The sequence below is a fragment of the Helianthus annuus genome, chromosome 13, assembly GCF_002127325.2.
Source record: "Helianthus annuus cultivar XRQ/B chromosome 13, HanXRQr2.0-SUNRISE, whole genome shotgun sequence".
NCBI lineage: Eukaryota > Viridiplantae > Streptophyta > Magnoliopsida > Asterales > Asteraceae > Helianthus > Helianthus annuus.
The window spans coordinates 24278397-24566754 of NC_035445.2; the positions used below are offsets into that span (position 1 = coordinate 24278397).

The 288358-nt window shown below is 38.9% G+C and overlaps 1 protein-coding gene across 1 annotated transcript; it reads right to left on the bottom strand.

The window, feature by feature from the left end:
- Positions 1-134753: 134753 nt before the first annotated feature.
- On the bottom strand, positions 134754-139447 carry LOC110897439 (homeobox-leucine zipper protein HOX11). Its single transcript, XM_022144184.2, has 4 exons — positions 139051-139447; positions 137749-138134; positions 135248-135327; positions 134754-135164 (listed from the first exon to the last, which is right to left on the bottom strand). The coding sequence occupies exons 1-4, from the start codon at positions 139382-139384 to the stop codon at positions 134906-134908; spliced, it is 1059 nt and encodes a 352-aa protein (XP_021999876.1). The 5' UTR covers positions 139385-139447; the 3' UTR covers positions 134754-134905.
- Positions 139448-288358: the final 148911 nt, after the last annotated feature.

Sequence of the window (288358 nt, forward strand, 5' to 3'; positions counted from 1 at the left end):
GATGATGCAGGTAAGGAAAGGAAGCTCAAGTTGTGTGAATTGGAGGAGCTAAGGGAAATGGCATATGAATGCGCGTCTCAATACAAGGATGGGATGAAGAGGGCACATGATGCCAAGTTGAGAAAGAAAGAATTTGAGGTGGGCCAAAAGGTGTGGCTTTACAATTCGAAGCTCAAGTTCTTTCCCGGAAAGCTCCGGAGCAAGTGGATGGGACCCTATGTTGTCACCTGGGTCGGACAATTGGGTGATGTTACTATTGAGGACCCGAAGGACGGGGTACGCCAAACGGTAAATGGTCATCGGCTAAAACCGTTTCTCGATGGTAACGAGAAACTGGATGAAAACAAGGAATCGGTGAGCTTCGTGGTAAGTTTCCCGGTTTATGAGGTCGAATGAAAAGGACCGGTAACACTTTGTGTTGAGTTATGTACCAATTTTTTTAATTGTTTGTGTATTTCGAGGATAATCGTTTTCAGTTCCTACTAACCCCTCTTGATTGTGTGAAGTCCGGACATTACGAACGGGTCATGAAGATACAAGGTATGTTTTTAGACTTGTTTATGTGTATTGAGGACAATACACGATTTTTTTTGGGGGGTGGTAGGACTGTTCACGGTTGTTGCGTTTAAAAATTTTTAACTAAAAAATCACAAAAAGATTTTTAATAATTTTTAGGACTTTGTAGTGTATATAGTCCCTTTACAAAAAGTGCACAAATTTCCTCATTTAAAAATAATTAGAAGTGAAAAACTGGTGCCCGTCGGCGACGGGCATGTACCCGTCCCGGACGGCTTCTCAATAGTCCCGTCGCCAACATTTTCCCGTATCCAGACATTTAGCCCGTCGCCAAAACCCCTAACTTCTCTTGCCCGTCGGCGACGGGGTGGGACGTCGGCGATGGGTCACCATTTTGTCTCCGATGCTGGTTCGTTTTAACCCATCTAAAATCGACCAAACCCTCTCCAAACTTCATTACAACATATCCCAACTTCAATTTTGACCACATAATCGCCCCATATTCCTTACCTACTACTTAGAACCTCTAAATCCCTGCTCTCTCTCTCACCTAACTCACCCTCTCTCTTCATCTTCTCCATCTCTCATTCAAAGAACCCTAAAACCTTCAAGCTTTCATAACTTTCTCAATTCCTCACCAAATCAACTGATTTTTGAGTCTATCTTAGGTAATTTTTCAAGAAGAACAAAACCCCCAACACGGTTACCTTCAATTCTTGCTATTTTGCAAGATTTCTGGGCGTGTACTTAGGGTTTTTGACGGGGTGTTCATCAATTTACTTGCTTTACATCTTTTCACAGTTTTTCTTGTTTCAACAACACAAGGTATGGATTCTCTTTAATCTTATGCTTGATTATCATATATGCAATGTTTTTCCTCCGAAGTGTTAAACTTTTTAGTTTAAGAGTAGGTTGTTTAGACAATGTATGTTGTTCTAGCATGATTTTGAGTAAGATTAGTTGTTGTTGATGGAATTTGAGCATGTTTTAACTATAGTGAAGTAATTACACTTGTTATGCACATGATTGAACATGAAAGTGATGTTGAATACATTGTTGAAATTATAGGATGTTGTAAGATTAACAATGAAATTAATAAGTTCATGATAAAATTTGTGACTTTGAAAGTTTAAAAATGTGATTTTACTTTCACTTGTTAATTAAAAACTTCAACATCACACCTCATGTTCAAAGTTTGGGAGTTTAATGAAGGTTGAATTTATATTGATGATTGCTTGTTTGTGATTGTAGTTATGGCGGGTGGCAAGAGACAAAAGACTATAGGCCAAGCTTCATCATCCGGGGGTGGTTCTTCTTCTGGTTTAATACCGAAGAAGTGGGAGTAACTAAGCTCCATAGAGGAGAACGATGCAAGATTATACAGACAGGATTGGGAGTTGGCGAAGTTTAGGGATAGCCAAAGTGCTAAAATTTGGGATGACGAGAAGAACAAACCGTTGTCGGGTTATCAAGACAGGAAGTTAGAGGCTAAGTTGTGGAAATGGAAGATGGTGAACGGTGTGAACACTTCAGTTCCAACAAGGGTAATATGTGAACGAGTTGTGAACGTAGAAGAATTTCGTCAGATCGGGATTGTGCAGATGTTTGAACGTCTAGGATGGGAAAGTGTCCTTAATTGGTGTGAAGATAATACCTCCAGGATATACTTAGCGGAGGTATGTGAATGGTTATCCACCTTGAAGCTCATGAACAAGAATGAATCTCCATCACAGTGGAAGTTGGTGGGAAAGACTACTCGAGGGAACATGACAATGTCCTTCGAGACGATGAATCGTATTGCTCGTTTCGACTCCTTGGGAGTACAAGCATATGATTACCCACCCATCGAGCAGTTTTTGGATAATCATTTGAACAACAACGATGCCGAGCAACTGTTAGATGTTATCTTACCGTTCCACAAAGAGGGAGAAATGAAAAGAAAGCAAATGTCGCTTGAGGGAAAGATTCTTCAAGGGATTTCTGTTGAGAACATCTTGGCGAGGTTTGGTGATCGTGGAGGTGTTAGAGTGAGCGACTGTAGGGTGGTGCACGCTTTGCTTTATGGAACCCCAACATTGTCATGGCGACATATAGTGATGATGAACACGTGGGCTACTAGGGAGTCATCCCAGAGGCGTTTTATTCCGTACGCACGCCTCATTAGCGCCATGATTGTGCAACAAAATTGTTTACCCCTGGTCTCACTATGGGTTTCTAAGCCGGTGGAGGAAGTTAACTTGGCGTACATGAGGAAGAATTGGAAGATAGAAGTTAAGTTCTCGGGAAACAACTACGTTGTGACCGATGATTTGGGCAACAAGTATGAGATCCGTACTTCTGGAGCACCACCAGTAGAGGAAGAAGATGAAGAAATGGGGGATGAAGAAGAGGAAGTTGAACCTGCTGGTGCACAAAGACCAAGGCAACGGTACATGCGGCCACATAGGGAAATTAACGCAGATGTGGCGGGTTTTGTGACCATGAGACGGGTGCCTTCCTACAAGAATTTTGATCGGGGGCAACAGGAGCTATATGACAATGTCTCCGCTTGTATAGGTGAAGGAAGGGAGTACAATCGAAGAAGGGAAACTTGGGAGGGGTCGCATGGATCCGCAATGCAAGAATATTGGGCAGCTCAAGAAGCCCATAGGGAAAGAATGAACAAGTTTATGGAAGAATAAGAACTGTTCCAAGCGATGCAAAGATCACACATGGAACAGTTGACAAAGATGCAGGAGGATGATGCTGCCCGAAGACGGGCATGGGAAGAAGCAGCGGCAGCACGTCAACAGGAAGAAAGAGAATTGAACCGACGCCGTTAGAGTGCCTTGTACGTCTCTCAACAAATGGCGATGAATAACGCCAAAGTGCTCCATGATCAGGAGCGGCACCAAAGAGACTACCAAGCCGGCCTCCCATATGCCGAGCACTCGGGGTGGACCAATTACCCCGACTTTCCTCGCCCACAAGGCCCATCCGACCCGACTCCGCATTGGCCCGAAGCGGTAGGGTCTAGCTTTATCCCGATCCCGTACCAACCGCCACCTCAAGGAGAGCAAAGCCCCCTCGATAACTATAGGGAGATGTTCGAGGCCCTCACTAGTTATCCTTACCAACCCAACCCGCCCATGGATCCAAATGAGCGATATCAGCGGTAGAGGTATGGTATATTTTATGTTGTTGTTGTATATTGTGTTCCTTTATTTCTTGTCGTTTTTATTTAATTTTTGCCTAGTTAAATGAACGTTGTGGGTGTGTTCCCTATATAACCCTCACGAGACCTACTCGTCCTCCTAAGCTATTGGGGGGTTTAAAAGGGCTTGTTGCATACGCTAAATGCAACCGTGATTCCTACGAAAGTGAGTTAGGCTTGTTGTTGTAAAATATTTTCCACATAAAATCGAAGTGAGATAATGCATGGTTTGGTAATGTGTTCATAAAAAAGGGTAGAACTAAGTAACTAACAAACTTTGATGGTTGTGAGAAGCATGCTTCTACACAAGGATTAGAATTTGTAGGTACAACGGGTTCGCGGGACAACCATTTTTATGAAGAGACGAAGGATATGAGCATCAAGCGATAAAAATCAGGTGCATGTGTTTCTTTTTACTTTGATTGTTAGTTTAGAATAAGTGGATTGTAATATGTATTTTAATTTCCGGGGTGAAAAGTTGGGAAGGTTAGTCGTGTCACATCCCTTGTGCAATTTTAAAACTCTAGTTCTTACACATTGAGGACAATATGTGCTTCAAGTGTGGGGATGGGGGAGTAGTACAAATTTTCGATTTTGACCCGTTCATTTAAACATTACACATTGAGGACAATGTTTACCTCAAGTGTAGGGATGGGGGAAAATTTCAAAAATTTTTCAAAAATGTCTTGTTTTCAAAGCGATCTTAAAAGCACAAGTAACCAAGTCAACGAGGGATGGCACAACCCATTTGGTCTTTTGTCATGGTCAAGTTCAAATTAATAACATGACGGGTATTTAGCGGGTGGTTATTTGGGAATAATCCGCCTAAGAAACTAGTATATCATGCATATCACATATCATACCCTTATACGTGAGGTTTGAGCCACTTTTATATCATAGATTTACATTTACATGTTTCTTTGTTTGAGTGCACCATTAGTCGCGTATTGTAGAACTTGCAACTTTTGATACGTTTGAGACTATAGACCAAATACAAGCACGAGAATGATTAAGGCATTAGGTAAACCTTTTCTCTTAAAACCATTTTTCTATCCTTACCCGAACAAATTCTCTAGTCGCCCAGTTTGAGCCTAAACCTTTCGTTTGACCACCCCATAGCCCATAAACCTTAAACCTTTTCTTTTTTTAAACCCGTGTGATGAAAATTCGATTATAGGAGCTTAAGTTTGTATAGTTGTTATGATTCAAAAAAAATGTTGCGAAAAAGATTGAAAAAGCTTTGAGAACAACACAAAAAGAAGTGTTAGTAGTTGTTGAATAAAAGGCTTAAGTTTTTGCCTTGTAGTGATGTTTATAGTTTACTTTTGTTTAGAATAGTCTTTTGTAACAAAAATCGAATTTTCATCGCCATAGCCACTTTAAAATGTCCTATTCCTTACCCTTAGCCTAGCCCCGTTACAACCCTTCAAAGACCTTTTGACTTGTGCTTAGTATTTGTGTTCGGTGGTGGAGAATGATTGAGTTGCAAGCCTATGCGGGTACGTGTTCTAATCGGTTTTGAGCGACTAATTGTTGAAGTGCTAATACATTATACACGTTAGCCAATTCTAAGCCGAGTGGAGAGCACATTGTGAGGGATATGCATGAGTTATTAGTTTTACGGGCGGGTTAATCTTGGATAACCATTAGTATATGTGATTATTCACTTAACCGGTAAATATGTGAAACTTGTTGGCAATTTCCGTGTTCCCACACGTGATATGTTGAATGCACCCATGCAGGAAGGCAAAGGTATCTTCTAAGATTCCCTTGTTGTTTAAAGTTCACCCTTGTAATCTGTTTGCTTTATTGTTTAAATGCAGGTAATTTTGGGGACCTGGGGAAGTTTAAAAAACTGTCCCTAAGAAACATGTGGAGAAGAAACAGGTGAAGAAACCTGCGCGGGGTCGTGGTAAGGAGAAAACTGAGGGTTCTGTCGCCCCTCCTTTGGTGCCGCAGGCCGCAGGTATCTATCGTTCTTGTAACCGCAGATATACCGATTACGTGGTAGTATCTGACACCCTTGAGGGTTTGGGTGTTCCAGGTGGTGGCGCGGCTGCAGGTGGGGCTGCTACGGGTTCCACACTTGCTGGTGAGAAGAGGAAACCCGAGCAGAAAGTTGCTGGTGCTGGTGAGGTGAAACGTCAGAGGTTGCAGGACAAAAGGTCCACTGGGCCGACGCAAAAGAAGCCTGCTGTGACTCCTGGTAAGTGTATAACTTTTGCAAGTGTTTTGTATGCACAACTTGTTTTCTGATAGTTATTACTTTCTTTGTTTTGCAAAACCGCAAGATGAAGACTTTTCAATCGTTGACGCTCCTTCGTCTCCCCCGCGTACCACGGCTGCGGATGCGGGGGTACCGAAGGAATCTGCGGCACCTTTTGTCAAGGTGGTGCCGGATCCGACCGTGCAGGCGGAGAAGACTGTGGAGAAGGTTGCGGCCCAGATTTTTGATACCGTTGATTCCTCCAACAACCTGATCTCTCCAAATGATGCAGATGATTTGGATTTGAGGTTTTCTGATGCTTGAAAACAAAAATCTGGTGCTGAGCCGCAGAAGTCTCCTGCTACTGAGAAGGTTTCTGGTTCTGCTTCTGGTGGTGCGGGATATAATGGGCCTCCGATTCAGCCTGGGGAGTCTGAACTGGAGTATTATTACCGCACCTATACACAAGATCGGAGTACGAGCTATCATCGACCCCTCTGGACTGTTATGCAAGGGGATGATATTTCGAATGATCTTTCTGCTTGCAAGGAGATTCTGGGTGGCCTGGGCACCCCATTTGAAACTGATCGTGCCCGTTCCGCACCCCGTGAACTGCGCATCAACCAACTTTCCACCATTCTTGTGGGAAGTTCCATAGTGGTGAATGCCATTATGGAAGATTACAAGGTGTTGGGCCGAAGGGAGGAGGAAGTTGCACGCTTGCGGGCCGAGGCGGAGGAGTTGGTGAAGGTTGCTCGTGCGGGTACAGAGCAGCTTGAAAATGATAGGGCTGCTTTTGAAAAGCAGAAACAGACCGAGGAGTGGGTTGCGACTGCTGAGCTTAAACAGGTTCGTACTCTTGCTAAGTTACTTTCTGATGAACGCAAGAGTTGGAAAGTATCTTGGGCCAAACAGAATGAAACATTGTTTCGCGTTCGTCAGGAGTTGACGAATGCCAAGGCAGCGAATGCTGCTTTGGGCAAGGAGAAGGCCGCGGCCGAAGCGATTGCTGTTAAGGCCGTGGAGGCAGAGGCCCGGTTGGCAAAGGCGCTTGAAGGGGCCAAAGAGCCGGGGGCCCGTGCTGCAAAGGCTCTTGAAGAGGCCAAGGAGAGGGAGAGTCGTGCTTCTAAGGCTTTTGAAGAAGCGAATGCTGAGCGTACCCGTTTGAATCAGGTTGTTGGCAGCCTTCAGGTATGAGTTGCCTTTTCTGTTTGAACTTTCCTTCTGTCTTTCGAATATGTTTAATAATTTTGTACAAAATTTATTTCTTGCTTTCGAAAGGTTGAGGTGCAGACTCGCGAGGCCCAGCTTGCGGAAATTACTGCCCGCGTGACTGTAGCTGAAAAGCGGGCTAACGATGCTGTCGAGGCTAGAGATGGGCTTACCTCTTCGTTTAACCAGCTTGAGACTGACCGTGAGTGGATGCGGTGTCATGGTATTGCACATGTAAGTATCTGGTGCCTTTACATTTACTTGAATTAGCACGTGATAATGTAATTGCCCTTTGGTGTAGATTGTTAAAGCTATCATGGTGATACGTGGTTGTAAACCGGTGCTCGTTATTGTTTAACTTGACGTTTTTACGTAAGTTTTAGTTTCGAATAGCCTGCTTTTAATCAAGAATGTGTTTTGCAGGTTTGATGGAGTTTAAGGAGCTTTTCGGGAGCTTTACGGGTCACCGGGTCGAAAACCGGAGCACCGGGACGCGTTACGGACCAACCGGAGGTGCGAGGATCGAAAAATGAGAAGTCGATACTCAAGAGGCCGTCGCCGACGGGCTAGAGGCCATCCCGGACGGGCTCTAGATAATCCTGTCGGCCAAAAACATCCGTATCCAGTCAATTAAACCGTCGGATCCATTTGAGTTTTTGGGGACCCGTCGGCGACGGGGTCAGGCCCGTCGACGACGGGCATCAGATTTCACTGGCGAGGATTTTTGGTTCTTGGGTGTTAGGATCGATTCTTATTGGTGGTTGACCATTCAATTCGGGAGTTACACAACTTTGGGAGTTTGAATCTTGTTCTTGGAGCCTAATTCACCTACTATTGAACCTCCATTCCATCTATCACTACATCGCCAACCCGAATCAAGAATCATCGACCATCATTCATCACAATCTTGATTCCAAACCCTAGCCATCAATCCATTCATCCATTCCTCCATCACCAAACTTCATCATTCATCAATCATCCAATCAAGCTTCAAAGATGACTCCAACCGCATTCCAAACATCCGGTAATCAAGTTGCATCAACCATGAGCGGCTAATCATCTCGGTTTCACCCCGGTGTAGGTAGTTGTTAATTTTAGGGTTTCGAATTGTTCTTGTTTTAACTTAGTGACAATTTGTATTTGATTTTTGAAACTCTTGATAATAGTGTTACATTTGTTGCGAATTCGTGAATTGTCGAGCGATGTTAAAAGTTATGACTTCACGAAATGGTGATATGTAATTGTGCATTATCATTTTTAGGATTTACTTGTGTTGATTACAAAGTGTCTTTTTGTCCGTTCTTCGGGACGTTGATAGTTAGTAGCACCTAAGTCACGGTACACTAAATCCGTTAATCAAATGCATTTGAGTTGAAACTAAAACTTGTAGAAATCCTAGGTTAACAATTACCGAACCCGGGTGTGATTCCTTTTTATCATTATTGTTCTAGTATCCAATTTTCTTGCAATCGTTAATTAGTAGTAGTTAATTAATTAATCCAATTTCAGTAGTTCAAATTCACATCTTTTTATTAAACAAAAATACAAAAACACTTTAGCAAGCTTCATAATTGTGACAATTCTTTATAATTCAGTCAAATCCATACACAAACCACATACTCTTCGTGGATCGACCCCTTACTACCACTAACACATTGTTAAGGGTAATTTGGGCTTATAAATATTATCTTTGACCGGCGCGCGACACTCCGATCACATGGACGCGCCTGAGACCGTAACTGGTATAGACTTGATTAAGCAGCGTGCCCGTGATGCTGGTTTTAAAGCTGGTTATAACCGCTGCATCGGCCATATAAACGTCTTGTCTAAAGGCGGCTACACTAATGAACGGTCTGGGTTTCGTGATGTGGACACCGAAGCGCTTCTTGAGGCGGCCGTTGCATCATTTTATGACATGTCGCTCTCTTCTGTTGAGAAGCCTGATGAATGCTTAGAGGCAGCGGACTATGTAGACCGGTTGCGGATGCTATATGCCGATGCGGAAGACGAAAATACTGCTGGTGACGGCCAAGATGGCGCGGGTACCAGTGGTACAAAATAGGACTAGGTTGGCCTGCGTGCCCCTTTTTGTTTTCCTCTTTGTATATGTTAGAACTTTATGCAAATCCGTTGTGCACCACATGGGTGCATGAATTTTTTGAATATAAAGTTTAACTGTTTCTCAATTTGTACAAGTGTTTTTACTTCTTGTATGTTTGAACGTGTGTATGCGGAACTCTACCCGTTGTAAACGGGGTTGAATATATTCTATACCTTTGTCGTATGAGTATTCGTCAATTCCATCGTTTACCCTGTTAGGGTTTAGGAATTGTGTAAGTTTTGTAAAAACCCGTGTGTGTATCCGGCCGGATAGACACTTAATGTTTTGCCTTTGCTGGCCTACTACAATATTTGTGTGGGTATCGCGAATGAAGATTTTGCCAATCTGTTTTTGCGGATACCGCAAAGTGGAACACGCATTTGTAATAGTAATAACAAACAATATTGTATTGAATTGCTCGTTTATTTATTTGCATATGGCATGCGGCCCGATTGGTTACATGGAAATGTAAAGAACATGGCTTACATGTAGCAGCGTCTAAGCTGTTGTGCATTCCATGTGCGTGCGATAGTTTCGCCTTCTAACGTTTGTAGTTTATACGCGCCTTTGCCCAAGACCTCTTTGATGAGGTAAGGTCCTTCCCACTTGGGGGCAAGTTTTCCTGGGCGCTCAGCGTTAGATGTTTCGTTATCGCGAAGGACGTAGTCTCCTGGGTTAAATGTACAAACCCGCACGCGTGAATTGTAGTATTTTTCAAGCTTGGTTTTGTACTTGGCCTCGTTGATGGCAGCGTTTTCGCGCCTTTCTTCTAGGAGGTCCAAGTCAAGTCTGCGTGCTTCATTGTTGGCTATTTTGTTGATAGCCAACATTCGAGGTGAAGGAAGACCTACTTCCGCGTGGATTACCGCTTCTGAGCCATAGACCAGGCTGAAGGGTGTCTCCTCGTTGCTTGTTTTTGGGCTTGTTTGGTGAGCCCATAAGATGCTTGGGAGTTCATCGACCCAGCCACGCCTGGCTGTTCCCAACCTTGCTTTGATGCCTTCGACTAAACTTTTATTGATACTCTCAACTTGGCCATTCCCTTGCGGGTGTGCCACGGAGGAGAATATGTGTTCAATATGTAGTTCTTCTAGCCATTTTTGAAATTCGTCAGCAGCAAAGTTGGTGCCGTTATCGGTAACGATGCACATTGGTAGACCGAAACGGCAGATGATGTGTTCCCAAATGAATTTCCTCATTATCATAGTAGTGGTTGAGGCAAGTGGTTTTGCCTCTACCCATTTTGTGAAATAATCGACAGCTACTATGATAAATTTGACCGAACCTGGTGCGTCTGGGAATGGTCCGACCACGTCAATTGCCCATTGTTGAAAGGGCCATGCGGTGGTGACCGGGATCAAGTTGTTCTTGGGGCGCAAGGTCTTGGGAGCATTCCGCTGACAATTAATACACTTGCGCAGTTCTTTAACGGCATCCAGGTGCATGCCGGGCCAGTAATACCCAGCATTCATGATTTTAGCCACTACCATGCGTGGCCCTACATTATGCCGCACATTCCCTCGTGTATCTCTTTGATGAGGTATGTGGCATCTTGGGGGTCGACGCAGCGTAGTAATGGGCCCAGGTATGATTTACGGTATAGGATACCGTCTCCCATTTGATAATGGCACGCTTTGTATTGCAACTTGCGTGCCTCTGACTTGCTTTCGGGAGTCACACCTGATTGCAAGTATGCAATGATTGGTGTCATCCAGGATGTTGTACCGTACTGGATGACGTTGACTTGGCGCAGGGGTACTGAGGGATTCTGCAGAATTTCAATGCGTATCTCCTTTGCCAAGTGTTGGAAGCTGGTGGATGCGAGTTTTTGACAGTGCATCCGCGGATTTGTTTTCACTTCTGTTGATATGACGGATATTGAAGGAAGTGAATTTTGATTTTAGTTGCAAGGCTTGCTCGAGGTAGAGGATCATGATATCCCCTTTTGCGGTATAGTCACTGCGCACATGCCCTGCAACTAACAAGGAGTCGACGTGTGCTTCTAGATGTTGTATGCCGAGCTTGACTGCTAGACGTAGCCCTGCCATTAGAGCCTCATACTCTGCCTCGTTATTTGTGCTTTTGAAATCAAGGCGGATTGCATAGGTAAGCTCTTGGCCATCGGGGCTGACGAGTCGCAGACCTGCGCCCGCACCTTCTTCGTTTGACGCACCATCGGTAAAAGGTGCCCATATTTCTGAAGAAGGTGGTGGTGATGCAGGGTTTTGTTCTTCCTCGCATTCTTGGATGCGATTTGCCGGTACCTCGGCGACGAAATCTGCTAGGACCTGGCCTTTGATTGCGGGGCGCGGCTTGTAGTTTAGCGTGAGTGCGCCCAGCTCGATTGCCCTTTTTGCTAACCTCCCAGAGATGTCAGGTTTGGATAGGATCGGGCCGATCCTGTAGTTGGTTAACACCGTGATGACATTATTTGCGAAGTAGCGTCGCAACCGTCTTGATGCGTGTACCAGTGCTAGTACCAACTTTTCCATTATTGAATATATTGTTTCTGGGTCGTTGAGCATCTTGCTGATGTAGTAGATGGGTGTTCGAACTCCCTCCCGCTCCACTATTAGTACCGCACCCACCGCATTGTCTGCGGCGGATAGGTATAATATAAGTGGTTCACCTTTGCATGGTGCGGTTAGAGTTAGGAGTTGTATAAAACACTCCTTCATTTCCCGGAAAGCATTTTCAGCCTCTGCGGTCCATTGGAATTGTTCTTTCTTTAGACAGTGCCGCAGGGTTTTGATGAAAGGATAAGACTTAGCTGCATGGTTAGCTAAGAATCTGTTTAGTGCGGCTAGCCTGCCGGCTAGTCGTTGCATCTCTTTCATTGTTGAAGGCGATGGCATGCGCTCGATCGCCTGAACTTTTTCCGGGTTTACCTTGAATCCATCTTTGGTTACGATGAATCCAAGGAATTTGCCTTCTTCCATTCCAAACGAGCATTTCCCTGGATTGAGCTTCATATTGACGCTTCACAGAATTTGGAATGTTCTTTCGATATCAGTGAGCATGGTATCTTCTTCCATGCTCATGACGACTAGGTCGTCCATGTAGATTTCGACACTTTTGCTGATTTGCCCGTGGAAAGTGTCGTTCATAAGTTTTTGGTAGGTTGCGCCCGCGTTGCGCAACCAAAAAGGCATTTTTGTATAGCAGTAATTTCCGGTAGGGGTGCGGAATGTCGTTTTGTCTTCATCCTCGATTGCCATCTGTACCTGGTGGTAGCCTTTGTAACAATCGAGGAAGCACTTCCATCGAAATGGTGTGAGGTTATTGACCTTTTCGTCGATTTCCGGAAGTGCGTAACAATCCTTGGGACAGGCTTTGTTGAGGTCTTTGTAATCGACACACATGCGCCAGCCCCTGGATGGTTTTTCTACCATGACCGGGTTGGACAACCAAGTCTGGTACTTGACTTCCCGCAGGATGCCTGTGGAGAGCAGTTCTTCGACCTGCTTATGCATCGCCTGGTTTTTTGCGGATCCAAGGTGGCGTTGGCCATGGATCACCGGTTTGATACCTGGCAAGGTATTCAAGAAATGTTGCGCAATGTCACGTGGGACCCCGGTCATGTCTGCGGGTGCCCACGCAAAAATATCTTGGTTCCTGAAGAGAAGCTGCTCCAGGTGCGCTCTGGTGTTGGGGGACAAGGTGTGGCCCAACGTGACCTTTTGTTCTGGGTATCTTGCGTTGAGAACCCATTTTTCTGGTTGGTTGTTGGGGGTTGGCCTTGCTATCTTGGTCGGACGCAGTTCGTCCGATGTCATAACTTCCCTCCGTGCATGGATTATCGCGACCCTGTTTCGGTTGGGAAACCGATTGCAGAATGGGGTACGGACGTAATCATGTTGAAATTACCTTGGGATTCTCTCCCAAGGAGCACGTCATATTTGGAAGTATGAGGTAAAACCATGAAGTTTACCTCTTCTGTTCGTGTGTGCCTTCTGCTGGTGAGGCGCACAGGAAACGTAATTTGGCCAAGGGGAAAGACAGTTTCCCCTGCGAACCCGGCCAACGGGTAATCTACTGCTTGCAACCGATCTTTGTCTTCCTGGTCGAACTGGTTGAAGCACTGCTCATATATGATGTCAGAAGTACTGCCCGGGTCGATGAATAATCGCTCGGTGCAGTAATGAGCTAGTTGGCCTGTAATAACGACGGCGCGCCTGTCGCGCAGACCACCTCAGACTTTTGGGAAAACGACTTGCTCGTCTTTCCAGTCATTGTCCGGTCTTCTCGCCGCCTTGCGCGGCCTTCCTTTGCCTCCGTTGATCATATGGGTTGAGGCCACATACATGGTCCTCTTCCTTGAGGAGGTGACCTCGCCATGGGGGGTGATGCGTTTGGTGGCTTTTTGCCCACCGAGCAACAAGTGCTGCAGTTTCCCCTCTTTTAGGGCTCGCTCAATCTCTAGTCGGAGACTGGTGCAGTTGTTTGTTGTGTGGCCCAAGTCCTTGTGATACTCACAATAGAGAGTGAGATCTTGATTTTTCTTAGACTTCATTGGTTGGGTCAGTCGCAGGTACTGCGAGTCCGTAAGAAGGACTTCGCTTGGCGACCTAGTGATCTCGGTCCAGTTGCGGTCCCGAGATTCTTTCTTTGATGCCCGGTTATCCCGTTGGGCGTTAATTGTTGCCCTTGCGTCAAACTGGTTGGTACGCGGGAAATAAGGTTTGGAATTGCTGTCACGATTCCCTGTGTCCCGGTTGCGCTTATTGTTGTGCTTGGGCTCGTAGCGGGAGGTTTGGCCTTCCGCTTGGGGCTGTGCCTTTGCGAGGTGTGGTTTAAGGGACCGCTGAGTCTGGGCGTATGTTTTGGCCGCAGTCATGACATCTTCCCATTTCTTCGGCAAGCCGTCTTTGCCGGAGATAGTCATAACCATCTGTTCATCTCTAACGACTTTGATGAAGTGGTTACGAGCCATTTGGTCAGCCACGTTGCCTATCTCCAGGCATTCTTTATTGTATCGGACGACGAATGCTTCGAGAGATTCGTCGTCCCTGCGCCAGATATGCATGACGTCCATCGAATCACGTTCGTGACATCACTACTGGCTGAAATGTGCGAGGAATTTTGCATGTAATTCCTCAAATGAGGCCAGTGATCCTACTGGCAAAGAATCGAACCAAGCCCTGGCCAGACCCGTCAGGGTCTGGTGGAAAAAATGACACCAGGTGGGTTCGTCCCACCTGCCGTTGCACCCTGCACCCATGAAAATGTTCATGTGATCGTCCGGGTTGGACGAACCGTTGTATTTCCCGATGTTGAATGGGAATTTTGTGGTGGTGACATGGGCGTGTGCGATTCTTGGGGCGAATTTAGAGTTTTCGGCCGCGGCTCTTGGCCTGTAGGGTTGGTTCTTGGGGCGCTTTACAGCGCGGAGGTATGTGTTTCGGGGGTGAGTGGGTGGAGAATAGTTGCGTCCTCCCGGTCTGCTGTTAGTGGCATGAGAATCCCCACAATATGTATGGTCGTCCGGGTCGGTACGGCCATATCCTTCGTGTTGGGGCTGCGGTCCCAGCCGGCTTTGGATGCCGAAACCGCGGTGGACTGTGGATTGCCGCCTGTTATCGCCTTGGGGGCCCAGGTGGCTTTGTATTGGGCCTTTGGTACGAGACCATATGAGGAATCGTCCTCATTAATTGTGCGGACCTCACAGTAAGAGGATCTGCGGTCTTCACGCCTGCTTCTGGAGGCTGGACGTGAGGGTGCCCTGCCGTCATATTGTAAAATACGAACCGCAGGTGTATGTGGTGCCGGGGTAGGCCCGGCTTGTACTTGCGCTTCAGTGCAAGCTCGGTTGTATGTTGCGACCAGCAGGGCTGCCTGCTGGTCATACCGGGTGTGAGGGTCCATGTCCGGAGGGATCACAGATGCGTACTGTGATAGGTCGTGTCCGAACGTTAGGGATGGACCCCTTTGCGTTGATGTGCCAATGTGGCCAGGATTTTGAATTGGAGGAGTGATCACTGAGATTTGGCCGCCCAAAAAGAAAAGGGTATTGTTGGAAATGTAATGAATATTGTGCTTTAGAGGGTTGTACATGAAGCATTAAGGGTGTTTTAAGGGAATTCATATGACCTTAAGAAGTCCTTTGGATATGCTTATTAATATAGTGTGTATATATATATATATATATATATATATATATATATATATATATGTCATGAACTGTTGTGATGTAATCAACAAACCTCTTCATAAGGTGGTTATGTCATGAACCGTTGTGATGTAATCAACAAACCTCTTCATAAGGTGGTTATGTCATGAACCGTTGTGATGTAATCAACAAACCTCTTCATAAAAGGTGGTTGCTTAACTTTCTTTATTAACAGAACTCCGGTTCGGTCATGAACCGTTATGATGTAATTTTCCAAGTATTTTGTTAGACTAACCGGCATGGTGAGCCTCATCCCCAAGGGGATGGGTCGCCACGTCACCACCATCTAAGCGGGGGCCTAAAGGGGATGGACCTAGGAGGTGGGGGATGAACCCCTTTATATATATATATATACATACATATATATATATATATATATATATATATATATATATATATATATAGGGGACCGCTAGAATGAGAACCACCCCGAGTTGTAAGAATCGCGAGAACCACACCATCCGGGTCGCTGTTTACCACGATTTTTTTTACAACTAGATGTGTGTATTATAAACACATCCGTAAAAAAAAAAATTTAAACGCCGCGCCCGAGGGTGTAGTTTTTTACACCACAAGTTTGGTGTTTTTATTTTTTTTTTCTTTTTTCTTTTTTTTTTACACCAAACTTGTGGTGTAAAAAACTACCCCCTCGGGCGCGGCGTTTAAATTTTTTTTTTTTTTTACGGATGTGTTTATAATACACACATCTAGTTGTAAAAAAAATCGTGGTAAACGGCGACCCGGATGGTGTGGTTCTCGCGGTTCTTACAACTCGGGGTGGTTCTCATTTTAGCGCAATTCTATATATATATATATATATATATATATATATATATATATATATATATATAGGGTAGGGTTCCAGCGTGAACAACCTCTCAAGAGTGAACTGCGTGAACAAATATGGACCCTTGATTTCCTATTTAGTTGTTAAGGGTAGGATTGTAGTTATATAAAAAATTAGATTTAAATCATTATTTTAATAATTGAATTAAGTTACATGTTTCCTAATTTAAATTCATTATCCACATTATGTTTATTTATTAATAAGATAATTATCAAAACAAACAACAAATCACCAGATTTCAATTTTAATTTTTATTTCAGATTTCATCACCAGAATTCAAATTTTGATTTTTAAGATCCACGTAATTTTCACATTTCAACGGTATACACATGTGTACTTGGATATAAATAGAACAGTACACATGTGTACTCAGCATCGTACATATGTGTACAGTAATTCACAGGTGTACATCAACATTCAATACAAAAAAAATTCTGAGATATCACAAAAACAGACGATATACACATGTGTACATCGCATTAAAAAGAGGGCAAAATCAGAATACACATGTGTACATCGCATTTAAACAAATAATTATTTTAATAATTAAATTAAGTTACATCTTTCCCAATCCTTGATTTGATTTGTGAGAGATTTATGCAATCAATTTAAGAGGATAATTGATTACTTGATTTGTGAGAGATTTATGCAATCAATTTAAGATTGAAATTACACGTATACCCTTTTTGTATTTAATTAAATAAAAAAATTAACCAAATAATTACCATCATGCCACTCACTTTAATCTCAAGATCATAAAAATCAAGGGCCCAGATCAGTTCACGCAGTTCACTTTTGGGATTTTGTTCACGTTTGAACCTAATCCTATATATATATATATATATATATATGTATGTATGTATGTATGTATGTATGTATGTATGTATGTATGTATGTATGTATGTATGTATGTATGTATGTATGTATGTATGTATGTATGTATGTATGTATGTATGTATGTATGTATGTATGTATGTATGTATGTATGTATGTATGTATGTATGTATGTATGTATGTATGTATGTATGTATGTATGTATGTATGTATGTATGTATGTATGTATGTATGTATGTATGTATGTATGTATGTATGTATGTATGTATGTATGTATGTATGTATGTATGTATGTATGTATGTATGTATGTATGTATGTATGTATGTATGTATAGGTGTGTGTGTGGGAGTGAGGGGCGTCGAACCCGACTGCTAGAGGACGGAGAAGCCGGGCCTGGCCCGGCGCCGGTGCAGGGGGTGGGGGAGACGAGGCGGCGAGCGTGGGACGGGCATGGGGACGGCCCCCATACCATTTAGTCTTATGTAATATGCACACCTTTTCATAAGGTGCTTAACTTTCTTTTTAACAGTACGTCGGTTAGTTGAGGGAGGTGTCCAATGTTGGTAATTACGGTTGCGTCGGTTAGTTGAGGGAGGTTTCCATGGTGAAAATTAATTGATGGTTGTATGAAGGGGTGGGAGTTAATTGATGGTGACTGTTAGTTGCTTTTTGTATAGATATATAATTTTGGGCTGCTGGGAACATGGGCCACAATGAAATTGGGTATAATTAATTTGGACGGTGGACATTCATTATTTCATTTCGGTTGTTAGGAACTTGGGCCATTATGAGGTGTTTGTTATATAAATTAAAGGTATTTGGGCTAACTGCACGGTGGGCACAAGCCCACCCTAGGTGGGTTGTGCATCCGCCATTGGGAGAAGGTAATTTTCGGGCTTATTATTTCCTAAATTGAGTAATTCGCGTTTGAATACATAAGTCGAATTTTATTGAATTCATGCTAGATTACAAAACGTCTAAAACATATTCGGGAGTCTATTTTTTGTTAAGATTGTAATCCAAAATTATATATTTCTAACTATGTTAGTAACCCGTGTATTAAATGGGTTGGAAAATTAAAAATATATAAGTTATAAGTATATAAATATATAGTATATATAAATGAAACTACGTATTACTTTAAGTAACGAATAATGAACATTACAATTCCCAAACCTATAAATGATTCACAAATCCCTTAGACATTTAATTGTATAAAACATAAGTTATTAACTTATAACGTTGCATCCGAAAACTGATTTATTCCCCCCTTAAAACATACAAATAAAAAACTACAAATCAACAAACATGCATAAAGATAGATAAAGATCACACAATCTTTCCACTGATCCCCAAGTTGTATTGTGAACTTGAACGTACAGTTAGATTAGCAAACCTAAACATAATTCAAACAAAATCTTAAATGATCAAAGCAAATAGTAAAGAAATATTTTCAAAATCAAAATCGAAATCTTCATATTGCATTTGCCATCCTAAATCCTATACCAACACTCAAATTGGGTTATTAAAACCCTATATAGAGAATGATTAAAAGCAACACAAATAAAAGATTCTTTTCATTTTACAACTTGAAATGTGACAAAAACCTATTTTAGATACCTTCATAATATAAGTCGTAATATTCCCTAGGAATATTATGTTGTATCATTTGTGTTTATTGTGTCTTAATGGTCATTGCTGTATTTCCATGTTTAGAGATTAATTAGGTTGTTTGGAAACTCATCTATATATAGTTTTGTTTATTATCAATAAGATCATCGAACAATTCTGGTTATTCACATGGTATCAGAGCTACGTGCTCTCATCCCTAACAACCTATTTCGATCCGTATAGGCTACGGCGTCCTCTTTAGAGTCGACCATGGGTGATAAAGACCTAGAAGCCGGTTCCAGTAAACCGCCGACTTCAATCCTTCACCCCGTATACACTGTAACCAACGTTCAAAATAAAGTCCGTGTTCTAGATGGCAAGAAGGTAACCTACTCGTCATGGGTCAAACTTTTCCAGCTTCACGCAGGTGGATACAAAGTTCTTGACCATATAGACGGTACGTTGCCCCTAGCAAAAGACGACCCTTTGAATCAGGGGCGGACCTAGTGTAGTCCGAGGCATAACCCGGGCTACGGCTCAATTTTTATCCGGTAGTGTAAAATTTTTTTTTTTCGATTTTTATACTAAGGACACCCATCAACAACAACTAGGACACCCCTCAAAAAAAAATTTACAAACTGAAATTAAGCCCAAAAAATACTGATTATATTGGCCCAAATAACCATGGAAGGAAAACAAAGAAGAAAGATGAAGTTGGTAAAGTTTCTTTGTTAGCGTTGAAGTGAAATAAAAAAAAAAGTTGCAGGTTTTGATACAAGGAAGAAAGGTTTCTTGAGGAGTACATCTTGGGAAGATAAGTCTGAAAGTCAAAAGTTAATTTAATTTACCTTTCAATTCCAAAAAATACATTTTGATTCTTTCTTTAAAGAAACAATTTAATATAACCTGTTAGATGGGGTGGGGATGGACTATTAAGGGATTTGTGTTGTGTATAAATATTGAGAAGCAATTTCATTATATTCAACAATTAGTATGCCTTGTAGCGAAATTCGGTTTACAATCTTCTTGCTCCAACGCACAGTCTTCATTCTTTGCGTAATCGATCGGCCCCTTACGTAAAAATAAAAAATAAATCTAGCCCGGTCTAAAACCTAAAAACTTATTGTCAATATTGATTCATAAAACATAGCTCAAATGTGAAATGCTCAATATGGATTCATTAACCTAAATACTAATATCATTAAAAAAACTAGTTTATAAAATTTAATTCTTTAAGGCCTAAGTGTCTTTTTTTGGCTCGACCAGGGCACTTGATTTTCAAGATTGGCCCTGCCCCGTAATATAGGTAAAAAAAAAATTCTCCATTCTATAAATTATATAAACACACGGTAAAAAAATTGGGATACCCCTGAATATTTCTTCTGGTTCCGCCACTGCTTTGAATGAATCTTGGATGGGGATCGACGCGATAGTGTTGCAATAGATATATTCGACGTTGTCCGACGATCTTGTGGTACGCGTTCTTGATATAGTCGGTACCAAAGCTACGGCTCTCCAAGCCTGGAATCAATTGAAGAAAATATTTTTGAACAATAAAGGGCCAAGGGCCGCTGCACTATAGAAAGCCTTTACTAATCTCACTCTCCAATCCATGCCGTCTCTGCTTGAATTGTCCATCCGAACGAAAATTCTGTCCATTCGGAGGTTGAATATTGATAAAAGTCCATTCAGACCAAAGGAAAGTATTTCATTTGCCATCCGCTCGGATGACATAATATAGTCCATCTGCTTGTTATATTTGTTCCATATGGACAGTTTTATTCATCCGAACCAATCAATATAGTTCATCCAGACAACATAATATGTTGCGGCCCAATTAAGTTCTTATTGATTGTTTTGTTGTTAGAATATCTAGTCAAGGTTCAACAACATAAAAGTTTGGCGGCTCAATTAAAACAAAAGGAACTTCACATTTAATGATAAAGTTGATCGGTCCCACATGTGAAAAGAAATTAATAAAAAGTTTTAAAGTTCATTTTGAGAATTTAAGGCCCATCCGGAAGTGATGTTTCTTATGTCCATCCGAAGGATTTATCAAGCCATCTGTCACACCCCCAAAATCCACCTGCGGGTAACACCCGCTTCGGGGGCGTGACTGACCAGGATCCAGCCACCAATTATACTGAATACATAAGTTGATAATAAAAGTAATACTTACTATTCATAAGCTTAGTAAATATTAAGTTCAGAGTTTAAAGTTTTAAGTTCCAAAATAGCAACAAGTAGCGGAAGCATAAGTACGGTAGTTTAAAACAAAGTTCATGATTCAAAATAAGGTAACACCCAACACAAGGGTGAACAGACACTACACGTTCCCAAGCTGCAAGCTCCTTCGTCACTGGTTACCTGCAAAGCATGCAGTAAGGGGTCAACAATAATGCTGAGTGAGTTCACTAGTTGTCCAGTTTTAATTACCAAAAACTTTGTTTCACCGGTTAATTTATCCGTTTATACATGCCCTGGGGAGCTACCCCAAAAGTTAGCGACTAAACTGTTTTTCCAATACCGAACACTAGGTAACCGTTGCGTATCCGCAGGATGCCCCGATGTCAATGTTCTATCATCATTGACGGATTTCTGAGTACATTAGTTCACGACCGTCCCAAACCAGGGCACGGTGTGAGGCTGGTAAACACCTAAATAGCGCTATCAACTAATAACCCGCTCGCCTAACCCGGCGACTAATCGGTATCTGTAGTAGGGACTTGAGTGATAGAGTTTCGTTTAGTGCCGTTAGTTGCAATCCGTATAAACAGTAATTAACCAAAAGGTTTCCCAATACCCGGGAAGGAAAAGTAAGTTTTGTTCCCAATGACTAGGGAAGGTATGTAAATGGTATCCCCTTTTACCAGGGGATAGGGTTGTCAGTCTCGTGTCCCAAACCACCGGGACGCATGCTTTTAAGTTGTGAACTCACCTTGGGTTGCTCGGTAGGTTTAGGTTACTTGTCAATCACGTTGGTCACCACGTCCTAACATGGTTACCGGTATAGGTCAGGTTCGGTGTACAAGCATTCACGTAAAACACATATAGGCACGTAACTAACACGTATCAAGCATATAAGTAAACAGTGGGTTACTGGGCCGGCCTAAGAAATTAAGCAGTCAACAGCAACATATAATCCAGTCAACAGATAGTCCAAGTTAAACACATATGGGCCCAGTAACCAAAATGAACAGCCCACTCGCAACCAGCTGGTCTCGAGTCGCAACCAGGTGGTTTCGGCTTGTCATGCTTTGGTTGCGAGTCGTAACCGTGGTCTCGAGTCATCATGCTGTGGTTGCGAGTCGCAACCGACGTAGTCTCGAGTCGCAATCACGTGGTTTCGACTTGTCATGCTTTGGTTGCGAGTCGCAACGGTGTGGTTTCGAGTCGGAATGCTGTGGTTGCGAGTCGTAATGCCGTCGTTGCGAGTCGTAATCTGTCACTTTCATGTACACGTGATGATGCAGATATGACAGTCCAATTTGTACATATGAAATCAGACCCATATTAGGAAACTACCAATAAGGTTTCACTAACACTATTTCCAAATCTGAATTCTAGTAAGGATAGATCAAACTTTGCCATTTTTACATCTTCAAGTCATATTCAAACAAGTTCATCCTATCTTCATATTTTTCTAGGGTTTTCACCATAACAAATCACACATTTATGAACCAAAAATTACACATTTACAACAAGATCATGATGCAAAATAAGAAATCATGCATTATATATCCGAAATCTCATATTTAACAACATCATTTTGCAAGAACAATGAAGCATTCATTTTATAATTTTGAACATAGTTTTGGTTGGCATGAACATTCCTACACTACCATTTCTAAACATGTAACCACATAGTGTCAAACTTTTACAATCAACCTAAAAGTCATACCAAAAACTACTAACCAAACATTTCTAGTTCATTTAATCCACATAAATCTTTATACCCAAAAGATAACACAAAAGATAGCACTAACCGGTTATGAAAGGAGGAGCCGAAAACAAAGAAAAGAGAACCGAGAAGATGGAATGTCCGAGTGATAGTCTTGACCGAGTTTCTTGTCCGGGATCTTTGCTTGAACCGAAATAGGAAGGGATTGGGGTGTGTTGTTGAGGGTTTCTAGTAGAGAGAGAGTTTGAGGAGTGTTTGTGTGTGTAAAATGGAAGAAGTGGGGGAAAGGTGGGATATATACAAGGGGATGTTTCGGGTTGGGCTTGGGGTTTCGGCCCAAACCGGTTTCGGCTCAACGGCCCACTCGAGACTGAGTGGCCCACTCGCAACCGCCCGGTTGCGAGTCATGGTCTCGGGTCGTGGTCTCGGCTCTTATATATATTTATATATAATGCACATACACAACACATATCAAGTAAAAATCACGTTTCCATTTAATAATATATATATACACACAAAATATTACAAGGTGATCGTTCGGAAAAACCTCGAGTGTCACATTATCCCCAAGTTTTAAGAACTTTCGTCCCGAAAGTTGAAGCAGCCACTGCCAAGCTAGCGTGTTTTAACGGGGTGTCACATCATCCCCCCGTTAGTTTGGAATTTCGTCCCGAAATTCGGTTGTAGCTTCAGTGCTGGGGTTTTCGTTTGGGAATAACTGGGGATACTTGGACTTCATCTGGTCCTCCCGCTCCCAGGTAAACTCTGGGCCGCGTCGTGAGTTCCAACGAACTCGCACAAGGGGTATCTGGCTACGTTTGAGGGTTTTGATCTCTCGATCCGTGATCTCAATCGGTTCCTCAGTAAAGTGTAGCTGTTCATCAATAGTCAGTTCCTTAAAAGGAATTACAAGTGTTTCATCCGACAAACACTTCTTCAGGTTAGATACGTGAAAAACGTTGTGCACTGCACTCAGCTCTGCAGGCAGGTTTAATCTATAAGCAACCTTACCGATTTTCTCGGTAATTTCGAATGGTCCAACATACCGTGGATTCAGCTTGCCTCGTTTACCGAAACGAACCACACCCTTCCAGGGTGAGACTTTAAGTAGAACCCGGTCCCCGACCTGGAATTCTAATGGTTTCCTACGCTTGTCAGCGTAGCTTTTCTGACGGTCACGAGCTGCCGCCATGCGTTGCCTGATCTGCGAAATCTTTTCCGTTGTATCTACTACCAGTTCTGGGCCTGTAAGTTGACTATCACCAACTTCCGCCCAGCAGAGAGGTGATCGGCATTTACGACCGTACAATGCCTCAAAAGGTGCCGCCTGAATGCTAGTGTGATAGCTGTTGTTGTAGGAGAATTCCACTAACGGTAGATGCTTCTCCCAGTTCTTGCCAAAATCGATCACACATGCTCTAAGCATGTCTTCCAGGGTTTGGATGGTGCGTTCAGACTGCCCATCCGTTTGCGGGTGGTAAGCGGTGCTCATGTCCAAACGTGAGCCAAAGGATTTGTGCATAGCTTGCCACAACTCGGAAGTAAAACGAGCGTCTCGGTCGGAAATAATAGAAGTTGGCACCCCGTGCCTGGAGACTACTTCCTTTAAATAGATTTCTGCTAAGGTAGAAAACTTGTCTGTTTCCTTAATGGCCAAAAAGTGTGCAGACTTAGTCAAACGATCTACTATCACCCAGATAGTATCATTCCCGCGTTGAGATCTAGGTAGCCCTGTAACAAAATCCATGGAAATTTGTTCCCATTTCCATTTCGGGATTTCGGGTTGCTGTAGTAGGCCTGCTGGTTTCTGATACTCGATCTTGACTCTTGCGCAGGTCAAACATTTGCCAACGTAGGCTGCTATGTGGGCTTTCATGCCAGGCCACCAGTAAGTGGTCCTTAAGTCGTGGTACATCTTATCTGCACCAGGATGTACTGAATAACGGGACTTATGGGCTTCGTCCATCACAAGCTCTCGTAGATCTCCGTAAAGTGGGACCCAAATGCGTCCTGCCACATAGTAGGCGCCGTCTTCTTTCTGTTCTAGTTGTTGTCTCGATCCTCGCAGGGACTCAGCCCTGATGTTTTCCGGTTTCAGAGCTTCAATCTGAGCATTTCGAATCTGGGTAGGGAGACTAGACTGGATGGTAAGTTGTAACGCTCGCACGCGCCGTGGTATAGTGTCCTTTCGGCTGAGGGCGTCTGCCACGACATTGGCCTTGCCCGGATGATACTTAATGGCGCACTCATAATCATTCAAAAGTTCAACCCATCGGCGTTGTCGCATGTTTAATTCCTTCTGCTTGAAGATATGCTCGAGACTCCTGTGATCGGTGTAAATGGTGCACTTGGTACCGTACAGGTAATGTCTCCATATTTTAAGCGCAAATATCACTGCTCCCAGTTCCAAGTCGTGTGTTGTGTAGTTCCTTTCGTGTGTCTTAAGTTGTCGTGAGGCGTAAGCAATAACTTTCTCGCGTTGCATCAACACGCAACCGAGCCCATGAATAGACGTATCGCAGTAAACCACAAAGTCGTCCGTTCCTTCAGGTAACGAGAGAATAGGAGCACTGCAGAGGTTATCCTTAAGCCTCTGAAAAGCAGATTCCTGTGCTTCATTCCACTTGTAGGTGACGCCTTTCTGAGTGAGTGTAGTGAGGGGTTGTGCAATCTTGGAGAATCCCTGAATAAATCTGCGGTAGTAACCTGCCAATCCCAAGAATTGGCGAACTTCAGTCGGAGTCTTAGGGGTAGGCCAATTCTTTATAGAGTCTATCTTTGCAGGGTCGACGTGAATCCCATCCTTGTTAACTACGTGCCCAAGGAAATGGACTTCCCGAAGCCAGAAGTCGCATTTCGAGAACTTGGCGTACAGTTGCTCATTGCGAAGGAGTTCGAGGATAAGGCGTAGGTGTTGTTCATGCTCTTCCTGACTTTTCGAGTAGATCAGGATGTCGTCTATAAACACGATCACGAACTTGTCAAGGTAGGGTTTGCATACCCGGTTCATGAGGTCCATGAACACTGCAGGGGCGTTGGTCATTCCGAAGGACATAACGAGGAATTCATAATGACCATAACGAGTTCTGAATGCAGTTTTGGAGATGTCTTCATTACGGACCCTTAACTGATGGTAGCCTGATCGCAGGTCAATCTTAGAGTAGTAGCTTGATCCTTGCAACTGATCGAATAGGTCGTCGATTCGCGGGAGAGGGTAACGATTCTTGATGGTAACCTTGTTCAACTCACGATAGTCTATGCACATTCGGAACGTGCCATCCTTCTTCTTAACAAAGAGTACCGGTGCTCCCCAGGGTGATGAACTAGGGCGAATAAATCCTTTATCCAATAGTTCCTGTAGTTGAGTAGAGAGTTCCTTCAATTCTGCGGGGGCTAGTCGATAAGGTGCACGAGCTATAGGCGCTGCTCCGGGAGCTAGCTCGATTTGGAATTCGACCTGACGGTGGGGAGGGAGTCCAGGTAATTCCTCAGGAAATACCTCGGGGTAGTCGCGCACAATTGGAAAATCTTCAATCCTCTTTTCCCTTTCCTGCGTGTTGGTGACAAGTGCTAGGATGGCGGTGTGCCCTTTTCGTAAACACTTCTGGGCCTTCAAGAAGGAAATAACGCCGGAGATTTCTCCACTTTTGCCACCTTGTACAATGAGGGGTTTGCCAGAACGGCGAGGAATACGAACGGCTTTCTCTTGACAGAGGATCTCAGCGCGATGCTTGGATAACCAATCCATACCAATAACGACGTCGAAGCTTCCAAGAGTAACAGGGAAAAGATCGATACTAAATGTCTGACCAGACAACTCTAGTTTGCAGCCTTTGACAACGTGTGAGGCCTCGATGCTTCTACCATTAGCTAACTCGACGATATGAGGAGAACTTAGTAACGAAAGCGGACGCTTAAGCTTCTTACTAATACGTAGGGATACATAACTAGTATCGGCACCGGAATCAAATAACACAGAAACATAACGATCATCGAGTAGGAACTTACCCGCCACGACATTGGGGTCATTCCTTGCTTCACCAGCTCCAATCACGAAAGCTCTTCCTCTAGCACCATTCCCAGCATTGTTGTTCTGATTGTTGTTCCCAGCTCCCTGATTGTTGTTGCGGTTCTGATTCAGTTCAGGGCAATCCTTCTTAAAGTGCCCCTCAGCTCCACACTTAAAACATGCCCGGTTGTTTCCCTGCTGCTGTTGCTGTTGGGGTTGTTGCGGATTCTGTCTTATTGGGAACTGGCTTCTACAATCCTTGGCGTCGTGCCCCATCTTGTGGCATCGCTGACACTGGCCCTTGTTACATGCCCCATTGTGGTGCTTGTTACACTTGTTGCACTTAGGGTAGCTTCCCCGGTAGCCACCCTGTTGCTGAGTGCCTTTGTTGTTGTCAGTTTTCCTTTGCTGCGCTGGGGCCTGAGTGGGGTTAGCATCCTTGCTTTGACTTCCTTCCCACTTACGCTTGCTGTCACTAGAAGTTCCGACAGTAGCACTGATCCTTTTGGGCAACCTGCCCTCTTCCACAGCCTGATCAGTAAGTTTGTGAGCAAGTCGAACAATCGGCTGAATGGTAGTGTGGTTGGCTGAAGTGACATGGCTTCGAATTTCTGGAGCCAAACCCTTGATGTACAGTTCGATCCTTCGGTACATTGGTCGTGACATGTTTGGGCAAAGAGCAGCATAGTCGTTAGACAGCTTGGTGTAGGTTTCAATTTCCGACCCGACCATCTTGAGCTCATAGTACTCGTTTTCAAGCTTGTGGATATCATCCCGGTGACAGTATTCATCCTTAATCATGTCCTTGAAATCCTCCCACGCAGTAGCATTTGCGGTTTCTAATCCGAACATCTGAATTTGTGCCTTCCACCAAGAAAGTGCGCTCCCTTCAAGTGTAGCAGTAGCAAACTTCACCCAGTTCGCAGGGGGACACTCACAAACAGCAAAAACAGCTTCAATCTTCTCAATCCAATGCAGAAGACCTATGGCACCCTCAGTGCCGTTGAAAGGGAGGGGCTTGCAATCCATGAAAGTTTTGAAAGTACACACTGGTGGTTGCGCAGGTGCATGCTGACCTGTTCGTGAGAAGCGAAGCGTATAGGTTTAGAGGCGAAAAGTCGATGTGGCGGTAGGATCTAAACATCCTAGAACAACGAGCTTACCTATAGGGTGAGCTGCAAAAGCCGCAGCCACTGTGTTGAGCAGGTTAGTGAACTGAGCCTGCGTCATGTTAATGTTTCCTCTTCCGCGTCCACTCATTGTCTTCATAACCAGAAAACACAGTATGAGTGTGATGCCGTAGTGTAGCGAGAATGAGATAGAAGAGAGAGGTGCATCTATCTAGTTTAGGCACACTAGTACGTATAGCATAACAGGAAACATAAAGCAAACAAGTAAACACTGGTCCGAGCTATGAGGTCAAAGGTGTTGAGCCTTGCACTTGGAGTGTAGTGTCGTCACGAGTCACGGGTTATAGTCTGGTTTTCTCCAAAAAGATTTTCCCCTTTTTAAAACCAAGTTCACTATAACCAATGGCTCTGATACCAATCTGTCACACCCCCAAAATCCACCTGCGGGTAACACCCGCTTCGGGGGCGTGACTGACCAGGATCCAGCCACCAATTATACTGAATACATAAGTTGATAATAAAAGTAATACTTACTATTCATAAGCTTAGTAAATATTAAGTTCAGAGTTTAAAGTTTTAAGTTCCAAAATAGCAACAAGTAGCGGAAGCATAAGTACGGTAGTTTAAAACAAAGTTCATGATTCAAAATAAGGTAACACCCAACACAAGGGTGAACAGACACTACACGTTCCCAAGCTGCAAGCTCCTTCGTCACTGGTTACCTGCAAAGCATGCAGTAAGGGGTCAACAATAATGCTGAGTGAGTTCACTAGTTGTCCAGTTTTAATTACCAAAAACTTTGTTTCACCGGTTAATTTATCCGTTTATACATGCCCTGGGGAGCTACCCCAAAAGTTAGCGACTAAACTGTTTTTCCAATACCGAACACTAGGTAACCGTTGCGTATCCGCAGGATGCCCCGATGTCAATGTTCTATCATCATTGACGGATTTCTGAGTACATTAGTTCACGACCGTCCCAAACCAGGGCACGGTGTGAGGCTGGTAAACACCTAAATAGCGCTATCAACTAATAACCCGCTCGCCTAACCCGGCGACTAATCGGTATCTGTAGTAGGGACTTGAGTGATAGAGTTTCGTTTAGTGCCGTTAGTTGCAATCCGTATAAACAGTAATTAACCAAAAGGTTTCCCAATACCCGGGAAGGAAAAGTAAGTTTTGTTCCCAATGACTAGGGAAGGTATGTAAATGGTATCCCCTTTTACCAGGGGATAGGGTTGTCAGTCTCGTGTCCCAAACCACCGGGACGCATGCTTTTAAGTTGTGAACTCACCTTGGGTTGCTCGGTAGGTTTAGGTTACTTGTCAATCACGTTGGTCACCACGTCCTAACATGGTTACCGGTATAGGTCAGGTTCGGTGTACAAGCATTCACGTAAAACACATATAGGCACGTAACTAACACGTATCAAGCATATAAGTAAACAGTGGGTTACTGGGCCGGCCTAAGAAATTAAGCAGTCAACAGCAACATATAATCCAGTCAACAGATAGTCCAAGTTAAACACATATGGGCCCAGTAACCAAAATGAACAGCCCACTCGCAACCAGCTGGTCTCGAGTCGCAACCAGGTGGTTTCGGCTTGTCATGCTTTGGTTGCGAGTCGTAACCGTGGTCTCGAGTCATCATGCTGTGGTTGCGAGTCGCAACCGACGTAGTCTCGAGTCGCAATCACGTGGTTTCGACTTGTCATGCTTTGGTTGCGAGTCGCAACGGTGTGGTTTCGAGTCGGAATGCTGTGGTTGCGAGTCGTAATGCCGTCGTTGCGAGTCGTAATCTGTCACTTTCATGTACACGTGATGATGCAGATATGACAGTCCAATTTGTACATATGAAATCAGACCCATATTAGGAAACTACCAATAAGGTTTCACTAACACTATTTCCAAATCTGAATTCTAGTAAGGATAGATCAAACTTTGCCATTTTTACATCTTCAAGTCATATTCAAACAAGTTCATCCTATCTTCATATTTTTCTAGGGTTTTCACCATAACAAATCACACATTTATGAACCAAAAATTACACATTTACAACAAGATCATGATGCAAAATAAGAAATCATGCATTATATATCCGAAATCTCATATTTAACAACATCATTTTGCAAGAACAATGAAGCATTCATTTTATAATTTTGAACATAGTTTTGGTTGGCATGAACATTCCTACACTACCATTTCTAAACATGTAACCACATAGTGTCAAACTTTTACAATCAACCTAAAAGTCATACCAAAAACTACTAACCAAACATTTCTAGTTCATTTAATCCACATAAATCTTTATACCCAAAAGATAACACAAAAGATAGCACTAACCGGTTATGAAAGGAGGAGCCGAAAACAAAGAAAAGAGAACCGAGAAGATGGAATGTCCGAGTGATAGTCTTGACCGAGTTTCTTGTCCGGGATCTTTGCTTGAACCGAAATAGGAAGGGATTGGGGTGTGTTGTTGAGGGTTTCTAGTAGAGAGAGAGTTTGAGGAGTGTTTGTGTGTGTAAAATGGAAGAAGTGGGGGAAAGGTGGGATATATACAAGGGGATGTTTCGGGTTGGGCTTGGGGTTTCGGCCCAAACCGGTTTCGGCTCAACGGCCCACTCGAGACTGAGTGGCCCACTCGCAACCGCCCGGTTGCGAGTCATGGTCTCGGGTCGTGGTCTCGGCTCTTATATATATTTATATATAATGCACATACACAACACATATCAAGTAAAAATCACGTTTCCATTTAATAATATATATATACACACAAAATATTACAAGGTGATCGTTCGGAAAAACCTCGAGTGTCACATTATCCCCAAGTTTTAAGAACTTTCGTCCCGAAAGTTGAAGCAGCCACTGCCAAGCTAGCGTGTTTTAACGGGGTGTCACACCATCCGAACAAGTTGTCACACTTAGTCCATCCGTTGGAAATTAAAAGTACATCCAAAGCTTGTTCAACTTTCAAGTCCATCTGAATAAGTCCATCCGCTAATACTATTCATCCGAACAACATCAAAATCATTCGTATTAAAAAGTAGAAACGAATCCGCGAGTCGTATACATCCGTGCGAGTTTCAGAACGATCATCGTCCACAAAATTCAATATTACGAGTTTCAAATATTTGTTTTGTTAAAACTCATCGAGTGTTTGTTTAATTGCAGGTGTGTAAAAATCAAGGTGTAACACCCCGCGTTTCGAAAGTCAAAGTCAAAGTCAAGATTGAAGTCAGAGGAAGAAAAGATTTCTAATTACGATCTGTCTCTCCTTGCTCAAATCCTGTTTTGACTTCTTTGACTTGTGATTAGTCTATTTTATTTTCGCTTTAGTTGTATTATATGGAGTATCTATTAATAATTGCATGATAGTCGCTAATTATCGCATGATTGATCGCTTTATCGCTATCGCAATCGCACTCGCAACTCGAATTACGCATTATTGATTATTGTTATATGTGTGTGTGTGCTTTATGTGTTACTTGTGCATGTTTAATTTATGTTATGTGTGGTAATCAATCGAACTCAATCGCAATCGAAACGGTATAATAATTGGTGGAGAAGAGATAGTGCAAGATATGAGTAGGTGGGATTAAAAGTAATTTGACTAGGAAACTCTCTCGCATCGCAACGCTCGCAAGCGAAATCAAAACGACAAAACTCGTCGCACCGAAAACTTGGACCAAGCGACTGATCGATCGGACGACCAGCCGTTTGATCGGACTGCCGTCCGATCGGAAAAGCTGTTCGATCGAGCTGCCAACCGACCAACCAGCCCCTTTCCACTTTGGGTAACCCTATAAATACCCCTTGTCACTTTCATACTTTCTACTTTTGGCAACTGACATCTGACCAGTGCTTTCACCTTGCTTTTTCTCTGATTTCTCGCAATCCCGGTAAGATCTCGTCCTAAATCTTGTACTTCCTTAATCTACACGCACTCCTACACCTTTCTATCTTTTGAATCTTAACTTTTAACCGTGAAATCATCAAGATTCAAGGTGTTCTAGGATGACGTCATCATGTGTTCTTGAAGAACTTCATGTTTTGGCCTCAATCCACCAAGAATGACTTGGATCTAACCGATTTCCACACAAATAAACATGGATCTTTCATAGATCTAAACATATTCACTACAAAAAGGATTGAAAGATGGTTTTCCAACTTTCTTTCAACTCTTTTACACTCAATGCACTCAAAACCGATAGAATCGGAGCTTGTGCCGACTTATGGATTCTATCCAAGAGACTGCCGATTTCGGGTTAAACATGGAACACCATCTCGAACCGTTAACTGACCGGATTTGGGTGATTCCTGTCCGATCAGGGGTACCAAGTATTGACAAAGTTTCTGTTGCTTAATACGTTATCAAAACATCTCGATAAAATGACAAACGATCAAAACAACCAAGTGTAAGATGAACAGGACGATCAGGACGGGGTGCCGTCCGATAGGACAGCCAATCCGAACAACTGGCCAATTCGAACGACTGGCCAATCCGAACGACTTGCACCTTGGGTCCCACACTTAGCCATTTTTGCCAGCATTTGAAGTTTGAATGTTGAACGAGTTGTTGTCCGATCGGACTACCATCCAATCGGATTGCTATTCGAATCATGAGACATTTGAACTTCCACACTTAAACAATTTTCAACATGTTCAATGCACTAGGGATGCCACCCGATCGAACAACCGTCTGATCGAGTGACAACCTGCTGTGAACTTGTTCTCACTAAAGTGTCCACCCTATCGGGTTGTCGTACGATCGAACTACCGTCCGATCGACCGACTTGAAAGGTAGTGATACTTCTATGTTTTCTGAATGCTACAACAAAAACTTCAAAAGTCAAGCCATCATACACAAACACATCTTTCCCAAGGGAAGAAACAATCCACTCGAACGGCCATCCGACCGGATGACTGTCCGAACGGACTACCAGTTGCACGATTGGCTGTCCGATCGGATCACCATCCGATCGAACTGCTGTCCGACTCACTTGTACTTGCATCATTTTGCGCGTCACTTATCGTTATGCTATCGAACTGTTCAGGCTAACCCTACTCTCTAGCGCTCCCTTCAATCCATCAATCGCTGTGAGTATACTCGATCCTTTTTTGCTTTATGCACTTTTTGGGTTTTACATACATTACTTATAGAAAATCACATCGAACACACTACACAATACTTTAAACGCTAACCGCTATCGCATGTATACATGACTTAATGAATGCTTGTTTGTTATGTTTACACATGGAATGTTGTCTACCTGCCTTAGCAACGATAGTACTATTAGTTTGGACTCAGCACCCGTTCACTCGGGGGCTGTTAAGGACAATTACCTACATGGCTCGCAGTGGTGAGTATGTATCGCGAACTGCCTTGGGCAGTCAACCCGCAGTCATTGGTATCGATAGGTTCGTGTCGATAACTAACATGTCTCATTTCACTCTGTGTACGTGCTGGTTATGCATAACACTTTCGAGGCTAGGGAAGGTCTAGAAACCAATAAACAATTGTCTGTAATAGAAATCTGAGTCGTCGAAACAGAACAATTTGACTAGATCTTTCTGTAATAATTGTATTATCATTTATGACATGGTATGGGACATGTTGCTTTAAATATCTTTTAAATATATAGTTGTTATGGAAACTTCTGGACAATCTGTTTCACTCAGTGCCGCTCCCCGATGTTTCCGCCATTAGTTGGGGTGTGACACAAGGAGCGATACACGAAAGAGAAAAACGAAGAATTAAACATCATGGCTGACGAATTCTACAACACGTTTTACAACGCGTTTAATTCTGAATCAAATGAAACACCAACTGCGACACCTAAAACCATATCTAAAGCAATAAACGATAACATAAAACATGAAAAATTTTATGGAACTCATGCTAAACCACCAAAGCTTGACAATATTGAAGACTACACGTGGTGGAAAGAGAGATTCCTGAACTGGGCAAAAGCATTTGCTCATGAAACCTGGTTCTGCTTAGAGTTTGGATATCATATACCTATAAATGATAAACATGAAGAAATTCCACTGGAAAGTTTGGGAGATGAGGATAAAAGAAAATTTTCATATGAACAAAAAATGATAGCTTTAATCCAACAGTCTATAAGGGATGATATTTTTGCACTACTTGATCATGATGGTTCATCAAAATCTGTCTGGGAAGCATTGAGGGTGAGAGCTGAGGGTGGAAAGCTGATAAAAAAGAATAAAATATCATTGTTGAAAAAAGAGTTTGATCTGTTTGATAGCATAAAGGTGAATCTGTTAGGCAAATGATTGAAAGATTTTGTCACCTAAAAATTGAACTTAGCATATTTGGAATTGTAAAAACAAGAGAAGAGATCATAGACAAAGTTATTGAAGCATTACCTCGAGCAGATCATTGGCAAACTTTTATTTTTATCTTAAAAAATGATCCAATGTTTGATGAAATTACTCTGGATGTGTTGATCGAGAAGATTGAGAGCCATGAGCTTGAGTTGCAAAAACAAAGCAAGATGAGCAACTCCACCTACCAGCAAAATGTAGGTCTTTATTACAAAGGAAGCTTACCGCCAAACATTCAGTCACCAAAACCAAATGTTGTGTTAAGTGCTGAAAAGACCAGTGATGCACATAAAGGTAGCTCAGCAAGTTACAATACAGGGTGTCATTCTTCATCAACATCATCAAATGCTGAAGAACAAGAAGAAATTCACTGCAACATCGCTCTAAAGCTGAAAAATTCTCCGAAGATGAGTATCAATGCTGTTAAGCAACAGATAAGTTTCTTGGCATCGATTTTGGAATCTTATGAGAGTCTGGTGGCAGGGAGAATTGGTAACCCGGAAATGACCAAAGAAGATTATGACCAGATAGATCCAGAAGAGATGGAGCTCATTGATATCAGGTGGTGTTTAGCAAGAGACATTAGAAGAGGTTAGCGATTTATGGAGATCACAGGAAGGGAATGTACTGAGGGTCCAAATACAAAGCTGGGATTTGATAAGTCAAAGGTCACATGCTTTCGGTGTAAGCGGAAAGTGCATTTTAAAAGAGAATGTGGTAATCGAGAAGCAACTAGTCATGCTAATCCGTTTCATGATGACTACTATAAGAAAGCTATTTTTCATCGAAACAATGATCAATCATCAAACTCGGATCAAAAGCAGATTGCTGAAGGATCATCTAAAGTGAAGAACCAAGGTTTGCTGAAGATTAGTGAAGCTAGTTCTATAAACGATACGGTTCAAGATGATGAAGGACTTAACTGGAGCAAATACATACCAAATGAAGATAAAAGAGCGCTTATTGCTGAGATAAAGGAGAAAACGAAGGAAGAAATTTTGCAGGAGAAACTTCCAGAGAAAGATTCTTTGCTGATTGCAGAATTGAAAAAATGCAAGAAGAATTTGAAGAAGCTAAGAGGTATGGAAGGTGGGATAAGAAGAGAGAGTGTTACATTAATCAAAATGGAGATCCGGTTGTGCATAGAAAAGAAGTAGTGTACAATGATGTACTGGCTGTTACTCCTCTGTCCAGCGAATATTACTCAAATGTTGAAAAAGATAGAAATTATCTTAAAAAGCTTCACAAGATAGTTAGAGATGTAATGACAGCAAGTCTGAAAAAGAGATATGAGGAAAGGATGAAGAAAAGTGTTGAGAAGATGGTTGAGGACTTGAAAAAGACTGCAGAGGAAGTTGGTGCAACACAGAAGAGTGAAGAAGAGAAGAAAGAAGAAGAAGCTGGTAAAGAAGAACAGAAACCAATAGAAGAAGCAGAGAAAGCTGTTCCTGAAAAACATCAAAGTGATGAGAGTTTAGAGAATAAAGAAGTAGCTGAGAGTGAACAAAAGCTGGTTGGTGATCAGGTGAACACAGCAGAACAGGAGAAGACGACAGAAAAAACCGAGGAGTTAACCGATGAGGTAATTTCTCCAACTGAATCTTCTAATATGTTAAATAAATGTATTGATCTGTGCAAGAAATGCATGGAAACGTGCAATGTTTGTACTGAAAAAGATGAAAAATTCAAAATAAGAGATTTAGAATTTACTAAAATCGAAAAAGTTTTCAAAAATAGTTGCAAAGAAATGCTTGAAAAAGAAAAGATTTTAAAACAAAATGATGAAAAACTAACACAAAAATGAAAAGTTTTGGAAAAAGAAAATGAAATTTTGAAAGAAAAGGTTTCAGCGATGACTGAAGAATGTTTACTAAAAGAAAGTGTTGTTCAAGAAAATAAAATTAGCTTATCATATTACTAAAGAGTCTTACGAAGATGTGAAAAGCCAAATGAAACTTGTTCAATCAAGATTGAAATATTGTTCTGTTGGTCCCTGGTTTATCGGGATCTTCCTGTTAATGAATGTCACACTATGATTGCTGTGCGGAATCCAGCAAATCATATACAGATACAGAAAGACATATGATTTCCATGTTCAATAGTCTGCAATTCAATTGAAATATATGACAAGATACAAGTTCCAGTTGATCACAGACTTCAGCTCTCTAGGTTACAAACAGATTCAAAAGTCCTAAATGAGCTGACAGAACTTCTATTTATAGGCAAGTCAGAATAAGCTAAGTGCTGTCCGATCGGTTAGGCTAACCGATCGGTTGGGCCACCCGATCGAACAGTTGTTCGATCGGTTAGGCTGTCCGATCGGCTAGGCCAGCCGATCGGCTTACAAAGCAGCACTTTTACAAAACAAACCCTGTATTCTGACGCCTTATACATTAAACTACACAACTTTAACAAAATAAAGACTTTAAGCTGACGGAAGCTACAGACGTTTATGTACTAACAGACTCCCCCTCGGATGAAGCTGTAGTCCCTTCCAGCAAAGTCTTGATTACTTCCTGTTGCGTCTTCTATCTCGTGCCTTTTGTTTTCTCTTCTCTTCTCGTTCAGCTAACATTTGTCTTCTCTTATGTCTTCCCTCTGTTATCCACCAATTTCTGTACACTGGATCTCCATCTCTTTTTCTGTCCCACTTAGGGATCTTGTTCTCTTCAGACTCTATGGGTGTCTGATCAGTAGGAGGTACAAATCCAAGATTTCGTCTTCCTCTTTCAACAGCTTTTCTCTGAATTTCCTTGGATCTTAAACTTCTCTTGTACATCTTTAGAAACTCATCAACCTCTAGTTCTCTCCATGAGGTTTTCCAGTTCTTACCAGAGTTGATTTCTTTAGCAAAACAGACATCAACTACACTCTGGTACTGCTGAGCAATGGCTTTGTCTTTCTTGTCATAGATTATCTTGTTGACAAACAAGCAATCTATGTCTTTCTTTGAGCAATTTACCAGCCACATCGGGTCTAGAATACAAATTTTCCTAGCTTCACCAGTGTCTTTATCGTACAACGAGATCACAGCTTCAGCAGTAGAAGGATTATAGAGCCATGCTTGAAATAAATCATAGAAATCCTGCTCAATAGCCCTTAAAGGCATGCTCTTCAAACATTTTGGCGGTTTGACATCAAGAGTAACGTCCTTCTCACCTTTAGCTGTATACTTCACAATTCTTTTAGGAAACTGTGGTTTCCAATCTGGATAATTGATCGTTGCTTGATACTTGATGTAATTCCACAGCTTCTGGTCTCTTTGTTTTACTTCAGGACCGTAGTAGAGTTGTTTAATATTCTTTGTAACCACCAATTCATCTACGTCCCACCAAGGTAAGGTAGCAAGATCAGAAATGCACCTGAAGTATTGAACACCTTGCTCTCTTCGAATTGCATAAACATTCAAGTCTTCCAGATACCCCCAAGAAAGAATATCACCCCAAGATAAGTCTTTATCATGAGTAAAATACTGTAGGGCTCTAAGAGGCTTTCTTTCCTTTGGCATTGATCTGAACCATTTCTTTCTCTCTTCAGCAGAAATTTCTCTTGGAACTGGTTCAGGCATATCAGCAGATGCAACTCTTTCTTCAATTTTTCTTTTCAATAATTCTGCATTCATGTCTTCAAATAACTCTGTGAATGTAGGAAATGCCATGTCTTCACCTTCATAGTGAAAATCTATTCTATCTTCTTCCGAATCTGAATCAGTCTCTATGGTCACATTATCATAAAATTCTGCTTCAAGTGGAAATTGTGGTTCAAAGTTTTTAATCGGAGACTCTGGGATTTCATCTTCGATATCAAATTTAAACTTCCCATCTTCTAACCCCAACTCCTCAAGCATTTCAGCTCTTGTTCTGATAATATCTACTTCTCCTTGATGATATTCAGAAAGAGAAATAAAAGTAGATGTGAGTTGATGTACCTGATCACCGGATTGGTTTCCAGAAGATGACCCTTCACACTCTGCATCATCATTCTGTTCATTCACTTCATCATTCATGAGTTCATTTACTTTATCTTGAACAGATGGATCATTGATTAGCAAACCCGATGTGCCTTGATCATCATCATCATCATCAGGCTTATCATCATCATCGGATTTATCGTCTGCTTTATCATCTTTATCATCATCTTCATCTTCTTCCTCCCAAAAATCACTATCAGATTCTTCTTCCACTTCTCCTCTAGCTATCTTCCCTTGATCCTTTAATTCAAAAAATCTTAACAGCTTGGCAGATTCTTCTTCACTATAGGGCACTCTATAGGCTTTTCCAACTAATACAAACTTGTCGGTAGAGTACTCCAATAGTAATACTTCTTTAGCCTTTTTCTTTCTTTGTATGATTTGAATGTCTCTCAAAACATTCTCCGGAATAATAGGCTCTACAGATTCACCAACCATAATAAACTCTGGTTCATGAACTGCTTCATTTTCTGCTTCCACCATTTCTTCATTATTTACTGTAACATCTTGAGCATCCACCATTTCAATTTCTGGTTGAGAAGATGATCCACCTACCTCAAGTTGATTTTGTGAAGATCCAACAACTTCAACTTCTTCTGCTATGCCTTTATTTTTCAGGTTAGCTTCTTCAGCAAGCTGTCTTTCTCTTTCTTTCCTTCTTTCATTTGCCTTGATAATGTCAACTTGATCAAAAGCCTCGTGGATGTTCACCTTCAGATGTGCTTCAATCACAGCCGTAAGCATTTCCAGTTGCTTATCTTTCATCACCTTATCTGCTCTCATAGCTTCCATCTCTAGCTTCATTGCCTTCATTTCATTTGTCGAAGCTTCATTCATCTCATTTAAGAGTTGATTCAAAGTCTGATTGATATTTTGCAAGTCTTTGACTTTGGCGTTCAATGCAGCAATTTCATCAGTAAGTACGCTAATAAGTTCTGCATTATCTTTTATATCTTCCTTCATTTCATTCAATTTCTCATCTTTTGTAAACACTGCATCCATTACGTCTTCGTGTCGTTTCTCCAACTCATCAATCATTTCCTTCAACTTTATTTGTACAGCTTCGTTTTCTTCCTTTTCCTTTTCCAAGGCTTTAACTTTTTCTTCCAATTCTTTCATCTTTTTATCATGAAATAGGTCTCCTTCACTCTCTGGCATATCTTTAAAGAAATCTCCAGTAGCACCACCAAGGCTATCAAAATCTAAGTTGAAATAATCTGTCTTTCGTTGTGATGATTCTGGAATATCATGACGATCAGATGTTTGTTTAGCAGATTTGACTCCGGTGATCTCCACATAATCATCATAAGAAGTTTGTGTTTCTATTGGAATTTCTGTTAAAGGAACTTCTTTTGGTATCTCAACTACAGGACTAGTTTCAGCAGTGTCCTGTTTCTTCTTTCCTTCCTTCTCTTTTTGTGATTTAGCATTCTGTTTCTTTGCTCTAACCACTCTTGGAATATCACCGGTGCGAGTAGCTTTTCTTTTCTTTCTGTTTTCTGGGAATCCTCAGGATTGTACGGTGAATCTTCATCTTCAGAATTCTTTCTTTTCTTTAAAGGTCTTTTCTTCAGTTGTACCTTTCCTTTTCCCACTGTCTCTTTGACCAGTTCAGATTCAGATAAAGTTTCTTCTGAATCTTCATTACTGGAGTTCTTTTGAGCTTCCTCTTCTTGACCAACTTTCTTTTGAGCTTGTGCTTGTTCAGCCTCTTCATGCTTTTTAAAATAGCTTTCCAAAGTCTCTTTTAAACCAACACCTTTATCAACCACCTCCCTCGGTTCTATGACAGTTTCTTCAATTAGCTTTCTTTGAGGTTCTTCAGAAGACCCTGCAAAAACAATTATTTAAAGCAAAATTAGTAACAATTTTCATAACATACTCTAAGAATCATATAGCTCCCCCTATCACTGTACCCTTTGCTGTTTCTTTAATTACAACCACAGGGGTCGACTTTGGTGTTCTCTTTCTCTTTCCATCTTTGATACACCACCATCTGGTTTTCTTTTCAATCATATCATTCATCTTATTGTCTTCATTGTCTGAATCACTATTATCATGTCTCCATCTATCATTTTCAGGAGCTACATATGCTTCATCCTTTAATGCACAGATCAACTCTTTTGTTTTAGCATCCTTCTCCTTTGTGATTCTCAGAATAGCAGTCTTATTCACTTCAGCCATTGCCATAATATCATCATTATTCTTTGGCAAATCCTTAACTTTGTCATCCAAGATCATCATAATGAATCTTGGGTACATAATGTATTTGTCTTTCCCGGCTAAGCAATTTTCTTTTAAAAATTCAAAAATCACTTGTGAAATATTGTATTTCCTGTTCAGCACAATACTTACAACAATGTTCATTATGTAGTCAGACACCTCATCATAGGCTCCCTTTCTGTGAGATAGGGAATGCACTAAGCAATGCATTAAGTATCTGTATTGTTTCGAGAAACTCCTTTTGAACATTTTTCCGTTGATGTGTGAAGAAAATCCCAATCTACACCATAGTCCTTTAGCAAGACGTTCTGACATGATCGTTGGATCATTGTCAGAATCTTGTAAATCAAGAACCCTTCTTATGTCCTCTACTCCAAACACTACTTCAACATCAATGTCCTTGTTGTTTTCATCTTTCTTCTTGACTACTGCATGAATTTTATTATCCTTTTCTTCAAACCTTGCAGTGTCCCAGAATCTTCTAACATGAGATTCATAAACTATTGTTGTATCAGACAATGCCTTAGCAATTCTGCTTTTTCTTAAGCACTCAGCCATTTTTTCTGCTTCTGTTCCTTTTGTAGAGACCTCATCAATTGCACTTGGAACATTGTGTCCTTTGTTAGTGTCTTTTCCTCGTCCCTGTGAAAAATTTAAACATTAGATATAGAGACTTGAAACACTTGAAACATTTAGAGTGATAGAATAGTGAATCGAATGGCTTGTTCGATCGAATAGTATTTGCTGTTCGATCGAATAGGAATGATGTGTTGAAAGAACCTTTGCTGTTCGATCGGCTGGTCTGATCGATCGAGTGGTCTACTCGATCAGCTAGCAAAAAAACTGTTCGATCGATTAGCAAAAGACTATGCAAGATATCTATGGTCATCAAACAATGCTACTTGAACGGCTAGAACAATGCTATTCGATTGGTTAGCAAGTTGCTATTCGATCGACTAACAAATCTCTGTTCGATCGGTTAGCAATGGGATATGCAAACGGTTAGCAAAATGCTGTTCGATCGACTAGCATAAAGCTGTTCGATCGGCTAGTAAAATACTGTTCGATCGGCTAGTAAAATACTGTTCGAACGACTAGCATTTTACTACTCGAAAGATTAACCAAGATAGTCATGCATATATGAGATAATGCAATGCTGTTCGATCGACTAGCAGAAAGCTGTTCGATCGGCTAGCATTTGCTGTTCGATCGGCTAGACTAACCGATCGGCTAGCATTTGCTGTTCGATCGGCTAGACTAACCGATCGGCTAGCAAATGACTAAACAAAAACAACATACATCAGATTCATTCTAACACTTTAAACAATGACAAAATATAACATGGCACACATTTCAAAGCAGAAAAACAAAAGATTTAAACATTATTCATAAATGAAAACATGATGCTGTTCGTTCGGCTGGTCTAGCCGATCGGCTAGCAACATCTTCATCATGAAGAACATTCAAATAATCATGAAGAACAAACTAACAGATATCTTAAAATTGAACACAGATTATTATTCTTCATGATATCGACATCAAAACCCTGTTTTCATTTTCTCTAAAAACAACCTAAAACCTGTTCAAATCTTCATCTAAAGTTCCGACTGACGTCACTTTCATTCTTAGATCTATCAAGCTTAATAAAGATTTTGCAAAAATTAAACCGGTAAACTTGTAGATCATGCAATTCCGATCAAAACCCTATTCTCAGAATCATCTAACTCTTTCTTAATCTATCCTAATCTTGATTTTTCTAATCGACTCAATGAAGAACATCAAACAGTTAAGAACATGAATGAAATCACTGATTCAAAGATTGAATGACATACCTTTACCATTTGTGATGATGAGTGAGACAACAACACAAATTTGAAATAAAAAAAATCAAGAATCTTCAAGAACAATGAATCGAGTAGCAGTCTGTTCGAACGGAAATGAAAAGGTTTTCTAGAAGCCTTGACTGCCTATTTATAGGTATGACCTGATCGATTGGCCTAACCGATCGGCTAGCCTAGCCGATCGGCTAGCTGTTCGTTCCAAAGATCATGACCTCTTTACTTGAATAACTTTTGACCCTTTTTCTGGTTTTGAACCTTTTCATATTTTATCAGTGAATGAGAAATCCATTTAAGCATCTAGGTCCAAGTTAATGACCCTAGAAACTTAATTCGTCTACCAAGTTCAACTTAATGACCTTGGTTGACCTGAAGCAAAACACACTGATTGTTTTTCAAAGATTTTTCTTGAAAATTTACAAGTTACAAATTAATGAACTTGTATTTTGATATTTCAAAACTCTCTGTTTGTGATTAGCTCCCAACTCGCCTTTTCAGTACAGGATCAACTTTCTGCATTTATATCAGACTGTGAATCTGATGATACGCTTTCTACCTTGGTTTGTCAAAAAATAAAGTAGAAATGTAAAATATATTTTTGTATTTTCAATGCATGAAGTAGATCAAAAGAAGACTAAAATATTAACAGGAATGAAAGTAAATCTTATTTACAAACCTCTTTGTGAGTTTGTGTAAGAGGATCATATCAGTTCATGAGACAAATCACTAGCACCGTTAAGCTTTTAATCGTTTTAAGTTCTAAACGATTCACCTCGATTGACGATATAGTTGTCCTCTTAAATTTTCACACAATTTTCAATCTATTCAGGATACGATTTAGATGTTTTAGGAACTTAGCTCAATTCATGTGTCCCACCTCTTGAATATACTCCCGTATCCAGAATCTCAATATTCAGTCTTACAGGCAAGAATACTACAATGATGTCTGTACATAATTTAGGGGTTAAATGCGAGAACTGAGGGATCTCAGGTCAGAACTTCCGTTCAGCAGAGAGATATCAGCTTCGACTTAGCAGTGTGTCCCCTTTAGAGGATCTTTTTAGCTACAACAGATGATTATCAATTTTATTGTCTAATCACTGAGGGCTAGAATGCTATGTTTCAAGCATTTACTGCAAAGCATTATCCAGGGACTAGGTCAGAACTACCGTTCAGCAGAAGTCCCGGAATAATACCCCAGACATCATATAGTATTAACACCTAGTATATCAGAATACGAGACCTTTCAAACGAGATTTCAGGGGTTACCTATATATCCAAGTAGTGTTCCCCACAAATTTCGCAAGTTTGAAATTTTATGTTTATATCCCGAATAAATCTACTAAATGTACGAAAACCTATCGTCACATCATTAGTGAGACCGTTTATCACATTTGACATTACATTTCTTTAGCATGCTGTGATAGTCCACTGATGTACTATCATTTCCTCTTTTATCAACAAAACTCATTTTTGCTTTTTCAATGTTTTTGGTATTTTGAAAATTTTATCATGTTTTTGGCTTTTTGAATTTTTACTGTTTTTGTCTTTTCTAAAAAGATATATTTACAATATTTACAAATATTTCTATCTCCCCCTAAAGACCAAAACATGTAAAAAGACGACAAACCATTGCAGATTGTTTATCATCATCATCATCATCCACAGTGGTTTCTGCATCAACGCTAACAATTCCATCAACCACTGAAAAGAGCATCATACCATTTAGTTTTAAAAGGTATTTAAAACGATTTCTGTCAAAAGCTTTGGTATGCAGATCAGCTTTTTGCTCATCAGTGTGGATTTTCTCAATTCGTATCAACTTTTTCTCAAAGCAGTCGCGAATAAAGTGATGACGAATTTCTATGTGTTTTGTTTTAGCGTGATGTACCGGATTTTTAGTTATGTTAATTGCAGCCTCGTTATCAACAAAAATAGGAGTGTTAAGAAACTGCAAACCGTAATCGCGCATTTGTTGCTGTATCCACAGGATTTGAGAACAGCAGCTGCTTGCAGATACGTATTCTGCTTCACATGTGGATAGCGCAACAGATGTTTGTTTCTTGCACTGCCAGGTGACCAAGCGAGGTCCAAAGAACTGGCATCCTGCAGTTGTTGATTTCGCATTTTGTTTGCAGCATCCGAAATCCGAGTCGGAATACCCCTCGAGTGTGAAATCGCCTTTTCTAGGATACCATAACCCCAATGATGGAGTTCCTTTCAGGTAGCGTAGTATCCTTTTCACAATGATTAAGTGCGATGCTCTAGGGTTAGATTGAAATCTTGCTGCGAGGCATGTTGGGTACATAATGTCGGGCCGAGAAGCAGTTAGATACATCAAGGAACCAATCATGGATCGATATAGTCGTTCGTCTGCCCTGTCTCCGGTGAGATCTGGGTGAATCCCATGATTTGTTGCTAGTGGGGTTGCAGCAGATGAAGAGTCTGACATTCCGAATTTCTCTAGAATATCATGGACGTACTTTGTCTGGTGTATGAAAATTCCTTCAGGAAGCTGATCAACTTGTAATCCTAAAAAGAATTTCATTTCCCCCATTGACGACATTTCGAATTTCTGCTTCATCACTTGCTCAAAATCTTTGCACAAGTTTTCGTTGGTTGACCCAAAAATTATGTCATCCACATAAATCTGAACTATCAGCAAGTGACCATCGACAATCTTTGTGAAAAGAGTAGCATCAATTGTTCCCCGGATGAAGTTATTGGCTAGCAAGTGCTGCGACAAAGTCTCATACCAAGCTCTCGGGGCCTGGTGCAAGCCATATAAAGCTTTATCCAAAAGATACACTTTGTTTGAGTGATGTGGATCGACAAACCCCGGCGGCTGTCCCACATATACTTCCTCTTTCACTTTGCCATATAGAAAGGCCGACTTTACATCAAGCTGATACACTTTGAAATTCTTCCATGATGCAAATGCTAGAAAGATCCTGATGGCTTCAAGTCTTGCTACAGGAGCGTATACCTCTGTAAAATCAATTCCCTCCTGTTGACTGAAACCTTGAACGACGAGCCGAGCTTTGTTTCTGACTACTACTCCTCTGTCGTCCCTCTTACACTTAAACACCCATTTGGTATTTATTTTCCGATGACCTTCAGGTAGATCCACCAGCTTCCAAAACTTTCAACTTTTCAAATTGATTCAATTCTTCCTGCATCGCGTTGACCCAGGAATCCTCAGTAAGTGCCTCTTTGTATGTGCGAGGTTCTATCTGCGAAATAAAACAACACAGTGAGAATTCATCTTGTAAAGACTTTACTGAAGAATAAAAACTTAAAAGGCCCTGATCAAGTTGACGTCTGGTGCGAACTCCTGATTGCAAATCTCCTATGATCTGTTCCTCTGGATGATACGAAAGAGTTCGAGGCATCACTTCGTCTGGAACATCTACATTTCCTTCTAGATTTGTAACATTCTGTTCAGCATCCTGCTCACTAACTTGGTTTGTTTGACTTAATACCTGGATTTGCTCCCCCTCAAGGTCTGAATCACTGTCATCAAACATTGGCATATTTTCAGCTTCTTGATTATCATTTACCACTGACTGATTTCCAGGAGCAACTTCATCCTCATGATCACCAGTATTGCTAGGACCTGCTTCATTGTCATTTGATGTTTCACTAGATCTTCTCGTATATTCTGCTGGAAATCTGAGCGATGATTCATATTCTCGAAAAACATCCAGCTCATCAAAGAAATCTTCTTCCTCTTCAGATTCTTTTCTCATGTCAAACGATCCCCAAAGTCTATCATAGTTATAACGCCATGAATCACCAGGATTTTGAGGTGGCATAGTATAACCCTGACATTCAACATTTGCTGCTTCAATAATACGCTTTTCACTTGGAACAAAGACACGCCGTGTAGGACCTGAGTAACCAACAAAGATTCCTTCAAAGCTCTTTGTACCAAACTTCCCATTAGGCTCTATAACCGTGCATGGTGACCCAAACGGCTCTAGATACTTCAGATTTGGTTTGCGTTTATTAATCAGCTCAAAACACGTCTTGTTGAACTTCTTCACAGTAAGAACTCTGTTGAGAGTATAGCATGCAGCAGAAACAGCTTCAGCCCAGAAATTGATTGGTAACTTGGAATCTGCAAGCATTGTTCTGGCTGTCTCGATTAGCGTCCGGTTCTTGCGTTCTGCAACTCCATTTTGCTGAGGAGTATACGGAGCACTACACTCATGCAGTATACCTCTTTCATCACAGTATTCCTCCATCTTACTGTTTTTGAACTCAGTACCATTGTCACTTCGAATTCTACAAATCGGTCTCTGGTACAGATTCTCAATTTTCTTAAACAAAACCACCAAACTATCAAAGGTTTCGTCTTTCGTTTTCAAGAACATGACCCACGAAAATCTGGAGTAGTCATCAGTCACGACCAAACAGTAAGAATCTCCTGTTATACTTTTAACATTCACTGGACCGAACAAATCCATGTGAAGTCTTTCCAAAGGTCTCGAAACTGAATTGACTTGTTTTGTAGGGTGTGACTTTTTCTTCTGTTTACCTCTGACACAGCTTATGCACTCCCCTTCCAGATGAAAACCTTTAATATTCACTCCGGTGACCAAGTCGTTATGCACTAAGTGATTCATTTTCCTTAGGTGAATATGCCCCATCTTTCTGTGCCATAACCTTGACTCCTTTTCCGTTGCTCTAGACACAAAACAATGAGCCTGACCCGTGGTTGTAGTAGCAACGCTCATGTCCAACACGTACAGATCGTTGACTCTTGGTGCCCTCATGATGATCCACTCTTCAGGTATCACAAATCCCGGTTTCAAGATTAAACATTCTTTTTCGGTGAAATAAGTAGTATACATCCTGTCACAGATCTGGGAGATACTCAGCAGATTGTTCTCCAGCTCAGCGATGTAGTTAACTCTCTCAAACGTGATAATACCATTTGATAATGTTCCTTCACCTATGATCCTGCCTCCTTGATTACCCGCAAAACCCACATAGCCACCATTAATGTCATTCACATCATACAGCAATGCGGTCTTCCCTGTCATATGCCTTGAAGCTCCACTATCCATTATCCACCTGGATACAAGTTTTGGAAGATCCTGCACATAACAAATCATCATTTAAACAACTTTCAAGAAAGATGCCGATTCATGCTTCGCAATCCAGGAAGCTCCGGCAATTCAAATTGTTTAGTCAAACATGGAGTCCACCCAGGCTTTATCAGCCTTAGGGACAACCGTGACTTTTGCAACTTGAGTTTTGAAATTCTTTGAATTAAGAGGTGGAAAATTTGCATCATAATCAATTTTCATTGATTCTTCAGCATTTTTCACCTCAGGAATTGAGACCTTCTTCTCAATTTTTGTTACAACCTTTGGTTTCCACACTTGTTGAGTTTCAGCACCCCGCTTATAAAATTTATCTTGTTTAGGTACCAATTTCTTCACGTGTTTAGATTTTTCTTTCAAGTTGTTAGTTTGAACAACTTTCTTCTCAACATACATCGGTGCTTTTCCTTTTTTTGTCATCTTTTCTTTGTTGAACCTTCACAATTTCAGTCTTAGGTTTTACAACAGTACACTTTCGTGCAATATGACCCATTTGATTACATTTGAAGCAAGTACGAGTATCAACTACTTGACTTGTGCCTTCAGACTGAATTTGTGAAGCTTTCTTCTCAAAAAATTCTTTGTTAGATTTTGAAAAAATTTTCTGTTCTTCCTCAGCAAGTGAACTTGAGCTGTTCACAAATGTTTTCTTTTTGACATATCTTTTATTTTGATCAAATCTTTTCTGATATGATTTACCCCCCTGATAACCACCTGACCAATTTCTGTTGTTATTATTATAACCACGTGATGGATAGGCAGTTTTCCTGTTATGAACCTTTTCGACCTTTTGAGTGTTTACTGTTGACAACTCGACTTCAATCAATTTAAAAACTTTGGCCAATTTGTTCAGATTCACATTCTCTAATGGAAACTCGGAATCCGAAAACAACTTATCCGATCCTGACATCTTGTACATGACAAGATCAGATTCATCATGTAAGTTGCTTTTGGGTTTCTGTTTCGGAATGTATTTGTCTAGAAAACAACCATCCTCCTCAGAAGTGTCACAATCTGGTTTAAGCACATTATCCACCACACTTTTCACCACATCAATTTGGACACCCTCGTCATTGGAAGACGTGAACGTGACATCAATACTCTCAGGGAGTGTAACATCATTTTCTTCTTCAATTTCCACCAAACTAGACTGCTTTTTCGTGTAGTTGTCTAAGATTGGCGGTGGAACTCTGTGAAACCCTACACCTGTTCCATCCGCAAACACATCCTCACCAGCTTTGTTTTTCCCTATGGGTTTAGGAACTATGTGCTGCAAAACAAAGCTAGCTGAGCTATAGCTGTTTAATTTTAACTGGATTCTTTCATTTTCAATTTCACTTTCTTGAACCTTCAGTTTTAATTTTGCTATCTCATCCAGTTGTTTGTTGATTGTTTCCTCTTTTATTATCAAAACAGCTCTTAAATGCTCGTTTTCCTTAGTTGTTTTTCCATTTCTATCATCACTCTCTTTAACGACATTTTTCAATTTTTCAAATTTTTCAACAACATTTCTGCTTTCAAGAAGAATTTTGTCATGATCAGCTTTAATTTTCAGGTTTTCAGTTTTTAATTCTTTTATTTGTTCAGCTGATTCTTTTGACTCTTTGTCACAATCAAGAATTTGACTTTCAAGTTTTCTAACATTATTTGTCAGATTCTTGATTTTCTCCCCATTGAGGTATGTGACTGTTGTACAAAAGTTGCATTGTTTATTACAACTTTTGCAATCAGCATTGCAATTGTTTTTGTTACCTGACACAGTTGATGACTTAGTTTGACTGACCTGTTTCTTTGACTCAGAATTAGGAGTAGAATCTACCTCAAGTGCTTTGACAGCAAGCACTTTATCAGCCATTTCTCTCAAGTTTTCAGCTGTCATTTCCTGTGCAGTGTTGATCAACCCGGTGTCAATTTTCACAGGTTCTTCTAACTTCTCCTTTTCTTTTCTTTCTTTCTCTCTTTCTTCCTCGATCATTTTCGATGTTGGTGTACCCCACCATTTGTGTTGCCAGTACTCATCCTCTTCTTTGTATTCTTGGATAATGGCTTCAATGTCTATCTTCTTGTAGTCGACAGCAATGTTACCATATTCATCCAAATAACACTCTCTATCTGGATCCCATCGGTTTGCACGTTTTGCTTCCTCATAAACACCTGAGAGTCGGATGATCTTTGCTTCAGCAACCATTTTTCGATATTCGTACTTTTGTTGTTCTGTACGATTATCCTTCCATTGAATTGGTTCATTATGACTCGCCATAAAAGCATAACCAATAGCATCATCTTCAGGTAATACTTCCTTACTCCAATCATATCCTTCATCATCGTAAATCACTGCCAAAGCTCTAGATTTTCCTTTGTTGTCTTCAGATTGCTTTATTCTTGGCGGTTCGGACTTATTCTGATGATAGATAGCTTTCTTGTAGTAGTCATCCTTGAATGGATTCTCAGATTCTTCAGCATATGCATTTCGGCATTCTCGTTTGAAGTGGCCTTTCTGTTTGCACTTGAAACACTTCACCTTTGATTTATCAAATCCCAGCTTTGTTGAAGGACCACCGATTGTTTTTCTTCCCGTTATCTCCATAAAGCGTTGTGCACGTCGCACTGCACTCGCCATTGCCCATTGGATATCAATTAACTCCATCTCTTCGGGATCTATCTGATCATAGTCTTCTTTTGTCAGATTAGTATTCCCAATTTTTCCAGCAATCAGCCCCTCATATGATTCTAGCACAGATGCTAGAAACACCATCTGTTGCTTCACAGATTCTTCATCAAAGTTTTGTGCATTCTTCAGATCAACAGCAATATTACATGAGAACTTTGAATCAGAACGATTTGTCGAGGCAGTAGGAATAGAAGTAGACCCACTATGATATCCATTGTGACTTTCTTTGTTTGAGTTGCTTTGATTTTCTTTATGAGCTGGAGATATGTTTTCGGCAGAAAATGCAGTTTTCGGTGATGAGGCTTTGGGCATCAAACTTTTGGGATAGTATAGTTCTGGATTTTGTTGATATGAATGATTGACTTTGTACGTTTTCTTCAATTCTAGCTCATGGCTTTCCAGTCGTTCAATCACTACATCTGGTTTTAGTTCTTCTGGCGGAATGGTGTTTTTCAACATCAAAGCATAGTACCTCCAGTCCATTTCATCTGGTAAAGAATCGAACAGTTTATCAACTATCTCCTCATCAGGATATTTGATATCATGACGTGCAAGTTCCAATTTAAGATGACCAAAACGTTCGATCATCTTGCAGACTGACTCATTTTTGAAACAACTGAACATATCAAACTCCTTTTTTAGTAGTTTAGTTTTGTTCTTTAAGATTTCTTTACTTCCCAGACATTTCTTTCCCAGTTTATCCCACAAATCTTTGGCGTTGGTGTAGCTGATTAGTGAAATAATATCTTCCCTGACAGATTGAAATAGTAGTGCTACACATTTCTGTTCAGCAACGAATAGATCAATCTCTTCATTACTTCTCAATACTTCACCATTGTTTTTACCCGCAGCATACCCATTTTTCATGCTTTTCCAGCTGGGGAAAGCAAACGCCATCAGCCATTCTTCAAATTTTATTGCCCATCTTGTATAATCTTCAATAGCCATTAACTTTGGAGGACGATTAAAAGTTCCAAACGCGCTTTCTGATTCCCATGCTTCCTTCCTTTTCTCTTTGATTTGATTTGTGTTGGTATTGTTTGATGTAGAGTCATCATTTTCTGGATTTCCTGATCCTCCTGAGCTTACAGTGAAACCATACATATCACTAAAAGGGTTTGTGAATATGTCATCCATTTTGAATGTTCCTGTAAAATCAGACAAACACTTAGAAAAATTTTGACTTCTTAAAAACGCTTAACACTAACACTTGGATCGAACAGGGTAGTCGATCGAGTAGTGTGTTCGATCGAGTAGCTTAGCCGATCGGTTAGACAAATGCTGTTCGATCGATCAGCTGTTCGATCGAATAGGAATCTAGTAAACTTCAAACTTCCTTTTAACAACAATGCAGTCCGATCGATCAGCTGTTCGATCAGATTACCAAGATGATGTCAGCAATAACTTCCAAAATATCTTTGAACGGTTATCTCTTTCAAATCGATGACATCAGCAAACGAATGAATATGCTAATCGATTCGACCAGCTGACATCAGCAAGTTCATGCAGTTTTTCATTGAAATTGTTCAATTTTAACACGAATTTGTTTGAATCTGATTATGAAACTTAGTAGGATTGTAAAATTTGAGATTCCGAACCGATTGATAGTAATTTTATCAAGTTTTATCCATTGAATCTGTTTTAATTTTGAGTTTTTCAAGTTTTATGATGAAAAAGATGAAGAACGGAGAGAAATATGAGAAAGATAGAGTAGATCTGCAAGTTTTCCGGTGAAAACTATATCAGAAACAAATTTTCGATGAAATTTGTTCTTCACAATGCAATCTTCGCTTGAATTCAGTTGAATCTCTCTTCAAATCTACAAGAATCTGACTGAAATCGATGAACTATGTCTTCTGGTATCTTCAATCAACATCCATAGCTCTGATACCACTTGTTGGTCCCTGGTTTATCGGGATCTTCCTGTTAATGAATGTCACACTATGATTGCTGTGCGGAATCCAGCAAATCATATACAGATACAGAAAGACATATGATTTCCATGTTCAATAGTCTGCAATTCAATTGAAATATATGACAAGATACAAGTTCCAGTTGATCACAGACTTCAGCTCTCTAGGTTACAAACAGATTCAAAAGTCCTAAATGAGCTGACAGAACTTCTATTTATAGGCAAGTCAGAATAAGCTAAGTGCTGTCTGATCGGTTAGGCTAACCGATCGGTTGGGCCACCCGATCGAACAGCTGTTCGATCGGTTAGGCTGTCCGATCGGCTAGGCCAGCCGATCGGCTTACAAAGCAGCACTTTTACAAAACAAACCCTGTATTCTGACGCCTTATACATTAAACTACACAACTTTAACAAAATAAAGACTTTAAGCTGACGGAAGCTACAGACGTTTATGTACTAACATGTTCTGACACGTCAGACATGTTCAAGCGACAATATGAAGTAAAGCAACAAGTTGTTAATTCTTATATTGAAGAAGTCGCTGAACTTAAAAGAAAAATGGTTGATTTAGAACAAGATAATAATAAGTTGAATAGTTATCACGCTTCCTCTTATATACTTGAACGTATTTTCAATATAAAACCTGATATTAATGATTCTGAGAAAACCAAAAAGGGTATAGGTTCAGAGTATCATCAAGTTCCACCACCGGAAAAATTCGTATTTTTTGATGATGAAAAGGTGGAAAAAGCTTTCAACATGGTCAATCAATTGCCAGATAATATTGACGTAACCTATTCCAAATCTGCTGAGTCTGGTGATTCAGAGGTAGTAGGTAAGGTCGTTGAAAGTGTTTTGAAAGAAGAGTCTGTTGAAACAGGTAAATCTGAGTCATAGGATGAAAGTGAAGGAAGTTTTCATGAAGGTCATCTAAAAATTTCAAAATATGAGAAAAAGGCGAATGATGATCCGATAGGATTGGCTTATACCATGATTGGATCGGACAAATTATTCTCAGATCTTGAAGTCCCGATTCAGAATGTGATTTCAGAAAAGATTGACAAAGTATTCAAGTTGGTTGAAATTGAAAATTTTGAAATTAACAAATTTGCTGAAAAAAAGAGTAAGAAAACTTTTTATAGCAAACCTAGTTAAAAAAAGAAAAACATGAAGGCAGGGTTGGGTTATAAGAAGAAACAAAATCAGAAACGATTTGAAAAACCAAATTATAAAAAAAAAGACGAACTTTGTTCATGGAACAAGTTCCGAGGAAGAGAAAAAACTCAAATTTAGACGACAGTCTAATGAAGAACTCTATGCTCAGAAGAAGCAACAACAACAAGCCAAAGATGTTTCAAAGAAAACATGCTCTAAATGTAATAAAATTGGACATGTTGGTCGTAAGTGTCCAAACTCAAAGCCTATTGATCTTGGGAAATAGAAATCTGAGGATGTGAAACAAAAGTCAACCAGGTTTGATTTAAAAAAAACTTGGAGGTACAACACAAATAAGTTTGCTTCAAATCAAACTTGGAAATCAAACCTAACTAGGTTTGATTCAAGAGAAACCTGGAATTCTCACACACCCAGATTCAGAACACAAAGTTGGCGAACATCGGTTGATATGACCAAACCGCATCAGTTTTAGAAAACCGAAGTTAACTAGCCAAAACAAAATGTTCAAAATGATTCACATTTTTACAAAAGAAATGTTTCAAAAGGAAAAATCTGGGTGGTTAAGAAACAATCTATTTCTGAACAGAAAACTGACGACAAAAATTTTCCGACAAAAATTTTCCGACAGAAAACCGCATCAGTTTTAGAGATGAAAGGTTGTTGTACCAAACGACAAAAATTTTCCGAAATTAGATGAAGCATATTGTGTTGAAATGCCTAAGGTCAAACAAACCTGGGCTAAATTGTTTAAGTGATTGAGTAGTATGTATGTGCAGGTGCTCTCGAAGATAACTGAATGTCAACTAAAGGAGTATCTGAGCAGCCTGGCACAAAAGGAGGAGGTTGCTGAACCCTGCAACTGAAACAGGGAGTTTATTTGCTTTGGTACATAAATAAAACATAATCCAAAAACCCTAAAAATCAGAAAATTTAAAAACTAAAAATATGTTTTTATTCTGTCAAAACTTGAAAAATGAAAAAATATGTTTTATTTTTAAATCTCTCAAAAATCAAAAAGTTTACAAAAAGAAGTTTTTTGATTGAATATGCCGAAACCCTTAAGGCGGAATAAACATGATTATTTCACAATTGAAAATGGTTTTAACATTGTTAAAAATTAGTGTGTTGTAAATCATGGGGGTATTTTTTTTTTTTTTTGCAAAACAGAGCATGTGAAGCAGAAAAAGGATGGCGAGATAAAGCTATCTACATCGTTTTGTCAAATTTTCTTCAAGTGTTTTGAATTTTAGGGGGAGTAAGAAAAATTTTAGAAAATACAAAAACATTTGAAAATTTGAAAAAGCCAAAAACAATAGAATTCAAAAAGAGTTTTTGTGTACAAAGAGGAAATGATAGTACATCAGTAGACAGTCAAAGTACGCTAAAGAAATGGAAAGTCAATTGTGATAAACGGTCTCACTGATGATATGCCAGTAGGTTTTTACACATTTAGTAGATTGATTTCGAGATATAAACCTAAATATCAATAACTTACTTATCTCATGGGGAACATCTCTTGGATATATGGGTAAACCCCGAAATCTTGATTGAGAGATTGCCTAATTCTGAGATACTAGGTCTTTATACTTAGTGATATCTGGGGTATTATACCTGGTCTTCTGATACTGCGGAAGTAATGGCCTAGACTTAGTATAATACTTTACGTGCTTAAAGCTTACCCTCTGCATAAAATTGAAAAATATCGAAAGATATAAATTAATTGTAGTTGTAAAGAAGATCCCTAAGTGGGACACACCTAAAGTCGAGCCTTCATCTCTTTGACTGAACGATAGTTCATACCTGAGCTCTTAAGGTCTCGCACTAACCCAGAGAACAAATATTATTATGGTATATTCACCTGTAAGACTGAATCTAGGGAATCTTGATATGGGAGTATATTCTGAGGTGGGACACGCGAATAAGTTAAGTTCCTAAAACACTAATCTCGTATCTCGAATCAGTTGTACTTTGTGTGAAAATTTAAGTGGATCAGTATACTGACAATCTAGGTGAATCGTTTAGAACTTAAAGTGTTAATAGCGGTGCTAGTGATTTGACATAAACTGATATGATCCTCTAACACAACTCAAACAAAAATATTGTCTGTAAATATTTGTTTACTGCTTTATATTTCAGAAAAATACAAAAATATTTTGTTTCTACTTTAGTTTCGACAACCGATGTCTGAAAGTTGAGTTTCAAAATCTAAGTATGCTGAACGTGTTTCTGAAAATAAACAAGTTCATTAACTTGAAGCTTGAAGTTTTAAAATGAAAAATCAAAAATAGTTTGTAAAATCTCCAAGGTCATTAAGTTGGACTTGGATGATTACTTGATGGTAGTTTTGGATGCTGAAACTGTCAAATTTATAAAGTCATTTGATAGGGCGAGTGGAATCGGGTAATCCTAGTTAAATTTATATTGTTACATTGTGCAATAAAGCCAGGTTCTCGATTCAAAGATATTTTAAGAGCCAGGTCATTATTCTTGGGAAAACCTAAAAAGCTTTCACTGTCTTATATTTGAAATGCTCCAGCTTATATTAAGAGCTAGGTTTTCAATCTTAAATTATCATATTTCTTATAAAAGTTTGAGATGTTGCAGATGTTAAGCCAGATTACGATCCCGATAGCCAAATCTAAGGGGGAGCATGATGACGAGGTCATCGCAAAGGGGAGCTTGTAACCGAAGAATCAGGTGTCGATCCTACAAGCACGGAACCTTTACGAAAGGGGGAGCCTGAAGAAAAGAGTCAACCGAAAGGGGGAGCTGTTTCAGAATGCGGAATCAAGAAAAGCTTGAAGAGGGAGTCTGTGGTTGCTGAAGATGTAAAACTTCATAAAGACTCAGAGAGAGAGAGAAAAGACAAGATGCTATGAGATTGACTGCGGCAATATCCAAGGGGGAGTCTGTGAGTGCACTAATGTCTATCGCCTCCCTCAATCGTATATCGTAGCAGAAATGGAACAAGACAAGGTTCACGATTTTAGATTATAGATTAGAAGTCCATCCGGACGGATGGTTAAATGCCCATCCGGATGGATGGAGGGTGTCTCATTTAAGTGGAGCCCATAAATAGTTCATGTCTAGTTACACTTTAGAACTTTTTCCATTCTCTACATTTGGAGAGCATTTAAGATCTAGAGAGAGAAAGTAGCAAAGGAGAGATTCAAAGGTGTAAAACATTGTTAGATCTTAATAGAATCTTGATTAATTACGTTCTTGTGTACGGTCCACACACGTGCACGGATTACGCACGTCGTACGTGTCGTTTCGCAATCATTTGGGAGTCAAACACGATCCTACAACGCATTCACACAAATTTAATGGGTCAAGGATTTCATAAGGAAATTGGGCCGATAACCTGAGCTGGTGATCTTGGGCTTAATATAAGGCTTTGTACTCATAAGCCCTGATATAAAAAAGGAAATATCTCTTCAGTCAGGGTACGACTTGCATTATTGGTGTGTCGCATTCTCTCTCAATAGTTTTTGGTGATTAGGTTTTCTCATACTCACATTCATCTTGAATCTGAGTTCATATTGTTGTTTAGTCTTATCAGATTAGAGATTATCTAGTTGATAATCTTTGAGAGAGTCAGGGAGTTGAGGATCTTGTATTTTGTTATGATTTCGTTGCTCATTATTTGAGTGATTTTTGATCTGTTTTACAAGTTCTTGTGTAGAAATCGTGTATGATATCAGTGTTTTAACATGGTATCAGAGCCATAGTTGCTCTTGGGGTCATTGCTTCTGTTGATCGTTGACGTGTTTGCGAGTGTGTATGAATTTTTACTATAAATTTTTAGTACTTTTTACTCTTTTAGCAACCTTTAAATTTATAAAACACGATATAACACTATCACTCTCTACAACACGCTAGGGTAAGTGCACCCATCGTTGGCGTAGTATAGTGATGGTAAGATACCTAGGTCGTCCAAGAACACAAGAGCTTTTAATACCGGTTTATCATCAACGTCTAATTGACCCAAATTTTGAGAAAAATATTTTAAACAAGTAAAAATAAAGAAAGAAACTAAAGTCATAAAAGAAACAAATAAACAAGAAAGAATCACTAGGTTCCGACTCATCTCTTTTGTATCCTTTGATGATTTCCGCACTTTGGGTTTTTTAAGAGATTATCTTAGTTATAGTGGCATGTCCCTCTTTTGGAGGCAACGCTGCCCTCAACCATATTGCTTTGAGTCAGCAGGGATACAGTCCCGCAAGGCCGGAATATTGAAAGATAATTAAGTAAGTTATTAATGCAAAATGTGGCATGTCCCTATTTTGGAGGCAATGCTACCCTCGGCCATATTAGTCTGAGTCAGCAGAAATAGAATCCCGCAAGGCCAGTTTAAAGTTTTAATAGTAGTTTTTTTTTAATAAGGGATTCAAGTCGTTCTACTTCCCCCGATTTGATGGTATCTGCCTCAAAGGAAGTCCTAATAAGCTTGAATCAAGTCCTCAGAGGATCTATACACTTAACGAAGCAAGAACTTTACTCAAACCACCCTTCTAACCCCCTTCCAGGCAGTTAACACACTTTATATAGACCGTAAAGACACGAATGAGTGAATCAACGAAACATGAAGAGATGACAGAATAAAATTCTCATTCAATATAAAAAACTAGTTATTAAGTCATTAATACATACCCAATTAAAAAGTGACCAAATGTTGGAAATCAAAAGTAATACACAAAAGATTTTGTCTTCACCAAGTGATGTAAGGGATTAGCCAAGCATGGCCATAGTTTGACGAAAGATTTTACGATCAATCTTCGACCCGAGACTGCTACCCACTCTAACTCTAATGATTGTGGTGGAAGATGATAGTGTTGTGGTGGTGGAAGTGAGAGAAATGGTTTGCTAAGGGATGAGTTACAAGTGAACCAAACACCTCTATTTATAGCTGAAAACAGTCGTTTTACACAGCCCCATGCCTGGTAGGCACGACCCCGTGTCCTTCTCCTTCTATGTCTTCATTTAATGCACTTGCCAGTCCAGAAGTATACATGGCCCTGTGTGTCAACGGCACGGCCCCGTGGCCATTGTAATTGTTGTACGATCCAAGATTTGCAAATATAAGAGTTGACCACGACCCGTGTCCATGAGACACGGCCCCATGTCCCTTGTCTGTTTTTGTTTGTCTTTTTCTCTCTTGAATCTGGAGTGGGGCACAACCCCGTGTCTTGGTGGCACAACCCCCTGCTTGTCTTTTGATTCATTGTTTTTAGTCTTGGGGTGAAGCTCGGAGGGTCGGTATATTGTATCAACTTCCCTTCTGTTGTATTTATGCTGGTTTTTGCGATTAATTTGTTCCTTCTGTACATTTAAGCTCTTTTAATCCTGAAAGTCAAAAGTATACAAAGAAACACGCTTTTTTCAACATTCGTACTAAATAGGGTTGATTTTATACCTTATTTGATATAATTTATATGTTGCATTTGGTGCATATCAAATACCCCCATACTTGAATCTTTGTTTGTCCTTAAGAAAAACTGTTTAATATTTCTTACACACCCAAATGGAATAGGTAGAAGTGAAGTTTTCAGGTCTTGTTTGTAGAATGTCGGGAATCCAAGTTCTTTTTGTTCTTGTTTTTATTTTATTTACAATCCTATTCGATATGATTTATTTAGAACTTTTTCTAAGAAAAATAAATATTTTTGGGCATAACATATCTTTTAAAATTTTATTTAGCTATATACAAATTCACACACCTCACAAGTAATCACTCAACACTCGACCGAAGATGTATAAATGAAACGCTCGGTCCCGGTATGGAACTTACTCCTACCATATGCTTAATAAGTAATCAAACCTCCTCCTTAATATTTGTAAATATCAAGAAGACTTTGAGAGGGTAGGCTTTTGGTTAAGCGTATGGTAATTTTATTTGAAAAGTGGCTAAATACGTAAAATGTCGGTTTTATTTGTGACTTAGGTACCAACTAAACGCTTATAGGCAATATGCTTGCTTATTTATTTCAAGCAACTGGAGATTTTTTTTTTTGATAAAAAAAAGTAAGTCACATGATTTTGTATATTTTAAAAGAACCGAATTTTACTAAAATAAAGGGGTGTAAAAGTAAAAGGTGGTTTTGGGTGATGGGTGATTTATGCAAAATGGTGTTTTGCAGGTTTTGAAATGAAAGGTTTAGGCTCAAAAGGGTCGACTAAGGGAAAATTTTGTGGGGAAATGAGTAGAAAATAAGGTTCAAAAAGAAAAAGCGTTTATGGTCCTAATGCCTCGATCATGTACTTACCTGGATTAGTCGGTAAGGACCGGGAATGTATTGTATTGTCAAGTTCTAGATTCGTAAGAATATTGAATGCTCGGTAAAGGCTCAAAACTCACAATTTGCGGGAAAAGGGTAAAAGTGTGAAAACATATATGCAACCAAATTTTAAATATGCCTTTTTATAATTTTTTCTTACACGGTTCTTTTTATCACAACGCTATCGGTTGTAAACTTGTAAAAACAAAAATTGTTAGAACTTGTTTTTCTAACTTAAACTAAAAACAAGACAAAACAAACTAAAAAAAATATTTTGGAAAAGATTTGGGGTGTTTTAGCGATTCCAAGTAGAGTTTTGTGTAAGGCTTGTTTTAGGACAAACAAATTCAAATCCCCCCCCCCCACACACACACACTTAAATTACACATTGTCCTCAACGTGTCAACAATTGGTTAGATTTGATTAAATGTGGGTTAAAACAACAAAAAATTTTCAGAAGCTGGCAACTGGACATGGGGGCGTGTTAGGTAGGCACAACCCTGTGTAAAAAGTGCAAGTATTGAAAATTTACAGAAGATTGGCACAGGGTCGTGCCTAAGAGGTACGGCCCCGTATGACAGGTTCAGAAACAAAATTGTTTTGAAGAGGCACGGGGGCGTGCTTACCTCACACGGCCCCGTGCTGAACTTACAAAATTGTTCTAATCCCCTTTGGAGTGCGTTTTATTCCTTACAAAGAGAAAACTTAAACAAAAGCATTAAATATAAACTCAATCTTAAACATGATTGTCCCTTCAGAAAGGAAGCCATACTTTTGAAAGTTGAACAAGTATGTTTATGTAAACTACTTTTATTAATTCACAGTCCATGGAATGCCTCCATGGTGCACCACATTTATAAGGGTCATTGGCTAGACTCACCGTATCGGATGGTTCTGGCTCATCTTCTAACAAGGGGTCATCATTGCTTATTGGATATTTCATATCGAAATTAAAGCTTCATTTGGACCCAAGTTTAGTGGGGAGATTATGGTGTTTATGTTTATGTTTAGGTATAGCTTAACGGGTTTTTGTGAATGGTTGTCCCAAAACGAGTAGAGCATCATCTAGGATGATAAAGTCGGTTGGTACAATCATTTGGTGCGTTTGAATAAGAACATCCTCAACCTCTCCCATAGTGTGTTTAGTTTTTCGATTAGCCAAGAGAATAGGAATTTTGATCGGAAGGAAATCACCAATACCTAATCTTTCAAATACGTAGCTAGGCATTATATTAACACAAAGATCTTTATCTATTGAAATATTACTAATATAGATGTTTTGAATAAAACATGTTACCGGTTTTATGTTTAATTCAATTTGTTCATCTTGTATTAGTGAAATTTGATCTTTAGTTAAATTAATATTTGCTAATTCTTTGATGCTAGGATTAGTGTTTAACTCTTATAAGAACTCAGCATGAGATGAAACCAAACTATGATTTTCAAGAGAAGGTTGTAAAATACGTATTTCTTGGAGGTTTTGTTGTTCCTGTTTGAAATTTACCTCTGTGGACTTACCTTCCTTGTGACTTAGTTCGGTTTTTTCACCTACATGTATTGAGTTTTCTTTGAGTGGTTTCCCTTTCTTCAGCTCTTGAGGTTCTACCTCTTTGGTATAATTAGCCTCTTTGTTTGCATAAGATTTCTTGATCAAGAATTCTAAGTTCTTGAGACTTTGTATGAGGCTTTTGGCTTCAGGGACGATTATAGGTGGTGTCTCGTATGTTTCAAACGCTGGAGTGTCCCGATCAAAGCTTGATTTTGGAAGCTCAAACCTTGGTTCATCATATGTTGTGTGTGAGGTCAATGGTTGAAAGAGGTAACAATTTTGTACCGAATGGGATTCACCGCATATGGTACAATATGGTTACTCGTAATCATCACAATAGTAGTAGTCATAATCTACCATGTAATAATCCATTGTTTGGATAATACCCAGAAGATTACAGCTCTCGGAAAAGATTTTTTTTTTTAACACAGAAGGTTAGCATGGCCCCGTGCTCAAGACTGTGATTTATCTGATACTGGGCGTTTTTAACACGGCCCCATGTCAGATGTGGCACGGCCCCCTGTCAGATGTGGCATTTCCCCGTGTGAGCCTTCTGTGAAGAAGTTTTTTTGTTAATTTTTAGCTACTGTAAGTTTGACACTGCCCTGTGTTCGATCAGGCACGACCACGTGCTGAACCTGCTGAAAGTAGAGAAAATGCAGAAAAAGAAGAAACAACCTAAAAAGAAAAAATAAAGAAGATTAAAAATGATTAGGACGTCAATTTTAAACTTTCTTAAAATCATTATGTCCCCGGCAACGAATCCAAAAACTTGACGTGTTTGCGAGTGTGTACGAATTTTTGCTATAATTTTTAAGTACTTTTTACTCTTTTATCAAGCTTTAAATTTATAAAACACGATATAACACTATCACTCTCTACAACACGCTAGGGCAAGTGCACCCATCGTTGGCGTAGTATAGCGATGGTAAGATACCGAGGTCATCCAAGGTCATATGAGCTTTTAATACCGGTTTATCGTCAACATCTACTCGACCCAACTTTTGAGAAAAGGTTTTTAAACAAGTAAAAATAAAGTAAAAAACTAAAGTAATAAAGGAAACAAATAAACAAGAAAGAATCACTTGGTTCCGACTCATCTCTTATGTATTCTTTGATGATTTCCGCAGTTTGGGTTTTTTTAGAGATTATCTTAGTTATAGTGGCATGTCCCTCTTTTGGAGGCAACGCTACCCTCAGCCATATTGGTCTGAGTCAGCAGGGCTACAGTTCCGCAAGGCTGGAATATTGAAAGATAATTAAGTAAGTTATTAATGCAAAATGTGGCATGTTCCTCTTTTGGAGGCAATGCTACCCTCGACCATATTGGTCTGAGTAAGCAGGGATACAGTCCCACAAGGTCGGTTTAAAGTTTTAATAGTAGTTTATTTATATGGGATTCAAGCCATTCTTACTTCCCCCGATTTGATGCTATGTAACTCAAAGGAAGTCTTAATAAGCTTGAATCAAGTCCTCGCAGGATCTATAAACTGAACAAGGCAAGAACTTTACACAAACTCACCCTTCTAACCCCATTCCAGGCAGTTAACGCGCTTTATATAGACCGTAAAGACACGAATGAGTGAATCAACGAAACATGAAGAGATGATAGACTAAAATTCACTTTTAATATAAAAAAACTAGTTATTAAAGTCATTAATATATACCAATCAAAAAGTGACCAAAGGTTGGAAATCAAAAGTAATACACAATAGATTTTGTCTTCACCAAGTGATGTAAGAGATTTGCTAAACCTAACCATAGTTTGACAAAAGCTCTTACGATAAATCTTGGATCCCGAGACTACTACCCACTCTAACTCTAATGATTGTGGTGGAAGATGATAGTGATGAGGTGGTGGAAGTGAGAGAAATAGTTTGCCAAGGGATGAGTTGCAAGTGAACAAAGCACCTCTATTTATTGCTGAAAACAATAGTTTTACACGGCCCCATGCCTGGTAGGCATGGCCCCGTGTCCTTCTCCTTCTCTGTCTTTATTTAATGCACTTGTCAGTCCAGATGCTCACACAGACCCGTGTGTCAACGGCACGGCCTTGTGGCCCTTGTACTTACTGTACGATCCAGGATTTGTAAATCTGAGAGTTGACCACGACCCGTGTCCATGAGACACGGCCCCGTGTCTCTTGTCTGCTTTGTTTGTCTTTTTCTATCTGGAATCTAGAGTAGGGCACGGCCCCGTGCCTTGGTGGCACAACCCCATGCTTGTGTTAAATAAAAAATTGATGATGTACTTTCAAATTAATAGGAAAGATGTAACTCAGTGGTATTGACTTGGATCTTAAATTCTGTTTCAGAAGAGTTATATTTAGGTCAAGTGTATTCTAAACTTACATCAGGAGTTTGGAAACACTTAAAAGTGACTTATGAAGAAATAGATGGGTCTATTGTGTTTGATTTGCATCAGAAAAATAATTCATTTCGTCAAGATGGTTTGATGGCGTATGAGTATTTTCATAAGCTAAATAGTATGTGGAAACAACTTGATCAAATTACTCAGTTTCCTGCATGTACTTGTGATGCGAATAAAGAGTTTAATAACTATAATCACATGATAAAACTTATCTAATTCTTGATGCGTTTAGATTCTGTTTATCAAAGTGTTAGAACAACTCTTTTAACTAAGGAAATGCTTTCGTCTGTGAAAGAAGCATTTCTTGTTATTTTTAGAGAAGAGTCACATCATAATGCTAGTGGTATTAACAAGAAAACACAGTTAATTGGTTTTGCATCAAAGATTAGTCAAGCTAATGATTTTAATAAAAGGTTTAGTAAAGGGAATAATTAGAGCTTGAAATGCACACATTGTAATAAAACTGGGCATTCTGTTGAAAAATGTTTTGAGATAATAGGATATCCTAGTTGGATGAAGTCAAGAGGTAATTTAGGAAAGAAATTTGTGTCAAATAATAATAATAATAATAATAATAATTTTATTATTGATTTTTATGTTCTTGTTACTTCTCTAACATCTGATCAATTGAATAGACTATTGAGCTTGCTTAATGATAAATGTAAAGAAACTACTCAAAGTTGCAATGTATTAGGTAGCTTATTTTGTTCAAGTGTGTTTGTTAAACCATTATTTAGCTTTAACTATGTTTTTGAAAACAAATGAGGGACTGGGTGGTTAATAGACTAAGGTGCGAATTAACATATGGTTTAGATTGAAGATGAGTTAACTTTTTTAATTGATATTTCAGAATTTAATATTCAAGTAAAACATCCTAATGGGTTTAATGCATAGGTTACTTAAATTTATAACTTAGAGTTGGTAAATGGTGTTGTTTTGCAAGATGTTTTTGTAATACCCGAGTACTGTGTAAATCTATTTTCTATATACAAGTTAGCTAAAGATAAAAAGCTATGTATTAGTTTTTATGAAAATAATTGTTATATTCAGGACTCATTAACTAGGAAAACCCTGGTGACTGGTAAACAACTTGATGGGCTATATTTGTGTGGATCTATTGGAATATCTAATCAGGTGTGTTATAGTAGTATGAGTTTGTATAATTTATGGCATGATAAGCTCGGTCATCCTGCTGACCAAGTTGTTAAACAAATTAAAAATAAAATTGGTGTTGATGTTGTTGATACTCATGGTCCTTGTGATGTGTGTCATAGGGCTAAGCAGCATAGGGAACCTTTCCCTCTTAGTGAACATAAGTCTAAACAATTATGTGAATTTGTTCACCTAGATGTTATTGGACCTTATAGAGTCACATAGAGGGACGCTCATAAGTACTTTCTTACCATTGTTGATGACTATTCACGAGCTGTATAGGTGTGTATGATGAAGCACAAGTCTGAGGTTTATGAAAATATTGTTGAATATGTTAACATAAAAAATACTCAATTTAACAAAATAGTAAAGTGTTTTGGGCTTGAGTTTGTAATTAATCAAATGAAAAAGGTTTTGTAAAGAAAGAGGTATTGTGCATCAAACTGCTTGTGTTCATACTCCTCAACAGAATGGTATTGTAGAGAGGAAGCATAGTCGTCTCTTACATGTTACTAGGGCTCTTCTTTTTCAAAGCAATTTACCTGTTTGCTTTTGGACTGAATGTATATTGACTGCTTCTTAGTTGATCAACATGACTCCTTCATTTGTGCTTAGTGGAGAGACACCTTATGAATTACTGTGTTGTTTCGAACCCTTTCTTGATCATCTGAGGGTGTTTAGATGTTTATGTTTTTATACTATATTAAATGAGTCTGATAATTTTAACAATGGAGCTGGAAAGGTGTTTTTTGGGCTATTCAAACGAGAAAAAAAGGCTATAAACTTTATAGCTTGGATAATAAACAAATTGTGTTTTCAAGAGATGTTAAATTTTATGAGTCTTTTTTCCCTTTCAAAGAAAAATCTGTTTTTCAACATTTATGATTCTAATATAGATAAAAGTGTAAATGTTTTAAACTTCTTTGATTTGTATGATAATGAAACATCCGGACATACTTCAGAAATGAGTGATCCCGATGATGAAGAAAAGGTAACATTGGTTTAAATGTGGGAACACAGAGATTTAGCAAACTGAATCAGTTGGTCATACTGTTGACAGGGTTGGAAATCAGTAGTCTAGTGATGAGCAAACTGATTCAAGTAGGGTTGAACATGTGATTACTATAAGTTTAAATCAACCTAGGTCAGAGGGGGATATTTGATACAAGCCAGGATGATGTTAGGAGATCTAGTAGGCCATCTTATGGTCCTAACAAGTTGGCTGATTATATAATAGAAGGAAATGTCAGATATGGCATGGAAAAAGTAGTTAATTATTCTAGGTTGTCAAATGATAATAGGTGTTTCGGAAGTGTACTAAATAAAAGTATTGAACCTAGAAGTCATAAGGAAGTAGTTAAAGACTTAAACTGGGTTACTGCTATGAATAATGAAATAAAAGCTCTTTATATTAATAACACCTAGTTGGTTGTAAATGGATTTATAAGATAAAATATAAGTCTAATGGTGAAATAGAGAGGTACAAAGCAATATTGGTTGCAAAAAGGTTTAGTCAAAAAGAGGGTATACATTTTGATGAAACCTTTGCACCTGTTGTCAAGATGATAACTGTTAGGTGTGTTTTGTCTCTTGCTGTACAAAAAGGGTGGTCTTTATTTCAACTAGATATTAATAATGCATTCATGTATGGTGATCTTAAGGAAGATGTTTATATGAGGTTACCTGAGGGGTGTTATTCTGAGTCTGAAACTAGAGTATGCAAATTGAAAAAAAAAAACATTCTATGGTCATAATCAAGTCCTAGGATGTGGAATGAAAGGCTTGTAAAGGTGTTACCTGGATATGGATTTATTCAAAGTATGTGTGATTATTCCTTGTTTGTAATGGATAAAAATAATGTGTTTGTTTCTTTATTGGTCTATGTGGATGATATTGTGATAACTGGTAATGATATTAATGAAATTGAAAGTGTTAAATTGGCACTAAAATCAGAATTTATGATTAAGGATTTAGGAAAGTTGAAATACTTTCTGGGAATAGAAGATCTTAAATGTGAGAGTGGTTTATGTTTCTCCCAGAGGAAGTATTGTATGGAATTATTGTGTGAACTTCGTATGTGTCACAACCCCCGTCCCCTAACAACCCAGGAACGGGCGGCGGCGGCGGCCAGTTTCAGTGGTATCGGTGTTTATCAATTTGGCGGTGGAAATTTTCATCAGGACCGTAGTTAGGAAATATTTTATCAGAGTAAAACACCACATTTTCAATAATAATAAATACATGGGAAAACCCAAGTTTCCATTATAAACAAGTTTTTAGGGATAACCCTAATTATTGAAAACAATTCTCCTTTTTAATTTGGTAACTTTTATAGCCACTTTTCTAATCCTTCAGTGCTCTCCAGCTGGCTTTTATTGGCTTCACACTAAGTTACCTAAAACACGTGTTTAAAACATTTTATCAGCAAGAAATACTGGTGAGTGAATCCCAGTTTAATCAAAATAGGTTTTATCAGTCTACAACATTGAGGGCGGTCGCGCAATTACATTTGTTTCCATCTACTTTAATTACCACCCACGCTACTGTCAACCCGACTTGTGGTCATGTTACTACTCACAATGTAGTAACAAATTTTGTATACAAAACCCCAACATACCGATGATAATTGTAGAATACAAATACTCAGTAACTGTTTAATATAATATTAATTGTGTGAGGTTTTGTAAAAACAATTTGCAAAAAGGAGATTACTCACATTGCTACTTTAGGTATTTCCTTTGTGGCTTCCTGATTATAATCTAGTTAAATAAATAATGAACACGCGTTAGTATAATAACCCATATTTACATTAGATATACTCTCCCTGAGACAGAACTCCAACAACTACGTCGGGCAGAGCCTCGACAGCCGTTACGGAGCACTAGATCAACCGGACATCGTATCTAATACGTAACCGGTGTATAATACTTACAACAAGGCAGAGCTTCGCTATTTAGGGGGTATAATGTCCGGGTATAGTGTCTACACTACAGAAATTTGTGAGAGAATTCGTTTGTGAGCAATCGGAGAATGAAGACCGATGCTCCTAATTTATAGGAGCTGATCTAGGGTTCCTTGCGGCCCACGTAAGGTTCAGCAAAGGGCTTCGCGGCCTGCGACATAGGGTATGTAGGGTGTAACTGGGCTGAGTCATCGGTGTAGCTTTGACGAGTGGCGGGACACGTGGCACGCTAGGGTTCCGTCTGGTGTTGAGCTGTCGTGCCCTGCGTAACCCGAAGGCTATGCCTTCGCGGCCTGCGAGCGCCACAGGATTTTTGTTTTTATTTTATTTTTAATTATATAAAGGTATTCGGGACAGGTTTTCATGTACAGGGTGTATTTTAAGGTGTATAGGGACATTCTAATTATATTAGGGGTGTCAAAATATTTTTGGAGGGTTGTTATATCTTGGGTATAACTCCTGGACTATTTAATAAAATATATAATGCACTCGCATTAAGTATAGTAATCCAACTATATCCCTACGTCACGAGACAGAACCCCAACGAACTTAATCGGGCAGAGCCTTGACATGCGTTGGTGGGTCTTAAATCAATCGGACCGGGCATTGACTCAATGGTCAGGGGTTACAATACTCAAAACGGGGCAAGGTTTTTATTATTATTATTGGTATAATATAAAAAGGAAATTTGGAAATAAAAGGGTGATATCTACTGAGAGTGTAGAAAGAAAATAGGCTACAGGAACCTTAGAGTGTACGTTTGAACAATTCATGTGAGGGAGACACGTACACCACTAATCAACTTTCAAATGATTTAGATTTATATTATTTTATATTTTGATTTGGTTTCTTCTCATCTGATATGTATACATGTACAACACTACTATTTCATTTGTAAGTTTAAGTTTAATATTATTTTATTATTATTATTATTATTATTATTATTATTATTATTATTATTATTATTATTAATTCAACTGCTTCACTTATTTGGCGCTTTATAATTTCTAAAATATGACGTTTTATAAAACAATAAATATGTCATTAGAACGAGAATATTGGTATCTACATTTTGAACCAAGTTTTATTAAAAAACGGAGTAGGTTCAAGTATAATGTATTTTTATTATTATAGTTATGAAACGGTTCCCACGTTTGACAAAATACCTCATATTTCTACCGGTCAACTTACCAGTGACCTATTCGTGTAATAACTTTATTTTAAATTTAAAAATTTTGGGAATGTTACAGTATGTCTGCTTGTAAACCAGTTAACAAACCTATTGAAGCTAACCATAGTGTCATCAATCTCTGCAATGACAAAAATAAGTTTTTGAGTAATGTCTCTTTCTATCAAAGACTTATGGAAAAACTTATTTATTTGTCTCACACTAGACCAGACATTGCTTATGCGGTACACTTTCTAAGTCAGTTTATGCATAAACCTACTGTTGGTCACTTTGTCACACCCCAACCAATGGCGGAAACATCGGGATGAGATGAAGTGTGAAGATTGCTAGAGACATCATAACGCTATTTGTGACAATATTTAATAAACCGATTTCATTTCATAAAGTAAATTGTCAACATTACAAGAAATTCAAATACAACAAGTTCAAAGAAGTACATAACAACATAAGCAAAATTGGTACAACATATTAAACCTAAACGTCTATATGTGTATCTAGGCATCAACGCTACTTCTTTTCATAGCATCGTCATCATCAACCTGTAACATGTTTAAAATACAATTCAATGCAAAAGCAAAGGCGAGTATACAAGTTTGATACGTACATAACAAAAGATAAGTTTTAAACAATTCCTCATAGCAAGCATTCGATTCAAGATAAACAATAAATTTGGCATGTGTCTAACATATCAAACCAATAATGAAACGGAAGATGCTCATGACATAACCACAAGTTTACGGGCGGGTCGTTAATCCTATAGCGCTACATATGTCACGGTTAGGCTCGTACGAAGTTAATGATAAGTTCAACACATAAGTATCGCCCAAGTTTAAAGTATCAAGTAATCAAATAAGCATGCGTGTAATAGGAATGTTTATGTATTATGATAAAGTTTGTGTGTAAGTTTATAAATAACATGTTACACCCCAAAAAGTGGTAAACGAAAAAGGGGTCAAGTATACTCACAAGGCTTGCATATGCTTTCCGATTATCCAATTGTTGACGTGTAGAGATTTAGAGTCCGAATGTATAAGGGTTAAAGTTCAAGTATGTTTAGAGTCGAGATTCGGTGTTTAAAACAACATAAAAATAAGATATGAGAATAACATGGAAAATAATCATTTAGTACATATGATGCTTGTTCTTGACACTAGGAAACTCGAAGGAGTTTAGATGTTTTCATAGAACAAGGTTCCATTAGAATCGTGACAAGTTATCATAGTCTAGGATGATGTAATCTAGTACCCCGACATATGAACACTAGTTCATCATCAAAGATTAGATTATTCGAATAATATGTTTAGGTTATATAATATATGTCCAATAGTTCAAGCATGAGGTAGAAGATTAAAATCTTCATTTTGGTACCTCTAAATGTCATAGAAATCATGTACGAGGTAGGAAGATCAAGTCTTCCATTTAGGCACCTCTATGTGTTCACCACTACACTTGATGTAAAAACAACCAAGGAGGGTCATGAAAATACAATAAAGAATAAGAAATATACACACTAACTAAGAGAAATCATCAAATCATGTGAGGATTGTATGTTTGGACAACCCAAGTTGTTCCATAATCACTCATGTATCAAAGACAAAGTTTGACATGACTTGTGGGTTAAAAACCCTAAACAAAACACCAAGTTTATGAGGTTTAATCCTCTGATTTTTAAGTGTCTCAACCTTGTTTTTAAGCCTAACCAACCACTAAAGTGTTGTAAGGATTAGGACATAGGGTTGAGATGAGATAGACTCAAGTTTGGTAAGAAATAACAAGGATTCCATGAAAACAAAAACAATCAATGGACTTTGGAGCCTTTTTGCCGGAGTTCCAGGGACTTATTTACTGTGAAAAACCCATGGAAACGTAGATAAGGTCAATACAAAGTAGTAGGAAAAAGAATCGAGTGAATCGGATAAGAATTGAGTGAGTTATGCTCATTTTCGTGAAGGGGTGTCAAGCTGCTCGAACCCTTGCTTTCAGCTACGGTTTGGAGGATGTTTTGAGAGTTTTTAGTGTTGCAAAAGTGGTAGGGTGGCTGGTTATAAGTGGTATTTATAGGGGGAAGGATTAGGGTTTCAATGGATTGGGCTTTGGAAGTGTTTAGAAGGGGTTACACCTTGAAACTAGCCCACAAAACCCAACTATATGGGGCTGAATTTTGCTGAATTGGGGCTGCCATATTTCTTTATTTTTTTTTATTTTTAAAACATTATAATGATTAATTTTGTTAATTAAGTTGTGTAATAATATGCAACAATGTTTCCCCTAACTTGTAACAAGGTGAAATATGAAATAAAACATGATTTAACTAGGTAAAAAGTGTAATGTACAAGTATGTAACATGTTTGTAAGTGACAAGTATATGTCACATATTAGATGATTAACCGTTGTATAAATAAGCATATTATTAGTGGTTTTTAGGTATCAACAATTTAAGGACAAGCATGGACATGCATCGTGAATAAGTATCGTATAAGTATGAATTACAAATAAGGATTCGATGTACAATGAATTCGAACGTATGAACATGTATGAATATGTAGATGGTGAATTTAAAGAAATACGAATTTTATTTATGATCCAAGTCTCGGATTTTACAACGAAAAGACGACTACAATAATACAAGATTTCCAAAAATAGCATTACAAGGCGAGCTTTCTAATTATGGAAAGTATGAAAAAGCAGGGCGTTACACACTTACATGTTGCGTTTAGACTGCTGAGAAATTTAAAACAGTCGCCAGCTAAAGGCATATTGTTTAGTAAGAGTGATGTGTTTGAGTTAATTGGGCATGCAGATTCTAACTGGGGAAAGTGTGTGGTGTCTAGGAAAAGTGTTACATGGTATTATGTGTTTCTTGGTAGCTCGTTAATGTCCTTGAAAAGTAAAAAAAAAAAAAGAGAAAAATGCTCGGATAGTCCCTGTGGTTTCGTCTTTTTTCACCTATAGTCCCCAACTTTCTAAAACTACCTGAATAGTCCCTAAGTTTTCATTTTTTGTTCTCGGATAGTCCCTGGGTCTAACTTCAGTTTGTTTTCTCTGTTAAGAGGATGTGAAATGACAAAAATACCCTTTCCTTAAAAGGCCAAACCATAGGGACCATCCGAGCATCTTCTTCATTTTTAATTATAAAACCCCACCACCACACTTCATCTTCAACCTCCACCCACCATCACCCTCCTCCACCCTCCACCACCACCACCACCACCACCACCACCACCACTATATTTAAATCAAGTAGGGCCACCCCTACCCTACCCCTACCCTACCCCTCTACCATTTCTCTCTTCTTTTTTCTCGTTTTTTGTCTGCAAAAATCAGACCTTCATCACCACAATTTCATCTCCATCATCTCCACCACCATCTCCACCACTGCCGCAACCACCCTCCGCCACAACCACCACCGTCGCACCCACTTCATCTCTAAACCACCCATCACCGATCACTCCGCCTTCATCCACCGCATATCCCCCTAAGTTAGATATCCTATCCTACCAAACTATACTAATCCATTAAACCATTTCAACACAGATACAAACTCAATGAATTCACACAAATCTATTACATAATCACAACTTAAAGTGGGAAGCTATTCACCGAGTGGTTGACAAACATCACTGTCACTAAATCAATGGGATTTATTGAACTATTCTACTCATTTAAATCATGTAGTTAGCAAATATCTAATAAGCTTATCATTTAACAATGTAAACAGAACAACAGAATTCATTGCCCTAAATTAGGCATCCTGTTATACCACAGGCTCAACACAGATCCAATTTGAGCGATGGAGAGCGGCAGTTTAGATCGAATTTGAACAATGGTTTAGATGTAGAATTTGAAGCCGTTCCAGTTTGGATGTGGAATTTTGAAACCATCGTCGGTTGATCGGAGAAGATGTGGAATTTGACGGTGGTTTAAGAAGGGTGATGGTGTGTTGTTGGTGATACGCCGGTGATGTCGTGCGAAGGGTGATGGTAGTTTATTGAAGAAGGGTGATGGTTAATTTTTTGTGGTGAGGATGATGTATGATTTGTTGCAGACGAACAGGGGAAAGAGAGATTGAAGGAGAAGGGGGTGGGTGGGTGGAGGTTGAAGATGGTGGTGGAGTTTTATAAATAAAAATGAGAAGATTCTCGGATAGTCCCTATGGTTTGGCCTTTTAAAGAAAGGGCATTTTTGTCATTTCACACCCTCTTAACAGAGAAAACAAACTGAAGTTAGACCCAGGGACTATCCGGGAACAAAAAATGAAAACTTGGGGACTATTCAGGTAGTTTTAGAAAGTTGGGGACTATAGGTGAAAAAAGGCGAAACCACAGGGACTATCCGGGCATTTTTCTCAAAAAAAAAAAAAAAACCAACCGTTTCAAGATCCTCCGCAGAAGCAGAATATAGAGCTTTATGTGTAGTAGGATGTGAAGTAATATGGTTGGTAAATTTGTTGAAAGAATTGTGTGTCAATATCAGTTTGCAAGTTAAGTTATTTTGTGATAGTAATGCAACATTGGCAATTGCAGCAAATCCTGTGTTCCACAATAGAACCAAGCATTTTGAAATAGATTTGTTCTTCTTGCGAGAGAAAATTACTAAAGTTTTTTTTTGTAACACATGGTATTCATTCAAATTATCAAATAGTTGATTTGTTTACAAAAGGGTTATCAGTTACACAACATAATTTTTTGTGTGAAAAAACTTAATATGTTAGATTTATTTAACTAATTGATTTGAGGGGGTGTTAAAAGTATGAGTGTCACGACATAATCAAATCATTAGTTAATATTATAAGTGTTAATAAGAAACAGTGGTTGATTAATGTTATTGTTGTTTTCTTGTTTTCTCATGAATGCTGACGTGGACATTGGATGCCAACGTGGACATGCTGACTGGATGTTATTGTTGGATCGATTCGGTGACCCTAAACAGTCAAGTTGAGCAGTTCATGATCATTTACTAAGGCGGAATCAAAGCAAACAATGTCAAACAACTTGTTTCCTTTCAATTTCTTTTCTATTACTGATTTCTGGGCCTTTACAATGATTTCTGACAAAAATCCGGCAGCACCTCGACTCAATACATAAGACCTGATTCCGCTCGAACTGTTACAAATGAACTCAACCTACACCTATTTATACTAATGCTGATTCCGCTTGAAATTCGAAGCGGATCCTGATTCCGCTCCAAACATGTTCAAGCGGAACCCCTATAATGCTTTCGAGCAGAATAACAAAGAATCAGATTTCGCTTGAAATGAAAAGTCGTCATTTCAAGCGGAATTACATGAATAAAACCACTTTCTTGTTTTCCAACCCTAATCTATCCTATCTTGACCTAAGACTCGATTAAGACGTAGTTAACAGACATTTAATACACCAACAGACTCCCCCTTGGATGTTGACGAAGTCTTCGGTGTCGAGTCTTCAGTCTTTGTCTCTTTCCAAATTTTGTCTTGTCATTGCAAACGCTTCCTCTTCACAGGTTCAGGATCTCATCCTGGCTCTATCTTTAATCTACAAACTCCCCTTTGACTGTTGATCCAGAATTCTGACTCCCCCTTTCACAGACTCCCCCTCTTGATATGCTGGGACTTGAATTCTGGTTTAAACTTTGTCATTTTGTTGCCGTGAGGATTTTGAAATCCACAACCTGTTTCTCAAACATATATCATTACAATCTATTGATTTTCAACAATAAATTTCATTATCTATCAGTTTTAAAAATCCACTCAAGTATTCAGGTCCAAGTTAATGACCCTGATTACTCAATTTTATCTGCCAAGTCCAACTTAATGACCTTGGTTGATTTCAGACAAATCAAACTGATTTTTGTTCAAGAATTTTCAAACAATTTTAGAAAATAACAAGTTTCAAGTTAATGATCTTGTTTTTGACTTTTCATTAATCAGTTTTTTTAACAAGATAAGCTCTCCTCATCCTCCAGTCCAGAAAGTTCCTGCATCTGCTTCAATTTTGAGAATCTAACGATCAATTTTCCACTTTGGTTTGCCGGAAAATAAAGCAGAAATGAAAAATCTTTTTGGATTTTCAATATTGTTTCTAAACTAGAAATGAAATACAGAAACTTAAATGCAGACTGTAATGAAAATAAACTATTTACAAACATATTTTTGGTGAGCATGTTAGGGAATCATATCAGTTATCAAACAAGTCACTAATACCGTTAAGCTTTAATTTCATACTCAGAATTAAACAATTCACTTAGATTGTCGATATGCTGATCCACTTAAATTCTCACACAATTTTCAATCTGTTCAGGATACGAATTAGGTGAATTAAGAACTTAAACTCATTCATGTGTCCCACCTCTTGAATATACTCCCGTATACAGATCCCAATATTCAGTCTTACAAGTGAGTATACCACAGATGATATCTGTAAGGGGTTAGATGCGAAACCGTGAGAGCTCAGGTCAGAACTTCCGTTCAGCAGAGAGATGATGGTTCGACTTTCGGTGTGTCCCCTTTAGAGGATCTTTTTTACAACAGCAATGATTATCAATTTTATTGTTTTATCATTTTTGCTGAGGGTGATGCTATGTTTCAAGCAATGCGGAAAGTATTATTCGGAGACTAGGTCAGAACTTCCATTCAACAGAAGTCCCGGAATAATACCCCAGATATCACTGAGTATAAAGACCTAGTATTTCAAAAAGAGGGACCTTTCAAACGAGATTTCAGGGGTTACCTATATATCCAAGTAGTGTTCCCCGCAAAATAAGCAAGTTTGAATTTTTATGTTTATATCCCGAACAAATCTACTAAATGTGTAAAAACCTATCGAAACATCATCAGCGAGACTGTTTAACGCTTTATTCTTTACAAATCTTTAGCGTACAGTAACTATCAAACCGATGTACTATCATTTTCCCTTTTTACACAAGCTCTTTTTCAGTTTTCTATAGTTTTTGGATTTTGAAATTTTCTCATGTTTTTGGATTTTTGAATTTTTTACTGTTTTTGTATTTTCTGAAAATATATCTACTCCCCCTAAATACCAAAACAAGTAAAAAATCGACAAACCATTGCTGATTGTTTCTCATCGTCATCTACAACAGTATCTTCATCAACGCCAATAATTCCATCCAACACCGAGAAAAGCATCATACCATTCAGTTTTAAAAGATATTTAAAACGAGTTTTATCAAAGGCTTTGGTATGTAAATCATCTTTCTGATTGTCAGTGTGGATTTTCTCAATTCGTATCAACTTCTTCTCGAAGCAATCTCGGATGAAGTGATGTCGAATTTCTATATGTTTAGTTTTAGCGTGATGTACTGGATTTTTCGTAATGTTAATTGTGGCCTCATTATCAAAAAAGATAGGGGTGTTTAGAAATTGCAAACCATAGTCGTGCATCTGTTGCTGGATCCACAAGATCTGAGAGCAACAACTGCTAGCAGATACATACTCCGCTTCACATGTGGATAGAGCCACAGAGGTTTGCTTCCTGCATTGCCAGGTGACCAAACGAGGTCCAAAGAATTGACAACCCGCAGTTGTTGATTTTGCATTAACTTTGCAGCATCCGAAATCGGAATCGGAATACCCTTCGAGCGTGTAATCGCCTTTTCTTGGATACCACAACCCCAACGATGGAGTTACTTTCAGTTAGCGTAATATCCTTTTCACAATAATCATATGCGAAGCTCTCGGGTTAGATTGAAATCTTGCTGCGAGGCACGTTGGGTACATGATATCAGGTCTTGAAGCAGTTAAGTACATCAACGAACCGATCATGGAACGATAAAGCGTCTCATCTACGCTGTCTCCGGTGAGATCTGGGTGTATCCCATGATTCGTTGCTAATGGGGTTGACGCTGGAGTAGAACCTGACATCCCAAATTTCTCTAGAATATCATGAACATACTTCGTCTGGTGAATGAAAATTCCCTCAGGTAGTTGATCAACTTGTAGACCCAAAAAGAATTTCATCTCCCCCATCGATGACATTTCAAATTTTTGCTTCATCACTGATTCAAAATCTTTGAACAAATTCTCATTTGTAGACCCGAATATGATGTCGTCCACGTATATCTGTACTATCAGAAGATGTTCGTCGTCCTCTTTGGTGAAGAGAGTGGCATCCACTATCCCTCGGATGAAACTGTTGGCTAGTAGGTGTTGAGACAAAGTCTCGTACCAACCTCTCGGGGCCTGGTGTAAACCATACAGCGCTTTGTCTAACAAGTAGACCTTGTTTTTGTGGATTGGATCGGTGAAGCCCGGTGGCTGTCCGACATATACCTCCTCTTTAACCTTCCCATAGAGAAACGCCAATTTTACATCTAGCTGATATACTTTGAAGTTTTTCCACGATGCAAATGCTAGGAAGATTCTGATCGCTTCTAGTCAAGCCACAAGAGCATACACTTCAGTGAAATCTATCCCCTCCTGTTGACTGAAACCCTGGACTACGAGTCGAGCTTTGTTTCGTAAAACAACTCCACGATCATCTCTCTTACACTTAAACACCCATTTGGTGTTGATCTTCCTGTGACCATCAGGCAAGTCTACCAACTTCCACACTCCCAACTTTTCAAACTGACTCAACTCTTCTTGCATAGCATTGACCCAAGAATCTTCAGTTAGTGCCTCTTTATATGTTCGCGGTTCGATCTGCGAAATAAAACAGCTTAGTGAAAATTCAGTTTGTAAAGGTGCTACTGTAGAATAAAAACAAGTAAGGCCTTGGTCAATTTGACGTCTAGTGTGGACGCCCGATTGTAGTTCTCCTATGATCAGCTCCTCTGGATGGTATGAAAGAGTTCTTGGCATTGCTTCGCCTGAAACATCTACATCGCCCTCCAGATTAGTAACATTCTGATTTGCACCATGTTCACTGACTGGGTTTGTTTGACTTGAAATCTGAATTTGCTCCCCCTCAGAATCTGAATCACCACGATCAAATACTGTCATGTTCTCAGATTCTTGATTATCATTCTCAACCGTCTGATTATCATGAGCAACTTCATCTTGTTGGACATCATCATGTTCACCAGCATTGCTTGGACCTGCTTCACTGTTATTTGAAGTTTGTCGTGGTCGCATTGAATACTCAGCTGGGAACCTTTCCTGCGAAGACTCATACTCCCTCAAAATATCCAACTCATCAAAGAAATCTTCTTCTTCTTCTGGTTCTTCCATCATGTCAAACGAATCCCACAAAGTGTCATAATGATAACGCCATGAATCTCCAGGATTCTGCGGCGGCATTGTATAACCTTGACATTCAACATTTGGAGCTTCAATAATCCGCTTCAAACATGGAACGAAGACTCGTCGTAATGGACTTGCATAACCTATGAATATCCCTTCAATACTCTTCGGACCAAACTTTCCAAAAGGTTCTAGAACAGTACAGGGTGACCCAAACGGTTCAAGATACTTCAGATTTGGTGTGCGGTTATTGATTAACTCAAAGCACGTTTTGTTGAATTTCTTGACAGTGAGGACTCTATTGAGCGTATAGCATGTGGCGGAAACTACTTCTGCCCAAAAATTTATCGGTAGCTTTGAATCAGCAAGCATTGTTCTGGCCGTTTCGATTAGTGTCCTGTTCTTTCTTTCAGCGACTCCATTCTGTTGCGGAGTGTACGGAGCACTAAACTCATGCAAAATACCTCTTTCATCACAAAATTCTTCCATCTTGTTGTTCTTGAATTCAGTACCATTTTCACTTCTGATTCTTTTTATACGCCTTTGGTACAGATTTTCAATCTTTTTGAACAACGCCATCAAGCTGTCAAACGTCTCATCTTTCGACTTCAAGAATGATACCCACGAAAATCTGGAATAATCGTCAGTAACCACAAGACAATAGAGATCTCCTGTAATACTTTTAACATTCACAGGACCAAAAAGATCCATGTGAAGTCTCTCCAGAGGTCTTGAAACTGAATTGACTTGCTTATTAGGGTGAGACTTTTTCTTCTGCTCGCCTTTGATGCAGCTAATGCACTCCCCTTCCAGATGAAAACCTTTTACATGAACTCCAGTAACCAAATCATTGTGCACCAGGTGATTCATTTTTCTTAGATGTATATGACCCATCTTCCGATGCCACAATTATGATTCTTTCTCCGTTGCTCTAGACACAAAACAATGAGCCTGGCCCGTAGTTGTCGTTGCTACACTCATATCCAACAGGTATAGATCATTGACTCTTGGTTCCCTCATGATAATCCATTCCTCAAGGATAACAAATCCTGGTTTCAAGATCAAACATTCTTTGTCTGTGAAGTGAGTGGTATACATCCTGTCGCAGATCTGCGAGATACTCAACAGATCATTCTCCAGCTCAGCAATGTAATTAACTCTTTCAAACGTAACAATCCCATTGGATAACGTTCCTTCACCAACAATTCTACCACCTTGATTACCTGCGAATCCTACATAACCTCCATTGAAATTTCTAACATCGTACAACAATGCAGTCTTCCCTGTCATGTGAGGAGAAGCTCCACTATCCATAATCCATCGCGAAACGGATCTCGGAAGTTCCTGCACATATCACAAATTGATTTTAGAAACATATTTCAATAAAGATGCCGATTCATGCTTCGCGATTACCAACAAGGAAGCTCCGGCAAGTCAGGTTTTTCAAATGAAGAAAATATCCACCCAAGCCTGACCAGCCTTGGGTGATACCGTGTTATCTTCAACTTTCCCATTTTGTTTCTTAAAATTTTTAGCCTGAAGTGGTGGGAAGTTTGCATCATCCACAATTGGAACTGAATTCACCACCTTTTTCACTTGTGGAGTGGAAGTTTGTTTCTCTGTTTTAGGCTTCCAAATTTGTTGAGACGATGCAACCCATTTTTAAAACTTGTCATTTTTAGTTACCACATTCTTTACGGGTTCAGTTTTTACTTTAATGTTTTCATTTTTCAATACCTTTTTCTCAACAATCAATGGAACTTTTCCCTTAGCATCAACTTTCTCTTTCTGAATCTTCACAACTTCAGACTTAGGCTTCAAGTTGGTACACTTTCGTGCAATATGTTCAACTTGATTACATCTAAAAGATGTTCGAGTGTCAACTACTCGACTTGTGCCTTCGGACTGAGGCTGTGAAGTTTTTTTCTCAAAGAACTCTTTGTTTGATTTCGAAAAAATCTTTGACTCTTCATCAGAAAGTGAACTTGAACTGTTCACAAACACTTTCTTCTCAACGAACTTCTTGTTTTGAGCATTTTTCTTTTGATAATTTTTACCACCCTGATAACCACCCGACCATCTGTTTCGATTATTGTTATAAAAACGCGGTGGAACAACAGGCTTCTTGTAGTAAGCATTATTCTTTATCAAAATTCATTTGCCTTTTGGTTTGGTTTAAGCTTTCAATTTCCGACAACTCAATCTCAACCAGTTTGAAAACATTTCTCAATTTGTTCACATTAACATTCTCCAGAGGAAACTCATAATCCGAATACAACTTATCTGATCCTGACATCTTGTACATGACAGGAGTAAGTCCTTCATTTAAGTTGTGTTTGGACTTTGGTTTCAAAATGTATTTGTCCAGAAAACACTCATCATCCTTAACTGAATCACTATCAGACTTCAAAACACTTTCAACTGTGCTTTTAACAATCTCAGTCTAAACACTATCATCAGATGATGAAGAAGAAAATGTAACTTCAATTGAATCTAGAAGTTTAATTTCATTCTCATCTTCAATATTAAGCAACCCAGATTGCTTTTTCGAATAATTGTCTAGAACTGGTGGTGGAACTTGATGATAACCCACCCTGGTTCCATCCGAAAAGACATCTTCACCAGCTTTCTTTTTGCCTATGGGTTTTGGAACAATGTGTTGCAAAACAAAGCTTGCGGAGTTGTAACTTTTTAATTTCAACTGGATTCGTTCATTTTCAATTTCAGCTTCTTGAAATTTAAGCTTCAACTTTGCAATTTCATCCAGTTGTTGGTTGATTAACTCTTCTTTAACCTGAAGAACTCCCGACAGATGATTGTTTTCCTTAATTGTTTTACCATTTCTGACATCAGCATCTTTAACAGTTCTTTTAAGCTTCTCAAATTTTTCAATAATCTGACGATTTTCAAGAACTAACTTCTCATTTTCTTTCCTAACCTTTTCTAGGTCAATTTTATCATTTTCAATTTTGTCAGTTAATTCTTTTAATCTGTTAGTTGAAGCTTTCAACATTTTATCACGGTTAAGGATCTGATCCTCAACACTTCTGACTCTATCAGTTAGATCATCAATTTTCTTTCCATTGAGATAGGTGATTGTACTACAAACTTTGCACTCTTTGATGCAATTTTTGCAGTCAACATCACCTTTGACTTTCTTACCTGACTCAGTCATTGACGCATTTGAACTGACCGGCTTTTAGACTCAGATACGGACTTAAAGTCTACCTCAAGTGCCTTAGCAGCCAGCACCTTGTCAGCCATCTTTCCCAAGTTTTCAGCTGTCAACTCTTGTGTCGTGTCTATGATTCCATCATCAATTTTCTTTGACTTTTCTTCTTTTTCTTTCTCTTCTTTCTCTTCTCCGCTTCCCCACCATTTTCTTTGCCAAAACTCTTCTTTATCAGCAATTTGTTGAATTATGGTTTCAAGATCGAGGGTGTTATGGTTAATAGCAATGTTTCCCATGGGGTTAAGATAACATTCTCTGTCTGGATCCCATCTCTTTGCTCTTTTTGCTTCAGTATAGATACCAGATTTTTCTAATCATTTTGTTTTGAGCTAACATCTTTCTGTGACCATAGTTCTGTTCTTCATCTCTGTTGTCTTTAAAAGGAACAGGTTCAACAGACTTTGCCATACAAGCATATCCAACCGCATCCTCCTCTGGTAGCAACTCGCTCCAGTCGAAACCTTCATCGTCATGAATCACAGCAAGAGCTCTGGATTTCTATTTGTTATCCTCAAGCTGCTTCATTCTTGGCGGTTCTGATTTATTCTGATGATAAATCGCTCTCTTGTAGTAATCTTCTTTGAACGGATTTTCAGAATTATCAGCATAAGCATTTAGGCATTCACGCTTAAAGTGACCTTTCTGTTTACACTTGAAACATGTCACTTTAGACTTGTCAAAGCATAACTTGGTAGATGGTCCACCAATAGACTTTCTTCCTGTTATCTCCATGAAACGTTGTGCTCTTCGAACTGCACTGGCCATACACCACCTTATGTCGATCAATTCCATCTCCTCAGGATCAATTTGATCATAGTCTTCCTTTGTCAGGTTGGTGTTGCCTATCTTGCCTGCCACAAGGCTTTCATACAACTCTAGCACAAAAACTAAGAAAACCATTTGCTGCTTTGCAGACTCCTCACTGAAATTTTGAGCGTTCTTTAAATCTACTGTGATGTTGCATTGAAACAAGTTATTTGCAGCTGATTGGTTGGAAGTTGACGAAGAACCACTGTGAAATCCACTGCTTGAACTCTCTTTGCTAGATGTGTTGGAGTTTTTAGCAGAAAAAGCTGTCTTGGGAGACGTATTCTTTGGAATCATACTTTTTGGATAATATAAATCCAAGTTCTGTTGATATGACGAGTGATTGACTTTGTGTGTTTTCTTTATCTCCAGCTCGTGACTCTTTAGTCTTTCAATCAACAAATCCACTATAAGATCTTCAGACTTGATCGTATTCTTCAACATCAACGCAAAGTATTGCCAATCCATTTCATCTGGCAACGAGTCAAACAATTTGTCGACTAGCTCTTCTTAAGAATATAAAATCTCATGTCTCGCCAGCTCCAACTTCAAGTGCCCAAACCTCTCAATCATCTTACAAACTGATTCATTTTTTAAACAACCAAATAAATCAAACTCTTTTCTTAGCAGTTTCTTTTTGTTTTTCACTATTTCTGCACTACCCAAGCATTTTACTTCTAACTTTTTCCGCAGATCTTTAGCATTTGTGTATTCGATCAAAGATATTAAATCTTCTCAGATAGATTGAAACAGCAATGCGATGCACTTTTGCTCGGCAACAAACGCTTCTATTTCTTCAGTTGTTGCCAAATTTTCACCATTTTTGCCTCCATCACTGTATCCATTCTTTAGACTCTTCCAGCTGAGATAAGCAAATGCCTTTAACCATTCTTCAAATTTCTTGGCCCACCGACTGTACTCTTCGATAGCCATCAACTTCGGGGGTTTGTTATATGTTCCGTATGCACTATCCACACCTAAGGTATCCGATAAAGTTTTCTTCGTATTCGGCGTGTTCTCATTGGTGTTGCTAGAAGTATCATCTCCAGAGTTTCCAGCAAAGGCATACATTTCACTAAACGGATTCATGAATAGATCATCCATCTTTCACGTACCTGAAAAATCAACAAACACTTCAAGCGGAATACAAGCGAAATCAGTTTGAAGCAGAATCAGCTTCAAGCGGAATCACTAGAAATTTTCAAGCGGAAATAGCCTTTCAAGCGAAATCTCTTATTTTGCTTGTACTTTCGAGCGGGATCTGATTTCAAGTGAAATCAGACAAAACTTTTCAAGCGAAATATGTATTCAAGCGGAATAAGGACAGTATTTTCAAGCGGAATAAGATGACATCAGCAAATTCGAATGAATTTTCAAGCAAAATCTGTCAATTTTGTCCGAAATTGTTCGAATTAAGGTCCAATTCTCTCAGGGATTAGTTAACACTATGTTTCACTTGATATATATCAAATTCAGGCCATTTCAACCGTAAAATAATGTTCAAATCAGAAAAGAATGTGTAGAAGTGTGAGAATCCGATGATTTCAAGCTGTATTGGTATGAACTCTTCGTCCTGAACTCTGATATCACTTGTTGGATCGATCCGGTGACCCTAAACAGTCAAGTTGAGCAGTTCATAATCATTTACTAAGGCGGAATCAAAGCAAACAATGTCAAACAGCTTGTTTCCTTTCAATTTCTTTTCTATTACTGATTTCTGAGCCTTTACAATGATTTCTAAAAAAAATCCGGCAGCACCTTGACTCAATACAGAAGACCTGATTCCGCTCTAACTGTTACAAATGAACTCAACCTACACCTATTTATACTAATGCTGATTCCGCTTGAAATTCCAAGCGGATCCTGATTCCGCTCCAAACATGTTCAAGCGGAATCCCTATAATGCTTTCGAGCGGAATAACAAAGAATCAGATTTCGCTTGAAATGACAAGTTGTCATTTCAAGCGGAATTACGTGAATAAAACCACTTTCTTGTTTTCCAACCCTAATCTATCATATCTTGACCTAAGACTCGATTAAGACGTAGTTAACAGACATTTAATACACCAACAGTTATTGCGAATGTGGAACATGTTGACTGGATGTTGTTGCTGAGTGGCTGACATGAAGGTTTACTGGATATTGAGTGAAGACATAAACAAATTTAATGGGTCAAGGAGTTTATAAGGAATTTGGCTCGATAACCTGAGCTGGTGATCTTGGGCTTTATATAAGGCTTTGTATTCATAAGCCCTTATATAAAAAGGAAATATCTCTTCAGTCAGGGTATGACTTGCATTATTGGTATCTCACATTCTCTCTCAACAGTTTTTGGCGATTAGGTTTTCCCATACTCAGATTCATTTTGAATCTGAGTTCATATTGTTGTCTAGTCTTGTAAGAATAGAGATTATCTAGTTGATAACCTTTGAGAGAGTTAGTGAGTTAAGGATCTTGTAATTTTTTATGATTTCGTTGTTCGCTATTTGAGTGTTTATTGATCTGTTTAACAAGTTCTTGTGTAGAAACCAGTTAAATTAACCTGTTCGGTTTCGATTCTACTTCTACTCCTTTCTTATCAATAATACTCCACCGAACCGATTATCCCGGGGCCAAAACTCCGTCAAACCTGCCGGATCCTGGAATCTCAATTGGTATCAGAGCTACAACACCGATTCAGTCGATCTAACAGTTGACTGAATCACCTACGCTCATAAATTTGGATTTTTTGAGGTTTTGACGTAAAACATCGAATAAACATCAAATTGTTGGTCAATTCACGGATGGAATTTGAAATTGAAGACATAATTATGTTCATGATTGATTTCACACAATCCTGTGAAGTTTCATCATAAAATTTGCATAAATAAACATTTTGGATCGAAAAATGTGATTGGGAATGTTCTTGAGAAGATCAGCTTCTTTCGAACGGATGCACAGGTTCGCACGAACCAACTGTGTAGGTTCATACGAATCAGCAGTCTTGATTTGTACGAACGGACGTTCGGTATAAAATGTCAACTCGTTCCAGAATCAGCCCATTCGCACAGATAGACCAACTCCATTCGTACGAATAAACAAATGCCGAAAAAGGCATTTTTTGATCGTAATGACGAGATGGGTATCCAGAAAAAAATTGGTAATTGAAATTTTTTTCGAGTTTTTAACGACCATGCTGGGTTTCGGGGACACCGTCCGGGGCTTCAGCGAACAGATTTGATGATGCAATTACAGATTGTGGAAATTAGTGGGGTAGTCATGATACTTGTCGCAACCCCCGTCCCCTAACTGTCCCGGGAACGGGCGGTCACGGCCAGTTTCGGTAGTATCTGGTGTTTGTCAGTTTTGGCAGCGGAATTTACATCAGGACCGTAGTTAGGAAATATTTTATCAGAGTAAAATACCACGCTTTTATAATATCAAACAAATGGGAAAAATCCTAAGTTAAAATACACACGTTTCCCTAGGGATAAACCCAATTTTATTTAATAAAACATCTATTTATTTTAGGTAACTTTATTGCCACTTTTCCAAGACTTCAGTGCTGTCCAGCTGGCTTCTATTTGACTTTCACATTTTGTTACCTAAAACGCGTTTAAAAATATTTTGTTAGTGGGAAATACTGGTGAGTGAATCCTAGTTTAAACAAGTTTAAGTAAAAACCATTGTACAGTATTGAGGGCGTTCACGCAATTACATTTGTTTCCAAGTCATATCAATTACCACCCACGGTACTATCAACCCGACTTGTGGTCATGTTACTTCTCGCAAGGTAGTAACAAATTTTGTATACAAAACCCCAACATACCAACGATAATTGTATCCTTACAAATACTCAATAACTGCTTAATATATAATTAATCATGTGAGGTTTTGCAAACGCAATTTGTAAAAAGGAGATTACTCACATTGTTGTTTTAGGTTTTCTGTAAGGGTTTCCTGGTGAAAATCTATAGATTACACAAATGCACACGTGTTAGTATAATAACCCATTTTAACATTAGTAATACCCTCCCCGGAGACGGCATTCCAACGACTACGTCGGTCAGAACCACGACAGCCATTACGGAACCCTAGATCAATCGGGCAGCGTATCTAATACGTATCCAAGGGTTATGATACTCACAAGGAGTAGAACCTCGTTATTTAGGGGGTTATTACGCCTGCTATAGAGCTTATACTATAGAAAATTGAGAGAGAAAGTTGTTCGTGGTGCGAATTGAAACTGAAGGCTGAGCTCCCAATTTATAGGAGCTGATTCGCAGCTCCTCGCGGCTCGCGTAAGGTGAGACCTCGATCTACGCGGCCCGCGTAGTAGGAGTGTAGGGCCTAGCTTGGCCTAGTCAGCGGTATAGGGTCGACACGCGTGGTGACACGTGGCAGCTCAGGGTGTCGCCTGACCGTCTAGCTGTCGCGGCCCGCATAAGGTCAAGGGGGTGGCTTACGCGCCCCGCGAGAAACCTATTTTTCTTGTTTTTATTTAATTTTTATGAAAATAAAGGTATTTAGGCCCTGTTTTTGCGTACGGGGTGTATTTTAGGACATATTGGGATATTCTAATTATATTAGGGCGTCGGAAAAATAATATTTTGGAAGGTTGTTATATCCTCCCAACCTTATTTTAGAGCTTGTCATCGAGATCTACTGGAACAAGTGTGGATATTTTCTTTGCATTTCTGATTCAAGTTCCCATGTGTACTCTGGTCCTCTTTTGGAGTCCCTTTTCACTTTGACTAGAACTAATTTCTTGTGCTTGAGGTTCTTAATTTTCCTGTCTTCAATCTGTAGAGGCCTCTCTACAAACCTAAGTTGTTCATTTACCTCTATATCCTTTAGAGGTACCACCAGTGATTCATCAGCTAAGCATTTCTTGAGATTAGATACATGAAATACATCATGTATTCCTGCCATTTCTTCTGGCAGTTGTAGCTGATAGGCTACAGGTCCTATTCTTCTAATAATCTCAAAAGGTCCAACATACCTGGGACTTAGCTTTCCCCTCTTGATGAATCGTACAACTCATTTCCAAGGAGAGACTTTCAATGATACCTTGTCACCTACCTGAAATTCTAACGGCTTGCGTCTGTTATCAGCATAGCTCTTTTGTCGATCACGAGCTGCTTTCAGTCGTTCCTTGACTTGAATGATCTTGTCGGTTGTCTCCTGCACTATCCCCGGTCCAGACAGTTGCTTTTCCCCAATTTCTGCCCAACAGACTGGGGTTCGGCACTTTCGTCCATAAAGTGCTTCTAATGGTGCAGCGTTGATACTTGTGTGGTAACTGTTATTATAAGAAAATTCTATTAATGGTAAGTGATCGTCCCACTTACCTCCGAAGTCAATTACACAAGCTCTAAGCATGTCTTCCATTGTTTGGATTGTCCTTTCGCTTTGTCCGTCTGTTTGAGGATGATAGGCCGTGCTTAGATTTAACTTGGTTCCCATGGCTTTTTGGAAACTTATCCAAAAATGAGAGATAAAATGACTATCTTAGTCAGAAACAATTGATAACGGAATTCCATGTAATGAAACTATTTCATTTACATAAAGCTTAGCTAATTGTTCCATACTGAAAGTTTCCTTCATTGGTAGGAAATGTGCTGACTTAGTTAGCCTGTCTATAATCACCCAGATTGTATCATTACCTTTCCTTGTTTTGGGTAATTTGGTAACAAAATCCATTGTTATCAATTCCTATTTCTACACTGGCATTTCTAACTGCTGCAGCAAACCTGAAGGTTTCTGATGTTCAGCTTTAACTTGTGAACAAGTTAAACATTTAGAAACATAAGCTGCTATGTCTTTTTTCATTTCTATCCACCAAAAATTCTTTCTTAAATCCTGGTACATCTTATCACTTCCAGGATGCATCGTATATTTAGATTTATGGGCTTCTTCTAATATACGGTGGCGTAGGTTTCCTAATTTAGGTATCCACATTCTTTTCTTTTGGAATCTCCAAATTCCATCTGTTCCTTGTTCTAATTCCTTAATCATTCCTTTTAATTTTTCAGTATCATTCTTGATTACTGATTCTTGTGCTTTTCTAATCTGTTCATTTAAATCTACTTGTAGATTTAACTTAAGAGAACGTACCCTTTTTGGCTTTTCATGATACTTTCGGCTTAAAGCATCAGCCACTACATTTGTCTTTTCTGCATGATACTGGATATTACAATCATAATCACTAAGAATTTCCATCCAGCGTCTTTGTCTCATATTCAGTTCCTTTTGCCCGAAAACATACCTTAAACTCTTGTGGTCGGTAAAAATGGTAAACTTACTACCATAAAGGTAATGTCTCTAAATCTTAAGGGAAAAAATTATGGCTCCTAATTCCAAATCATGGGTTGAATAGTTCTCTACATGATTCTTAAGTTGTCTAGATGCGTAAGCTATAACCTTTTGACGTTGCATCAATACACATCCATAACCTAACTTAGAAGCGTCACAATAGACTACAAAGTCTTCAGTTCCTTCTGGTAACGCTAGTATGAGTGCATGGGTTAATCTTTGCTTAAGAATTCTAAAGGTTTCTTCCTGTTTTGGTCCCCATTCAAACTTAATGGATTTACAAGTTAACTTAGTTAAGGGAATGGCTATTCTAGAAAAATCTTGAAAAAATCTTCTATAATAACCGGCCAATCCTAAGAAATTTCTAACCTCGGTTGGTGCCTTAGGGGTTTTCCATTTAGTAATCGCTTCGATCTTGGTGGGGTCCACATGAATTACTTCATGATCGACTAAATGTCCAAGAAACTGTACATGTTCTAACCAAAACTCGCACTTAGAAAACTTAGCATAAAGCTTTTCCTTTCTTAGTAAACTTAAAAGTGCGTGCAAATGCTTTGCATGATCCTCTTTACTTTTAGAATAAATAAGAATATCATCTATAAAGACAATTATGAATTTATCCAAATATGGCTTACATATTCAGTTCATCATGTCCATAAATGCAGTTGGGGCATTGGTTAAACCAAATGGCATGACAGTAAATTCATAACGGCCATACCTTGTTCTGAACGCGGTCTTAGGAATGTCCTCTTCCTGTACCTTCAGTTGATGATATCCTGTTCTTAAATCGATTTTAGAGAAAAATCGAGCTCCTTGCAACTGATCGAACAGATCATCGATTATCGGTAATGGGTACCGATTCTTAATTGTGACTTTGTTTAATTCACGGTAGTCAATGCACATACGCATCGATCCATCTTTCTTTTTAACGAACAAAATGGGTGCTCCCTACGGTGATGAGCTTGGCTGTATGAATCCTTTCTCCAACAATTCGTCTAACTGTTTCTTTAGTTCCTGCATTTCTGCGGGTGCCAAACAGTAAGGTGCTTTGGCAATTGGTGTTGTTTCGGGTAGCAGATGGATTCTGAATTCAACTTCCCTGTCTGGTGGTAGTCTTGGTAGCTCTTCTGGAAATACATCTGAAAACTGAGACACTACTGGAATGTCTTTTAGTTCTTTTCCTTTAGTGTTAGTGATTATAGAAATCAAATACACTAATGATCCTTTCCTTATATAACTTGTTGTTTTCATCACAGAGATGAATTTTGTAGACTTAGATGGATTGTCTCCTTTAATTGTGATCTTTTTACCCCTTGGTGAATTTACTTGAATTGACTTTTGATCGCATAAAATACTGGCTTTATTGGCTATTAGCCAATCCATTCCTAAAACGACATCGAATCATGCCAGATTCATTGGGTAAAGGTTTGCAATAAAGTTTTGATTTAAAAATTCTATTCTTGCTCCCTACAAGATTTTAGAAATCCTAACGGTTTCCCCATTTGCTGTCTCTACTAGACATTCTTGTGGAAGTTTAGTTAACGATTGATTAAGAAGTTTGCAAAACGTAGTATTAATAAAACTTTGGTTCGCACCAGAGTCAAATAATACTTTAGCAAAAACATCATTAACTAAAAACGTACCGGCTATCACGTCTGGAATCATCTTGGCTTCATCTGCTGTCAGAACAAATGCACTAGCATTTTTAGTGTTCTTGTTGTTCGGAGCTGGAGCTAGTTTCGGGCAGTTGGGCTTGATGTGGCCTTTTTCTCCGCAGTTGATGCACATTCTGTTATTAGGTTTCCTCCTGCAATCTTCTTACTTGTGTCCTGGCATCTTGCAGAAATTGCAGTAAGTGGAGCATTTTCCCGAATGCTTTCTTTTTACAAGCTTTGCAGTACGGTGCAGAGGTAGAACTTACATTCCTACGGTTTGAATTTCCATAACGGAATTCCTGGGTGAGTCTTTGAGCTAGATTTCTCCTCTGGTCTTCTTCTCGTGTACGCACTAACTCATCTGTCAAGGTGTTTGCTAATTCTACAGCTTCTTCTATGGTTTGGGGTCTAGCTGCCTTGACTACATGCCTAATCTCCCCGATTAATCCTCAGATGTAACGGGAGATTAATACTGGTTCAGGTGATGCAAGGGTTAGCATGATTCTAGCATATTCAAAGAATGTAGTAATGTACCCTTTGCTATCTACTCCAGTCATTTTAAGGTTTAGGAATTTATTTGCTATCTGTTCCTTTTCATTGGGAGGGCAGAATTTCCTTTCCACCATGTTTTTAAATTCTTCCCACTCCATATTGTAAATCCTATTACTTCCCCTAGACTGGAGGATTGTGTTCCACCATTCTAAGGCTGAGTTCTTAAACAGATTGGAAGCAAACATTATCTTATCCTCTTCCGCACATTTGCTTATTTTTAAGACTGCCTCAGTCTTTTCTATCCAGCGTAGAGCTGCATTGGGTCCTTCATTGCCCGAGAATTCTATTGGTTTGCAGGACCAGAATTCTTTATAAGAACAACCATAAGGCATGGTTCTTCTTCTTTTGGGAATGGGCGCTTGAAGTACGGGTCCATTATTTACGCTGTGTTCAGGTTCAGTTGGTCGCTTACTGCTATGTTTACTTTTATTATCCGCTTCCTTAACCGTTTGGATAGTAAATGGCATTGCATCTATGATTCTTTGTGCCACTATGTGTTGGATGGCACTATTATCCACTTGGTTTGTTGCTGTTGTTCGGATTCTCATTATTCAGATTATCGTTATTCGGGTGGTTATCATTCTGGTTTTCCTGGTTCACTTCGTTGTCCATCTGAATTTTAAACGTTTATCACGTATTAATATCACAAATAATAATTGGTACAACCAATCACACAACACGCATGTTGTTCAAAAACGTCGATCATTGCGACTTACTCTATTTTTATATAATATACATCTAGTACAAGCCAGAACTGAAAATTAAAATTACAATAGAACTGAAATAAAAATTACACTACTAGTAGTAGGCATCCGTAGTTTTTTTTTCATACACACATATATATTATTATATTATATTATATTATATTATTATTATTATTATTATTATCACCATCTCTACCATCACATTCACGGATATGGATTCATCCAAAAATCCACATTGCGCTCGTCGTACTTCCAGACGAGTCGCTCTCCCACCTGTCTCATTCTCTCACTACTTTCTAAGATTTCCTCACCAAATGTCCTGAGTTCTTGTACATTTTCTGCACTCATTGTGGTGCAGGTTCTAGGACTGGGTTTGGAATCTGGGGCATGGGTTTAGGGTATGGGGGTGTGGGTGCCTGATACGGATAAGAATTCTCTAAAATCTCCCTAATGAATACATCGTTATCGTAATACGGATCTAGAGGGTACAAACCTAGGTATGCTCCTAGATTCGGCATGGGCATGTCTTCTTGTATGGGGTAACGTTGCACATAGTCCCTATTGTCATCCCACCACGGGTCCTAATCTGGGTCTAAGGGATTAGGTGCTGGTACCCTAGGTCTCTCTTCCGGGTTAAAATCATGCATTTCAACTTGATTTTCAGGGTTATTTTCTACTTCCATGGGCTGTATTGGTTGGGGTGCTATCAGTTGTTCCAGGTTAGGGTCGGCTGTTGTGGTTGCTAAAATGTGGGAGTTGGTTAACTCCTATTAAGCATGTCTTGGGTGTGGGCATCGGTTTCTCTTTTAGCTGCTGCTAGCACTCGTTCTTGCAACTTTTTCATTCGTTTCCTACGCTCCTGTGCTCCCCGACTGAACCATCCTCTCTTTTTCTGAGGGAATGGCTCTTCAGACTGATCCTTAAACACAAATATTCCTTCTTCATTATCAGCAGAGTACCCTGATGTGACAACCCTCACAAATCCGGGTATCCGTACAAATTAATTAATATTTAATTAGTGCTTAATTACTGTGCTTGATTACCATTATGAATAAACTGCTTTCTATTTTCTGATACATACATATTCATGCATCATACTTTATTACTGTCACTTCATTTATTACACACAAAACATTAGTGACAAACTTGATGCACGAAAGCACAGTTAGCACAGTGAGCGAATAACCCAGTAAACATGCTGACATTGCCAGCACTAGACAGACATTGTTTTGAGGCCAGTGTGAGCCGAGAATAGATTACTACACTAGTAGGGAGTGTAGGGAGGTGAGGATCATAAAACTGCATCACTAGGTGATAGTTATAGTGACCGGAAGTGCCTAAAACACACTTTAATTACAAAATTGTGCACTACATACAAAAATTCAGCTTTTAACATAACTAGTAAAGTGCACAAACTTGGTAAAATAGTCCTAGACACTTTCCAAAGTGTTGGGAATTTACTGTATCACTAAAAACAATATAAACGACACTTTATAGCTTTACTTAGCACTTTAACGGATCAATATCCGACCGAACAACCGGACTTTACCCGGAACATAAAAATATTGCCAAATACATTGTTTTTACTTATCCGAGCTAGTTAGGGTCCCCGAACACCCTAACACCCTTTATATTACACTACACGCTTAACATACTAACTAAAACCATTTGATTTCAACTAGATCCTAACTTAACCATTAAACCCCAACCCTTACACCCCCCCCCCCAATGTCGACGGTCACAAGGGTGGGACACACCCTTGTGCTTTCCTTGATTATTTTATTGTTTTTGTTGGATATCTAGTGAACATTATACATGTTGGGTAATATGAGAACTTGGATTATATATACACCCACAAGATAACCCATCTCTCACTTCAACATCCACACAACATCAACTTTCTCTCCTCCATAACCCCCCTCACGGCCGCCACCTTCAACCACCATCTCACCACCATCAACCTCCATTCCAACCATTTTTCATACATCCATAGAAGCAAGAGATCATACAAACAAGCTCGGAGCTTTCAGAAGTTCAAGAACCGCTCTAGATTTCTTTTATCCACCACATTTACATCTTGTTTCTTCCCCAGCCTTGTGCTAGTAGTAAGTGCTTCTAATCATCATCTTGATCTTGTTTATGGTGGTTAATAGATGATTTAATGGTTAAAAATTAAGAAACACTAATGAACATAACTTAAAGTCTTGAACATAAGATGAATAAGGTGGATAAAGAGAAGATATGTGTGTAAATCATATAAATCTTGTATAGTTGTGATTATTTGATGTTGTTTGTTACTAAAAGTGGGATGGATCATCATCTAGACATACTAGATCATGTTCAAGAACATGAACTAGTAGTATGTTAGTGTTAGAAATGTGAAAGATGGTGAAACCATCCACCATGAACTTGAAACTTGAATAAACATAATTTTTCTTGTAAAATGAAGTTGTAAACTTGTGGATCTAAAGATCTACAAGTGGTTTTTCGGAAGAACCAAGCGGAAGATACTAGTTTTGTTAAACCCGAATATTTTATGAACTAGAAGCATACTTGGTAAATAAACAAGTGTATGAACACTTGTGTAACAAAAAATTTAACAAAGAAATATTTTTGTAAATCTTGACTAGAAGTTGTGAAACTTCAAGTTCTTTAAAAATAAAGTTTTTAAGAAACTAAACATGTTTCTAAAGATAACAAGACCCACTAAATGTGTCGGTGATTTACTACATATTTTTACAAAACTCTCAAGTTCATGAGTTATGGTTTAGTCTTATTTTTGTCGAGTATGATGAATAAATATTGTATGTCGTTGATTGGTAAATTGTTGGATTGATTTTAACAAAAAGAAAATGATATGCTAAAAGCATGGACATCTCCCGTTACAGAAGAAACTCTGACGAAATTTTTCCAGAAATATAACACTTAGAAATATTTTTCTATCAAATATTTACAAATCTGTTTTTAACTTGTTTTTCAAATATAAACTTCGCCATGATTTTTATTAAAAAAAATAACCAAGTACCGGAGGTGGATTTTCGTAAATAAAACTTGTTAAATATATATTTAGAATATATATTTTATAATAAGACGCTTATGTGACTATGTGATTATTTTGTGAACTAGATATATATTATTTTTAGGGTTAACATAATATGAATTGAAATATCATGAAAATACGACTTCCAAAATAATATCAACGCTCTCACAAAATAAATATTTACGTTATACAAGTATCGTAATACAACGCGAACTTTAAAAATGTAACTTGTGTATTTTTTCGGAAAAATACTCTTATTAGAATATTTTTGGTGAAATATTATTTTGGGAAAACTTATGGAATAAAATATAACGTTTTTGGGAAAAATATATATATATATATATATTGGGATTAAAACATTTTAGACAAGTAATTAAAATATATTTTTTAAGTGAGACTTGAAAGTATATTTTCGGATCTATAAAAACACACATGTATTAATACCCCCATCCTTGGGAAGGAATATACTTATTAAATAATTAAGAAGTGTAAATACGAAATAGTTGTCTAACTATTTCCCAAAAACGTTAAACCTTAAGCTAAGGCACGGCCATCCGTCTAATAGGAATTAGTAAGTGTATATCGTCACGCAGCAGGTTGATTTGGGACCGACTATTTCAAGACGCACTTCTGTGAGTTCATGTCCCCGTTTTCTCTTTATTGTTTTCAGTTTTATACTTCGGGGGTGAAATACATGCGACAACTATTACAAACATTTATTACATGGTATTATTAGCGTAGGGAGGGTTTATACTACTAGATCATGTGAGGGGTGGGTATAGCACTCGAGGCCATTAATCCTCTTTGTTAGGACCGAGGGACACAAGAGTGATAGATCTATTTGGGTGTAGCGAGTCCACACGCGTGAGGCCGGGGAGGCCCATAGAGGTGACTATGTCTTACAGCCGGAAGCCCGGTACAAATTTGCTAGGTTTGAGTTTCCCTGCACTTTCTCACACATACCAGTGTCTTTGCAACCCATTGGTGATCTCTTTTTCCTTATTGCTACATATCAGGGACTTTTATACATACTTTAAAGGTTTATTCATACTCACTTTTACATGAACTCGCTCAACTTTTGTTGATTTTTCAAATTACATGTATTTCAGGAAATTAGGGATCTGGTAAGGTATGCTATGTCGTCAAGCTGCGTAGGAGAAATGATGTCATCCGAGTTTAGGGATTGTGACTTTTGCCTGGACGAGTCACAAGTCTTAAACTGTGTTTTTAATTCATGTCTTATGGTTGTGTCGTATGAACAAGATTTTTATTATGTTGTGTTGTAATCTCGTTGCATCTGTTGACTTTTGAAAACAATGTTGTCATATTTTATTTTTAAAATTGAATTAATGGATGATCATCATGGTACTACTTTCATATAGCTTTGTTGTGATTAAGCTATGGTGTTAAGAAGTCACACCAAATAAATCCACGCTTCCGCAAAGCCAGGGTGTGACAGCTTGGTATCAGAGCATTGATCATAGCGAACTAGGATTCTTTCTCGAGTCTAGACTATGATCACTAGGGCTCTCACGAAAACATTTTTTCATTGCATACATTACGTCCAGATCCAGGATACAAAACATTTTTACAAACAAAAAGTATGAGCACTTTCCAAAATTTATGGTTCAGTCCAGGAGACTGAGGGAGTTCAGCCCTAAAGGCTGGGGAGGTTCAGTCATGTAGACTGAGGGGCCAATCTGGAGATTGGGGAGGTTTTGGTCTGTGAGGCCAGGGAGTTAGTCTGAGAGATTAGGAGGTTCAGTCCGAGAGGCTGGGAGGGTAGTCTAGTGAGACTAGGAGAATTACTTGTTTGCTTATTGGTGACTAACATGTTTATTTGATTATATGTTGATTGTTTATGCATATGCGTGGTTGCGTTACAGACATCATGCCTTCTTCATCAGACACTGGAGTTTCAGACACTTTAGATCTTATGGCGATCGTATCAGATGACAGAGTTTCGTCAGAGCGAGAGGTCTACACTTCCGACACCACCAGTACCGATGACGACGATTTCCAGCCCTTTGCGCTGCCTGACGTCGGAGCCGAGCCTGCTGATGGCCTTTCTGTCGGGGATTTACCACTTGCGGTGATCCCTGCTCCTATACTGCTTGCTGCTTATCCAGTCATAGATATGCCCCTCGATGTCGTTTCTGACGACGATGTCGATCTGTTTGAGGAGGACCCACCTGAGGCTGACTATGAGGGCGGGTCCCCTATTGCTGCTGATGTCATCTTACCCATTGCTGATGCTCCTGCAGAGGAGGCTCCTGTTGACTCACCTGTCCCAGACTCATTTGAGTCTGTGGCGTCTGCATCTTTGCACTTAGGGAGTGCAGCATCACTCTCACGACGCCGACCCTGACATGGCGTCATCAGCTGCACCTGCTCCCTCACCTGAGTTCGAGTTTGATCACGATGTTGATGATGATTTTGATCCTGTCTTTCCCCCTGGTTTTGATCCTGACCAGGATATTGAGTTCATTCACTTAGACCAGCCCCTAGAGGAGCCTGTAGCCCCTATTGATCCTTTGTTTGATGATCCAGCTGATTTTGATATGGATTTTATTGACCCGGAGCCTGCTGTGGCCCTAGAGCCTTTAGTTGCTCCTTATCCTGCATTAGAGCATGACCCTGTTCATGACGATGCACCCGCTATTACCCCTTTTGTTGATATACCCATAGCAGATCATCCTGTTGTTGCTCCACCATTGGTGGATGATCATTTTGTTGACGCTCCTGTGGACGCTCCACTCTTGATAGAGGATCCTGTTGTTGCACCATTTCCTGATCCTGTGCCGGTGCTGTTCGACCGTGCACCTTTTGCTACCCATATAGATCCACGTTACGCCGACACCCGTAACGGGTGGATTGATGACGATGACGATTACCCACCTTTTGTGCGACCTGTTACACCTCCAGTAGCCCCCGTTTCAGCACCCATTTCAGCACCCACCGATATCCCACTATTTTCCCACACACCACAGATGCTCATCGCACAGATCTTCCTGTTATGTTTCTTCGGGACATACCGCCAACGCGTCCTGGAGAGGGGTCATATAGGCAACCGCCTGTCCCTGTTCCACCCATGCTGTCATCACCTTTTCCATTCACATCACAGTTTTCCACTGTTGCCCCACTTACTGCACCATCCTTCACCCCATCTAGCGAGCCATTTCTATGGACTATGCCCCCTATCATGCCACTGTCTGATCCGTATCACCCATACCATATTGGGTATTCTACGGAGGACATACTCACATCATTGATGATACAGCAGGAGGCACTGACCCGTCGTATACAGGAGCTGGAGAGAGCTCAGCGACCACCTTGCCGTTGTCAGACCCCATTTTCAGCACCGCACCCTCCGCGTCCACTTTCACCTGACTCAGACTCTCGCTTTTGGACTTCCGAGCAGCAGATAGCATATTTGCTGCGCGTCTATCGCGCTTTAGAGCAGGATTGGTTACATATGCGTCCCCTGTATTACTCTCATTTTCCCCCTCCTCCTCCGCCATCAGCATAGGCATTCTGATTCGACGCAGGTAGACTTTTGGTGAGAGGACCGCGATTGTGCAGACTATACAGCTTCTTGAAGACCGCATTTTGATGACATTACTTTTGATGTTTAGTTCTTGATTGTTGTTGTAGTTGACTAGACAGATCAGACAAGGGCGATGTGGCCCTTAGTCACTTTTGATGTATGATATAGTCACAAAACTTGTAAACATTGTACTGTGGTCTTGATTTATGATAGCGCAATCGCAGTATTCTCATTATATGTGATGTTGAAATTATTGTTTTAAATTTTGTAACATGTGATGTTATGTGCTTGATTAATTTGTAACATGAGATGTTATATGCTTGATAAATGCTGTTACATACGTATACTATTTACTTACTATGACCTGACCAACCTGAAAGATCTTTTAGAAGATGCCACCAAGACGTGATTCGCGCATGCCCACTAATGAGGCAGAACTTCAAGAAATCATTGATGCCGCTATCGCGTAGTATGCTGCTTCTCATGCAGAAACAAGTGGAAATATCTCTCAAAACCACGGCAATAACAATCCACCGAATGGTAATGTTAAGTCGTTTGAGATATTATGATACATTTGCATATTTTTAGCATGTTTAATAATACCATTTGTAAATCCTAACGTATGTGCAGGGTGCACTTACAAGCAATTTCTCGATTGCAAGCCCGTGAATTTCGACGGCACAGGAGATGCTGTTGCTTTTGTTAGATGGACTGAGAAGACTGAGTCTGTTCTTAGAATGAGCAAGTGTGCTCCCGAGCAACAAGTGACCTACATCTCAGGGCTATTTCTGGATGGAGCACTATCTTGGTGGAATTTGCAAGTGCAAACTCTTGGTGAAGCTGTTGCTTATGCGATGTCATGGAATGAGCTGAAGGAGCTCATGAGAAGGAAGTACTGCTCACGTGCTGAAATCCAGAAGCTGGAGACTGAATTCTGGCACTTAAAAATGGAAGGTCCCAAGATTGCGGAGTATGTTCAGAGATTCCACGATTTGTCCCACGTAGTGCCATACATGGTTACACTGGAGTTCAAACGTATCGAGCGCTTTATCTGGGGATTGGCGCCTCAGATCATGAGTATGGTTACTACTTCCAAGCCCGCAACCATCACAGAAGCCATTGATCTCAGTGTGGCTCTTACTGAGGAGGCCATTCGCTTGAACAAATTCTCGAATACTGAGCAGAAGAAGAAAGAGAGTCATGTGGAGTCGTCTGGGGATAACAAAAGGAAATTCTCGAACTTCAAACAGGGTACAAGCAACGCGAACAAGAAAGGTGAATCAAGCACACTGGCAAAAGCTGCAACCGGTGTTGAAATAAAGGGAAGGGTTATATGGGTACTGTGCCCAAGTGCAATACATGCCAGCGCCATCATCATGGCCAATGCAGATTGAGGAAGTGTGAATCATGTGGAAGGAACGGCCACACGAAGGATACGTGTTGGGCCGGAACTAGTGCAGGGCGTACTGGGAATCGAGGTTATGGGAATGGTAATGGAAACCTCCAGCAGGGAGGAAACGGCGGAAATGGAAACCGGGGAAACGTTGCGAATCAAGCTGGTAATGGGAATCACAACCAAAACAACACTCAAGCTGGAAACGAAGGTGGTAATGGTAACGGACCGGGCTGTTTTAATTGTGGAGAAGTTGGGCACTTCAAGAAGGAATGCCCAAAGCTGAATCAAGCCCGTGGAAGAGTGTTTAACATTGGAGCAAGGGAAGCGCGCCAGGATCCCAACGTTGTCACTGGTACGTTGATGTGTGTAAAATGCAACATATAAATTACATCAAATGAGGCATAAAACTAACCCTTTTTAAGAACTAATGTTGGAAAAAGTGTATTTTTGTCTTCCTTTTGTATTTTCAGGATTAAATGAGCTCAAATTAACAAAAGAAGCAAAAAGACAGCTAAATCTAACATAAATACAAGAAAAGGAACAAAAGTGGATTGCCCGACCCCTCGACAGCATCCTCCCAAGCAAAACAGAGAAGACAGAAGACTGAACACGCCCCGTGCTCAGCGAGCACGGGGCCGTGCCCAAGAAGCAGCAGAAAAGACAAACCTGTAGAAGCTTCTATTGCTCACCACGGGGCCGTGCCCAGTGAACACCGGAGCGTGCCCAAAATTAATTGTAATTGCGAATTACAATTAATGAAGAGAGATAGTGTCAGACGGGCACGGGGCCGTGCCCAGCGGACACGGGGCCGTGCCCAGGCTTCTGTTCAGCCTATAAATAGGAGTGCTTGGATACATTGCAACTCATCCCTTGGCAGACCACCTCTCTCACACTTCATCCACCACCCACCACCATCACAACACCATCATCCACCACCATCATCCATTGTCCATCATAGAGTGTGTGAGTCGTCTCGGGATCCAAGATTGATTGTAAGAGTTCTTGACAATCAAGGCCATGTTTGCCTAAGTCTCTTACATCACTTGGTGAAGACAAGTGTTTAGTATAATACTTTTTTATTTTTAATCTTTTGCACTTCTTAATTGGTTTTGTATTAATGACTTTAATAACTAGTTTCTTATGTTGAAGGTGATTCTTCCTTATCGTTTGTCCGTGGTGTCTTGGCATTATTTTACTGTCTATATAAAATAAAAGATTTTCACCATTCATATCTCCACGGTCTATATGGAGGTATGTTGGCTACCTGGTCGGGGGTTAAGGGAACGGTTTGGTAAGGGTCTTGCCCTTGTTCAGCGTTTAGAGGTCCTGCAAGGGACCTGGGTCAAATTTAGTAGGACCTCCTTCAATACCCAAAGGTATTGGATGGCGGGGGTCCAAACTCTTTGATCCCCTCATAAGTTAACTACTATTAATACTATAACCCGGCTATTTAGGACTGTATCCCTGCTGACTCAGACTACTTAGTCGAGGGTAACGTCACCTCCAAAAGAGGGGCCTACCATAATTTGCATTAATAACTTAATTAATTATCTTTCAATAATCCGACTCTTTAGGATTGTATCCTTGCTGACTCAAACTACTGGGTTGAGGGTAACGTCGCCTTCAAAAGAGGGGCCTACTACAATAACTAAGATAATCTCTTAAGCAAGTGCGAAAGTGCGAAAATAATCAAAGGTTATACTAACACACGAGTCGGATCCAAGTGATTCATCTTGTCTATCTGTTTTTTATTTTTATTTTATTTTTCAGCATTTAGTTAGTTTTATTTTCTTAGTTTAAAAATCTTTTTCTAACATATTGATTTGATTAGACGTTGAGGATAAACCGGTACTAAAAGCTCTTGTGTCCTTGGACGACCTCGGTATCTTACCAACACTATACTACGTCCACGATGGGTGCACTTACCCATATGTGTGTTTAGTGTTAGTAAATATCGTGTTTTATAAATTTAAAACTTGGCTAAAGTGTAAAAAGGGCTTAAAATATATACCTAAAACATATATACACTAACACGCATCAATGTTCCCTATAAATCAACGCTTTGCATCTGTTCTGTTTGATACTGGTGCCGACTATAGCTTTGTGTCATTAGAATTTAAGAGTATGCTTGGGTTAGCTGCTAGTAAATTAGATATTCCGTACTCAATTGAACTGGCTAATGGAAAGCTAGTTGAAGCAAATGAAGTTGTCAGAGGTTGTATAATTGAACTGGGAGAACGCGAATTCACTTTGGATCTACTACCAATTGAGTTGGGAAGTTTCAACGTGGTAGTAGGGATGGATTGGTCGTCAAGCAACAAGGCTGAGATTATTTGTCACGAAAAGATCATTCGCATCGCAACAGAAGATGGCGAGACGATCGTGGTTCACAGAGAGAAGCACGATACGCCTCTGAGAATCATCAGCTGCCTGAAAGCTTGAAAGTGTTTATAGAAGGGATGTGTTGCCCTCTTGGCACACATCGTGGATAAAGAAGCTGCTGAGCCAAAGATTGAAGACATCCCAGTGGTGAAAGAATATCCTGAGGTCTTTCCAGAGGACTTGCCAGGATTGCCACGCCAAAGGCAAGTGGAGTTCCACATTGACTTAGTTCTGGGCGCCGCGCCTGTGGCTAAGGCACCTTATCGACTTGCCCCTTCAGAGATGCAAGAGTTGTCGACACAACTTCAAGAGTTGCTAGACAAAGGATTCATCAGACCAAGCTTCTCACCTTGGGGAGCTCCAGTTTTGTTTGTCAAGAAAAAGGATGGTAGTTTTCGTATGTGCATTGACTACCGAGAGTTGAACAAGTTGACGATCAAGAATAGGTATCCTCTGCCAAGGACTGATGACATATTCGATAAACTTCAAGGTTCGAGTTTCTACTCGAAGATCGATTTGCGATCAGGTTATCATCAGCTGAGAATTCAAGAGGAAAGTATTCCCAAGACTGTTTTTAGAACTCGATATCGACATTACGAGTTTCTGGTGATGCCGTTTGGGTTGACAAACGCACCAGCGGTTTTTATGGATCTAATGAACAGAGTTTGTAAGCCGTACCTCGGCAAGTTCGTGCTTGTGTTCATAGCCGATATCTTGATCTATTCGAAGACGAAGGATGAGCAAGAACAACATTTAAGAGCTATCTTGGAGCTACTGAGAAAGGAAAAGTTGTATGCCAAGTTCTCGAAGTGCGAGTTTTGGCTACGCGAAGTCCAATTCCTTGGACATGTGGTGAATGGAGATGGAATCCATGTGGATCCCACCAAGATTGAAGCGATCAAGAATTGGGAGACTCCAAAGACGCCAACCGAGATTCGATAATTCTTAGGTTTGGCTGGCTACTATCGAAGATTCATTGAGGATTTTTCAAAGATCGCTCAACCTTTGACTTCCCTCACGCAGAAGGATAAGAAGTTTGATTGGGGAATCAAACAAGAAGAAGCGTTTCAGTTATTGAAGGAAAAGCTTTGTAATGCACCAATCTTATCGCTACCAGAAGGAACGGATGATTTTGTGGTATATTGTGACGCCTCGCGTCAAGGATTAGGATGTGTGTTGATGAAACGCCAGAAGGTTATATCTTACGCGTCACGCCAGTTGAAGGTCCATGAAAAGAATTATACCACGCATGATTTGGAGCTAGGCGCAGTGGTATTTGCATTGAAGATTTGGAGACATTATTTATATGGTACGAAGTGTACAATCTTCATGGATCATAAGAGCCTGCAACACATATTCGACCAGAAGGAGCTAAACATGAGACAAAGACGCTGGGTCGAATTATTGAACGACTACGACTACGAGATCAAGTATCATCCAGGGAAGGCGAACGTGGTCGCCGATGCCCTAAGTCAAAAGGAAAGGATCAAGCCCATAAGGGTTAGGGCTCTAGAGATGATTATCCAAACAGATCTTTCCCTGCGCATTCGTGCCGCGCAGAAAGAGGCTCTAAAAGAAAGGAACATTGAAGAGTAATATCTCCGTGGTATGGAGAAGCAGTTAGTACCAAACGAGGAAGGAACTTTATGCTTCATGAGAAGGATTTGGTTTCCTCTGTTTGGTGGTTTGAGAAAGATTATTTTTGATGAAGCTCACAAATCACAGTACTCTATCCATCCAGGAGCGGATAAGATGTACCAAGATCTAAAGGACTTCTATTAGTGGCCTAGGATGAAAGGCGATGTTGCAGTTTATGTTAGCAAGTGTTTAACGTGCGCCAAGGTGAAAGCCGAATACCAGAAGCCTTCTGGTCTACTGCAACAACCTTAAATACCCAAATGGAAATGGGAACAGATTTCAATGGATTTCATAACAAAGTTGCCCAGAACGCCAAAAGGTCACGACACTATTTGGGTAATAGTAGACCGGTTGACGAAATCTGCACACTTCTTGCCAATCAGAGAGAAAGACAACACGAGCAAATTAGCTGAGATATACATGAGAGAGATCGTTGCACGTCATGGAGTGCCTCTCTTGATCATCTCTGATAGAGAAGGAAGGTTTGTGTCAAGGATTTGGCAGTCCTTTCAGGAAGCGTTTGGATCTCAGTTGAATCTGAGTACAACATTTCACCTACAAACCGATGGACAGAGCGAACGAACGATCCAGACTTTGGAAGATATGCTGCGAGCTTGCGTTATGGATTTAGGTGGAAGTTGGGATACTCACCTACCATTGGTCGAATTTTCATACAACAATAGTTATCACGCAAGTATTCAAGCCGCACAGTTCAAAGCTCTATACGGACGCAAATGTAGATCACCAATTTGTTGGTCTGATGCAGGTGATAGACAGCTAGTTGGTCCAGAAGTGGTCCAGGAAACCACAGATAAGATTGCACAGATCCGAGAACGCATCAAGGCGGCTCGCGATCGTCAAAAGTGTTATGCGGATCGAAGAAGGAAACCTCTGGAGTTTGAGGTAGGAGACATGGTATTGTTGAAAGTATCACCCTGGAAGGGTGTGGCACGCTTCAAAAAGCATGGAAAGTTGAATCCACGCTACATTGGTCCATTCAAGATTCTGGAGAGAATTGGATTAGTAGCATACAAGTTGGACTTACCTGCCGAACTAAATGGTGTCCATGATACATTCCACGTATCAAACTTGAAAAAGAGTCCAACACCAGAAACAGTTGTCATTCCAGCTGACGAAATTCATATCGACGACACGCTCCACTTTGTCGAAGAACCCGTTGAGGTTACGGATTGGAAGATAAACAAAACATGCAGGAACAGTGTCAAACTCGTCAAACTTTGTTGGAATGCCAGACATGGTCCAGAATACACCTGGGAACGTGAGGATCGTATGAAAGAAAAGTACCCCCATTTATTTCCCAAATCCCCTGCAGCCAGAAGCAGAACTTAAAATTTCGGGACGAAATTTTCTTAATGGGGGGAGAATGTGACAACCCTCACAAATCTAGGTATCCGTACAAATTAATTAATATTTAATTAGTGCTTAATTATTGTGCTTGATTACCATTATGAATAAACTGCTTTCTGTTTTCTGATACATACATATTCATGCATCATACTTTATTACTGTCACTTCATTTATTACACACAAAACATTAGTGACAAACTTGATGCACGAAAGCACAGTTAGCACAGTGAGCGGATAACCCAGTAAACATGCTGACATTGCCAGCACTAGACAGACATTGTTTTGAGGCCAGTGTGAGCCAGGAATAGATTACTACACTAGTAGGGAGTGTAGGGAGGTGAGGATCATAAAACTGCGTCACTAGGTGATAGTTATAGTGACCGGAAGTGCCTAAAACATACTTTAATTACAAAATTCTGCACTACATACAAAAATTCAGCTTTTAACATAACTAGTAAAGTGCAAAAACTTGGTAAGATAGTCCTAGACACAAGTGTTGGGAATTTACTGTATCACTAAAAACAATATAAACGACACTTTATAACTTAGCACTTTAACGGATCAATATCCGACCGAACAACCGGACTTTACCCGGAACATAAAAATATTGCCAAATACATTGTTTTTACTTATCCGAGCTAGTTAGGGTCCCCGAACACCCTAACACCCTTTATATTACACTACACACTTAACATACTAACTAAAACCATTTGATTTCAACTAGATCCTAACTTAACCATTACACCCCAACCCTTACCCCCCCCCCTTCAATGTCGACGGTTACAAGGGTGGGACACACCCTTGTGCTTTCCTTGACTATTTTATTGTTTTTGTTGGATATCTATTGAACATTATACATGTTGGGTAATATGAGAACTTGGATTATATATACACCCACAAGATAACCCATCTCTCACTTCAATATCCACACAACATCAACTTTCCCTCCTCCAAAACCCCCCTCACGGCCGCCACCTTCAACCACCATCTCACCACCAGCAACCTCCATTCCAACCATTTTTCATACATCCATAGAAGCAAGAGATCATACAAACAAGCTTGGAGCTTTCGGAAGTTCAAGAACCGCTCTAGATTTCTTTTATCCACCACATTTACATCTTGTTTCTTCCCCAGCCTTGTGCTAGTAGTAAGTGCTTCTAATCATCATCTTGATCTTGTTTATGGTGGTTAATAGATGATTTAATGGTTAAAAATTAAGAAACACTAAAGAACATAACTTAAAGTCTTGAACATAAGATAAATAAGGTGGATAAAGAGAAGATATGTGTGTATAATCTTGTATAGTTGTGATTATTTGATGTTGTTTGTTACTAAAAGTGGGATGGATCATCATCTAGACATACTAGATCATGTTCAAGAACATGAACTAGTAGTATGTTAGTGTTAGAAATGTGAAAGATGGTGAAACCATCCACCATGAACTTGAAACTTGAATAAACATAATTTTTCTTGTAAAATGAAGTTGTAAACTTGTGGATCTAAAGATCGACAAGTGGTTTTTCTGAAGAACCAAGCGGAAGATACTAGTTTTGTTAAACCCGGATATTTGATGAACTAGAACCATACTTGGTAAATAAACAAGTGTATGAACACTTGTGTAACAAGAAATTTAACAAAGAAATATTTTTGTAAATCTTGACTAGAAGTTGTGAAACTTCAAGTTCTTTAAAAATAAAGTTTTTAAGAAACTAAACATGTTTTTAAAGATAACAAGACCCACTAAATGTGTCGGTGATTTACTACATATTTTTACAAAACTCTCAAGTTTATGAGTTATGGTTTAGTCTTATTTTTGTCGAGTATGATGAATAAATATTGTATGTCGTTGATTGGTAAATTGTTGGATTGATTTTAACAAAAAGAAAATGATATGCTAAAAGCATGGACACCTCCCGTTACAGAGGAAACTCTGGCGAAATTTTTCCAGAAATATAACACTTGGAAATATTTTTCTATCAAATATTTACAAATCTATTTTTAACTTGTTTTTCAAATATAAACTTCGCCATGATTTTTATTACAAAAATAACCAAGTACTGGAGGTGGATTTTCGTAAATAAAACTTGTTAGATATATATTTATAATATATATTTTATAATAAGACGCTTATGTGACTATGTGATTATTTTGTGAACTAGATATATATCATTTTTAGGGTTAACATAATATTAATTGAAATATCATGAAAATACGACTTCCAAAATAATATCAACGCTCTCACAAAATAAATATTTACGTTATACAAGTATCGTAATACAACGCGAACTTTAAAAATGTAACTTGTGTATTTTTCGGAAAAATACTCTTATTATAATATTTTTGGTGAAATATTATTTTGGGAAAACTTATGGAATAAAAAATAATGTTTTTGGGAATATATATATATATATATATATATATATATATATATATATTGGGATTAAAACATTTTAGACAAGTAATTAAAATATATTTTTCAAGTGAGACTTAAAGTATATTTTCAGATCTATAAAAACACACATGTATTAATACCCCCATCCTTGGGAAGGAATATACTTATTAAATAATTAAGAAGTGTAAATACGAAACAGTTGTCTAACTATTTCCGAAAAACGTTAAACCTTAAGCCACGGCACGGCCATCCGTCTAATAGGAATTAGTACGTGTAGGTCGTCACGCAGCAGGTTGATTTTGGACCGACTATTTCAAGACGCACTTCTGTGAGTTCATGTCCCCCTTTTCTCTTTACTGTTTTCAGTTTTATACTTCGGGGGTGAAATACATGCGACAACTATTACAAACATTTATTACATGGTATTGTTAGCGTAGGGAGGGTTTATACTACTAGATCATGTGAGGGGTGGGTATAACACTCGAGGCCATTAATCCTCTTTGTTAGGACCGAGGGACACAAGAGTGATAGATTTATTTGGGTGTAGCGAGCCCACACCTGTGAGGCTGGGGAGGCCCATAGAGGTGACTGTGTCATACAGCCGGAAGCCCGGTACAAATTTGCTAGGTTTGAGTTTCCCTGCACTTTCTCACACATACCAGTGTCTTTGCAACCCATTGGTGATCTCTTTTTCCTTATTGCTACATACCAAGGACTTTTATACATACTTTAAAGGTTTATTCATACTCACTTTTACATGAACTCGCTCAACTTTTGTTGATTTTTCAAATTACATGTATTTCAGGAAATTAGGGATCTGGCAAGGTATGCTATGTCGTCAAGCTGCGTAGGAGAAATGATGTCATCCGAGTTTAGGGATTGTGACTTTTGCCTGGACGAGTCACAAGTCTTGTTGGATCGTTGTTGAACCCGAATGAGTCAATCAGAAGAGTTGTGAATCCGATTCAAAGGCGGAATCAGTGAAACGGACGCTCAAACTAATTATAATGCTTCTTTGATTGATTTAACAACGTTTACAACCTGAAAGCAATTTGGCAGCACTTCGTTACAAGTTCCAGATCCGTTGCCAAACGAACAACAAGTGCACCTATATATAGTTGGGGAGGTTTCACTTATATGGACATGTCCATATAAGCGAAACTACATGCTATGGTTTCGCTTTTATGGACATTGTCCATATAAGCGGAACCTCTTGCATAACCACTAAGTCTCGACTCTCGAACCTCGTGCACTGACTATTCTAATCTATCCTATTCTATAACATGATGCAAGACGAAGTCAATAGACGTAATGCACTAACAGACTCCCCCTCGGATATTGACGAAGTCTTCAGTTGTAACGCCCTGCGTTTTCAGAATTTCCTTATTTAGAAACCATTGCTTGGATTTCTATTTTTGGAAACCTTGTATTCTTATAATCGCTCCTTTCATTGTAATCATTATCAAACCGAGACTTGGATCATTAATGAAGCTTGCATTTTGTTACATTTATGTTATACACACTCTATGTATGCTCGTATGTTCGATTTGGTGAATCGATCACTGTCTAATCGTTATTCTTGGAAACTATGTGCGAAACTTGTAATTAATCTAAACTTATGCATTGAACGTCTTTTGAACGAGAACGATACTTGGTTATGACATTTATACGCTTAAACATGCTTTGGTTATGATCATCATGCTTAACTACACCTTATACTTTGCTTTTGTATCAAAACAAGTCCCTAAACTCTCAACTTTGCACCAAAAAGGATCAAATACAAACTTCAGGGACTAAAGTGTAATAAAACGAAAAATCAGGCAAGCCTACTCGCCGCGTGACGCGAGGGAGCTTGGCGTCACGCGAGCCCCTTGTTTCGGCAGAATGTGTGTTTCCTTTCAATTTTTGCACGAAATCCCAATAATCCAACTCACCCAATCACCTTTAATCCACCTCTAATCACCTCCAATCACCTTCTAACTCATTCATTATAAATACCCACCTTCTCCAACCCATTTGACACTTTCACAACTCTCTAATCTTCACAAATTCACTCTCAATCTGCAGTAAATCTGAGTTTTTGGACAGATTCTTGTAACTTCACTAAAGTGAGTGTAACTTGCTTATTTCTTAACCAAATCACTTGGTTCTTCTTCCTATTGCTTTGTTATGTCCTTGGGTTTGAATCCTTGGTTTTTCCTTGGAAGAATCAGGCTTGGATTTGCCCTAAAATGGACTAAAACTTTCTGTTTTGTTTCAACTTATACAAACTTCATCTAACTTGTGTGAAACACATCTCACACCAATGTCCTAATGCTTACAACCTCTCTTATGGTTGGTTAAGCTTAAAAACATGGTTGAGACACTTAAATCAGAGGTTAAAACCTCACAAACTTTCTGTTTTGATTAGGGTTTTACCCACAAGTAGTGTTCAAGTGTGAAACTTGATGTATGTGTGATGGTTGGTTTAGCCTAGGCTATCCTTCATAAGAATCCACTCACTACTTGATGTTTTTCTATAGATTAGTTGTTGTTATTACCTTAGTACTTGTATGTTCATGACCCTCCTTGTTGTTTATAACAACAAGTGTAGTGGTGAACAATAGAGGTGCCTAAATGGAAGCTTGTTCTTCCTACCTCATGTATGTATTCTATGACACAAAGAGGTACCTAAATGGAGACATTAATCTCCTACCTCATGCTTGAATCATAAGACTTGTAAACTATATAATACCTAAGTTATTCTATATGTATACATCTAAGTAACTAAGACTTGATGATGACTTAATAGTTATTTGTTAAGTGAACGTTACATCATCTATGACCATGACCTTGTTACGACTCTAATGGATCTTAGAATCCATGAAATCATACCAACTCTTTTGAGTTTAATAGTGTCAAGAACAAGAGTTATGTGTACAAGATGATTAATTTCACCTATGTTATTTTTATACATATTAAACTCCGAATCCATAATCTTCCGTTATACGCCAAACTCACACACCTTCGTTTTCCCGTGTAGAAGGACAAGGTGCTCCGAACTAATTCATCTACAAACTTGCTCTCGGAATTTCAAGTCACCACTTGTAAACCGTGAGTATACTCGTACTTTCCCCTTTTTACTTTTACCACTTTTGGGGTGTAACATGTTTATCTATCAACAAACTTACACATGAACATTTTGCTTAAACACATGAACATTCCTATAACATGCTTGTATACGTGATGGCTTGATGCTTTAAACTTGGATTAATCTTATGTGTTGAATTTATCATTAACTTCGTACGAGCCAAACCGTGACATATGTAGCGCTATAGGATTAACGACCCGCCCCTTTATCTCGGTAATGTCATGAGCATATTGCGTTTCCTTGGCTTGATATGTTAGACACATACCATGTTTAGATGTTTATCTTGAATCACATGCTTGCTATGAGGAATTGTTCACACTTTTATCTTATGCTATGTATGTATCAAACTTGTATACTCGCCTTTGCTTTTGCATTGAATTGTATTTTTAAACATGTTACAGGTTGATGGTGATGAAATGAAAACGGATAGCAAAGATGCCTAGATACTCACTTAGACGTTTAGGTTTAAAGTGTTGTATCAATTTTGTTTATGCTATGTTGAACAATGTTGTTATTTGCGTTTCTTGTAATGTTTTGACAATTTATTTTGGAAATGAAATTTGGATTATTAAATTATTGTCACAAATAGCGTTATGACGTCTCGAGCAATCTTCACACTTCGTCTCATCCCGATGTTTCCGCCATTGGTTGGGGTGTGACAGATTGGTATCAGAGCCATAACTATAGGGAATTAGGAAAATTGCCATGCTTTTGCCCTAGTCTATAGTTTTAGGAACTTTGTCTCTTATTTGTTGTTTAAAACTTTTGTACTCTACCATGCATGCTTCCTAGCTACACTCCTTGTTATTAAACTTATGCGCCTTTCCTAAGGCTAACACGAATACACTTATGTTATTTTACACTCTTGTAACATCAACGAGACAACTTTACCAAAATAGGCGTGAAACCCACAATTTGGTAAACGACTCTCACTCTACCTTTAATCTATTTTTGCACGAAATTTCACCATTAAGCTAGGAGTGACATCCACAACTTAATGGTAATTTCCATTTCAACTCTAGTGGACCCTTGTCAAAGTGTCAAAATTTTATTTTGGCCGACAAGTACCAACCACATTTAGGGTACGAAATCGTCAAGTTAGGGGTGAAACCCGCATCTTGTCGATTAAGTCCCATTCCTTGATTTTCATTCTCGCCAAAGTCCCGAATGTTCCAATCATTTAGAGATGTGTAGTAACCGGAAGGGTAAGATACCATTAATCGCTTCTCGACGAGAGTATCTTACTTATAGGCCAAAGCACAATATCGCTAAATCGAACGGACTTTCGACCCACTTTTGAATTGTCGACGTTTCTCTACCCGAAACAATCCTATGTTTTATTGAGCCTCTCTTTTATGTATCTCAATTTATATGTGATTTTTATACTTGAACGTTCATTCATTTCCAAATGTCGTTTTAATCATTTCGCACGTTATCGCAATCACGAACAATAATAATCCCTCGTGAACAAACTAAATTTACCATGCTTTCATTTATTCATGTTATGTTATGTGGAATTCATGATTATGCTATGTGAGACGTTTAAACTTTTATACTATGCAAATCAACTTGAATCTTTACGCTATGTGACCCTTTATGCTATGTGATCAATTTCATTTTCTTAAGCAAACATTATGACCAAGTCTCATCTACTCCCTTTTTCGAATTCGAATTATTTTTTTTATTTCATTTTCTACGCATATATCGTATAAATACTTTATCGTACATCTATATATTATTTGCATGCATGATTTCACATAATCTTATTTATACCCCTTGTAACAATAAATGGAGACATATCATCAAAGTGGGAATGATTTCCTTACCTTGACGACTAACTCCGTTTCTTTTCTCATCTTACAACGGCCTCGCCAACGTATTAGGGGTGATTCCCTTACTTAGGTGATCGTTACCAATATTTTCCTTAATAGACTATATTACGTAAACATGATCACGTTTATATCTAAATCGTTTATCATTAGGCAAATCTCTATTTATTTCAACATGCATTGTTTATATGAACGAATTTCTTATTCTACAATCTATTTTTATATAGCTCATACACACAAAATTCTTGACCTTTACCATAAACGCTTATGTCTCGATTTTCAAAAAATTACGAAATGCTACTTATCAACCTAGTTGGTTTAATAAATCCATTGCCCATGAAATTTTGTATCCAACGTAACTATTGAAAAAGGCTCATCTTATATCCTTAAACTAGAGATCTTCTAATTTCAATTAGGAATCAAATCAACTTTTTCCCGCACACCTATGAAATACTACCAATGTTATTCAATCATTTACTAAAATTTCTTTCAAAAATCAGTAAAATGTTTTATTAAAAACGCTTTTTCAACAATCACTAAGATCATATACCAAAACCCTTTTCTTACGTATCAACGTTGTCACAAAAATGTCTAAAATTCGAATTTCTTCTTTAATGCAAGATCATTTAAAACGATGCAAACTTATTTACTTCTAGAACCTTTTCAACCATTATTCAATACGTCAATTTAATTTAAAATGTGTGGGCAAGGAAACTTCATAGGAACCAACCAACCTCAACGTATGTAAATTTTCTTTTCTTTTAAAACAAGAGTAGCATTTCCTTTCTTTCACAAAGTATAACACACATAACCAATAGATATTTTATACTCTCTTTACATTTATGAACTAGATTCTATATTTCATGTCAACTCAATCTATTTTGATTTTAATTAAATTTCACGCTTGCTCAAACAACTATAATTGTATATCATTTTACGTGCTTTAGTTTATATCTCACGACAATTTCACCTATACACTCATTTTACCTTCATACTCAAAACTTCTTGGCCTTTCTTTTCATGTTTAAATTCGTATATTACGATTCATATCATAAACAAAATCATTACGTATTACACTCATATCCATATTCGTATTTCTACACCTTATGTCTACACCTATATTTATATTTACACATTTATTTAATTTTCATAATCATATCTATATCCATACTCGTGTTCCCAAATTATACATTTACACTACACTTATATCTAAGTTTATATTCATGTAATACAATTATACTTACACTCACGATTACGTTGCGCTAATATTCATATTCGTGTTTATACTCATATATCCTACTTGTACCTATACCTATACAACTATGCTTAAACTTATATTCACATCCATATATTTTCCTCATACCAATACAATTATGTTTGTACTTAAATTCATAGTTATACTTGCATTTATACAATTTATGATAGACTCATACTTATATATATACTCTCATGCTCAAGCTCATTCGTTTATGCTCAAAATTGTACCCACATATATACTCATACTTTTACTCATACCCCTGGCATGCGTTTTATTTAAACTTATACTAGACTCATGCTTTTTACACAGAATTTATACTTTCGCACTATACGCGGGCGAAACCCGAGGGATTCGCTTACGTTGTTATACTTTTTGAAACACAAGCGTGCTTATATGCTATGCCTCTATGCACGCAATCTTATTTTTTTTAGAATTTATTTATACCTTAATTCATACACAACTAGCACAAGTTATGCGGATCATGAGACGATCAATGTAATCGCGGGTGCACACGGGATTATAGTGATAGTCGTATGAGAACCATAGAGTGTACTATTGTGTATGGTAAGACACGGAACGTAACATGACACCGGATACGAAACGAACGTCACATGGTCAAAAGATGGTGGATACGCCGCTGGTACTTCCTATATATAAGTGTTTTCACCATGTTACCAAACTCTCGTAAAACGTGCCATGAGAAATTCAGTGTTTTGAAGACCTTTTTGGACCTTATTACCAAAACTTTTTCAAACCTTCCGTCTTCCTAAATTTCGGGACGAAATTTCCTCAAGGAGGGGAGACTGTAACGCCCTGCGTTTTCATAATTTCCTTATTTAGAAACCATTGCTTGGATTTCTATTTTTGGAAACCTTGTATTCTTATAATCGCTCCTTTCATTGTAATCATTATCAAACCGAGACTTGGATCATTAATGAAGCTTGCATTTTGTTACATTTATGTTATACACACTCTATGTATGCTCGTATGTTCGATTTGGTGAATCGATCACTGTCTAATAGTTATTCTTGGAAACTATGTGCGAAACTTGTAATTAATCTAAACTTATGCATTGAACGTCTTTTGAACGAGAACGATACTTGGTTATGACATTTATACGCTTAAACATGCTTTGGTTATGATCATCATGCTTAACTACACCTTATACTTTGCTTTTGTATCAAAACAAGTCCCTAAACTCTCAACTTTGCACCAAAAAGGATCAAATACAAACTTCAGGGACTAAAGTGTAATAAAACGAAAGATCAGGCAAGCCTACCCGCCGCGTGACGCGAGGGGGCTTGGCGTCACGCGAGCCCCTTGTTTCGGCAGAATGTGTGTTTCCTTTCAATTTTTGCACGAAATCCCAATAATCCAACTCACCCAATCACCTTTAATCCACCTCTAATCACCTCCAATCACCTTCTAACTCATTCATTATAAATACCCACCTTCTCCAACCCATTTGACACTTTCACTACTCTCTAATCTTCACAAATTCACTCTCAATCTGCAGTAAATCTGAGTTTTTGGACAGATTCTTGTAACTTCACTAAAGTGAGTGTAACTTGCTTATTTCTTAACCAAATCACTTGGTTCTTCTTCCTATTGCTTTGTTATGTCCTTGGGTTTGAATCCTTGGTTTTTCCTTGGAAGAATCAGGCTTGGATTTGCCCTAAAATAGACTAAAACTTTCTGTTTTGTTTCAACTTATACAAACTTCATCTAACTTGTGTGAAACACATCTCACACCAATGTCCTAATGCTTACAACCTCTCTTATGGTTGGTTAAGCTTAAAAACATGGTTGAGACACTTAAATCAGAGGTTAAAACCTCACAAACTTTCTGTTTTGATTAGGGTTTTACCCACAAGTAGTGTTCAAGTGTGAAACTTGATGTATGTGTGATGGTTGGTTTAGCCTAGGCTATCCTTCATAAGAATCCACTCACTACTTGATGTTTTTCTATAGATTAGTTGTTGTTATTACCTTAGTACTTGTATGTTCATGACCCTCCTTGTTGTTTATAACAACAAGTGTAGTGGTGAACAATAGAGGTGCCTAAATGGAAGCTTGTTCTTCCTACCTCATGTATGTATTCTATGACACAAAGAGGTACCTAAATGGAGACATTAATCTCCTACCTCATGCTTGAATCATAAGACTTGTAAACTATATAATATCTAAGTTATTCTATATGTATACATCTAAGTAACTAAGACTTGATGATGACTTAATAGTTATTTGTTAAGTGGACGTTACATCATCTATGACCATGACCTTGTTACGACTCTAATGGATCTTAGAATCCATGAAATCATACCAACTCTTTTGAGTTTAATAGTGTCAAGAACAAGAGTTATGTGTACAAGATGATTAATTTCACCTATGTTATTTTTATACATATTAAACTCCGAATCCATAATCTTCCGTTATACGCCAAACTCACACACCTTCGTTTTCCCGTGTAGAAGGACAAGGTGCTCCGAACTAATTCATCTACAAACTTGCTCTCGGAATTTCAAGTCACCACTTGTAAACCGTGAGTATACTCGTACTTTCTCCTTTTTACTTTTACCACTTTTGGGGTGTAACATGTTTATCTATCAACAAACTTACACATGAACATTTTGCTTAAACACATGAACATTCCTATAACATGCTTGTATACGTGATGGCTTGATGCTTTAAACTTGGATTAATCTTATGTGTTGAATTTATCATTAACTTCGTACGAGCCAAACCGTGACATATGTAGCGCTATAGGATTAACGACCCGCCCCTTTATCTCGGTAATGTCATGAGCATATTGCGTTTCCTTGGCTTGATATGTTAGACACATACCATGTTTAGATGTTTATCTTGAATCACATGCTTGCTATGAGGAATTGTTCACACTTTTATCTTATGCTATGTATGTATCAAACTTGTATACTCGCCTTTGCTTTTGCATTGAATTGTATTTTTAAACATGTTACAGGTTGATGGTGATGAAATGAAAACGGATAGCAAAGATGCCTAGATACTCACTTAGACGTTTAGGTTTAAAGTGTTGTATCAATTTTGTTTATGCTATGTTGAACAATGTTGTTATTTGCGTTTCTTGTAATGTTTTGACAATTTATTTTGGAAATGAAATTTGGATTATTAAATTATTGTCACAAATAGCGTTATGACGTCTCGAGCAATCTTCACACTTCGTCTCATCCCGATGTTTCCGCCATTGGTTGGGGTGTGACATCAGTGACCATTCTCTGTTATGATACCTCTTCAGTCTTGATCATTTTGCCTTCTCATTCAGATTGTAACATTGTAAGCATCCATCACTCTTTCTCTTTGATCAGCTTCTCTCTTTGACTCTTTCATCAGAATCTCATTACTGACTTTATCATTAACAGCTTCATCATCAGCAGGCTCCCCCTCTCGTCAAGCTTCCGTGCTTTTAGGGATCGACACCTAGCTTTCCAGCTACAAGCTCTTTCTAACTTCCAGCTTGTCTTCAGACTCCCCCTAAGACTTTGCTCTCAGGATCGTAGTCTGGACTTTTCCTGCAATCACTCATACACTTGATAAGTAACAACATTTTAAGCTTTTAGATATCGTAATCTTAACAAATCAAACTTTTAAACACTCCCCCTATCATCAAAATACAGATAATTTGCAATTTCATCAAAACAAGATCAAAACTAACTTTTTAACAGTATACGTATCCAAATCCCCCACAGTTAATCATCCAAGTCCAACTTAATGACCTTGGAGATATCACAAACTGTTTTTTGAATTTTTATAGAAATTCAAGTTTCAAATTAATGAGCTTGTTTTATTTACAGAACCACAATCAGCTTACTTAGATTTTAAAACTCAGCATCTCAGATATCGGTTGTCGAAAATAAAGTAGAAATCAAAATCTTTTTGTATTTTCTGAAAATATAAAGCAGTAAAGAAATATGTACAAACATATTTACAGACAATATTTTTGTTTGAGTATGCGACAGAGGATCATAGTTTTTGACAAGTTACAAGTACCGTTGATCTTAGTTACACGTTAAGAATTAAACAATTCACTTAGATTGTCGATATACTGGTCCACTTAAATTTTCATACAAATTTCAACTGATTCAGGATACGATTTAGATGATTTAAGAACTTAAACTCATTCATGTGTCCCACCTCTTGAATATACTCCCGTATCCAGAATCCCAATTATTCAGTCTTACAGGTGAGTATACCACAAATGATATCTGTAAGGGGTTAAATGCGAGGGCCGTGAGAGCTCAGGTCGATACTTCCGTATACGCAGAGAGATGATGGCTTCGACTTTTTGGTGTGTCCCCTTTAGAGGATCTTTTAGTTACAACAGCAGCGACTATCAATTTTATTGTTTCATCAGCTTGCTGAGGGCGATGCTATATTTCAAACATTTGCAGAAAGTATTATTCGGGGACTAGGTCAGAACTTCCATTCAGCAGAAGTCCTGGAATAATACCCCAGATATCACTGAGTATAAAGACCTAGTATCTCAGAATATGGGACCTTTCAAACAAGATTTCAGGGGTTACCTACATATCCAAGTAGTGTTCCCCACGAAATAAGCAAGTGTTTGAATTTAGGTTTATATCCCGAAAAAGCTTACTAAGTGTATAAAAACCTATCAACATATCATCCATAAGACTGTTTAACGCTTTTTAGTTCTTTACAATTCTTTAGCATACTGTAACTGTCTACTGATGTACTATCATTTCCACTTTTTCACGCAACAACTCAAATTTTTGAATTTTATCATGTTTTTGGCTTTTTCAAATTTTCTAATGTTTTTGTATTTTCTAACAATTTTTCTTCCCCTAAAATGCAAAACCATTAAAAGAAATTTGACAACACGATACTCATAGCTTTGTCTCGCCATCCATGTTCTGCTAATCATGCACTGAATTACACTAAAAGCAGTAATTACCCCCATGATTTACAACACATTGATTTTTACAGTTTGAAAACCATTTTTCAATCTGATGAATGTAATCATGTTTGTTCAGCCGTGAGGGTTTCGGCGTATTCAATCAACATTTATTCGAACAAAATTAAAAAACAAACATATTTTTGGTTTTTCAAATTTTTAACAAACTAAAAACATATTTTTGGATTTTAATTTTTCGAGTTTTTAGAGTTTTGAAAATATCGATTATTTATGTACAGAGAACACTCAAACTAAACTCCCTGTTCAACCAAACCAGGGTTCAGCAACCTCTTCCTGTGCCAGGCTGCCCCAACTACCATTCTTACAATCTTCATCTTCATTGAGCACCTGCACATTCAAACTTTATCAATCATTTGAACAATTTAGCCCAGGTCTGTTGGACCTTAGGCATTTCAACACAATAATTTTCATTCAATTTTGGAAATTCTTTGTCATTTAAAACTTTTTCAACTTTCTCATCTTTTACCGACAACACTTGTTTCTTAGCACTCCATACTTGACCATTCGGAGTACCTCTTTTGTAAAAATTTGTCTCTTTTTGAACCTTTTGATTTTGAACAACATTTTTAGGTTTCCAAAACTCTTGAGGTTTTGTCATATCAACAGATGTTCTCCAACTCTGTGTTGTTCTGAATCTAGGTGTGTGAGAATTCCAGGTCTGTCTTGAATCAAACTTGTTCGAACTTGATTTCCATTTTTGATTGGAAGCAAACTTGTTCGTATTGTATCGCTAAGTTTGTTTCGAATCAAATCTGGTTGACCTTTGTTTCACACTCTCAGATTTTTGTTTTTCAACATCAACAGGCTTTGGATTTTGACATTTTCGTGCAACATGTCCAATTTGATCACATTTAAAACACACTTTCTTTGAAACATCCTTGGCCTGTTGTTGTTTCTTTTTCATAGCATCAAACTCCTCATTAGACTGTTGTCTAAATTTGAGTTTTTCTTCTTCTTTCAAACTTTTCCCTTGAACAAAATTCATCTTTTGTTGCAAATTTTGTTTTTTACTTTGATTCCAATTCTGTTTCCTTTTATAACCCAAACCAACCTTCATGTTTTTCTTCTTAAAACCAGGTTTGTTATAAAAAGATTTATGACCTTTACCAGCAAACTTTGGAATCTCAGACTTTTCAATCTCAACCATTTTGAAAGCTTTATCAACCTTTTCTGAAATCACATTCTGAATCGGGAATACAATATCTAAGAATAATTTGTCCGATCCAATCATGGTATAAACCAATCCCTTTGAATCATCATTCAAATTTTTCTCGGATTTTGTGTTTTTCAGATATCCATCATAAAGATTTCCTTCATCTTCATCCTTTGATTCAGACTTACCTTTTGTAGACTCAACTTTCAAAACGCTATCAACAACCTTACTTACCACCTCTGAATCATCAGCATCATCAGATTTGGTGTAAGTCACATCGATACTTTCAGGTAATTAGTCAGCTATGTTCAAACCCTTTGCCACCTTTTCCTCATCATAAAAAGTATAATTGTTTCTCAATGGTGGTGGTACCTGATGAAATTCTGAACCAATACCCTTTTTGCAATTATCAGTATCTTTGTCATCTGGTGTGATGTTGAAAATGCATTCGAGAATGTACGAAGAGTTATGATAACTTTGAAGTTTGGTTACAACCTTTTCTTTTTCAGCCAAGACTTTTTTAAGATTAGCAATTTCATCAACACACTTGTTCAATTCAATTTGCTTTTCTTTAAACTTTCTTTCATACATTTCTTTAGTGACTAAAGTTTCAGACAATCTTTTATCAAAACTTTTGACTTGGCTTTTCAAAGTATCATAAGCTTCTTGTACTCTCTGACTCGACCATTTTAAAGAATCATACTGTTTTTGTAAATCTTGAAATTTAGATTCTTTTTCAACACAATCGACACATTTTGTTGTACACAGTTGTCGATACACCTCATTATCCTTTTCAAGACCTTGACATTTCTGTGTCAGTTTTTCAACTTTTATTTTCAAAATTTCTTCTGTTTCAATCATTTCTTTACATTTTGTTGTGAAAACATTTTCAAGTTTAACTATGTCATTAACTTTTGTTTTTATAATGTCATCTTTTTCAGTACAGGCTTTGCACATTTCTATGCAATTCCTGCACTTGTTTTCTTTTTCATCAACCAATTTGACATTTGATGAGTCAGAAGATTTTCTTACCTCAGTCTCTTTCAGCACCGATTCTTCTGTCTCAGCTTTCTGATCTTGCTCTTTGTTCTCCTCTTTTCCTTCTTTAAGTGCTTCCTCAATCTTCTGTTCTTCTTCAGCTTTCTGTCCCTCTTCAACAGCAGTCTTCGCAACAGCTTTTACTTATTCAATCATCTTCTTCAATTCTTCTTCTTTTCTCTTCTTCATCTCTACCACCTTCGGTAGACTTGCTTCACAAACCTCTCTTATCTTCTTCTCCAAATCGGGCAAATACTCTTTATCAGATAACCTTCGTATGTTGAAAGTAGCTTGCCTTGGAAGCAGATTTGTTACAGCTTTGAAATCCACTTTTGATGGGTCAGCAACTGGATTACCCCGTGGATCCATGTAACATTCCAATTCTTCATTCCATCGTTTTGCTCTCTGGGCTTCTTTGAAAGGTTCGTTTAATTTTCCAATTTCCCATCTTGCATAGTCTGCTTTCCACCATCTATCAGGATCAGCATCAACAACAAATGCATACCCAACAGCATCTTTTTTCTGGGCAAATTTGACTCAGTCGTAACCTTCATCATCATATATAACTGCAAGAGCCCTTGACTTTTCTTCAGGCTGTTTCAATCTTGGTGGCTCAGACTTGTTCTGATGGTAAATCGCTTTCTTGTAATAATCCTCGTTGAACGGGTTTTCAGAATCATCAGCAACATACGCATTTATGCACTCGCGCTTGAAGTGACCTTTTTGTTTGCATTTGAAGCATGTCACTTTGGATTTATCAAATCCCAGTTTGGTAGATGGTCCACCAATTGACTTTCTCCCCGTGATCTCCATGAACCCCTGTGCTCGACGAACCGCACTGGCCATGCACCATCTTATATCCATTAGTTCCATCTCCTCGGGGTCTAATTGATCATAATCTTCTTTCGTCAAATTGGTATTGCCAATCTTCCTTGCAACAAGGCTTTCATACGATTCAAGTACAGATGCCAAGAAAACCATATGTTGTTTCGCCGATTCTTCGCTGAAATTCTGCCCATTCTTCAAATCAACTGCGATATTACACTGGAATAGATTCTTTGAAGCAGATTGGTCTGAAGTGTTTAAGGAAGATCCACTGTGAAAACCACTGTGAAGACTTTCATTGTTCACTGAATTTGAACTTTCTGCAGAAAACGCTGTTCTTGGAGATCCAGCCTGTGGTGCATTTCCTCTGTAGTAAAGTTCCACATTCTGCTGATAAGCTGGACTGTTGACTTTGGATCTTTTTATCTCCAACTCATGGCTTTCAAGGCTTTCAATCAGTAAATCCACTTTTAAATCATCAGGCTTGATTGTATTTTTCAGCATTAGAGCGAAGTATTGCCAATCTTGATCATTGGGCAATGAATCAAACAATTTATCCACCATCTCTTCTTCAGAGTATTTGATTTCATGTCTTGCCAGCTCCATTTTCAGATGTCCAAATCTCTCGATCATTTTACAAACAGATTCATTTTTCATACAACTGAATAAATCAAACTCTTTACGCAATAATTTCTTTTTATTTTTGACAATTTCGTTACTTCCTACACACTTTTTCCCTAACGTTTCCCACAAACTCTTTGAAGTTTTCTCTTGTTCAAGTAACGAAATAATATCCTCTCTCACTGACTGTTTGATTAATGTAATCATTTTATATTCAGCCACAACATTTTTTATATCTATATCTGTGAAATCTTTTGGATCGATTAACTCTCCTCCCTCTTTCACTGGTTCAATGTATCCATTTGTCAATTTTAACCAGCTTTCAGGAGCGAAAGCTTTTACCCAACCCTCAAATCTATTTTTCCACCAGTTATAGTCTTCAACTTTCATTAACTTTGGTGGCTTCTGTTGGCTTCCGTACATGTTCTCAAACTTCAAATTCTCTGAAATCTCTCTTGAATATTCTTTCAACTCAGATTTTCTATCTGCCGATTCGGAAGTGAACGCGTTGTAAAATGTGTTGTAGAACTCTTCACCGTTGTTTGACATCTTTAATCACCTTATTAGACCAAATGAGCGGAACTAGATGTACTTTTGAGCGAAACCTCTAGTCAAAAATGTCATATGAGCGAAACCATGTGGATCTATGAGCGAAACCACACATTGTCCAAATAAGCGAAACTACATCCGAAGGTGATTTGGTCCATTTTTAATCCGAATTTTGATATGAAACTTTCAAGGGTTTGTTATTATCCACTGTGAAAAATTTGGCCGATTTTAACCATGGAAACTTGTTCAGATCGAAAAAGAAGGTGTAGAAGACAGAAAACAGATCCAATTGAGCTAAACTCTTCCTCCTGTGCTCTGATACCACTTGTTGGATCGTTGTTGAACCCGAATGAGTCAATCAGAAGAGTTGTGAATCCGATTCAAAGGCGGAATCAGTGAAACGGACGCTCAAACTAATTATAATGCTTCTTTGATTGATTTAACAACGTTTACAACCTGAAAGCAATTTGGCAGCACTTCGTTACAAGTTCCAGATCCGTTGCCAAATGAACAACAAGTGCACCTATATATAGTTGGGGAGGTTTCACTTATATGGACATGTCCATATAAGCGAAACTACATGCTATGGTTTCGCTTTTATGGACGTTGTCCATATAAGCGGAACCTCTTGCATAACCACTAAGTCTCGACTCTCAAACCTCGTGCACTGACTATTCTAATCTATCCTATTCTATAACATGATGCAAGACGAAGTCAATAGACGTAATGCACTAACAAGTCTTAAACTGTGTTTTTAATTCATGTCTTATGGTTGTGTCGTATGAACAAGATTTTTATTATGTTGTGTTGTAATCTCGTTGCATGTGTCGACTTTTGAAAACAATGTTGTCATATTTTATTTTTAAAACTTGAATTAATGGATCATCATCATGGTTTTACTTTCATATAGCTTTGTTGTGATTAAGCTATGGTATTAAGAAGTCACGCCAAATAAACCAACGCTTCCGCAAAGCCAGGGTGTGACACCTGAGAGGGCAGGCTATGAAGAGGCGCCTTCGCTTCTAGGCGAACCAGACAACTGACGATATGCGTCGGATGGTCCTTGGTCGCTCATACTGTAAACTAACAAATAGTCAAATAACACATAACAATAAAATACAATTATGCACGTATATCCGTAAATTATTTCCTAAGATTGAATTTTGGTGTCAGCAGAACACTTATGTGGCTGAATCAGTGGCTTAGCTCTGATACCAACTTCTGTCGCAACCCCTGTTCCCTAACTGTCCCGGGAACAGGCGGTCGCGGCCAGTTTCGGTGGTATCTGGTGTTTGTCAGTTTTGGCAGCGGAATTTACATCAGGACCGTAGTTAGGAAATATTTTATCAGAGTAAAATACCACGCTTTTATAATATCAAACAAATGGGAAAAATCCCAAGTTTAAATACACACGTTTCCCTAGGGATAAACCCTATTTTATTTAATAAAACATCTATTTATTTTAGGTAACTTTATTGCCACTTTTCCAAGCCTTCAGTGCTGTCCAGCTGGCTTCTATTTGGCTTTCACATTTTGTTACCTGAAACGCGTTTAAAAATATTTTGTCAGTGGGAAATACTGGTGAGTGAATCCCAGTTTAATCAAGTTTAAGTAAAAACCATTGTACAGTATTGAGGGCGTTCACGCAATTACATTTGTTTCCAAGTCATATCAATTACCACCCACGGTACTGTCAACCCGACTTGTGGTCATGTTACTCCTCGCAAGGTAGTAACAAATTTTGTAAACAAAACCCCAACATACCGACGATAGTTGCATCCTTACAAATACTCAATAACTGCTTAATATATATTTAATCGTGTAAGGTTTTGTAAAAACAATTTGCAAAAAGGAGATTACTCACATTGTTGTTTTAGGTTTTCTGTAAGGGCTTCCTGGTGAAAATCTATAGATTACACAAATGCACAGGTGTTAGTATAATAACCCATTTTAACATTAGTAATACCCTCCCCGAGACGGCATTCCAACGACTACGTCGGGCAGAACCACGACAGCCGTTACGAAACCCTAGATCAATCGGGCAGTGTATCTAATACGTATCCAGGGGTTATGATACTTACAACAGAAAATTATTTAGGGGGTATTACGCCTGCTATGGAGCTTATACTACAGAAAATTGAGAAAGAAAGTTGTTCGTGGTGCGAATTGAAACTGAAGGCTGAGCTCCCAATTTATAGGAGCTGATTCGCAGCTCCTCGCGGCCCGCGTAAGGAGAGACCTCGGTCTACGTGGCCCGCGTAGTAGGGGTGTAGGGCCTAGCTTGTCATAGTCAGCGGTATAGGGTCGACACGCGTGGTGACACGTGGCGGCTCAGGGTGTCGCCTGACCGTCTAGCTGTCGCAGCCCGCGTAAGGTCAAGGGGGTGGCACGCGCCCAGTGAGAGACCTATTTTTCTTGTTTTTATTTAATTTTTATGAAAATAATGGTATTTGGGGCCTGTTTTTGCATACGGGGTGTATTTTAGGACATATTGGGATATTCTAATTATATTAGGGCGTCGGAAAAATAATATTTTGGAGGGTTGTTATAATACTGGTGCAGAATGATTATCATCTGGGTTATTTAACTATTAATGGGCCGTAACAAAAAATCCGCAATGATGAAAAACTGACGTTTGGGACCAAAAATGTCATATTTTCAGCATAGTCAAGTTTTTCAGAGAACAGAAAAAACTGGATTGCCTAATTTGAGGGGGAATTCAGTGACAAGACATCAATATTTGCAAAAATGAGGGGGAATAAAAATTTCATATTGAAATTCTAACATTTTTTAAATTCGTGATGATGCAACAGTATTTGGGTGGTTCCGACTTCAGATTGGTTGGAGATGCATAGGATCTGGATTCGTGAATTCGTGATCAATGGAAGTTCAGACTCTACAGATCAGGGTCAGATTGACGTATTAGGATTTGAGTCCCGGGTCTTCGGCAAGCCGGTCAGCAGGATTAGCAATAGGAGATGCATCTGTATTATGGATACTTATAAGATATCACAGACGTTTGATAGTCTAAAGTGTCAGAATGGTTAATCTTCGAGCAGATGAATAGTTTTTCGGACTAACCGCCGGGAAATGATGATGTTTGTTGGTTAAGTTCCTGCCGGAACTAGCGGAGAAGACTACACATATGTTATTGTGACTAAAGAGGAAGAATGTGAATCTGATCATGCATGAATGTTTATAAGATCTGAATGCATTACTAGATGATTCGGTATCCGATGAAGATTTGCTGTTTGTGGAGAATACCGTTTACATGGATCAATCATTCAGAAGGTGATTAAAGGTGATCACGGAAAACGGGATTTCAGATTTTCAGGGGTAATCACAGATTTGACGTTAACCAGTGTGGTATTCGAAGTTTTTATCAATTGCCGGTTGGGTTTTTGAACATTAAAAAGATCAAGCAGGCAGAATGCGCGATCGATGGTGCTGATATGGTAAATCTAAAACCGAACGCGGATGTAGTTAAAGCCAAAACAGAGAAGCTGCATTGATTAGTTTCAAGTTAGTGTTTATTCGTGAAGATTGCAGTTTAGCAATTCAGAGGAGGAGTCATGAACGGTGCAAACAAAGACTTGAAGATTAATTTCAGGGGGAATCATCTGAAGATTTGTTTCAGGGGGAATTTGTGCGTAACGAAAAGAATGCAAACCCGGATCATCAAACAAGGGGGAATCTATTGAATATTTCAAGATGCCTAATTGAAGTTGCAGAATATTCAAACACGGTTCTATGTTTTCAAAGACACGATTCAAAAGTGACAGTCAAGGGGGAATCTGTTGGTGCATATTCCGTATGTCCCCCACTGTGCGAATAGGCTGGATAGAGCGTGTGTTGGATATTGAATAGATTAGTATGAAAACGGACAAGGTTTTGTATTGTAAATGTACATTCGTACGAATGGAGTCCATCCATACGAATGGACATCAGGTCCGTCCGTAAAAAGCCCATTCGTCCCTAAGGTCCGTTCGTTGTTATAAGTCCATTCGTACGAGTGGACATTGATGCGTGTGAAGTGTTATATTATTTAGGTGTATATTTTAAGCCCTTTTTACACTTTTTAGCCAAGTTTTAAATTTATAAACACGATATTCACTAACACTAAACACACATATGGGCAAGTGCACCCATCGTGGACGTAGTATAGTGTTGGTAAGATACCGAGGTCGTCCAAGGACACAAGAGCTTTTAATACCGGTTTATCCTCAACGTCTAATCAAATCAAAATGTTAGAAAAAGATTTTTAAACTAGAAAAATAAACTAACTAAAATGCTGAAAAAGAAAATAAAAGTAAAAACAGATAGACAAGATGAATCACTTGGATCCAACTCGTGTGTAGTGTAACCTTTGATTATTTTCGCACTTTTGCACTTGTTTAAGAGATTATCTTAGTTATTGTAGTAGGCCCCTCTTTTGAAGGCGACGTTACCCTCAACCCAGTAGTTTGAGTCAGCAAGGATACAATCCTAAAGGGTCGGATTATTGAAAGATAATTAATTAAGTTATTAATGCATAATGTGGTAGGCCCCTCTTTTGAAGGCGACGTTACCCTCGGCTAAGTAGTCTGAGTCAGCAAGGATACAGTCCTAAGTAGCCGGGTTAAAGTTTTAATAGTAGTTTAACTTATGAGGGGATCAAAGAGTTTGGACCCCCGCCATCCAAAACCGTTGGGTATTGAGGGAGGTCCTACTAAATTTGACCCAGGTCCTTTGCAGGATTTATACACTGAACAATGGCAAGACTCTTACCAAACCGTTCCCTTAACCCCCGACCAGGTAGCCAACATACCTCCATATAGACCGTGGAGATATGAATGGTGAAAATCTTTTATTTTATATAGACCGTAAAATAATGCCAAGACACCACGGACAAACGATCAGGAAGAATCACCTTCAACATAAGAAACTAGTAATTAAACTCATTAATACAAAACCAATTAAAAAGTGCAAAAGATTAAAAATAAAAAGTATTACACTAAACACTTGTCTTCACCAAGTGATGTAAGAGACTTAGGCAACATGGCCTTTGATTGTCAAGAATCTTACGATCAATCTTGGATCCCGAGACGACTCACACACTCTATGATGGACAATGGATGATGGTGGATGATGGTGTTGTGATGGTGGTGGGTGGTGGGTGAAGTGTGAGAGAGGTGGTGTGCCAAGGGATAAGTTGCAAGAGCTCCAAGCACTCCTATTTATAGGCTGAACAGAAGCCTAGGCACGGCCCCGTGTCCACTGGGCATGGCCCTGTGTCCATCCGACTTTCTCTCTTCATTAATTGAAATTCACAATTTCATAAAATGCGTCTGCAACAGTTGACCACGCCCCCGTGTCCGCTGAGCACGGCCCCGTGGTGGGCAGTAGAAGCTTCTACAGTTTTGTCTTTTGTGCCTAGGCTGACCATGCCCACGTGTTCGCTGGGCACGCCCCGTGTTGAGCTGGGCACGCCCCGTGTTGAGCTAGACACGCCCCGTGTTGAGCTGGGCACATCCCCATGCTCAGCTGGGCACAGCCCCATGCTCAGCTTTCTTCTTGTTTTTGCTTTGGGAGATGCTGTCGAGGAGTTGGGCATGCCACGTTTCTTCCCTTTCTTTGTATTTATGTTGGTTTTGGCTGTATATTTGTTCCTTTTGTTCATTTAAGCTTATTTAACCCTGAAAATACAAAAGGAAGACAAAAGCACACTTTTTCCAACATTAGTACTAAAAAGGGTTAGTTTTATGCCTCATTTGATGTAATTTATATGTTGCATTTTACACACATCAACATTGTCTTGGTTCGTACGGATCAAGGTGTATCCGCTCATAGGTTCGTACGAATGGACTAGGTCTATATATAGGGATGAGGGGTTCCTTATTTGGACAAGCTTTGATTCCCAGAGGGGAGATGTTGTCCAATTGGTTTCACGAGTATGTAACTTCAAATCATTGACTAGAAACCAGTTTAAATTAACATGTTCATTGTCGATTCTACTTCTACTCCATTCTTATCAATAATACTCCACCGAACGGGTTATCTCAGGGCCAAAACTCCGTCAAACCTGCCAGATCCTGGAATCTCACCAATTGGAAAAACAGAAAACATTACAAGATACCAAAGTTTTCCCAACTACATTCGTCTAAACTATCAATCTTCCCTGAGCCTTTAACCAAAAAAACCCCAACGCCTTGACTTCATCAATAACCCGGCACCCTGCCGCCTATTTATTATTGAAAATCAGGTTATTTCAAGACTTCTAGATGGCCAAACAAGACAAAGAATAACCGACCGAATGACTTTCTTCTTTGTCCTCGATAACCTAAGAGAGTCATGAAGTAAAAGGAGATCTCAAGCACTGATAGCAAATATAGAAGGTAGCTTGCACCAGGCTGCGATACTCAAAATAACTGCCATCGAAAATGAGTAGGTCGAGAACAGATGATACAAAGCCAAAACTACTCTGTAACAACTGATCAATAATAACAGTGTTTTGAACTCTATTCCCTCTAATGGCAAATGCAGTTAATATCTTATGATCTCTAAAGTCTACTGATCTTTAAAGTCTGTTATATACAAAGCTCTGCTAAAGTATAAAGTCTGTTGAAGACCAATCCTCTTAAGAAGTCAAAGAACTGCTGGAAAGCACTGCTCAAGCTTCATCAGTGGTTGAGCCCATCAGCGGATAGCATCATCTGTAGTTTGTATATCAGTGTTTAATGTAACAGTGTTTTGTAATTAGCAGTGTTTAGAGTTTGTTAAGATTGTTAGCTGTCACTGTCTAGGTGACGTCAGCCAAGATGCCACAGTGGTTAGGATAGTACTATAAATAGACAGTGCTTATACTGTTCTATTAGTTCTTTCACATACTTGCATTTTGTACGAACTAACACTTGTGAGCTCAGGCTGAGAGGGAGATAGTAGTTCATTCATGCATTTTGAATCATTGTGTAAAACAATCTTTTGATTAAAAGCATATATGATGAAAGTTATTCTTCCATTGTTTGTGTTATAAAGTTTTCTTCATTTCCGCTGCAAATTATTCATCTGTTTATCTTCTTCCATCTTACATTTCGTAAAACAAACAAACATAAACAATTTAAACTCAGATCCTAACAGAAGTTGATTCCAAGAGTCTGGAGTAGAGTTGCAACACAACCCGCATAGTAGCTCAACACACTCCATAAGTTCGCTAACCTCACAAAAAAACATGATTTTCTTTCCAATGCCATTTAAGCCAACTACCCCATCCATCTCTATTAATCTTTTAGCCATGCGTGCAGCCTTCGATGTTTCCAACCTATAAAGGTTAGGAAACATGCGCCAGAGCTAATCCAAAAATCTTGCCAGAATTTGATGGTTGATACGTGGTCGAAAACCGGTGATCATTTATGCTTAAGTTGATGTTTTATGTAGCTTTTAATCTTGAATAGCCTACTTTGAATGGGATTTGTGTACTACATGTCTAAAATAGTTTAAGGAGCTAATCGGGAGCTAAACGGAGCACCAGGACACGAATCGGGTCAACCGGGATCAACAAATGGAAAAACAGAAAACACGTTGATGTTAACCATGAAGATTGGATGTGTTGTAGGGGATGTTAATGGATTGAAAATGAAGATATTGGAAGATAGCATGATAGAGAGCTGAATTACGAAGACGTGGGAGAAAACGGTGAATAAAACGGAGCTAAAACGAAGAAGTTATGAAGAAAACCAAAAATGGATTTTCGAGGCACCGTCGGCGACGCCCAAGGCTGCACCAAATCGCGATTTTTGAGTTTCTTTCAAGTGGGAACGGATTAAAACAAGAGTTTTTGACCATCAAACGGGGGGTTATAAGTGGAGGGGTTCAAAAACACCATCTTGGCTCATCTAACTCACCTCTAACTCATCCCTAACATCATCATCATCACCTCTAACCTAAAACCCGAACCAATTCTCCATCACCCCAAACCCTAATCGATTCCACCATCATCATCATCACCATCATCTTCATCCTACCACATTCACCTTTAAACCCTAACCTCCACCACTCCTCAAAGACTCAAAAGTCATGGCTCAGTGTTCGCGTCCATTCAACCATGAGCGGCTAGTCTCTTCGGTTTCACCCCGGTGTAGATTGTTGTAAGATTTTCTAGGGTTTATATATTTATGTTTTGATTTGATTTTGTGACAAATTCTTTAGTATTTGAAACCTTTGATAATTGTCTTGCATTTGTTTCGAATTCGTAAATTGTCGAGTGATGATAAAATTTGACTTTGCGAAATGGTTATGTGCAATCATGCCTTATCTTAGGTTAGGATTTACATGTCCGAAGTAATAAAGTGCATTACGGTCCGTTGTCAATGACGTTGATAGCAATTGGCACCTAAGCTTCGCGATAGAAATTCGTTAATCACTATATACAATTGAATCAAGTTAAAACATGTACAAACCCTAGGTTTTACAATTATTGAACCGGGTGTGATCCGTTTTCCCAATTCTCGTTTTCAATTTAGTAGTTTAGTCTTGCAATCTTATTTAGTAAACCGTGGTTTTAGATAACATCAAATTGTTGGTTCACGTCGACTTCTTTTCAAATCAAACAACCAAATAAAATTAGCAAGCTTCATAATCAGTTTGTACATTTTTTGTAAATAGTATAACTAATCGAACAGGTCGTGCGATACTGACCACATGTTCTTTGTGGATACGATACCCGACTTACTCTAGCTACCTAGGTTTAATTGGGTTTTTGACTGGCCGGGACGACACGGTCACGTCAATGGTACACCCATCCCCAAGCATCCCTTTGATGAGAGTCTCCATATTAATCCAATGAACCCAGAGTTCCCAACCAATGTTAGCAATGTTACTCCAAGTTCCAGCTACACCCACCTTCACTGGAATTCTAGACGGAGCTGTGGGCTATGGTGAATAGCAAGAATAACTTTGTAACATAATCTCGACCCTTCATTAAAAAACTTCGAATGTCATTTGGCTAAGTGGCTCGAATTGAAGTCTTTAAGATTAGCGAGACCCAAACCACCACGATCTTTAGGTTGAGAAACTTTATCCCACGCTACCCACTGGATACTATTTTTATCATCCTTTCTACCCAAAGAAACATTTTTCTTAACCCGTCAAGTTTGTGAATCACGGGATTAGGTGCTCGGTACAAAGAGAAATAATTAACCGAGAAAACATTCAAAAACCGATTTAAGCAAAGTAATTCTCCCCCCAATAGATAAGACTGAGGCCTTCCATAAAGCCAACCGAGCTTCAACAATAACAATAATCGATTTCTAATTTTTAAAAGAGTTAATTGCCCGGATAGTCCCTGTGGTTTCCCATTTTTTCACGTTTAGTCCCCACCTTTTGGAAATAGAAATTATGCTCCCTATGGTTGTTTATTTTGTTACTCGGATAGTCCCCTGAGTAAATGTCAGTTAGTTTGGTCAGTTAAGTTGGTGTGAAATTACTAAATTGTCCTTACTCGTTTATATACATTTCCATAACCGCCTCTACCTGGCATATTATCTCGCGAGAAATTTCAAGTAGCTTATTTCACATCATCAATGGAGTATCTGATTAACAACATGCTTCCAATATTCGAATGCAGAGCAGAAACCGCATTCATCTCACGTTTTCGGTACGTTTCCGATTCAATTTCAGTAGTTTTTTTTCCTCCGATAACACCAAAATCCGGTTACAGATCCAAATAAACCAATCGTAACGGTTATTTGCTTTCGAATTTTTGACGGTTAGCGATGTTCATACATCCAGGAGCCACGAGCTAGCTCGATTCGAAGCCGCAGTTCCGCCGGAGGTTGAAATTAGGGTAAAAGTAGTCGGAGACGGTTTGGTATGACTGCCAGCACGACTCGGCGGTGTTCGACGGCGGCACGAAGGAGGATGTACGGTGAAGGTAATCGGATTCGACTAGCCGGGGAGCTTGTTGAGCGTACCGGCAGGCGGTTTCGGTGGTGATGGACGGGCGGTCGGAGTCGAGGAGACGGCAGAGTAAGTTAAAGTCTAGTGGGCATGAAACGATGTCGTTTTGGAGGAGAGGCCAGCGGTGGTGGAGAAGGAGGATGATGGTTGGGTAGTGGTGGGGGTGGGGGTGGGCCCCACTTAAATCATTTAATATATATATTTCTCTTAAATAATAAATCAGATTTTTATGTTTAGTAAGGACAATTTAGTAATTTCACACCAACTTAACTGACAATACTAACTGATATTTACCTAAGGGACTATCCGAGTAATAAATTAATAAACCATATAGAGCATACCTGTTATTTTATAAAGGTGGAGACTAAACGTGAAAAAACATAAAACCACATGAATTATCCGGGCAATTAACTTTGTTTAAAATGATTAATGTTCGCCCCACTCTGACATTCAAAAACCCACACTTTTTGACAAAATTAAAAAAAATGTTACAAAAATAATTTATTTAAACAACTTTGAGAAAGAGCGAGAAACGGATTAGTTAAGACATGCGTTATTCTCACGAGAGGGGGTGCAGGGTGATGATGTGGTCACATGAAATCGTGGAGAACACTGTGCAAAAAAATTTTCTGCACCAACTTAGAGGAAAGTTGAATTGAAAGTACAAAAAATTCAAAACTCAACTAGTCTTTGAAAAACGAAAAGGTATTCGTAAAGTGGAAATTTGGAAAATGTGAATAAAGTTGAGGAATTGACTAAATCAATTAACTCCTTAATTACTCACCATACAGTGGTTGAGCAATCAATTTTATGGTAAATGATTAGCTCATTGGCCATACTTTTAGAAGAAAAAAGGTTGATAACTACTTTTTAATTAAAGGATTTTATTAAGACATGCGTTATTCTCACGAGAGGGGGTGCAGGGTGATGATGTGGTCACATGAAATCGTGGAGAACAATGTGCCAATCCTACAAGTTTGCGGTGTGGAGATGTGGCCATCCCGCTCGTCACTCAATTTAATACGTTCAATAGATTGGTACTTAATTTTTGTGTTTGTATTAAAAAGTTAAAAGAAAACGTAATTGGTAAACAGTTAAAAGAAAGTGTGACTGGTGAGAGATATAACATAAGTTGAGTGGTGGAGGTGTATGATGAAGAGTTGGTAATGTAATGTTGAGATGACGCTAAGGTAACAATAAGAAACGAATAATACATAAGGGTGAAGGGAGTGGTAACCTATTCCAAATAGGTAAACTCCTAATTCATCTAATCACATATTTCCATGTCAATTCACCTAAATAAGTTACCTAATACTCAAAAACGTTGACGGTGGTTTACCTAATGGGGTTTAGTTAACTATTTTTTTAAAAATAGGGAAAAAATTTTGGTTGAGAAGGAATGTACCCTACCACACACCCATCTCTCCCCCTTCCCTCCCTCTCACCAAATCGGTGAAGGTTCACCGTCCTCAACCAAAATCGGTAAAGGGTTTGTTGGCGGTTGTTTACCATTTCGATTAAGAGGTTTACCACCTCTCACCGAGCTCCACTCCGCTCACCCTAATGAGTATAGGGATGGCCTTAAACATAACACTTTATAATCATTATAAAAGTTTAGTCTCTTAATGTAGTCTAAGAGATGTTTATCAAAAGAGTAATAATTCATGTCCCCAGGAAAACAACTTAATTTATGACTAGTTTATTAGTTACTTTATATTGGTCATTTTTTGTGTGTTAGTTTTTTAGTGCTAGCCTACGTACCCATTTGCTTTGGTGAATTTTTATTACTATTTGCATTTTTTTAGAAAAAGGAAAAGAAGCAATTCTAGAGATTATTCGAGGTGAATATTAAACAGAAAATATAACTAAAAAAAGGAAAAAAAGAAAAAGAAAAAGTTGGTTCTTTTATAGTATTAATTTCATTAACCATATACTCGATAAATTAATAACCTTGATAAAATTAATAATTTGTCCCGGTCCTGACTTGGAACTAGTAATTGGACCTCAATCGATAAAATGATAAGATAATAATTTTTTTGAAATCCCAATGTAAATATATTGGTCCCAGCGAAACTATAAATTAACAATTACTAAAAATTCCAAAATTCTAGGATTGTCTAGTAAAAAATAAATTTATAGTTACTTTTTTTTGTGAACTTCGAATCAATATGCACACGGTCTTGATGTTGGAGAAACCATTCATAAACAATTTTCTCCATGTCCGGATACTTGACTGCCTTGTGACGCTTGTAAGATCCATCTTTGTCACAGTTAGCCGATAGGAACCCCGATGATCTCTTAAGAGTGTTTGATATTGGTCCTTGACTAACTTTCAAAACGAAAGTTTTGTCAACCCACTGCACCAAATCTTGTTGAGTGCATCGTTGATGATTTCTCTTGTACTTGCATAACAGTTTTCGTTGTTGATTGTTCATCGTTGATTTTTTAACACCTTTTACTTTAGAAGTCATAGTTGATGTGATTTTCAAATTTATCATTAGACATTTTATATTAGACATTTTATAGTGATCAATCTAGATTTATGTACATTGAGCTTGACTAGTTCATTAATGTGTAAATGAGAATTTTGAAGGTTTTTGTACGGATATGAAAATTTTAAAGGTCGATGCATTAATTTATATAAGTCAACTCTTTAAATTAATAATTAATTAATTTATCTATATAATAATATCTCGTTAAATTAATAAAATATTCTGGTCCTAACATTATTAATTTATAGAGGTTTTACTATTTCAAAAGCTCCCATGAGAAGAAGCAAAGAGAAATAAATAAATATGAAGTAAAAAACAAACTCTTATTTACATATGCAAGAATGTGACTTGCATTCATGTTTCATGTGTTCTTTTTTCCTTCTAATTCTTTAATTAGTCAAAATTCCATCAGCCAAAACAAACTATATGACTTATTTATGCTAAAGTCCATGGCTGCCCGTAGGCGGTGCTTGTTGGCAGGGAGAGGTGGTGGTGGTGCTGGTTGTGGTGGTGGCAACACGTTCACAAGACGGGCACATGGTGAGTGTGGTGGCCGGCATTTGCATGTAGTATGGTTGATTAGTCTTTAAAGCTCGTAATTCTTGAAGTTCTTTTTGCAACCTTCGATTTTCTTCGGTTAGGGTTTCACAACATCGTTTTAAATACTCGCAGTCGACCTCAGTTTGCTTCAGTTTTGTCCTATATTTATTTAATCCAACTAGTTACTTCTTATAGTCTTTATATGAAAATATTTTAACAATAAAAATGAAAAATGTTAATACCTTGCCCTTCTGTTTTGAAACCAAACTTCGACTTGTCGTGGACGTAGATTCAACTGTTTAGCTAAAGCTTGCTTTTGTTTCTGGTAAAAATAACCAACAAATAAAAATATATTAGTTCCATAATCAATTAGAAATAAAAACTAAATCAAATATATGTAAATTTTTAGCCTTCGAAGCAATGGATTAATTGTGGACCCAAGTGTGAGTTGGTCAGGTAAAAGAGTTTGTTTTAGTGAATTCTAAAGTTTGATCTTCTTTTTATGTGAAATATACGAAAAGTAATCTTGATTTATCATGCATATTTGAAGAATAACCTCACTCATAAGAATACTTGAATCTACACTACTTGCAACTTTTTAGGTATACATACACACACAACTACACAAGTATATTTAAAAAAAATTTGAACGTTAATAGTTTATTAAATGTAATCATCGGCCTTTGTCTAAAGTAAAATAATTTGCATTGCATGATGGATTAAAAACCTTGTATTTAATGTAAATATAGACTAAATGGTGGTGATATCAGAAGACATGATGACATGCACCCATTAATCATGTCAAGATTTACTTTCATATAAAATTAGGGTTTAAATAATTCAAGTTTGTCGGACTCCTATTATACATCCCATAACATATAATCAATGATATAGTACAATATAACATATAGAGCTTGACAAAGTGACACCAAACATTTACTCCTTTCTGTTCTACACCCAAATCATTTATTTCAAGTACTTGTATGTATGTAAAATATATATGATCGATGTCTTTGATTTTGGCGGGATACATTCGATAATTTTGAAAATAATTTCACAAGAATAGAAAAGCCAAAGGTTCTTTTGAATGTTTCTAGTCTAGGTAACTCGTCTTTTAAACCGCTTTGATTGTGGTTAAATAAAAGATATTGGCGGGATACATTCGATAATTTTGAAAATAATTTCACAAGAATAGAAAAGCCAAAGGTTCTTTTGAATGTCTCTAGTCTAGGCAACTCATCTTTTAAACCGCTATGATTGTGGTTAAATAAAAGATACGTTTACTAGGGTGATGTATCCTTAAATGATACGTCAACCTAGTAACGAAAAAAAATTAAGATTATCAATAATTTTGATATTTTTAAAGGATAAAAGAAATGGTACATTAACCTAATAATATATATAAAAAAAAAAAGAAATAATATATCAACCTATTATCATATATAGTTAGTTTTTTTTTTTTTTTTTTTTTTGAACGGCAAATTTTGGATCACTGACGGACCACTGGAGTATCATCGTGTCACCAGCAGAACCACCCGATCATATCCATCTCCACTAGACAATAATGCCTATACACCAATTCAGGAGGAAACCCAATAAATCTGGGAAAAACCCCCTTTGTGGGAATCGAACCCATGACCTAGTGGTCGTAAACTTTATCCCACCACAAAGATACCACTAGGCTAAAATGCCATGGGTATCATATATAGTTAGTTATAAATGACGCATCAATCTAAACAAATGATACATCAAACTAATTAATGTGAGTTGAATTGGTGTATGGCATTATGCCTAGTGGAGACGGATATGATCGGGTGGTTCCGCTGGTGACACGATGATACTCCAGTGGCCCGTCAGTGATCCAAATTTGCCGTTCAAAAAAAAATGTGAGTTGAATGATGATTTGTGAACTATATTCCCAAGATACAAGTTTTATTAACACATCATGATTTGATATTTTCTTAAGTAGGTTGTTGGACCATGTGTAGTGAGGCGTTTTTTTTTTTTAAATTCAAAAAAAAAAAAAAAAGCCCAAAAACGCCTCCCCCCGCCCCCTACATAGGGCGTTATTTGGCAATTTTTTTGAAAAAAAAGTTGAGCAGCGTTTTATTTAAAACGCTCAAGTGTTCCAAGTGTAAGTTTGACTGGCCAATGGGAAGGAGCATTAGTGGTCCAAGTGTGTAAGTTTTTTTTTATTCTTTTTAATGATTGGAAGTGGCATTATTCTCACTACGCCACTTTTGCAATAATGCCCCATGCTGACTGGACTGTCACGTGTCGAATAATGCCCCATGGTGGGGGCATTATTTGGTTAAACCACTACACATGGTCTTAGAAATTAGAAAGGAAAGTCATATAACTAAGTGTTTTTCTTTAAACTTATACTTTTTTAGACGGTTCACTATATCTCTGTGACTTAACTCCGCAAGTTCTGGATAACAAGCGAATCCGAATCCGAAGAGCTTTTCATCAAACTTAACAGATCTATTATCGAATTGTATGTAACTTCTTGTACTATTAGACATTTTGCTCGCCCGGTAACTGAACTAAGCATTAAGCAAGTTCAGGAAGAAAAGCAGACCCCGTGGAGTTTTTTCGTCAGACTTAACAAGTTTTTCACCAAACTCTATGGGGTCTGCTTACCACCAAGTGAACGCGCAGATTCACTTACATATCATTCTCATTCCTAACCATTTACTAACACTAAAAGAAATCATCAAAAATTCAATTGAGAGAAACTTACAGGGTTAAGTGTATTATGTTCTTTAAAACTATCTTCTAAAAATGCAGATTGTTCTTTAGTGAGTCGGAGCTTTTTCCGGGTTAACCCGTTTTCATCTTCATCACTCATACCACCACCTCCTCTTGAACAAGCTCTATGATCTCTTTCTGTAGCATCTACCAATTCAAGATTTACACTTAGTTCCAAATCTCTTTTCCTCGAGTTGAATGATCTTCCACCGTTGAAAATGGATGAGAAATCCATCTGAAACGACGACGTTCCACTGTTACTGTTGTTCGGAGATGAATATTCTCCTGCTGCCAGTTCTTCACCGTCGGATACTGTTGTTAACGGTTTTGCATCGATAACTTTCACTAGTTTAGATTGTGATCCGGACTCAACTATCACTGTATTAAAAGAAACATATAAAATTACAAAAGGAAAACTAGAAAATTAATATATGGGTACGAGTAATGTTTAATTGCTTTGCATATTAACATAAATATATTTTTAGAGATGACAAAATGTTCTTTTAAATCATAGCAACGTAAGCTACAATAAATTATCAGATATAATAGAGAATAAAAATAACAACAACAATAAATATATAAAATAATAATAATAATTTTTTTTGAAACTAAATAATAATAATAATTACAATAACATATTAATGTTGCTATAATGAGTAGTAAATAAAACATGTTAATTTGTTGGTATTGTTTATAATTTTGTATTATGTTGACTATAATTTCAAGAAAACTAATTTACAAAGCAAATTTTGAAAATTAATATATGGGTACAACCGTAGAAGTAATGGTTATTTGCTTTAAATATTAACTGAAATATATTTTAGAAGTGACAATATTTTATATAGATTATGGCAACCTAAATTACGGTGAAATTATTTGTAATAAATAGTAATAAGTACTCTCATTATTAGTTTATTATTTTTATTATCATTATTATTATTATAAGAATAATATAATATGTTGCTATATATTTGGTAAAAACTAAGAAATTTTAATTTGCTAGTATTATTTAAAATTCTGTATTATGTTCTTACAACCCAGAAAACTAGAAGAATAATATTTGGGTCCAAATATTTATTAGGTATTAGAAGTGACAAAATTAATGATAAACCATAGCTAGCAACCTAAATCACACTGAAATTACTTGTAAAAATAAGAGTGGCATAAATAAATAAATAAATAATAATAATAATAATAATAATAATAATAATAATAATAATAATAATAATAATAATAATAAATGTTAATTTGTTTGATATTTTAAGCAATTAACATGACAAAGATGGGATCTTACAGTTTTTTGAGAGCCATGGGAAGGGCCGGTGAGACAACGACGGTGGTGGGGGTGGTGGCGGCGATTTAAGAACCGGAGAGAAGGGAAGGAGATCAAGTTGCAGCGGCAGCGGCGGTGGTGATGATGACGGATCCGATGAAGAAGAACAACTTATAACTTTCTCATCATCTTTCTCTCTCATCATGTTCTTGATGTGAAGATCTTCAAGATTTCTTGTGCTTCCTAACCCCATGCAAAACCCTAAATCTTTCATCTTCTGTTGTTGGGATCCGCTGTGATGATCCAGCAACGAAAAGGGTTTTGGAGTATCTCCTAAACTCAAAGCAAGTTCCATGCTTTCTCTCTCTAGAAACTCACTTTTCTCTCTCTAGAAAATCTGTAATGACATGAGAAGAACTTGAAGACAAAAGGGGACTTATATAAATAGGATATTAGGGACTTTTAGGGTACAGTATGTGTGTACGTATTGAATTCAAAGGGCTTGAGAGAGATATGTGGATCGCTTTATAGTTTAGTGGCATTTTAAGACTTTGGCCCTTTAATAGTTTCTGAGTTCGATTCTTATAAGGGTTTTTTTTTTTTTTTTTTTAAATTTATTGGGTTTCCTCCTTAATTGGTGTATAGGCATTATGCCTTGTGGATATAAATATGATCGGGTGGTTCCGCTGGTGACACGATAATACTTCAGTGGTTCGTCAGTGATCCAAATTTGCCGTTAAGAAAAAAAGAAAGAAAAAAAAAAGATTTAAAGAAAAATGGAAAGTATAAACACACGGCCCAACAACAAAGACAAGGTCATTTCTTTTAATGTTTGTTTGTTTGTTTATTTCCAATTAGAGTAGGTGTTTATCTTGTTTTTGATTTTCTTAAAGGATCTCTTTTAGATTTGATTTGGGGGTTGGGGAAGATTTCTACAATTCTACAAAAACAAATCTTTGTTGACCACATGTGAATTTCTTTATTTATATCTCATGCCTACTTCTTGTGACTACCAAACTAAAAAAGAGAGACCATATTTAAATACTATTAATTATATATAAATTTAAACATTAAGATAAATAATGTTTTTCTTGTCTTTTTCTGTTTTTTTTTCTTTTGTGCTTCATATTTTAAGTTTCAATCGGTACTATACATATAACAAATGGGACCGACACCGTTGGTACCATAGCCACGTAAAATGGGTGCAACGTGCTTTTTTAAACTTTCAACTGATGTTGTATATGTAATGAAATGAAATGGTATCACCGTCGAGTAAAGTGGTATCTAACTATTTTGTCTTTTTTCCGGTTTTCTTTTTGTTTTTTAAGTTTTAACCGATATTATACACATAACAAAACGAAACAGACCGGACCGACCAAACGACGATACCGCCTGTAACAACTCTTGCCAAAATTGTTATTTATTATTTTAATAATACACATTAGGAAATCCTAATTGAGACCCCCAAGTGGTATGGCGTGACCCGTAAATTTTAAAACAGGCAAAACAAGGATCAGGGCCCCCTAAACCTCAAGGGGGTATCCCTTAATTGTATTTATCCGCTCAAAACGTGATTAAAACACGTATTCTCGTAATATATTGACTCACCAGGGCTATACGTACAACAAGGCTACCCTAGCCTATTTTGGTCAGCCCCGCGAGTCGCGCCAGGGATGGCGTAGCCCGTCGCGACACGCGGGCGAGTTCAAATTGGGTTATAAAGCCCTTGGCCTGGGACTTGAACTGTTTGATTGTTTCGACCTTAAATTTCTTTACGTACGTTCACTTATACACTGTTTCATTCAAAAATAACCACAATCACGAACCTCTGCTGCGACAACAGGGTAATAACTCGATTACTGCTACGATACAATGTCCGATCGATTAAAACCGATCTGATGGATGTTTAAGTGCTGCCTGAATACAGGCTATACTTTGTCATTCGTCGTGAGGGTTTCGAGCTCGTGAAATTATCGTAAATGTTGAATTAAGTTACTGACCTAGTTTCGTTTGCATTGTTATTTTAACTAGGTTACCGGCTTAATCAGTAGGCAGACTCTGTCAGTTTAAACTTGCAATGTGAGTCATTCTATTTTTATCAAAATTGGTTTGTAAAACCCTAAATGTTTTCCAGTTATAAGTACAGGGATTAAGTCTTTGCAAATCTTTAATTACTGGCACCAAGTGGGGGTATTGTGCACATTACTACTGTTTTATCACTTTTAAGTGGGCGAGCCTAATTAGTGATATGGCCACAGTCATAGATCCGGTCGAGTGACAACTAGACCAGATAATTAATAGATAGGGACAAATGTAAAAACTCTTAATACTGTAATTTATAACAAGGTGTCGTTTTGTACAAATTGAATGACTCGACAGTATTTCCCTGCTGATAAAATTTTTTTAAACATGTTTCAGGTGATTTACTGTGAACAAGGAAAAGTGCCGCGTAGCACTCCAGCTTGAATGAAGTGACTCAGCAAATAAATAAACATGTTTTTGTAACCAGGGAATTTCCCAGTGAAATTCCTTTATTGTAAATTACAGGGTTTGTCCCGAAACTTGAAATAAAATAAATGGATGTTTTCAGTTTAAACGATCCTTTTAAAATTTCCCCTGCCTAATTTCACACCAATACCACGGGTTTTCTGTCCCGCGGCTTCTGTACCTGGTAAAACGGGTCAGGGGTCGTGACACCGCCGTTGCGCAACGTGGGTGTAACGTTTTTTTAAAGTTTCGATCGGTATTGTACAAGTCAGTACCGCCGCCGCGTTGCGCGAGTGTAACATGTGTTTTTAAGATTATATTTTAGTTTACTCCCTATTAAGAGGGTAAGCGGCTGTTTGTTTAGGTCTTAATGGGGCTTTTAATTGTTTAGGCATCGAGCAGTGGTTTTCAAAAAGGCTGACGGTCTTTGAAGTTTGAGACATAGGGCGTGTCGGGAGGATACAGGGTGCGTCTGGATAATTCCTCAGCAGTTTCTTCAGATTTTTTCCCAGTTTTGTTTGCTTTTTTCAAATTGGCTTTGTTTTGTCCTAAAAATTAAAAACATAAACCAAAATAAGTCGATTTCAAATGTCACACCCCAATCAATGGCGGAAATATCGAGGCGGGACGAAGAAGATTGTTTAAAACGTTATAACATACTATATGCGACAATAAATTAATAATCCAAATTTCATTTCATAACTTCATAAAATACATTGTTTCAAAAGGAAATTACAACAAGTTGGGAATAGCATGACAAACATGAAGTAAAGTTTGGGTGCGTTTCTAGTTCCACCCTAATTCGATTTCTTGTGCATCATCATATATTTCCTGCAACATGTATATAAAGCACCCGTCAACACAAAAAGGTCGGTGAGCATATAAGTTTTGTCTACATATCATAAGTATAAAAGTGCGTCAAATCCACATATTAATTGTACACTGAGTTATATAAACATGCTAGCATGCATCAACTATAAATCAAACCAAAATGTCCACTAGCGTAATCTTATCACCGAAGTGAATAAGACCGTATTGATTGTTTACTTAAACTTGACCACAAAATGGCCGGTGTGCTACTCCTATAGCGCTATACATGTGAAGGAAGGCTTGCAAAGTTAATGATTGATAGGATGCATAATGGGGTCCTAGTATGTATAAACAAGTAGCATAACAAGTAGCATGTTTAAGGATTGAGATTTTACATAAGATTGTTTGTATGTGTGATTGTGAATTTGATAATGATACATGTTACAACCCAAAGTGATTAAAGCGTAAAATAGGTCAAGTATACTCATGGTTTGGGAAGATATTCCACAGCAATGATTGATGTGTGCAAAATGCAACATATAAATTACATCAAATGAGGCATAAAACTAACCATTTTTAGTACTAATGTTGGAAAAAAAAAGTGTGTTTTTGTCTTCCTTTTGAATTTACAGGACCAAATGAGCTTAAACGAGCAAAAGGAACAAATATACAACAAAAACCAACATAAATACAAAGAAAAGGAATAAATGTGACATGCCCGACCCCTCGGCAGCATCCCCAAAAGCAAAAACAAGAAACAGAAGACTGACCACGAGGCCGTGCCCACTGGACACGGGGGCGTGGTCAGCCACCTGCAGAAAAGACAAAGCTATGGAAGCTTCTACGCCCACCACGGGGGCGTGCCCTGTGACAACTATCAATTTTCCATGTAACTCCGTACATGGTAAATAGTAATTTGTAACTTAATGAATGTGCTTGATATGAGTTAATGACATGAATGCTTTCTGATTATTATCATATACATACAAGTGCATCACATATTGCATGATCTAATATCTTTATTGCATGGAACACATTATGACTCAAATGATGCACGAAACAAAGTTAGCACAGTTATCAGATAAACTAGATATACTGACGGGAGTTCAGTACTCATGCAGACATGATGTTAAGACACAGAATGAGCCCGAAACCAACAGTCACACTAGTATAGTGTGTAGGAAAGTAAGGATCATAAAAATGCCTTCCTAGTGATAGTTTAAGTGCAGAAAAGAGCCTAAAACTCACACAAACTGCAGAATTCTGCAATTTTCAGCAAAAATCAGCACTTTAACACTAAAATATTATGCAGAATTATGGTTTAATGGTCCAGAATACCTTCCTATGTCTCGGGAATCAAAACTGTCACAAAAGGGAACATAAAGCACACTAAACTGCGTAATTTAGCACTTTAACGAACCGGTAACCAATCGAACAACCGGACACTACCCGAAACACCAAATTTTCCTTTTTGCTAGAGGAGAAGTCAACTCGGCTCGGTGTATTATGACATCTCTCTCAAAGTTCACTAAGATGTCGGGGCTGGTGCCTAGTAATAAAAAAGTACGATTTTCTTCTGCAATGTTAGTAACCATGTAAAAGAAGCTATTCTGGAGCTCATGCCTTTTGTGGAAGGAAAACTGCCGGTCAGATATTTAGGGGTCCCTTTAATCTCTTCTAGGCTTGGTTATAATGATTGTCGAGTGCTTGTGGATAGACTAGAGAAGCGTATTACACATTGGAGGAACAAGTTACTCTCGTTTGCGGGTAGGCTTCAGCTTATTGTTTCGGTTCTCTCGCCCATGCACATCTATTGGTCTTCTGTTTTTATGTTACCGGCTAGGATCATTAATGAGCTTGAAGCTTGTATGCATAACTTCTTATGGTCCCAGGAGAGCTCGTTTTCTAAGGGCAAATCTAAAGTTTCTTGGAAGGCTGTTTGCACGCCAAAGTATGAAGGAGGTTTGGGCATTAGACGTATTGGGGATATGAACAAGGCTCTTATGTCAAATCACATTTGGAGCATTGTTTCGAAGCGGGATTCTCTATGGGTTGAATGGGTGTATAGCTACTGTCTTAAAGGCAAGAGTTTCTGGGTGTGTAAAACCCCTTCTAATTGCTGTTGGTCTTGGAGAAAATTGGTTCAACTGAGGCCGCTTATTAGAAATCATATATGGTCGGAGGTTGGTAATGGCGTTAAAACTTCTGCTTGGTTCGACTATTGGTGTGATATAGGTCCGCTCGGTGACTTTATTTCGCCGAGAAACATTTTTGATGTTGATTTTACGCTGGACGATACTGTGGCTAACATTTACTCTCATGGTTCTTGGTCTTGGCCTATGGCATGGAGAGATTTATTCCCGGTTCTCATCCAATTGGATCAGGTTCATTTGAATCCGACAAAACCTGATAGACTGTTATGGAGAGATGGCACTGATAAATCTGAGTTTTCTTCTTCGGGGGTTTGGCATTCAATTCGTCACAAAGATCCTGAAGTTAATTGGTGCAACATTGTTTGGTTTTCGCAGTGTATTCCCAGGCATGCATTTATGATGTGGTTGGTAATCAAAGGTAAACTTTTGACTCAAGATAAAATTTTAAATTGGGAGTTGTCGCGGAGGAAGAATATGAATATGATGTGCTGCCTGTTATGTTACAAAAACTTTGACTCTCATGCGCATTTATTCTTTGAATGCGAGTATTCGTCTCAAGTGTGGCAGATTATTCGAATCAGGGTGGGTATGGATACGGTCAGGCCGAAATGGGCTGATATTGTTGATTGGTTGCTGGCTCAAGCTCGTTCTAAAACGGCAAGGTGTTTTGTTGCTAAAATCTTGGTGGCTGCTGCTTTATATTTCGTTTGGCAGGAAAGAAATGCTAGATTATTTAAAAACCAGTTGAGGCCTCCGGAGAAAATCAGTGAAATTATATTATCAACGGTTAGGTACAAGCTGATGGGCGCCAAGCTCAAGGATACTACAAGAGTGCGAAGACTGTTAGACGATTGGGAGATTCACAAGGGAAACGTGGACGATGATGGTGGCTGATTAGTTCTCGATTTATGTCGCTAAGTCCTAGATATTAGTCTAGTGGTTCTAGTCTTGTTGGTTATTTCGTTTTGGTTGTTTTTCCTTTGTTTTACTTTCATGGGGCATGTCTCATGATTGAACTAGTGTGGACTCTCTGCACTACTTGTTTTTCATGTTTGTGAATATATAGAATCACCGGGGTAACCCTTTACCCAAAAAAAAACACCAAGCTAGTTATGGTCACCGAACATCCTAACATGTCTTATAAACATATAACATCTAAAAACACTAAATGATACACTTAGATTCTAACTTAATAACCTAACTTACCATCACAATCTAACCATGACCCCCCCCCCCCCCCCGGGACGGTTACCATGGGTGGCCCACCCATGATTTTCTTTAATTGTTTATTTGATCATGTTGGGTACTTGTTGAGCATAAAGACCATTAGTTCTTGAAATGTTGGAGGATCATTACTTAAGGACCTTAAGACCAACATAACTCTCATTCTCACAACACCAACACTTCACTCTTTCTCCCTTCTCTCTTGGTCTCGGCCGTGAGCCACCACACCACCACCACCACCACTTTCAAGTCTTGTTCATCCATTCTAAGGTGTTACAAAGGTGCAAGAAGCTAGATTATGGAGCTTGGAGCCATTGGAAGTTGAAGGACCTTTCTCAAGAGCTATTAACCACCTAGTTTTTCATCTTCTTCATCTTTGGTTTCTTCCCTAGCCTTGTGCTAGTAGTAAGACTCTTATAACTCCATTTTACTTCTCATTATGTTGGTTAAAAGATCATGAAAGAACAAGAAGATAATCTTTAACATAAAGCTCACTAACATAAGAGTCTTTGTTGTTTTAGTGTATGTGTGAATCTTGATTGTTGATTTCTTATGTTTGTGATGTTAATCATCATAAGAAGCTTGCTAGATTGTGATTAAACACATGATCTAGCAAGTGAGAGGATGGATCTTGTGAAATCAAAATGATCATCCCTTTATGTAAATTTCAAGTTCATGATGTAATGTAAATTGTAAGATTTTGGCTCATTGTAAGTGTTGATTGATTTGTTGTTGATTGGTGATGATTTTAAAAGAAAATGATATGCTTTGAAAGCATGGAAACCTCCATTTTTAAGGGGAAACTATGGCAAAATTTTTCTAGAATTTAAACACTTAGAAAAATATTTTTAAACAAGTGTTTATAAGTAAATTTTAACCATGATTTTTAATATAAAATTTGCCATAATTTTTGTTACCAAAAATTACAAATATTGGAGGTTGGTTTTTGATAAATAAAAGTGACTAAGTATATATTTAGGAAAATATATATATTTAAAAGTCACAATGTGTGTGATTACTTGTATATTATGTGTATTAGTTATATTATTTTAGGACTTGAAATAATATAACTTACCAAAATACCAAAAATGGTAATACAAAATCTTACCAAAATTCCAAGGAAACGAATATATAATTTGTACCCGAATATTGGACAAACCGAACAAGGAATATGGATTATATAAAATATTCCGGAATTAAGTCCATATATATTTTGACAAATAAATTAAAAGGTATTTTGGAAACCAAAGAAACGGAAAGTATGATTTTTACAAGTGTTACAAAAATATATTAGAAGATGTATAAATTTTCTTGAGTTATTAGAAAATATATTATTTTTGAAGAAAATAAATATTTTCTTAAGGAAATTTAGAATATATTATTTTTGGGTGAAAAATGAATTTATAAATATTTTCTAAGATAATCTTGAAAGTCGCACAGCGTCAGGAGCGAGACCACCAAAGGTATCAAACGCAAACGGGACAAACACATGTTGATTCTCCAGGCAGGCTTTCTCATGTTTTGCCACTTTGCTCGCCTCTGCCTTGAGCACCGCTTGCCCTACAACAAAGCCCTTGTCCTTGAGCCCGACAAGGGGGGAGACTCCGGTTAGGTCTACACAAGCGTGTTTCCCCCCTTCCCATCCAAACACAAGGATATCCGCCGGGCGTAAAGTGGACCTCCTCTCTAAGGGGTCAGTCAGGAAATTTACTGGAGCCTCCTTTTTGGCAGAGATCCTGGCCCGCGTAAGAACATCACATAACATATCTCTCACCCAATCATGCCGATATTTAAACCCTGGTAGCTCTTTATAGTGGATCGCGTGCTCGCCGAAAGAATCCAAACACGCTTTGCGGCATCCGGACATGGCTCGTCAACTGGGAACAAAGGAATCATCAGTCGGTATCTAAGGATAGCACGGTATTCCACAGCTGACATGTCTTGCCCCAAGCCTTCAATAGGTGCGACAGACAGAAAATCTTGAGCATGTGGGGCACGTAGACATTCAAACACAGCTCTTTGCCGAGGGGATAAAACAAACTTCTCTTCAAACCTCTTGACAATTTCGCCATATAAGGCATTCGCCAGAATTTTCTAGGATTTAGGAGGGGCGGTGTCTTTAATGTGGAAACCGCCAATATCAAGGTCGGGACGAGAACAATGCAAAAGGTCCAACGCACTCCTGTAATCGGAGTCTAAAACATCCCCACAACATTCTTGGAGTATGTGGTCTTGTAAACCCCAAGATTGGGCCCTTGAAGCCACGAAAGCATATGAAGAGGCATCCTCGGCCGTACAAATCCCTAAGCCTCCGAACCGGGTCGGGAGAGAAGCCAACCTCCACTGGAGATCTCCAAAAAAGGCACCCCTACAAACAACAATATCCTCTAATGCTCCCCGGAGGCCTTCATAAAAAATAGAGACAGCTCCCCCGACCAAAGAAGGTTGACACGTTCGAAGACCAAACAGTAATTTAGCAACACCCATACAAGAACGAAGAAAGAGGAGCTCGCTCTGAGGGTCCCGTAGGCGTTTAAGGCACCTCATCAACTGATCTGCACAGTTCGCTCTTTTATGAGCCATACTACTAATAAACTCTGCATCACGACTAACGGCACCCCCCAGGAGTTTCACACCCAGCACCGACCTCCCAATCCCCAAGGGAATAAGCCCTCCTGAACCTTTACACCACTGCAGGTTGGACAGAAAACTTCAGTTTTCTTTATATTAGTAATTCTTCGTCGCTAAAGGTCTCAAACTTTGTATTTAGTAGAATTGGTTTTTCTATTCAAAAGGGGGTGGCGGCGCAACTTGTTGCCCGACTACCTGCCATTGCTTTGTAATTGTCCTTTTTCGTGTGGAATGATATTGAATCATGTTTCTCTGCAAAAATAAATAAATAAATAAATAAAAGTCAATCTTGAAAATATATTATTTTTGAGGTTTATATGAAAATATAATTATTTTGCCAAGGAAGAATTATAGATAATTTTCTATAAAAGTTTTCTTAAAATATATATATTTTAAGAGTATAAATTGGTGATTTTTATTGGTTAAAATATAATATTCCAGAAATTTAAATACAAAAATTAAGTATAAGAATATTTATTAAATACGATAAAAATACGTATACTCGTACGTACAAATACACACCGGAATACGCCACCAATACTTAGCAAAATACGCAAGTCTAAAAATACAAGTATAAGTATACCCATCCTTGGGGAAAATATTTATGGAAGGATTACAAGTCCATTAAGTCAAAATATATTATTTTAACAAATATTCCAATAATTAATAAATATAATTTAAGTTAAAATATTATTATTTTAACAAATAATTATATACTTTGAACTAATATTTATTACATCAAAGACATAACTCAAAGAATGATAGGTCATAACAATTAAGACTAAAAGTCGTGGCACGACCTAGCCGTCTAATAAACCATAATACGTGTGTAGGTAGTTGCACGACTTCGGGACTGGATCTTTGAGTTACACCAGTTTGCAGGACGCAAGATTGTGAGTTCATGTCCCCTTTTTCTTTAACTGTTTTCGGTTTATAATTTCGGGGGTGAAATACATGTTTCAATGTTTCAAATGTTCAAATGTTTCAATGGTATGGTTTAGCTAAGGAATGAACTGTTAGATCACGTGGATGATGTAGTATCTCTCTTAAGTGGCATTAATCTAGTTTAAGACCGAGGGGCATGAGTGGTAGATCTATCTGGCTGTAGCGAGCCCCATCCATGGGTCCTTGTGTGGCCGCATGTGGTGACTATGTCGTTCCCGCCGGATGGACCGGAGGAAATCCGCTAGGTTTGAGCACTTCCTACACACCACACATATTAATGTCTTTGCAAAACATTAATGATCTGTTCATAGACGCTTTCATACCAGTTATCAAAGGAACTCTCTCAAATGTTTACAAGTTATTACGAGCTCACATACAAAACACATGAACTCGCTTAACTTTTGTTGATGTTTTCAAATTACATGTATTTCAGGAAACTGATAATGGATCTGGCAGGCGTTCAAGGTTATCAAGATGTGTCCACAAGAAACGATGTCATCCAATATTGGAGGGTGTGAATCATGTATTTTATCTTTGATAAGATACATGAATCAAAGCCTTGTTTTATTAGTGTCTTTTGTTAAAGTCCATTATGGAATTTAAAACATTTGGTTGGTTTGTGTTTTAAACTCGAAGTCTTGTTTGGTACTAAAACAATGTGGGTTGTAATATTTTGAATCATATTTATGGATGAACATCGTGGTTTTAATCATTTAGTTGTTTGGTATAATTGAATGCAATGATATTAAGCAAGTCACACATAATACGCTTCCGCAAAAGTCAGGGTGTGACAGTTTGGTATCAGAGCTTTGATTGTAGCGAACTAGGATTCCTTCTCGAGTCTAGACTACAATCATTAGGATTCTCTCACGAAAATATTTTTCATTGCATTTTCAAAATGCCAAGATCCATGGAACAAATATTTTACAAAGGAAAGACAAGAAACAGTGCTAGGTCACAGTTGGTGGTTTTAGTTTACATGGGGTAGAATAGTTAAGATAGAAAAAGTCTCATGTAGGATAATGTGAATACATGATTAAGTGATGATTGTCTTTGTTTACATGAACTGCGTGTTAGTGGTTAACATATGTGCACATGTTATGATTATTATGTTACAAGCACCCATGTCTTCCTCTGAGAGCGGATTGTCTGACGCTCACGACCCTATGGCCATCGTTTCCGACGATGAGATCGTACCCGAGCCGGAGATTTTCACATCGGACACCGAGAGTGATCCAAACATGTTGTCCAGCGATGACGATGACTTTCAGCCCTTCGCTCTCCCGGACTTTGGAGATGACGCACCTATAGATGATGGCATTCCCGTTGAGGATCTTTTTGATTTTCCTGCTCCTATCCATGATCACCTCATCATCAGTCACCCCGATTGTGAGCATATTGTTGCACCTATTCTTGATCCAGTTCCCCTCGTGGTCATTCCCCTTGAGGATTGGCCCATCGATGACCTTTTCGATGATGACGTTGATCTATTTTTGCATGGTCCCCCAGTTGATGCTTAGGGCGATGGAGAGGTCGACGATGTTGTAGTATTAGATTTACCCCTTCCAGTCAAACCCGTTGTTGAGATCTCTTCCGACACTAGCTTGCATTCAGTTTTAGACTCCTTTGAGTCTGTGACTTCCTCGGCTCTGCAAGCGGCAGGATTGCAGCTTTATGCCACCGATTCCGATGGCGACACTGCGATGTCTGCTGCACCATTATCCCCTGCTCGAGTTCCTACACCTCCTCATGTCCTAGAGCCTGTTACTGAGCCAGACCCTGTTCTGTTCGGTCTACCTGATGTTGTGTAACACCTGGTAAAATCACGTCCAATGATGTGTTGACACGTGTACTAAACCCTAATAAAGTCAAACGTTGACTATGAGGGACTAATTTTTGTGAAAAATCAAAAACTTTGAATGTGAAAGGACTAAAAGTGTCAGCATGCTTAAACTAAGCCTCTGAATGACCTTACACGATATTCATATTCACAAATGAGCCACTTGTTGATCGAGAGTAGCCGTTTGCGTAATTATTTGAAAGTTTGCGCGACGAAGAGTTAAAAGCGTCAACATGTTAATTCTTACCTCTGAGTGACCTTTTAACAAACCAAGAGCTTCATGATGTGTGTTTATACTCTCGCGAATATCCAATATTGGCCATCTAAAGCTTTTATGCCTATAAGTGATGTTACGCGCAACTTTGCAAGTTAAACGGGTTAAAAGCGTCAATATGTTTAATTATACCTCTGAATGACCTTTTAACGAATCCGAGGTATTATGAAGTGCAATTATACTCTCGAGAATGTTTAATTTTGAGTACATAAGGCTTTGATGCTATTAAACGATAATACGCGCAAGTTTGCGCGTTAGAGGGACCAAAAGCGTCAAATTTTAAATCTACGCCTTTGGGTGACCATTTAAGCGAACGGAAGCATCGTAATATTTAAGCATATGCTTGGGAATACTCAATATGTGCTATGAAAAGCTTAGATATCGTTAAACGGTATTACGCGCTACTTTGTGCGATTAAGGGACTAAAAGCGACGACTAGCGAAACTACGCCTTAGAGAGGCATTTTGAACGAACCAGAAACTCCGCAATGTTCGTTCATAGCCTCGGAAGTATTTAATAGTGGCTATGTAAGAATTCTATGCCATTTCGCGATGATGCGCGCGAATTCGCGAATTAAGGGGTTAAAGGCGTCAATGCGCAAAACTTCACTTTAGGGTGACCTTTTAAAAGAACCGAGAGCTCCGTGATGCTCGGTCATACTACCGGATGTGCCTAAAGGGCCCGTCGAAGTTTATATGTCATATATTAACATAATATAATGGATACAATAGTTTTGTGCCATTTATGTCATTATTATAAGTTAATTAATGTTTAGAAGATAACAAGGACCAGTTCTGCCAAGACTGCTAAAAGACTGAAAATCGAACCAGGATCGCTTGCGGGCCGCTTAGGTCTGCCGAACAATCCGTCATTAATGATATTTAGACCTTATGTCAACATAATATTTCATATATAAAAGTTTATCGCCTAAATTGTAATGCTGAAAGTTAAAAAGCATGCATAAAAGGTGCAGGGACCATAAACAGCGAACTGCCAAACTTGTTTGGGCCAGGCCCAGGCTCGCGGGCCGCGTAGCCTTGGGTTGCCTCATTCGCGGGCCGCCTAAACATTAGCAGCAACGAAAATTGTTTATTTTTCTTGATTTTCTTGCTGTTTTCCACTCTTAAAACCATTTATATAAACCCATGGGTTGGTATTCTGGTTATAACAGCTGTAGAAACACCTGTAAGCATCTCATAACCCATTCCAACACTTGTCATGATCCTCTTCCTTCTTAAAAACTATATATAGGGGTGGATTTTCATTGAACAAATCACACCTACATTCTCCAATCTGCATATATCTCAACTCCAAGAGGATCCTGAACTTTTTGGGAACCTCCTTCAGTCCATAGGACCATTTGTAAGTGTCCTTTCGTGACAAGTATATTTTATTTGGCTTAAAAAGCCGAAAAGTCAAGCATTTACGATAAACGCTTTGACTATTAGCTAGACCATAAACGGTCGAGCCATTGTTCGCAACGAACATGGCTACGTGATCGTAATTAGGTAGGTGTCAAACCCTCAAAAGGGCACCTCCTAATTATCACGTTTACTTAGTTAATTGTCGGGTCAAAGTAATTAAAATAAAAGTCAAATGGGTCAATTTTTAAATAAAATTCATAACTGATGATGTGTAAGCTATAAAATTAGTTTGGTCACTCTAATAACTTGGTAAATATTAATTGAACATGTCTAGGCTTGTTCAACCTGACAATTCTGAGTTTAGGCTCGGTTCGCAACCGAAAGTCGCAAAAGTTGACTTTTGCTTTGACTTTCAGTTCTGACCCGATTTAGCTTAGTTTAGTTATGCCTTAGGGTTCCTTTGGGACCACATTATATGTCCGTATAACCCTCTGAGGTTATACTATACGGTTCCATAGAAATCTAAATCATTTGCAAGTTTCCGTTAAATGCTTAAAAATGGACCATTATGCCCTTTTTATATTAAAACGAGATTTTTGAAAATGTGAGAGGACAAACAGTTTTATTACTGATATATAAGTATGTCCTAAAAATTTGACATCAGTTTATGGTCTAAAATGAAAGTTATGCAAGATATCGTAAAACAAAAGCTTTTTGTTAATTAAATGGCATTTTCGGCATAAATCATATTTAAACCCAATTTTTGGCACCAACCTTGCTACCCACTGTAATGATATAATATTTAGGGATTTTTGGAATATTTTTTCAAATTTTATACTGACCATAGCATAGAGTTCTAGCATAAATTCGGTAATGGGTGATAATGCCCTTTTCGTTAATAAAATGAGTTTTACATATCATTTTGATACCAAACCTTTTCCTACTGATTTTATATATGGTACGTGCGTGACTACACATATTTTTACAATGAAATTACACACGAATTGGTTTTAAATTTATAAAAGTGATTATTACTTTTACATCAAAACACACACAAAAGGGCAAGTGTACCCTGTCATATATGTAGTAAAGTATCGGTAAGAACCATGTATCGATCCACGGAAATGGGCGGAGAAATAGTACTAGACCTTTGCCACTAAATTTCCGGTAAAAACATACGTTGTTTTGGTTTTAATTAATCTAAAGTAAGCATAAATAAATACTTATAAAACATAGTAAATTATATATAAATAGCCTTGCTTAATACACAACCACAGCATGTCAACTAAGTTAGTTTTGGCACTAGAAGCATTCGGTCAATTTTCCATTTTAAGACAATTAGTATCCCTTTCGGGAATCCTAACATGACAATCATTCGGAAAGTTAAAACGATAAACACACTTTAACCACCTAAAATTGTTCTTTAACGTGCGATTGATTAATGTCTACAAAAATCTCCTAAAAATAAGTTAGTCATCCGTTAGGAGTTTTCTAACCTCACTTAATCAAGGAAAGCAACACCGATAAACACAATGCAACCACCGAGACAAGCATAAACTAGATTAAATCATAACCGAGTTCATTTTACAAATCTTGCGCATAAATTCACTAAGATAGCAATTTTGGCCGAAACTACTAACTAAGCTAACAAATCATGGCAAGAATTCATAACAACACCATCTAACCCGTTAGAGTCCTTCCGTGAAGGCAAGCTTTCTTGATTAACAATAATTACATTTTATTAAACCACTAACCCGTTAGAGTATCATGGTGCCTACTTTTTAACCAAGTTAAGCTAGTTAACCAAATTAAAAGTTTACTAATACATGATTAAATAAGCTTCATTTTTCAACTATCTTACCTAACCAAGCACCAATCATCCAACACAATTACTTATAATCAAGAAATCAATATCAATAACAAGGTTGCATACTAATCATCAAAGATAATCATAGAAAACACTTCCAAATTTCATTACAAACATAGATTAACATACTAATGGCTATAATCAAGCAAGGGATTGTTGCGTTTTTGCTCAAAGGCTTACATTAATACATAATAATCAGTCTAAATGCTTGAAACATAACAAAATTATGGAAAGATTTGAGAAACCAAACCATAAACAAGCATAAGAATGAGAGTCCGGATAGTAACCGAGCTAAACCGGGCAATGTGGCTTAAATCCGGGCTAACGCTGATGCTTCCGGAGCCTGAAAATCGCCTGTGGAGCTCTCCAAAATTCCAGAGTTACTAATAGAATGGTTCTGTTCTGTTTTTATGCTTTTTCCATGTTGCACGGTCGTTCCTCCGATCGCACGACCGTGCACTTTAAGCATTATTGGTGGTGGGCCACCATACTGCATGACGTCACAGATCGTTGACTGGTCTTCGGTCCCGCACGGGCGTTCCACATTTGGCACGGGCGTTCCTTACCGAGGTCTAAGTTGCACGCTTGGTTCCTTGGTCGTTCAGTTCCGAGGTCATGTTTGATCTTCGGAGCCGCACGACCGTTCTTCACTTGGCACGACCGTGCCGTTTCGGGTTTGGCCTTCATCTCGGAGTTGCACCCTCGTTCACCGCTGGTCTTCATGGGTCATCGGATATGCACGACCGTGCATAAGGTCGCACTACCGTTCCAAACGCCCAGTTCAGTTTTCTTCACAGAATCTTCGCAACTTCGTCGTTTTGTCCGGAAAGTCCTCGTTTTCGCTATCATCTTGTCTGGTATGCTGTTTTAGGCCTGTAAACAAAAATATAGATAATTAAGTATCCGAATGACGGTTCTACGGCCGAAAACGCACAAAATAGGGGTAAAACGGGGGACTAAAATTTGTGTAAATTAGCGAATATCAAATCTCCCCACACTTGAACCTTGCTTGTCCTCAAGCAAGCTGAACTAAAAAGCAATAAAAGACGGAAACAAACAAGAACGATAATTTACACACTATTTTAATGAAAACTACTATAAACGGTTAGCCGGTTTGTCGAAAGACAACATCAAAAGACTCAAACCCAACAAGCATATGCAATTATAAAGCGACAACCAAAAAGCCGTGACTTCACATTTAATCGACTCAACATGTTAATCTTCACGCGACTCACAATGTTCACACACACTCGGGTTTATTTATGAAACATACATAAAATGTGTATGTGCAAACACTCAATGCCTCGTCAATGAAACATGCAATATCATAAGCTTGTCATAAGATCTCGTCTCCACCAACTAACATGCAAATAAGTGTAAATCAAGAGGTCTTTACGGGTTGTAACGTTAGGCTTGGGTGAAGGGTATGGAAGTGGATATTTAAAGTGGCGAAATGGTTAAAACTCGGTAGTAGCAACAAACAATACAACTATACATACAAATGCCTTAAAAAGGCGACTTTTGCGAAATCGAGCTCATCAACGACATTTTAACATTTTAGCATTCAAAATTGCTCGATTTTTTTCTGCTTCACCCTATTTTAGGGTGTTTTATTTTCTGTTTTCTGTTTTTTTTCTTTTCAAACTAATGGATTTATACAATGAATAATAAACTATAACAAGCGCTAGTTAAACGATTATTTTGACCGAGTTTCAACACTAAAAAGGTTTAAAACATAAAAAGGCTACATTTGGCTAAGTGGGCGATAATATTGGGTAGACAAAGGTAAACGGGAAGGCTCGACATGGTTAATCCTAAAGGGTAATATAAGGTGAACGGGAAGCACAACACAAAGAACAAGGCTTACAACAAAGGGGTAATCTAAGTGCCTCTATCACTTTTACACAAATTCACAAGTTCATGGTTTTAACAAGCATACCAGTGACAAGTTCTATATTACACATAACATCCGGCTCACTCCTATATCCGAAATGAACAAATATATAACAATAGGCTCAAATATGCTCATGTAACGGATGGAATGGGTAAAAGTGTGAAAACTATCATGTAAGTCTTTCTTTGTTTGTCACGCTTTCCGGTTTCCTTTTTCAAAAAATATTTTGCTTGTCGAGTTTTTATCAAGTCCGATGCTTTCTAAAACACAATCAACCGGTTTATTTACTAAAATATATACAAAATACAGGTATTTTTGAATGATTTTTCTGATTTTTTTTTATATAAATATGAGGACAAACAAAGTTAACAAAGTTAACCCCCTCCCCACACTTGAACTTCGCATTGTCCCCAATGCGAAACCCGAAATATAGAGAAAAAGGATAATAGTACTCCCCTCAAGATGATATCTGATGAATCGAGACTTCCAAAGCTGCGTCTGTCATATGCTCTGGTCAAAGACTTGATAGCCAAAATCTGCAAGTATGTCATATGGCACAGCAAAACAGAACAGTAACAGAATAAACACAAATAAACCATAATGTACATAAATACTACTAGTCCAAACAAAGACACAACAAAAAGTAAAGTGTTTTAAAATACAATACAATCCGAGGGTGTTCGATATACTAAGCAAAAAGAACACCCGAAATGACAAGTACTAAAATAATAATAAAAACCACCAACGAACATCACCACCAACTCCTACTCGTCATCACCGTCATCGTCTCTCGTGAAGGATGGGCCCGCACCGCCATAACCAGGTGGGTTCCACGGTGGGAACTGTGGAGGGTGCTGAAAGTAGTCGGGATATGCATGGTGCATCTCCCCGAATAGGTATGAAAATCCGGCATATTAACTGGTTTTAATTGGTTTTAAATGACCAAAATACCCTTACGGGGCTTAAATTGGTTTTAAATTCATATTGGGCATAATGGAAGATATCCTACTGATATCATATCATACTTAAGGCATATTAACTTGCGGAACTTGTACATGACTTACTCGGTTACCCGTTATGTATATACGCGTTCGATACGGTTTATGTAACTAGTTTGCATAAATTAGCCGAAACAGGTCAAACCTTATCATTTTTACCTCAAAATCCAGAATGTATTTAGTTTACCCATTTTATTCAAGTCTTCATACTAGTTGGGTCTAAATCACATTCTAATCCGGTCTTCGCTTAATCTTGCATTTTGAACCGTAAACCTTTCTTTAAAACTAACCGGTCTAAGTTAAAACTTAAATAAGACCCGTTAGGAATCTAATTGGTTATTAAAACCTTCGTTCCAGATTAGGAGCCCAGTAAAAGCTACTTTTACTTGCTGATTTGATATATGGCTGAGAATAAAAATTACTTTTAGCTCAGGTAAATACTTTTAACTTATTTTCCGTTATACGGGCTTGGGATACGGTATTATAATAATACCGCTTGGTCGGGTATGAAATTATTTAATCGGATTGTAATTAATAAATTTACATAACCCGTTTTAATCTGTATTGTTTGATACAAAGCCTTTGGGGGGTTAATGACCGTGTCCTGGATATCCTCGGCTCATTCATTTGAAATGGCCATGGCTTAAGCACGGGGTGTAGGCATACACTTGACAGTTATGTATGTATAAACGGTATCTCACTCGTGAGGAAACTTCTTGTGGGCCTATACTTGTGGTGTGTCTATTAATCTCGTACCGGCTCTTCTATTCCGGTCCTAAACAGACGACAAACATATAAATCTGTATACAAGATTATTTCAAATAATTGTCCCAAGTTATAAAAGAATTTATGCCTTGTGCATCCAAACCAATTTTATAAATCCTTTTCAAAAGAGTCAGTTAATTGTATTTACCAGTGTAAACTGACGTATTTTTCAAAAATATTAAGTGCAGGTACTACGCGTAATGGGCTGGAAACTCCTGAGTATTAAATAAAGGGTCTTCCAAGCTTTTAATACTTAAAGTCTGTTGAATAATATTTCTTTCTGTTTTAGATCCGCCTGTGGATCCATTTACAACCGCTGTGTAATATTTTATTATACTTTCAATTCGGTTTGTATTTGTATTATTATTTAGACTTCCGTTGTGTATTAAACTGTGATTATTTGACCATGATGATATCAACTACGTCACGATACTCCCCACCGGGCCCACCGTTAATATGTGGAAATATCAGGGTGTGACAGGTTTGTATCAGAGCCAACGTTTGAGTGAATTAAACACTCGCCTTTAGTGTTTCATCTCAAATGACACAGTAGCATATTCCTTAGATCTCCGAGTCTAGACTTAACGTAAGAATGCTCTTATCCCTATTAAGTAAACATTGTTTTCGATTTTATGTATTTTGAATATGTCACCAGGCAAAGAAGCCGTGATGGAAATTCTCCACATCCGAAGCCTAGAAATGCCAAGCTTCGTATCATGGCTAAGATGAGCGTGCAACCAGTTGAAGGAAAGACCTTTATGGACCTATTCCCAAAGTCAAACTTATTTGAAACTCTTAACCAGACTTCGGAGTCCATACCAGAAGGTCCCTGAGGCTCCCATAATGAAGATGATACATGTGGATGCTATTAATCCCTATTTCCTATCTCCGAGTTTTGGAATTCCGGACTTGGACTATACTAGTCAAAACCCAATCCGTGAACCATGTCATTTCTTTAACCATTGAATCCTTGGATTCTGTTTCTCCAACGGATTCTGATTAGAAATATTTACGTTATTTACTAAGATCTTCAGAGTCGCTACTGCGTAAGATAAATAAAGAACAAGAAGCAATCAGAATAAAGAAAGGAAGACATTAGAAGACCCTTCTTCCATCATATTTCTTTTCCTTAAAGTCCCTGTATGGGCATTTGTTTATTATAGTCCGTTGTGGACATATTATTTCATTATAGTCCTTATAGACTTACCTCTTCTAAATGAGACTACATGTATGTACGCCTGTCGATTGTAGTTCCTTCGAGGAAATTATATTTCAAAATAGTCCCTTCGTGGACATTACATTACAACCTAGTCCCTTCATGGACATTATATTACAGTATAGTCCATTTGTGGACATCATATTTCAAAATAGTCCTTTCCTGGACTTTATACTCTAGTATAGTCCTTACATGGATATATTAATTCATTAAAAATCTTTTACAGATAAATTATTTCATTAAAGTCCCCCGATGAATATAAATATTTTAACTTAACCCTTTCGAGAACATACTGTTTCACTAATATCCCAATGTTGACATATCTTATAGTCCCTATATGGACTAATATTTTCCTTTAAGTTCCCATGTGAACTAGTATCGCTTCAAAGTCCTTAACAGGACCTATCATTTCTATATAGTCCCGGTGCGAACGTTGATTTATTATAATTCCCTAATAAACATATTTTTAATTTAAGTCCCTGATAGGGCATCTGTTCAACAAGGCCTTTTGTATGCATGCTGTACCAATATAGTCCTTTTTATGGACACGTTATTTCATTAAATCCCTTGGGGGGTATGTTATTTCTAATATAGTCCTTCTGTGGACACGAGATTTCATTATAGTCCCTTAGTGGACATGATATTTCATTGTAACCTCTTTGTAGACATGACATTTCATTATAGTCCCTTCATGGGCAAACTGTTTCAATATAGTCCCTATGTGGACATATAATATTTTATAGTCCTTACACGGACTTATAATTTTCCCTTTTAGTCCTCTGTGGACAAATAAAATACTGAAAGTCCTGATAAAGCCACTATTGTAGATTTCTTAATGATTTATGGAAAGTTTTGAAAAAATTTATTTAGGTATTCATTTCGTCCTTTATCAAACAATAGTATCAATTTCATTCGAACTTTATCAATATGCTAAATAATCTCAAGAGATCTTCTTAATGGTATAACCTAGCCAATATATCAATACAGACATGCTATGATGGTAAAACCCTCTTAAGACAATTAATCCTTGTTAACATCTAAGAACATGTTACCACTCCTGGCAGTGTGACTTGAGAAACCACACCAGCCGTCAAGGTATTTGGACTACGTCCAAGCCTTAAAACCTATATGATCGAATTAGATCATGACAAGTATCATCAATGTGATGATCAAAATATAAACATCCGTTAGCGATGAAGTGCCTACGGGCTAAACTTGTTGTCCAATAAGACGACGACAGTTGTGGTCCATGACCCCCTGTCTAAAGATATTGGACTATGTCCAAGCATAATAGTCTATATGATCAATGCGCTCATGACTAATATCATCCGATACGAGGAACATATTGTTAAACATTCTTAATGATGTTTTGCCTACGGGCCATAACATATTGTCCATTTGAGACATTGACATTGTGGTCTTTATGATCCCCTCTCCAAGGTAGTGAGCTATGCTCAAGCCTAATAGTCTATATATGATCAATGCGATCATGACTAATATCATCTGATACGATGATTTTTGGTGCACTACATCTGTTGATTTCGTCTTGGATCATGTTATACATTGTATTGTATAGTTTAGGGCTCGAATTACGAGAAAATATGAGATTGTATGTTTTAGTGTGTTAGGTTCGCTCATATGGACAGTTGTAAGGAGATCCGCTCATATGTACATATGTCACATAAGCGAACCTCCAAGCCTATATATAGTGTTCCATTCGAGCGAACCATAGAACGAATTGATTGTATTCCACGCCGAAGTACTGCCGGTGTGAAGAACGAGTTGTATTCACTGTCAGATCAATAAAATCAGTAGATTAAGTGAATTGCAAGCTGTCTCTACCTTCGTTTCTTGTTATTCCGCACCTGAAACGTAGTTGAACGCCTCTGAACGACTCATTCGGGTCAGATCACGATCCTACAAGTGGTATCAGAGCTTCAGGAGGAGGAGTTCTGCAGAGAATAGCTGGAATCTGTCAAGATTTCTTACTTCTACACCTTCTTTTATCAATTCAGAAAGTTGTACCAGTCAAAATTGGATCAAAATTTCACAGATTGTGCAAAATTGAACATAGATAAACCATGGAAAGTTTCAGACTTAAAAACAGATTAAAATTGGACAAAATTGAACTCGAACTAGGTTCCGCTTATTCGGACATTTGGTAGATCCGCTTATTTGACAAGTTCAAGTTCGCGTATTTAGACATATTTTGAGAAGGTCAGCTCTAAATTGCATAAGATCCGCTCCAAATTGCATAAGGTCCGCTCCAAAGATCAATCAGGTTCGCTTATTCAGACACATTTTGAGTAGATCCGCTCCAAAGAACATTCAAGTTCGCTCATCTGGTCAATCTGGTCCGCTTTTAGTGACAAAATTCACTAGGTTCGCTTATGTGATCATTAGTAGCTTATTTGATCATCAGTATATCCGCTTTTCTAAACATTCTGGTTTTGCTTATTTGTCAACTACCTTGGAAAACGTGCTAAGTCATTATGGATACCGAATTTTACAATGCGTTTGCAACACCGTCTACTCCAGCTGCGATTGCTCAGGCCATGAACTTAGAGAACGAGACGGGAACCACCCAAAAGCCCCCGAAATTGATGAGTATTGAAGAATACTACGGGTGGAAAGACAGATTCGAGAACTGGTTCAGGCGAACCATCTTAGGTCATGGGAATGCATATTGAAGAAATACGTGTTGCCTAGAACAGATTTGCAGGTTCTCAAAGAGTTATCAGAGTTCACGGATCAGGAACGGGTAATGTACAAAGCAGAAAGATGATGATCAGTCTGTTGCAACAAGCGATCAAAGAAGATATATTCATTCTGCTACAGCACGACAAAACTGCAAAGTCAATTTGGGATGCTCTTAAAGTAAAATTTGAGGGAAGCGAGAACATGATAAAGAGCAAGAAAGCGCTGCTTAAGAAAGAGTTTGATCTGTTTAGCAGTCTACAAGGTAAAAACACAAAGAAACTGATTGAGAGATACTGTCACTTAGTGCGATCAATGTCGATGTTGAGTATTACTAAAGATCGTGAAGAGTGGGTAGATAAACTTGCTGATGCATTACCACAGAAGGAGTGGGGAACATATCTGATGATTCTGAAAAACACGGGTGTTTATGATGGGTTAACGATTTCTCAGTTTATCAAAAAGATTGAGAGTCAGGATCTGGAACAGCAAAAGATCGCCAGGATGAACAGTCCGAGTGGTCAACAAGATGTGAAGATGTACTATAAGGGTAGCATTCCAGTTCCAGAATCTGAGAGAAGCCCTAAAATCCAAACTGCATTCAGTGCTGGGGAATCATCAGAAAAAGCAGATCAGAGTTCAAACAAAAGCAACAATGGATTCTCATCATATCCGAGTGTCAATCCTAAAGAGTCAAATACGAGTTTTCAGTCACAAAGCACAAAAACGGGAAATGGATATGTGATTCAGTGTAACATTGCGCTAAATCTTCCAGAAGGCTAAAGCTTTTCAGAAGACACTGATAAAGACCACATAACTCTACATGGTTCTGTATTGTTATCTTATGAGGGTCTAGTAGCTGGTCGGATCGGGAATCCCATGCTCACTAAAGAGGATTACGATCAAATAGACGCCGAAGAAATAGAACTAATGGATATCAAATGATGTCTCGCTAGTGTTCTTAGGCGGGCTGAAAAGTTCAAAACGATTACCGGGAGAAATGATTTTCTTGATGCTCATGTATCTACTTTAGGTTTTGATAAATCTAAAGTTACTTGTTTTCGCTGCAGGAAGAAAGGCCATTTCAAACGGGAGTGCAAAAATAGAGAAGCTAGTGGTGCTCAGAATCCGTTCGGAAAAGACGACTACTACCGGAAAGCCATTTATCAGCAAGTTGGTCAATCACAAGACTCACAGACAGCTCATGGTAGAAAGCTTGAGGATACAAAGAGAGCTTGTTTAGTAGATTTCAACTGGAGCAACTACATATCTCCTGATAGCAAAGCCTGTATAGTTGATCAAGATGATGAGAGACTACCTGAAGGTTTCAGCTGGGATATGTTCGTTGATGAAAAGGGAGAATACAAAGCCTTCATCACCAAGATTGTCAGAGAGCCAGACATGTTTGCTACCTGGATGAAGTCTATTGGAGTGAATGTGAAGAGTGAGGATGAAAAGTCTGTTACTTCTGATGAAAGCTCAGAAAGTTCTGATGAAAAGTCACAGATTTCAGATGAGAGTGAACAAAATGTTGTTAATTCAGAAAAAGAAGTTGTATTTGATCAAACACCGTCAGATTCTTGTTTATTAGATGCTGATTCAGAAAAATCTGTATAGTTTGATCAATCACCAGTTGATAGTAGCAGTGATGATGAGGAAGAAAAACATATCAATATTGCAAAATCTCATCATTCTCCTGAAAGTTTTCATTTCTATTTTGCAGATCGAAATGAGAAACTGAAGGAGAAACGAGCTGCTAAAGAACAACAACAAGTGAAGATTGAAGAAGTAATAGAAGAAGAAAAAGTGATAGAAGTGGTGGAAACAATCGAGGTTGAGAAGATTGTTGAAGTCGTCAAGCCTTGCATGAAATGTTTGGAAGGTTGCAAGGAATGTGTAGCAAAAGACGACATCATTGCTGAATATGAGAAGAAGAAGGAGCAGTTACTGTTCAACCTCAACTATGTAAAAGAATCATATGATGTCTTAAACAAAACAGTAACTGGCCTCCAAAAGACAAATTGTTGGTGCATGCTTGTGACAACAGCTTGGATTTGGTCTTTGGATATCTTGTAATTAGTTAAACGATAAACAGTTAGCGGGTTTAGCTTTGTAATAGTTAGTTGTAATGTTTGGGCTTACTAAACCCAAGGAATTGGGTGATGGGGGCGAATTGGGCCTGTCCAATTCGCAGCCCAAGAGTGTAATCCTAGCCCACTTGTAAACCTTGTGTTATATAAACAAGGTTAGACATTAGGGTTTAGGTTAATCAGCCAAAACAGAGTTTGAGTGACCTTGAAATTCGTGAGAGCTAGCTTGGACGAATTTGGAGGGTTAGGGTTTAGATTGATTGTAATTCTTGTTTGATTGAAAATCAATAGAAACCCGGATTGAAAGTGTGTTGCTGTTTTCTGTTTCCTACACGTTTTCTGCTACAATCTGATCTAGAGGATTCCGCACTCTAGGTTAGATAGACGATTCTGTGACGATCCATATACTCAAGGGGACCTACAATTGGTATCAGAGCATTAGGCTCTTGATTGCTCGGTTCAGAATTGTTGGCTGCAGAAACAGGGAGTAAAAATTCGAAATTTTTGAAACCTGATAATTAGGGTTTTTAAAATTTTCGAAATTTTGGTGTGTTTTGATTCTGATTTTTGATTTTTGTTGGCTGTTTTGAACTTCTGGTTTGTTTGTTTGGTGGTTTGCAGGTTTTCTGGAAAGATTTGGCTGATTCTGGAATAGTTTGTTGGCTGATAGACTTGAAGATTCGAAGACTGTTCTTCGTGTTCTTGAGTTTATTCAATCTGTTCTTGATAAATTTTCGAAATTTGTTGCTGATTTTGCTGCTTTGATTTTGCAGGAAGTTGTTAGAAAATCCAGAAAATCATCAAAAATTTCGAACAGATTGACTTTCCATAGTTACTGGGCGAAATTGGCTGTTTCTGGCGAATTTGACTGATCTCCGAAATTAATCAGCAAAGTTACGGGCGAAATTAAATCCAAAGGCGACTTTGGTAACCGTGAAAACTTTCCACAGCGAAATTATCACGGTTTTTCGGCGAATTTACTGGTCGTCGTACAAGCGAAATTGACCAGCGAATTTGGCGAAATCTGAAGCGAAATTGAGCGAACTGACCTGACACAGCGAACTACACCAGCGAACTTGACTTGTCGGCGAATTTGACCTGCACATTAAAGCTAGCGAATTTAAACATTAACCTAGCGAAATTAAGCATAAACCAGCGAAATTAAGAGAAAATTTAAGTGGTGGAATTTCAGTTGGCAAGCGTCGGAAATTTTTCGGTGTTTTGCAAAATCCCGATTTCGGTCTTTGACATTATATATCATTGGATTCGTCTTTTCGAGACGCTTCTAACGGTGTAATTTGGTAACCACTGTTTTCGGACAACTTTTGTACGGTTTTCCCAGTCTGTTCACGTTAAAATGTCAAACATGTCTACTTTGAACGAGTTGCTGAAGATGGAGCATGAGGTTGGTACTACCAACAAACCACCTAAGATGATGAAGGTGGAAAACTATCTGACATGGAAGGATCGTTTTCAGTCCTTCATTGAATATCAGGATACGCGCATGTGGATATGCATTGAAGATGGATACGTGAATCCAACACACGACTTTGAGGGCAGACCACGTCGAACAGAATATGTGAACATGCAAGACAATGATAAAAAGATGTATGAGGCTGAAAAGAGAGCCTTGGCTGCAATCAAAATGTCGTTGCCTGATAGCATCAAACATACCTTCAAAAAGTACACTAACTCAAAGGATATGTGGGATGCTTTGGAGAAAAGATACGCTGGTAATGCTGATGTCAAGAAGAACAAGATTGATCTACTGAAGAAGCAGTTTGCTGTTTTCAAGTACATGAAGCATGAGTCACTTGAAGACGTCATCACACGTTACTACCATCTGATGTCAGAAATGGACAATTATGAGATCGATTGCTATTCTGATGTAGAGAAGAATGACAAGCTGCTAGATGCTTTGCCTACTAAGTGGGATATCTACACTTTAATGATCAAGGGTGAAGCAGATTATGAAACAAAAGAGCTTGAAGAGGTTGTAGGAAAGTTGAGAGCTTATGAGCTCAGCATGAAGAAGAAAGATACTGGATATGATCAGGTTCAAGATCCGGCAGTGTACAATGGGCTTACATCTTCTTCATCTCACAACGCTTCTAGCGACTCTGCTACTGCGTTTTTATCATGTGAGAATGAGCAGGTTATGGTGAATCAGGATGGTGATGTGTGTTTTGTTGCTGCTTCAGGAGGTTCATCAGGAGTTAAGAAATCGTCAGCTTCTAAGCAGAGTACTACTGCTAAGTCAATGCCAATGAGTGTGAAGTCTGCTGAAGAGCATCTGGCTCTCCTTGCTTCGTTTGTTGCCTCCTATGAAAACTACATTCAGGGAAAGATTTCTGATCCTGCTACTTTAGATGAAGACTATGATCAGATTGACCCTGATGATCTTGAAGAGATGGATTTGCAATGGCAAATGGCCATGATTTCTAGGCGTGTGAAGAGGTTTATGAATAGAACTGGGAGGAAATTTGTTGGAAGGAGCGTTGGTTTCGACAAGACCAAAGTGAGGTGCTTTAATTGTCAAAGTTATGGGCATTTTGCTAGGGAATGTCAGAAACAAAAGCAAGATAATTCGAGCCAGAGTTCAAACAACAGAAATGCATCAAACAACTCTAGCTCAAAGGCGTTGATCTCTACTGCAAGAGAGGGTTCATATGATTGGAGCATTCACTTAGAAAATGATGGGGATGTCTCTCAAGCATTCATGGCAGAGATTACTCCAATCGATGATGGTGAAGCTAAAGTAGATGATGCTGAAGTGAAAGAGGATGCTGATGTGAAGGTGGATGCTGATGTGAAGGTGGATGCTGAGGTGAAGGTAGAGAATAGAGCTGAAGAAAAGAAGGTTGATCAGACAACAGGTGCTGAAGACGAAAAACAAAAGTCTGAATATGAAAAAGAAGCTGAGGAAAAGGATGCCAAGTATAAACAATTGCAAGCTCAGCTTGCTGCCCTCATGGCCAACCTTGACAAACAAACAGGAGAGGTAAAATCTAATTCTGTGTGTTTAAAATGTCGTGAACTGCAGGGTGAGGTTGACAGGTTGTCTGCACAAAACAAAAGTTTGGTAAGCGAAATGTCTAACATTAAAGAATCAAACTTTTTTGCTAAAAGAAACGAAACGTCATACTTGAAGAAAATAAAAGGTTATGAAAGTGAACTTGATGCCGTAACCTGCAAATTAAATGAAAAACTTCAAGTCATTGACTTAGCTCATGACATGATGGCTGAAAAAACAAAAGAGATTTCTGATAAAAACAAAGAGTTGTCAGATGCTCAACTCAAAATTGTTGAACTTGAAAAGAAATTGGGTCAATTCAGGGATTCTGCTTTTGTTATGAAACATATGATGGGTGGGTTAAAGAAGAGTAATGACAAGACTAGTGTGGGATTCCAAGGCTTTAATGAAGTCCCACCTCCTCTTAGTCATGATTATTCATTCCTACCTGATGAAGATGAGCTAACCAAATTCATGTCAACAGCACCGAGTAGTTCCACAGCAGGTCGAGGAGAAGAGTCTGAGAGAGATGAGGCCAAGAAGGATAATAACAGCAAACCTGTTTTGAAAACGAAAACCTCACAACCTAGGAATAAAAACTCAACTTCTGTTAAAAAGATTAGTTTTGTTCAAGGAAGTGACATGCAAAACGAAACAGCTGTTATTGAAAATGAATCGAACGTAGAGTTTGCAAAAAATAAAAACAATGAAAATTCTGAAATTAAGCAAACTAAACCAAATCCTTCTGTGGCATCATCATCAAAACCTGAATCTAGTTCAAAGGCTTCAGATAAGAAGTCTTCGAAAAGGATGTCATGCTTCAAATGTCACACCAAAGGACATGTAGCTAGCTGCTGTCCTAACAAAACGAATGAAGCACAGGTGAATGAGAGGAAGAGAGAGAAGTCACCAGAGAAGAATGGTGATAAGCAGGAGAGAGAGTCTAACTCTCCAAAGAAATCTGCTCCTAAGCAACCAGAGCCAGTTGCTGTTGGTGAGAATAAGGCTGAAAAAGGAACTCCACAAGTTCCTCGTTTTCAAAGAAATCAACCTAGATTTCAGCCTAGATCTCCACCAGGCAGATTTGAGAGACCTAGAAGCAGTTCACCAAGAATGAACAATCAAAATACCAATAATTTCAGAAGTCAAGGTCAATATCAAAATCGATACCAAAATAATGGTAGTCGAAATTTTTATAACAATGGCTTTAGAAATTATAACTATAATGCTTCTTGGAATCAAAATTCAAATTTTCAAAGGTCAAAAAGTCCAAACACACATAGGAACCCTCAGGACCAAAGACCTAGTGGAAGTCAAAATCAATTTCCAACAGGTCTAAGATCCAAGACTCCAGTTAGGAGTAATGGATATTGGATGGACGTTCCGGTGGTTGGTGAATTTGGACGACCCAAGACCATTAAGGCTTGGGTCCCCCAATCTAACTAATCTTTTGGTTGGTGTGTGCAGGAGCTGCTAAGGAGGATTATCAACTTGTGGTATGTTGATAGTGGCTGCTCTAGGCACATGACGGGGGATGCGAGGTTGTTGACTGAATTTGAAGAATATGATGGAGGACAAGTGAATTTTGCGGGTGCAAAAGGTGGTAGAATTACAGGTCGAGGAAAGGTGACCAATGGGAAGATCACACTGGACAAAGTGAACTATGTTGAGCAGCTTAAACACAATCTTATGAGCGTGTCACAAGTCTGCGACAAGGGTCACTCGGTCCATTTTACCAAGAATGAAGCTTTAGTGTTGAAACCAGGTTTGAAGATACCGGACGATTGGATAATGATGCGCGCGCCAAGGAGAAATGACACTTATGTCATGGACATGGGTGCTAAGGATCCAACTGCAGTGGTGGCGTGTTTACTATCAAAAGCATCTGAAGCTGAATCGATGTTGTGGCACAGACGCATGGCCCATATTCACTATCGCAAAATGAACTATCTTGTTAAAAATGAGCTAGTGAGAGGGGTTCCATTGCGGAGGTTTCAAGTGGAAGACAAATGTCTTCCATGTCAAAAGGGAAAACATCACAAGAAACCTCATAAATCTAAAACAGTAAATTCCATAGATGCCCCTTACGAATTACTTCACATGGATTTATTCGGTCCAGTGAACGTGAGGAGCATAGGTGGAAAGTACTATTGTTTAGTTGTCACTGATGATTACTCACGTTATTCATGGGTTTTCTTTTTAGGTACAAAAGATGAGACGGCAGAGATGCTGATAGATCTTTTTACAAAATTGGAAAACGTCCATGATGCAAAGATCAAGAGGATAAGGAGTGATAATGGCACGGAGTTCAAGAATCGTATTCTGGATCTCTACTGTCTTCGCAAGGGAATTGAACATCAATATTCTGCTCCTTATACGCCTCAACAGAATGGAGTTGCTGAGAGGAAAAACAGGACGTTGATTGAAGCCGCTAGGACGATGCTTTCAGATTCCAAGCTACCTGTTCTTTTCTGGGGGGAAGCTGTGAATACAGCTTGCTACGTCCTAAACAAAGTGTTGACTGTTAAACGTTTTAACAAGACTTGTCATGAATTAATGTTTAACAAGAAACCAAACTTAGAAGGCTTTGAACCATTTGGATTACCCTGCACCATTGTGCGAAATAAAGATAAACAAAAATTCGGTGAGGTGGCTGACGAGGGCTACTTTCTAGGTTACGTGCCTGGCGCACCGAATAAAAGGGTTTTTAATCTAAAAACTGGTAAAATTGAGGTTGTATTTAATGTTGAAATCACTTCTTACAAACCTCAACAGTCAACGAGTGGACCAGCTATATTATATGATTATGAAAGTGTTTTTAAATCATTTAATATTCCTGAGTTTTCCGATGCAGATGAGTCTCAGCTAATTCAAACAGTGATTGGTGATGATGAAGGCGAGTTCATGCCTAGATCAAATGTTGATACAACAGCTGCTCCAGGACCTTCTCAAGATGCTGCTGATACTGATTCAAGTGACGATGAACCCGAACCCAATCAGGGGGAGGATTTCATTAATCCGTTTGCGGATCAGCATATTCAGGGGGAGGTTGGATCAAACCTGGGTGACAATTTGGAAGTCGATGCAGTTGCTACTACACGGGCAAATAGAGATCATCCAGTTGACATGATACTGGGAGATCCTGCTGCAGGTGTTCAAACGAGAAGAAGCATAGCAGCGAATACAGGTTTATTTGTGTCGATTGAGAAGACTGGGATCGTGAACGAGTGCTTGTATAGTTGCTTTATTTCCCAAGAGGAGCCGAAGAACATTCATATGGCTCTTAAAGACAATTCATGGGTTGAAGCTATGCAAGAGGAATTGGCCCAGTTTGCAAAGTTGAAGGTTTGGGAGTTGGTTGATCTTCCTAAAGGTGAAAGAGAGATTGGCACCAAATGGGTATTTAGGTGCAAGAAGGATGAAAGAGGTATAGTCACGCGAAACAAGGCTCGATTGGTGGTCAAAGGTTTCAATCAGCAAGAAGGGATTGATTACAATGAGGTGTTTGCACCAGTGGCAAGGTTGGAGGCAATTCGTTTGTTTCTGGCTTTTGCTTCATTCAAGGGCTTCAAAGTTTACCAACTAGACGTGAAGAGTGCGTTTCTTTACGGGAAAGTCCAAGAAGTGGTGTATGTCTCACAACCAGATGGGTTCGTTGATCCAGATTATCCAGATCGAGTGTACAAACTTGATAAGGCTTTATACGGGTTACATCAAGCTCCCAGGGCGTGGTACGAGACACTGTCTACACATCTGATCAAGAATGGTTTTGAAAGAGGTCAGATTGACAGTACACTGTTCATCCAGAGGAAGAAGGAAGAATTTCTGCTGGTACAGGTGTACGTGGATGACATCATCTTTGGGTCATCTGATGAAAGCATGTGTAAAGAGTTCGAGCAGGTGATGAAGAGCAAGTTCGAAATGAGTGCTATGGGTGAGCTGTCCTACTTTCTGGGATTACAAGTTGAACAGAAGGCGGATGGGATGTTTATTCATCAAACAAAGTATGTGTATGACATTTTGAGTCGGTTCAAAATGAATGATTGCACTACTTCCAACACACCCATATGTGAAAATCACAATCTTGGCCCAGATCATGAAAGTACTGAAGACGTTGATCCTACTCAATACAGGGCAATGATTGGTTCTCTAATGTACTTGACTGCTTCAAGACCCGACATCATGTTTGCCGTATGCTTGTGTGCCAGATATCAGGCGAATCCTAAAGAGTCACACATGAAAGCAGTGAAGCGAATTATTCGTTACTTGAAGGGGAAACCTAAACTTGGGTTGTGGTATCCAGCTGATAGTGATTTGACGTTTGTTGCTTACACTGACTCAGACTTTGGAGGATGCAAATCGAACAGAAAGTCTACAACAGGTGGTTGTCAGTTCTTAGGAGGCAGGATCGTGTCTTGGCAATGCAAGAAGCAATCCTGTGTGTCTACCTCTACGTGTGAAGCTGAATATATTGCTGCTGGAAGCTGCTGCTCTCAGGTTCTCTGGATTCAACAGCAAATGCGCGATTACGGTTTGGATTTCACTCGTACTCCTATTATGATAGACAATAATGCCACTATTTCAATAACTAATAATCCCGTGAACCACAGTCGCACAAAACATATTGACATACGTCATCATTTTATACGGGATTGTGCTGAAAAGAGACTAATTGAATTACATCGAGTCGACACAGAGGATAACCTGGCAGATCTTTATACTAAAGCATTTGACAGGGCTCGCTTTGAACACTTAGTCGAACTCAACGGGATGAGGAATCCTGAATAACTTGTTTTTCATAAGAATTTTTTTTGTAAATACTTTACTGCTTTTCATAAAAATCAAAAACATAAAAAATTGAAAAATCAAAAACATAAAAAAAAAATAGAAAAATCAAAAATGAGTTATCACTGTGTGAAAAGAAGAAATGATAGTACATCGGCAAGTTAGACTGTCACACTGAAGTTGAACCTAAATTGTTTAAGTGTGATAGCAGCTTCATCATATGATGTACCAGTAGGCAATAGCATGAAATAATCAACTTACCAATGTGATATAAACATAAATGAACTGAATATGAGTGGGGAACATATCAGTGATGTATGGTTTAATGACCTTAATTCTTGCGTTGATAGATTGCCAAAATCTGAAGTTTTGGGTCTTTATACTGTTATTTCAACTAGGGATATCTTGGCTGTCTGTCTGTTAGAACTAAAATTGTACATGACCCCAGGAAAGATAGTCACTTGGAATTAGCTCATTTCTATTTGAATGTCTGTATATTTCCCGATACACACAATTTTGATCTGATTCTGAAATCTTCTCTGAAAAAAGTCGTGTACCTCCTCTGCTGCATCCAGATATATGCTGACCTGGAGGTGCTAGGCAACGACAGCTTCTGCTGCATCCAGATACATGCTGACCTAGCTGTTCATTGTCGCGCTATAGATCTAATACACCCGAAAGAGGCCCTCAAGTGCCCAAAAGAAACCCAATAAACCTATATCAAACTGAGAAAATCTCATTTGATTTGTATATTATACCATCTCTACTAAGATCTATTCTTTTCTCTTCTCAACCTAATCCCAGTTAAGATTTCAGAACTCTGGATTGGACTTGTGAAATATGTGGTAGGGAAGATACTTGCATGATAGAGTGTGCAGTTTATATTTCCAGGATTTGATTAGTATTTATTTGGGTGTTCATAGTTAAGCAATTAAAACATGATAAAACAGATTTTATGCAGATCTAGACACAGACAGGATATCTTAAAGTATGACATCAGTATACTCACCTACTACGATGAATCTTTGTGCATACCTTGATCGTGGGGGTATATCCTGAAGTGGGACACGCTCGTATTTCAGAAAATAAAATTACCTTAATGTATCATATGGTAATGGTACTTGAAATGTTCATGCATTTTGTTTAAGTGGACAAACATACTGGTAATCGTCTTGAACTGCTTTTCACGAAAAATTGAATAAAGAATTATATGATTGTGTGAAACAGTTTGCTTGTGCTGATATGATCTTCTTACCAGTGATTCTCACAAAAATAGAGTGTTTATTGTTTTTGTTATTTACTTGCTTTCAGAAAAATATAAAAATCCAAAAATAGTGTCTTTTTCTGTTTAAAATTCTTAACGTACGGAAAACTGTTATTCTTGGAGGAATTGTTACTGCTAGGGGGAGACGGTGTTAGAAAGTGAGTTCAAAATTTTCAATCAGGCAGGTCCTTGTGTGTTGAACAAAAAGTTTTGCGTGTTGGTGATGAAATTGAAAATGCTTAATCTGTTATACAGTTTAACTAATCTCTTGAAAAATAAAAATTTATTTAACTTTGTTGAAAAATTCTTATGGTTTCTCGAGATGTTTGTTTTATAGTATACAGATTGAAGCACTTTGTTGCTGAGAAGTTGCTGTGAAGTGTGAAGATGAGAGTTTGATTGGATGCATGGTAGAACCTCCTTTCTATATTGCAGACAAGATTGAAGAGTTTGAAGATTGCTGTGCAAATGCTGAACTGGAGTTTACTCAAACGCTAACGTGTTGAAGATTTGGTGATTGGATGCATCAGCTTAGGGGGAGTCTGTTGCTGACAGTCTGTTGCTGACAGAAGCCGTTGAAGCTGAAGCTATTCAAAGACCAAAGACAGTGCAAGACTACTTGAAGATTGCAAGAAGACCGAAGACAAAGTTTTGACTCAAGACAAAGTTTTTATGAAGCTATTGTCAAGGGGGAGTTTGTTGGTGCATGCTTGTGACAACAGCTTGGATTTGGTCTTTGGATATCTTGTAATTAGTTAAACGATAAACAGTTAGCGGGTTTAGCTTTGTAATAGTTAGTTGTAATGTTTGGGCTTACTAAACCCAAGGAATTGGGTGATGGGGGCGAATTGGGCCTGTCCAATTCGCAGCCCAAGAGTGTAATCCTAGCCCACTTGTAAACCTTGTGTTATATAAACAAGGTTAGACATTAGGGTTTAGGTTAATCAGCCAAAACAGAGTTTGAGTGACCTTGAAATTCGTGAGAGCTAGCTTGGACGAATTTGGAGGGTTAGGGTTTAGATTGATTGTAATTCTTGTTTGATTGAAAATCAATAGAAACCCGGATTGAAAGTGTGTTGCTGTTTTCTGTTTCCTACACGTTTTCTGCTACAATCTGATCTAGAGGATTCCGCACTCTAGGTTAGATAGACGATTCTGTGACGATCCATATACTCAAGGGGACCTACACAAATTCAGAAAGAGAACAAGCACTTACGATGATGAATGCTGTGATGATGACCAAGCAGAAAGCAATCAACTTTTACATCGAAGAAAGTGCTAAGTGGAAGCAAGAGTTGGAGACTGAGAAGATTGAGAATGAGAGAATTAGACGTTTGTTACAAATTTATTCTAGTTCGGATTATCTCATTGATCGTATTTACCCAACTGTTGCAGGTATGGAAGCTTTTCAAGATGAGAAGCCAAAGAAGAAGAAAGAGTGTGGTAAGAAACCGACTGTGAGTTATAACAAGTGTCCGCCTCCAATTTGGGAAGGGTACTCTCCTAGAAAACCAAACGAGGAGAAACTTGAGAAAGCAGTCAATATAAAGCTAAAAACCGACACAACTGACGTTTTACCAGATAACATTGATGTCACGTTTACCTCGTCCGATACTGATCATGAGTCTGAGTTAATAAAAAAGGTGGTCGATCAGGTGTTGGATACTGATGAGGAATCCGAGTCAAAGTCTGAGCCTGGAAAGTCAAATTCGTCAGTCAACAGGGAAAATTCGTCGGTTAAACGGTCTTACAGTAAAGAATTTTTGTTATCAAAAGCAAATTTGAATAATGAAACATTCGAAGTAGTGTATACTTTGAATGGTTCTCACAAATTATATTACAACAAAGAATTTCCAATAATGAGTATTAAAATAGAATTGATTAGCAAAACTTACAAACTAATTGAAATTAATATTCCTGAATTGAAAGTTTTGAAAAATTTTGAAAAATCTAAAAAATATACTTCAAGAGTTCAACAACGATTAAACAAGAAAAAAGGTTACAATTCTGGTTCCGGTTTTCAAAAGAAACCTAACCAAAATGGTAGCTACAAAAAGAAAGGTTTAGGATTTGTTCCACCAGAAAATTATAAAAATGATAAAAATGATAAAAATTCTAAAGCAAAAACAGAATTTGTATCAGGTGGAAGCTCAGATGAGGAACAGAAGAAACCATTCTGGAGACAATCAAATCAAGAGTTTCTTGCTGAAAGGAAGAAGAATGGAACTGAACTGTTTTATCAAAGAGAGACTAGAACCTGTTACCAGTGCAATGAAGCTGGTCACATTGCATGGAATTGTTCAAGGAATGCAAAAACAAAACAGGGAGTTTCTCAGAAATTAAAAGAAAAAGTTGTTGATGTTGAACCACCAACCAATAGACTTAAAATTTTTGAAAATTCAACGTATGAGTTTCGTGAATGTTCGAAGAAGAATTTGTATGAAAAGAAAGGAAAAGACAACCAAATGTGGGTTGTTAAGAAAGTTGATATGAATGTCAGCGATGAATCTGGTTCCACAAAGCCAGAAGAGCCACAGGTTGAGAAGAAAATTTCAATGAATGATGATGAGTTTCCATCATTAAAATTTGAAGAAGTTAAAAAGAAAATTTTAAAAGTTGATATCTCGAAACAGTTTTATACTGAGAAAAACGAATTTGATGTAGAGAAAACTTTCAATGGAAGTGTAAAGAAAATTTTTGGGAAAATGTTGAACGGGAAAGCAAAGGGGGTTAAAGATTTTTATGCGAATAAAAAGGCAACATACAACCTCACTGCGCAAGAACTGAAAGCCATCAAGTTTGAGAAGACTTGGATGGAAGTTTGTTTTCCATGAAGTCTTAGGACTATGCCGGAGATCCCAAGTTTATATCGTGGATCTGGAATCGGCATCATACTAGTGTTTGAAAAAGGTTGCGTGAAAGTTTTTGATAATGTTTGAATGTTTGCAGGTTGAACGACTACGCCGGAGCTTCCAGGTTGGTAATTGAGAAGCAGGAATCGGCATCTTTCTGACTAATTTGACAAGTGGTAAAGAGGTTTCTGTAAGATGTCTCATTCCTACAGGAAAACCTACAAGTGATATTCTTTGGGTTTACTTACAAGTGGTATTTGTTGGTTATATTTTGAAGAGATTATGTTTACAAGTGATACAGAGGTTTCTGAACTGCAAATGGTAAATCAGGGACATTAAGTTGTACTTGATTTACTATACATATGAGATTGATAAACAAGATGATGAACCTTATCCCCATGCTTCACAAGTGGTAAACTTAAAAGTGGTAAAAACAAATTCATTTTCCGGAAAAATCATTTCGATTAAAACAAACTTAAGTGTTTTGAGATCTAAATGAGAAAATGGTTTGTTGAACGGGGGAGTTCAGATTGTTTTTGCCAAGTGAATGGCGATTTGATGTGATTTGATGTCAGTTGTCAAGTTTCTGTACAGTTTTTTTTACTTTTTATTTTTCAAGTGGGTCAAGAGTCTAGTAGTTTTCAAATTTCTTTAATGTGTTTGCATTTTAGGGGGAGTAGAAAATTTCAGAAAATCCAAAAACATTAGAAAATTTGAAAAAGCCAAAAACATGATAAAATTAAAAAATGAGTTTCGTTGAGAAAAGAGGAAATGATAGTACATCAGTAGACTGTCACAACATGCTAAAGAAATATAAAGATAAAATGTGATAAACAATCTCACTGAGGATGTGCCAGTAGGTTTTTACACGTTTAGTAAATTGTGACGAGATATAAACTAAATTTCAAACTTGCTTGTTCTGTGGGTTAACACAAACTTGGATATATAGGTAACCCCTGAAATCTTGTTTGAAAGGTCCCTTATTCTGAGATACTAGGTCTTTATGCTCAGTGATATCTGGGGTATTATCCCGGGACTTCTGTTGTATGGAAGTACTGACCTAGTCCCCGGATAATGCTTTCCACAAAAAGCTTGAAACATAGCTTCACCCTCAGCATGTTGATGAAACAATAAAATTGATAGTTGCTGCTGTTGAAATTAAAAGATCCTCTAAAGGGGACACACCAAAAGTCGAAGCCGTCATCTCTCTGCGTATACGGAAGTATCGACCTGAGCTCTCACGGCCCTCGCATATAACCCCTAAACAGATATCAGCTGTGGTATACTCACCTGTAAGACTGAATATTGGGATCTGGATACGGGAGTATATTCAAGCAGTGAGACACACGAATAAGTCAGTATCTAAAACATTAACATCGTATCTCGAATCAATTGAATTTTGTGTTAAAATTTCAGTGGATCGATATACTGACAATCTAGGTGAATTGTTTAGAACTGAACATGTAATCAAGCTTAACGGTGTTAGTGACATGTCTCATAAACTGATATGATTCTCTTACACGAACTCACAAAAATATATTTGTAAATATTTCATTTTTGCATACTGTTTGATCTTTTACAAGTGGTGTCACTTACTTTCTTTTAAAAAAATCCAAAAATATTTTATGTGTGTTTTAGCATAAAATTTTGAAAAATTCAAAAAGATTTTTGACAACTCGTATTGAAAAGCAGATTTTCAAAATTCCGAGTGATAAACATGATGAGCAATATTTGAGGGGGAGTGTGCTTTAAATATCAAAATTTTTAATCAACAAGTGGTTCATCATATGTGAATGATCTAAGGGAGAGTTGTAGTTGGTGCACATGGATTTGAGAGGGAGTTAGTGTTGGTGCACTCAAATTGTTATTTTTAGAAAATTTATTTCTGGGTTAAGAATGTGTAGGATTAGCCAGGTTTCAATCTTGGATCTGAAGATAGAAGTGCCAGGTTTCGATTCCTGAAGATTCGGATTAAAGAAAGCCAAGTTTCGATCCTGGAAATCAATCTTGATCCTGTGAAGGCCAGACAATGATACTGAAGACGTTGCTGAAGAACAAAGGAATGCCAGCAAATCGAGAGGGGGAGTCTAAAGATAGAGAGAGAGAGAGAAAAGCCCAGAGACTGATCAAGACTGAAGATGTGAAGACACAGTATAGTCGTGACTCGATGAACGACTCCATCAACATCTGAGGGGGAGTTTGTTGGTGCACTACATCTGTTGATTTCGTCTTGGATCATGTTATACATTGTATTGTATAGTTTAGGGCTCGAATTACAAGAAAATATGAGATTGTATGTGTTTAGTGTGTTAGGTTCGCTCATATGGACAGTTGTAAGGAGATCCGCTTATATGGACATATGAGGTCCGCTCATATGTACATATGTCACATAGGCGAACCTCCAAGCCCATATATAGTGTTCCATTCGAGCGAACCATAGAACGAATTGATTGTATTCCATGCCGAAGTGCTGCCGGTGTGAAGAACGAGCTGTATTCATTGTCAGATCAATAAAATCAGTAGATTAAGTGAATTGCAAGCTGTCTCTACCTTCGTTTCTTGTTATTCCGCACCTGAAACGTAGTTGAACGCCTCTGAACAACTCATTCGGGTCAGATCACGATCCTATAATGATCATATTATTTAACATCCCTTAGTGATGTTTCGCCTACGGGCTATATACTATATTATCCATTAATGACATTGACAAATGAGACCATTATGATTCACCGTCAAATGTGATGGGCAATGCCCAAGCCTTATAGTCTATAAGATCGATAAGATCATCACTAATATCCTCAAATACGATAATTATATATATATATATATATAAATATCCATTAGTGATATCCATTGATTATCCTAGGTGGCAAAATAAATCGTCTCTCAAAATAATGATAGATGTAGCCTATAACTCTCTGCCCAAAGGTAAAGAACTATGTTTAAACCTTAAAATCCCTGATCAAATGAGATTGCGGCTTATATATTAACGTCCTCTGTGACAGACCTTTTATGCCATATGCTATATGTCCTTTGCGACAAGGCCTTCGTGCCAAATGGCTATTCATGTCCTTCGTGACAAATCTATGCGCCACATTATATACCCTCTGTGACAAGCTTATGTACTACACTTTCATGTCCTACATGACGGACTTATGTTCCAGCTTTAAAAATTTCTTGTGGCAAGCTTTCGAGCTATCCAAAATCGTCAGTATAACAAAGATAGTTGTGACATTGTGATCCCCTGTCTAAAAGGTAATGGACTCAGTCAAAATCCTAAATGCCATTGATGGTCCTTTTATGATCTAGGCTAAATATAAATGATATACATTCAAATAACATTCATTAGGAATGTTCATACCCTATTAGCCTGTATGGTTTAATGATACCATGGTTAGTGTATGTTAGGTCATCAGGATGATGATTAGCTGTTGTAGTGCAACTAAATAATTGTTTCGTTTAGTGTTACGGACCCAGTCTCGAGTATGGTAAACTCGGATAAAACAACCAACACTCGCGTCATTGATAATGTGACACATACTAATGATGCTACAATTGTGAACCTCAAAATTAACAGAGATGATCTCCAAGCTATGATTGACGCAGCTGTTGGAAAAGCTATGAGAAAGGTCATGAAAAAGTTCAAAAAGCCCAATGCTACTTGCTTCGAATCCCATTTAAAACCACACTTCTTTACTCACGAGAAGGATCTTGTTCATACCTCGAATGCAAAGAATGAACCAAAAAGGAAAAGGGAGGAAAATAACACCCAGATTTCTAAAACATAGTTTCTATGTCTATCATATTAAAGAATGAATATCAATTTCCCGTATTATGTTATAAATATTAGTAGATTTATGTTATTTGACACATATTTAATTTCCGAAAACTAATTTCTTTATAATTTGTCATGTCCGAGTACTCCCCGTGTACTCTCCGTCTAGGCCGAGTTCTCTCAACTTCCCGGTCGACCGACTAGGGAGCGCCTAACGACTTTTGCAACCATGACTATGAGGGACTAATTTTTGCGAAAAATCAAAAACTTTGAATGCGAAAGGACTAAAAGTGTCAGCCTCTGAATGACGTTACACGGTATTCATATTCACAAATGAGCCACTTGTTGATCGAGAGTAGCGGTTTGCGTAATTATTTGAAAGTTTGCGCGATGAAGGGTTAAAAGCGTCAACATGTTAATTCTTACCTTTGAGTGACCTTTTAACAAACCAAGAGCTTCATGATGTGTGTTTATGCTCTCGTGAATATCCCATATTGGCCATCTAAGGCTTTTATGCCGATAAGTGACGTTACGCGCAACTTTGCAAGTTAAAGGGGTTAAAAGCGTCAATACGTTTAATTATACCTCTGAATGACCTTTTAACGAATCTGAGGTATTATGAAGTGCAATTATACTCTTGAGAATGTTTAATTTAGAGTACATAAGGCTTTAATGCTATTAAACGATAATACGCGCAAGTTTGCGCGTTAGAAAGACCAAAAGCGTCAACTTTTAAATCTACGCCTTTGGGTGACCATTTAAGCGAACGGAAGCGTCGTAATATTTAAGCATATGTTCGGGAATACTCAATATGTGCTATGAAAGGCTTAGATATCGTTAAACAGTATTACACGCTACTTTGTGCGATTAAGGGACTAAAAGCGACGACTAGCGAAACTATGCCTTAGAGAGGCATTTTGAACGGACCAGAAACTCTGCAATGTTCATTCATACCTTCGGAAATATTTAATAGTGGCTATGTAAGAATTCTATGCCATTTCACGATGATGCGCTCGAATTCGCGAATTAAGGGGTTAAAGGCGTCAATGCGCAAAACTTCACTTTAGGGTGATCTTTTAAAAGAACCAAGAGCTCCGTGATGCTCGGTCATACTACCGGATGTGCCTGAAGGGCCATTAGAAGTTTATATGTCATATATTAACATAATATAATGGATACAAAAGTTTTGTGCCATTTATGTCATTATTATAAGTTAATTAATGTTTAGAAGATAACAAGGACCAGTTCTGCCAAGACTGCTAAAAGACTGAAAATCGAACCAGGATCGCTTGCGGGCCGCTTAGGTCTGCCGAACAATCCGTCATTAATGATATTTAGACCTTATGTCAACATAATATTTCATATATAAAAGTTTATCGCCTAAATTGTAATGCTGAAAGTTAAAAAGCATGCATAAAAGGTGCAGGGACCATAAACAGCGAACTGCCAAACTTGTTTGGGCCAGGCCCAGGCTCGCGGGCCGCGTAGCCTTGGGTTGCCTCATTCGCGGGCCGCCTAAACATTAGCAGCAACGAAAATTGTTTATTTTTCTTGATTTTCTTGCTGTTTTCCACTCTTAAAACCATTTATATAAACCCATGGGTTGGTATTCTGGTTATAACAGCTGTAGAAACACCTGTAAGCATCTCATAACCCATTCCAACACTTGTCATGATCCTCTTCCTTCTTAAAAACTATATATAGGGGTGGATTTTCATTGAACAAATCACACCTACATTCTCCAATCTGCATTATGCCCTTTTTATATTAAAACGAGATTTTTGAAAATGTGAGAGGACAAAAAGTTTTATTACTGATATATAAGTATGTCCTAAAAATTTGACGTCAGTTTATGGTCTAAAATGGAAGTTATGCAAGATATCGTAAAACAAAAGCTTTTTGTTAATTAAATGGCATTTTCCGCATAAATCATATTTAAACCCAATTTTTGGCACCAACTTGCTACCCACTGTTATGATATAATATTTAGGGATTTTTGGAAATTTTTGTCAAATTTTATACTGACCATAGCATAGAGTTCTAGCATAAATTCGGTAATGCACGATAATGCCCTTTTCGTTAATAAAATGAGTTTTACATATAATTTTGATACTAAACCTTTTCCTACTGATTTTGTCTATTAAATAAAATATTTTAAGCACATAGTTTGGTTTAAAACCATATTTAACGCTTAAGACTTGTTACCTACTGATTTTAAAAATACATTTTTATACATTAACAGTAGGTATAAGTCTTGAACTCAGATTTCCAAATTTGACCCTAAAAACATATGTGAAATGACCAAAATGCCCCTACGGTGCATAGTTTGGCCATAAACGATAAACCTCACATATGCATGATATCTTACTGATATAACTTGATAAAATAAATGTTTTTACTGAATATTTTAGACCAGAATCTCAGTTTGCTATTTAACCTCTTTTATTAACTTTAAATGACCAAAATACCCTTACGGGGCTTAAATTGGTTTTAAATTCAGATTGGGCATAATGGAAGATATCCTACTTATATCATATCATATTTCAGGCATATTAACTTGTGAAACTTGTACATGACTCACTCGGTTACCCGTTATGCATATACGCGTTCGGTACGGTTTATGTAACTAGTTTGCATAAATTAGCAGAAACAGTTTAAACCTTATCATTTTTACTTCAAAATTCAGAATGTATTTAGTTTACCCATTTTATACAAGTCTTCATTTTTGTTGGGTCTAAATCACATTCTAATCCGGTCTTCGCTTAATCTTGCGTTTTGAACCGTAAACCTTTCTTTAAAACTAATCGGTCTAAGTTAAAACTTAAATAAGACCCGTTAGGAATCTAATAGCTTATTAAAACCTTCGTTCTAGATTAGAAGCCCAGTAAAAGCTACTTGTACTTGCTGATTTGATATACGGCTGAGAATAAAAATTACTTTTAGCTTTGGTAAATACTTTTAACTTATTTTTCGTTATACGGGCTTGGGATACTTTGGTAATTACTTTTAGCTTTGTCGGGTATGAAATCATTTAATCAGATTGTGATTAATAAATTTACATAACTTGTTTTAATCTGTTTTGTTTGATACAAAGCCTTTGGGGGGTTAATGACCGTGTCCTGGATATCCTCGGCTCATTCATTTGAAATGGCCACGGCTTAAGTACAGGGTGTAGGCATACACCTGACAACTGCGTATGTATAAACGGTATCTCACTCGTGAGGAATCTTCTTGTGGGCCTATTCTTGTGGTGTGTCTATTAATCTTGTACCGGCTCTTCTATTCCGGTCCTAAACAGACGACAAACATATAAATGTGTATACAAGATTATTTCAAATAATTGTCCCAAGTTATAAGAGAATTTATGCCTTGTGCATCCAAACCAATTTTATAAATTCTTTTCAAAAGAGTCAGTTAATTGTATTTACCAGTGTAAACTGACGTATTTTTCAAAAAGATTAAGTGCAGGTACTACGCGTAATGGGCTGGAATCTCCTGAGTATTAAATAAAGAGTCTTGCAAGCTTTTAATACTTAAAGTCTGTTGAATAATATTTCTTTCTGTTTTGGATCCGCTTGTGGATCCACTTACAACCGCTGTGTATATTTTATTATACTTTCAATTTGGTTTGTATTATTAGTTTAGACTTCCGTTGTGTATTAAACTGTGATTATTTGACCATGATGATATCAACTACGTCACGATACTCCCCACCGGGCCCACCGTTAATATGTGGAAATATCAGGGTGTGAAAGGTTGGTATCAGAGCCAACGTTTGAGTGAATTAAACACTAGCCTTTAGTGTTTCATCTCAAATGACACAGTAGCATATTCCTTAGATCTCCGAGTCTAGACTTAACGTAAGAATGCTCTTATCCCTATTAAGTAAACATTGTTTTCGATTTTATGTATTTTGAATATGTCGCCAGGCAAAGAAGCCGTGATGGAAATTCTCCACATCCGAAGCCTAGAAATGCCAAGCTTCGTACCATGGCTAAGATGAGCGTGCAACTAGTTGAAGGAAAGACCTTTATGGACCTATTCCCAAAGTCAAACATATTTGAAACTCTTAACTAGACTTCGGAGTCCATAACAGAAGGTCCCTGAGGCTCCCACAATGAAGATGATACATGTGGATGCTATTAATCCCTATTTCCTATCTCCGAGTTTTGGAATTCCAGACTTGGACTATACCAGTCAAAACCCAATCCGTGAACCATGTCATTTCTTTAACCATGGAATCCTTAGATTCTGTTTCTGCAACGGATTCTGATTAGAAATATTTACGTTATTTACTAAGATCTCCAGAGTCGCTACTGCGTACGATAAATAAAGAAGAAGAAGCAATCAGAACAAAAAAAAGGAAGACATTAGAAGACCCTTCTTCCATCATATTTCTTTTCCTTAAAGTCCCTGTATGGGCATTTGTTTATTATAGTCCGTTGTGGACATATTATTTCATTATAGTCCTTGTAGACTTACCTCTTCTAAATGAGACTACATGTATGTACGCCTGTCGATTGTAGTTCCTTTGAGATAATTATATTTCAAAATAGTCCCTTCGTGGACATTACATTACAACATAGTCCCTTCATGGATATTATATTACAGTATAGTCCTTTCGTGGATATCATATTTCAAAATAGTCCTTTCCTGGACTTTATACTCCAGTATAGTCATTACATGGATATGTTAATTCATTAAAAATCTTTTACAGATATATTATTTCATTAAAGTCCCCCGATGAATAAAAATATTTTAACTTAACCCTTTCGAGAACATACTGTTTCACTAATATCCCAATGTTGACATATCTTATAGTCCCTATATGGACTAATATTTTCCTTTCAGTTCCCATGTGAACTAGTATCGCTTCAAAGTCGTTAACAGGACCTATCATTTCTATATAGTCCCGGTGCGAACGTTGATTTATTGGAATTCCCTAATAAACATATTTTTAATTTAAGTCCCTGATAGGGCATCTGTTCAGCAAGGTCCTTTGTACGCATGCTGTACCAATATAGTCCTTTTTATGGACACGTTATTTCATTATAATCTTTGGGGGTATGTTATTTCTAATATAGACCTTCCGTGGACACGAGATTTCATTATAGTCCCTTAGTGAACATGATATTTCATTGTAACCTCTTTGTAGACATGACATTTCATTATAGTCCCTTCATGGGCAAACTGTTTCATATAGTCCCTATGTGGACATATAATATTTTATTGTCCTTACACGGACTTATAATTTTCCCTTTTAGTCCTCTGTGGACAAATAAAATACTGAAAGTCCTGATAAAGGCACTATTGTAGATTTCTTAATGATTTATGGAAAGTTTTGAATAATTTTATAGAGGTATTCATTTCGTCCTTTATCAAACAATAGTATCAATTTCATTCGAACTTTATCGATCTGCTAAATAATCTCAAGAGATCTTCTTAATGGTATAACCTAGCCAATATGTCAATACAGACATGCTATGATGGTAAAACCCTCTTAAGACAATTAATCCTTGTTAACATCTAAGAACATGTTAACACTCCTGGCAGTGTGACTTGAGAAACCACACCAGCCGTCAAGGTATTTGGACTACATCCAAGCCTTAAAACCTATATGATAGAATTAGATCATGACAAGTATCATCAATGTGATAATCAATATAGAAACATCTGTTAGCGATGAAGTGCCTACGGGCAAAACTTGTTGTCCAATAAGACGACGACAGTTGTGCTCTATGACCCCCTGTCTAAAGATATTGGACTATGTCCAAGCATAATAGTCTATATGATCAATGCGATCATGACTAATATCATCCGATACGAGGAACATATTATTAAACATCCTTAATGATGTTTTGCCTACGGGCCATAACATATTGTCCATTTGAGACATTGACATTGTGGTCTTTATGATCCCCTGTCCATGGTAGTGAGCTATGCTTGTTGGATCTGAGTTTGATTTTGATTGTATTTTGTGTTTGAAATTAAGATGAAAGTGGATGAGTGTGCAGCGGAATTAAGATGAAAACAAACTTTGCATACAATCAAACGAGAGTAATACTTTGATCAAACATCTTTACACAATGAACCGAAAGATTGAATTTATTTCAACAACGATTACAATGATTGATGAATGAATGCAAACTCCCCCTCAGCCAGAGCTCAGTTGTTTGTTCGTGCAAAGAAGACGAGTGATGCAAAAGAGCTAATAGAACAGTACAAAGTACTGAACTATTTATAGGCACTTGCAAACTACTGAGCATCTTAGCTGACGTCACCATGAAAGTGACATCTAACCTCCTAACAAACTCTAACCTCTGATCTATACAGACACTGCTTGTGTTAACAGCTGCTGCAACCTTATACTGCTGTGAACCCAGCAGCACTTGTCCGGATCAGCAGTGCTTGACTCAAAGCAGTAGATTGAATCAGCAGGACTTTAGTCTTCCATCAGATCTTTTACCTGAGCAGCAGTTGTAGGTCAGCACTTTGCAAGATCAGCAGATAGGAGGTCATTAGTTGTTGTAATCACTTTCAAGGGGAGAGACTTGTATGTAAACATCTGCTTATTCTGGATCCACTGCTCTGATCCAGTTTTGGCTTTAATTATCTGTTCCTCTGATAGGGTTCAATCCCAACAATCTCCCCCTGGAACAAATAATGCCAAAACTCTTCATTATTGTGGACATTTTATTGCCTCATTAACAGCTCCCTTATCTGATCTTTAAATTGTAGTTCAAAGTTAAGGGCATTTGTGTCTTCATCATCCCTGCTAAGTGGAAGATCAAGGAGATCCTGCAAATCTTCAAGACTCAGGCCAAGAGCTTGTTCCCTTTATATTTTCTCCACTTCTCCACCAGACCTGAGCAAAGTCAATACGCAGGTCTGTTTGTCAGTTTCCCACTTTTGTATTTTTGAGCCTGGTGGGTTTCTTGGGAGATGCTTATTTGTAGAAGTATTTGGTGAGGCTGGCCTATTCATCACTGGCTGAGCAGTGTTTGCAGTTTGACCCAAGCCAAGAGATTCTATGATCATTTTCTTTATGCCTTCTTTTACAAGGTCATCTCCTTCTATCATCTCTTGGATGGTTTCATCTCTCAACTGTTTGTGTATCCTTCTTTTATAGATGGCATTACCAGTTGGAGCAGTGGCTCTCCTGATTTGCAGCTTTGATGGTCTTTTTGAAATCGCTGCTTCAGGATAGTCAGGTTTTTGAGGAACTTTTGGATCTTTCTTTCTTAATTCCTCCAACCTTTTGTAGGTTGTCCTGACCACATCTTCTTTCCATCTTGCAATTTGTCTTTAGTTACCATATTCAGCAGCAACCAGTTCATCTCTCATTCTTTTCAGTTCTACCTGTTTGTCAGGTACATTCTTTCTACACTTTGCCCAATCAGGAGGAGTGTGAGTGACTTTCCTTTTTATCATGTCTTGAATTCTTGCTGCTTCAATTTCAAGCTTAGGAACAGGCCACTCTTTGTACATGTGTCTCTCTCCTTTGTATCTTTTGTGAATCATAATGCTTTCAATGTAGTCTTTCTTCAAAGTTTCAGCTGCTCTTTCTGAAATTTGTTGACTGACATTCTTTGCAAAACGTTCTAGGGAACTGACTTGTGTGAGCAGATATTGGTAGTATCTAGAAATTTCTTTGTCAGATTTCCCTTGTGTGTTTCTTTTCGAGATATCCTCTGCTTGCTTGGCCTTTATCTTCAAATATTCATCAACATTTTTGGACCAAGGATATCCTTTGATTGATGGCAAACTCCTTTTGGCAGGGTCATCCTCATAATAAAAGGATTTTATTTCTTCTCTAACAGCTTCCAGTTCAAGAGGAAATTGAACACCTGCAGGAGGTAAGGGCTTGTGCATTGGAACTGAAGAAAGAGGAACTGGTTTTGGTATTGTGACAAGAGCTAAAGATTTTGAAGAAGTTTGGGATGGTGAAGTGACATCATCTTTAAGAATTAGCCTTCTCCTCTTTATTTGAGGAGGGACTGATGATGTTTTGGATGGAATGGTGGTTGTAGTGGCAGTGGTTTGTGATAGACTAACAGTTGTTGAAACAACTGGTGTTCCAACCACTGTTGTCTTTACAACAGATGTTATAACAGCTGCTGTCTTCTGCCTTTTGGCAGGAGGTGATTTTGTTTTTGGTGGTGATGGTGGTAAGGCAGTGGATGTAGTGTGTGTTGAAGTGGTGTGTGTTGAAATGGGAGCAGATGTTGAAACCACTGATGTACCAACAGTAGTGGATACAGCAGGAGTTACAACAGCTGTTTTAGGTGGTGGTTTTGGAGCAGACTTTGAACGTCTGGTTGGAATGGATTTGGGTAGCCTGATTCTTCTTGCAGGCGTCTTCTTTTCATCAATAAGATTTTCATCATCTCTTGACCCTGAAGTACCCTGATCCGGATAATTAACCCTGGCTTTCTTTTTGGCCTCTCTATCCCTTTTTACACATGCAACTGCTTCTGCAAGTGCATTTGTGGTCACATCAATTTTCTTGCTTCCATCTGGCAAAGGGATCTTTATGGTCATGTTTGAATTTTCTGGTGCAAGGTAAAGACCATCCTCTATTCCCTTCCTTCTCCACTCCTGAATTTTCTCCCCCTTTTTGGCATTATCTTCGGGAAGTTGATCAATGAAAAGAACTGGTGGAGGAGCAGTGCCAGTGGTGTGCAGGATCTGAGATTTGAGAGCCTTTAGATCAGCCTGAGTGTTCTTGAACCTTGACTCCATTGCATTTCACAGCTGTTGAACATGTTTTTCATGTTGCTGATCTGCTATTTTTGCTTGTTGATGGAGAAAAGGTTGAAATAGATTCCAGAGCTCTTTGGTAGAAGATGCCTGTTGTGGAGCAGGTGCTGGAGATGGAACAGCAGTGGATTGTACCTTTTGTACTTGTAACAACTGTTGTAGCATATCTTTGAGTTCTGCAACAGAGTTATCAAGTTTTTCAACATGAGCCGTCAATTTCTGGTACTTTAAACCATCACCCAATTTAATGGGATCATCTGATTTCCCACTAACAGTGGTTTTATCAGTGGCAGAGGTAGGGAGTTTACTCCAAACATCAACCACTGATGCCCCTTTTCTCGGTACTGGGGTCTTCTCCCTTCAACACTTGACAACCTTTTGATGTTGCCAGTAGGATAAATAAGTCCACTGGTGGTTGACAGAGGTGCTATAAAAGGAATTGCCTCCAAGGAAGTCTTATTGATGTAACCACTGTCCAATTGTAAACCAGTGGGTTCAACAGTTGTAGTGGCTGCTTCACTTGGATTACCACCAAGAGTTACTTGTAACTCAAGGGGTTTAACCTCCTCAGGTTGTGTTGGTGGGTTAGCAAAGAATGATACATCAGGCTCAGTCAATTGTGGAGGCATATTCTCATTAACAGGTGATTGAGAAGGACTGGGTAATGCCTGGTTCAAATCAATTACATCCAATAGAAGTTGTGTTTTTGGTGGAATTGTGGATGTGATGGTGGGTGTAGAAAGCAGATTTGCCTCGGGCATTGAGCTGTGGATGATGGAAACGAGTGTATCCAGAGCATCATAATGTGGTGGCCATTTGTGTACAACCTGTTCTTTTTGTGAAGAAGCAGGAGGAGTTATGGTTATGGGTTGAGATATTTGTACCAACTGCTGTGAGGAAGAAGCAGCAGTCGTTTCTTGTGACATTTGTGTTGTCACAGGCATTAACTCTGGTATCTCATCCTCCAGAGATGCCGTTTTGATTGGTTTGGGGGGTTTTTGATTTTTCTTTTTGTATAGCCTTTTGGGATTGGTAGGTGTGGGTTTCAAAATAGTTGGTCTGCTGCTTTGATCACCTAGAGCAGTAGGCTCAGCAGCAGATACCTGAGGAGCAGTGGTAGCTGCTAAATTCTGCTCAGGCACCCCTGCTTGTGTTTTGCAAGGTGCTAACATTCGTGAAAAAGTTTCAGATGTTAGGCTGTTTATTTCAGTAATCTCACCTTGGTTTATTAAAGCTAAATCATCCTTACTGAATTTCTTTTCAAAATAGTAACTTAAAAACCTTGGAAACAGTAAGAATGATTTGGTTTCAACATTATTAACCAAATCTTTAAAGATTTCCCGAGAATAGTTAAAATTTTCTCCTTGAAGAATTGCATATCCCAGATTTTGAATCTTTATAGGGATCTCATTAAAAGAAGTGGTTTTGTTTGAAACACATAGTAGGAGGGTATGAAATAGGAATCTGGTTGCAGGAGGAAAATAACCTTTTTCTAAGGTAAGTTTCTTCATCATTGTGGCTTCATACCCTCGTTAAATGAAGTCAATGTGCAACTCGTTTTTAGTGAAGGAAGTTTTACCTGCCTGATCATCGAGTTGAAAGACTTCGGAGATGGATTGTGGTGTGATTTGGATAGCTTTACCCTTTATAGAAGAGTGAATGGTGGTTGCAATGTCTCCTTGTTTTTCATGGGTTGCATTCTTCCAAAACTCCCTTTGGGTTGCCAAATAGATTGGTGCATCGGCGGTGAACAAAGTTTTGTACTTTGATTTTGCCATGATGGTAATAATGGAATCGAAAACATTGGTGGTTCCTGGTTTTGTGAGAAGACCTAGGAGATTGTGAGATGATTTGAATGGAATTTCAGTGGAGGTTGCCTTAGAGGCTGTTTTTGATGATGATTTTGATGTGGGTTTTGCAGATGGCTTCGATTTTGTCATTTTTGAAACGAATGATCGAAGGAAATTGTGAGAGATGAGAAGAAAAACTGCTTTGAGAAGAGAATTTTTAAGAACTCAATTCGACAGTAAAACCCTGTTTTGGTGGTGAGTGGGGGATTTTATAGGGAAGAGAGTGAATGCTGACGTGGCAGCCGTTACAAAAGGTCTGACTGCTATGTACTGCCCACGTGACAACCCGTGGAGAAAATGAAGGACAGTACTTTGATGAAAGCAACTGATGAAGGCAGTGGTAAGGAAGCAGTGGATGATTTTCACTATCAGTGGATAGCATATCAGTGGATAATACATTGCTTTTGAACAACAGAGGTTATCAAGAAATGAGAGAACAGAGGTTGCCTTTCAGCAGTGGGCAGGCTTTTTGAAGTAGAGCAGACTTTTGAACAATCAGTGGTTATGGCAGACTTTTAAGGATTTTAATGAAATTTTCATTTTTAGCTATTTTTAAGGATGGATTTTTGATTTTCTGAAAACATTTTGTTGCTTTTATTCATAGAAAAACAAGATGTTGCTTGTTATTCCATGTTTAGCATCCCAATCCTAGAGACCAGACTTTCAAAAGTGGCTGTATCAAGTGCTTTTGTGAGCACATCTGCCAGCTGGTCTTTAGTTGGGACATGATGCAGAGAAATCAAACCTTTTTCATAGCAATCCCTCACAAAGTGATGTCTGATGTCGATGTGCTTTGTGGTAGAGTGGGAAACTGGATTTTTGACGATATTTTCTGCTGCCTGGCTGTCCAACATGAGTGGTGTCTTTAAGGCAGTGATACCAAAATCCAGTAACTGATTTTGAAGCCACATGAGTTGGGCTGTACAGCTTGCAGCAGCAATGTATTCAGCCTCAACAGTGGATGTTGAAACTGCTGCTTGCTTTTTGCTTTGCCAAGAAACTAAGCAATCACCTAGAAACTGGCACCCTCCTGAAGTGGACTTCCTTGTGGTGTGACATCCAGCAAAGTCACTGTCTGAAAAACCTGAAAGCTTGATATTCCCATTAGCTGGATACCGGAGACCAAGTGTGGGAGCACCTTTTATGTATCTGAGAATCCTTTTTACAGCAATGAGATTTGATTTTCTGGGAGCTGATTGACTTCTTGCACAGACACATGTTGCAAACATGATGTCTGGTCTAGATGCAGTCAGGTACAATAAAGACCCAATCATGCTTCTATAAAGTGTTTGGTCAATCAGCTCATCCTTTTCATCAGACATGACCAGCTTATTTGTTGCCATGGGTGTGCTGCATGGTTTACAATCATTCATATCAAATTTGGTTAAAAGTTCTTTAGCATATTTGCTTTGATGAATGAAAGTTCCATTTTGCAATTGCTGTACTTGGACACCAAGAAAGCATTGCAGCTCACCCATTGCACCCATTTCAAACTCAGCTGTCATGAGCTCTCTAAACTCTTCACACATTTTGGTACATGTGCTTCCAAAAATAATGTCATCCACATAAATTTGGACAATCATTAAATATTTCCCTCTCCATTTAAGAAACAGTATTTTATCAATGGTACCTCTTTTGAAACCATTTGAGAGTAGAAAGTTGGAAAGAGTTTCATACCAGGCCCTTGGTGCTTGTTTCAAGCCATACAAGGCTTTGTTTAGCCTGTAGACATGATCAGGATAAAATGGATCCTCAAAACCTGGAGGTTGACATACATACACCTCTTCATGCAATGTACCATAGAGGAAAGCACTTCTGATATCAATCTGAAACACCTTCATGTTGTGGTTGACAACAAAGGCCAGGAACAGTCTAATAGCTTCCAATCTTGCAACAGGGGCGAATGTTTCATCATAATCAATCCCCTCTTCCTGTCTGTAACCTTGAACCACAAGCCTGGCTTTGTTCTTGACAACAATGCCCCTTTCATCTGTTTTGTTCTTGAAGACCCACTTTGTGCCAATGGGACTAACCTCTTCTGGCAGTGGTACAAGCTCCCATACTTGTTGTCTTTTAAACTGTTGGAGTTCCTCTTGCATGGCTTCTACCCAGCTGTTGTCTTTTAGTGCCTCTTGGTACTTGACTGGCTGATGGAGTGATAGAAAACCAGCAAAAAGACAAATGTTTTGGGTTTGGCTTCTTGTGAGCACCCCTTCATTGATGTTGCCAATGATTTGATCAGGTGGATGAGATCTCAAGAAGATTAAATCTCCTTGGTATGGGATGATGGCATTTGTTGGTGAAGGCTGCAAATGTGTATCATCTGAGCTAACCACTGCTGGTGACTTTGATGACCCAGCAGTGGCTTCAAAAGGTGGTGGAATAGGAGGTAAAGAAGTGGACAACTGCTGACTTTTATCCACTGTTTGAGGACTTTTGTCAGCAGTGTTTGAGGATGTGGAAGCAGTCGTGAATGGGCTACTTTGGTCAACAACTGTTGATGTAGCAGCGGTTGAGCTTTGACAGATGTTTTGAACAACTGATGCTTTTCCCTTTGTGGCAGACCTTTGAGGGATGATAATTTCATACCCATAGTCTGTTGTTGTATCCTCTGTTGGACCTGCACTGTTAGTCTTGACAACAGTATTTTCAAAAGTAAACTTTTCAAGATCAAACAGATCAGCAGGATTTGCTGGGATTTTCATTGAAGAAAGTTCATTAAACTTTACATTCAAAGTCTCTTCCACTGCCTTAGTCCGTGTATTGAACACTTTGTAGGCCTTGGCAGTGGCTGAGTATCCCAGATGATAACCACAATCAATTTTGGCTGCAAATTTTGAAATGGAATCTTTTAAGTTCAAAATAAAGCATGGGCAGCCAAACACCTTGAAGTAGGAGATCAGTGGTTTGATTTTATACAGAATTTCATAAGCAGTCTTTTTGTGCCTGGGGTTTATTAAAACTCTGTTTTGGACATAGCAAGCAGTGTTTACTGCCTCTGCCCAGAAAGTTAATGGCAAACCTGAATCTGCAAGCATAGTTCTGGCAGCCTCAATCAGAGTTCTGTTTTTTCTTTCAACAACCCCATTTTGCTCTGGTGTTCTAGGGATGCTGTACTGCCTTACAATCCCTTTCTTCACACAGAAGGCATCCAACTCCTTATTTTTAAATTTTATGCCATTGTCACTCCTGAAGCTTTTCACTGGAAGGTCAAATTGCTTTTCAACCTGTGTCACAAAGTCTTGCAAAATGCCTGCAGTCTCATCTTTAGAGTGTAAAAAGAAAGTCCATGTAAACCTAGAAAAGTCATCAACAATAACCAAACAATATCTTTTCTTCTTAAGGCTCATGACTTGTACTGGGCCAAACAAATCCATGTGCAGCATTTGCAAACACTGGGTTGTTTTGGACTCTTCAATGGACTTATATGAACTTTTATACTGTTTTCCTTTTAAACAGGAAATGCAATGTTCAGAACATGAAAACAAGTTTTGTGGTAGGCCTCTTACCAAACCATTTTTTGAAATTTCTGTGATTGTCTTAAGATTTGTGTGCCCCAGCCTTCTGTGCCAAAGTCCTGTCTCTTTGTTTGAGGCAGCTGAGAACAGACAGGCATCAGCTCTGGGACATTCTTTAGACATGTCAACAACATAAACATTGCCACTTCTTTGAGCAACAAGTTTAGTTTGACCAGTTTTGATTATTGCTTCAATCTTTTTGACCATGTCTGGTCCAACAATCATACAATGATCTTTTATGAAGAATGACCCAAACCCTTTGTCACTCATTTGAGACACACTCAGAAGGTTGAATTTCAGATTGTCTATTAGATTGACATTTTCAAATTTTACATTTCCAGATTGCACTGTACCAGACCCCAGAACTTTCCCTTTACTATTATTCCCAAAGGATATATCACCCCCTCCATGGATTTTAAAGTCTTTAAGGAGGGCTTTACATCCTGTCATGTGCCTGGAGTCTCCACTATCTACATACCAAAGACTATCAAAGCATGCAGAAGCTCCCTACACATGAAGTAAAAGGATTAGTTCATTAAGGACTCCAAAGCCAACAAGGCTTTGGATGGAGTCTCAATAGTGTCTGGTATGGATGCAGTGTGATGGACAGTGGTTAAGTCAGGGGTTTGGACAGTTTTAGTACTGTTTCTAGCTAACCACTATTGGGGGTCTTGACCAATCACCTGCTGATAACCAAAAGGATGCTTGTTCACTCTGGGTTTAGAGGGCTTTTTGTAGACCTCATAAACGTGTGGAATCCTTTGGTAAGACTGTTTTTCCCTGCCTTTTCTGAACTGATTGGCAGGAGGTGCATCAGTGACCTGAACATCTCTTTTGACAGATGTTTGGTTCAGCTGTTTTGTGACAGCTGTTTGAACTGGCACAAACAGTGGTTGTTTCTTGGTGAATTTGACAGATGGTGATGATGCTGATGAACTCAAGGATGTTTTAGCAATGTACTCATTCTTCTTCTCATCAAAGTTTTTGAGATACACACATGCTTGAGTTTTATGGTTTGTTTTACCACAAACACTGCAACTTTCAGCAGAAGTAATGACACTTGTTTTGGTTAAATCATAAGCTTTTAAGTGGAAGCAGTCTTTTGTTAGATGATTCCTTTTCTCACAGAATTCACAAAACAAGTTATCAATTTTTTCTTTCTTCTTTCTCTTTTCAGACTCCTTTGCAGCAGAGGTTTTAACCACTGCTGGGATGTCCTTGAGAGGAATGACTTTAGCTTTTGGAGCTTTGACACCATCAGTTGATGTAAAGTCCATTGGCTTGAAATTTTCAAGAATATCACACTCATCAGACCATTTTGGTTTAAACTGATGATTTTCAATCTCCTCAAAAGCAGAGGGGCCCATTGGTCTGTCAAGTGTGATTTTGTTACCAAGTTTGTCAGTGATCTTCACTTCTTGCCCATTCTTGTTTGTGGGAATGAACTCAGCAGTCCCATCAGTGGTTGAGACAAATTTTCCAAAAGCAATGTTTTCATCATCATGTTTTCTATAGCCAACCCCAAATTTCACATTGCTTTTTATCTGTTTCTCAAGCATAACCTCATACCCTTTGCATGATTCCACCCATCTCTCACATGTGATCTGGGTGGATTCTAACTCCTTTTTGCAACCTTGGTATTTTTCTACCAAGGTTTGGAGTTGGGTTTTGGTTATGCTTTGCTCTTCTTTCATGCTGCTAATCTCTTTCTCTTTTTCAGCCAATTTGTTTTTAAGTTCTTTTAGAGATTTTTCAAATTTGACTTCATCAGATAAGATTTTATCACGAAGGTTTTCATTCACCTCTTTGATGTTAGCAAAAGCAATAATGCAATTGTCAGAACACAGTTTTTCAAGAACTTGAGGTGATACCTTGGCAACAGCCATCATTGCACAATCACATTGAGGATTTTCCTCATCTTCGGCTCTCTCTTCTTTCTCACCTGCCTTTTCTTCTACTGACCATGGATCTTTCAGTGGTTCAATCAGGGTGCCTGAACTTTCTCCCAACAGTACTTCATTAGCCACGGCAGTAACCACTGCTTCAATCACCTCATCCACTGTTTCAGAAACCAGCTGTTCCTCTTCAGATTCAACACCCTCCTGTATTGACTCTAATGCCATCAAACAAAATTCACCATGAGAAGAAACATTGGAGGCATAGAGTGCAAAATTTTCATCACTAAGGTCTTCAGGCATACTGCTCCAGTCAACAAACCCTTGAGTGAAAAAGCTTTGTTGATCTGGTTGTACTGCTGCTGGAGCAGTGGTTTGAGGTGCAGGTTGCACTTGTGCCTGAGGGACAGGGTTTGAACATATTGGATCTGTGGAGCAGCTGTTTGGACATAATGTACTGGAACAGGGGCAACAACATAGTGAGCAGTGTTCACTTGAGCTGCTGTGGCATATTGGGCATAGTGCACAGTGTTTTGATTTTGAGGTCTAGGGTTTGAACTAGGATGAGTGATTATGGGGCCAGCAGTTTGACTCCTACATTCCCTAGCAAAGTGTCCTAACCTATTACACTTGTAGCATTTGATTTTTGATTTATCCAACCCAACCCTTAGATTCCCATGCAACCATGGGAATTTTCGCCCTGTTCTTTTATAAAATTTGCTAGTTCTAACACTTAGCAAGGCCAGTTGATGCAGGATGTCCATTTCCTCTAAATCAGTGGGGTCAAAATGCTATAGATCATTGAGTTCAAAGCTTAGATTGTCTGACATCTAGTTTTCGTTTCCAGTGTATGCATAACTTGTAGAGTGAGGATCAGGGTTGCTAAAATTTGCACCAGCAGTTATGTCAATGAAGTGATCATAACCCTGATCCTTACCACTACTCCCAGATTCTTCTTGACCAAAAGAGCAGTGTTACCGAATGTATAATCATCAATGGTTTTTCCTGACTCTTGTAACTTCCTTTTCTGGTTCAACTCCCTTTCGTAGGTCAGGAGTTGACCATGGAGTTGGGTCAAGGTCAGATCCTTGAACTCAGGTGAATTTCGGGTGACAAGAGCTATGGTGTCGCATTTCTTGGCAGTGACCTGAGGAACCTGCTATTTTGAGTTGAGTTTGTAAAAGTGGTTTTAACAAGCCCCAGTTCACTGATGAGACAACTGAAACGCTTAAATTGTTGCGTCAGTGATTCACCTTTAACATGACAAAATGTTTCATACTGTTGGTTCAGGATTTCCCTATTGTTTTCTATGACTTCTTCGGTACCCCCAAACTGTTCCTTAAGCGCGTCCCACAATTCTTTGGCACTGTTACAATGTAACAGTCCAGCATATATTTCATTGGGCAGCGCTGATGCTATGATGCTAAATGCTTTAGCATCTAGTTCAATCCTTTGAAAATCGGTTTCGGTATAATTTTCAATAGGTTTTGGAACGGATGCTTTAGCATCTTCAGCGCTTGGCACTGTAGGAACATGGGGACCAAAGACGACAGACCTCCAACAACCTGTGCTTTGTTGAGCGAGGATGTGACCCATCCTCCTCTGCCAGATGTTGTACTCATTTCTTTTTAGCATAGGTGGTTTAAAAAGCGAGCCGATGTTGTTTTTATCATCCTGAGATTGTGACGTCATTCTTGTTGTTTTACAGATACTGAGAAATCAACTTTAATGGTGATTAATCCTTACTCTGTTTTTCAATGACGAACAAACGATCAGTATCAACTATTATGAGCTGAACTATTTACGTCAAAATGATTGTTAAATCAAATTCGACTGTCCTTGCTCTGATACCAATTGTTGGATCTGAGTTTGATTTTGATTGTATTTTGTGTTTGAAATTAAGATGAAAGTGGATGAGTGTGCAGCGGAATTAAGATGAAAACAAACTTCGCATACAATCAAATGAGAGTAATACTTTGATCAAACATCTTTACACAATGAACCGAAAGATTGAATTTATTTCAACAACGATTACAATGATTGATGAATGAATGCAAACTCCCCCTCAGCCAGAGCTCAGTTGTTTGTTCGTGCAAAGAAGACGAATGATGCAAAAGAGCTAATAGAACAGTACAAAGTACTGAACTATTTATAGGCACTTGCAAACTACTGAGCATCTTAGCTGACGTCACCATGAAAGTGACATCTAACCTCCTAACAAACTCTAACCTCTGATCTATACAGACACTACTTGTGTTAACTACTGCTAATACATTCTATTACAAAACAGACTTTAGAACAGCTGCTGCAACCTTCTACTGCTGTGAACCCAGCAGCACTTGTCTGTATCAGCAGTGCTTGACTCAAAGCAGTAGATTGAATCAGCAGGACTTTAGTCTTCCATCAGATCTTTTACTTGAGCAGCAGTTGTAGCTCAGCACTTTGCAAGATCAGCAGATAGGAGGTCATCAGTTGGTGTAATCACTTTCAAGGGGAGAGACTTGTATGTAAACATCTGCTTATTCTGGATCCACTGCTCTGATCCAGTTTTGGCTTTAATTATCTGTTCCTCTGATAGGGTTCAATCCCAACAATGCTCAAGCCTAATAGTCTATATATGATCAATGAAATCATGACTAATATCATCTGATACGATGATCATATTATTTAACATCCCTTAGTGATGTTTCGCCTACGGGCTATATACTATATTGTCCGTTAGTGACATTGACAAATGAGACCGTTATGATTCACCGTCAAAGGTGATGGGCAATGCCCAAGCCATATAGTCTATAAGAACGATAAGATCATGACTAATATCCTCAAATACGATAATTATATATATATATATATATATATATATATATATATATATATATATATATATATATATAAACATCCATTAGTGATATCCATTGATTATCCTAGGTGGCAAAATAAATCGTCTCTCAAAATAATTACAGATGTAGCCTATAACTCTCTGCCCAAAGGTAAAGAACTATGTTTAAACCTTAAAATCCCTGATCAAATGAGATTGCGACTTATATATTAACGTCCTCTGTGACAGACCTTTTATGCCATACGCTATATGTCCTTTGCAACAAGGCCTTCGTGCCAAATGGCTATTCATGTCCTTTGTGACAAATCTATGCGCCACATTATATACCCTCTGTGACAAGCTTATGAACTACACTTTCATGGCCTACATGACGGACTTATATTCCAGCTTTAAAAATTTCTTGTGGCAAGCTTTCGAGCTATCCAAAATCGTCAGTATAACAAAGATAGTTGTGACATTGTGATCCCCTGTCTAAAAGGTTATGGACTCTGTCCAAATCCTAAATGCCATTGATGGTCCTTTTGTGACCTAAGCTAAATATAAATGATATACATTCAAATAACATTCATTAGGAATGTTCATACCCTATTAGCATGTATGGTTTAATGATACCATGGTTAGTGTATGTTAGGTCATCAGGATGATGACTAGCTGTTGTAGTGCAACTAAGTATTTGTTTCGTTTAGTGTTAGGGACCCAGTCTCGAGTATGGCAAACTCGGATAAAACAACCAACACTCGCGTCATTGATAATGCGACACATACTAATGATGCTACAGTTGTGAACCTCAAAATTAACAGAGATGATCTCCAAGCTATGATTGACGCAACTATTGGAAAAGCTATGAGAATGGTCATGAAAAAGTTCAAAAAGCCCAATGCTACTTGCTTCGAATCCCATTTAAAACCACACTTCTTTACTCACGAGAAGGATCTTGTTCATACCTCGAATGCAAAGAATGAACCAAAAAGGAAAAAGGAGGAAAATAACTCCCAGATTTCTAAGAAAAAGGGTAAGATTGAGCTCAATAAGAACCAACAAAAGTCCAATAAGAAACCTGTATGCAAGACCTGCCATAAAAGGCACTGGGGATAGTGTCGAATGAAACAAAGGCCAAAGCAATGTGGCGTCTGTAAAAGAACTGGTCATCAATCCCACGAATGTAGACACTTAGAGAATGCAGTCTGTTTCGATTGTGGCGAGAAGGGCCACATAAGGACTACCTGCCCTAAAATTTCCAAATATGGTTCAGCTAAGTATGAAGAGACTAAGAATGGAGGCATTTACACCCTCCTGATAAATGCCAGAGACAGTACACATCAATAATATCATCAGGTACATTCCTTATCTTTATCAACGAAAATTTCTGCTAAGTGTCTTGATTTAATTCAGGGAATAATAAGTCTTTCATAGATCATAAGCTTAGCGAACTTTCAAAATTCCCCATAAGAACTCCAAATATTAAGTGTAAGGTAAAACCTACCGATGAAAATCATAGGAACCATTTCTTCTATTCTTATCGGAAATCTTCATTCATAAGATCTAGAGTACTCTATCTTCAGATGAAGTACGACAATATATGTTATTTTATTTTTGATATCTCATTGATTTCTATCAACTGCAAATGCCAGATTATGCCTGATAAAAGCGCCATATGAGGATTGGTGTATCCTAGTGTGTCCCGTAGATTGCTTCCATGCCTGATCAGTATGGAGGTTTAATGCATGGAACCACTAAGATATTCCAATGGTCATATTGTACTAAAGTCAGCTAATGGTATTCAAAGAAGATATCCAGTATAGAAATGTCCAAATAGGTGCCACTAATTAAGGCGTCCGTGCATTCATAAAGAAAAATGTGTCATTTATATGGCACGAATAACGATAGATGAGATGAATCCTGAGATTTAGAATATCTCTGTAATCTCTGTGTGTCTTGATTATCTTCTCCAAAGAACTACCCTGTTCACCTCCTTAGACAAGCAGAGTTAGGATTAACATCTCGCTTAGGGCTGCATTTATTGTAAAAGCTCCATATCGATTAGTACCAAAGGAAATGGAATAACTAAGAGTCAATCAGAAAAGCTTTTAGAGAAGATTTCACAAAGCCTAGCTCATCATTCTAAGAGCTCTGGTATTATTAATTAAGAAAAAACGGTTCATTATGCTTATGCATTGATTACCGCAACCCTATTTAGGCAACAATTAAGATTCGCCATCAGCTGCCCAGGATCGTCGATTTGTTCGACTAACTGTGAGGTTAGCTATTCCTTAAGATTGGTTTAAGCAGTAGTTGGAATGACTATCTCACCTTAAATAAACTCTCCTATAACTAATGGTTGTTATATAAGTACCAAGGCTGCTCCTTTGGGGACTTTGTATGGATGGAATGTCAAACGTCCTTTTGACGGACAGGACTTTGGTAAGTCCAATCATCAGGGTCTGAAGGTTGCCTTGGAAACGACGGATAATATCATATAAATTTATGATCGTCTGAAAGCTGCCAGTAATCGGCAGAAAATCAATGATTGATGAAAGTCACAAATCTCTTAAGTTCTCAATGAGGAACAAGATTCAACAGAAGGTACCACCCTAGAAGGTGTGCTACATTTGATATAATGGACAACTTAAACTCTATATATAGGATCATTCGAGAAAATCGAATATATCAAGATCAGTAGCTTATAAGCTAAAACTTACCTTGGGAACTTGATGGTAGTCACAATGTGTTCCACACTGGAGATTTAAGGATATGTCTAGCCGTTAAGTTGATAGAATTATGATGTGAAGATTAATGAAAACTTATGATTTGTTGAGAAACCAGTATTGATTAAGGATCGACAGGATTAAAAGCTCCCAAAGAAAGCATATACCTATTGTAAAGGTTACACAGGATATCGTTGCGGCCCGAATATACTCGAGAGGTCGTATTCACTTCGTAACAAAAGAACTCCTATCTTTTTAGCAAATCTCGAGGTCGAGATTTATTTTAAGGGGGTGAGGATGTAACACCTCGTAAAATCACGTCCAATTATGTGTTGACACGTGTACTAAACCCTAATAAAGTTAAACGTTGACTATGAGGGACTAATTTTTGCGAAAAATCAAAAACTTTGAATGCGAAAGGACTAAAAGTGTTAGCATGCTTAAACTAAGCCTCTGAATGACGTTACACGGTATTCAAATTCACAAATGAGCCACTTGTTGATCGAGAGTAGCCATTTGCGTAATTATTTAAAAGTTTGTGCGACGAAGGGTTAAATGCGTCAACATGTTAATTCTTACCTCTGAGTGACCTTTTAACAAACCAAGAGCTTCATGATGTGTGTTTATACTCTCGTTAATGTCCAATATTGGCCATCTAAGGCTTTTATGCCTATAAGTGACGTTACGCGCAACTTTGCACGTTAAAGGGGTTAAAAGCGTCAATATGTTTAATTATACCTCTAAATGACCTTTTAACGAATCCGAGGTATTATGAAGTGCAATTATACTCTCGAGAATGTTTAATTTAGAGTACATAAGGCTTTGATGCTATTAAACGATAATACGCGCAAGTTTGCGCTTTAGAGGGACCAAAAGCATCAACTTTTAAATCTACGCCTTTGGGTGACCATTTAAGCGAATGGAAGCGTCATAATATTTAATCATATGCTCGGGAATACTCAATATGTGCTATGAAATGGTTAGATATCGTTAAACGGTATTACGCGCTACTTTGTGCGATTAAGGGACTAAAACCGACGACTAGCGAAACTACGCCTTAGAGAGGCATTTTGAATGAACCAGAAACTTCGCAATGTTCGTTTATACCCTCAAAAGTATTTAATAGTGGCTATGTAAGAATTCTATGCCGTTTCGCGATGATGCGCACGAATTCGCGAATTAAGGGGTTAAAGGCGTCAATGCGCAAAACTTCACTTTAGGGTGATCTTTTAAAAGAACCGAGAGCTCCGTGATGCTCGGTCATACTACGGATGTGCCTGAAGGGCCATTAGAAGTTTATATGTCATATATTAACATAATATAATGGATACAAAATTTTTGTGCCACTTATGTCATTATTATAAGTTAATTAATGTTTGAAAGATAACAAGGACCAGTTCTGCCAAGACTGCTAAAAGACTGAAAATCGGACCGGCATCGCTCGTGGGTCGCGTAGGTCTACCGAACAATCAGTCACTACTGATATTTAGACCTTATGTCAACATAATATTTAATATAAAAAAGTTTATTGCCTAAATTGAATTCCTGAAAGTTAAAAAGCATGCATAAAAGGTGCAGGGACCATAAACAGCGAACTGCCAAACTTGTTTCGGCCAGACCCAGGCTCGCGGGCCGCGTAGCCTTGGGTTGCCTCGTTCGCGGGCCGCCTAAACATCAGCAGCAACACAAATTGTTTATTTTTCTTGATTTTCTTGCTGTTTTCCACTCTTAAAACCATCCATATAAACCCCATGGGCAGGTATTCTGGTTATAACAACTGTAGAAACACCTGTAAGCATCTCATAACCCATTCCAACACTTGTCATGATCCTCTCCCTTCTCAAAAACTATATATAGGGGTGGATTTTCATTGAACAAATCACACCTTCATTCTCCAATCTGCATATATATCTCAACTCCAAGAGTATCCTGAACTTTTTGGGAACCTCCTTCAATCCATAGGACCATTTGTAAGTGTCCTTTCGTGACAAGTATATTTTATTTGGCTTAAAAAGCCGAAAAGTCAAGCGTTTACGATTAACGCTTTGACTTTTATCTAGACCATAAATGGTCGAGCCATTGTTCGCAACGAACATGGCTACGTGATCGTAATTAGGTAGGTGTTAAACCCTCAAAAGGGCACCTCCTAATTATCACGTTTACTTAGTTAATTGTCGGGTCAAAGTAATTAAAATAAAAGTCAAACGGGTCAATTTTTAAATAAAATTCATAACTGATGATGTGGAAGCTATAAATTCAGTTTTGTCACTTTAATAACTTGGTAAATATTAATTGAACATGTCTAGGCATGTTCAGCCCGACAATTCTGAGTTTAGGCTCGGTTCGCAACCGAAAGTCGCAAAAGTTGACTTTTGCTTTGACTTTCAGTTCTGACCCGATTTAGATTAGTTTAGTTATGCCTTAGGGTTCCTTTGGGACCACATTATATGTTAGTATAACCCATAGAAATCTAAATCATTTGCATGTTTCCGTTAAATGCTTAAAAATAGACCATTATGCCCTTTTTGATATTAAAACGAGATTTTTGAAAATGTGAGAGGGCAAAAAGTTTTATTACTGATATATAAGTGTGTCCTAAGAATTTGACATCAGTTTATGGTCTAAAATGAAAGTTATGCAAGATATCGTAAAACAAAAGCTTTTTGTTAATTAAATTGCATTTTCGGCATAAATCATATTTAAACCCAATATTTGGCACCAAACTTGCTACCCATTGTTATGATATAATATTTAGGGATTTTTGGAAATTTTTGTCAAGTTTTATACTGACCATAGCATAGAGTTCTAGCATAAATTCGGTAATGGACGATAATGCCCTTTTCGTTAATAAAATGAGTTTTACATATCATTTTGATACCAAACCTTTTACTACTGATTTTATATATTAAATAAAATATTTTAAGCATTTGAAACTGATTAAAACTTCAGAGTTCTATAAACACCTCGAATATCGTCAAATACCGACTTTTACGATAATTAAGCGCATAGTATGGTTTAAAACCATATTTAACGCTTAAGACTTGTTACCTACTGATTTTAAAAATAAATTTTTATACTTTAACAGTAGGTATAAGTCTTGAACTCAGATTTCCAAATTTGACCCTAAAAACATATGTGAAATGACCAAAATGCCCCTGTGGTGCATAGTTTGGCCATAAACGATAAACCTCACATATGTATGATATCTTACTGATATAACTTGATAAAATAAATATTTTTACTGAATATTTTAGACAGAATCTCAGTTTGCTATTTAACCTCTTTTATAAACTTTAAAATGACCAAAATACCCTTACGGGGCTTAAATTGGTTTTAAATTCATATTGGGCATAATGGAAGATATCCTACTGATATCATATCATATTTAAGGCATATTAACTTGTGGAACTTCTACATGACTCACTCGGTTACCCGTTATGCATATACTCGTTTGGTACGGTTTATATAACTAGTTTGCATAAATTAGCCGAAACAGGTCAAACCTTATCATTTTTACTTCAAAATCCAGAATGTATTTTGTTTACCCATTTTGTACAAGTCTTCATTCTTGTTGGGTCTAAATCACATTCTAATCCGGTCTTCGCTTAATCTTGCGTTTTGAACCGTAAACCTTTCTTTAAAACTAATCGATCTAAGTTAAAACTTAAATAAGACCCGTTAGGAATCTAATAGCTTATTAAAACCTTCGTTCTAGATTAGAAGCCCAGTAAAAGCTACTTGTACTTGCTGATTTGATATACGGCTGAGAATAAAAATTACTTTTAGCTTTGGTAAATACTTTTAACTTATTTTTCGTTATACGGGCTTGGGATATGGTATTATAATAATACCGCTTGGTCGGGTATGAAATCATTTAATCAGATTGTGATTAATAAATTTACATAACTCGTTTTAATCTGTTTTGTTTGATACAAAGCCTTTGGGGGGTTAATGACCGTGTCCTGGATATCCTCGGCTCATTCATTTGAAGTGGCCACGGCTTAAGCACGGTGTGTAGGCATACACCTGACAGTTGCGTATGTATAAACGGTACTCACTCGTGAGGAAACTTCTTGTGGGCCTATACTTGTGGTGTGTCTATTAATCTTGTACCAGCTCTTCTATTTCGGTCCTAAACGGACGACAAACATATAAATCTGTATACAAGATTATTTCAAATAATTGTCCCAAGTTATAAAAGAATTTATACCTTGTGCATCCAAACCAATTTTATAAATACTTTTCAAAAGAGTCAGTTATTTGTATTTACCAGTGTAAACTGACCTATTTTTCAAAAAGACTAAGTGCAGGTACTACGCGTAATGGGCTGGAAACTCCTGAGTATTAAATAAAGAGTCTTGCAAGCTTTTAATACTTAAAGTTTGTTGAACAATATTTCTTTCTGTTTTAGATCCGCCTGTGGATCCACTTACAACCATTATGTAATATTTTATTATACTTTCAATTCGGTTTGTATTATTATTTTAGACTTCCGCTGTGCATTAAACTGTGATTATTTGACCAGGATGGTATCAACTACGTCACGATACTCCCCACCGGGCCCACCGGTAATACGTGCAAATATCGGGGTGTGACAGGTTGGTATCAGAGCCAACGTTTGAGTGAATTAAACACTAGCCTTTAGTGTTTCATCTCAAATGACACAGTTGCATATTCATTAGACTTTCTGAGTCCAGACTTAACGTAAGAATGCTCTTATCCCTATTAAGTAAACATTGTTTTCGATTTTATGTATTTTGAATATGTCGCCAGGCAAAGAAGCCGTGATGGAAATTCTCCACATCCGAAGCCTAGAAATGCCAAGCGTCATACCACGGCTAAGATGAGCGTGCAACCAGTTGAAGGAAAGACCTTTATGGACCTATTCCCAAAGTCAAACTTATTAGAAACTCTTAACCAGACTTCGGAATCCATACCAGAAGGTCCCTGAGGCTCCCATAATGAAGATGATACATGTGGATGCTATTAATCCCTATTTCCTATCTCCGAGTTTTGTAATTCTGGACTTGGACTATACCAGTCGAAACCCAATCCGTGAACCATGTCATTTCTTTAACCATTGAATCTTTGGATTCTATTTCTGCAACGGATTCTGATTAGAAATATTTACGTTATTTACTAAGATCTTCAGAGTCGCTACTGCGTACGATAAATAAAGAAGAAGAAGCAATCAGAATAAAGAAAGGAAGACATTAGAAGACCCTTCTTCCATCATATTTCTTTTCCTTAAAGTCCCTGTATGCGCATTTGTTTATTATAGTCCGTTGTGGACATATTATTTCATTATAGTCCTTATAGATTTACCTCTTCTAAATGAGACTACATGTATGTACGCCTGTCGATTGTAGTTCCTTTAAGGAAATTATATTTCAAAATAGTCCCTTCGTGGACATTACATTACAACATAGTCCCTTCATGGACATTATATTACAGTATAGTCCTTTTGTGGACATCATATTTCAAAATAGTCCTTTCCTGGACTTTATACTCCAGTACAGTCCTTACTTGGACATGTTAATTCATTAAAAATCTTTTACAGATATATTAAATCATTAAATTTTCCGATGAATATAAATATTTTAACTTAACCCTTTTGAGAATGTACTTTTTCACTAATATCCCAATGTTGACATATCTTATAGTCCCCATATGGACTAATATTTTCCTTTCAGTTCCCATGTGAACTAGTATCGCTTCAAAGTCCTTAATAGGACCTATCATTTCTATATAGTCCCGGTGCGAATCTTTATTTATTATAATTCCCTAATAAACATATTTTTAATTTAAGTCCCTGATAGGGCATCTGTTCAGCAAGGTCCTTTGTACGCAAGTTGTACCAATATTGTCCTTTTTATGGACACGTTATTTCATTAAAATCCCTTGGGGGTATGTTATTTCTAATATAGTCCTTCTGTGGACACGAGATTTCATTATAGTCCCTTAGTGGATAAGATATTTCATTGTAACCTCTTTGTAGACATGACATTTCATTATAGTCCCTTCATGGGCAAACTGTTTCAATATAGTCCCTATGTGGACATATAATATTTTATAGTCCTTACACGGACTTATAAATTTCCCTTATAGTCCTCTGTGGACAAATAAAATACTGAAAGTCCTGATAAAGGCACTATTGTAGATTTCTTAATGATTTATGGAAAGTTTTGAAAAATTTTATCTAGGTATTCATTTCGTCCTTTATCAAACAATAGTAACAATTTCATTCGAACATTATCGATCTGCTAAATAATCTCAAGAGATTTTCTTAATGGTATAACCTAGCCAATATGTCAATACAGATATGCTATGATGGTAAAACCCTCTTAAGACAATTAATCCTTGTTAACATCTAAGAACATGTTTACACTCCTGGCAGTGTGACTTGAGAAACCACACCAGTCGTCAAGGTATTTGGACTACGTCCAAGCCTTAAAACCTATATGATCGAATTAGATCATGACAAGTATCATCAATGTGATGATCAAAATATAAACATCCGTTAGCAATGAAGTGCCTACGGGCTAAACTTGTTGTCCAATAAGACGACAACAGTCGTGGTCTATGACCCCCTGTCTAAAGATATTGGACTATGTCCAAGCATAATAGTCTATATGATCAATGTGATCATGACTAATATTATCCGATACGAGGAACATATTATTAAACATCCTAAATAATGTTTTGCCAACGGGCCATAACATATTGTCCATTTGAGACATTAACATTGTGGTCTTTATGATCCCCTGTCCAAGGTAGTGAGCTATGCTCAAGCCTAATAGTCTATATATGATCAATGCGATCATGACTAATATCATCTGATACGATGATCATATTATTTAACATCCCTTAGTGATGTTTCGCCTACGGGCTATATACTATATTGTCCATTAGTGACATTAACAAATGAGACCGTTATGGTTCACCATCAAAGGGGATGGGCAATGCCCAAGCCTTATAGTATATATGATTGATAAGATCATCACTAATATCCTCAAATACGATAATTATATATATATATATATATATATATATAAACATCCATTAGTGATATCCATTGATTAGCCTAGGTGGCAAAATAAATCGTCTCTCAAAATAATGACAGATGTAGCCTATAACTCTCTGCCCAAAGGTAAAGAACTATGTTTAAACCTTAAAATCCCTGATCAAATGAGATTGCGGCTTTTATATTAATGTCCTCTGTGACAGACCTTTTATGCCATACCCTATATGTCCTTTGCGACAAGGCCTTCATGCCATAAGACTATTTATGTCCTTCGTGACAAATCTATGTGCCACATTATATACCCTCTGTGACAAGCTTATGAACTACACTTTCATGTCCTACATGACGGACTTATGTTCCAGCTTTAAAAATTTCTTGTGGCAAGCTTTCGAGCTATCCAAAATCGCCAGTACAACAAAGATAGTTGTGACATTGTGATCCCCTGTCTAAAAGGTAATGGACTCGGTCCAAATCCTAAATGCCATTGATGGTCCTTTTGTGACCTAGGCTAAATATAAATGATATACATTCAAATAACATTCATTAGGAATGTTCATACCCTATTAGCCTGTATGGTTTAATGATACCATGGTTAGTGTATGTTAGGTCATCAGGATGATGACTAGCTGTTGTAGTGAAACTAAGTAATTGTTTCATTTGGTGTTAGGGACCCAGTCTCGAGTATGGCAAGTTCGGATAAAACAACCAACACTCGCGTCATTGATAATGCGACACATACTAATGATGCTACAATTTTGAACCTCAAAATTAACATAGATGATCTCCAAGCTATGATTGACACAGCTGTTGGAAAACCTATACGAAAGGTCATGAAAAAGTTCAAAAAGCCCAATGCTACTTGCTTCTAATCCCATTTAAAACCACACTTCTTTACTCACGAGAAGGATCTTGTTCATACCTCGAATGCAAAGAATTTACCAAAAAGGAAAAGAGAGGAAAATAACACCCAGATTTCTAAGAAAAGGGTAAGATTGAGCTCAATAAGAACCAACAAAAGTCCAATAAGAAACCTGTATGAAAGACTTACCATAAAAGGCACTGGGGACAGTGTCGAATGAAACAAAGGCCAAAGCAGTGTGGCATCTGTAAAAGTACAGGTCATCAATCCCACGAATGTAGACACTTAGAGAATGCAGTCTGTTTCGGTTGTGGCGAGAAGGGCCACATAAGGACTACCTGCGCTAAAATTTTCAAATACGGTTCAGCTAAGTATGAAGAGACTAAGAATGGAGGCGTTTAAACCCTGCTGATAAATGCCAGATGTGACATCTGTGCTTCTGATATCATTATTCAAACTCTGAACAATACAATATTAATAAAACAGTGTGTTATGATCCCAATGTTTGTCATTTATGTTTGGTTTTGTGCCCGTGTTGATTTTTGATCGATTTTGAACTCTATATCGCTTTCTAGAGAGTTGTACGCAAACTGATGCGTAAGCACGATCAGTTTAACGCGACAAACACTCCGGAACATCATCATAAACTTAACATACCTTAAATAACCTTTACATAACTTAGAAATAAGTTTTAAAGGCTTTGGTATGGCAAAAACAAGTTTATTCGCTCTCAGGGACTAATTGCGTCAACTTGCAAAAGTCTGCCATTTCGTAAGGCAACGTACTGTCTGAAACTTGATCATAAGTTAAACATACCATATATAACCTAAACATGGCTTAGAAATAAGCTTTGATAGGTTCGGTGTACGAAAACATGCTTACATGATCATACAGGGACTAAAAGTGTCAAAAATAGCGTAAGTTTGCATTTTCGCACATATCTTACGTTCTGGCCACATCTGGACATCCAAAATTTTTGTACACACTAAAATATTTTTATTTTAGTGCTCGGCATGCAAAAATTCCATTTGACGCTTAATTTGGTTCGTTTTTACGTCAGTTTGAGTTTCGTCGTAATTTAACGAACAACGCGACCGTACGCCCAAACGAGCCGACATCCAAGACTTCTCTGAGCATATTTTGAGTCCTCTAAACCTTATTGACCTTGTAGAGCCTTGAAAATGGCTTAACGGGTGTCAAAAGTGCCAAAAATGGACTCGATTCCATGCAGGGACCAAAGTTGTCATTTTTCAAACTTCTGCTGAACTGGGGAGCCCAGGCGGGCCGCGTAAGCCCCCTCCCTTATCTTACGCGGGTCGTTTCAGCATGCGCAGTTCCAGAAATTGAAATTCAGCAATCTGTTGCAACTTCAGGGGCTGTTTATGCATTTTTTTGGAATGTTGAGCAAGTTTGTGTGATCACCAAGGCTTTGTACCTGCTTGTGACAATTGGAGGGTCAAGATTATTGCTTGATCACCACACAAAATGATCCTAATGGCTCTTGATTCCTATAAATAGCCCATCCATTTCACTTCATTCCTTGCTCATTTCTCACTTCTCTCCTTCTCATTTGCTTTGGAAGCTCTCTAATCTGATTTGGGACTTTGTCTTCTTTGTTGAAAAGATAGCAAGGACCCTAAGTGAGCTTCTTTCATTTCTTTTTATTGCTTTTTCCTTATGTAGTGCAGAAAGTCAAACGTTTGGCCAACAGTTTGACTTTCGGTTTTGACCATCAATTGGTCAAGTCAAAGTTCAATTGAACTTTGAAACGTGATTGTAATCACGATAGTTATAATCCTTCGTGATTATAACCGCTGATTACCACGTTAACTAGTTGTAGTGTCGAGTCAAAGTTTCGGTCAAAATGCGTTCTAGCACGCATTTTGTCTTGGAACTACTTTAGGGTATCAAAACACTTTGTTTTGATACCAAATCAGTAGGTTAAACATATTTTGACATGTTTAACTCGACACTTTTAGTTTAGTGCTTGTTGAGGGTCGTGAGTTTAGCGGTCTAAACCACCGCTTACACTTCCGAACCCGACCCGTTTGGTCGATCTTTAGGATCCGACCAAGCTTAGTTAGTGATCATAGTTGCATAGGGAATAACCACTGAGGTTATACCTTATGATCACATAGGATTGGTTAGTCATTTGCTAGTTAGCTTGTATGCCCATAGGAAATGACCAAAATGCCCTTTTGAAGCATAAATCCGTATATTGACTATGTGAACATATTTTTGACAAGTAATCTGATTTAGTAACATGTTTAGGGATAATTGGGCATGTAAGACTTGACATAGCACATAGATTACCATCCAAACATAGTTTTACGCTAACGACGCCTTATAGTAGCTTATGTTACCATAATGTGTCAAAACGAGTCAAAAGCACTTAGGTAGGCTTTCCAATCAGAACGTAGGGTCTATTAAATCATACCATATGAGTTCAAATACTCATTTGATTTATAGAACCTCATTCTATCCTATCTCCCGATTTAGGAGCCGATTATTAACATAGTTACCTATACTAGGTGCCGGTTGATTCCGTGATACTTGGAGCTTAAATTGGTCTTATTCTCAAGACTAATTAGCAATCCCGAGTGAGTACATAGTTCCCCTCTTTTACCGTTTTCAAATACTTTGGGGTGATACACATGTACATACGTGTTACTTTTGTGCATTTCATGCTTTTATGACATAAACATGCTAGTTTCACCTAGTACATATTTAGTACATGCTTTCACTATGTTTTGCTATGTATGTTAAGCATGCTAGCACATTGATTTGTTACACATTTGTTGCATATGTTTACTTAGCATATGGAACACATTGTTTTACATGACATTTCTTCTATGTATGTTTACTGAGCATGCTAGCACATTGTTTTACATGAACATTTCTACTAGCCATGTTTACTTAGCATTCCTATTACATGGTTTTCACATGCTACATTGGTTATGACATTTGGTGTGTTTAATCGGGACAATAATACATTCATTAACATTGATCACGCCGCTCGGACTTATGTAATGGTACCATAGGAATTGACAACTCCCGTTTCCGACTTCCTAGGTTTCTTTGAAATTTGGGAGTTGGGAATGACAGAATCCGACAACATAATTTAGAAAAACCTTTAATTCGTTTAAGGGTTTGTCGCCACAGTCGCAAGGCTTGAATGTATGCGATTAACATTATTGCATAAATGTTTGTAATCATAAAGCATTGTTTTTCTACAAAACATAATATTTGATTTAAACTTAGGTTAATTCAAAAACGTTGTTTTGTACATTTTCTATGGGGTTGAGTAGCTTCTAGTTATTCACCATACATGACATTTGTTTCACATTGACATTTTTCACATAGTTTAAGTAGATGATTTCCTACTTGCTATGCATTTCATTGGTTATACATGATACACATGACATTAGACATGGTTTATACATAAACATTTTGACATTTAACATGACATTTTGTTGGTTATTGATAAGTGACTTATGTAACGGGGCTATGCGTTATATGATAAAAGCATGGTGGATACGCCTCTGGTACTTCCTATATATAACTGCTTTTATTGTATTATACATTGTTCCGTTATCTAAATCACTTGGACAAGGCATGAAACATTTTTACAAGGACATGACATTGTTTTACACATTACACATTTTATACAAAACTCATTTATACTTGGTTATTTATTTAACCATGCATTATCATTTCATCATCATTTGATTTTCATTGATTTTCACATGGTTTTACAAAGGAAAACATTTTACAAAGTTCATGACTACATTTCGTTAAACATTTTTCAATCCATAAGTCATGAATCTGCATTAAACAAAACCTATGTATCTCACAGGCATTTTTATGCTGACGTACCTATTTTTACATGTGTTTAAGGTGCTAATGCATAAGGGTGTTTGTGCTACACTTAGGCGGACTCGGGCCTTAGTGACTTAAAAGACAATTATTATGTAGTTTTAGTTGAACTCAAAGGCAATGTAACTTTAATCTTAATAATACGAAACTTTATTTGCCATGGTTGTTGAAACAATAATTCTGTCGCGACTCACCTCCCCGGTGTTTCCGCCGCGGCTTTCGTTGTTTTACCGCGGGCGGGGTGTGACACCAGAGACAGTAAATATCAATATTATCATCAGGTACATTCCTTATCTTTATCAACGAAAATTTCTGCTAAGTGTCTTGATTTAATTCAGGGAAAAATAAGTCTTTCGTAGATCATAAGCTTAGCGAACTTTCAAAATTCCCCATAAGAACTCCAGATATTAAGTGTAAGGTAAAACCTACCGACGAAAATCATAGGAACCATTTCTTCTATTCTTATCGGAAATCTTCATTCATAAGATCTAGAGTACTCTATCTTCAGATGAAGTACGACAATATATGTTATTTTATTTTTGATATCTCATTGATTTTCTGTCAACTGCAAATGGCAGATTATGCCTGATAAAAGCGCCATATGAGGATTGGCGTATCCTAGTGTGTCCCGTAGATTGCTTCCATGCCTGATCAGTATGGAGGTTTAATGCACGGAACCACTGAGATATTCCAATGGTCATATTGTACTAAAGTCAGCTAATGGTATTCAAAGAAGATATCCAGTATAGAAATTTCCAAATAAGTGCCACTAATTAAGGCGTTCGTGCACTCATAAAGAAAAATGCGTCATTTATATGGCACGAATAACGATAGATAAACTGAAGCCTGAGATTTAGAATATCTCTGTAATCTCTGTGTGTCTTGATTATCTTCTCCAAAGAACTACCCTGTTCACTTCCTAAGACAAGCAGAGTTAAGATTAACATCTCGCTTAGGGCTGCATTTATTGTAAAAGCTACATATCGATAAGTATCAAAGGAAATGGAATAACTAAGAGTCAATCAGAAAAGCTTTTAGAGAAGATTTCACAAAGCCTAGCTCATCATTCTGAGAGCTCTGGTATTATTAATTAAGAAAAACAGTTCATTATGCATTATGCATTGATTACCGCAACCCTATTTAGGCAACAATTAAGAATCGCCATCAGCTGCCCAGGATCGTCGATTTGTTCGACTAACTATGAGGTTAGCTATTCCTTAAGATTGGTTTAAGCAGTAGTTGGAATGACTATCTCACCTTAAATAAACTCTCCTATAACTAATGGTTGTTATATAAGTACCAAGGCTGCTCCTTTGGGGACCTTGCATAGATGGAATGTCAAACGTCCTTTTGACGGACAGGACTTTGGTAAATCCAATCATCAGGGTCTGAAGGTTGCCCTGGAAACGACGGATAAGATCATATAAATTTATGATCATCTGGAAGCTGCTAGTAATCGGCGAAAAATCAATGATTGATGAAAGTCACAAATCTCTTAAGTTCTCAATGAGGAACAAGATTCAACAGAAGGCACCACCCTAGAAGGTGTGCTACATTTGATATAATGGACAAGTTAAACTCTATATATAGGATCATTCGAGAAAATCGAATATATCAAGATCAGTAGCCTATAAGCTAAAACTTACCTAAGGAACTTGATGGTAGTCACAATGTGTTCCACACTGGTGATTTAAGGATATGTCTAGCCGGAAGTCGATAACATTATGATGTGCAGATTAATGAAAACTTATGGTTTGTTGAGAAACCAGTATCGATTAAGGATCGATAGGATTAAAAGCTAAAAAAGAAAGCATATACCTATTGTAAAGGTTAAACGGGATACCGTTGGGGCCCCGAATATACTCGAGAGGTCGTATTCACTTTGTAACAAAAGAACTCCTATCTTTTTAGCAAATCTCGAGGTCGAGATTTCTTTTAAGGGGGTGAGGATGTAAAACCTCGTAAAATCACGTCCAATGATGTGTTGACACGTGTTCTAAACCCTAATAAAGTCAAACGTTGACTATGAGAGACTAATTTTTGCGAAAAATCAAAAACTTTGAATGCGAAAGGACTAAAAGTGTCAGCATGCTTAAACTAAACCTCTGAATGACATTACACGGTATTCATATTCACAAATGAGCCACTTGTTGATCGAGAGTAGCCGTTTGCGTAATTATTTGAAAGTTTACGCGACGAAGGGTTAAAAGCGTCAACATGTTAATTCTTACCTCTGAGTGATCTTTTAACAAACCAATAGCTTCATTATGTGTGTTTATACTCTCGTTCATATCCAATATTGGCCATTTAAGGCTTTTATGCCTATAAGTGACGTTACGCGCAACTTTGCAAGTTAAAGGGGTTAAAAGCGTCAATATGTTTAATTATACCTCTGAATGACCTTTTAATGAATCTGAGGTATTGTGAAGTGCAATTATACTCTCGAGAATGTTTAATTTGGAGTACATAAGGCTTTGATGCTATTAAACGATAATACGCGCAAGTTTGCGCGTTAGAGGGACCAAAAGCGTCAACTTTTAAATCTACGCCTTTGGGTGACCATTTAAGCGAACGCAAGCATCGTAATATTTAAGCATATGCTCGGGAATACTCAATATGTGCTATGAAAGGCTTAGATATCGTTAAACGGTATTACGCGCTACTTCGTGCCATTAAGGGACTAAAAACGACGACTAGCGAAACTACGCCTTAGAAAGGCATTTTGAACGAACCAGAAACTCTGCAATGTGCGTTCATACCCTCGGAAGTATTTAATAGTGGCTATGTAAGAATTCTATCCCGTTTCGCGATGATGCGCGCGAATTCGCGAATTAAGGGGTTAAAGGCGTTAATGCGCAAAACTTCACTTTAGGATGATCTTTTAAAAGAACAGAGAGCTCGGTGATGCTCGGTCATACTACCGGATGTGCCTGAAGGCCCATTAGAAGTTTATATATCATATCCTAACATAATATAATGGATACAAAAGTTTTGTGCCATTTATGTCATTATTATACGTTAATTAATGTTTGAAAGATAACAAGGACCAGTTCTGCCAAGACTGCTAAAAGACTAAAAATCAGACCTGCATCGCTCGCGGGTCATGTAGGTCTGCCGAACAATCGGTCACTAATGATATTTAGACCTTATGTCAACATAATATTTTATACATAAAAGTTTATTGCCTAAATTGTAATGCTGAAAGTTAAAAACATGCATAAAATGTGCAGGGACCATAAACAGCGAACTGCCAAACTTGTTTGGGCCAGACCCAGGCTCGCGGGCCGCGTAGCCTTGGGTTGCCTCGTTCGCGGGCCACCTAAACATCAGCAGCAAAGAAAATTGTTTATTTTTCTTGATTTTCTTGTTGTTAGCCACTCTTAAAACCATTTATATAAACCCATGGGCTGGTATTCTGGTTATAACAGCTGTAGAAACACCTGTAAGCATCTCATAACCCATTCCAAAACTTGTCATGATCCTCTTCCTTCTCAAAAACTATATATAGGGGTGGATTTACATTGAACAAATCACACCTTAATTCTCCAATCTGCATATATCTCAACTCCAAGAGGATCCTGAATTTTTTGGGAACCTCCTTCAGTCCATAGGACCATTTGTAAGTGTCCTTTCGTGACAAGTATATTTTATTTGGCTTAAAAAGCCGAAAAGTCAAGCGTTTAAGATAAACACTTTGACTTTCAGCTAGACCATAAACGGTCGAGCCATTGTTCGCAACGAACATGGCTACGTGATCGTAATTAGGTAGGTGTTAAACCCTCAAAAGGGCACCTCCTAATTATCACGTTTACTTAGTTAATTGCCGGGTTAAAGTAATTAAAATAAAAGTCAAACGGGTCAATTTTTAAATAAAATTCATAACTAGTGATGTGGAAGCTATAAAATCTGTTTTTTCACTTTAATAACTTGGTAAATATTAATTGAACATGTCTAGGCATGTTCAACCCGACAATTCTGAGTTTAGGCTCGGTTCGCAACCGAAAGTCGCAAAAGTTGACTTTTGCTTTGACTTTCAGTTCTGACCCGATTTAGCTTAGTTTAGTTATGCCTTATGGTTCCTTTGGGACCACATTATATGTTAGTATAACCCTCTGAGGTTATACTATACGGTTCCATAGAAATCTAAATCATTTGCACGTTTCCGTTAAATGCTTAAAAATAGACCATTATGCCCTTTTTGATATTAAAACGAGATTTTTGAAAATGTTAGAGGACAAAAAGTTTATTACAGATATATAAGTATGTCCTAAAAATTTGACATCGGTTTATGGTCTAAAATGAAAGTTATGCAAGATGTCGTAAAACAAAATTTTTTTGTTAATTAAATGGCATTTTCAGCATAAATCATATCTAAACCCAATTTTTGGCACCAAACTTGCTATCCACTGTTATGATATAATTTTTAGGGATTTTTGGAAATTTTTGTCAAATTTTATACTGACCAAAGCATAGAGTTCTAGCATAAATCCGGTAATGCGTAATGCCTTTTCGTTAATAAAATGAGTTTTACATATCACTTTTGATACCAAACCTTCTCAAATATCGTCAAATACCGACTTTTACGTTAATTAAGCGCATAGTATGGTTTAAAACCATATTTAACGCTTAAGACTTGTTACCTACAGATTTTAAAAATAAATTTTTATACTTTAACAGTAGGTATAAGTCTTGAACTCAGATTTCTAAATTTGACCCTAAAAACATATGTGAAATGACCAAAATGCCCCTACGGTGCATAGTTTGGCCATAAACGATAAACCTCAAATATGTATGATATCTTACTAATATAACTTGATAAAATAAATATTTTTACTGAATATTTTAGACCAGAATCTCAGTTTGCTACTTAACCTCTTTTATAAACTTTAAAATGACCAAAATACTCTTACGGGGCTTAAATTGGTTTTAAATTCATATTGGGCATAATGGAAGATATCCTACTGATATCATATCATATTTAAGGAATATTAACTTGTGGAACTTGTACATGACTCACTCGGTTACCCGTTATGCATATACGCGTTCGGTACGGTTTATGTAACTAGTTTGCATAAATTAGCCGAAACAGGTCAAATCTTATCATTTTTACTTCAAAATCCATAATGTATTTAGTTTTCCCATTTTATACAAGTCTTCATACTTGTTGGGTCTAAATCACATTCTAATCTGGTCTTCGCTTAATCTTGCGTTTTGAACCGTAAACCTTTCTTTAAAACTAACCGGTCTAAGTTAAAACTTAAATAAGACCCGTTAGGAATCTAATAGATTATTAAAACCTTCGTTCCAGATTAGGAGCCCAGTAAAAGCTACTTGTATTGCTGATTTGATATACGGCTGAGAATAAAAATTTAATTTTAGCTTAGGTAAATGCTTTTAACTTATTTTCCGTTATACGGGCTTGGGATACGGTATTATAATAATACCGCTTGGTGGGGTATGAAATCATTTAATCGGATTGTGATTAATAAATTTACATAACCCGTTTTAATCTGTTTTGTTTGATACAAAGCCTTTGGGGGGTTAATGACTGTGTCCTAGATATCCTCGGCTCATTCATTTGAAATGGCCACGGCTTAAGCACGGGGTGTAGGCATACATCTGACAGTTGCGTATGTATAAATGGTATCTCACACGTGAGGAAACTTCTTGTGGGCCTATACTTGTGGTGTGTTTATTAATCTTGTACCGGCTCTTCTATTCCGGTCCTAAACAGACGACAAACATATAAATCTGTATACAAGATTATTTCAAATAATTGTCCCAAGTTATAAAAGAATTTATGCGTTGTGCATCCAAACCAATTTTATAAATACTTTTCAAAAGAGTCAGTTAATTGTATCTACCAGTGTAAACTGACGTATTTTTCAAAAAGATTAAGTGCAGGTACTACGTGTAATGGGCTGGAAACTCCTGAGTATTAAATAAAGAGTCTTGCAAGCTTTTAATACTTAAAGTCTGTTGAACAATATTTCTTTCTGTTTTAGATCCGCCTGTGGATCCACTTACAACGTTGTGTAATATTTTATTATACTTTCAGTTCGGTTTGTATTATTATTTTAGACATCTGCTGTGCATTGAACTGTGATTATTTGACCATGATGATATCAACTACGTCATGATACTCCCCACCAGGCCCACCGGTAATACATGGAAATATCGGGGTGTGACATGTTGCACCACTTATCCTAGAGCCGATACCTGCACTCTTGATCTCCCACTTGTTGATCCATTCATTCCACCACCTCCACCCGCTGATGTTGCTCCCCCACCTCCATTCGTGTGATTGATTCTCATCGCACTGATTTACTGATTGTATTCCTCCAGGAGATCCCCGCTCCCCGACCAGGGGAGGGTACCTAGGGACAGCGCCCGCGACATGATCCGTTTTCTTCAGTCGATTTCCCACCGATGCCACAGACTAAACCTTTTACTCCATCTATATCTGCATCGCTTGATGAGCCATTTCGATGGTTCCCTCCATATACCATGCCTATCTCTGACCCCTACCATCCCTCGCATTTCATTGGCTACACTCGGGATGAGTTGCTTTTGTCGTTACAGTTTGAGATTTTGAGCCGTCGAGTTCTCGAGTTGGAGCTCGGTGAGGGTGCCCGACAGTCACCCTGTCCCTATCATTCCGCTTCTATCCCTCCACATTCATCGTCAGCTTCATTCGTACCTCCACCTGCTACTCCCGCGCCTATTCGGGGGTTTGGTGCCCGTTTTCTCACTGTCGAGTAGCAGAATAGCTTTTTGCTTCGCCGTGTTTACGAGCTCGAAGAGGAGCTTGCACATGTCCGCAGTTTGCTATTCTTCCCTCCTCCTCCTCCACCATCAGCACCGTAGGTTTTTGGTTTTATGAAGATGCACTACTTTTGGTGAGAGCACTACAATTGAGCCGAGATTACAAAGACATTGAAGACCACTTTTTGACTAGTACTTTTGTATATTGACATACTTATTTGACAAGGGTAGTGTGACCCTATGTCTCTTTTGGTATGATACACTTTGAAAACTATGTAACTTGTGGTTGGTGATTAATGAAAGCTCAATAGTCGTGTTCTCATTAAATACATTGTTGGTTTACATATTCGTGCTATGATTATGTTGTTGCATGATTGTTTTCTATGATGATTGCTTATATATATATATATATATATATATATATATATATATATATATATATATATATATATATATATATATATATATATATATATATATATATATATATATATATATATATATATGTACATACGACTCCTAGACACCTACTTATTTATCTAACGAATAAGGCCTGACCTATCCGATCTTCTTGCTAGAAGAAAGATGCCACCTCGAAGGAACACCAATACCAACAATCCACTACCAACGACAGAGGCAGGGTAACAAGAGCACATCTCACAAGCCATCGCTCAGCGCAAGGCACTCCGCTCCGAACACGGCGGAGGTACCTCTGGGAATAACCCCCCAATCGGTTGTACCTATAAACAGTTCTTGGACTGCAAACCCCTAAATTTTGATGGCACTGGGGGTGCTGTCGCCTTCGTACGCTGGGTGGAGAAGACGGATTCTGTTTTAAGGATGAGCAAATGTGCTCCAGAGCAAAGAGTCACGTATATTTCTGGGTTGTTTCTAGACGGAGCGCTGACGTGGTGGAACCTCCAGGTGCAAACATTGGGTGAAGCTGCTGCGTATGCATTAACATGGGATGAACTAAAGGAGTTAATGCGTAAAAAGTATTGTTCTCGAGCGAAGATTCAGAAGTTGGAAACCGAATTCTGGAACTTAAAAATGGATGGTCCAAAGGTGGCTGAGTATATTTAGAGATTTCATGATTTGTCGAGAGTTATTCCTTATCTGGTGGAGCCAGAGTTTAAAAGGATTGAACTTTTTATCTGGGGATTGGCACCCCAGATTCTGGGCATGGTGACAGCTTCCAAGCCTCCAACTATTTCTGAGGCTATTGACTTAAGTGTGGCGCTTACCGAGGAAGCAGTTCGATTGGGAAAGTTCTCGATTTCTGAAACAAGGAAGAAAGAGACTCATGTGGAGTCATCAGGGGATAACAAAAGAAAGTTCACTAACTTCAAGAAAAGCACCCGAGCGAACAACAACAACAATGCCAACAAGCACAGAGACACCAATCAGCCAGCTGAGGCACAGACTGGCGATGGGAATACTGAAGTTAAAGGAAGAGGGTATGCAGGATTCTTACCCAGATGTGATAGATGTTAGTACCATAAGTGCGAGAATTGTGGAAAGACTGGGCATTCTAAGGAAACGTGCAGGTTTGGCGCAGGGCGCGGGAATGGAAATCAGGGTGGTAACAGTAATGCAACCGTGGTGGGAATGGATAATGAAACAGAAACCAGGGAGGAAATAACAATCAAGGAGGTAATGGGAACAGGAACGGGAATGGAACCAAGCGGTTAATGGAAATCGTGGAGGAAATAATAACAACAACCAGGGTAGTAATGGAAATGGACGCGGCCAAGGATGTTATGGTTGCGGTGATTTGGGGCACTTCAAGAAAGACTGCCCGAAGAACAATCAAGCTCGTGGAAGGGTGTTTAACATCAGAGCTAGGGAAGCACGCCAGGATCCAAACGTGGTTACTGGTACATTCCCTATTAATCAACGTTATGCATCTGTGTTGTTTGATACTGGTGCCGATTTTAGCTTCGTATCCCTAGACTTTAGGAATATACTTGGTTTAGTTGCAAGTAAGTTAGATGTCCCATATTCGATAGAGTTGGCTAATGGAAAGTTAGTAGAGGCGAATGAGGTCATTAGAGGGTGTATGTTGGAGCTTGGAGAGCGTGAATTTTTAATAGACCTTTTACCAGTCGATTTAGGGAGTTTCGATGTCGTAGTTGGGATGGGTTGGTTGTCGAGCAATCGTGCAAAGATAGTGTGCCATGAGAAGATCATTCGCATTCCAATGGAGAATGGGGAGACAATCGTGATTCATGGAGAGAAGCAAGATACGCCCTTGCGGATCATCAATTATATGAAAGCGCAGAAGTGTCTACGTAAAGGATGCATTGCCTTCTTAGCTCATGTTGTGGATAAGGAAGCCGAAGCTGGAAGATATCCTTGTGGTAAGGGAATACCCTGATGACTTCCCCGAAGACTTACCAGTATTACCTCCTCAAAGACAAGTCGAGTTCCACATTGACTTGGTTCCAGGCACCGCGCCTATAGCCAAGGCACCTTATCGACTTGCGCCATCAGAGATGCAAGCGTTATCCACGCAGCTTCAGGAGTTATTGGATAAGGGATTTATAAGGCCGAGCTTCTCGCCTTGGGGAGCTCTAGTGTTGTTCGTCAAGAAGAAGGATGGTAGCTTTCGAATGTGTATCGACTACCGGGAGCTGAACAAGTTAACAATCAAAAATCGGTATCCCTTGCCGAGGATTGATGATTTATTCGACCAACTGCAAGGATCAAGCTACTACTCCAAGATTGATCTTTGATCAGGTTAGCATCAGTTGTGGATTCAGGAAGAGAGCATACTGAAAACTGCGTTCAGAACTCGTTATAGACACTATGAGTTCCTCGTAATGCCATTTGGATTGACTAACGCGCTGGCAGTGTTTAGGGATTTGATGAATCGGGTGTGCAAGCCATATCTTGATAAATTCGTGATTGTATTTATCGACGATATTCTGATTTACTCACGAACAAAGGAAGAGCACGGGTAACATCCCAGAGCCATTCTAGAGCTACTGAAGAAGGAAAAGCTCTACGCTAAGTTCACGAAGTGCGAGTTTTGGATACGAGAGGTACAGTTTCTCGGTCATGTGATAAACGAGAATGGCATTCATGTGGATCCACAAAGATTGAAGCAATCAAGAACTGGGAAACTCCAAGGACGCCGAATGAGATCTGACAGTTTTTGGGTTTAGCGGGTTATTACCACAGGTTCATCGAGAATTTCTCCAAGATAGCTCAATCGCGGACCTCCCTTACTCAGAAGGACAAGAAGTATGAATGGGGAGACAAGCAAGAAGAAGCCTTTCAACTGCTCAAGAACAAGCTATGCGATGCACCGATAATATCCCTACCCGAAGGCAGGGAAGCCTTCGTGGTATATTGTGACGCTTCGCGTCAGGGATTCGGTTGCGTGCTCATGCAACGGCAAAAGGTTATCGCTTATGCTTCACGCCAACTAAAGGTACATGAGAAGAACTATACCACTCATGATCTCGAGCTAGGTGAAGTGGTATTTGCCTTTGTTGGTGCACTACATATGTTGATTCCGTCTAGGTGTCTAGGATCAAGTATTATATCATATTGTATAAGCATAGGGCTCGAAATACGAGAAAATAGAAGCTTGTAAAGGTGATATGTGTTTGAATCGATTTTAGGGCATTAGATATCATGGATCGCCTTTATGGCAGTTTTGGGTCGCCTATGTGAACATAGGCTGAACCGCTCATATGTCACATGATCATATGAGCGGTCCCAGACTTCTATATATAGGCCCATGAGCGATTCATTCTATAGAGATCTTGTTTCCACGCTGAAGCTCTGCCGGTGTGATGTTTGAGCTGTAAAACGTTGAAAATCAATACAAAAGATAGTTAGAAGGAAGAACGTGCTATATCTACTTGCTTTTCTTATAATTCCGCATCTGAATCGCAAGAGCAAACCTCTGAACGACTCGTTCGGGTCTCCAAACGATCCTACAGGTGGTATCAGAGCTTAGGAGGAGGTTTTCTACAGAATATAGCCGGTTTTCAGTGTTGTTTCTCACTTCTACACCTTCTTTTCTAATTTCGAGGAGATTTCACGGTTAAAAATCGCTCCAAATTCTCACAATATGTGCGGAATCATGATTTAACAAAACCTGAAAGTTTTCAGACCTTAATTCGGCTTAAAATTGATTAAAATTGAATTTTCGCTCAAAAGCGGTTCGTGTTTGCTGACATCACTTCGTGAACCGCTCGAAAATACTGTTGTGGATCGCTCATATAGACTTTTATGAACCGCTCATAGGAACTTTGCATGAACCGCTCCAAAGTTAATTCTTTGAATCGCTCTAGAACAACTGTGGATCGCTCTTAGAACAAATTCCTGAACCGCTCGTGTAAATATTGGTGAACCGCTCCAAATTTAATTTCTGAACCGCTCATTCAGACAAGACCTTGAACCGCTCAAGATTAAATTTTTGGAATCGCTTATCTGAACCGCTCGAACAACACTTATGAACCGCTCGAACAACAACACTTGTGAACCGCTCGAACAACAACACTTGAACCGCTCGAACATCATTAGTTTGGACCGCTCATTAGGTTGAATTTTGATTGGATCGCTTTTGTGATTGTTGTTGAACCGTTTTTTCTGTCAGCTGCATTGAAATTTGTGTTAAGTCAACATGAGTTCTGAATTCTTCAACGCGTTTGCTACACCGAGCACTCCAGCCGCGATTGCTCAAGCCATGAATCTTGAAAATGAGACGGGAACAACCCAGAAACCCCCTAAACTGATGAGTATTGAAGAATATTACGGGTGGAAGGATCATTTTGAAAACTGGGTTCAAGCAAATCATCTTAGATCATGGGAATGTATCTTGAAGAAGTATGTGTTACCAAGAACAGAGGTGAATGTTATCAAGCAGATATCTGAATTTACAGATCAAGAACGTGCAATGTACAGAGCAGAAAAAATGATGATCAGTTTGTTACAGCAGGCGATTAAAGAAGATATATTCATTCTGTTAGAACATGACAAAACTGCTAAGTCAATATGGGAAGCTCTTAAAATCAAATTCGAGGGAAGTACGAGTATGGTGAAAAGCAAAAAGGCATTGCTTAAGAAAGAGTTTGATCTTTTCAACAGTTTACCAGGAGAGGATACTAAGACGCTGATTGAAAGATACTGTCACTTAGTGAGATCATTAACAATGATTGGTGTTGATAAACAACGTGAAGAGTATGTGGATAAATTGGCTGACGCGTTACCTCAGAAAGAGTGGGGAACGTATTTGATGATATTGAAGAACACGGGTGTTTATGACGGACTGACAATTGGGCAATTTATTGAAAAATTAGAGGCTCAGAATCTTGAACAGCAAAATATCGCTAGAATGAACAGTCCTAGTGGTCAACAGGATGTTAAAATGTACTATAAAGGTAGTGTTCCAGTTTCTGAAGCTGAAAGAAGTCCAAAGATTCAAACTGCCTTCAGTGCTGGAGATTCATCTGAGAAAGCTGATCAGGGTTCAAACAAGAGCAGCAGCGGGTTTTCATCGTTTCCGAGTGTGAATCTGAAAGAGACTAACACAAGCTTTCAGTCTCAGAGTACGAAAACCGGAAATGGATACATAATTCAGTGCAACATAGCTCTCAACCTTCCAGAAGGTCAAACCTTCTCTGAAGACACTGCTAAAGACCACATGGCACTACTGGGTTCAGTTCTGTTATCTTATGAAGGTCTAGTTGCTGGTCGGATCGGAAATCCTATGCTCACCAAAGAGGATTACGACCAAATAGACGCCGAGGAAATGGAACTTATGGATATCAAATGGTGTCTTGCAAGTGTTCTTCGTCGGGCTGAGAAATTCAAAACTATTACCGGGAGAAATGACTTTCTTGATGCACATGTTTCTACTTTAGGTTTTGATAAATCTAAAGTTACTTGTTTTCGATGCAGGGAGAAGGGCCATTTCAAACGGGAGTGCAAAGGAAGAGAAGCTAGCGGAGCACAGAATCCATTCGGGAAAGATGATTACTACCGCAAAGCTATCTATCGGCAAGTTGGTCAATCCCAAGAACCTCAGACAGCTCACGGAAGAAAAATTGAAGATTCCAAAAGAGCATGTGTTGTAGATTTCAGCTGGAATGATTACATATCATCTGAAGCCACTGCAGAACGCATTATCAATCAAGATGATGAGAAACTACCAGAAGGTTTCAGTTGGGATATGTTTGTGGATGAGAAGGGAGAATACAAAGCTTTCATTGCCAAGATTGTCCGAGAACCAAATTTATTTGCTACTTGGATGAGATCTATTGGAGAGAATGTGTCAAGTGGAGATGAAAAATCTGTGTCATCTGATAATAGTTCAGATAGTACTGATGGAATCTCAGAACACTCTGGAGATGTTTCAGATAGTTCAGATGAAATTGTACAAAATGAATCTGTGCAAGAACAGGATGTTGTATTTGACAAAACACCATCAGATTCTGATGTATCAGATGGTGATTCTGATAAGTCTGTACATTTTGATCAATCACCTGATTTAAACAGCAGTGATAATGAGGAAGAGAAACATATAAATGTTGCAAAATCTCTATTGTCTCCTAATAGTTTTCATTTCTATTTTGCAGAAAAAATGGAGAAACTAGCGGAGGAACGAGTTGTAAAAGATAAACAATCTGAATCTGAAGGTGAATTTCAGAATGTTGAAAGTGTTGCTGAAAAGATTACAGAAGCTGTGAAAGAAGAGAAGGTGATTGAAGTGGAAAAGGTGATTGAAGTAGAAAAATTGATTGAAGTTGTTAAGATAATCGAAGTGGAAAAGATTGTTGAAGTTGTGAAGCCGTGTGAGAAGTGTTTGGAAGTATGCAAAGAGTGTGCAGCAAAAGACGACATCATTGCTGAATATGAAAAGAAGAAAGAGCAGTTATTGTTCAATCTCAACTATGTGAAGGAATCGTACGACGTATTGAACAAAACAGTAACTGGTCTACAAACAACAAACACTGAGAGAGAACAGGCGCTGACAATGATGAATGCAACTCTAATGTCGAAGCAAAAAGCAATAAATTTCTACATTGAAGAGAGTGCGAAATGGAAGCAAGAGTTGGAAACGGAAAAGATAGAGAATGAGAGAATTAGGAGGTTATTGTTAAGCTACACTACTTCTGATTATCTTATTGATCGTGTTTATCCAACTGTTGTAGGTTTGGAAGCTTTTCAAGACGAGAAGCCAAATAAGAAGAAAGACTGTGGTAAGAAACCGACTGTTAGCTATAACAAGTGTCCACCTCCAATTTGGGATGGGTATTCACCTAGGAAACCAAATGAGGAACAACTTGCAAAAGCAGTCAATATACAGCTTAAAACCGACACTACTGACGTTTTACCAGACAACATCGATGTCACGTTTACCTCGTCCGATACTGATCATGAGTCTATTCTAATAAAAAAGGTGGTCGATCAAGTGTTGGATACTGATGAGGAGTCCGAGTCGAAATCTAAGTCTGGAGGGTCAAAGTCGTCAGTTAACAGTCAAAATTCGTCGGTCAAACGGTGTTATAGTAAAGAATTTTTGTTATCGAAAGCAAATTTGGATGATGAAACATTCGAAGTTGTTTATACTTTGAATGGTTCTGACAAATTATATTACAATAAAGAGTTCCCAATAATGAGTATTAAAACGGAACTAATAAACAAAACTTTCAAACTAATTGAAATTAATATTCCAGAATTAAAAGTTTTGAAAAGTTTTGAAAAACCTAAAAAATATACTTCTAGAGTTCAACAACGTTTAAATAAGAAAAAAGGTTACAATTCTGGTTCTGGTTTTCACAAGAAACCTAACCAAAAGTGTAGCTACAAAAAGAAAGGTTTAGGTTTTATTCCACTAGAAAATGATAAAAATATGAAAAATTCTAAAACAAAATTTGAATTTGTGTCAGGAGGAAGCTCAGACGAGGAACAACAGAAACCATTCTGGAGACAGTCCAACAAAGAGTTTCTTGCTGAGAAAAAGAAAAATGGAGATGAGATTTGTTATCAAAGAGAGACTCGTACCTGTTACAGATGCAATGAAATCGGTCACATTGCATGGAACTGTACACGGAATGCTAAAGCAAAACAGGGAGTGTCTCAGAAGTTGAAAGAGAAAGTTGTTGATGTTGAACCACCGAATGAAAAACTTAGAATGTTTGAGAATTCAAAATTCGAGGTTGGTGAATGTTCACAAAAGAACAAGTATGAGAAGAAAGGAAAAGACAACCAGGTGTGGGTTGCGAAGAAAGATGATGTGATCATTGGCGATGAATCTGGTTCCACAAAGCCAGAAGAGCCACAGGTTGAGAAGAAGATTTTAGTGAATGATGAGGAGTTTCCATCATTGAAGTTTGAGGAAGTAAAAAAGAAAGTGGGAAAAACTGAGATTTCGAATCAGTTCTACAAAGAAAAGAATGATTTTGATGTCGAAAAAACATTCAATGGGAATGTTAAAAAGATATTTGGAAAAATGTTGAGTGGAAGAGCAAAGGGGGTCAAAGATTTTTACGCTACGAAAAAGGCTACATACAACCCGACTGCTCAGGAGTTGAAATCCATCAAGTCTGAGAAGACTTGGATGGATGTTTGTTTTCCATGATAGTCTAAGGACTACGCTGGAGATCCCAAGTTTATATCGTGGATCATGAATCGGCATCCTTCTAGTATTTGAGAAGTTTGAATGTTTGTGTTTAATGCTTAAATGTTTTTGTTTACAGGTTGAAGGACTATGCCGGAGCTTCCAGGTTGGTAAGTGCGAAGCAGGAATCGGCATCCTGATTGGTAAAATGGTGATGTAGACGTAACATTCCTACAAGTGGTATTGTGTGCTTTTACAAGTGGTTATTTTTACAATTGGTTTAGAGATTGCTTGATTGCAAATGGTAAATCAGGGACATTAAGTTGTACTTGATTTACTACATATGGGTAAAAGATAGACAAGATGATGAACCACATCCCCGTACTTAAAAATGATAAACCTACAAGTGGTTTTTAATCAACCAAACTTATTTTCCAGAAAAATCATTTTGATTAAAACAAACTTAAGTGTTTTGAAATCTAAATGAGAAAATAGTTTGTTGATAGGGGGAGTTCTGATTGTTTATGCCAAGTGAATGGCGATTTGATGCGATTTAATATCGGTTGTCATGTTTGTGTACAGTTTGTTTTCAATTTTCGTTAATGTGTTTGCATTTTAGGGGGAGTAGAAAATTTCAGAAAATCCAAAAACATTTGAAAATTTGAAAAAGACAAAAACATGATAAAATTCAAAAATGAGTTTTGTTGCGAAAAAGAGGAAATGATAGTACATCTGTGGACTATCACGGCACGCTAAAGAAATGTAAAGTTAAAAAGCGTTAAACAATCTTACTGCGGATGTGTCAGTAGATTTTCGCACATTTAGTAAATTGAAACGAGATATAAACCTAAATCAAACTTGCTTGATTCGTGGGTAACTATTCTTGGATATATGGGTAACCCCCGAAATCTTGTTTGAAAGGTCCCGTATTCTGAGATACTAGGTCTTTATACTTAGTGATATCTGGGGTATTATCCCGGGACTTCTGCTGTATGGAAGTACTGACCTAGTCCCCGGATAATACTTTCTGCTAAAGCTTTGAAAGATAAGCTTCGCCCTCAGCATGCTGATGAAACAATAAAATTGATAGTCGCTGCTGTTGAAATGCAAAAAGATCCTCTAAAGGGGACCCACCAAAAGTCGAGCCGTCATCTCTCTGCTGAACGGAAGTTCTGACCTGAGCTCTCACGGTTTCGCATCTACCCTTTACAGATATCATCTGTGGTATACTCACCTGTAAGACTGAATATTTGGGGTCTGGATACAGGAGTATATTTAAGTGGAGTGATACACAATTAAGTTTAAGTTTCTAAAACATTAAATATCGTATCTCGAATCGATTGAAATTTGTGTTGAGAATTTAAGAGGACAAACATACTGACAATCTAGGTAAATTGTTTAAAACTGAAAATGAAATCAAGCTTAACGGTGTTGTTGATTTGTCTCATAAACTGATATGATCCTCTTGCACGAACTCACAAAAATATTATTTGTAAATAGTTTATCTCTGCATGTGGTGTCAACAAATATCTCTCAGAAAATCCAAAAAGATTTTGTGTGTGTTTTAGCATAATTTTGAAAAAGTCAAAAAGATTTTCGACAACTGATATTGGAAAACTGATTTTCAAAATTCCGTGTGCTAAACATGATGAGCAGTATTTGAGGGGGAGTGTTTGTGTAAATCTAACTGTTTTCGATAAATCTAACCTTCTTCAAGTGGTTCATCATAGATTGGTGAGATAGAGTCATGGGTTGATGCACAGGATGTTGATATGTGATAAATCTAGAAAATTTATTGCTGGGTTAAGATTGTGCAGGAATCAAGAAATCTGATCAAAAGAATTAAAGTGTTTTTAAAGCCAGGTTATTCGATTCTGAAGGCCTGTGTAGATCAGACAACGATCCTGAAGATGTTGCTGAAGATCAAAGGAATGCCAGCAAATTGAGAGGAGGAGTCTGAAGTCAGAGAGAAAGAGAAAGCCCAGAGACTGATCTAGCCTGACGAGGTGAAGTTACAGCTTTAAAGTCAGAGTGTGGTAACGACTCCATCAACATCTGAGGGGGAGTCTGTTAGTGCACGACATATGTTGATTCCGTCTAGGTGTCTAGGATCAAGTCTTATATCATATTGTATAAGCATAGGGTTCGAAATACGAGAAAATAGAAGCTTGTAAAGGTGATATGTGTTTGAATCGCTTTTAGGGCATTAGATATCATGGATCGCCTTTATGGCAGTTTTGGGTCGCCTATGTGAACATAGGCTGAACCGCTCATATGTCACATGATCATATGAGCGGTCCCAGACTTCTATATATAGGCCCATGAGCGATTCATTCTATAGAGATCTTGTTTTCCACGCTGAAGCTCTGCCGGTGTGATGTTTGAGCTGTAAAACGTTGAAAATCAATACAAAAGATAGTTAGAAGGAAGAACGTGCTATATCTACTTGCTTTTCTTATAATTCCGCATCTGAATCGCAAGAGCAAACCTCTGAACGACTCGTTCGGGTCTCCAAACGATCCTACAGTTGAAGATCTGGCGACATTATCTGTATGGTACTCGATGTACTATTTTCACGGATCACAAAAGTCTGCAGCATATATTCGATCAGAAAGAGCTTAATATGCGACATCGACGATGGGTTGAGTTGCTGAATGATTATGACTGCGAGATCAGGTATCATCCTGGAAAGGAGAATGTGGTAGCAGACCCCTTAAGTCGAAAGGAAAGGATTAAGCCCATAAGGGTTCGGGCTTTAGAAATGACTATTCAGACGGACCTCACCTCACGTATACGTGACGCTCAACAAGAAGCTCTTAAGAAGGAGAATCTTAAGGCTAAATATCTCCGAGGAATGGAGAAGAAGTTGGTGCCTAACGAGGAAGGAACCTTGTATTTCATGGGACGCATTTGGGTTCCGCTTTATGGCGGTATACGAGAGGTCATTTTTGATGAAGCTCATAAGTCGAGGTACTTGATCCACCCAGGATCGGACAAGATGTACCAAGATCTGAAGAATTATTACTGGTGGCCAAAGCTCAAGAGTGACGTAGCCATTTATGTTAGGAGGTGCCTAACCTGTGCTAAGGTTAAGGCCGAGTATCAGAAACCTTCAGGGCTCTTGCAACAGCCTGAAATACCCATGTGGAAGTGGAACAGATTTCGATAGACTTCATAGCAAAGTTACCCAGGATACCTAGAGGGCATGATATGATTTGGGTAATAGTGGACCGATTGACAAAGTCCACGCACTTCCTACCGATTCGAGAGAAGGATAGCACTGGGAAGCTAGCTGAGCTTTACCTCAAGGAGATAGTAGCACGTCATGGAGTGCCTATCTCGATAATTTCAGATAGAGATGGACAGTTTGTATCAAGGATTTGGCAATCCTTTCAAGAAGCCTTTGGATCTCAGTTGAATCTGAGTATGGCCTTTCACCCGCAGACAGACGGTCAGAGCGAGCGAACTATTCAAACGCTGGAATATATGCTTCGCGCTTATGTAATGGATTTGGGTGGCAGTTGGGATACTCATCTACCTCTAGTTGAGTTTTCCTACAATAACAGCTACCATACAAGCGTTCAAGCCGCACTGTTTGAAGCTCTCTATGGACGTAAATGCCGCTCACCGTTGTGTTGGGCAGATGCTGGAGATAGACAGATGGTTTGCCCCGAACTAGTTCAAGAAACAACTGACAAGATCATGCAGATCCGAGAACGCATCAAGGCGGCTCGTGATCGACAAAAGAGTTACGCAGATCAAAGACGGAAACCTTTGGAATTCAAAGTAGGAGACATGGTTTTATTGAAAGTCTCACCTTGGAAAGGTGTAGCACGATTCGGGAAACGTGGTAAGTTAAACCCACGTTACATTGGGCCATTCAAGATATTGGAAAGGGTTGGTACCATAGCGTACAAGTTGGAATTACCAGAGGAACTAAACGGTGTTCACGATACATTTCATGTATCAAACCTGAAGAAAAGCCCAACTCAAGAGACAGTTATCATCCCTGCGGATGAAGTGCATATCGACGACACACTCCACTTTACTAAAGAACCCGTTGAGGTGACAAAATGGAAAGTTAATAAGACTCGGAGGAGTAGTGTTAAGCTTGTCAAGGTTCGCTGGAATTCACGACACGGCCCAGAGTTTACTTGGGAGCGTGAAGATCGAATGAAATAAAAGTATCCGCACTTGTTCCCTAACTCCCATGCAACCGATAACGCGTCTTAAAATTTCGGGATGAAATTTTCTTAACGGGGGGAGAATGTGACAACTGTCAATTTTCCATGTAATTCCGTACATGCTAAACAGTAATTTGTAACTTAATGATTGTGCTTGATATGAATTAATGACATGAATGCTTTCTGATTATTGTCATATACATACAAGTGCATCACATATTGCATGATCTCATATCATTATTGCATGCAACACATTATGAATCAACTGATGCACGAAACAAAGTTAGCACAATTATCAGATAAACTAGAAGTACTTACGGGAGTTCAGTACTCATGCAGACATGATGTTAAGACACAGAATGAGCCCGAAACCAAGACTTACACTAGTATAGTGTGTAGGAAAGTAAGGATCATAAAACTGCCTTCCTAGTGATAGTTTAAGTGCTGGAAATTGCCTAAAACTCACAGAAACTGCAGAATTCTGCAATTTTCATCAAAAATCGGCACTTTAACACTAAAATATTATGCAGAGTTATGGTTTAATGGTCTAGAATACCTTCCCATGTGTTGGGAATCAAAACTGTCACAAAAGGGAACATAAAGCACACTAAACTGCGTAACATAGCACCTTAACAAACCGGTAACCAACCGAACAACCGGACACTACCCGAAACACCAAATTTTCACTAGAAGCACTGTTTTATCATTTCCGAGCTAGTTATGGTCACCGAACATCCTAACATGACTTATAAACATATAACATCTAAAAACACTAAATGATACACTTAGATTCTAACTTAATAACCTAACTTATCATCACAATCTAACCATGACCCCCCCCCCTTGGCGACGGTTACCATGGGTGGCCCACCCATGGATTTTCTTTAATTGTATATTTGATCATGTTGGGTACTTGTTGAGCACAAAGACCATTAGTTCTTTAAATGTTGGAGGATCATTACATAAGGACCTTAAGACCAACATAACTCTCATTCTCACAACACCAACACTTCACTCTCTCTCCCTTCTCTCTTGGTCTCGGCCGTGAGCCACCACACCACCACCACAACTTTCAAGTCTTGTTCATCCATTCCAAGGTGTTACTATAACAACCCTCGGTAAAACCGACACCCTCATAATAGTTCTGACACCCTAATATATATATCTTTAAATGTCTCAACATGTCTTTATATGCACCCCGTATGTGAAAACCGAGCCCAAAATACAATATAACATATAAAATAAATTAAAAACAATAATTATTAAGTTGAGGCGGGCCGCATAGACCTCACCTCAACTTAACGCGGGCCGCATTAGGATGTAACCGGACTCCGCTCAAATACTAAGTTCATGTGGGCCACGTATAAGATAGCCTAAGTTCATGCGGGCCGCGAGTGTCCTGAATTGTGGCACGACCCGGTGATGACACGTGTCATCACCGTGCCAAGTCTAGAGGGTGACCGGACCAAGCTATACGTTGACCGGAGGTTGACGCGGGCCGCGTAAGGGTTAGCCTTACTTAACGCGGGCCGCGTGAAGACGCGATTACAGCTCTATAAATAGAGGCCATCAGCCTTCAGTCCGTCTCGCTCATTTCTTTCTTTCTTTCTCAAATTTTCTGTAGTGGCGTTATTATACCCGGGCATTATACCCCCTAAATTAGCGAGGTTCTGCTACGACGTAAGTATTATAACCCCTGGAGACGTATTAGATACGCTGCCCGATTGATCTAGGGTTCCGTAACGGCTGTCGTGGTTCTGCCCGACGTAGTCGTTGGAATGCCGTCTCGGGGAGGGTATTACTAATGTTAAAATGGGTGATTATACTAACACACGTGCATTTGTGTAAATTATAGATATTCACCAGGAAACCCTAAAGAATAACCTAAAACAGCAATGTGAGTGATCTTTCTTTTTATATACTCATTTTTGTAAGTTGATCCACTTTTTGTAAATCTTTTTGTTACCTGTTTTTACAAAACCTTAAATATTTCTTCATGTGAAAGACAATTATTGAGTATTTGTAAGGGTACAATTATGATGGTATATTTGGGGTTTTGTATACAAAATTTGTTACCACCTGGGGAGAGGAGTAACATGACCATAAGTCAGATGACAGTACCATGGATGTTAATTGGTATTACCTGTAAACAAATGTAATTGCGGATGCGCCCTCAAAACTGTACACTGTGAAAATGGTTTTATTTAAACTTCATTAAACTGGGATTCACTCACCAGTATTTCCCACTGACAAAATGTTTTTAAAACGCGTTTCAGGTAACAATATGTGAAAGCCAAATAGAAGCCAGCTGGACAGCACTGAAGGCTTGGAAAAGTGGCAATAAAGTTACCTAAGAATAAAAAGAGATGTTTTTAATAAGTAAATAGGATTTATTCCTATGAAACGTGTGTATTGAAAACTTGGGTTTTACCCATATGTTTAATATTATTAAACGAGGTGGTTTACTCTGATTAAATATTTCCTAACTACGGTCCTGATGAAAATTTCCGCTGCCAAATTGGATAAATAAACGTGATACCACTGAAACTGGCTCACGGCCGCCCGTTCCCGGGAACTAGGGATCGGGGGCTGTGACAGTTACAAAGGTGCAAGAAGCTAGATTGAGGAGCTTGGAGCCATTGGAAGTTGAAGGACCTTTCTCAGGAGCTATTAACCACCTAATTTATCATCTTCATCATCTTTGGTTTCTTCCCTAGCCTTGTGCTACTAGTATGACTCTTATAACTCCATTTTACTTCTCATTATGTTGGTTAAAAGATCATGTAAATGACTAAACATAAAGATCATGAAAGAACAAGAAGATAATCTTTAACATAAAGCACACTAACATAAGAATCTTTGTTGTTTTAGTGTATGTGTGAATCTTGATTGTTGATTTCTTATGTTTATGATGTTAATCGTCATAAGAAGCTTGCTAGATTGTGATTAAACACATGATCTATCAAGTGAGAGGATGGATCTTGTGAAATCAAAATGATCATCCCTTTATGTAAACATGAACTTGAAAGATGAAGTTGTTTTTATGTATGATGATGATTGAAACATGTTATAAGTCTTGTAGAAGGATGATTTCAAAAATAGTTTTCTTAAGAAACCAAGCTTATTTACAAGAGTTACATAACCATGATTTTTAAGGAAACTAATCACATTTTTAGTGATAAATCAAAGCTAGAAACATATTGTTAACAAGAAAAATATAAGAAAATTATTTTTAAAAAAATCATCTTGTAAGTTGTAAAGGACTAGATTTTGTAAGAATGATATTTATAAACAAATGACCACATTTTTAAGGGTAACTAAGCTTACTTAACAACATACTAAGTTACTACAAGATTTTACAAAATTTCAAGTTCATGATGTAGTGTAAATTGTAAGATTTTGGCTCATGGTAAGTGTTTATTGAATTGTTGTTGATTGGTGATGATTTTAAAAGAAAATAATATGCTTTGAAAGCATGGAAACCTACATTTTTAAGGAGAAACTATGGTAAAATTTTTCTAGAATTTAAACACTTAGAAAAATATTTTTAAACAAGTGTTTTTAAGTAAATTTTAACCATGATGTTTCATATAAAATTTGCCATAATTTTTGTTACCAAAAATTACAAATATTGGAGGTTGGTTTTTGATAAATAAAAGTGACTAAGTATATATTTAGGAAAATGTATATATTTAGAAGTCACAATGTGTGTGATTACTTGTATATTATGTGTATTACTTATATTATTTTAGGACTTGAAATAATATAACTTACCAAAATACCAAAAATGGTAATACAAAATATTACCAAAATTCTAAGGAAACGAATATATAATTTATACCCGAATATTGGACAAACCGAACATGGAATATGGATTATATAAATATATTCCAGAATTAAGTTCATATTTATTTTGAAAAATAAATTAAACGGTATTTTGGAAACCAAAGAAACGGAAATTATGGTTTTTACAAGTGTTACAAAAATATATTATATTTTTGTCAAGTAGAAAATACATTATTTTTGAATAAAGAGAAGATGTATATATTTTCTTGAGTTATTAGAAAATATATTATTTTTGGGTAAAAAATGAATTTATAAATATTTTCTAAGATAATCTTGAAAATATATTATTTTTGAGGTTTATATGAAAATATAATTATTTTGCCAAGGAAGAATTATAGATAATTTTCTATAAAAGTTTTCTTAAAATATATATATTTTAAGAGTATAAATTGGTGATTTTTTTGGTTAAAATATAATATTCCAGAAATTTAAATACAAAAATTAAGTATAAGAATACTTAGTAAATACAATAAAATACGTATACTCGTACGTACAAATACACACCGGAATACGCCATCAATACTTGGCAAAATACGCAAGTCTAAAAATACAAGTATAAGTATACCCATCCTTGGGGAAAATATTCATGGGAGGATTACAAGTCCATTAAGTCAAAATACATTATTTTAACAAATATTCCAATAATTAATAAATATAATTTAAATTAAAATATTATTATTTTAACAAATAATTATATAGTTTGGAATAATATTTATTACATCAAAGACGTAAGTCAAAGAATGATAAGTCATAACAATTAAGACTAAAAGTCGTGGCACGACCTAGCCGTCTAATAAACCATAATACGTGTATAGGTAGTTGCACGACTTCGAGACTGGATCTTTGAGTTACACCAGTTTGCAAGACGCAAGATTGTGAGTTCATGTCCCCCTTTTCTTTAACTGTTTTCGGTTTATAACTTCGGGGGTGAAATACATGTTTTAATGTTTTAAATGTTCAAATGTTTCAATGGTATGGTTTAGCTAAGGAATGAACTGTTAGATCACGTGGATGATGTAGTATCTCTCTTAAGTGCCATTAATCTAGTTAAAGACCGAGGGGTATGAGTGGTAGATCTATCTGGGTGTAGTGAGCCTCACCCATGGGTCCTTGTGTGGCCGCATGTGGTGACTATGTCATTCCCGCCAGATGGACCGAAGGAAATCCGCTAGGTTTGAGCACTTCCTACACACCACACATATTAATTTCCTTGCAAAACATTAATGATCTGTTCATAGAAGCTTTCATACCGGTTATCAAAGGAAATCTCTCAAATGTTTACAAGTTATTACGAGCTTACACACAAAACACATGAACTCGCTCAACTTTTGTTGATGTTTTCAAATTACATGTATTTCAGGAAATTGATAATGGATCTGGCGGGCGTTCAAGGTTATCAAGATGTGTCCACAAGAAACGATGTCATCCAGTATTGGAGTGTTTGAAGCGTGTATTTTATCTTTGATAAGATACATGAATCAAAGCCTCGTTTTATTAGTGTCTTTTGTTAAAGTCCATTATCGAACTTAAAACATTTGGTTGGTTTGTATTTTAAACTCGAAGTCTTGTTTGGTACTAAAACAATGTGGGTTGTAATATTTTGAATCATATTTATGGATTAACATCGTGGTTTTCATCATTTAGTTGTTTGGTATAATTGAATGCAATGATATTAAGCAAGTCACACATAATATGCTTCCACAAAAGTCAGGGTGTGACATGCCCAGCTAAGCATGGGGCGTGGTCAACGTGTCACACCCCCAAAATCCACACGCGGAGTATCACCGCTTGGGAGCGTGACTGACCAGGATCAAGCCATCAATCATATCAAACATAGCATTTAATAATAATAAAAGTAGTTAAGGTAGTTCATCATGACATGATTGATGTTTCAAAACCAAACATTGTTTAAGTAGCGGAAGCATAGTAATGTAAACTCGAAATAGTTATAAGTTCAAATATCGATCATGACCCGCCTCCCACAACGACCTGCTCCTCCCTGTGCAAGCTCCATAATGTACCTAAGGTCCTGCAAGGCATGCAGCAAATAATCAACCAACTAGTTGAGCGAGTTCACAGAAAGTAAGTTCGTAATAGTAATGCGTATAATCAACTGGTGGGGGCTTCCCATACAAGTATATTCTATCGGTGAGGGATTCTCACATTTATCCTTAATAATGGGGGATTCCCATTATGGTACTTACTAGACTAGTGCAACCATGTGTTCTTCTTAAACCGAGAACAGGAATACGTACTGGGTCACGTAGGCTTTACGTGACGTGCCCTTCCCCGAGGACAGTGGTACGCGTGGGGGCTACGCAGGCTTTACGCAGCGTGTCCTTCCGACCCGGAAGACAGTAGATGGTATTGGGTTACGTAGGCTTTACGTAACGTGTCCTCCCGACCCGGGAGACAAATGGAAATTACTGGGTTACGTAGGCTTTACGTAACGTGTCCTGACTATCCTGAGGACGATGGTCTATAGTCTAGTGAATGCGTAAGTACGAGTAATAATTCCATATCAACATTTCCAACCCAGTTCCCAACCCGGGAATCCCATGCCTTGGCTGTGTGAACTCACCTTGGATTGCTCGGTAGATACACAAAGAGTACAGGTAAGCTAGTAAATGGTCAACCACGTCCTATCATGGTTATAATACAAGTCAGGTCTTGACTTAGATAATACACGTTGGTTTCACATAGGTTAACATAGTACGAGCATGCGAATATCATGGTAAACACATAACAGTCAACAATGTGCGAAATAACAACAAGCCCAACATATTGTGCGATCCCTTGTAAACCCGGCCCAAACAGATAAGCAGTCCAAAAACATAACAATCATAAGTCCAATTATTTGGCCCAATTGATTGGGCCCGTGACAGTGCAGGGTCCAACAGTGTACAAACTAACGGGACTCGAGTCGCAACCCGCGATCTCGAGTCGCAATTGGAGATTACGAGTCGCAACGGGAGATTACGAGTCGCAATGGTGATCTCGGCTTGTCATGGTCCGGTTACGAGTCGCAACATGACTCGCAACCGTGGTTGCGGCTCGTGCTGCTGTGGTCTCGAGTCGAAATCCGGACTCGCAACCTCGGTCCTGTGTTGTGTGCTGCTTGTGCGATCAGTTTAAACACCCGGATATCATGCATTCGGTTACAATCTATCAGTTGTTACCAAAATTATCATTCTATCAATTAACACAATTCCTATTATCCAACTAGCAAACCATCGATTAAACAGGATTTTTAACACTAAATCCGTATGAACCCTAATTCACAACAACATGAACAATGACAACATTCATAACACTTAATCATATGATCATCATCAAATCAAACCGAAGAACATCATACATGTGAACCCTAACCAAACATGTGAGCCGATTTATGAACATCAACGACAATCATATCCGATTACAGCAATCCGAATCATATCACAGCCGAACATAACTATGGATTAATATTATCATACAATAAACCGAGCATACCACATAACCGTACATGTTAGCCGATTAACAAACATTACTAACTATTATCATAAGCAATCATGCGAACAAGGATCCTCGGTTATTAACAACATCAACATACAATATTCATGCGAAACATATCATTCGGTTATTATCACACTAATCATACATGAACACAATCAAACATATACTAACCGATTGGATTGAAACAAAGAGAAGGTGAGCCGAGATCCTTGATCCGAAGGATAGTTGTTCGCCGTCGGGTTCCAAGCAAACAAGAGAGAGAGCCAAAATTTGTCTAGGGTTTGATAATGTGTTTTGTAACAATGAGATTACTAATCCCCAAATATGGGTGTTTACACGGTTTAGAGGGGTGGGCCGAACCCTCAATGGGCTGCCCTAATGGTCCGCGTACAAGAATAAGGCCCAAAAGGCTTGTGCGGTCGAGTGGTGTTGTGCGATCGGGCCATTAACATACATACACACAATGTATACACAACACACGTAACACATCATTAAATCACATAATATTCAATTAATAACGTTCTCATAACCACGTATCGATACACAAAGTAGGTCTAAAATTCGAGTTGTCACATTATCCCCAACTAATTGGAAATTTCGTCCCGAAATTTGGTATGCACTCACTGAGGAAGCTAGGTAAGTAACATGGTTCACTGGTTTTCCTGGGGTGTCACATCCTCCCCCCGTTGATCTGGAATTTCGTCCCGAAATTCCGAAGTAGTAGCTTCAGCCTCAGTAGTGGTTGCCTGGGTTCCGAATAACTGGGGGTACTTTTCTGTCATCCTGTCTTCGCGTTCCCAGGTGTACTCTGGGCCACGTTTGGAGTTCCAACGTACTCGAACAAGAGGGATTCTCTTGTGTTTGAGGACCTTCACATCCCGGTCCGTGATTTCAAATGGTTCCTCGACGAACTGCAACCGCTCGTCGATAGTGAGTTCCTTAAAAGGATTGATGAGGGTTTCATCTGATAGGCACTTCTTTAAGTTCGACACATGAAAGACATTGTGAACTGCCCCGAGTTCAGCTGGCAGATTCAACTTGTAGGCTACTTTGCCGATTTTCTCAATGATTTCGAATGGTCCGACATAGCGCGGATTTAGTTTGCCCCGTTTGCCAAAACGAACCACACCCTTCCAGGGTGAGACTTTTAATAAAACCCGGTCCCCGACCTGAAATTCCAATGGCTTTCTACGCTTGTCCGCGTAGGCTTTCTGACGGTCGCGTGCTGCCGCCATGCGCTGTCGTATCTGTGCAATCTTTTCTGTGGCGTCCACTACAATCTCTGGACCCGTGATTTGACTATCCCCCACCTCTGCCCAACAGAGAGGTGACCGGCATTTACGCCCGTACAATGCCTCGAATGGAGCGGCTTGAATGCTGGTGTGATAGCTGTTATTGTACGAGAACTCCACCAAAGGGAGGTGCTTTTCCCAGCCGTTGCCGAAATCGATAACGCATGCCCTAAGCATGTCTTCAAGTGTTTGAATCGTTCGCTCAGACTGCCCATCCGTCTGAGGATGATATGCTGTACTCATGTCTAATCGTGAGCCGAAAGATTTGTGCATCGCTTGCCATAGTTCTGACGTGAATCGTGCATCGCGATCCGAAATAATGGATGTGGGCACCCCGTGCCTCGAAACAACTTCTTTAAGATAGACGTCTGCGAGAGTAGAGAACTTATCCGTTTCCTTTATAGGTAGGAAGTGTGCAGACTTGGTGAGTCGATCCACGATCACCCATATGGTATCATTCCCCTGCTGGGATCTAGGTAGGCCTGTAACGAAATCCATGGAAATTTCTTCCCATTTCCATTGAGGTATCTTAGGCTGCTGAAGTAGGCCAGCTGGTTTCTTGTATTCGACCTTGACTCTCGCACAGGTCAAACATTTTCCAACGTACGTAGCGATGTGGGCCTTCATGCTAGGCCACCAATAAGTAGTTTTGATGTCGTGGTACATTTTGTCCGACCCTGGATGTACCGAGTAGCGAGACTTGTGAGCTTCGTCCATTACAAGTTCGCGTAAACCGCCATAAAGTGGGACCCAAATACGCCCCGTTACATAGTAGGCGCCGTCTGCCTTCTGTTCCATTCGTTGTCGTGAGCCGCGTAAGGCTTCAGCCTTGACGTTTTCGGGTTTCAGTGCTTCTATCTAAGCATTTCGTATCTGAGCAGGAAGGCTAGACTGAATCGTAAGCTGTAGCGCTCGCACGCGCTTCGGTAAGGTGTCCTTTCGACTAAGAGCGTCAGCCACCACATTGGCTTTGCCTGGATGGTACTTGATAGCGCATTCGTAATCGTTAAGCAGTTCAACCCATCGTCGTTGACGCATGTTCAAATCCTTCTGCTTAAGGATATGCTCGAGACTCCTGTGATCGGTGTATATCGTGCATCTGGTACCGTACAGGTAGTGTCGCCATATCTCAAGCGCGAAAACAACGGCTCCCAGCTCTAAATCGTGCGTCGTGTAGTTCCGTTCATGAATCTTAAGTTGACGAGAGGCGTAGGCAATAACTTTATCCCGCTGCATCAGTACGCAACCCAGACCCTGTATTGATGCGTCACAATATACTACGAAATCATCCGTGCCTTCTGGCAATGAGAGAATGGGCGCGCTGCAAAGCCTATCCTTTAGGTACTGAAAAGCAGACTCCTGGGGCTCTCCCCAGCGATAAACGACACCCTTCTGTGTCAGTAGCGTAAGCGGCTGAGCAATCTTTGAAAAGTCTTTGATGAACCGCCGATAATAACCTGCCAAACCCAAGAATTGGCGTATTTCTGTCGGTGTACGCGGTGCAGGCCAGTTTCTGATCGAATCTACCTTGGATGGATCGACATGGATCCCATCCCTGTTCACCACATGGCCTAAGAAGTGGACTTCACGAAGCCAGAAGTCGCATTTAGAAAGCTTGGCGTACAGCTGTTCCTTCCGAAGGAGTTCCAAAATAAGACGAAGATGCTGCTCGTGTTCCTCCTGACTCTTGGAGTAAATCAGAATGTCGTCGATGAATACTATGACGAACTTGTCAAGATAGGGTTTGCACACCCTGTTCATAAGGTCCATAAATACAGCAGGCGCGTTCGTTAACCCAAATGGCATGACGAGGAACTCGTAGTGACCGTAACGAGTTCTGAATGCGGTTTTGGAGACGTCCTCATCCCGGACTCTCAGCTGATGATACCCTGACCTCAAATCTATCTTGGAATAGTAACTTGACCCTTGCAACTGGTCGAATAAGTCGTCGATGCGCGGTAGAGGATAACGGTTCTTCACCGTCACCTTGTTGAGTTCACGGTAGTCGATGCACATTCTGAACGTACCGTCTTTCTTCCTTACGAATAGTACTGGAGCTCCCCAAGGCGAAGAGCTTGGACGAATAAAGCCCTTTTCCAAGAGCTCTTGCAGCTGTTTTGACAGTTCTATCAATTCTGATGGAGCTAAACGATATGGTGCGCGAGCTATGGGTGCTGCTCCTGGAGCGAGCTCGATCTGAAATTCGACCTGACGATGAGGCGGTAATCCAGGTAAGTCTTCAGGAAACACCTGAGGGTAGTCGCGTACAATTGGAATATCTTCCAATTTCTTTTCCTTTGCTGATGCGTCTGTAACGAGTGCTAGAATGGCAGTATGCCCCTTTCGTAAACATTTCTGAGCCTTCAAGAAAGAGATGATGCCAACTACAGCACCACTCTTGTCACCTTGAACTTCGAGAGGTTCCTGACCAGAACGAGGAATGCGAATAATCTTCTCGCTGCATAAGATTTCTGCCTGGTGTTGGGATAACCAATCCATCCCAATCACGACGTCGAAGCTACCCAAAACTATGAGAATGAGGTCGATAGGGAAAGCTTGACCAGCTAAGATAAGATCACAACCCTGAACTACGTGCGTGGCTTCTAGACTTTTACCGTTAGCTAACTCTACTACATGTTTGGTGGGTAAAAGTGTTGGTGCACGTTTTAGCAGTTGACACATTTTCACAGACATATAGCTTGTATCCGCACCCGAATCAAATAAAACAGTAACGTAAATATTGTCGAGGAGAAACTTACCCATAACAACGTTGGGATCGTTCACTGCGTCGCCTCGACCTAGCACAAAAGCGCGTCCCCTAGCTTCGTTGCCATTATTGTTGTTGTTCCCACCGTTGTTGTTCCCGTTGCCCTGGTTATTGTTGTTGCGATTCTAGTTCAACTGAGGGCAATCGCGTTTGAAATGACCTTCAGCCCCACACTGGAAACATCCCCGGTTTCCACGCTGTGGCTGCTGTTGCTGCTGTGGATTCTGTGGAGCTGGTTGTTGCGGTTGCTGGTTCTGATTTGCAGGACATGGGCTCCTACAGTCTTTGGCCTCGTGCCCCATCTTGAGACACCTTTGACAACGACCCTTGTTACATGGGCCGCTATGGTGCCTGTTGCAATTGTGACACTTGGGGTGAAAACCCTGATATCTTCCCCGTCTATGACCACCAGAGGATTGCTGACTGGGACTCTGGTAGTGGTCAGTCTTCTGTTGCTGAGCTTGAGACTGAACGGATGCTGAACCTTTACTAGAATCTCCATCCCACTTTCTTTTGCTGTCGCTAGTAGCAGGGGTAATTGAAGGAGCGACGGTAGCAGTAGCGCTGACACGCTTAGGCAGTTTGTTCTGATCCACTGCCTGGTCGGTGATGCGATGAGCGAGACGTTGAATATCCTGGATGTTATCGAGATTAGCCGAGGTAACATGGCTCTGGATCTCTGGCGCCAATCCCTTGAGATACATCTCAATGCGCTTGTATGGAGGGTCCACCATGGTTGGGCACAGTACGGCCAGCTCATTCGACCGTTTAGTATACGCTTCGATCTCTGATCCAACCATTTTCAAATTATACAGCTCGTCTTCCAACTTGTGAATATCTTAACGTGTACAATACTCCCTCTTGATAAGTTCCTTAAAATCGTTCCAGGGTGTGGCGTTAGCAGCTGCCAACCCCAAAATTTGCACCTGCGCGTTCCACCAGGTTAGCGCGATTCCTTCCAAGGTGCCAGTTGCATACTTGACTTTGCGAGCCTCGGGGCACTCGCACATTTCGAATACTGACTCTAGCTTTTCAAACCAGTGGAGGAGTCCCACTGCCCCCTCTGTGCCGCTGAAGGTACTTGGACGACAGTCCATGAAGTTCTTAAAGGTGCAAACTTGCTGCGCTGGTTGACCTATTGTGTACGAATAGGGCAAAGTTTAAATACAAGGGCTAGTTTAGGAATGTAGGATCTAAAGATCCTAGCGTAAGTTATAACTACAGGATGTACTACTTGCTTGAGCAGCTTCAAGTGCCGCAGCAACTTGAGCTTGAACGAGAGCCTCTAGCTGGGCTTGTGTCATGTTAATTCTTCCAGACATGATCTTCATAGTAAAAGTAATATAAGTGAGAGTGGTTCGCGAGTAGGGCGATGACAGAAAAGTGTAAGCACGTAAGGATTCTCATGCTATAGTATCATGTGTATCTAAGCGTAATGCGAGCAAAGTTCTAAGCAGTTCTAACAAACAGGCAATAAACATAAACCTTATTACCTAGGATGTCGAGTCTTGCACGTGGAGCGAAGCGTCGTTGTGGATCGTTAAGAGCACTGTTCTGGTTATAGTCTGGTTTTAATAAAAACGTTTTCCCATATTAAAACCAAGTTCTCTATAACCAATGGCTCTGATACCAATCTGTCACACCCCCAAAATCCACACGCGGAGTATCACCGCTTGGGAGCGTGACTGACCAGGATCAAGCCATCAATCATATCAAACATAGCATTTAATAATAATAAAAGTAGTTAAGGTAGTTCATCATGACATGATTGATGTTTCAAAACCAAACATTGTTTAAGTAGCGGAAGCATAGTAATGTAAACTCGAAATAGTTATAAGTTCAAATATCGATCATGACCCGCCTCCCACAACGACCTGCTCCTCCCTGTGCAAGCTCCATAATGTACCTAAGGTCCTGCAAGGCATGCAGCAAATAATCAACCAACTAGTTGAGCGAGTTCACAGAAAGTAAGTTCGTAATAGTAATGCGTATAATCAACTGGTGGGGGCTTCCCATACAAGTATATTCTATCGGTGAGGGATTCTCACATTTATCCTTAATAATGGGGGATTCCCATTATGGTACTTACTAGACTAGTGCAACCATGTGTTCTTCTTAAACCGAGAACAGGAATACGTACTGGGTCACGTAGGCTTTACGTGACGTGCCCTTCCCCGAGGACAGTGGTACGCGTGGGGGCTACGCAGGCTTTACGCAGCGTGTCCTTCCGACCCGGAAGACAGTAGATGGTATTGGGTTACGTAGGCTTTACGTAACGTGTCCTCCCGACCCGGGAGACAAATGGAAATTACTGGGTTACGTAGGCTTTACGTAACGTGTCCTGACTATCCTGAGGACGATGGTCTATAGTCTAGTGAATGCGTAAGTACGAGTAATAATTCCATATCAACATTTCCAACCCAGTTCCCAACCCGGGAATCCCATGCCTTGGCTGTGTGAACTCACCTTGGATTGCTCGGTAGATACACAAAGAGTACAGGTAAGCTAGTAAATGGTCAACCACGTCCTATCATGGTTATAATACAAGTCAGGTCTTGACTTAGATAATACACGTTGGTTTCACATAGGTTAACATAGTACGAGCATGCGAATATCATGGTAAACACATAACAGTCAACAATGTGCGAAATAACAACAAGCCCAACATATTGTGCGATCCCTTGTAAACCCGGCCCAAACAGATAAGCAGTCCAAAAACATAACAATCATAAGTCCAATTATTTGGCCCAATTGATTGGGCCCGTGACAGTGCAGGGTCCAACAGTGTACAAACTAACGGGACTCGAGTCGCAACCCGCGATCTCGAGTCGCAATTGGAGATTACGAGTCGCAACGGGAGATTACGAGTCGCAATGGTGATCTCGGCTTGTCATGGTCCGGTTACGAGTCGCAACATGACTCGCAACCGTGGTTGCGGCTCGTGCTGCTGTGGTCTCGAGTCGAAATCCGGACTCGCAACCTCGGTCCTGTGTTGTGTGCTGCTTGTGCGATCAGTTTAAACACCCGGATATCATGCATTCGGTTACAATCTATCAGTTGTTACCAAAATTATCATTCTATCAATTAACACAATTCCTATTATCCAACTAGCAAACCATCGATTAAACAGGATTTTTAACACTAAATCCGTATGAACCCTAATTCACGACAACATGAACAATGACAACATTCATAACACTTAATCATATGATCATCATCAAATCAAACCGAAGAACATCATACATGTGAACCCTAACCAAACATGTGAGCCGATTTATGAACATCAACGACAATCATATCCGATTACAGCAATCCGAATCATATCACAGCCGAACATAACTATGGATTAATATTATCATACAATAAACCGAGCATACCACATAACCGTACATGTTAGCCGATTAACAAACATTACTAACTATTATCATAAGCAATCATGCGAACAAGGATCCTCGGTTATTAACAACATCAACATACAATATTCATGCGAAACATATCATTCGGTTATTATCACACTAATCATACATGAACACAATCAAACATATACTAACCGATTGGATTGAAACAAAGAGAAGGTGAGCCGAGATCCTTGATCCGAAGGATAGTTGTTCGCCGTCGGGTTCCAAGCAAACAAGAGAGAGAGCCAAAATTTGTCTAGGGTTTGATAATGTGTTTTGTAACAATGAGATTACTAATCCCCAAATATGGGTGTTTACACGGTTTAGAGGGGTGGGCCGAACCCTCAATGGGCTGCCCTAATGGTCCGCGTACAAGAATAAGGCCCAAAAGGCTTGTGCGGTCGAGTGGTGTTGTGCGATCGGGCCATTAACATACATACACACAATGTATACACAACACACGTAACACATCATTAAATCACATAATATTCAATTAATAACGTTCTCATAACCACGTATCGATACACAAAGTAGGTCTAAAATTCGAGTTGTCACATTATCCCCAACTAATTGGAAATTTCGTCCCGAAATTTGGTATGCACTCACTGAGGAAGCTAGGTAAGTAACATGGTTCACTGGTTTTCCTGGGGTGTCACATCCTCCCCCCGTTGATCTGGAATTTCGTCCCAAAATTCCGAAGTAGTAGCTTCAGCCTCAGTAGTGGTTGCCTGGGTTCCGAATAACTGGGGGTACTTTTCTGTCATCCTGTCTTCGCGTTCCCAGGTGTACTCTGGGCCACGTTTGGAGTTCCAACGTACTCGAACAAGAGGGATTCTCTTGTGTTTGAGGACCTTCACATCCCGGTCCGTGATTTCAAATGGTTCCTCGACGAACTGCAACCGCTCGTCGATAGTGAGTTCCTTAAAAGGATTGATGAGGGTTTCATCTGATAGGCACTTCTTTAAGTTCGACACATGAAAGACATTGTGAACTGCCCCGAGTTCAGCTGGCAGATTCAACTTGTAGGCTACTTTGCCGATTTTCTCAATGATTTCGAATGGTCCGACATAGCGCGGATTTAGTTTGCCCCGTTTGCCAAAACGAACCACACCCTTCCAGGGTGAGACTTTTAATAAAACCCGGTCCCCGACCTGAAATTCCAATGGCTTTCTACGCTTGTCCGCGTAGGCTTTCTGACGGTCGCGTGCTGCCGCCATGCGCTGTCGTATCTGTGCAATCTTTTCTGTGGCGTCCACTACAATCTCTGGACCCGTGATTTGACTATCCCCCACCTCTGCCCAACAGAGAGGTGACCGGCATTTACGCCCGTACAATGCCTCGAATGGAGCGGCTTGAATGCTGGTGTGATAGCTGTTATTGTACGAGAACTCCACCAAAGGGAGGTGCTTTTCCCAGCCGTTGCCGAAATCGATAACGCATGCCCTAAGCATGTCTTCAAGTGTTTGAATCGTTCGCTCAGACTGCCCATCCGTCTGAGGATGATATGCTGTACTCATGTCTAATCGTGAGCCGAAAGATTTGTGCATCGCTTGCCATAGTTCTGACGTGAATCGTGCATCGCGATCCGAAATAATGGATGTGGGCACCCCGTGCCTCGAAACAACTTCTTTAAGATAGACGTCTGCGAGAGTAGAGAACTTATCCGTTTCCTTTATAGGTAGGAAGTGTGCAGACTTGGTGAGTCGATCCACGATCACCCATATGGTATCATTCCCCTGCTGGGATCTAGGTAGGCCTGTAACGAAATCCATGGAAATTTCTTCCCATTTCCATTGAGGTATCTTAGGCTGCTGAAGTAGGCCAGCTGGTTTCTTGTATTCGACCTTGACTCTCGCACAGGTCAAACATTTTCCAACGTACGTAGCGATGTGGGCCTTCATGCTAGGCCACCAATAAGTAGTTTTGATGTCGTGGTACATTTTGTCCGACCCTGGATGTACCGAGTAGCGAGACTTGTGAGCTTCGTCCATTACAAGTTCGCGTAAACCGCCATAAAGTGGGACCCAAATACGCCCCGTTACATAGTAGGCGCCGTCTGCCTTCTGTTCCATTCGTTGTCGTGAGCCGCGTAAGGCTTCAGCCTTGACGTTTTCGGGTTTCAGTGCTTCTATCTAAGCATTTCGTATCTGAGCAGGAAGGCTAGACTGAATCGTAAGCTGTAGCGCTCGCACGCGCTTCGGTAAGGTGTCCTTTCGACTAAGAGCGTCAGCCACCACATTGGCTTTGCCTGGATGGTACTTGATAGCGCATTCGTAATCGTTAAGCAGTTCAACCCATCGTCGTTGACGCATGTTCAAATCCTTCTGCTTAAGGATATGCTCGAGACTCCTGTGATCGGTGTATATCGTGCATCTGGTACCGTACAGGTAGTGTCGCCATATCTCAAGCGCGAAAACAACGGCTCCCAGCTCTAAATCGTGCGTCGTGTAGTTCCGTTCATGAATCTTAAGTTGACGAGAGGCGTAGGCAATAACTTTATCCCGCTGCATCAGTACGCAACCCAGACCCTGTATTGATGCGTCACAATATACTACGAAATCATCCGTGCCTTCTGGCAATGAGAGAATGGGCGCGCTGCAAAGCCTATCCTTTAGGTACTGAAAAGCAGACTCCTGGGGCTCTCCCCAGCGATAAACGACACCCTTCTGTGTCAGTAGCGTAAGCGGCTGAGCAATCTTTGAAAAGTCTTTGATGAACCGCCGATAATAACCTGCCAAACCCAAGAATTGGCGTATTTCTGTCGGTGTACGCGGTGCAGGCCAGTTTCTGATCGAATCTACCTTGGATGGATCGACATGGATCCCATCCCTGTTCACCACATGGCCTAAGAAGTGGACTTCACGAAGCCAGAAGTCGCATTTAGAAAGCTTGGCGTACAGCTGTTCCTTCCGAAGGAGTTCCAAAATAAGACGAAGATGCTGCTCGTGTTCCTCCTGACTCTTGGAGTAAATCAGAATGTCGTCGATGAATACTATGACGAACTTGTCAAGATAGGGTTTGCACACCCTGTTCATAAGGTCCATAAATACAGCAGGCGCGTTCGTTAACCCAAATGGCATGACGAGGAACTCGTAGTGACCGTAACGAGTTCTGAATGCGGTTTTGGAGACGTCCTCATCCCGGACTCTCAGCTGATGATACCCTGACCTCAAATCTATCTTGGAATAGTAACTTGACCCTTGCAACTGGTCGAATAAGTCGTCGATGCGCGGTAGAGGATAACGGTTCTTCACCGTCACCTTGTTGAGTTCACGGTAGTCGATGCACATTCTGAACGTACCGTCTTTCTTCCTTACGAATAGTACTGGAGCTCCCCAAGGCGAAGAGCTTGGACGAATAAAGCCCTTTTCCAAGAGCTCTTGCAGCTGTTTTGACAGTTCTATCAATTCTGATGGAGCTAAACGATATGGTGCGCGAGCTATGGGTGCTGCTCCTGGAGCGAGCTCGATCTGAAATTCGACCTGACGATGAGGCGGTAATCCAGGTAAGTCTTCAGGAAACACCTGAGGGTAGTCGCGTACAATTGGAATATCTTCCAATTTCTTTTCCTTTGCTGATGCGTCTGTAACGAGTGCTAGAATGGCAGTATGCCCCTTTCGTAAACATTTCTGAGCCTTCAAGAAAGAGATGATGCCAACTACAGCACCACTCTTGTCACCTTGAACTTCGAGAGGTTCCTGACCAGAACGAGGAATGCGAATAATCTTCTCGCTGCATAAGATTTCTGCCTGGTGTTGGGATAACCAATCCATCCCAATCACGACGTCGAAGCTACCCAAAACTATGAGAATGAGGTCGATAGGGAAAGCTTGACCAGCTAAGATAAGATCACAACCCTGAACTACGTGCGTGGCTTCTAGACTTTTACCGTTAGCTAACTCTACTACATGTTTGGTGGGTAAAAGTGTTTGTGCACGTTTTAGCAGTTGACACATTTTCACAGACATATAGCTTGTATCCGCACCCGAATCAAATAAAACAGTAACGTAAATATTGTCGAGGAGAAACTTACCCATAACAACGTTGGGATCGTTCACTGCGTCGCCTCGACCTAGCACAAAAGCGCGTCCCCTAGCTTCGTTGCCATTATTGTTGTTGTTCCCACCGTTGTTGTTCCCGTTGCCCTGGTTATTGTTGTTGCGATTCTGGTTCAACTGAGGGCAATCGCGTTTGAAATGACCTTCAGCCCCACACTGGAAACATCCCCGGTTTCCACGCTGTGGCTGCTGTTGCTGCTGTGGATTCTGTGGAGCTGGTTGTTGCGGTTGCTGGTTCTGATTTGCAGGACGTGGGCTCCTACAGTCTTTGGCCTCGTGCCCCATCTTGAGACACCTTTGACAACGACCCTTGTTACATGGGCCGCTATGGTGCCTGTTGCAATTGTGACACTTGGGGTGAAAACCCTGATATCTTCCCCGTCTATGACCACCAGAGGATTGCTGACTGGGACTCTGGTAGTGGTCAGTCTTCTGTTGCTGAGCTTGAGACTGAACGGATGCTGAACCTTTACTAGAATCTCCATCCCACTTTCTTTTGCTGTCGCTAGTAGCAGGGGTAATTGAAGGAGCGACGGTAGCAGTAGCGCTGACACGCTTAGGCAGTTTGTTCTGATCCACTGCCTGGTCGGTGATGCGATGAGCGAGACGTTGAATATCCTGGATGTTATCGAGATTAGCTGAGGTAACATGGCTCTGGATCTCTGGCGCCAATCCCTTGAGATACATCTCAATGCGCTTGTATGGAGGGTCCACCATGGTTGGGCACAGTACGGCCAGCTCATTCGACCGTTTAGTATACGCTTCGATCTCTGATCCAACCATTTTCAAATTATACAGCTCGTCTTCCAACTTGTGAATATCTTAACGTGTACAATACTCCCTCTTGATAAGTTCCTTAAAATCGTTCCAGGGTGTGGCGTTAGCAGCTGCCAACCCCAAAATTTGCACCTGCGCGTTCCACCAGGTTAGCGCGATTCCTTCCAAGGTGCCAGTTGCATACTTGACTTTGCGAGCCTCAGGGCACTCGCACATTTCGAATACTGACTCTAGCTTTTCAAACCAGTGGAGGAGTCCCACTGCCCCCTCTGTGCCGCTGAAGGTACTTGGACGACAGTCCATGAAGTTCTTAAAGGTGCAAACTTGCTGCGCTGGTTGACCTATTGTGTACGAATAGGGCAAAGTTTAAATACAAGGGCTAGTTTAGGAATGTAGGATCTAAAGATCCTAGCGTAAGTTATAACTACAGGATGTACTACTTGCTTGAGCAGCTTCAAGTGCCGCAGCAACTTGAGCTTGACGAGAGCCTCTAGCTGGGCTTGTGTCATGTTAATTCTTCCAGACATGATCTTCATAGTAAAAGTAATATAAGTGAGAGTGGTTCGCGAGTAGGGCGATGACAGAAAAGTGTAAGCACGTAAGGATTCTCATGCTATAGTATCATGTGTATCTAAGCGTAATGCGAGCAAAGTTCTAAGCAGTTCTAACAAACAGGCAATAAACATAAACCTTATTACCTAGGATGTCGAGTCTTGCACGTGGAGCGAAGCGTCGTTGTGGATCGTTAAGAGCACTGTTCTGGTTATAGTCTGGTTTTAATAAAAACGTTTTCCCATATTAAAACCAAGTTCTCTATAACCAATGGCTCTGATACCAATCTGTCACACCCCCAAAATCCACACGCGGAGTATCACCGCTTGGGAGCGTGACTGACCAGGATCAAGCCATCAATCATATCAAACATAGCATTTAATAATAATAAAAGTAGTTAAGGTAGTTCATCATGACATGATTGATGTTTCAAAACCAAACATTGTTTAAGTAGCGGAAGCATAGTAATGTAAACTCGAAATAGTTATAAGTTCAAATATCGATCATGACCCGCCTCCCACAACGACCTGCTCCTCCCTGTGCAAGCTCCATAATGTACCTAAGGTCCTGCAAGGCATGCAGCAAATAATCAACCAACTAGTTGAGCGAGTTCACAGAAAGTAAGTTCGTAATAGTAATGCGTATAATCAACTGGTGGGGGCTTCCCATACAAGTATATTCTATCGGTGAGGGATTCTCACATTTATCCTTAATAATGGGGGATTCCCATTATGGTACTTACTAGACTAGTGCAACCATGTGTTCTTCTTAAACCGAGAACAGGAATACGTACTGGGTCACGTAGGCTTTACGTGACGTGCCCTTCCCCGAGGACAGTGGTACGCGTGGGGGCTACGCAGGCTTTACGCAGCGTGTCCTTCCGACCCGGAAGACAGTAGATGGTATTGGGTTACGTAGGCTTTACGTAACGTGTCCTCCCGACCCGGGAGACAAATGGAAATTACTGGGTTACGTAGGCTTTACGTAACGTGTCCTGACTATCCTGAGGACGATGGTCTATAGTCTAGTGAATGCGTAAGTACGAGTAATAATTCCATATCAACATTTCCAACCCAGTTCCCAACCCGGGAATCCCATGCCTTGGCTGTGTGAACTCACCTTGGATTGCTCGGTAGATACACAAAGAGTACAGGTAAGCTAGTAAATGGTCAACCACGTCCTATCATGGTTATAATACAAGTCAGGTCTTGACTTAGATAATACACGTTGGTTTCACATAGGTTAACATAGTACGAGCATGCGAATATCATGGTAAACACATAACAGTCAACAATGTGCGAAATAACAACAAGCCCAACATATTGTGCGATCCCTTGTAAACCCGGCCCAAACAGATAAGCAGTCCAAAAACATAACAATCATAAGTCCAATTATTTGGCCCAATTGATTGGGCCCGTGACAGTGCAGGGTCCAACAGTGTACAAACTAACGGGACTCGAGTCGCAACCCGCGATCTCGAGTCGCAATTGGAGATTACGAGTCGCAACGGGAGATTACGAGTCGCAATGGTGATCTCGGCTTGTCATGGTCCGGTTACGAGTCGCAACATGACTCGCAACCGTGGTTGCGGCTCGTGCTGCTGTGGTCTCGAGTCGAAATCCGGACTCGCAACCTCGGTCCTGTGTTGTGTGCTGCTTGTGCGATCAGTTTAAACACCCGGATATCATGCATTCGGTTACAATCTATCAGTTGTTACCAAAATTATCATTCTATCAATTAACACAATTCCTATTATCCAACTAGCAAACCATCGATTAAACAGGATTTTTAACACTAAATCCGTATGAACCCTAATTCACAACAACATGAACAATGACAACATTCATAACACTTAATCATATGATCATCATCAAATCAAACCGAAGAACATCATACATGTGAACCCTAACCAAACATGTGAGCCGATTTATGAACATCAACGACAATCATATCCGATTACAGCAATCCGAATCATATCACAGCCGAACATAACTATGGATTAATATTATCATACAATAAACCGAGCATACCACATAACCGTACATGTTAGCCGATTAACAAACATTACTAACTATTATCATAAGCAATCATGCGAACAAGGATCCTCGGTTATTAACAACATCAACATACAATATTCATGCGAAACATATCATTCGGTTATTATCACACTAATCATACATGAACACAATCAAACATATACTAACCGATTGGATTGAAACAAAGAGAAGGTGAGCCGAGATCCTTGATCCGAAGGATAGTTGTTCGCCGTCGGGTTCCAAGCAAACAAGAGAGAGAGCCAAAAGTTGTCTAGGGTTTGATAATGTGTTTTGTAACAATGAGATTACTAATCCCCAGCTGTGGGTGTTTACACGGTTTAGAGGGGTGGGCCGAACCCTCAATGGGTTGCCCTAATGGTCCGCGTACAAGAATAAGGCCCAAAGGCTTGTGCGGTCGAGTGGTGTTGTGCGATCGGGCCATTAACATACATACACACAATGTATACACAACACACGTAACACATCATTAAATCACATAATATTCAATTAATAACGTTCTCATAACCACGTATCGATACACAAAGTAGGTCTAAAATTCGAGTTGTCACACAACGCTAAGATGCGCAGAATCTTGCAAAATCTTGGTAGTACATATACGCTTCAGCCCACGTGGTTGTGCCCGCTGAACACGTGTCACACACCCAAAATCCACCATGCGGAGTATCACCGCTTGGATGCGTGACATGACCAGGATCGAGCCACCAATCATATTAAACAACGTAATTAAGTAAATAAAACCAACCACAATACAATTAGTGACCAAAAGAAAGTAACCAAGTTCAACTTAAACAGTGGAAGCATAAAACGTAAGTCCAAAACATAAGTTCATAGTTCATAAGTTTAAAGTCCAAAACGTAGGTTTAATAAGTACATAAGGATTAAATGTTTAGCACGGGACATAACAACCCATATTCCACAACGACCTCCTCTCGTGCAAGCTCCATAAGCATCTAGCGACCTGTAAGGCATGTAGCAACGAGTCAACAACAAAGTTGAGGGAGTTCATGATTGGTTGTATGGTTTTAAGTTGTTTCTGAAAACATAGTTTTTGTTTAGTTGGCTTTCTTGCCGTGGGGGTTACCCCATAGTTGAAAATATGTTTAACCAATTTCTCTTTTCCCAAACCATATTTAGTGGGGGCTTCCCCATGTGAACCACTAGACCTTACCATATCGACTACTAACGAAAATAAGTTGTGCCCTACATCAGTGTCTATCATCACTGACAGTTTGCCACAGTCCATTAGTACACGCCCGTCCGAGTGGCATGGTGTGAGGTTTGTTAAACCTAATAGCGCTATTAACTAATGACCCGCTCGCCATTGGCCTCGACGATTAAGTCGATATAAAATCAGGGACTTAATGATAGAGTTTTGTCTAGTAAGTTTTTAAGGTTGTTGTCCTACCCAAGGAGGACGAACGTACGTACGTATTCTACCCAAGGAGAATACGCAGGATTAATATTGGCATCCTACCCATGGAGGATGGCGGTACATATCCTACCCTGGAGGATATGTAGGTTCCATTTTAATTCTTTAACCCATTCCCAACCACCGGGAATCCCATGCCTTAGAAAGTGTGTGAAATCACCTTGGTTTGCTCGGTTAGATTAGTTACTCTAATAATCAGAAATCAATCACGTCCTAGTAAGGTACAGATAACAATCAGTTTCTCATGCATAACACGTATCCTACGTACGGTTTATCTACTCATTACTTCTATCACGTACCACACAATTCTAAAGTCAAGGTATTTTGTTATATTATTTTACCCTACAATAATATAACTATCTCGCAGAATAAACAAGTATCCACGCAAGTGCTCTAATATAAAATATATATTCTAAATATATATTTATCCATTTTACTTGTAAAAATCAACCTCGGATACTTTGTATTTTTGTAACAAAACTCATGGCGAAGTTTATTTTAAAAGACAAAGTTAAAACATATTTGTAAACACTTGTTTAGAAGAATAATTTCTAAGTGTTGGAATTTTTAGAAAATTTCGCCAGAGTTTCCTTTGTAAATGGGGGTGTCCATGCTTATTAGCATATCATTTTCTTTTCGGAAAAATATTCAATCAATCAACAACAAGTTACTAAACAACATTACACTAGTCAAGTGCAAAAACAATGCACTTTACATACAACATGAACTTGGTTTTTCATAAAAATGCGTACTAACTTAGTGGGGTGTTTAGTGGGTTTAGTTACCCTCCAAAGTGTGTTTACTTTTGTTAAAATCTCATTCTCGGGATTTTTAGATGTTTACAACTTGTAAAGTCATTTTGCAAAAATTTGTATTTATTGGATCTTCTTGTTCTAAAAATATTTCTACGCTTATTTTGTTACTAAAATAGTGTAGGTTTAACAAAAGTCATAACCTTTCAAAAATCATCTTCTACTCAACCATTTGTAAACCTCGGATCCATACGATCGTCAACTCACTTTGTTCACTTATTTTTCAAGAAATCATTTTGTTACCAAGTTTATGTTGAAATATGGAAGTGATTCCTTTATGTAAATCACTAATCACCTCCTAACTTGTTAACTTAAGTTTTTAAATCTTACTTTAACAAGTTCAACCATGATGTTCAACATCATATTACTAGTAATCATCAAGCAAGCATCAAGTAATCAACTACATAACAAAACAACTTTATTTTAGCATTATTTCATCTTATGTAAAGTTTATGTTCAAGTTTTAAGATCATGATCTTTAGTGTTTTTGTAAGAATCAACATAATATTATCTTTAACCACTAAAAATAAGAACAAGAGTGAAAAAGGATCTTACAACTAGCTTAAAGCTAGGGAAGAAACAAGCTTGGAAATGTAGAGGATAAAAGCAAACGAAGGTGGTCCTTCAAGTTCCGAGTGTTCCACACTTTCTAATCCACCTTTGTGCACCTTCGGATGGCCTTGGATTGTATGAGTGAAAAACCAAAAATGGTGAGGGGTGTAAGGGTATGTTCGGCCGAAGCTTTGAGTGGGGGAGGGAGAAGAGTGTTGTGAAGAAATGAAGGTGGAAGTGATGATACTTGTAAGCTCTAAACTCTTATAACCAAAGGATATTATGTCCCAAGAAGTACACACAAGATCATTATCAAATCCCAAAGCAAGATTGTGAAGACTTTTAGAGATCTTGGAAAGATTACATAGATCTTGATGAGTGGGGCCCCTTTGGGCCGTGAACTTGCATATGGGGGGGGTGTTTAATGTAAATTTTTATGGTAAGAGGTAATTAGTAGGGTGTTAAGATGCAATATCTAATGTTTAGTGTGTTACATGTATTATGTAGTGTGTTATAGGGCTCGGGGACCATAACCAGCTTAGAAAAATAAAAACAATGCTTCTTGTAATATTTTAGTGTTCCGAGTAATGTCCGGTTGTTCGGTTAGATACCGGTTCGTTAAAGTGCTAAGTTATTCCGTTTAGTGTCCTCTATATATATATATATATATATATATATACATATATAGGGGAGGGTTTAAATGAGAACGCTAAATATTGTGAGAACCGTGAGAACAAATGAAAAAGCCGCGAGAACTTGGTCAAAAACAATTCAAATTCAATTTTTTTTTCTACACTTATCATTATTATTCGAATACAATGTTAGAAATTTAATTTACACGTTTAAATTTACGTGAATTCATAAATAAAGAAAATTTACACATGTGTAAGTTTGCCATTTACACATGTGTAAATCTGTTATATTTACACATGTGTAAAAAAATCTAAAAAGAGTGATTTTGAAAGGAGAAATAAATTATTTGATGTTGTAAATTCTTTTTTTGATGTTGTATCTTAATTACAATGAGGTTTGTATTAAAAAAAATTGGTTTTTATTGGTTTTTTCATTCGTTCTCACGGTTCTCGCAATATTTAGCGTTCTCAAGATAACTCTCCCCTATATATATATATATATATATATATATATATACCTTTTTCTTAACATTTTTAATTCCCAACACTTGGGAAAGCATACAGGATTATTTAGTCAACTTTCTGCACAAGACTAGTATGTTTACAAGCACATGTAGGTATGACACAGTAATCAGAAAGCAGTTAAGTAATTCAGCACAGTCATCAAGCGCTTTTAATTAATCATTAATAAATTGTACAGATACATGGAATTATGAGGGTTGTCACATTCTCCCCCTGTTAAGAGAATTTCGTCCCGAAATTTAGCACGTGGTTACTGAGGAAACTAGTTAAGTTGCGTTGGTTTCCTGGTTTTCCTAGGGTGTCACATCATCCCCCCGTTGGTTTGGAATTTCGTCCCGAAATTTTGCAGTAGCTTCAGTCTCAGTAGTGGTTGCACCTTTCTTAAACAGCTGGGGGTACTTGAGTTTCATTTGGTCTTCTCGTTCCCAGGTATACTCTGGGCCACGACGGGAATCCCAACGAACTCGGACAGGAGGTATTCTGGTACGCTTGAGAACCTTTACATCCCCATTAGTAATCTCTACTGGTTCCTCGACGAATCGCAACTGGTCTTCGATAGTGAGCTCCTTGAGAGGAACTATGAGCGTCTCATCTGACAGACACTTCTTCAGATTCGACACATGGAAAACATTGTGAACTCCGCTGACTTCTGCCGGTGGATTCAGCTTGTAAGCGACTTTGCCAATTTTCTCAATGATTTCGAACGGTCCGACATAACGTGGATTGAGCTTGCCTTGTTTGGCAAAACGAACTACACCTTTCCAAGGTGAGACTTTGAGTAGCACTCGATCCCCAACCTGGAATTCGAGTGGCTTTCTTCGCTTATCCGCATAGCTTTTCTGACGGTCACGAGCTGCCGCCATTCGTTGTTGTATCTGAGTAATCCTTTCGATTGTATCCACTACAAGTTCTGGGCCAGTGATTTGACTGTCACCAACCTCTGCCTAACAAAGAGGCGATCGGCACTTCCGTCCGTACAATGCCTCAAACGGAGCAGCCTGGATACTGGTGTGGTAACTGTTTTTATACGAAAACTCCACTAACGGGAGGTGTTTTCCCAGCCATTATCAAAGTCGATTACATATGCCCTAACCATGTCTTCAAGGGTTTGGATGGTGCGTTCAGATTGCCCATCCGTCTGCGGATGATATGCCGTGCTCATATCTAATCGAGAACCAAAGGACTTGTGCATAGCTTGCCACAATTCGGATGTAAAACGTGAGTCACATTCAGAAATGATGGAGGTTGGCACTCCGTGCCTCGATACTACTTCCTTTAGGTAGACGTCTGCTAGAGTAGAAAACTTATCCGTTTCCTTGATAGCTAGAAAATGTGCAGACTTGGTCAGTCGATCCACGATCACCCAAATGGTATCATTTCCGTGTTGAGATCTAGGTAGACCAGTAACAAAATCCATGGAAATTTGCTCCCATTTCCATTTCAGGATCTCTGGTTGTTGAAGTGGGCCTGCTGGTTTCTGATATTCGGCCTTGACTCTCGCACAAGTCAAACATTTGCTAACGTAGGTTGCTATGTGGGCTTTCATGCTCGGCCACCAGTATGTAGTCTTGAGATCGTGGCACATCTTATCCGAACCAGGATGTACTGAATAACGAGACTTGTGCGCTTCATCCATCACAAGCTCGCGTAAGCCTCCATAAAGTGGAACCCAGATCCGCTCGTTAACATAGTAGGCGCCATCTTCCTTTTGTTCTAGCCGCTGCCTCGATCCTCGTAAGGACTCAGCCCTGATGTTTCCTGCTTTCAATGCTTCAACCTGAGCATCACGAATTTGAGCGGGAAGGTTAGAGTGAATGGTAAGCTGTAACGCACGTACACGCTTAGGTATAGTATCCTTTCGACTGAGGGCGTCGGCCACAACATTGGCATTCCTCGGATGATACTTGATCGCACATTCGTAATCATTCAAGAGTTCGACACATCGACGTTGTCGCATGTTTAATTCCTTTTGCTTGAAGATATGCTTGAGACTCCTGTGATCGGTGTAAATGGTGCACTTGGTACCGTACAGGTAATGTCTCCATATCTTAACCGCAAAAACAACTGCTCCCAAATAACCTTAAGTTGGCGTGACGCGTAGGCAATGACCTTGTCACGTTGCATCAACACGCAACCAAGTCCTTGTGTGGAAGCGTCGCAATAAACCACAAAATCATTTGTGCCTTCAGGCAATGAGAGGATAGGCGTGCTACAAAGTCTATCTTTCAAGTGCTGAAATGCGGATTCTTGTGCGTCACCCAACGATAGGTGACACCCTTCTGAGTCAGTGAAGTGAGAGGTTGCGCAATATTTGAGAAATCCTTGATAAACCTTCTGTAATACCCTGCCAAACCCAAGAATTGGCGGATTTCTGTTGGTGTACGGGGTGCAGGTCAGTTCTTGATCGAGTCAACCTTGGATGGATCAACATGAATCCCATCCTTGTTTACCACATGGCCTAGAAAATGGACTTCGCGAAGCCAGAAATCACATTTCGAAAATTTGGCATACAACTGCTCTGTTCGAAGAAGTTCTAAGATAAGTCTCAGATGTTGCTCGTGTTCCTCCTGACTCTTAGAATAGATCAGGATGTCATCGATGAATACAATGACAAACTTATCCAGGTACGGCTTGCACACTCTGTTCATGAGATCCATGAAGACTGCAGGGGCATTCGTTAATCCAAAAGGCATAACCAGAAACTCGTAATGCCCATACCGAGTCCTGAATGTTGTTTTAGAGACATCCTCTTCTCGGACTCTTAGTTGATGGTAGCCTGACCTTAGGTCAATCTTGGAATAGAAGCTCGACCCTTGCAACTGATCGAACAAGTCATCAATGCGTGGGAGAGGATAACGATTCTTCACGGTCACCTTGTTGAGTTTGCGGTAGTCAATACACATTCTGAAGGTACCGTCTTTCTTCTTTACGAATAACACTGGAGCTCCCCAAGGCAAAGAGCTAGGACGTATGAAACCCTTTTCCAAGAGTTCTTGCAGTTGCGTAGACAGTTCTTCAAGTTCTGATGGAGCTAGACGATAAGGTGCTCGAGCTATGGGTGCTGCTCCAGGAGCTAGCTCGATTTGAAATTCAACTTGACGATGAGGCGGAAGACCAGGTAATTCCTCAGGAAACACCTCAGGAAAACCACGCACAATAGGAATGTCTTCTATCTTCTTTTCTTCCGAGGATGCATCAGAAACGAGGGATAGAATAGCAGTGTGGCCCTTTCGCAATCACTTCTGGGCCTTAAGGAAAGAGATGATGCCCACAACAGCACCAGTCTTGTGGCCACGAATCACAAGGGTTCTTTACCAGAACGAGGGATGCGAACAATCTTCTCCTTGCAAAGAATTTCCGCTTGCTGATGAGATAACCAATCCATCCCAATAACGACGTCGAAACTACCCAGAATAATAGGAATAAGATCGATAGAGAAGGTTTGACCAGCTAAGACGAGGTTACAGCCCTTAACTATGTGTGCGGCTTCAAGGCTTTTACCGTTTGCTAGTTCTACCGTGTGTTTGGTGTTCAGAAGTATTGGAGTGCGCTTAAGCATTTGGCTAACTTTTAAGGACACATAACTAGTATCGGCACCTGAATCAAATAAAACAGTAACAAAGAAGTCGTCCAGAAGAAACTTACCCATCACAATGTTGGGATCGTTCCTTGCATCACCCTGCCCAATCACAAAGGCACGACCTCGGGCGCTATTGCCGTTATTGTTACCCCCGTTGTTGCCTCCATTGTTGTTCCCGTTTCCTTGGTTGTTGTTGTTCTGATTCTGGTTCAGCTTGGGGCAGATTCTCTTAAAGTGGCCTTCAGCGCCACACTGAAAGCATCCTTTATTGCCCTGCTGTTGCTGCTGCTGGTGGTTCTGTGGAGCTTGTTGTTGTTGTTGGCGATTCTGATTCGCAGGACGTGGGCTCCTGCAATCCTTAGCTTCATGACCCAGCTTGTTACATCTCTGACAACAACCGTTGTTGCATGGCCCGCTGTGGTGCAAATTACATCGATTGCACTTAGGGTGATTTCCCTTGTATCCACCCTGACCTTGATTCCCAGAAGACTGCTGACTGGGGCTCCTGTACTCATCTGTCTTTCGCTGCTGGGACTGAGACTGAACTAAAGTAGAACCCTTGCCCGAATTTCCATCCCACTTGCGCTTGTTATCACTGGGGGCATTAGTAGTAGTAGCGTTGATACGCTTGGGGATCTTGTTCTGTTCAACTGCCTGATCAGTGAGACGATGTGCCAACAGGATGATTTGCTGATGGTACCCAGGTTAGCTGAAGTCACGTGACTCTGAATCTCTGGTACAAGACCCTTGAGGTACAGCTCAATACGCTTGATAGGAGGATCCACCATAGTAGGGCACAAGATAGCTAGTTCGTTCGACCTCTTTGTGTATGCCTCGATCTCAGACCCCGTCATCTTCAAATTGAAAAATTCCACCTCTAGCTTGTGGATGTCGTCACGACTACAGTACTCTTCCTTGATCAGTTATTTGAAATCGTTCCATGGGGCGGCATTGGCAACCGCCAGCCCTAGCAGTTGAACCTATGCTTTCCACCAGGTCAACGCAGCACCTTCGAGCGTTCCAGTAGCAAATTTCACCCTACGATCTTCCGGGCATTCACACATCTCAAAAACAGACTCAAGCTTCTCGAACCAGTGAAGAAGACCTACAGCTCCTTCTGTGCCGCTGAAAGTACTTGGTCGGCAATCCATGAATGTCTTGAACGTACATGCGGGAGGCTGAGCATGTTGACCTGTGGCGCGAGAATAAAAGACAAGGTTAAGCACAAGAGTGGGTTCGCGAAGGTAGGATCTACACATCCTAGGATGGGTCGAAATAGCAGGTTATACCTCCTACTGGAGCTGCTGCGAGTGCCTCGGCAACTCGTTCATTGATCAAAGCCGTCAACTGGGCTTGAGTTAGGTTAATACGTCCTCCGCGTCCGTTCATGATCTTCACAACGAAGCAACATAAGTGAGAAAAGTGTCGCAAAAGTGCGTAAGTGTGGGACGACGGTAGAGAGTAAGCACACAAGGTTCAAATAGCAATTACCACGTTAATTAATGCACAGTGTGAACTATCTAACCGACAATATAACATAAATCATACCACCTATTGTGTCGAGTCTTGCACGTGGAGCGAAGCGTCGTTGTGGATCGTTGAGCACTGTACAGGTTATAGTCTGGTTTTATCAAAAACTTTTCCCTTTTTTAAAACCAAGTTCACTATAACCAATGGCTCTGATACCAATCTGTCACACCCCCAAAATCCACAATGCGGAGTATCACCGCTTGGAGGCGTGACATGACCAGGATCGAGCCACCAATCATATTGAACAACGTAATTAAGTAAAAAAAACCAACCAAAACATAAGTTCATAGTTCATAAGGATTAAATGTTTAGCACGGGACATAACAACCCATATTCCACAACAACCTCCTCCTCGTGCAAGCTCCATAAGCATCTAGCGACCTGTAAGGCATGTAACAACGAGTCAACAACAAAGTTGAGTGAGTTCACGATTGGTTGTATGGCTTTAAGTTGTTTCCGAAAACATAGTTTTTGTTTAGTTGGCTTTCTTGCCGTGGGGGTTACCCCATAGTTGAAAATATGATTAACCAGTTTCTCTTTTCCCAAACCATATTTAGTGGGGGCTTCCCCATGTGAACCACTAGACCGTACCATATCAACTAGTAACAAAAATAAGTTGTGCCCTACATCAGTGTCTATCATCACTGACAGTTTGCCATAGTCCATTAGTACAAGCCCGTCTGACTGGCATGGTGTGAGGTTTGTTAAACCTAATAGCGCTATTAACTAATGACCCGCTCGCCATTGGCCTCGGCGATTAAGTCGATATACAATCAGGGACTTAATGATAGAGTTTTGTCTAGTAAGTTTTTTAGGTTGTTGTTCTACCCAAGGAGGACGAACGTACGTATTCTACCCAAGGAGAATACGCAGGATTAATATTAGCATCCTACCCATGGAGGATGGCAGTACATATCCTACCCAAGGAGGATATGTAGGTACCGTTTTAATTCTTTAACCCATTCCCAACCACCGGGAATCCCATGCCTTAGAAAGTGTGTGAAATCACCTTGGTTTGCTCGGTTAGATTAGTTACTCTAATAATCAGAAATCAATCACGTCCTAGTAAGGTACAGATAACAATCAGTTTCTCAAGCATAACACATATCCTACGTACGGTTTATCTACTCATTACTTCTATCACGTACCACACAATTCTAATGTCAAGGTATTTTGTTATATTATTTTACCCTACAATAATATAACTATCTCACAGAATAAACAAGTATCCACTCAAGTGTTCTAATATAAAATATGTATTCTAACTATATATTTATCCATTTTACTTGTAAAAATCAACCTCCGATACTTTGTATTTTTGTAACAAAACTCATGGCGAAGTTTATTTTAAAAGACAAAGTTAAAACATATTTGTAAACACTTGTTTAGAAGAATAATTTCTAAGTGTTGGAATTTTTAGAAAATTTCGCCAGAGTTTCCTTTGTAAATGGGGGTGTCCATGCTTATTAGCATATCATTTTCTTTTCGGAAAAATATTCAATCAATCAACAACAAGTTACTAAACAACATTACACTAGTCAAGTGCAAAAACAATGCACTTTACATACAACATGAACTTGGTTTTTCATAAAAACGCGTAGTAACTTGGTGAGGTGTTTAGTGGGTTTAGTTACCCTCCAAAGTGTGTTTACTTTTGTTAAAATCTCATTCTCGGGATTTTTAGATGTTTACAACTTGTAAACTCATTTTGCAAAAATGTGTATTTATTGGATCTTCTTGTTCTAAAAATATTTCTACGCTTATTTTGTTACTAAAATAGTGTAGGTTTAACAAAAGTCATAACCTTTCAAAAATCATCCTCTACTCTTGGTTTATTAGGAAAACCATTTGTAAACCTCGGATCCATACGATCGTCAACTCACTTTGTCCACTTGTTTTTCAAGAAATCATTTTGTTACCAAGTTTATGTTGAAATATGGAGGTGATTCCTTTATGTAAATCACTAATCACCTCCTAACTTGTTAACTTAAGTTTTTAAATCTTACTTTAACAAGTTCAACCATGATGTTCAACATCATATTACTAGTAATCATCAAGCAAGCATCAAGTAATCAACTACATAACAAAACAACTTTATTTTAGCATTATTTCATCTTATGTAAAGTTTATGTTCAAGTTTTAAGTTCATGATCTTTAGTGTTCTTGTAAGAATCAACTTAATATTATCTTTAACCACTAAAAATAAGAAGTAACAAGAGTGAAAAAGGATCTTACAACTAGCTTAAAGCTAGGGAAGAAACAAGCTTGGAAATGTAGAGGATAAAAGCAAACGAAGGTGGTCCTTCAAGTTCCAAGTGTTCCACACCTTCTATTCCACCTTTGTGCACCTTAGGATGGCGTTGGATTATATGAGTGAAAAACCGAAAATGATGAGGGGTGTAAGGGTATGTTCGGCCGAAGCTTTGAGTGGGAGAGGGAGAAGAGTGTTGTGAAGAAATGAAGGTGGAAGTGATGATAATTGTAAGCTCTAAACTCTTATAACCAAAGGATATTATGTCCCAAGAAGTACACACAAGATCATTATCAAATCCCAAAGCAAGATTGTGAAGACTTTTAGAGATCTAGGAAAGATTACATAGATCTTGATGAGTGGGGCCCCTATGGGCCGTGAACTTGCATATGGGGGGGGGGGGGTTTAATGTAAATTTTTATGGTAAGAGGTAATTAGTAGGGTGGTAAGATACAATATCTAATGTTTAGTGTTACATGTATTATGTAGTGTGTTATAGGGCTCGGGGACCATAACCAGCTTAGAAAAATAAAAACAAAGCTTCTTGTAATATTTTAGTGTCCCAGGTAATGTCCGGTTGTTCGGTTAGATATCGGTTCGTTAAAGTGCTAAGTTATTCCATTTAGTGTCCTATATATATCTTTTTGTAACATTTTTAATTCCCAACACTTGGGAAAGCATACAGGATTATTTAGTCAACTTTCTGCACAAGACTAGTATGTTTACAAGCACATGTAGGTATGACACAGTAATCAGAAAGCAGTTAAGTAATTCAGCACGGTCATCAAGCGCTTTTAATTAATCATTAATAAATTGTACAGATACATGGAATTATGAGGGTTGTCACAACACGGGCCGTGTGGAGCCCTATGCTGACAAATGCAATTAATGAAGGAATAGAAAAGGATGGCCACGGGGGCATGTCCGCTGGACACGGGGCCGTGGCCAGGCTTCTGTTCAGGCTATAAGTAAGGTTGTTTGGCTCACTTCAAATGCATCCCTTGGCAAACCAATACTCTCCCACTTTTCCACCACTCCACCACCACTACACCACCAACACCCACCACCATCATCCACCTTTAGAATGTGTAGTAGTCTCAGGATCCAAGATTAATCGTAATAGTTCTTGTCAACCAAAGGCCATGTTTGGCTAAGTCTCTTACATCACTTGGTGAAGACAAGTCTTTTATGTATTACTTTTGAGTTTTTAATCTTTCGGCACTTTTTATTTGGTTTTGTATTAATGACTTTAATAACTAGTTTCTTTTGTTGAAGGTGAATTTTCTTTATCATTTGTCCGTGGTGTGTTGGCATTACTTTACTGTCTATATAAAGTAAAAGATTTACACCATTCATATCTCTACTATCTATATAGAGGTATGTTGGCTACCTGGTCGAGGGTTAAGGGAATGGTTTAGTAAGGTTCTTGTCTTGTTCAGTGTATAGGTCCTGCAAGGACCTGGGTCAAGCTTACTAGGACCTCCTTCAATACCCACTGGTATTGGATGGTGGGGTGCGAATGGCTTGGTCCCCTCATATGTAAACTACTATTAATACATTAAACCGGCTACTTGGGATTGTATCCCTGCTGACTCAAACCACTTAGCTGAGGGTAACGTCACCTTCAAAAGAAGGGCCTACCACTTTTCACATTAATAACTTAATTAATTATCTTTCAATATTCCGACCCTTTGGGATTGTATCCTTGCTGACTCAAACCACTGGGTTGAGGGTAACGTCACCTTCAAAAGAGGGGCCGACTACTATAACTAAGATAATCTCTTAAAAACTCCGAAAGTGCAAAAATCATCAAAGGATACTTAAAAGGCGAGTCGTATCCAAGTGATTCATCTTATCTATCTGTTTTTATTTTATTTTCATTTCCGCATTTTTAGTTTTTATTTTCATGTTTAAAGCCTTTTCTCCCAAAAAAATTAGATTGATTAGACGTTGAGAATAAACCGGTACTAAAAGATCTTATGTCCTTGGACGACCTCGGTATCTTACCAACGCTATACTACGCTTACGATGGGTGCACTTACCCAAGTGTGTGTTTAGTGTTAGTAGAATATCGTGTTTTATAAATTTAAAACTTGACCAATGTGTAAAATGGGCTTAAAATATCAATAAAAATATATTACGCTTTACACGCACCAAGTTTTTGGCGCCGTTGCCGGGGACACAAGGATTTTAAGAAAACCTAAAATCGACGGCCTAATCATTTTTCAAAAACCTTTTTAAAACTTCGCGCACATTTTTACATTTTTAGAAATTTTTTTGCATTACAGTAGTCTGAACACGGGGTCGTGCTCACTGAACACGCCCTCGTGCTGCATAAAAATAAAAAAATACCCAGATACAGAGTCTGAACATGGTCGTGCTCACTGAACACGCCCCCGTGCTAAACCAAACTAGTTGCATTTTTTAAAAAACGCCCAGATACAGGATCTGACCACGGGCCGTGCTCACTGAACACGTGGCCGTGGTGAGCCTCTGTTTCTGTTTTTATTTTTGTTTTCTGGTCCCGAGACTCTTTTATGGTCTGCTGAGTGATTCTTATGGATCAATACTCAGGAGGTTACAACTACCATTATGAAGAGGATGATTATGAAGAAGAATATTGTACCATTTGTGGTAATCCTCAGTCGATGCAATATTGTGACCTCTTCGAACCATCCACTTTGTACACATACCATGAGGAGCCCAGGTACGAGCCAACGACTTCATACACACACTATGAAGAGCCAAGGTATGAACCTTCTCCCTCATACTCATATCTTGAAGAACCAAGGTATGAGCCCTCATACTCATATCTTGGAGAACCAAAGTATGAATCATCTCCTTCATATACTTACTATGAGGAACAATGGTGCGAACCACCTACCTCGTATGGGTATTATGAAGAACCAAGGTACGACCCTTATCCATCATATACTTACAATGAGGAACAATGGTGTGAACCATCTACCTCATATGAGTATTATGAGGAGCCAAGGATCGAACTTCCGATCTCAAGCTATGGGGATACTTCTTCCGCTCACGTTGATGAACCACCAACTATCCTCCCCATAGCCGAAAAATAATAGAACACCTCAAAACTATCGAACGCTACATAAAAGAATCCCGCGCAAGGGAAGACGAATCCCGCGCAAGGGAAGAGGTAATTTGTACTAAAGAGGTGATAGTAGAAGAGGTATAAATGGAAGAACAAGTAAGTGAAAAACCGACGCATGAACCAAACCACGAAAAAGGTAAGTGCGACAACGTTAATCTTCAAAAAGAGTCTAATTTTCAAGAAATTAATCTCTTAACACCTTCTTTCGAAAACCATTGTTTGGTACCTACTCATGCTAAGTTTTTAAAAGAGTTAAACACTAACACTAAAATTGACGAAACGGTAAGCATTAAGTTAACAAATGATCAAACTACGCTGATAAAAGATGATCCATTTGAGCTTAACATTACAGCGGTTCCATGTTTTTTTTCAAAACTCCTTTATTAGTAATATTACAATTGATAAAGATCTTTGTGTTAATATAATGCCAAACTACATTTTCAAAAAATTAAGTATTGGTGATTTTTCTCCACTTCAAATACCCATTTTTCTTTCTAATCGGAAAATAATATAATCTATGGGAGTAGTTGAAGATGTGTTAGTCCAAACAAATCAAACGATAGTCCCAACCGACTTCGTCATCCTTGATGACGCCCCACTTGTGTTGGGGCAACCTTTTGTGAAAACCCACAAAGCTTTGATTAATCGGAAGCAAAACAACTTACCCATTCAATTAGGGGCCTTCAAAAAATGTGTCAATCTTGAACAATCAATGAAATATCCAATCGGCAATGACGACCCCCTAATTGAAGATGAAGATGAACCACCAGATACGGAAGAAGAAATCGACCACTTTGCCGAAAAATAGGTCGCCATTGAACAAACCTTTTTGGTTCTTGACCAAAATGAGCAACCAAATAAGGAGTCTCCTAATGACCCACCACTTGAGCTCAAAGAACTCACAAAAGGTTTGGAATATGCTTTTCCCGACAAGGATGGTAAGCTACCTGTAATTATTTCTTCGAAATTAACTTATGTAGAAAAAGAAAAATTAATCACATTTTTGAAAAAACACAAAAATGCGATCGCTTGGAAGCTTGTAGATATTAAAGGAATAAGTCCTTCCATGTGCATGCACAAAATTTTAATGAATGATGACTATAAATCGGTAATACAACCACAATGTAGAGTAAATCCAAACGTCCAAGAAGTGGTCAAAAATGAAGTCATCAAACTACTTGACGCCGGACTTATCTACCCAATTTCTGATAGTCCTTGGGTAAGTCCCGTCCAAGTAGTTCCTAAGAAAGGAGGTATAACGGTGGTCACTAAGGAAAAAAATGAATTAATACCAACAAGGACCGTCACCGGATGGAGAGTGTGTATAGATTATCGTCGATTAAATGAGGCAACAAGGAAAGATCATTTTCCCCTACCTTGTATTGATCAAATTTTAGAAAGATTATCTGGTCACAAAATTTATTGTTTTTTTAGATGGGTTTTCAGGTTACTTTCAAATACTGATAGCTCCCGAAGACCAAGAAAAGACAACATTCACATGTCCCTACGGAACTTTTGCTTATCGACGCATGCCTTTTGGTCTATGTAATGCCTCCGAAACTTTTCAACGATGCATGGCGGCCATCTTCCAGGATATGATAGAAAAGACTATGTAAGTCTTCATGGACGACTTTTATATCTTTGGAGATTCATACGACCAATGCCTCGATAACCTTGAACGAATGCTATCCCGATGTGAGGAAACTAACCTCGCCCTTAGTTGGGGAAAATGCCATTTCATGGTAAATGAGGGAATAGTACTCAGTCATAAAAAGCGAAGGAATGGAGGTTGATTGGGCTAAAATAGACACCATTTCCCGATTACCACCCCCATCCTCCGTTAGAGCCATCAGAAGTTTCCTAGGGCATGCTGGATTTTATAAACGATTTATCAAAGACTGTTCTAAAATCTCAAGACATTTGACAAAATTACTTGAAAAAGATGCACCATTCATCTTTGACAAGGATTGCAACCAAGAATTTCTAACACTAAGAGAAATGCTAGTCAATGCACCAATCATGATAGCGCCTGATTGGAAATTACCTTTTGAAATCATGTGTGATTCAAGTGACTTTGCAGTTGTAGTTGTCTTGGGACAAAGAAAAGATAAGCATTTTCACCCAATATACTACACTAGTAAAACACTTAGCGATGCACAAGAAAATCACACAACAAATGAAAAATAGTTACTAGCTGTAGTGTTTGCTTTTGATAAATTTCGTTCTTATCTTGTTCTTTCTAAAACGATAGTGTATACAGACCATGCATTCATTATCTCTTTAAGAAACAGGATGCCAAACCATGTTTAATCTGATGGATTCTACTCCGCCAAGAATTCGACATTGAAATAAAAGACAAAAGGGGAGCAGAAAACAACGTTGTAGATCATATATCCCGCTTGGAAGATCCAGCTTTTAGGCAACTAGGGACGAGCTTATCAATGAAAAATTCCCAACGGAGTCCTTAGAAATGGTGGAATACCGGGAAGAGCCATGGTACGCCGACTACGCCAACTACCTAGCTAGTGGAATAGTCACAAAAGGATGGTCGCATCATCAAAGAAAAAAGTTCTTTGCCGATGCAAAGCATTATTTTTGGGAAGATCCTTATCTTTTCAAAATGTGTGCCGACCAACTTATCCGACGATGCGTACATGGTAGTGAAGCAAGAAAAATTCTCCGCCATTGTCATGAAGGTCCATATGGAGGATATTATGGTGCCGCTACTACCACACGAAAGGTATTTGATTCGGGATTCTATTGGCCAACCATACAAAGACGCGCAACGTCTTATCAAGACATGTGATGCATGCTAACGATCAGATAATATTTCTTCCAAAAACGAAATGCCACAAAATGGCATTCTTGTTTGTGAAATTTTTGATGTGTGGGGACTAGACTTTATGGGACCTTTCCCACCGTCAAAAGGAAACAAATATATACTTATGGCAGTGGATTACTTGTCAAAATGGGCTGAAGTCGAAGCTCTTCCAACAAATTATGGGAGAGTTATGGTAATATTCCTGAAACGGTTATTTTCTCGTTTTGGAACTCCAAAAGCATTAATAAGTGATAGGGTACCCATTTTTGTAACCACCAACTTGAAAAATTTTTAACAAGATATGGGGTCTATCACTGGATCTCAACCGCATATCGCCCTCAAACAAATGGACAAGCTGAAGTGACTAATAGAGGTTTAAAGAGAATACTTGAGAAAACCGTAGGGTTAAATAAAAAGGAATGGGCCGACAAATTAGACGACGCTTTATGGGCTTTTCGAACCGCATATAAAACGACCATAGGTACCACCCCATATAAGCTTGTCTATGGAAAAAGTTGCCATTTGCCAGTAGAAATAGCACACAAAGCCTATTGGGCATTAAAAAACGTAAACTTAGACATAGAAACTACTGGTAAAAATCGATTTTGTCAATTAAATGAATTAGACGAATTAAGGAATCACGCATACTCTAACTCCGAAATTTATAAGGAAAGAATGAAAAATTTGCATGATAAACATATTAAACCTAATGAATTTCGGGTAGGAGATTAAGTTCTATTGTTTAATTCACGACTTTGATTATTTCCCGGTAAATTAAAGTCTAAGTGGTCGGGACCTTTTTCTATCACCCATATTTTTGCACACGGTGCAATTGAAATTAAATCTCGGAATGGAATTCCATTCAAAGTCAACGGACAACGGCTAAAGCTTTATCAAGGATTCATTGAGGATGAAGAGGAAGAGATCTCGCTACAAGCGGTCGAGGAATGAACAAGGGTTTGTGCAGCAACATCATATCTTGTAGGTAATGGACGTCGGGAAAGCTTTAGAAAATAGGTAAGATTTCTAAAACCAAGTTTCGGGAAACAGGTCACTCACACGTGCACTATAAAAAAAGAGTTTTTACCTGCCCACGGGGCCGTGCCCGCTGGACACGGGGCCATGGTCGGCTACTGTCGGGGATAAAACCCCCTTTTGTCTTCTCATTATCATTTCACCATGACCCGTTTCCCCTGAAAACTATCTGGTTTATCCGAAAATCTCTGTAGATTTTTACGCCTTTTCTCAATCCAACGTCAACAAGGTATGATTCTATCATCTTTTGTAGTTAGTTTAACAATTTGCATGTAGATTAACATCAAAAATTTGGGGAAAATCTAGGGTTCATGAACCGAACGAAACCCCAAATTTTTGCTTAAATATGTTAGTATTAGTGTAGTTGCATGTTATAGGAAGTAAATCAACTGAAGTTGTTTGTGGACTTGCCCAATTTCGAACAAAAACCTCAAACCCTTGTTTTTGAACCGAAAAAGACGAAATTGAAGGGGTAAACGATTTGATTTCGGAAAAACGGCACTTGGGGTTTCATTTTCGGGGAAAACCGCCCCTACTCAAACAAAAATTTTAAAGTTTTCGAAACCGGGTCGAAAAACTCAATTTTTGGGAAATAGAACCCTGACCACGGGGTCGTGGTCAGCGAACACGGGGGGCGTGGCCATCAGAAATCACTTGAACACGGGGCGTGGCAAGTGGCCACGGGGCTGTATCCAGCCTGCTGTTTTTAGTTTTCTTCAAAAATTTATCGTTTCATGCTAATTGTTTTGTGTTTGCTTTCGCAGAGATGGCTAGCAAATTCACAAAGTTCAAGACAAATGAGTGGGACTACCAAGCCCGGTATGATGTTCTCACAACAAGGCCCGAGGAAATTCCAAGACAAGGGTGCCTCGAAACCTTAGAAGCTGTGGGGAGCTAGATCGTTTCAACACCTTGGTCACGGGTCCACTAAGGGTGGCCCTCAGCACTAGACTCCATGTGGTTCATGAGTATAGTACGGAGTTCTACAGCACTTTCACGTTCAAATCTAAAGTAGAGCCATTCGACGGAGAGGGAGTTCAGATCCGATGTGCGGGAGAGATGCTTTCAATCTCTATTGCACAATTTGGAGTGCAAATCGGTCTGTTCTCCGAAGAAGAGTCCGGCGAAGAAGAAAACACAGGTGGTCTCCCTGAGATCTCAATTAACATGCGTCAGATGGCATGGGCTCAAATCGGGGATGGAGCATATGATCCAAGTGTAACCAAGAGCTCCCAGTTGGGGACCCTCTCTACCGCTACATTCATAGGGTCCTTAGCAACTCTCTCAATCAAAGGCGTGATAGCACCGGTGTTGTCAACTTGCATGATCTGACGGTCTTGTATTGCATCCACAACCGTGTTTCTCTTGATGTCCCACACCTGCTCCTCTGAAACATGCATCTGAATCAGTTGGCCTCCTCCCCGACACCTATCTTCTTTGGGGGATGGATCTACCGCCTTTTCAAGACCTATGTTCAACGCATGCCGAAATCATTCCGTAAGGGTCCGTGGTCGGGAAAGGTAGATCTCATTCAATGCCGTTCGATGTGGTTCATCCATGAGACGGGTGACGGGACAGCCCGCCTCTAAACTACTCACGGGCATGTTTGGAACCCAGAGGAAGCCCTCGTTCTTCATGCCAACCCAAACCAAACCGTCCTCCTCCTCAATTTCATGGCTAGCCGGGTCCCTCCTCCTCTCATGTGGGTGGTTTTCCTAACTTTCAAAGTTTGCATGATCTTTTGCAGGAAAACCTCTTATGCACCCGCAACACCTACAACATGGCCAGCAACACCTAAACTCGGATCGGAGCAATGGAGCGCAACATCTCCGAAATGCAAGATGACATCACCTACATCCGGGACCACATGGTGTATCAAGGAGGAGACGATGAAGACGAGGACATGGACTGATGCGAAGGCATTGGAGGTAGTATGACATTGGATGCAGCTTCTCTCAGGTTAACCCTTTTATCCCAAGAACAATTGGCTGGCCTGTGTTCCAAAGTTTGAACAATTTACTTTCCTTAACACTTTTACTTTCTGCATTTTATTTTTTGTTTGTGCGTTATGTTGGATAATTAACTTTGGTAAGTTTAGGTTGTTTGTTATGTATTGTGTGGTGTGGTATTTAAGCAAAACAGGTACCCAGGAAGCTTGGATGCACTAAGTATTAGTGCTACATAAGCCCGGAAACCCGAACCAAAAGCCAAAACCTATTTCCATCAAATGCAGACTGTCACCACGGGGTCGCGCTAATAACATTCAAACCTGTGTGACTCGTTTATTGTTCAACTCGTTTTCGCATTAACAAACCTCCAAAGGGTAAGTTAACAATCATCAGATTCGGTCGTTACCCACCTAACCCACACATAACCATGGGTCCGGTCTGATAACGGGATTTGTCGGATCCTATGGTACCATAACCTAATACTGGTCGGTTTGGCCGAAATTAATGAATATCATTTGTTATGTAATTACAACCAACAAGCTCGTTCACATTATCGAAATCGTTATTAGTTTGATATAAACCATCTTACTCGTTGTGAAACCATCGTTAAAACATCGAAATCGTTTTGATACATATGAATCACCCCAAAACAATTGAAAACAGTAAAATAGGGGAACTATGTACTCACCTTCGGGTGCGTATTTAAATGTTAACACAATCCCTCAATTGTTTATCCGCCCTAAATTAAATAAGAATGATTCTTAATAATTGAAACCACACTTTTGACATGCAAAATATTACTTAAGTCAATCCTGTTTTAATAAATATGAAACTGGGCTGTTTTCGGACATTTAAATAAAATGGTTAACTTATTCCAAAAATTCCCGAATTTTTACAAAACGTCCTACACGAACCAAATATTATTGCGTAAAAATATCGGGGTCTAGTTCATTACCAATATTTTATAAAAATACATTTTCCCAACTGCAATCAGATTTGTTACATTCTGACCGCAGTCTACGGAATAATTCACTAAAAATTAATCGTAAGTCCGTTTAACGTAATTCCAGTTGGAGGATCACGGAGACAACAGTGAAGATCTACAGTATAAGTTTCATGATCTAATCCTACACAGAATCCAGGTTATGACTGAAAACAGGACGCACATTTTCAGCAGAAAAATTTCAGCTTAAGCTGCTGTTACGAAAAGACACTTTAAAAATAGTAAACGGAGTCCAAAATTATGATTCCGGTGTCATTAGATCCGTATTTTATAACAAAACATTATAGACTTAAGAAAATCAAGTTTTTGTTAATTACGATGCAGTTACAGCCAGTTAAAGGTGGCTGGAAAAGCAGATCAGCATGCTGTTTTCAGTCTTTTATCATCATAAAGTGCGTTCAATTGATTCCGTTAACATGTTTAGCGATCACAACAATACTTACAGCAGATTATTACTTATTTACATCAGATTTATCAAGCAATATCATATTTCATTCATCATTTTAATACTATTTTAACCATACTTCATCTTTAGTTAGTTACACTTCAAGACTTGTTTATGTTCATTAGGCTTTCTATCTTTTTGATCTTTAAACATCATTAACCACATAAAAACATGAACAAGATGAAGATCTAAGGAACTTACTACTAGCACAAGGCTAGGGGAGTTCGAGTGTAGAAAAGTGGTGGATAAAAGAAAACGAGAGCGGTCCTTCGACTTCCGAACGCACCAAGCTTCGTTGTATGTCTCCTTGCACCCTTGTATGGTAAGAGAATGGATGGAACAAGGTCGAATGATGGTGGTAGGTTGGTGGTTGATGGCTGCCGATTTGGGGAAGGAGGGAGGAGATGGAGTGTAGTGTTGAGTGTGGAATGATGGAGTTATGGTATGGTGGTATTTATAGACCTTCCATATAGCATATTCCTGGCATATTCCTGGCATATTCCTGGCATATTCCTGGCATATTCATGCCATATTCCTGGCATATTCCTGGCATATTCCTGGCATATTCCTGGCATATTCCTAGGTTTGCTGCGTTGTCTGTGTTTTGCAGTATAAGCACTGTGTCGGTAGGAACACACGGTACGCGCTTAAACTTGAAAAATAAAGTTTTTAAGCATTTTAATCTATTTTTCAACACGAACCTGATTAAAATAAAATTTTAATCATAACAGAATATTTGTGGGATTAAATATTATCCGGGCGGCCACCAACGTTCGTTTCACAGTTTTGTCGTAATTAGTTCTTTAGTTCAAATAAACATGTTTTCGCCATACCGAATCCTTCGAAACTTATTTCTAAGTTATGTAACGGATATTTAGGGTATGTTTGGCTTACGTCATAGTTCCGGAGTGTACCTCGCGTTAAACTGATTGCGTTTAAGCACCAGTTTGCGTATAACCTTCCAGAAAGTGATTTAAAGCTTGAAGTCGAAATCGAATCAAATTGTAAAATCATTAAACACAAGAACACATATAATAACACCAAAGCATATTGTTTTATTGATAACCAACATTGTTTTTCATTATACGGTACTTACAGAACACAGTTGTCACATTTAAAGCCTTTTCTCCAAAAAAAAAATTAGATTGATTAGACGTTGAGGATAAACCGGTACTAAAAGCTCTTGTGTCCTTGGACGACCTCGGTATCTTACCAACGCTATACTATGCTCATGATGGGTGCACCTGCCCAAGTGTGTGTTTAGTGTTAGTAGAATATCGTGTTTTATAAATTTAAATCTTGACTAATGTGTAAAAGGGGCTTAAAATATCAATAAAAATATATTACGCTTTACACGCACCAATGAGCTGAACGAGTTTGAAGATTGGAGCACCGAAGTTATCCTAAAAAGGGAAACAAAGGTGTGTGAGTTTACGGAGTTTAATGACAGAATGTATTCTGAATTTTTATAAGTATGAAAATGTATCTTGTCTAGACACTCATTTAAACACTATGATTTGTTGTGTTTTTCATGGGCACTAAGTCACCGATTAGAAGTCCGAATTGAGGAATCTAACCCGAGATAATATCCACTTTAACATAAAACATTCAACCATGAATTTAGGTTGACATTATGGTTTGGTTATGGGAGTATTGTGTGTGTGTGTCTCTCTCTCTCTCTCTCTCTCTATATATATATATATATATATATATATATATATATATATATATATATAGCGTGTGAGGTTCATTGAGGGACACTAAAAATGGGGAACAGTGGGGAACCGACTCAAACGAACTCCGATTGGACTCATTCCAGTGGCGTTGGTACCGGCTCGTTGAACCCTAACTAGGATCTCTTAACCCTAAACCCTAAATCATAACCTCTAAACCCTAAACATATTAGGGTTTGACTTTTAAGGTTTAGCTTTAGGGTTTAGTTTCAGGGTTTAGGGTTTAGCTTTAGGGTTTAGCCTTTAGGTTTAGCCTTTAGGGTTTAGCTTTTAGGGGTTATAGTTTAGATTTTACGGTTTAGCTTAGGTTTTAGCCTTATTTTTTAGCTGTAGGGTTTAGAGTTCAGGAGTTAGGATTGAGGGTTTAGGGTTAAGAGATCTTAGTTATGGTTCGACGAGCCGGTTCCAACGCCGATGGAATGAGTCCAATCGGAGTTCGTTTGAGTCGGTTCCCCGCTGTTCCCCATTTTTTTAGTGTTCCCCAATGAACCTTCCCCTATATATATACATATATATATATATATATATATTCATAAGTGAGTATAGTCAAGCATTGTCATGTAATAGAGGTAGGGTAATCTACTAACCTCACGGATGTTCACCTTTGCACAAAATCACCACAAGGATGTTTCAGATGGTCATGAATACAATATAAAGAACATAAACTGACTCATCTAATTTACCAAATAACCAAGTGAGTTTAACTAGATGAATGCTTCCAACATGGTTATGGATGGAGACTTGGTGTAGTTTGTTTACTTTGTTTTGCTTAGAAGTTATTTGGTGACTTAGGAAGTATGAAATAGAGGCTTATGAACCTTAAGATTTCTGGATTTGAACTTTAACACAACCAATCCAACATGGAAGTTTGTTGGTGGCTTGGTTTGGTTTGCAATAGTCCAAGAAACCAAGCATAGATAAGCAAGTTAAAAAGTTTTGAAGATAAACAAGAAAAATCCCAACTTTGGACCTCAAAATGGTGATGTACCATCTTTGTTTACCTTGATAAACATGTGGTAAAACTCCTAGAGGTTATCCACGGAAGGAGAAGCAAAAAAAAATAAGAAGATAAGAAGAAGGAGGTGAGTTAAAAACTCATTTTTGCACTTAGAACTTTCTGCCTAAAAGTTGCAAGAATCTTGAAGATTGAGAGAGTTTGGGAGAGATTTAAGAGTGTGTAAAGTGAAATGGAGTGTTAGGGATGTTGTATTTATAAGGGAAAATCCGGGTTTGGTTAAATTGAATGTAAAAACGAGTTGGAAGTTGGTAGTTGGGGGCTGTAAAAGTGTCTCTCCCGCGTGTCACGGAGGGGAACAAGGGTTCCTCCGCATGGCGTAGAAAGGTGAAGTCAACATGTCAAAACTGTCTTCTCCGGCGCATCGTGGGAGGGAGCACTCTTTCCTCCGCGAGGTGCAGGAGGGGGCAGTTTCAGCATTTTGCAATTTGGTCCATGAAGTTGATTCGATGGTTTGTTTAGCCCGAAAACTCAAAGTTAAGCACATTTTGGGGTATTTTAGGGTGTATACAAGCATGTGAATGATATTAACATGTATGAATATTATTTCAAAGAAAGTTATAATCTTGATGCAAGGCTCGGTTTAAATAAGTCGTGTATTGTGTATACATGATTAAACAAGTATGATATAATATGTGATTTCCATTACGATCAAGTCTTGGATTTAAAAATGATTGAAATTGTATACGAATTACAAGTTAAACGAGATACAAAGAACATAAGAAATGTTACATAAATATTTTCTTAACAAAACCAATAAAAGTTGGTGTATTTTGATATTAAAAACATGTGCACTTTTGCTTATATCACCCACAAAGCATCATCCAACTTAGTGGACCAATCCTTGCGATCGGGTCGCATGGTTTTTGTAAAATCTCTTTAATTTACCTATTGGATACCTCAACTTGCCCACTTGTTTGTGGGTGTAACACCTCGTAAAATCGTGTCCAATAATGTATTGACACGTGTCCCTAATCCTAATTATGTCAAAAATTGGCTAAGAGTGACTATTTTCGTCAAAAATGAAAACTATGTCTACGGAGGGACTAAAAGTCTCAACATGCTAAAACTATGCCTCTGAGTGACCTTACACGGTGTCCGTATTCTCAAATAAGCCACGTGTTAGACGAGAGGAGTCGTTTGCGTAATTGTTTGAAAGTTTGTGCGACGAAGGATTAAAAGCGTCAACATGTTAATTCTTACCTTTGAATGACCTTTTAACGAACTGGGAACTTCATGATGTTCAGTCATACTCTCGGGAATGCCTAATATTGGCCATTTGAGGTTTTATGCCATTAAGTGACAATACGCGCAAGTTTGCAAGTTAAAGGGGTTAAAAGCGTCAACATGTTAATTCTTACCTCTGAGTGACCTTTTAACGAACCAGGAACACTTGATGCTCTATCATACCCCGGGTATACCTAATATCTTGTATTTTATTGATAAGAATGCAAAAATATCAATCGTCGCGTAATTTCGGTCACTTTCGTGTTCGTTATAGCATTCGTCGTAATTAAGCGAAAAACGCAACCGTACAACCGAATGAACTGACATCCACGACATTTTTGGGCATAATTCAAGTTACAATGCCTTAACATCCTTATAGAGCCTAACAATTAGGTTAACGGGTGTTAAAAGTGACAAAACGCGACGAAGCAAGTCAAGGGGCCTGAATTGACAATGTTTGAAAGTTGTTGTATCTGGGCAGGGCGTAGGCTACGCCCTAGACCGTAGGCTAGAGTTCCAAGGCTGCCAGCTCATGTTTTTTTGGCATGGTGGCCACTCCAAGCATCATAAAACCTCCAAATCAATTCTATGGGCTTGTAGGATGTTTTGTAAATGTTTAGGGACACTTGTAATCATCTCCAAGACCCTCTAAACACCTAGAATCATCATATTCAACCTCAAAAACTATAAATAGGTGATCTTGTTTCTTTGAAAACGTGCACCATTTCTCATAAATCCTTCTACACTCATATGTGGAAGTTCCTGAGCAATTGGGGGCATCCCTTTGAGTTCTATTAAGTCCCTAGGACCACTTGTAAGTGTTCCTTTCATGGCTTGTTCATTTATTAGGCTTTTAAAGCCAAAAGTCAAACGTTTTCGATAAACGCTTTGACTTTCGGTTTAGACCTTAATGGTCGAGCCATTATTCGCAACGAACATGGCTACGTGATCGTAATTACGTAGGTGTTAGTCCCTCAAAAGGGCACCTCCTGGCATATTCCTGGCATATTCATGGCATATTCCTGGCATATTCCTGGCATATTCCTAGGTTTGCTGCGTTGTCTGTGTTTTGCAGTATAAGCACTGTGTCGCGTAGGAACACACGGTACGCGCTTAAACTTGAAAAATAACGTTTTTAAGCGTTTTAATTTATTTTTCAACACGAACCTGATTAAAATAAAATTTTAATCATAACAGAATATTTGTGGGATTAAATATTATCCGGGCGGCCACCAACGTTCGTTTCGCAGTTTTGTCGTAATTAGTTGTTTAGTTCAAATAAACATGTTTTCGCCATACCGAATCCTTCGAAACTTATTTCTAAGTTATGTAACGGATATTTAGGGTATGTTTGGCTTACGTCACAGTTCCGGAGTGTACGTCGCGTTAAACTGATTGCGTTTAAGCACCAGTTTGCGTATAACCTTCCAGAAAGTGATTTAAAGCTTGAAGTCGAAATCGAATCAAATTGTAAAATCATTAAACACAAGAACACATATAATAACACCAAAGCATATTGTTTTATTGATAACCAACATTGTTTTTCATTATACGGTGCTTACAGAACACAGTTGTCACAGTCTCCCCTACTTTAGGAAATTTCGTCCCGAAATTTTTTTTAGAGGAAACTTGTGAAAGCTTGAAACATGAAGTCGAAAAGATAAAACAACACCGGTTAGGGTTCCGAACTTCTAGTAACTTTAAATAACATTATGCTTGCAAGGCAAGAGGGACACATATATACAGGTATATGAAGCGTCATTGGTGCGTCCACCGTACCTTCATTACATTGTTCACATTTCGTTATTGTTGTCACTATTGGTTCTTACACATGATAAATCTTACTGTGGTTTCCGTGCACTGAATTTTTATAATTATGTACGCGTCCATAATTACGTAATTCCTTGCATAGTCCACATAGTGCATTTAATAATGTGTAGGGAAAAACCAAATGAATGAACCTGTGATGAGTGTGACTGGGCCACCAGAGGGTCCTTTCAGCTGCACCATCACATGCCACTCTTAACCAGATTCTGAATCAATCTTTAACTAAACCACTCAAGGGTCTATTTTCGAATCATGGAATGGTACTATATAATCCAAGGGTCTTAACTACCACGTAGAAACCCATTAAGGATTTAAGATAGTATCTTTTGAATATCCTATTATGAATCCCTCATATGAGGATATGGAAGATTCTAAGAGGATTTGGATAACGAAAATCGGATCTCATAATAAAAGAGAACACCTAAACACATAATCGCATTAATCGTTTAACTTGACCTTTGATTTGTTATCTTTGGACACGGGTATTTAAAGCATTCTAGGAATCTAATCAGGGCTCCGATTTGAAATTCCATGGGCTTGCGTCCCAAATCTGCATAACTCTTTTGACGGCTTCTAGCGGTCACAAGATTATCGCGGATTTTCTTGATTTTGTCTGTTGTTTCCAGAATGAGCTCAGGCCCAGTAAGCTGAGCTTCACCGTTCTCATTCCAACAGACAGGTGAACAACGTTTTCGACCGTGGAGAGCTTCGAATGGTGCCATCTTAATGCTAGTATGATAACTATTATGGTATGAGAACTCGATCAATGGCAGATGAGAATCCCAATTACCACCAAAGTCTATCACGCATGCTCTAAGCATATCCTTCAAAGTTTGAATCGTCCTCTCGGATTGACCATTTGTTTGGGGATGATAAGTAGTGCTTAGATTTAGTTGGGTTCCCAAAGCAGATTGCATGGTCTTCCAAAAATGAGATGAAAATCGAGCATCACAATTGGAAATGATATCTAAAGGAACACCATGTCGTGATACAATCTCGTCTACATAGATCTTGGCAAGCTTCTCAGCAGAGAAATCCTCACGGATTGGTAAGAAGTGAGCTGATTTTGTCAAACGATCAACTACAACCCAAATAGCATCGTGACCTTTAGACGTACACGGTAATTTGGTGATGAAATCCATTGCAATGTTCTCCCATTTCGAAACCGGTATCTCTGGTTGTACAAGCAAACCAGAAGGTCGTTGATGTTCCGCCTTGACTTTGAGATAAGTTAGGCATTTCGATACATACAAGGCAACATCTTTCTTCATACCAGGCCATCAATACTGGGTACGGAGATCCTTGTACATTTTATCAGCACCAGGATGGATAGAATATCGAGACTTGTGAGATTCGTCCATTACTAAGGTGCGAAGATCGTCCAGATTCGGAATCCACAAACGATTCTCAAAATAGAGTAAACCATCGTCTTTCCTTTCGAGTTTAAGCTCAAGTTGAAGAGGTAGCTCATACTTCAATAAGTCTTTGATCACACAAGATCGTTGAGTTTGAAGGACGCGAGATCGAATATCAGATAGAGTTTGAACAAAATGAAGCTTGACTCGTTCCTTTCAATTAAGCGCATCGGCTACGACATTCGCCTTACCAGGGTGGTAGCGGATCTCGCAATCATAATCGTTTAAGAGTTCAACCCAACGTCGTTGCCTCATGTTCAGTTCCTTCTGATTGAGAATATGCTGGAGACTCTTGTGGTCTGTGAAAACCACACACTTTGTTCCATAGAGGTAGTGTATCTAGATTTTAAGCGCAAAAACCACAGCTCCTAACTCAAGATCATGAGTCGTATAGTTCCTCTCGTGAATTTTTAATTGTCTAGACGCATAAGCTATGACTTTACCACATTGCATAAGAACGCAACCAAGTCCTAGATTCGACGCGTCACAATAGACAACAAAATCATCGTTTCCCTCAGGCAGAGATAAAACAGGAGCATCACAGAGCTTTCGTTTCAGCGTTTGGAATGCTTCTTCTTGCTTAGGTCCCCACTCAAAAGGCTTATTCTTCTGAGTCAAAGCAGTGAGTGGAACCGCGATCTTCGAGAAGTTAGAAATAAACTGTCGATAATAACCAGCTAGTCCAAGAAAAGAACGAACTTCTGTAGGTGTCGTTGGTGTATTCCAATCCTTAATCGCAGCAATCTTGGATGGGTCTACATGGATACCCTGCTCATTGATAATATGACCCAAGAACTGAACTTCTTTAAGCCAAAATTCACACTTGGAGAATTTAGCAAAAAGTTGTTCCTTCTTTAGGAGTTCCAACGTCAAACGAAGGTGTTGTTCGTGCTCTGCTTGAGACTTTGAATAAATGAGAATATCGTCGATGAACACAATGATGAACTTATCTAAATAAGGTTTACAAACCCTATTCATTAAGTCCATGAAGATAGCTGGGGCATTCGTCAAACCAAAAGGCATGACAGTGAACTCGTAATGCCCATATCTTGTACGGAAAGCAGTTTTGGGAATATCTTCTTCGAAAATATGAAGTTGATGATACCCAAAACGCAAGACGATCTTGGAAAAGCATGAAGCACCTTGCAGCTGATCGAAGAGGTCATCAATTCTAGGTAGGGGATATCGATTCTTGATGGTAAGCTTATTAAGCTCACGATAATCGATACACATTCGAAAAGATCCATCTTTCTTTTTCACAAAGAGGAAAGGAGCTCCCCAAGGCGAAAAGCTCGGACGGATGAATCCTTTATCAGACAACTCTTGAAGCTGTTTCGATAACTCTTGCATTTCCGACGGTGCAAGACGATAAGGCGCCTTCGCAACCAGGTTGGCATTGGGTACAAGGTCAATATGAAACTCGACTTGACGAACTGGAGGCAAACCAGGCAGTTCATCGGGAAACACCTCTGGATAATCCCGAACAATCGGAATATCCTGAATACTCTTGCTCTCGCCTTTCTCCTCGGTGGTATGTGCCAGGAAAGCGACATATCCTTTTCGCAAATAACTTTGAGCCTTCGTACACGACATAAGCTTCAAACCACCTGATGGCTTCTCTCCACGAACTTCCAGAATATCGCTAGACGGAAGAGGAATACGAACAATCTTATCGAAACAAGCCACCTCAGCATGATGTTTGGTTAGCCAATCCATTCCCACGATAATATCAAAACTCCCAAGTTGCATCGGCGTGAGGTCGATGGGAAAAAATATGGTTATCAAGGTTTAACTGACAATCACGAATAACAGAATCGAGCACAAGGGGTTTACCAGTAGCAACTTCGACAATTAAGGGTTTCCTTAGTTTAGTTCTAGGTATCGCAAGCAAAGGCTCAAAAGATAACGGAACAAAACTTCTATCGGCACCAGAATAAAAAAGGATGGATGCAGGTCGATTGTTAACAAGAAACGTACCATTGACGACGAGGTTGTCAGCTCGCGCCTCGTTTGCATTCAGATTGAATACTCGTCCACGAGCGGGATTCGCATTCGCATTGACGTTGACATTCACGTTCGGATTTGCATTCGTATTTGCCAACCTCGGACAGTTGTTGCGGAAATGACCATACTCTCCACAATTGAAGCACGAACCCGGTGGGAATCTAACAGCATTCCCCTGTACTGGAGCTTGATTTTGAACAGTCTGATTCTGACCAAAATGACAGACGTTGGCCAGATGCCCAAGCTTACCACATGTTGTGCATTGCCTACAAGCTTGTTGTGCAACGTGATGACCGTTGCAGCGAGCACAATGGGGTGCGGTACCAGCATATGCTTTCTTTGCAGGAGGTTGAGCTGGTGGGTTCTGAGGGTTCTGAGCAGTTTGTGCAGTTACTGCAAAGTTCTGAGCACCCTTTCGCTTTCTCGACTTCTTCGAGGACTCACCCTTCTTACCCTTACCCTTTTCCTTGTCTTTAACAAAATCAGTTGAATTCTTCTTATCACCTTTGCAGGTAAGTTTACGCTTCCTGACTTGCGACTCAGTCAGGGTAGCAGCTAACTCGATCGCTTGGCGAACAGTAGTAGGATTAACACCGGTCACAATATCCTGAAAGGAATCGGGTAAGCCATCGATATACCTCTCTATCGCTTTCTCCAATGGGGTAACCATAGTAGGGCACAAAAGACTGAGCTCCTCAAATCGATCCGTGCACGCACGGTGTTCTCCCCCATCTTGTTTTAGATCGTCCAACTCTCGTTCCAAAGCTCGAATTTCGTGACGGGGACAAAACTCTCTCATCATGAGAGCTCGAAGCTCTTCCCATGTTTGTGCCAACGCCACTTCGGCACCCCTATCGCGCATCACTCCGTTCCACCAAGTAAGAGCACGCTTCTCGAACACACTTGATGCAAATTCAACCTTACCCCATTCGGACATTGCACATGTCTGAATGTGTTCTCGATACTTTCGAACCATTGAAGGAGTGTAGTCGCTCCTTGTGTCCCAGAAAACTTTAGCGGCTTTGCAGAGTTGAAACTCTTGAAATTGCATTGTGCATTGTTATTGTTGTTGTACAGCTCGTGGATTTGGGTCACCACGCCTAGAAGCACCGCAGCCATTTGCTGAGTGAGAAGGGTTGCGATTTCTTCAGCAGTAAAAGATTGTGCATCACGTCGAGGAGGCATCGTCTAACGAGTGAGGTCGACAATTAGGAAAAACAAGAGAGGTTTTGAAAATATCAACGAAATATAAGGAAGGCGATCATTTGTTCGTTACCTCGAACAAACAAACAACACGCTGTGACTAATCAAAGTAATGAATCGAAATAATGTATCGCGAAGACATGCTCGCCTATAAGTGAACACTCACCCCAAGAGTTCCCAGGTAAGAGTGACTGGTCCGATTATGTGGATTTGTACGAACACTTTAGCCTTAGACAGAAAACTCAGGGTACAGGCATTCACTCTTCCAGTTTGCACGTGTTCACATTATTTAGACCCAAACTTTGACAAGATTTTGAAAACTCAGAAGGCACTAAGCCAAAAATGAATCAAAATGGGAGGGTTCAAAACCTAGTAATCAATCATCCAAGAACGGACGATTAATTTTTGAAGCAGATTCGGATTTCGTTTTTTTTTTAATCCTAAACGCAAATCAACTTGCGTTGGGGTCCTAGAAAGTTATAGTCTAGGTCGAAATTTTACTAATAACCTAATTCTCTATAACCATTGGCTCTGATACCAACTCTTCTGTCACACCCCGACCACGTAAAACGACAAATCGTGGCGGAAACGCCGGGGAGTGTTGTAACAGAATATTGTTTCAAACCATGGATACGAAGAGTTTCATTTCATTAAATATTAAACATTGTCTTAAGTTAAACAAACAAGTCAAACACAGTCTATTTTCGTTATTAATTTACTAAGGCCTCGTCCGGTCCTAAGTGAGCAAGCTTCCTATTCGCAATCAACACTAAGCAACTTCACCTGAAACATATGTAAAAACAAAGTCAGCAAAGAAATGCTGGCGAGTACATAGGTTTTGTGAGAGTGTCTGATTCATGGCCCGTTTATACGTTGGAATAAATTGTGCAACCTTGTTAATTGTCATTAGAAAACCTTGTTTTATAAAATGTTTGTATCGTAAAATGAATAACCGAATCAAAATAGTTTGGTTATAATTTATAAACCTCGAAGCCATGAATCTTTACCCAAAACATTTGTTTTTCGTAAATCATTTTCGTAATAAAATTCGTATAGTTTATATCGTTTCGAAAACCTCGTTTGTGTGACATCGCTTCCAATTGTTTACCCAGATCGTTTAATTCGTTAAACATCTCTTTAGTCTTTTAAATCATTCTCGTTTTAGATTGTGAAACTAGTTTTGGTCGTCT

What these genes read in the sequence shown, in the direction of transcription:
- LOC110897439 (XM_022144184.2), bottom strand. Translation starts at nt 139,384, where the DNA reads ATGGAACTTGCTTTGAGTTTAGGAGATACTCCAAAACCCTTTTCGTTG. An exon ending in CCCATGGCTCTCAAAAAACT is followed by an intron (nt 138,135 to 139,050) that starts GTAAGATCCCAT and finishes CTTTTAATACAG; the next exon opens with TGATAGTTGAGTCCGGATCA. An exon ending in AACATAATACACTTAACCCT is followed by an intron (nt 135,328 to 137,748) that starts GTAAGTTTCTCT and finishes TATTTTTACCAG; the next exon opens with AAACAAAAGCAAGCTTTAGC.